Below are 288,358 nucleotides of genomic sequence, written 5' to 3'. Positions count from 1 at the left end.
AACTCAACCAATTCCCATGTCTCATTTTTAGCCAGGGTTGCATACTCCTCATCCTTGGTAGCACACCAGTTATCATCTATAACTGCATCATCAAACTTTGTAGGTTCTTTGTAACTTGTCACACTAGCCATATATGCATAAGGGCAAGCTGAGTAACTCTCTCAGATCTCCATAACTATGGCTCACTTTGAGCTTGCCTCTCATGAGGCGGTACATAATAACTCTGCCTTGTTCCAAGGTGTCATAATAGATAGAACGCCCAACTCACTATCCAAACTGTCACTGTTAGATGACTCATAACTTAAGTGGGCCTATCACATCCTCAAGCATATTTTCTTTTCCCTTATCTAATCTCCCCCTCATTGACATATCCGTGTCAGTGGATGTAGGAGTACAACTCTGCAAGCGTCCTGACTAAGGACTTACTGTAGGTGACCCATCACCTGTAGGACCACTCATTGATGTACTCAATGTAGGTGTATTTTCGGCATTACTAGTGCTGGCTGATCCATCAATAGCCATTGCAACAAGATTACCATCATCAATGTACCATCTCTCGTCTCTGTTCTGCCTAGATGTATTCTTAGACACATGTTGTATGGCAAACAATCTGTCAACCTCCTCATCATGAGAACTGCTAGAAGATGCATAGTGCCCATGTTGTTTGCCCTTTGCCTTCATATCTCCCAGCTTCTAATAACAATCCTTTGCAATGTGTCCATATCTTCTACAGTAATGACAGTCCTTATATCTGTTTGACTTATCATTTGACTGCCATGAACCAGATCCACCACCTCTACCATGGGGTGATCTCCCCTGCCTCTAAAGCCACTAAATCCACGCTGGCCATGTGTATTTGTGCCATGCCAGGCATTTTGCTAATGTTGTCCATAAGTATTTCGAGTGTCTCCTCGACCTCAAAAAGAGCCATAGCCTCTGCCGCCTCTACCACGCTGGCTAGAGTAAAGAACAGTGTCTCTCCTTTGAGATGTACTACAACATGTATTCAGCCCAAGCTTAACTTCCTCATGCAGTAGCAAAGCAATTAGCTCATCCCAATCAAGGGATTCATCTCTCACAGAAATAGATGTATCAAATGCTTTATACTCTTTTCCAAGTCCATTCAATGTTACTGCAATCATATCATCCTCAGACACTGAAGATCGAATTGTGACAAGTTGATCCGCTATGTTCTTGATCTTGTAGTGTAGGCCTGAATGCTTCTGCCACTCCTAGACATGTTATTGAACTGTTGCTTTAGCTGAATCTTTCTTTCATGTGCTACATTTCCATAATTCTTCATGAGTATGTCCCATGCATCCTTTGGGGAACTGCATCCAGTAATCTGTATAACCATAGCATTTGATATACATAAGGAAAACCAATGTAACACCTTGCATGCTCTCTCAGTCCATAGCTTATGAGCCCTTTTCTGATCATTTGTCAGATTCCTTTCATGTATTTTAGGTTCAGCCTCATCACCTATATATAAGTCCCAATAACCTTTGCCAACCAAAAAATTCTTCTTACGGAACTTCCATAAAGCAAAATTTTTGTTGTCCAGCTTTTCTTCCACAATTTGAGTGATATTGTCAGTGCCTTGAGCATTTGCCATAGTTGTAGCTTAGGTATTCAGTGATGTATACAACTTGTGAGTATCTAACTCATTTTCCTACAGTTTAGGACCAGTTTCCTGCTATTCAGGACAGTTTCCTGACAACCTTCATGCTGTAAACTGTATTCCAACAATGAAAAAACACAGTCAAACCAAGCTCAAATCAGTTCAATGGTAGTGGCAAAACATCCTAGCAAGAAACCATGTCCATACAAGTATCAATGTTTGTATTGTATGCAAGTAGAAGTACCAAATACAACCATCCCACTGCTATAACTAGCAATATTTTCTATGTAAAAACAAGAGTATTTAGATCTCAAAATAGCCCCAAAACATCTCATTCAATTGCCACTCTATGCAGGAGTTGATACATGTTCAACTGGTCAGAATATATTGCATGTATGTCAAGTGAAGATGATAGGTATCCTTCCTACAGACAATAACCAGTCAATATCTTGGTATAACCAGCAACAAATCAATCCAAAATTTTCACTTTTAGCACTCACAATATCCCAAAAAGCATCTACCACTCAAGTGATATGATCCAAGCATTTGTCACTAGCAAATAAGCATCACAGATACTTCAACCCTGTAGGTATATTGTTTCCAAATTCAGGAAACAACTAGTTTACTATTTCCAGCCTGCAAATAAGCTCCAAAACCAAGCATTTAACACTCTAATATCATGCTCAAATGCATGATAATAAGGGCATATAAAGTATTAGGATGAAAGCCACCAGTGACCTGGAATCACATGTTATTTACTGCAGTAAACAGTTAGTTTGCATAGGTCTGTGCTGAATATCTCAAAATTTGTGATAATTTTGAAAAAACTTTCTTTTGCAAAGTTGTAGACCACATTGAAATGATCAGGTACGATTGTCCGTTTCTCCAAAAACCATTTTTGTAGCAAGATATAGCTTCTGCCAAAAAATGTGCTGTAGGCATAGTCTCCTTTGATGACATTTTCTTCAAATCTGATGTCTCGATGTCAAATGGCCACTACCAAGACTTCAGAATTCAGGTGTTCAAGCTTTGATACCATGTTGGAAGAGAGGGAGAGAGACAGAGTGGAGCACAAGATGAGCCTCAGCTCATTGTTGTTCTTCTTCCATTATTCTTCCATCATACTAACTGAAAGAGACTTACACACATAGGTATGACTAACCAAGACTAACTATGGTTAATTCACTGACTACACCGACTTATTGAATGTCACACATGTATATAGTTGTATCCAGTCACACACATAAAGATAGATTGGCTGAAGAGTAGTGGGAGCTTGATATTCTAATAGTAGGCTTGTGAAATGGAGACTATCCCTTATATGGAAGCACTTGGATATCTTTGGCATCTAATTACTTGTACCCATCTAGATTTCTCTTATGCAAGACATATTCTTTCCAAAGCCGTGCATCAACCCACTTATGAACATTGGAAGCAGCTCAAACATGTCTTTCGATACCTCAAGGAAACTTCTAATGTGGGGATATGTTTTACAAAAGATAGCAATGATTTTCTTTTAAGAGCATATTCAAATGCAGATTGGGGTGGTGATCTTGCTACCCAAAGATCTTTCATTGGTTTTATCATTACACTAGCAGGAGGTCCCATCTCATGGAACACCAAAGAACAACACTTCGTAGTAGCACTTTCTACTACGGAAGTAGAATATGTGGGATGCAACATGGTTGCCCAAGAAGTTATTTACCTTAAGAAACTGTTGGAAGATATTAGCCATGGATATCATCCTCAGTAAATTCCCATTTTCATCGACAAAAAAGCAGCAATCTATGTCATTCAAGGCCCTAAATTAAGTCTAAAACTCTACCATATTGATATGAGATATCATTTTGTATGTGAATTAGTTGAAAATTCCCACCTCATCCTTCAATATGTACCATCATGTGATAATGCTACTGATTTCCTCACCAAATCAGTTCCTCACTTGAAGCATAAAATTGCCATGCAAATCCCTTTCATATGCTCTGAGGGGAAAATATTCTAGTTGAATTATTGAATTGAATGTAATCTTTTATTTCTCTATAGATTTCCTATGGAATCCTTTTGAGGGGGGATGTAAGGATAAAAGTTTGGATAACATAAGGATAAGAAAATATGTGGACAAAAGGATCCCGTACATATCCACTTTGTAAATATCTTAAATATTTAGAGAAGAAGCTCACCTACCTCATTTAATGTGCCATGTATATATACAGCTACTAGCAATGAAATGATCAACTGCAGTTCATTCCATTTTCTACATTATCTCTATCTCTTTCTCTTATTGTGCATAGTTTCCTTTTATCTACAATCCTTGGTTTTCACTACATGTACCCCTTGCTTGTATCTGGCTCCATTGATCATGTTTTGGAAGTGATGACTAATCTTCCTCATGTATATATTTGGCATCATCATCTTGGGCATATCTCCCTTAAAAAAATGAAAGTATTCACTCACTTGTAGTATTTTGCATCTCTTGATTGATTCTTGTGATCATTGTCATGTGATTGTTGTTTATATGACATACAAACTTGTAACTTGTATAAAAATTCTGGCTTTATGAGTGTGGGTGAGCCATTGGCTCACCCTCATTCAGATGTTTATGGTCCCATTGTCAAGATTGTGGGAGAGAAGGAAGGAGTCTCGCTTGAAGCTTTCTTGCTTGCACAATGGAGGAAGACACACAAGGGTGGAGGCTGAAAACAGTTTTCCTCTTCTTAGTTGTGTAAGCCAAAAGAACTCTCGTACAAAGAAATAGAAGAACCCTATGTATGGGTCTCAAACCAAACTCAACTAACTAAGGTGGCATACTAACTGAGCCACGAACTAGAGTAGATAAGGATAGCTATCATGTAGCTATTATTCATGGGCGGTGTACCAACCACGTCTGCAACAACTGACAAGTCGGTGACATAAATACACAACGGTCACCCTGGCGTATCACGAGTGGAGCTCGATATCTCAACACTCCCCCTCGAGCTCAATCCCAATTCCTGCACACCAAGTAGGTCTCTGAAATTGCGCAGCTTCTCTGCGCCCAATTCCTTCGTGAATATGTCAGCTACCTGATCCTCTGTGCTGACATAAACTAGATCAATAAGACCTAGTAAAACCCTCTCTCGCACATAGTGATAATGCACCTCAATGTGCTTTGTTCTAGCATGATAGACTGGGTTATTTGCCAAGTGTATACTGCTCATGTTGTCACAATAAATGACAACTGGCCCATCTGTAGGCTGATGCATATCATAAAGTAGCTTATGCAACCAAGCTACCTCACATGCAGCCATTGCTGCACCCCTGTACTCAGCCTCTGTGCTCGACAAGGCAACTGTAGGCTGTTTCTTGCTGCTCCAAGTGACTGCAGCACTCCCAAAAGAGAACACATATCCACTGGTAGATCGTCTATCAGAAATACTACCAGCCCAATCAGCATCAGTGTATCCATGCAGCTGTATCTGAGCCCCAATCTCATAAAATAGTCCATACTGCAATGTGGACTTCACATACCTGAGTATGCGTCTAGCCGCATCCAAATGCGATTTCCTTGGAGCCTGCATAAACTGACTTACCAATCCAACAGCATAGCTCAAATCTGGCCTGGTAATAGTCATATAAATCAAGCTTCCTACTATGCGTCTGTACATAGTAGGGTCTTCCAGAAGCTCACCTACATCTGCGCTCAGCTTCACATTCTGCTCCAAAGGAACTGAAATAGGCTTATAGCCTGTCATCCCATATTTGGACAGCATGTCCAATCCATACTGCCTCTGCAAGAGCTGTATCCCACTTGGTGATCTAATCACCTCAATGCCCAAGAAATAACGCAGCTCTCCCAAATCCTTCATCTCAAACTTCTGCTTCAATAGCATTTTCACATGAAGGATATCTTCATCACTGTCACCTGTCATAATCAGATCATCAACATAAATGACAAGTAGCATAATACCTTTCTCTGTTTTTCTCACATAACGTGAGAAATCTGCCTTGGAAATCTGAAAGCCAATAGTGACAAGATACTGTCCTACCTTGTCAGACCATGCTCTAGGTGCTTGCTTCAAGCCATACAAGGCTTTCTTCAACCTGCAAACAAACTCAGGATGAACAGCATGCACATAACCTGGTGGCTCCTCCATATAGACCTCTTCTTGCAAATCACCATGCAAGAAGGCATTCTTTACATACATCTGATGTAAAGACCATCCCTTTGATGCAGCCATAGCAATGACTGCTCTTACGGTTGCCATCCTTGCAACCGGACTAAATGTTTCTTCATAGTCAATGCCATATGTTTGTGCATACCCCTTGACTACTAATCTTGCCTTGTATCTGTTCACAGAACCATCTGCATTGTGCTTCACCTTATAAACCCACTTACAGCCAATTGCATTCTTACCTTTAGGCAAAGGTACCAATTCCCATGTAGCATTTGCTTCCAAGGCATCCATTTCTTCATCCATGGCTTTCTCCCATTTTTCTTTTCCCATGGCTTGCTCAAAAGAAGTGGGTTCTGGTTCCTGTATCACTTTGACCATATATGCATAGTGAATGGCTGTAAATCCATCATATTTCAGCCTATCCACAGGATACCTAGCTCTCGTAGACCTGCGCAAAGTAGGTTCACTCCCAGGTGCTCTCAAAACATCCCTGGTCTTCCTTACTCCAGGTGTAACAATAGAAGTAATACCCAACTTATCATCAATGCTCTGCTCTGAGCCACTGGATTCCCATCCACATAAGAGTGACCTGCATTCACATCAAACATGGGCTGATCAACCTTCTCTTTTCCTTTTCGTGATACCTGCATACCACTATCTGCATTGCTTTGAGAAGATTCTCTTGATCTCAATCTGCCTGTCCATGGCGAAGAATGTGAACCACTGCTAGAGGGCGCTCCAGGTCCACTAATATTTTGTGACTGCTGTTGTGAATTCTGTGCAGCATTACCATTTTGTGCATCTACATCATCAATCACATTTACTGGTTTATACCAGCTACTCATCTCATCAAAAACAACATCTCTGCTCACTGTAAACTTACGAGTAGAAGGGTTATAGCATCTATACCCTTTTTGCTGCAGAGAGTAACCAATAAAGATGCACTTCTCAGCTTTTGGATCCAACTTGGATCTCAGCTCATCTGGCACATGTACATAGGCAATGCAACCAAAAATTTTCAAATGAGAAATATCTGGTTTCCTACCAGTATACCTCTCCTCTGGAGTCATTCCATGTATTGCTGCAGTGGGAGTCCTGTTCATTATGTAGACTGCTGTAGCAACTGCTTCAGCCCAATAAAAATCTGGCAAGTCTTTTTCATTGAGCATGGCACGAGATACCTCTCCAATATGTCTGTTTTTTCTTTCTGCAATTCCATTTTGCTGTGGGGTATGACTGCATGAATATTGCTGCTTTATGCCATGCTCCTGCAGGAACCTTGCAAACTCATTTGAGAGGTACTCTCCCCCTCCATCTGACCTTAGGCATTTTATTTGCAGGCCTGTTTCTTTTTCAACCACAGCTTTAAGAGTTTTGAAATGCCCAAAAACTTCATTTTTTTTTTCATAAAATACACCCAAACTTTTTTGCTATAGTCATCAATAAAACTGACAAAATAATGACAGCCTCCAAGAGATGCAGCTTTAGTAGTCCACACATCAGAGTGGATTAATTCCAATGGCTTCTTACTCTCTTGAACATGTCTAGGAAATGGTTTCCTTGCCTGTTTTCCAAACTGGCAGGCTTCACATACCTTATGCATTTCTGCAACCTTGAATTTAGGCAATCCTGCAACAATATTTTGGGCCTGCATTGATTTAAGTCGCTGTACATTAACATGACCAATGCGTTTATGCCAGATATCAATATCTGCAACTACACCGGTCCCATGTGCAAACATTGCTGCACTCAATTCAGACATGTCTACATCCAACGTAAACATTCTGCCCTTCTTCTTTCCTTTTGCTATCAAGCGACCTTTATTTTTCATATCCTCAATAAAGCATCCATGAGGATTAAATCTGACCTGCAAGCCCTGTTCAACCATTTGACCAACAGAAACCAGATTCTTGGTGATATTCGGGACATGAAATACATCGGACAGGTATTTCTTTTTCCCATCCTGCATAGACAAGGGAATTTTTCCAATCTGCACAATAGGATGTGCAGTATCATCACCAGTCTCCACAAATCCTGGTTTTTCCATTTTCCTTGCATCCTCCATCCATTCTGCATGACCTGTCATGTGGTTTGATGCACCTGAGTCAACATACCATACATCATTGCTTTCTTCTGCACTTGTCACAGAATTGTTCATGTGCTGCACCATGAACAAGTGCTCATTTCTGTCATCACCCTGTCTACTAGAAGATGCATAATTCCCTTGTTGCAATTTTCCATTCATGATGTCATTCTGCTTTTTATAGCAGTCTTTAGCCATATGACCCATTTTACCATAGTAGTAGCATTCAACATTGCTGTTTGCATTTTGCCCTCTTTGCCATCCACCACGACCTCTTTGGCTCCCCCTGCCTCTAGAGTTACCACGTCCTCCTCCATAGGACTGATTTTCTTGAGTTTGCTGCATATTCTGATTTCTACCACGGCCTCCAAAACGGCCTCCTCTACCTCTGCCTCTACCTCTTCCAGCATTTGAGTAGAAGACAGCTTCTTTTGAAGTTCCTCCTGAAGAAGATACACCACCATTTCTCTGCTCCTCAGAAATTAGAAGAGCAATCAACTCCTCAAAATCAGGAAATCGTTCATGAACTGAAATGGATGTCCGAAACTATGCATAATCCTTTCCTAGACCATTCAAGGTCACAGAAACTAAATCATCATCTTCCACTGGTGATCCAATGGAAGCAAGTGCATCTGCAATCTTCTTCACCTTCGTGTGGTAGTCATTGATGCTCATATTTTCTCTTTGCACATTATGCAACTCTTGCTTGAGCTGCATTTTCCTGGCTTGCGTATTTGTGCTATACATTTTTGACAAAGTATCCCATGCCTCGTTTGGCGTACTTGCATCCTGAATATGCACAATCATAGAGTCTGAAATACTGATAGACAGCCAGTACATAACTTTCCTAGCTCTCTCATGCCATGCTTTGAATACCTGCATTTGCTGTTGATTGGGAACATCAGGAAGAACTGGTTCTTCTTCATTTCCTGCAACAAATTCCCAATATCCTTTTCCCATAAGGAAATTCGTCATTCTAAACTTCCATGCTTGGAAGTTGTTCTTGTCAAGCTTTTTAGTGACAATCTGTGAGAGAGAATCAGACGCCATTACAGAACACTGCGAAAAATTCTGTCACTGCAAAAACTCAGCTTCACCCTCACAAGGGCAAATCTGCAAAACTGGCGAAAGTGGTATTTGACCACACAGTCACTTTCTAGTGACGATTTTGCATAAACAGGAACCAAGGATGATTCTGTAACTCCCAATGTCTCTGCGCACAAGCATATGATGCAATTTCTACAATAACGTTTCACCGACCTGTAGAACAGTGGTCGCACAGCATAAAACTGGGCCTTTTCCTGAGTGTGTGCAGAAAACTTCCGCTTCCAAAACAGGCCCCGAAATGGCCTCAAATCAAAAAAATAGGGTCGCCAAGGGTTAAAGCCCTTTCCCGCAGCATATAGTGCCCTCTTGCTTCACCGCGAAGGGCGTCTCAACCTGAGACAATGCACTCCTGCAATTTTCGGCTGTGCTACCTGCAGAGATCTGCTCCCAAAACAGAAAATGAAAGCAACACTGCTCCTCTTACCAGACCACCGCGAGCTTGGCTTGGTTTCTTGAGCTCCTTACCACGAACAAGGCTCTGATACCATGTCAAGATTGTGGGAGAGAAGGAAGGAGTCTCACTTGAAGCTTTCTTGCTTGCACAATGGGGGAATACACACAAGGGTGGAGGCTGAAAACAGTTTTCCTCTTCTTAGTTGTGTAAGCCAAAAGAACTCAAGTACAAAGAAATAGAAGAACCCTCTATATGGGTCTCAAACCAAACTCAACTAACTAAGGTGGCATACTAACTGAGCCACGAACTAGAGTAGATAAGGATAGCTATCATGTAGCTATTATTCATGGGCGGTGTACCAACCGCGTCTGCAACAACTGACAAGTCGGTGACATAAATACACAACGGTCACCCTGGCATATCACGAGTGGAGCTCGATATCTCAACACCCATACCCTATCATCATTAGGGGTGCTAAGATCTTTATGATGTTCATTGATGCCATAATAGCCACTTGACCTAACATAGTATTTGCAATGGGAGTTTTGGTTTGTTATATAGCAATACCTAGCATGATACATTGGGATAAATTGAAGGGTATCATGAGAAACCTTAAGGATATTGTAGATATGTGCATTTTTTATGGTGTCTAGGATACTATAGTTGTGTGCTATATAAAATATGACTATGCTAGATATGTAGAGTGTACGAAGTCCTATATCTTCACCTTTATTGGAGGTGTTGTTTCTTAGATGTCTAAGATATAGAAATGCATGGCTTTGCCAAGTATATTGCAAGTACTGAGACTTTCAAGGAAGCCCTATGGTTAGGTCATTTGGTTACCAACCTTGGTATGACTATGACTTCTACATTGCATTTGGGCTCTTTGAGTGCCATTCAATTGGCACGTAATCTAGCATTTCATGGAAAGATCAAGCACATTGAGGCATGTTATCATTTCATCAAAGAGGTGATTGAGGACAAGGTGATAGAGCATCAAGTTCTTGTAGATCTACTCATCAAAAGTATCCCAATGGAATATTATGCCTTCCTTAAGAAGATGATGGACCTATAAGAAGTCATCTATATAACACGCGTTCAAAGGATATTAAGAAATGTCCTTTCTTTACATGCTATAAGGCCATAAAATGACCCCTTTTAGTTTACTAAACTTATAGATTGTTTTCGAATTATAATTAGAAAACCCCTTTTGTAAAAATAATCCTATAGATTTTACTAAATAAAATGCCGTTTCTTTTCAACTCACATGGTATCTTATATGTTTTATAATGTGCAACCCCCTGGGTTAAAGGCTACATGTGCCTACTAGTCACCTACATTTACTTGTACTTATTGCCTACACAATTATATATTGTGAGTGGTGGTTGCTATCATTGTCACTTTATTTTTCATTCCTTATATGACAATAGAATAAGGAAATGCAAGTCACACATTGTGACTATTAGAGTTTCCACATACCATCTTGCTCTCTCTTGCTTGAGCCTCCATAGCTCTTGCTTCCACTCTTGCTTCTCCTTTCATCAAAATCTACAACCCAGCCTCTCAAATTCACCAACCTTGGGAGCTTTGGTTATCAACACCTTTTTGGAAAGGGACAAAGCATCACATTGTCCTACCCATGGAAGTCTTTAGAGACTCTATTATATAGGGAATCATCAATGCAAGAGCTACCATTACATAGTTAAGTAGGAAAAATCCACCAACTGAGCCTATATAATTCAATTTGATAGGTGTCAATGGATTTAGGGTCTCACCACAAGGTGTGTGGCCAATTAAGATCTTTAGAGTAGAATTCTCCGTTAACTTCATTATCATGAAAGGTTTTGGATACAACTTGTTACTTGGATATCCTTGGATGCATAGTGACAAACTCATTGAGGACTACAACAATAATCTACTTTTCCTTGAAAATGGGAAGGACATAGTATGGATAGAAATGGGGACATGGAAAACATCCCTAATTAACCTAGATGTAGTCTTTGACATGTTACAAGGAGATGCAAGTTGTCCTCTATCCAATAGCCTCTCACAAACTACATTCCATGCCTTAAAGTTGAGCAAGACTACATGCATATTCTTGCTACTCTAGAATTATTGTTCATAGAGAAACTTGAATATAGAGATGCTTGTGAACATCTGAATGAGCGAGGAGCACAAGTCCCTATGGTCCAAAAAATCAATGTGCAATTAGAATGCATCTCGATGCCTCTCTTTTTTATGGTCATGACTTAGTACCACAAGTTTTCTCTAGGGGCTATTGCATTTTAATGAATAGACTTGAATTATCCAAGTTGTTAAGCCAATGGAGGTTTACTTCCATAGCAAACTTGAGGCAAATCTCCTAATCTTTGAAGAAATTCTCACTAGTTTTATGTGGTAATGGAAAAATATTCATAAGGTCTTGTTTGACTATCACAATGATCTCTCCATCACCCTTATGCAAGAGCAAGGGTTTGACATTGAGAAAAAGAGTGATGAATCCATAGAGATGAAGAAAACAATGACAAAGACAACAACTCAGTTGACTATGATACCAATGGTTGTACAATAGATCAAATTTCAGTCGAACTTGAGCCCTTTGATACATAAGATTTGCTCATAATACCATATTAGAGAATTTGAAAATCTCCCAAGTTCCACTTTCAAATAAGGAGTAAAGATTTGTTGAGATGACAAGCTCAACACATGCAGACATTAATGATGGACCGCTTGGTTAGATGGGTCCACATGTCTATACTTAGCATGTCAGTGGTCATTATGAATCTCACATGGCCATGACTCATTACTTATTATATTTAGGTTGTTACACCTATTTACAACTAGCATAGTTATAGCGCCAGTCGACTAGTGTAGTCGGTTATGCATTGTTTGACTTAGTAGGCCACTTTCCTTTATGTTGTATCTTATCTATACTTTGTGTACATTGAAAAGTGTGTGGAAGAAGAAGAAAAAACTAGCAAGAAAACGTTTTTGGCCTCCATCTCTCTTCTTGTCTCTTGAGTGAGCTTCTCCTTGTGTATTCCTATATGTGTTCGGCGTAGTATCTTGAGCAAATCCCCCCACCATGCGATTCTTGACATGGTATCAGAGCTGCACCACTGATTGAGGCTGGTTTTGAAGGCTAAAGCGAAGAAGAGGAGCCAAGGATTTGAGCAAGCAAGCAATGGATAAGAAGCTCTTCCATTCTCTACTTCTTCTCTTGGATAGTGCCTATGGAGGCATCGGAAGCAGGGCAGAGCAAAAATATCAGATTGCAGTGAGATTTGGTGTGCGCAAATAGCGCTATTTTGGCCATCCGAGGTCATTTCAGGCCCCGTTTTAGACTCGCAAGGTTGCGGACAGGAGTTCAAGATACCCTGCAATTTCAGCTATGTCTGCCGTATACAAGTGCATAGGTTACAGATTTCAGATCTGTAAGTTCAAAGGTGTTTACCAGCGAATAAACACAAGTTTTATCTACAAGCTGGTTGCAGATTGCATGTATTGTTGAGCAGACAGTAAAAAAGGCTGTTTGGTGTATTACTATGCACTACAGGTCGAGGGTTGCAGAAGATTTGCTTGTTGTTTGGTATTAGTTTTGTGATAATCACAGAGAACAGTGGAAACCCCATCATTGAGAAGCTCGATAAGAACAACTACCCTTCATGGAAGTTCCATGTCACAAACTTTCTTATTGGAAAAGGCCTCTACGAGTTTGTTTCAGGTGAAGAAAAGGAGCTGGAGGTGAGTGATCCTCCAACTACAGAAGAGACAAAGGCACGGAAGGAATGGAATGCAAAAGACAAAAAGGTCATGTATTGGCTATCCGTAGTAATTGACAATAATATGCTGGGACATATTAGAAATGCAAAGAATTCATATGCAGCTTGGACCATACTTGAAAGTATGTTTTCCGTAAATACAAACGCATGAAAGATTCAACTCAAGCAAGAGTTGAATACATTGAAGAAATGGAAGATGTCTATCAATGAGTATGCACTGAAGGTAAGGAGCATTGCAGATGCCTTGGCAGCGATTGATGCAATGCCCGATGATGATGATTTGGTGTCGTCTACCTTGGGTGGACTTAACAATGAAAAGGCTTGGAAGTCTTTTGTAACTTCCGTATATGTCAGAAAGCCATTTTCAAATTTCGAAGAGTTGGTCTCCCTTATGATCACTGAAGAGATCAACATGCAGAGTGAGACATCTGAAAAAAGTGGTGAACATGTCCAAGCTTTCTACTCCAGTTCAGGAAGAGGACATGGCAGGTCCTCTTCAAGAGGCTGTGGTACAGGACGTGGTAGTGACAACCAGCAAAACAGATTGAATCAGCAATTTGGCGATATGCAGGTTTTAGGAGGTCCTGGTAACTTTAGAGGTAGGGGGAGCTTTAGAGGAAGAGGTGGATGGTAGAACAGAGGTTGTAACAACTTTGGTATTGTGTGTCACTACTGTGGCAAAACAGGTCATATTGTAGCCCAATGTTATGCTAAGAAAGATGATATTCGCAGTGGTAAGTTGTAGCAAGGAAACTATGCATCGTCTTCACGACAGAATGAAGACAAAAATGAGCATCTGTTTGTTATGCAACATATGCTGAATGCTATTACAGGAAAGGGAATACATGATGATATTTGGTATGTTGATTCAGGTGCATCCAATCATATGATCAACCATGCAGAATGGTTTGGAGAGATGCAGGATTTACAAAATGTAGGTTATGTGCAGACGGGTGATGATTCATGCCACCCAATTTCACACATTGGAAAAGTTTCCTTGTCCTTGCATGATGGTAAGACAAAGAGTCTTTCAGATGTGTTACATGTGCCATCTATTACAAAGAACTTGGTGTCAGTCGGTCAGATGGTAGAGCAAGGGCTGCAAGTCAGATTTAATGCAAAGGGCTGCTTTGTAGAAGACTTCAATGACAAGTGCAGGTTGGTTGCAAAGGGAAGTAGAGTTGGACGTATGTTTACTTTGGATGCTGGAATTCCTACTATGAATGCCGCTATGTATGCTAAAGGAAAAGGTGTTCTTGCAGATATTGAAATTTGGCACAAATGCATTGGACATGCAAATGTACAAAGGCTAAAATTAATGAAGTCCAAAGGGTTGGTTACAGGTTTGCCTACATTTAGAGTTGTAGAATTTCATAAGGTATGCGAAGCATGTCAGTTTGGTAAGCAGACAAGACAACCCTTTTCACATGACAGAGATGTAAGCAGAAATATCATTGATGTTGTGCATACAGATATTTGGGGCCTACACAAAATGTATCTCTTGGAGGCAGTTCATACTTTGTCACATTCATTGATGATTGTTCTAGAAAGCTGTGGGTATACTTTATGAAGGAAAAGAGTGAAGCGTTTGAGCACTTTAGAACTTTCAAGGTTGCAGTTGAAAGAGAAACATGCTTGAAAGTAAAGTGCTTGAGATCAGATGGAGGGGGAGAGTACCTCTCGAATGAGTTCAGTGATTTTCTAAGGTCTCATGGGATAAAGAGACAGTTCACATGCAGGTATACCCCACAGCAAAATGGGGTTGTAGAAAGGAAAAACGGGCATATTGCAGAAGTTGCACGTGCCTTGATAAGAATATGCTTAAGCATTTTTGGTCTGAGGCTATTCATACTGCTGTTTATATTATGAACAGAACTCCCACAGCTGCAGTTCATGGGATGACTCCTGAAGAATGCTTTACTGGCAAGAAGCCTGATGTATCGCACTTGAAGGTATTTGGCTGTGTTGCATATGTTCAAGTGCCAAATGAGCTACGGAAGAAGCTTGATCCAAAGGCAGAAAAATGTGTCTTTATTGGATATTCTTTAGAGCAGAAAGGGTATCGCTGTTATAACCTTGTCACATGTAAGTTCAAAGTGAGCAGGGATGTTATCTTTGATTAAATGAGTAGTTGGTATGCATCTAGCGGTGATGCATTGGATGATAATGATGATCATGACACTCATGTGCAGGCTGAAAAGCAAGAATCACTGACTCTTAGTGAACCAGAGACATCATCTGGTAGTCCTTGTTCTGGGAGACTAAGGAGTAGCTCTACATCTTCAGGTTCATCTAGTAGCACTACATGTAAAGACAAAGGAAAGAATAAAGTGTTAGATGGCATTGATGCAGTTCTTGATGGAGACTCCAGTGGCTCAGAGAGCTTGGATGATGAGCTTGGTATTCCTTCTGTCAGGACACCAGGTGTACAGAGAGCTCATAGTAATGTAAAGGCTCCATTGAGTGATCTAGTGGTACGCAGATCTAGCAGGGTCAGATACCCTATTAAAATATTTGGTTTTGAAGGTTATGCAGCTCACCATTATGCTTATATGGTGAAACTAGTTGAGGATGTTGAGCCCACTTGCTTTGAGGATGCTGTTGGTCATACTCATTGGGATGTAGCAATGGATAAGGAGATGGCTGCATTAGATGCCAATAAGACTTGGGATCTAGTATCATTGCCAAAGGTCAAGAAAGCTATTGGATGTAAGTGGGTTTATAAGATTAAGCACATTGCAGATGGTTCTATTAGTAGGTACAAAGCTAGGCTGGTTGCAAAAGGCTATGCCCAGACATATGGCATAGATTATGAAGAAACCTTCAGTCCAGTTGCTAGGATGGCAACTATCAGATGTGTGATTGCTTTGGCAGTAGCCAAAGGTTGGAGGTTGCAGCAAATAGATGTGAAGAATGCCTTCTTGCATGGTGATTTGCAGGAAGAAGTGTTCATGGATCAGCCAGTAGGTTTTGAAGATTTAGAGCATCCCACGTATGTGTGCAGGTTGAAGAAGGCGCTCTATGGGCTCAAGCAAGCACCTAGAGCATGGTCTGACAAGATCAGAGAGTATCTTGTCAATATTGGCTTTTATGTTTCTGATGCTAATCACTCACTTTATGTGAGAAAGGGAGATGCAAGTTTGGTCATCATAGTCATCTATGTGGATGACTTGATTATTATAGGTGATAGTGATAGTGGGATTGCTGAAGTCAAGGATTTTTTTAAGAAGAAGTTTGAGATGAAGGATTTAGGTGAACTAAGGTACTTCCTTGGCATTGAGGTGATCAAATGTGATGATGGTATATGGCTATCCCAAAGATAGTATGGCTTGGATATGTTGTCCAGGTATGGTATGACAGCATGCAAACCACTTTCAGTCCCGTTGGAGCATAATGTAAAGTTGAGTGCTGATGTTGGGGATGAGATAGAAGATCCTACTATGTTCAGGAGGATAGTGGGGAGTTTGATCTACATGACCATTACAAGGCCAGACTTGATCTATGCTGTTGGTCTTGTGAGTCAGTTTATGCAAGTATTTAGAAAGCCACATTTGGATGCAGTCAGACGCATATTGAGATATGTGAAGTCCACATTACATTATGGAATTTTCTATGAGGCAAGCATAGATGTATAGGTGTTTGGATACACAGATGCAAATTGGGCTAGTAGTATGTTTGATAGAAGATCTACTAGCAGATACATGTTCTCTCTTGGTGGTGCAACAGTTACTTGGAGCAGCAAAAAGCAATCTACAGTTGCTTTGTCGAGTATAGAGGCTGAGTATAGAGGTGCTGCTATTGCAGCATGTGAGGTAGTATGGCTGCAAAAGTTATTGGCTGATTTAGATGTGCAGGTGGAAGGTCCAGTTGTCATTTATTGTGACAACATGAGCAGTATACAGTTAGCAAGGAACCCTGTGTTCCATGCCAAGAAAAAACATATTGAGGTACACTACCACTTCGTGAGAAAGAAGGTACTAGCAGGTGAGATTGACTTGGTGTATGTCAGCACACAGGATCAGATAGCCGATATCTTCATGAAGGCATTGGGTACAGAGAAGCTTCAAAAGTTTCAAAGCTTACTTGGAGTTGCAGAGATGCAGTTGAGCTTGAGGGGGAGTGTTGAGATGACAAGCTCAACACATGCGGACATTAATGATGGACTGCCTGGTTAGATGGGTCCGCATGTCTACACTTAGCACGTCGGTGGTCATTATGACTCTCACATGGTCACTGACTCATTACTTATTATATTCAAGTTGTTACACCTATTTACAGCTGGCATAGTTATAGCGTCAGTCGACTAGTGTAGTTGGTTATGCATTGTTTGACTTAGTAAGCCACTTTCCTTTATGTTGTATCTTATCTATACTTAGTGTACATTGAAAAAGTGTGTGGAAAAAAAAGAAAAAACTAGCAAGAAAACGTTTTTGGCCTCCATCTCTCTTCTTGTCTCTTGAGTGAGCTTCTCCTTGTGTATTCTATGTGTGTTCGGCACAGCATCTTGAGCAAGTCCCCCCACCACGTGATTCTTGACAAGATTTGATCAAGTGGCTAAACCTTAACGCCATATTTGAGAGTGGGACTTGGGGGGATTGCTTATATAGTATCTAGAAAAAAATTCACCTTTAAGTAAGGGGATAAGATTTGACCATGTGTCCAAATATTAATCACATTAAGAATTCCCAAACTATATGAAAATTCCCAAATTCTTGAATATGTGGTTTCATTGATGTGGGCATAGTTTGATAAAAAATCTAAACTTGAATGGTTGGAGTACCTAGAGATACTAAACTGTGAACATATGGCATACTAGCCTATTGAACTAGTCCCCACTCCTAAAATACTTTTGGCTAATAAAGAAGAAGACCTAGGGGGTCCACCTATAAGAAATCATCTATATAATGTGCGTTCAAAGGATATTAAGAAATGCCCTTTCTTTACATGCTATAGGGCCTTAAAATGACCCCTTTTACTTTACTAAACTTACAAATTTTTTTCAAATTGTACTTTTAAAAAAACCCTTTTTTGAATATAATCTTGTAAATTTTACTAAATATAATACCCTTTCTTTTGAACTCACAGGATATCTTATATGTTCTATATGGTTAAACTCCCACTCCTCCTCCCCCCCCCCCCCCCCCCCCCCCCGCGCCCTTGGGGGAAGACAAAGTACAAAGAGGAAGACAAGTAATACTAATGCTAAATTAGTTCTTGGTAACTTGTCAAATGAGAAAAAAGTGATTACATTGGCACTAAGGCCCCTTTTTATACTCCTAGAATAATACACCCTATTTACACTCTCCTTCCTCAATCATTGTCCTTTTTACAAATTAAAAATGTTCTCATACATCCAATGATGTCCATCATTACAAAATATAAGAAATTTGCGATTACAACCACCCTATCCAATTGGCAAATCCCAAAAGGTACATCCGTTGATTTATGACTTCTCCACATATATCATATTCCTTTAATCCTTTGACCCTTTGGTCCATCTAGTGCTAATGCACTTTTCAACATCCAATACATGGCATGCACACTGGACTTGAACCCATGGTAATTGATCTCCCAAGTCAGCATGGTTGTCTTGAGTAGATTAATTCAAAATTGAAGCAAGCATAAGAACTTGAATAAGAGTTGGAGGATGCAGTGAAGTAGGAACATGAGATAGAATCGAGACTCATTGTCATTGATGTGCAACCTTCCCAAAGGGAATGTGTAACCAATTTTGGACTAGAGGAGGACCAAGAGGACAATGTGGAAGCAAAAAAAAATCAATAATAATTTAGATGGTGATGCTGCATCCAGATATCTATCCAATTCCACGTATTTTGTGGCATTATAGAAGACTAGTTTGAAAGCTAGACCCTCAATAAGGCGTGCCAATCCTGAACATCTCGCTACATATGATTTTGCTCTTTGCAAACCATAGTAGCCATATTTTTGTATGGTCAAGAAGGCTCAACAACTACTCTTACTACTCCTCTTGATTGTGGATTCACCTCATCCACTTGGAAGATAAGGTTTTGGAGGCAGTTAACTGTCCCTATAGTTGCACCAATTGAGAGTGCCTCCTAATATTTATTGATGCCTCTAAGATCTTCTATTCCACCATATCCCCTACTACTCATCCTCCAATAGTATGCTACTAATGAGTGTCCTCTTGTTTCTGAAGGGCCTTCACATACGCCTTGCTTGAAGATTTACCATAGCAAGTAACCTAGCCTTTGATAACCATAGGATCTAGGACTAGTCAAAAGAAACCATAAGGGGTGCCAAGGAAGCTTGCTACACCTAAGGAACTAGCATCACTTGGACCCGCTTTTGAATATGTTTGAGAAGATATGCTACCTTGGCATTAACATTACCACGGAATTGTTGTGCATCCATATCTAGAGCCTTGACATGCTCCTACACATTAACATTCTACACCTCCAAGACTTTGCAATATTGTAGCATCAATTCTAACTATAGATTGTCCACACTACCACTTGCAACCACCACCAGAGCATTTGGAAAGGTGAAAGGAGGTGACCAATCATCATCATCACTAAGTGGTAGGGACTCGTCCTACATAGTGCTTTCATTTGGCCTTTTATCCAAGAACATGTCTTTGACAGGCAAGGTAGGAGTAGAGATATGAGGTTGAATTTGGAGCATACCTAGATGGGAAGGTGAATTTGCAAATGGAACATGTCTTTCAAGAAATTTTGAAAAATAATTAGTTTGGGGCCAATAAATGGATGTAGATTGAGTAGGAACTCTAGTAGAGGTATAAGCAAGAACCAAAGCAAAACTTAGAGAAACTATTAGACCTAGTGACAAGAGGGTTTGTGGCATTGAGATTGGATATCAATGTTTGGGCTCTCATCATTCAGTGAAAGAGAAAAAAATTTGGAAGAGGGATTCTATAAACTTGCATGGAACTAGCAAACACTTTGTCTCACTCCTATTACATAGCTTGCAAAAAGGATTATTGGAGCCCTTTCAAAGCCTCCAACAAAATGGGAACTGACTTATCCTTATTCTTTGGATTCTAGCTACTTTGTCTTACAATAAAATCACTCATCTGCACAACATTTAGATGATCATCCATCTTAGCAAAGTCAAGTTGCATAGCTGGCATGCTAAATGTTCAAATGGTAAGCTCAACATGTGCGGACATTGATGATGGACTATATAGTTAAATGGGTCCATATATCTATACTTAACATGTAAGTAGTCATTATGATCCTCACATGGCCATTGACTTATCAATTATTATATTTGGTTAGTTACACCTACCTACAACTGGCATAATTATAGCACTGGTCAATTTGTATAGTCAGATATGCACTATTTAAAGTATTAGGCCACTTTTCTTTATGTTATATCTTATCTATAATTTGTGTACATTGTATTGTGAAAAGAAGAATGAAAAAAAACCAGCAAGGAAATGTTTTGGCCTACATCTCTCTTCTTATGTTATTGAGTGAGCTTCCTCTTGTGTGTATTGTGTGTATTTGATGTAGTGGCTCAAGCAAGTCTCCCCATAGCACCACTAAGAGAGATTAGTTTTAAAGGTTAAAGTGAAGGAGGAGCAAGGTTTTAAGAAACTAATCAGTCAATAAGAGGCTCTCCCATTCTTTCTCTCTTTCCATTTATATAGTGCTTATGGAGGTGGTGGGAGTAAGGCAGAGTAAAAATCTCAGATTGAGGTCACTCATGCCTCATTTTAGCTTCATAGGATTGCATATAGTTATTTCAAAGCATACTATAATTTTAGCTGTGTCGGTCCTTCCCTAAGTGCACATGTAAGATATTTCAACTATGTAATTTCTAAGGTCCTTGTCAAGAGGTAAACACAAGGTTTATTTACAAATAGCTGTAGACTATATATATTATTGAGTAGTCAGTGAAGAAGGTTGCCAGTTTATTGCAATGCACATTTTACAAAGTGTTGCAGAAGTTTCACTTGTTGTTTGGTACTCAATGTGTCATAATGGCTGAGAACAATGGAAATCCAATCATTGAGAAGATAGACAAGAATAACTACCCATTATCAAAGTCTTGTGTGACAAACCTCAATGTTTAAAAAGGTCTCTAAGTTTGTTTCAAGTGAAGAAAAGGAACAAAGCTAAGTAATCATGTGACTATAAAAGAATAAAAGATTGGGCTGACGGTCAATTTTTGAAGGGCTGATTTCGCTAATCAGATGATCCCATTTCCTCATACGATCTACTTGTCCAATTTTTAGTCGTTCGAATTGGGGACGGGCTGATTGTCCAATTCTAGGAATTGGACGGGCCGATTTCGCATGACGAGTTTCCAAGGATGACAAAAATCAACTCGATTCTAATGATTTTGGTTATGAGGGGTCACATAAACTTCCAAAATGTAAGAATAGACCCTAATGAAGGATTCTATATACTTGGAATAGAAAATAAACTCCAAAATACAAATCAAAAAACAAATCAATCCCTCTGCCCTATTATGACAGTAGAAACCCTAAAGCTTTTTCCTTCAATTTATTGGTCCTAACCTACTTCAAATGCAACAAAAATCAAAAATAGAAAACTAAAATGCTTCGTCCATCATCAAAAAACCAAAATAATTACTTGTTGCCAAGATTAAAAACCCAAAAATTCCTACCTATCTCAAGCTCTGGTTCGGGGGTGAAACCCTTATTTTGTTGCTCAATTTGGGACGCGCAAGTACTCAAACTTGAATCTGTTGGTCCCGACAACGGAACCAAAATGTAGAGGTGAGCTCAAGCTCAGTTGCCAAGACCCACGTACCTCTTATTCTTTTAAGCATTTCAAGTCGAGCACTAATGGCTACCTCTCACATAGCTAACGTGCTATCTCTCTCTACGAGTGTAGTGAGCTTACCTCCATGCATGATTGAGTTAACTCCTCTCCCAAGCACCTTGGTAGCTCTATGATCCAAGTTCAAGCTTCAAGTGAGCTTAATCCTCAAGCTCCATGCTCCAAGCTCCATTGTTACAAAAATCAAGAGAAGAGAAGAGAAGAGAAGAGAAGAAGAGAGGAAAAGATGGAGAGGTTCTCCACCACGGTTCCTCACCCTCACACACTCACTCCCTCAAACTCTCACACTTCCTCTCTCAAGAACAAGCTCAAGCAAGTAAGAAAGAAGAAGAAGAAGAAGAGGAGGAGGAGGAGGAGGAGAGCTACTTTTGGCCACACACAAGAATGAGCTTCTCATTCACTTTTCAACTTTATATACAAAACCCTAACCCTAATTCCCTTTAGGTGGTCATCCCCTTTTTGATCCGGGCTTGACCCATTCCCCCAACCCTTCTCCTCCTATTTCCCTATTGGCATGGCCTCAATCCGTGTCTCTAACCATTTACAATTTGCATGGGGGAGAGCTTGACGCTCTTTTACAAAATAAATCATGGTGTGCCTTGCGCTCTTTGAAAAGTATTGACTTGCACTTTTTTTAATGTGCATCGCTCCTTGATTTAGGACTTTTTTGCACTTCTTGTGTTTCTAGATTTTTCTTGGCATGCCTTCGTCTTCCATTTCACTTTTGCCTTTGACTTGTCTTTTGCTTTAGATTTTTTTAAAATTTCCACCTTGTTTGTCTAAGGGTTAACATACTCCTTAAGTTGTTTAATGGTGATAAGCTGAAAATACAATTTACCAGAGATTCCCTATAAATCAATGGCAAACTCCATATATAGCTGTGAGAAATCCATAGCAATATTTCCCAAGGTCATTAGCCAATCACACCCAAGTACCACATCTATGGGTCCCATTTCCAAGGTAATTAGTTACCTTAATTCATAGTTTTTAGCCAATTATAAGGAAAAATATGGACATATTTGAGTGTTGATTTCTTCTTTACCATTTTCTACTTGAAATCTTATGGGTTGTTGTAAATCAATGTAAATACAATTCAATCCATCTATAACTGGTTTATTCACAAATTATGCATACTACCACTATCTATCAAGATAAACACATCCTTCCCATGAATGGTGTCCTTCATGCGGAGTGTATTAGGGATCTTAGAACTTGTCCAAGCATCCATAGAGATGGAATAAATAGTGGAAACATGTTTCTCATCAAGAATCCCTCCTAAACCAAAAGGAATACTACCACCCGGATCAAAAGAAAAAGTATAAGTAAGATCATAAACTGCTCTTGCCCAACTTCCTACTCAATATCTTCATTTTCAATGTTAGTCATATAAGCATTTGCCTCATCATTACCATCCTTTGAATCTTCAAATACTAATGTACTATGGCCCTTAGGTTTTGCATTCTTATATATATACTTTTTTGCATGGTCAGTTGTATACTTCTCTCCACATTTGAAACATAAGTCTTTTTCTCTACTTTCTTTGTATAGATATATAGGAATAGACTTTGGATTAACATTGGCTGAAGTAGTTCTAAATGTGTTTTCCCCTTATTTAAAATCCAATCTTGGACTTTTTGTTACTGTCCTAAAATTGCCTCAAGGTCTTGAAGCATTAAATGATGGATAAGTTTGCACTCTAAATCTCCCACTTGTTTTTCTACCATAAACATTGCCAACTTGTCCCTATTTTAAAAAAGTCATTGGCCATCGAAAAGTAGACCGAAATATAAACTCTCTTATATACTTCATTTCATACCATTGTGCAAGCTCAAGATTAGTGGGGTTTTGCACCATAACACCAGCTGATAAAGAAGGTTCTAAATCCTACATGTACTTGTGGAGTTTAGCTTCATCACTTATACTCTCTACACACATGGTGAGATTGAGGAGATAGTTTGGATAATCCTGCACACTTAGGTCTTTTTTATCTAATCCAAACCATATGCATGCCAGTTTCTCTTTTTCAAGAGGAGAAACAAAGGCCTCAACCATAAGTGCCTTGAATGTATCTTAATTCACTACTAGTATGTTCTCCTTCTTAATGTATCTCCACCAAGTATGTGAAAACCCTTTCAAATGTATTGAGGCAAAAGTAATCTTCATATAATCAATTCTAGGGAATACATTAAAATAGGACTCTAATTTAAAATCCATTCCTCTAGGAGGTGAAGATGACTACCCATTATACTTTGTCAAAATTATTTTACCTATCAATTCTCTCTTATAAAAAGGTTGTTATCCCAAAATAGGCTGATCGTGATTAGTAAGCATTGGACCTCCAAAATGAGATGGTAATCTTTCAAAAGATAGCTAAGAATCAGTGTGGAGCCTTCTCAATGGAAGAGAATTCAGTCCATAAGCTTAGGGATTAGCACAATTAATGGTGCCCAAATAGTCTTCATGTCTTTGTGAAGTTCTCCTACTTCATATTGACTATTTAGAATGCCCTTTGACTATTAAGATTAGGTGACTGAAGTGGGACTGATGGGTCACTGTTTGATTGTGCTTTTTCCCTAGCATCCTTGGTTCCCATTTGGATTTGCATCCATTGACAGAATTGAGCCATGATTTGTACATTGGATTCTACCAATTTTTCAATTAAAGTCATTGTTTGGGTAGTGGAATCCACAAACTTCTCAATAGAAGACTTCATTTGATGACTAGACAAAACTATTTGCTCAACTCTGGATCATAGCTCTATGTGCTTTTGAGAATATCTATTCTCATTTTCACACATAACATAATTAAGAGCACTAAGTTCTCCTTGCATTTGAGGCTCTTCAAGGATATCTTGAGGTGTGTTTTCCAATAAAGTATCTTTGATATTTTAGGTATATTCATATTGGGCCTTATTCTTCCCTTTATGACTTGCCATAGTAGTGCAATCCTATAGGACCCTTGTTAGTAAATAGGCTATAACTTGAGCTAAAAACTCTGATTTCCAAACTTTTTGATTCAAAAAAAATCCAATGACTCCCTTTTCAAGATGAGCTCTAGTATTGTAATACCTCCATGCAATTAAAAATTAGTTGATTAGTTTGAAAGTAAGTTAGTCAATTAATAAGTTGGTAAGGTTACTAACTAAAGACTAATCAAAGTAAAAACTAACCAACATTAATAACTCCAAAAATAATAATAATTAAAAATATGAAAACAACCGAGAGTCGTAATACGACATTTTTCTTGAATTGACAAGGACTGTAGCTACCCTTCACAAAGTTACAACATGAATAAGAGTTATGAGCCATATTAATCACTAGTGTTAATGTGTATAGTATGTATGGTCTAAAAATATTAGATTTTTGGAAAACACTAGCATATTTTAGATATTACTTATTGTAAATATCCTAAAAAGCTATGGAGGTTTCTAGAAGAGAAAGTGGAGGATGAGGTGTCGATGACGTGAAGGAGGAGATGGCCATGACTATGACGACTGTAATATTTCCACGCAATAAAAGTTAGTTGGTTAGTTCAAAAGTTAGTTAGTCAATTAATAAGTTAGTAAGATTACCAACTAAAGGTTAACTAAAGGCTACCTAAGGTAAAAACTGACTAGCATTAATAGCTAATAATTTTCATTAAATTAAAAATATATTTAAAAAAACAAGATTCATAAATCTGATATTTTTCTCAAATTGATAAGGACCGTAGCCACCCTTCACGAAAAGTACAATGTGAACGGGACTTATGAGCCATATTAATCACTAGTATTAATGTGTATAGTTTGAATGGTCCAAAAATATTAGATTCTTGGGGGAAAAAAAAATATTATATTCTAGATATTATCCTAAAAAGATAGAACTAAAAGTCATTTAAAAGAAAAGACAAGTGATGTTTTAGTTAGTTTTGGAGATTTTATAAAAAGAGAAATAAAGAAAAGTGACTAGCAAAATCGCGCATGCCGCGATCGCAGTCTACAGGCAGTAGACAACACTTCGAACATAGAAAAGAAGAAGGAGTGAACTAAGAGCTTTCTAACCAAGTGTCTTGGGGTTTTACCCCCCCTTTTGGAGCCAATGCAACCATCAGATTTATGATCTGAGCATCAGATCACTGAGTCTTCTAAGGGCCCCTCCACTCTTGTTCTCAGACTTATCCCCTCCTCTCTAATTCATTATAAATATGAGGCATGGAGAGGCACAAGGGAGCATAAGGAGACCCCAAAAGGCTGCAAGAGAGAGGGAGAGAGAGAGTATACCTCTCCAAGAGATTGTGAGAGAGAGCTTGAGAGAGAGAGACAGAGACAGAGAGAAAGAGAGAGAGAAGAGTTACCCCGAGAGGCTGCACAATTTTCCTCTATCTCAATCCTTGATTTAACCATCTTCTCTTTTGCTCTCCCATCTCGAATCTATTCCCCCTTCTTAATCTCTTGAGTCTACTTGCAGATGATGGCCTCCAAGCGAAGAATGTCGCATGTGGATGACAATCCTATAACCAGCAACAAAGCTTCAGGTGAAGGCATCACTATCAATCCAATTGCGATACCGATCGTAAGTAATGTATTTTCAAATTGATAGATGCTTGTTTTAATGCTCGCAAGAGATGCATTAGGCTCTGTACCTTGTGGTGCTAGAATAGGTCATTGAAAAGGATAAATCACATCTCAAATATTCAAAGATGAAGTTTGTGAAGTGCTTGTATCAAAGGGAGTTAAATTACACCTAGTTGCTATGTGATGAATCCATGCATAGCATAAGCAACATATGGGACACTAAAGTATTGAGCAGCATCGATGAGTCTTTGATTAATCTTTATCGAGGATAATATTGTTTAAAGTTCACAAATGCATATATATGGTACATACATGGGAGAGATTATGTAAAATTTACATTGATGACATGCGACTCCTTGCCTTAGGAGAAAGGAAGATAAAGCCAAGAAAAAAATATTGCATAGTAGGAGAATGCTAAAATATAATTGTCACTTAGAGAAGAGGCATAAATGCTCTTGCTAGATTGATTAATTTGCATTGGAATGATAGGACTTACGTCATGTATAGTATTGGAACCTTTAGCATATGCCTTAGGCTAAAGGAGGGAATATTAAGTAAATTCTACTATTTGGCCCCAAGGGGGAGAGTGAATATGCGATGGAATTATTGTCGCGTCTATTATTGTATTGTTTGGGAAAAATACAATTAGTTTTGTTGGTTGATTGAACAACACCCTAAATGTTTTTCTTTCAATCAAGGGATTGTTGCATTGTGATTTGGATAAATATTCCAAGGCTTGTGTTGATGGCAAATGCATGGCATGGGTCTGTAATGACAAGTTGCCATGGGAAAGGAATGTTTTTCTAGAATATGATATTAGGGCTGATTGCTTTGATTATGCTTGAATTTTAATTGAATTAATTAAGGAATGATATTTTGCATGCGTGGATCATCTCCAAGATCACATCGCAGATTATCCCAAGAGGGCACTACTCGATTCACAGGTCGATGGTCGAGTGGTGAAAAGGCCAACCACAGAAGTGGCATCTCACTCCTAGACCGCTTGTCGGTCAGGTGGAGCTCTGGACACCCCTTGCATGTCTAGAATGGAGTTGGAGATCCCCATGAGCCCAACGTCTGGGACATTGGAAGATCCTATTCTAGATAAAAGATGGAAATTTCAGTGCCATGAGATTTGGACCGGGTGCTTCTGTTGGACAAAAGGGATACATAATTCTCCTATATGGGCAGGAGACAAAGATTAACTTAAAGATGAGTTAAGGAACTTGTTTGATAAAAGGACTGCTTGTTTTGTTTTTGTGTATATGTATGTGTTGTAAATTACGTGAACGAACTCTGTGCCCTAAAAGGCTTAATTAATGAAGCTGATTTTAAATGTCGCACATAAATGTGGTAGGACCTAATTAGAAAATTAAAGCTATGGAGGAAAGTGCGGTGGACGAGACTTGGGTCCATCCTACAGAAGGGTGGTCCCAATTAGCTGGGAACTTTTCTCAAAAGACGTAATAATGAAACTGTGAAGACCTAGAGTCAATAGAGTTAGAATCCTGATTTATGCTGTTTTAGGGGAGCAGAATGGGACTATGCCTTATGGGCAGAGAGGTTGAGCTTCGCATCCCTCTCGTTTCCCGTTCTCCATGAACCAAGTGCAGCATAAATCTACTTCGACTCTATTGTTCCTACGCAAAGTGGTTCACCTAGAGCTCGACGCTAGCTACTTCCTAGAGACTTGGCTGATAGGAAAGAAACCCTGACTTCAAGTCAGTCCTAAGTGGGAACAATTGGATACTTCCGCTTTGGCACAGACTCGGGAAGACCTAGATCGCAAACCCTGTGACATTCCTTGCGAGTGCCAGGTGGCGCTTTCTAGACTCCCCTCCCGATGGGCTGCTAAGACGTGTCCCACAAGCGGACAAGCGAACACATTACAATGACAGAGATGAAGTGAGAGATAACGACAAGGTCGAGAAAGATGATGTCATTGAAGTCAAGGTCACGATCCTATTCCTATTGCCATGCAAAAAACAATAGCCATATTGGCTACCCAGGTGGAAGGGAGAGCCCCCATCATGCTTCCCAAATAATAACTCTCCTCCCCTATAAAACCTCTTGGCCCCCCTCTTAAAGCGAACGTAGGAATTACAACCACTTGCCCCCCCCTTTTTGCTACCGAGAGAGAGAGAGAGAGAGAGAGAGAGAGAGAGAGAGAGAGAGAGAGAGAGAGAGAGAGAGATAGAGAGACAAAGAAGAAGAAGAAGAAGAAGAAGAGGGAGAGAGAGAGGGAGAGTGTGAGAGAGTGTGTGTGTGTGATAGAGAGAGAGTGTGTGTGAGAGAGTGAGTGAGAGTGATAGAGAGAGAGAGGGGGAGAGAAAGAGAGAGGGAGAGAGAGAGAAGAAGAAGAGGAAGAAGAAGAGAGAGAGAGAGAGAGAGACTCTCCGATCTCATTCATCTTCCCCCTCCTTAGAGGGTGACCACACATGTTGCTCTTCTTCCCATCTCCCCACAATTTTAACCCCCATTGCAATTGAGAAGAGTAACCCCGGCACACTATCTCTCCAACGAGAGACACAGAGAGAGAGAGAGAGAGAGAGAGAGAGATTCATAAGCTGAAAATATGGCCCCCAAATGGAGGGAGACATGTACCAATGGTAATCTCGCATCCAACAATGGATTCACTGACTAGGATGTTATGATTTTGGCAATTTGATTGTTCCTTTTAGCCCAACTTAGTTGCATACTTCTTAATTGCTGATAGAGCAACTACAAGGAAGAATTGGTCAAGGGTTATGAATGGCATAGTTGAAATAGAATGACATTAGAAAATTGTGCATACAAGTGCTAGGCTAAAGCTTAGTCAACAGTTACAAATAACATAATTGCTAAAAGAATATAACACTAAGAATCGTGAATAGAAAGTCCTAATTTAAATTTTGGATACTTCAAAAGTACTTAGCCCAAAAGCTCAAATATTAAGAAAACCTAGATTCTAGCTCAATGCAAGGCTTGTCAGAGTCAAGTCTAGTTACTTGGGATCATCTTGCACTTATCTTATCAAGTATTTACATGTTAGGCCTATAACATGTTTTATATATGAGAAGAATTTCATGTTTGTTTCATGGCTTGGCTAAGAGCTAGTACAAGAAATTTATCATAAGGATTAAAGCTAAAATGTTTTGAGATCCATCTGATCACTACAACTTCCACCAATCCAATTCAAGGTTGGATTATCAATCAATGTAAGTGACCTATGGAACTTATGTCTTGTAAAGTGTTTAAACCCCTAACAAATGCCTTAGCCAAAAGAAGGGTGTGTTAAGTAAATTTTACATGGAACTGCTCTTGATCCCAAGGGGGAGAGCAGATATGCGATGGAAAGGTTATCATGACTATTCCTGCAATGTTTTGGAAAAGAATACCACTATTTTGTTGATTGATCAAACAACTTCCTAAATGCTTTTGCATTAAACTAATTGTTGGGATGTGATTTGGATGATTATTCCAAGTGCTTGTGTTTGATGGTAAATGCATAGCAGGGGTTAGTAATGACAGGTTGCCATGGGGAAATAAAGGAATGTTTCATCGAAAGATGATATTAGACTGATTTCCTTGATTGTTCTTGATTCTTAATTGAACTAATTAAGGAAGGATATTTTGTGCGGGTGGATCATCTCCAAGGACATGCCGTGTTTCAATCCAAGAGGGCACTGTAGGGTTCATGGGCCGAAGGTCGAGTGGTGAAAAGGCTAACCATGGAAAGTGTGTCTCTTTTCTAGGTCACTTGGGTCAATGGAGCTCTAAACACCCCTTGCCTAGTTCGGAATGGAGTTGTAGACTACTGTGAGCCCAATATCTAGGGCGTTGGAATATCCTATTCTAGATTATGGATGGAAATTACGATGCCATGTGATTTGGACGAGGTACTTCTGTTGGATATATAGATTCTCCTATATAGGCTGGAGATAAAGATTATCCTAAAGATAAGTTAAGAAATTTCTTTAAACTTTCTTGTCAAAGGATTGCTTGCTCTGTATTTGTGTCTGTGCTATAAATTACATGAAGAACGAACCTTGTTCCCTAAATGGACTAATTAAGACAGCTGAATTTGAATGTCACACATAAATGTGATATGACCTAACTAGAAAACTAAATCTATCAAGGGAAGCAAGTGGATGGAACTCCCCACGAGTCCATCCTATATTTGGGTAGTCCGAGAGAACTGGGAGGCTTCTCATAAGGTTCTATAGTCATACGACCTTTAGGTATTGCTAGGTTAGAGTTTCGATTCATGTTGTTTTACGGGACCGAAATGGGACTATGCCCTATGGGCAGAGAGGTTGAGCGGCGCATCCCTCTTATTTCCCATTCTCTTTGAACCAAGTGCGGCATGGATCTGCTTAGGATTGGGTATCTCTACGTAAAGTAGAATGTCCAAAATCTGACACTAGAATGTTGTTAGGGGGACCTTGACCCCTAGAAACCCAGATTTCAAGTCGATCCTAGTGGATTTGGCAGCAAACATTCCGTTGGGAGGTGGATTCAGGAAACCCTAGGTGACAAACCTTAGAACATTCCATGGGAGTGCCAGGTAGCGATGCTTAGAGTCGGTTCTCGATGGACCGCTAAAACATGCTTGGAAAGTTGAGGGCACATTACAGCCGGTATCAAAGTGAAACTTCGTAATGATATGTGACTGATTAATGTTTGGTTCATAGACATATCCTAAACAAAATAACCTAAGTGATATGCCTTGATTGTATGGCACCTTTTGTACCCATGAATGCTGACATGCAAGAGAAGAAATTCCTTCTCAAGAAAATTAAGGCCCCCGAGTTTGATGGAGAAGGGATAGATGTTGCAGCAGAGGTGGAGATATTGATTGAGTCAATGGATGATTTTTTCTCTGCTTCAGGAACTACTGTTACCAATCAAGCAATGATAGCCATAGTTGACCAGGCTTGGATATGGTGGAAGCAATGGTGCAAAGTGTGGAAAACCAGATTTGCAACAAGAAAAGTGTGCACAAGAGGGAGATATGAGCTCAAAGTATAAGAACAAAATCTTTTTTACTAAGTTGCTCAAGGTACAACTTGGATACACTCTATCTCAACTTTAATAGTGACCCATAGGCTGTTTATATAGCCTTTGCCTAGCTAGGGTTAGGGTTTCCCTTGTCCTTCAAGATATTCACACCCATCTGCCCTCATACACCCTTGCTTAAGGTGAATTCCCATGCCTATATTGTAACAACCCCCCCTCAATGACAGGGTGGCATTGCATCACAAAACATGTTAAAGTCCCCCCCCCCCCCCCCGCCCCCCCCCCTCAATCAACCGGGATGCCTTTATAAATCAGGCTACAAGGATATTCATAGGTAGAGGATGTTACAAGACTAAAAAGAGTCGATCATGTGGATTGGGAGGCGAAATCGGCCTCCAATTTCTTAGATACTAGTGGAACACTAGGATACTTATTGGTGATATCCCCGATCTTTTTGCATTTGTTGCACTTCATTTTGTCAGGGTATTTCTTCCAGGAATTGCTTACAATATGTCATTTTTTGTGATAGAAGGAGCACTTAGTAGAAGAGGTATAGACTAACACTTACTCACGGGAAGTGACTGTTGAAGTTCCTTCAATATGGTTTCTCTTCTCTTCATCTAGGCAAGATTGGATGGTACTTGTCAAGGTAGGATTTGGAATGTTGGTAAGAGTGGTTACAAGGGTAGAAAATACCATTTTCATAGCTTTTAGGAGAATAGCAATAGCATCCTCTTCATGGATTGGAGCTTGTACTGAGGCAAGCTGTGCTATGAGTCCCTTCATGTGAGAAATGAATTTTCCTGAGTCTTCTCCTTATCTACATTGATTTACAGAGTTTACATCTCTAGTGCCTTGAATGAGAGGCCAATACCCTCTCTCCATCATCTTGTACTTGATAAGTACTTGCCATGGGTGGAAATATTTTCCATCAAAATTACGAATTTGAGGGTAGACATCAGCATATGTTGTGGCCATTGGGAAGGTCTTACCCCTTGCTAAGACAAGGGCAATGTCTAGTCCCTTACAAACTTGCCAATGAATGCGCAAGCAAATCAAGGACACCTTGACAAACAATTGATATTCAAAATTGCAATGAAGAGAAAGACTGAAAATCATACATATGTAGTACTTCAAAATATGACTTTGGTGGTCCTTTCTTATGTGCAATCTTCTGCCGAGGTTTAATGCTCTTTTTAGGCTTCAATGATGTGAACCTAGACTGGACTTCTGGCTCCTCCTTGTGGTATGGTTTAGTAGATGAACCTTGTGTTGGACAAGGACAGTCTATGATTTCAATGCTTGTTGTGTTGATGACTCTGAGGAGAGTACAATGACACTCATCTTTCTGATTTCATTGACCAAGGTATCTGAAAGAAACCACACATGATATGCAGCAAGCAACACAAGTTTAGGATAGGATGGGTCTATGTGTTTATAGTTGTACACATAGCCTTACAAAATGAAGTAGAGCACTTAATGGTTTTAATTTTCTGATGAAAAAACTCAGATTGAGTAAATACCAGCAACAAAATGACTGAACAATATGCTTTAGTGCTTACAAGCACTCATATCTTAATTTATGCTTCTAGAGATGGTAGATGTCGGTCTTGATGAGCTTGGTGATGCCCTACCAAGTGAAAGAACCTCTAAAATGGTGATCTAGATTAGTAACTGACTTAGAAGACATAACTCAGTGATTAAAATCACTGTTAGTGATAGCAGAAGATGAAAAAAACAAGAAGGTCAAGCTTTCAAGCTTGTGGCTATGGCTGCCATGAAACCCACAGTAAGGGTTTGACTCTGTGGGAGCAACAGAAGAAGAATTTTAGGGAACCCTATTGGGTGGAGATAGCCCACTTGGGGGGCTATCAAAGCCCCATGGTCATTGCCATCATTGTGCTTGCTACAAGCTGCACTGCTATACGAACTCCCTGAGTGTTCAAAACTGCACAATCTAACGATTTTCTCAATGTCGTCTTCCATGTTGCCCTTTGAAGTATCAGGACAGGTCACCCTGTGTTAGGGAAGAAGTTCATAGTTGAAGCCAAGAGTTGAAATGCTCTCCTTTGGCTTCCCCAGGTCCTCCAAGGTTAGGGGGTCAAGCTAGCTATGGAGTTTGAAGGTCCAAGATGAGAGAAATGAAGATTTTCTTGTTTACTTAATGATGCTAAGGTTTGAGAAAGCTAAAAGGATCAGAGGATCTCTGATACCATGTGGAAAACCAAAGTTGCAGCAAGAAAAGTGTGCACAAGAGGAAGATAGGAGCTCAAAGTACGAGAACAAAATCTTGTTTACTAAGTTGCTCAAGGTGCAACTTGGGTACAGTCTATCTCAACTTTGATAGTGACCCATATGCTGTTTATATAGCCTCTTCTTGGCTAGGCTTAGGGTTTCCCCTATTTTTCAAGCTATTCACACCCATCTGCCCTCATACACCCTTGCTTAAGGTGAATTCCCATGCCTATATTGTAACACAAAGATCAAGGTGTTTTTGAAGCTGTTGTCACTTGGGATCAGCTGAAAGATGTACGTAGACGATACCTTCCACCAACCTACCAGACTTTGAGGATGAATGAATTCTTTAAGCTCAAGGAGCTGGACTTCTGGACCTTACTAAGGAGTTTGAAGTGATAACTGATGCTAGCACACTTGCCTTAGGATGTGTGCTTATGCAAGAAGGTCATCCTATAGCATACTCTTCAAGGAAACTAAAGAGCCATGAGAGGAATTATGCTACCCACGATCTAGAGTTGTTAGCTGTTGTCCATGCTCTCAAGCTTTGGAGACACTACTTGCTGGGTAACAAGTTTACCCTAGTAACGTATCATAAAAGTCTCAAATGGATCTTTACCCAAAATGAGCTCAACATGAGGCAACGTCGATGGATTGAAGTGCTGGGGGAGTACGATTTTGAAATCAAATACCGGCCTGGAAAGGAGAATGTAGTTGCCAATGCACTCAGTCGTCGCAAGGCATTTCTGAATTCTCTGATCCTGTAAGATCCATCAATAGCTAGATCTCTAGCCACAAAGGTATCCATGCCAAACAACCCAATACTTGAGCTAGCTAAAGCGTTGGTGCATAGTGTGTTGAAGAATAAGAGATATGACTCAAGGGGCCCTCAAAAAATATGACAAGTACATCGCCTACTAGGGGATTTATTGAGTAAGTGTTGGTTTTCAAAAATAAACTCGCATCATTAAAAATATCTATTGCTAGATTTAATGGGTTGCTAACACAAATGAGTCAACATTTCCATTTGAATTGAGACGTGATATAGGCTCTTCAAAATCACTTGCAAACATTTCTTTGTTGTTTTCTCATTTTCTTGCCCCTTGAAATTCCTTTGTGACCCTCTTTATATTGCTATTGCAAATGTCACATCTTATAGTGCCTATTGCTACATTCAATGGATTATTGACATGAATGGGCTAGCACATCGATTCCACTTGTATCATTGAATACACTTCTTATGATATAGATTTGTAAACTACTAAAAAGTGGTTATTTGCATTGATGCATTGTAATATGTGAATTTTCATCTAACTTTGCTTGAGATAAGTTTGAAGTTTACACGTGTGTGTAAAAAGGGTTTAATTTATAAAATTTGAACCTCCCTTGCTTAGTTTTGGACTCTATGGTGTATTCAAAATCTATCCTTTTTCTCCTTGGCTTCTACAAATATCTACCCATGTCTCGATAAATATCACCATGAATCAAAAACTCAGCTACGTCTCCAAGGGAAATTCACACTTTTGTTTTCAAATCCCACTATACGTAGGAGCCTTGCTCGCATTGTGGAATGGCTCCAACCCTCAAATGCATGGATTCCACTAGCCTAGCATTTGTGGATATTCAGCATGGGTCTTATGTCTAATGTTTTTATATTTTAGTCTAACATTCTTGATTCAAATAATACATTCTTTGTGCCTCCCACAATATTGGGAGCATCATGAGTTCATGGATCTTTCATGCTTGATTAGGGTACATCAATTATGCCTTGGCCTTATTGTGTCCAGTGGAATAGAGATTTGCTCACCTCCTTCTAACTTAGGTGGCTAAAATTATATTGCCTATTTCGCTTTATTTCTCCTTTCATGCAAGCCCCTAACTGACAAGTGATTTGCATATATTTTTTAGGAAAAAGAAACTTTAGAAACATTCATAATTGCAACCATCTATGTAAAATAAATATGCAAGCATCACTGCTACACAATGTCACAGTTTCTCTCCTATGCTCACTAACAAAGCCCTTTTATGGGAAAAAAGGACTATTTGGATAGCTTTCTTCTTCTTTTTTACACACTTTGTCATTCTTTCTTTGAAGCCGTGTTGTATGCCAATCACCTTGCCTTTCATTGGTCTCCAATGAACTCTTTGCACTATGTTTTGAGAGAGCATCGAGAATCTTTCAATGGAAAGATGTATTGTTCCTCATCTTGCAATTTTGTGCCTTGCTTTTATTTTTCAAAATTGAAGGTTGAAGTTCATGTATTCATGTGTGCAATGCACCTTTGAAACATAAATTTGTATGTAAGTGCCATGACGATCAATTTTGGTATGTATATTGGCTTTACTAAGTTGCTAGAGTAAGTTATTGGATAAATGAAGGGGGTATAGGTTCTTAAATGTAATCTTGTTGAGGTCTCTATAGTCTACATACATTTGAAGAGATCCATATTTTTTTAGAAACAAACAATGTGGGTGCTCTTGCTATGACCTAGAATGTCAAAGAAACCCTTAGTTGTGATAACTTGTATATTGGGCCAAAAGGTGGTTGGGTTCCTCCTTATAGTGTAATGGTACAATCTTAGGTCAATGCTTAAGAAGCAAGTTGGTGGTTGGGCCAAAAGAAGGTTGGGCTCCTCCTTACAGTGTAATGGTACAATCTTAGGGTCAATGCTTAAGAAGCAAGTTGGTATTTTTCTATTCAAGCACATCATTATAATCAAGATATGATGGTGGTAGTATTTCTATGCCCTTTTCCATTGAAGAATCAATCTGTGTTGCATGGATTAAAAATACAATATATATTCCTTATATGCGCGCACAAGAAACAATTGGTAGTGCAAAACTTAAGGATGCATGATTCCTTTTAGCGACACCCATAAGGACTTTAGCTCCAAGAGTCGTAGATGCTTCTTCTTATCATATTGTACTTAATTTGGCTCTACACTTTGAGTCTCCAATGAATGTCTAGGTTGTGTAACTCAATCCAAGGTAGATCAATAAAAACTAGATTTTTTGCGCAATGGATAATATTTAAAACTATCGTAGATGCTACTTACTCAAGGCTTACCCCCATATGCAAGGCTTCATACTTTACATCTATTAAAGTAAGCAATTGATCATCAATTAGATCTACAACTATTGGACATGACTTTTCTAGAAGCATGATATTTTGTTTTCTCAAGAATTCTTACCCATGAAACAACCTATAGGTCCACTCTCTAATAATGCTTTACTTTCTACTTGAACATTTGATATATAAATTGTTACTCATATTGTAACACTAGATGGGGCATTAACATGTGAGCATAGATTTTTATCAATCTTAGAATCTAGATAGCCCAGTTGCATGGTCTTTATTGAGGTTGGATGTCCATGAAATCCAAGGATAATAGGGTTCCAATGCTATACACTTTGATCTTCCTCTTTTCAAGAAAAATCCGGGTAATACATCCACATTCCTTAGAGTACATGCACACGCTATTGATCCACCAACATTTTTCTTGTACTCAAAGTGGTTTGAAAATATCTACATCAATTTGTGTGGGTTTGCTATCAAATCCCAGAATACTCATGGATTTGAACACAATACTGATCATACATTTCATCTGTGTGGCTCTACTTGACGTAATTTTCATCTAAAAGGTTCCAAAAAAGTCAATTAAATTGGCTAGAATATAAACTATGTTTGGTTACATGGTTCATGCAATCCAACAACCCTCAAGGCAAAGGGGAGCTACCACAATCAATGCTTTGTATTCTCATTCAAGAGTTTAGTTAAAATTTTGCAACTCATCCACAATGTAGCATTACTAGTTCATTAAACATATTCAGTGCTAATCACTCTATACTTGGGTGCTATTCTTTAACAATGTGTGTTTCTGAAGTTTGTCATTCTCGAAAGGCATAGATAGTGTTTTACATATACGAAACAAAGCTTGTTGCTTCCTAGAATACATATCACGCTTAAAGAGCAACAAAGTTATTCATGCACATGTGCTATATCAAACCTCCCTAAAATGATATAAAACGTTTTCCCTCAAACATTCGCACATTTTACTCTAATTCTTATCTAACTTTTCTCTATTATGAACTCATTTGCAATCTATCTCAAGAGCACCATTTGGATTTTAGACACCCTACTCAAGATCTGTAATTTGTTATGGAAGGGTTACAGTTGACAAGGAATGCTCATAGTTCGATGCATCCATTTCCATCATCAAGCCTCTCTTCCTTTAAAATGCTTGGATTAGTATAATGTTTATTGCTCTTTAATCTTTAGTTCAGCAAAAGGGGCTCTAATCTTTCCATGACTCCCCTCTCTTGTTAGAACATGATAATGACATTAGTAAGAACAAGTCAAAAGAAATATTATTATATCAATAACTCCCAAGAGGGATCAACTAATAAACCTCGTCTTTTTATTGAGATTGGACTTATCCATTAACTAATTCGCAAGACAATAATTCATTGTGTCAAAAGGTTGCAATTTCAATAACCATAGAACTCAATACACATTCAAATCACAATCCCGTTGACTTTCTCTCTTGCATTATTGGGTGTAGAGACTGTTTCAAATACTTTTTTTCTTTAATGTAGAGTTGAGGAACCAAGGTGGTTTTAAAGGTAGGGAATGATGTGTCCAAGTCTTGTCAAGATTGTGGGAGAGAAGGAAGGAGTCTCACTTGTAGCTTTCTTGCTTGCACAATGGGGGAATACACACAAGGGTGGAGGCTGAAAACAGTTTTCTTCTTCTTAGTTGTGTAAGCAAAAAGAACTCTAGTACAAAGAAATAGAAGAACCCTATATATGGGTCTCAAACCAAACTCAACTAACTAATGTGGCATACTAAGTGAGCCACGAACTAGAGTAGATAAGGATAGCTATCATGTAGCTATTATTCATGGGCGGTGTACCAACCGCATCTGCAACTGACAAGTCGGTGACATAAATACACAACGGTCACCCTGGCGTATCACGAGTGGAGCTCGATATGTCAACACTCCCCCTCGAGCTCAATCCCAATTCCTGCACACCAAGCAGGTCTCTGAACTTGCGCAGCTTCTCTACGCCCAATGCCTTCGTGAATATGTCAGCTACCTGATCCTCTGTGCTGACATAAACTAGATCAATAAGACCTAGTAAAACCCTCTCTCGCACATAGTGATAATGCACCTTAATGTGCTTTGTTCTAGCATGATAGACTGGGTTATTTGCCAAGTGTATACTACTCATGTTGTCACAATAAATGACAACTGGCCCATCTGTAGACTGATGCATATCATAAAGTAGCTTATGCAACCAAGCTACCTCACATGCAGCCATTGCTGCACCCCTGTACTCAGCCTCTGTGCTCGACAAGGCAACTGTAGGCTGTTTCTTGCTGCTCCAAGTGACTACAGCACTCCCAAAAGAGAACACATATCCACTGGTAGATCGTCTATCATAGATACTACCAGCCCAATCAGCATCAGTGTATCCATACAACTGTATTTGAACCCCAGTCTCATAAAATAGTCTATACTGCAATGTGGACTTCACATACCTGAGTATGCGTCTAGCCGCATCCAAATGTGGTTTCCTTGGAGCCTGCATAAACTGACTTACCAATCCAACAGCATAGCTCAAATCTGGCCTGGTAATAGTCATATAAATCAAACTTCCTACTATGCGTCTGTACATACTAGGGTCTTCCAGAAGCTCACCTGCATCTTTGCTCAGCTTCACATTCTGCTCCAAAGGAACTGAAATAGGCTTACAGCCTGTCATCCCATATTTGGACAGCATGTCCAATCCATACTGCCTCTGCAAGAGCTGTATCCCACTTGGTGATCTAATCACCTCAATGCCCAAGAAATAGCGCAGCTCTCCCAAATCCTTCATCTCAAACTTCTGCTTCAATAGCATTTTCACATGAAGGATATCTTCATCACTGTCACCTGTCATAATCAAATCATCAACATAAATGACAAGTAGCATAATACCTTTCTCTTTTTTTCTCACATAAAGTGAGAAATCCGCCTTGGAAATCTGAAAGCCAATAGTGACAAGATACTGTCCTATCTTGTCAGACCATGCTCTAGGTGCTTGCTTCAAGCCATACAAGGCTTTCTTCAACCTGCAAACAAACTCAGGATGAACAGCATGCACATAACCTAGTGGCTGCTCCATATAGACCTCTTCTTGCAAATCACCATGCAAGAAGGCATTCTTTACATCCATCTGATGTAAAGACCATCCCTTTGATGCAGCCATAGCAATGACTGCTCTTACGGTTGCCATCCTTGCAACCGGACTAAATGTTTCTTCATAGTCAATGCCATATGTTTGTGCATACCCCTTGACTACTAATCTTGCCTTGTATCTGTTCACAGAACCATCTGCATTGTGCTTCACCTTATAAACCCACTTACAGCCAATTGCATTCTTACCTTTAGGCAAAGGTACCAATTCCCATGTAGCATTTGCTTCCAAGGCATCCATTTCTTCATCCATGGCTTTCTCCCATTTTTCTTTTCCCATGGCTTGCTCAAAAGAAGTGGGTTCTGGTTCCTGTATCACTTTGACCATATATGCATAGTGAATGGCTGTAAATCCATCATATTTCAGCCTATCCACAGGATATCTAGCTCTCGTAGACCTGCGCAAAGTAGGTTCACTCCTAGGTGCTCTCAAAACATCCCTGGTCTTCCTTACTCCATATGTAACAATAGAAGGAATACCCAACTCATCATCAATGCTCTGTTCTGAGCCACTAGATTCACCATCCACATAAGAGTGACCTGCATTCACATCAAACATGGGCTGATCAACCTTCTCTTTTCCTTTTCGTGATACCTGCATACCACTATCTGCATTACTTTGAGAAGATTTTCCTGATCTCAATCTGCCTGTCCATGGCGTAGAATGTGAACCACTGCTAGAGGACGCTCCAGGTCCACTAATATTTTGTGACTGCTGCTGTGAATTCTGTGCAGCATTACCATTTTGTGCATCTACATCATCAATCACATTTACTGGTTTATACCAGCTACTCATCTCATCAAAAACAACATCTCTGCTCACTGTAAACCTACGAGTAGAAGGGTTATAGCATCTATACCCTTTTTGCTGCAGAGAGTAACCAATAAAGATGCACTTCTCAGCTTTTGGATCCAACTTGGATCTCAACTCATCTGGCACATGTACATAGGCAATGCAACCAAAAATTTTCACATAAGAAATATCTGGTTTCCTACCAGTATACCTCTCCTCTGGGGTCATTCCATGTATTGCTGCAGTGGGAGTCATGTTCATTATGTAGACTGCTGTAGCAACTGCTTCAGCCCAATAAAAATCTGGCAGGTCTTTTTCATTGAGCATGGCACGAGACACCTCTCCAATATGTCTGTTTTTTCTTTCTGCAATTCCATTTTGCTGTGGGGTATGACTGCATGAATATTGCTGCTTTATGCCATGCTCCTGCAAGAACCTTGCAAACTCATTTGAGAGATACTCTCCCCCTCCACCTGACCTTAGGCATTTTACTTGGAGACCTGTTTCTTTTTCAACCATAGCTTTAAGAGTTTTGAAATGCCCAAAAACTTCACTTTTCTTTTTCATAAAATACACCCAAACTTTTCTGCTATAGTCATCAATAAAACTGACAAAATAATGACAGCCTCCAAGAGATGCAGCTTTAGTAGTCCACACATCAGAGTGGATTAATTCCAATGGCTTCTCACTCTCTTGAACATGTCTAGGAAATGGTTTCCTTGCCTGTTTTCCAAACTGACAGGCTTCACATACCTTATGCATTTTTGCAACCTTGAATTTAGGCAAACCTGCAACAATATTTTGGGCCTGCATTGATTTAAGTCGCTGTACATTAACATGACCAATGCGTTTATGCCAGATATCAATATCTGCAACTACACCGGTCCCATGTGCAAACATTGCTGCACTCAATTCAGACATGTCTGCATCCAATGTAAACATTCTGCCCTTCTTCTTTCCTTTTGCTATCAAGCGACCTTTATTTTTCATATCCTCAACAAAGCATCCATGAGGATTAAATCTGACCTGCAAGCCCTGTTCAACCATTTGACCAACAGAAACCAGATTCTTGGTGATATTCGGGACATGAAATACATCGGACAGGTATTTCTTTTTCCCATCCTGCATAGACAAAGGAATTTTTCCAATCTGCACAATAGGATGTGCAGTATCATCACCAGTCTCCACAAATCCTGGTTTTTCCATTTTCCTTGCATCCTCCATCCATTCTGCATGACCTGTCATGTGGTTTGATGCACCTGAGTCAACATACCATACATCATTGCTTTCTTCTGCACTTGTCACAGAATTATTCATGTGTTGCACCATGAACAAATGCTCATTTCTGTCATCACCCTGTCTACTAGAAGATGCATAATTCCCTTGTTGCAGTTTTCCATTTATGATGTCATTCTGCTTTTTATAGCAGTCTTTAGCCATATGACCCATTTTACCACAGTAGTAGCATTCAACATTATTGTTTGCATTTTGACCTCTTTGCCATCCACCACGACCTCTTTGGCTCCTCATGCCATGCTAATAGACTAATAGACAGTCAGTACATAACTTTTCTGGCTCTCTCATGCCATGCTTTGAATGCCTGCATTTGCTGTTGATTGGGAACATCAGGAAAAACTGGTTATTCTTCATTTCCTGCAACAAATTCCCAATATCCTTTTCCCATAAGGAAATTCGTCATTCTAAACTTCCATGCTTGGAAGTTGTTCTTGTCAAGCTTTTCAGTGACAATTTGTGAGAGAGAATCAGATGCCATTACAGAATACTGCAAAAAATTCTATCACTGCAAAAAACACAGCTTCACCCTCACAAGGGCAAATCTGCAAAACTGGCGAAAGTGGTATTTGACCACACAGTCACTTCTTAGTGACGATTTTGCATCAACAGGCAACAGGGATGATTCTGTAACTCCCAATGTCTCTGCACACAAGCATACGATGCAATCTCTGTGGTAACTTTTCACCGACCTGTAGAACAGTGGTCACACAGCATAAAACTGGGCCTTTTTCTGAGTGCGTGTAGAAAACTTCCGCCTCCAAAACAGGCCCCGAAATGGCCTCAAATCAAAAAAACAGGGTCGCCAAGAGCTAAAGCTTTTTCCCGCAGCATATACTGCTCTCTTGCTTCACCGCGAAGGGCGTATCAACCTGAGACAATGCACTCCTGCAATTTCCGGCTGTGCTACCTGCAGAGATCTGCTCCCAAAACAGAAAATGAAAGCAACACTGCTCCTCTTACCAGAACACCGCGAGCTTGGCTTGCTTTCTTGAGCTCCTTACCACGAACAAGGCTCTGATACCATGTCAAGATTGTGGGAGAGAAGGAAGGAGTCTCACTTGTAGCTTTCTTGCTTGCACAATGGGGGAATACACACAAGGGTGGAGGCTGAAAACAGTTTTCTTCTTCTTAGTTGTGTAAGCAAAAAGAACTCTAGTACAAAGAAATAGAAGAACCCTATATATGGGTCTCAAACCAAACTCAACTAACTAATGTGGCATACTAAGTGAGCCACGAACTAGAGTAGATAAGGATAGCTATCATGTAGCTATTATTCATGGGCGGTGTACCAATCGCGTCTGCAACTGACAAGTCGGTGACATAAATACACAACGGTCACCCTGGCGTATCACGAGTGGAGCTCGATATCTCAACAAGTCTCACTTTACTTATAATGCAACACATCTACCAAGTTTAGCTGAATTTTAAATGGCAACATTTTACATGCAATCATTTCAAAGAATCTTGTAAAATCTTTTCAAATGTGCATTATTTTATTTCTAAATCTTCTAGTCTTGATGCATTATCTTTTGACCTTGTACTCAATGCATGTTTATTATGCAATGTATTTCAAGCAATTTTCTAAAATCTTTCCAAATGTGCATTCTTTTATTACCAAATCTTCTAGTTTTGATGCATTATCTTTCAACATTGTACACACACACACACACACACACACACTCTCTCTCTCTCTCTCTCTCTCTCTCTCTCTCTCTCTCTCTCTCTCTCTTTGTGTGTGTGTGTGTGTGTGTGTGTGTGTGTGTGATAGTATCATGCCCTACACATAAGAGCTTTCTTTCAAGCCTTCAACACCTCCCCCCCTACAAGATATTGGTAGAAACTAGGGGGGAGAGTTAGATTTATGTTCTTATATTAGCTAGAAGTTGTGCAAAAATATCTTTCCAATGGTCCTAGCAACACCACCCAAGAAAACTCGAGCCAAGCTTGAGGGAGGAACATCTATGTGTGCAATTATGCAATATGGAAGGTAAGAATATGGGCTTGAAGTATTCATTACCCAAGAGTACACACTTTTGGTTGAGGTATAGGAAATTGCCTAGAGAGGTGGCTACAAGTAATAGGAAGATTGAAGATGAACCAAATAGAAGGAAACTAAAAAAAGGACGCAAATATACAAGGTACAAAAAACATTATATTTTTAGTAATTAATCAAGCTACATTGCAAGAGAAGATTGGAAACCCATGTGTATCTACAAGGCCTCCCTAATGGGTAGCACGAAGAAAGACAAGAGGAACTAGATGATGAAGATCACCATAAATGTCCAAAGTCAAAAAGGTTAGAGACTAAAATAAGGACATTGTTAGAAATGCAAGGAATCAAATAGATGGTATGATGAAGCATCCCTAAGTAATGAGTCTTTTGTTTTTGGAGACATACAAGAAAAATTTGGATTAAAGAAACCAAAATCTCTCGAAGGAGTCAAAATATTGATAATGGGTAATACAGATAATCTTACACTAGCACAACTCAAAACACGCTAAAGTGAAATCATCAAGATAAAGCTGATTAGGAAGGAGGGAAAATGACTAGTGTATTGATGTGACCATGTCATCATAAAGGAGTTTGATTTACGATCATTGTATATTTAGTTCCATTGGCACCCCAAAGTGAAATAGAGCTAAAATATTGATGTGTGTCATTTCATCCTATGTAACTTCCATACAACTTAAAGGACACGCGCACACACACACACGTATGTATGTATGTATGTATGTATGTATGTATGTATGTATGTATGTATGTATGTATGTATGTATGTATGTATGTAGGAGCCTGAGGAGCTAGACACAAGGAAGCCATTACCTAAATGGATAACTCAACTCTTGAATGGTAGGGATCCACCAATATTTGAAGAAAATGAACTTAGTCCTATTAATAAAGCTTTTTTATTGAATAGAAAAACCAAAATTTTACTATACTCGTGGCTCAATTAGTGGCAACATGCATAATGAATATGCATCTCTTATCTCTAAATTGATCAATGAATAGTTTTTACATTTTATTAAACAATCTCATGCTACATTTTAATCAATTAGCCAACCACCAATAGAATCATTATATTAACACAAAATGAAATTTCAATTTTAGAGTATCGCCCCATCCGTTTCAAACAAGGATGTAATCGTGTGATCAAAGCATTTTAAGAACATCACCACATACCACGGTTCACCAAACAATCATTGGCCACGATATTTAAATGCTTGAGGAACCTATCAATATAGAACTTTGCAAAAGAAAATCTAGTCTCAACTTTTGTAAGGTAGTTAACTTATGTAAAGAAACAGAAAATGAAGACTCATATAACTTTTTGTAAATTATAATCAACTAATTTTGTAAATTGACCTTAGAGTATTGAAATCAATGAAATTTTGTAGAATCTAGGATCAAGGCCAAAGAACACATGTGCAAGCTATATAAATTACATAAAGTACTTAAAAGCGTTATTCCAAGTGACAGTACTCTTCTCCTATAATGTCATCTCAATCAAAATGAAGAGATGAGGCAACACCTATGGAAATTAATTTAAAAATAGAAAACATTAGAAAACTCCTTGAAAGAGAAATTGAATGTCATCTTGTGCAATGCTTAAACATAATTTGTTTCACCGTGTCATAAAGTATTGCAAGAAACAAAAGACTTTATACCTACATACATCCACTTGAATGGGTAGTTCTCACTCATCCATCTAAGAATTTTGTTTGTTTAATTCAAAACATAACCATCCTAAGAGACATAGGTAGATTCTTTTGTTTAAGTGACCTAAAACATCTAGATTTAAATACTAAAATAATGCCTCCGATTCCCATTCTATTTGGAGTCCACAAACATTTGTACACATAACCAATTGTTGCCATTTTGAAACTCCCCATCAAAGAAACCACATAATTTCTTGAATGTTACATTCTATATGCAAAACCTTTCCACTAACAATCGCATGTGATTGTCTAGAAATAATCAAAACAAAAATTGATATTGAGGAGCACAAACTAAGCCACCTTGTGCTCACTTTTTCCTCATTGTTCTGATTTCAGATTTCCAAACTTGTTTGCACAATCTTGAGATACTATAATAAATAAAAGTGTACAACGTATCACTTCAACTTAACAAGTATAAGGATATCAATCCTGAACCACCTTTTTTAGTCCCAACAAATCTCTCATAGGAATGTCAAATTATCTTACTCTTAAATGGCCCAATGATGTACATTACTTAAAGATAATGACATAAATAATCAAGTTCTAGATTATATGCTAATGAATGGAACCATTCAAACATCAACAAGCCCATGGATGTGAAACTTCATTGAGTTGGAAAGAATCTAAATGAATACAAAATTTGTATAGATCACCATTGAATAGTATAAGTCACCTAATATGCATCATATTTCCTACATTAATACCCTTGTAGATAAATTAAGTCAATTCTATAGCTTTTCATGTATCAATCCAACATCGTTCTACTATAAAATTCTATCGAATAACTCAAATGGGCCAAAAACAACCTTTAGAACTCCTTGGAAACTCCACTACTTCAAAATTATAGCGCTTGATCTTACTAATGCACCTGACTCTTTACAACAACTTAAATCATGCTTTTGGATCAGGTAGTCTAATGATATATTTGATAGAAAAATACTTTTGGGTTCAACATGGAGAGAGAGAGAGAGAGAGAGAGAGAGAGAGAGAGAGAGAGAGAGACAGCTAAGGTGGATGCAACTCCATGGTACAAAGACAGCTCTTACAATTACACAAGCAAAATTGATTCATATGATAGATGATGAAAGTACAATTGTTAGGGCTCCATTATATATACCTAGGATTTCCCCCAAACCTTTGAGCCTTACAAAATGTTGGGAGACGTAAAAGTTATTCACACCTTTGATGCATTTGCACACTTAAGGTGTGTTGACACACAAGTGTGTGTAGAAAACTAACAAATTCCCTTCATGTCATAGGTGGTTGAACCCGACAGGACACACAAAAAGAAATGAAAATGTAAAGGCCTTACTTCAAAGAGAGTCTCTAGTCCGATACAATGATTCTGAAAAAGGAGATAGATAAATGAGACACATGCAACATGGGGATGGTCATGACATGATCTGTCGAGAAGCTCACGCAACCAAGGGAAGGCATGGTGCAAAGGTGCATGTGCATTACTTAAAGACTTATCAAAATCTAGCATGGTTCAAAGTCACTAAGCACATGACTTGAGATTGCTGGCTACACAAATAAGGCTTTCAAGATCAACTCAAAGGTCACATGTAAAGTGGTTACAACTTCTAATAGAATTATAAAAGAAAAATACAAATCCTTTCGAATAAAAATCTGAGTAGTGTACCCCACATAGCAAATAGATGTGTTGAAAAGATCTTAATACATATATTAGTATGATCAGTGTCTAATTCCAAACACGCTACTTATTTATTTACTTGTGATTTATTCCAAAATGCATATTAATATGATTCACCATTAGTAAAAGAGAATGATTGAATAGATACACTAGGGGCCTTGTTAGAAATAGTAGATGGCTCGTTAGGGTAACTATCAAATCGGGGGTGAGTAATGGTATAGTAGGCAAGTTGTTTATCATAATGCTTGCCCATTCTTCATAGAATTAGTCAATAGTGTGACTAATACACTTGTAATAGGCCCTTGGGTAGTGGTTTCTTGGTGTAGAAGATTATCCATACTATGTTAGCATCTTTGCTACACCTTCCATCATCCAACAAGATTACTCCCATCTCGTATTTCATCTCTTGAGCCACCTTTGTGGTTACATTAAATTGTGCTTCTTTTATCAAGCTATTAAGATGTACACTCTTTTTATTGTTGCCATCCAAGCAACTATTCAGAGTGGTCAAGTGTTGATAAAAGCGACTCAAATGATCAAGATGCTACTTGAAAGAGTCTCCAAAGGATTGTAGAACATACTAAACAATCACATCTTTAAAGATAATTTGGAATTATTAAGGATGTCAAAGAGGTCGAGCCTAATAATTGCTAGTGCACTCTTGTTCTGAAGTTGTGGGTTGCCACGAAGTGGACAAAACTCTCCATGCACCTCCCAATATGAGTTGAAATCCTCGAATGCCTCTTTGTTGAGCTAAACCACACATTTTGATCACAGTTGGTGTACAGTTTGCTTTGCTAAGTTAGGGACCAGCACTCATCCATTTCTTGAAAATCTCAACGAGGAACAGGCTTCTGGTTTAGCTACATGCACAAAAACAAACTTTTCCTAACAACACTAACACAAACAATTGAAAATTTTCAGGTCTTACAAGGCAGTTTCCAAACAATATTATAATGTGTGTTACAGGATCATTTCAGAAGTCATGGCTATGAAACTACAGAAAAATACTCTACTAGTAATCATATAGGCGACAATTGTAGACAGGTAGGAATTCTTGAACAGCAAGTGCCCTATGAAGTAATACCATAGCTGCGAGTACAACCACTCTTTATCTATTCTTAGATCAAACAAACAACTACCTTGATGGTTTGGGATTGGCATATTCAAAAGTACTTTTAACAAAACAAAACTTCACCTCTGCACTTCACAACAATGATAACAGAACTTAAGAGTCCTTTAACACACACACACAGTGCCATGGCCCAACTGTTTTCAATGAACCTCTCGCTTCTGAGATTTTCAATATCCCTTTCCACACCCAGAGACTTTTCTCAAAGCTGGAACTGGAGCATAGAGCAGCCTTCTTTAGCTGACACACAACAGGAATAAAGCCATAAAGATGCAACATTCAGATGCGTGCCCAATTCAGATATGCAGGAAGGAATTGTAGACAAAGCTTGCTCATTTTTCAGTTTACACAAATACACCTGAATATATACAAGAGAAAATCAGGTGTTTTCACTTTGGCATTAAGCTAATAAACCTAAGAATTTACAACTCCCTTTCTCCAGGATGGGTAGCTATCCCCTCCTTTTATCACTTCCATGATGCCAGGGCCATACTCCTCTTCTAATCCATAGTCTTCACCATAGTACTCGTCAATCAATTTATTTGCCATACGCCTCAAATCTTCATTTTCGTGATACTCCAAAACTTCCAAGGCTGCTAAGCCATCCTCTTTCTCAACCACTTTGGGACCTTGCAAATTAGGTAAGCCCCTCATTACCTGCAAAAGAAGACAAATACGATTACTAGGAAACAATCATAATGACAAAGTATCTTTCCCAGGTTAGTTTGTCGTCTGTGCATTCAATGAGGCCATTGGTTCTGCCATTCCTCCCTCCCGAGTCCCTCCTATGTTTTTATTAACAATGCCCATTAGGGCATCTGCTTATAAAATGGGACGGTGGCATGAAGAACCAACATTCAAAAATTATTTCTATTTTCTTCAGTTAAGAGCTAGACTTCTGAGGAAAGTTATTTTTTTAATATTGGTAAATAGAAAAAGAAAATCAGCCCTTGATTTTGGACCCCATGATGTCAACTACTCAGATTCAAACACACTAATCATTAGCACATTTTAATATTGGACTCTTTCCACATTCAGAGTGCTCACAAACGCATGGCTGATGTTGGAATTAGCTTGACAGATTCAAACACACTAATGATTAGCATTTAGTTTACAGTATTGGACTCTTTCCAAATTCAGAGAGCTCAAATCACCCTTCTTCCTTCGACAAGAAGCTAATCCCTCCATGTGCTTGCTTGCCATCTCTTGTGACATAATAGGCCAGAATACTTATTTCGTTTTTCTTTTTTCTTTTTCTGGGGGGTATAGTTCCCTACGTACGTTATACATACAGGATCCTACCACACGCCTACGTACGTCATACGTACACGATCATACCGCACAGTTCGTATCATACAATACACCCATTTAAGCCTAGTTGGCACTTTGGGGTGTTCCTGTGCCTATGCCTTGAATGGCACATTCCTACCCCAGCCCCCCTTTGACTCTTTGACTTGGCCCTTGGATTCCAATTATGCTCTTGGGTCTCTCTTCTTCCACCTTGGATCCCTCTCTTCCTGCACACTCTTCTCTAGCCTATAAAAGGTGCTCCTCTCCATTCTTCCACACCAAATCAACACATTGGCATAATTTGACTTAATTATGTAAGCACATATATCTATGATCATATATAGACAATAACATCAACAAAACTTCATATGCACACCCACGTCAGGTGACCAAAAGCCCACCATTTTTTAAGCAAAAGAACATGCTAGTAGACCCCTGGTTTGAGGTTTAACATCTGGAGCTACCAGATGCTAGACTTTGAACCATGGGTCTACTAACTTTTTTTACCCATTTATTTATTTGTTTTTAAACTGGTGGGTTCTTGGCTCTACTTGAAGATTTCGTATAAGTGGAAAGTGCTTGGGGGATTAGAGTAGTGCACTTTGCATGCATTGCACTACGCTGAGCATTAATCATTAAGTCTATTGAAAACATTCTCACATCCATCTCTAAGCACCACTTCAATCAAGCTTTCACCTCTCCTCTCCACCCACCCCCTCCATCTTCAAGCAAACAAGCCTATCCACCCCTTCTCTCTCTAACTTTCAAACCTATCCCACCCCCTCTCTCTCCCCTTTCCCCTACCCGAACTTCCAACTTCCAATCTTGAAGCCTCGGCCCTCCATTGGCATCATGACTCGTGAGAAGCACAAGGCCTTTAATTTGCATGCCATCCATGTGGAGAAGGACACGAAGAAGTCCAACTCCCACCATTGGAGATACAAATATTACGGGAAGCACTACACAAGTGGTGCGACCCAACTTCTCCAACATCTTTCCAAGACGAGGGGCAAGTTGCTTCATGCAAAGAAATCCGTCAAAGCATCGCCGACAAGATTCTCACCAAGACAAGAGGGGATCCACTAGAGGAGGAGGAAGTGGCGCATCGATACCAACATCTATGGCTACTCATGAGGAAGCCTCGCATATAGGCTTGTCTTCGACGACCAATGCCTCCACCATTGGCAGTGGCGAGTCCATCATGATGATTAAATTATGATACAAAACTCAAAATCATGAAAGAAACTAATTTAGAAAGACAATGATAAATGTATATCTCAATGATAGCTTGTCGAATGTGGCAACAGATGAATGTACACGTCATTTTTCATTCCCTCTTGCTAGTGTCTATAGCCTGTAAAAAGTAGGTGCCAAATGGACATGAAACGAGTATGTTGATGATGCCCCATTTCTTATGATCACTCTATCTGTTAGTGAGAATGGAGCAACCATATTTTGTCCATGTAGTCCAAATAGGATCAAGCACTCTATCAATCCCCTTCTCTTCATCAATCTTCTTTATCTTCATGTCATTGTAGGTGACATCGGTCCATCCTTCGCATGAACCCACATTGGCAATGGATTTTACCATCTTTTTCCATTGCTCTTTCTCTAGCACATTGAATGCACAATAGCACTCGATCATCGTGCACAAAAAATCAATCTCCAAAAGTTCTCTCTCTCTAAGAAAGGCAATCAACCCATGCACATGACCAAGAACTTGAGAGAGAAGATTAACTCTTCGATGTCGCGTGAGCCTCCACTCTTTGCCTCTTGCCAGAGTTAGCTGTGGAACACATTCGTGTCACAATTGCTCATTACAAACAAAGATTACCACGATGACTCAGTCAAAGGTAGCTTGCAAAGTCTTGCTAGATTCCATACACTAAGAGGGAGATACTCTACACTCTTTTTAATTTTTCAGTTTTCCATATTTTTCCTTTTCCATTTCAATTTATCATATAGACCTAGACACAATTTTGTTTTCTTCTCTGATGAGAGATGATGATACCAGTTGTATTAGTTATGGTCTCATAGGCCATTTTGGCCTTCTAGAGACGTTAATAGATCTTTCTTTCTTTCTCTCCCCCTAGAGCCCTTCATTCTCTTGAAAGTTAATTCTTGAATCTTTCAAGGCTCGAGAGTCAACTCTCTATTTCTCTCTCTAAGAATTGTAATTTGTGATTATAGGTGGGCCAAGTTTCCTAGAATTGTTTGGACTCCATGTGCAAGTCATTAATTAGACTTACTCATGGACGACATTGAGAACATAGAAACAAGAAATCCCCGTTCTGGCACTTAGGAACGGATGAACGTGTTCCGGGAGGTCCGAGCCCAAGAAACGCTGGCATAACGTTACAACCCGCATGTTCCCTGTTTGGAACGGCCATTCTAGCAGCGAGGCTTTTTTTTTTTTTAACATCGATCTTATCCTGTCCCGCCCCGCACTAGCTGGCCCGCAACTCCCATCTCTCTCGCCTGCCTAACCTGCCTCCTGCCTCTCGCGCCTCTCTCAACTACCTGGCTCGACTGCTTGGCCTCGATTGCCAAGCCTACCTCCCACCTCCCGCCTCTCCTGCTTGCCTATAATTTCACGAATTATGGTTGATATGATATCTCTCTCTATATTCTAAGACTTAAGTATTGATTCTCTCTCTCTCTCTCTCTCTCTCTCTCTCTCTCTCTCTCTCTCTCTCTCTCTCTCTCTCTCTCTCTCTCTCTCTCTTGTTGGGCATTTCACTCACGCCTCAGGCCTACGCTCTTGGGTATTTGACTCACGCCTCACTTACGCCTACGCTCATATGGGAGTGTCGGTGATCAGTAGGACACTGGAGCACTTTTACTCTCGGTAGGAGAGGTTTTTTCCGCCAGACTTATAGTCTTATTTTCGTATGTGCTTATGTTACACACTTATGGGCACTTACCATGTGTCAGGTGTGAACACCCCCTACAACCCTAAGGTTTAAGGGTTGTACTTTGTACTTTCATGTGACACTCTTTCAGACTATTGGATTGGGTGTCGTGCTTCACTCTGTCTCTCTCACTCTCACACTGTCTATTGCACTCTCAGCTGCATCTCGATCCTATCACTACCCTCACATTTGGTATCAGAGCAGTCTACAGTCTGCAAACTGTAGCCCCCACTGTCTGCGGCCCCCGTCAGTTCTGAAGCTCTCGCCAGTTTTGCCCCAGAGTCGCCAGTCTGCAGTCGACTGTTAGCTGAAGGTACCATCTGTACCTGCGTGCGTCACCTGTCCCAGCAGCGCCTCATCCTCAGCAGCTCGACCTGCAGCTCGTCTGCCCGCCAGCACCACCTAATCCTGCTCGTCAGCTCCGTCAACTCCACCCGCCTGTCTGTGGCCAACGCCACCCGCCTGTCTGTGGCCAACGCCACCCGTCAAGTTGCACCCTTGACGTTGCAGCTCCACGTCGTCTGCCTGCAGCTTGACTGTCCGCCCTATCCACGTAAAACGCCCGCCCGAGTGCCCTGTCTGCCTGCGACCTAACTGTCCGCCCTGTCCACGTCAGGCATCCGCCTGAGTGCCCTGCCCTGCCTGCGACCTGACTGTCCGCCCTGTTCACGTCAGGTAATTTAAAAAATTTAAAAAAATTTATCATTTTATTCCAGAATAAAGTTCTGGAAGAGGGGGTTCCTACGCAGCAGGCACAGCATACAGGATACATGTGTGGGACAAATTGGATGCAAATTTCTAGGCACATTCATCTGAAATTTTGGGGCTTTTATGTATTTTGAGGACATTTGCATATGAACTGCAGTTACAATCACAGAAAGACTGTTTTGAATACATTTGAGGCAGAAATTTTGGGGATTAAAGACAATTTTTGGCAGAGTACACCCTTGCACATTAATTGCAAAAGTGTACTTGCTGCAATTTCTAGAAATTTGCAAATTTCCAATCCTTATTGCTTTGACATTGCTCATTTGTCTTTGGAAATTTGTCATCATGGCAAATCAGGGAGGTGATGTATTTACGAATGTATCCAAGAAAGACAGATTGGACGGAAACAATTATTTGCTATGGTCATTCATGATGAAGAATATATTCGTGGCTAAGAATTTATGGGATTATGTCAGTGGAGAGGAAACTCGACCGGGAGTTGTAGCTCCCATTACTCCTCCTCCTCAAGGGGCATGTGGACAACGGGAACCTCAGCCCGCTCCACCTCAGCCACTTCCTTCAAGAACTGTAGCTCAAAAAGCTTGGGATACACGTGATGCACAGGCCTTGTCGCTGATTGCTTTGGCAATTCAGCGGTCCATCATCCCTCACATTCGTTCAGCATCTTCTTCACGAGATGCATGGTTGACTTTGGAGCATATGTTTGCAGGAAAGAATGAGACTCCAATCTCTTTCTTGAAGAAAGAGTTAGAGACTTTGAAGATGAATGAGCGTGATTCTATGCAGGATCACTTGAATAAGATTCACGACTTGCGGGAGCAGCTCATGAATGTAGATGAGTACTTTTCGCATACACAGTTGATATCCACCACCTTGAATTCCTTACCTCCTTCGTACTTGTCTTTTCATATTGCATTGAACCTCACCATGAGGATTGCCGAGCACCCACTCACTTTTATTCAGCTGGTTAGTTTGCTTCTAGAGGAGGAGCAAACAAGGAAAAATAGTGGTGTGGATGCTATAGTCTCTGAGCAGGATTTTGTGGCAAGACAGAAAGGCAAAAACAGCAAGGTGAAAAATGCTCCACAGAGTTCTAGCACTTCGGGCACATCACAGAATCAAACACGAGGGGGGACGCAAGCTAAAAAGGGAAAATGTCATTATTGTAAGAAGCCAAGCCACTATATCACTGAGTGCAAGAAGCGCATTGCCAAAGAGAATGAGTCAGGAATGTCTGTTTCTACTACTACTTCCGCTGCTAGTGAGTCCGCGTCCTTTGTTGTGGACAGGGACTATTGTTTTTACACTTACAGTTATGACATCTCTTCGGCCGATAGAGCACTTAGCTCTACAGAGGATGCTGACACTTGGTTCTTTGACAGTGGTGCTTCTAGACATATTACATCTCGCAGAGATCTGTTTGCTTCAATTAGTGCACCTCCCGTTGGGAAATCTGTATAGTGTGCCAATAATGCATCATACCCTGTTCATGGTATTGGGGAGATTCAGCTCACAACCATTGATGGCTCTATTCTCCGCCTACAGGATGCTTTGTTTGTGCCTGGAATCAAGAAGAATTTGCTTTCTATTTCTTCTTTGGCACGTTGTGGTTTGCAGGTCACATTTAATGATGACCGTTGCATGGTTAGAGATAAAGAACGCATGACTTTGGTCTTGACAGGATCTTTGTGTCATGGTTTATATGAGTTGGATGCTCTTTCAGTAGATCAGTCGGCATACTTAACATCCACTCTTACTTCTGCTATGATACAGGCGGAGTTATGGCATGCTCGTTTGGGGCATGTAAACTTTGGCAGCTTGATGCTTTTGCAGCGTATTCAGATGTTGGATGGCTTACCTCTCTTGGAGAGACCTCCTAAGCACTTATACGAGGGATGCATTTTGGGGAAAATGCATCGTTTCTCATTTCCCCGTGATGTTGCTTTCAGAGCAACAACCAGATTGCAGTTGGTGCATTTAGATGTTTGTGGGCCTATGCAAACAATGTCATTGGGCGGTTGTTACTATTTTGTGACATTCATTGATGACTTTATACGTTTTTGCTGGGTCTACTGTTTGAAAAAGAAGTCAAAAGTGTATGATGCATTTTTGGCTTTCAGTGCACTTGTTGAAAATCAATCTGGATGCAAAATTAAGACTCTCCGTTCGGACCGAGGGGGGGAATATATGTCCTCTATGCTGAATTCCTTTTTGAAGCAGAAAGGCATAGTCCATCAGTACACTACTGCCTATACTCCACAACAGAATGGAGTAGCAGAGAGGAAGAATCAGACACTCATGGAAATGGCCAGATGTATGCTGAAGGCTAAGAGCTTGCCTCATAGTTTTTGGATGGAAGCAGTCATGTGTGCTTGCCATATTTTGAACAGATGCCCTACCAAAGCCTTGAAGACCATCACACCTTTTGAGGCTTGGAACAGTCGTAAACCTTCTGTTGCCCACTTCCGTACCTTTGGGTGTCTTGCCTATGCCCATATTCCACAGGTACTTAGAAAAAAGTTGGACAACAAGGCTGTTAAGTGCATTTTTATGGGATATAGCAATGAGAGCAAAGGCTACAGACTCTATGATCCCGTTACAAAGAAGGTTTTTGTCAGCAGGGATGTTGTTTTTGATGAAAAATCAGAATTATCCTTGGCTGGTTTAGACACATATCAGGCTGCCCGTGATGTTTTTGAAGGGCTGCTGCCCATTACTTTTGGTGATTCAGCTGGAGCTTCAGAAAATGAACCTAATGTTCAGCCAGCTGCTCCTATGGAAAGTGCAGAAATTCAGCCATTGGCTGATCGGAATATTCAGCATAATGCTGAAACTGAAATTCAGCAAGAGCTTGCACACAGTCAAGAAGCTAGACAGTTACCTAGATGGTATTTGCAGACTATGCAAGATAGTCCTTTGGATGCACCCATGGCTGGTCGGACTAGAAGGCAAACTCGTTTGCATGATTCAGCACATACCATGGAGTTTGTTATGGCAGCAAGTACTTTTGATAATGAAGAGCCTGAATGTTTTGAGGATGCACAACACAGTGTGCATTGGATGGCAGCAATGCAAGCTGAATTAGATTCTATCACTAAGAATCAAACTTGGGATTTGGTGTCTTTGCCATTTGGAAAGAAAGCCATTGGAACAAAATGGGTCTACAAACTGAAAAGGAAAGCAGATGGATCCATTGATAAATACAAGGCACGGCTTGTAGCTAGAGGCTACGCACAGAAAAAGGGCATTGACTATGAGGAGACATTTGCTCCTACTTCCCGTATGACGACCATCAGGTCTATGATTGCTTTGGCTGCACATTATGGTTGGACAGTGCATCAGCTGGATATCAAGACTACATTTTTACATGGGGAACTTCAGGAGGAAGTTTATGTACAGCAGCCCATTGGTTTTGCAGTTGAAGGCTCAGAACATTTGGTATGCAAGCTCAAAAAGGCACTATATGGTTTGAAACAAGCTCCTAGAGCTTGGTATGCAAAAATAGATGCTTTCTTGCTTGGTCAGGGGTTTCTAAACAGCTCATCTGAATCTACCCTTTACGTATGTAAAGAAGGGGGATCTATGTTGATTATATGTCTTTATGTTGATGACCTTTTGCTCATTGGAACACATGCTGATCAGATTTCAGCATTCAAACAAAATTTGCAGCAAACTTTTGACATGTCTGACTTGGGAGTTTTGCATTACTACTTGGGCATCCAGTTCATACATGACGCTCGAGGTATTGGGCTATCACAGTCAAGGTATATTGGGCAGCTTCTTGAGAAGTTTGGCTTACAGGATTGCAAGCCAGCCTGTACCCCCATGAAACTTGGACTGAAACTATCATTACATGATGACAGTGATTTGTTTGATATACATACATATGCTCCTGCAGTTGGATGTCTTATCTACCTATGTAACACTAGGCCGGACATACAGTTTGCAGTTTCAGCTTTGAGCAGATATATGCATCAGCCACGTATGTCACATTGGCAAGCTGTCAAGCGTGTTTTTTGTTACTTGCAGGGTACTCGATCTCTTGGGTTGCTTTATGCCAAGGGGGGACCACTGCAGTTACATGCTTACAGTGATTCTGATTGGGCTAGTGATTATGATACACATCACTCCACTAGTGGCAATTGTTTCTTTCTTGGCTTTTCTTGCATTTCTTGGCTTAGCAAGAAACAATCCACTGTTGCCACATCGTCATGTGAAGCTGAATACAAGGCAGCTTTCACTACCACAGTTGAATGCGTATGGCTTAGACGCTTGCTAGCTGATCTGGATGTATCTGTTACGGAGCCTACTCCTTTGTTCACTGACAGTCAGAGTGCCATTGTAGTGGCACGGAACCCAGTGTTTCATGCCCGCACGAAACACATTGAGATCCATTATCACTTTGTCAGAGAGAGACTACATGCAGGTGATATCAGCGTTGTCTATTGTCCTACCACCAGTAATGTGGCAGACATCTTCACCAAAGCTCTTCCTCGTGACAAATTTGAAGCAGTTTGCCATGCTTTAAATTTGATATCCTTTGGTGGCGGATGATCCTTGTACTCTTGATCACTCTTCACTCCAGGGGGGTTTGTTGGATATTTGACTCACGCCTCACTTACGCCTACGCTCATATGGGAGTGTCGGTGATCAGTAGGACACTGGGGCACTTTTTACTCTCGGTAGGAGAGGTTTTTTCCCCCAAACTTATAGTCTTATTTTCGTATGTGCTTATGTACTTATGTTACACACTTATGGGCACTTACCGTGTGTCGGGTGTGAACACCCCCTACAACCCTAAGGTTTAAGGGTTGTACTTTGTACTTTGTGACACTCTTTCAAACTATTGGATTGGGTGTCGTGCTTCACTCTGTCTCTCTCACTCTCACACTGTCTACTGCACTCTCAGCTGCATCTCGATCCTATCTCCACCCTCACATACGCTCACATCGGAGTGTCGGTGATCAGTAGGACACCGGGGCACTTTTTACTCTCGGTAGGAGAGGTTTTTTTTCCCATACTTATGGTATTATTTCGTATGTACTTATGACACACACTTACGGGCACTTACTGTGTTCGGGTGTGAACACCCCCCTACAACCCTAAGATTTAAGGGTTGTACCTTGTACTTTCAGTTTTACACTCTTTCAGTCTATTGCATTCGGTGTCATGTTTCACTCTCTACTGTCTATTGTTTTCTATGCTGAGCTTCGATCCTACCTCCACTCTCACATTTGGTATCAGAGCAGCATTGGCTTTGTTTAGCTCAGCTCCGTTCAGCATTCAAGACTCTCTGCTCAGGTCCAGCCTCAACCTTCAAGAGACGCCCTGCTCTTCTGCCTGCATCGTCAGTACCCTGCTCGTCACGCTCAACACTAGTGCCCAGCCAGTCTTCAGTTGCCTACGTTTGTGGTCAGTCCAAACTGCCCCGCCCGTTAACGTCAATCGTCAACCAGCCAGTTGTCAGACATGTGCCGCCTAACAGCCCGTCAGCTATTTCGCGTCTGAAGCGCTGCCAGACAACCGCCCGTCAACTGTGCCTGTGTGCTGTTCGTCACGATAGCCAGCTCACCTGTAACGTCTCTATTCACGTAGCGTTTGACACCTCCTGTCCACCGTGTGCTGCTACGCCACATCAACGACAGCCCGTCAGACCTCAGGTATTTTTTAAAAATTTTCTTTATTCTTTCATTCCATATAAATTTCTGGAAGAGGGGATTCCTACACAGCAGGCACAGCATTTAGTAACGTGTCTGGGACACATTGAATGCAAATTTCTGGCCAAATTTATCAAACATTTTGGGGCTTTTATGTTTTTTGAGGACATTGGCATATGAACTGCAGCTACAGTCACAGAAAGACTGTTTTGAACACATTTGAGGCAAGAAATTTTGGGAATTTTGCTGATACAGTGTTATTGAACACTGATTGCACGTTGAACTCCGTGCATAACAAACAGTTTTGACAGAGTGCACCTCTGTACACTAATTGTAGAAAGTTATTTCTTGCAATTTCTGGAAATTTTCACATTTTCAGTGAAGTTCTGCTTCGGCATTGCTCTTTTGTATTTTCGGCAATTGAAAAATCATGGCAAATCAGGAAGGAGATATTTTCACCTATGTATCCAAGGAGAACAGATTTGATGGAAATAACTATTCACTTTGGTCCTTCATGATGAAGAATATACTTGTGGCTTTGGGATTATGTCGGTGGAGAAGAAGCTCGACCTGGAGTTGTGGCTCCAGCTAGATACATTATACGTTACATATCCATGATCCATTATTGACTTGTCACTTATGTCAAAGTTAGTCTTTAGACAAGCTATACTATGGTTTAGAACTCAAATATTATGATTCATACATATCATACAAAGAAAATTGAAATTAACATGTAAATAGCCTATCTATAATATGAACTGAGTAAAGTTGCAGCATCATGATTCTCATTTCAAAACAAACTGATAAAATGTCAAAATCGAGAATGAATCGTAATATATCATAAATAACTCATAAATGAGACTAAAGTCCTATAATATTCAAATCTCAAGACAAGAATAGATACTAGATTGACGAAGTCCAAGAACTAAACAAAATCACAAAAAAATATGTCTCTCATCCAAAATCTTGAGCCCTTACGAGTCATTATGCATCATCATCATCATGTTTAGCATTGCCCAATAGTTTCTGTCAAAAAAAACATGTTTTGGGTTCCAACTCACCAAAAAAATAAAAATAAATAAAAACACCCACGTTTTTTACTCTTAGAAACGTTTCGTACTTTAAGAAACGTTTCGTAAGTTTCAAATTCAAAGAAACGTGTTTCTTAGCTGCTATGCCCTCATCCATCTTCATAGTCTCAAGCTCTTTCTTCAAGAAAGAGATGCGTATCTCGTTCTTTCCAACAAACATTTTCTCTAAGGTCGGCCATGCTTCTCGTAAAGAAGTTGTAGATCAAATATGAGGGATGACAGACCACTGAACTACCAATGCAATCAGCGATAAGGCCTATGCATCCCGTGTGTCCCATGCCTTTTGTGCTACTAATCTCTGGGGAAGTGGCTGAGATGGAGCAGGCTGAACAGGCTGAGTTGCCCACTGTCCACATCCTCCTGCAGGAGGAGTAGCACGAGCCACAACTCCGGGCCTAACTTCTTCACCGCTGACATAATTCCAAAGATTCTTTGCAATCAGCACATTCTTCATCATAAAGGACCAAAAGGAATAGTTGTTGCCATCCAACCTATCCTCCTCGGACACATATGTAAACACATCATCTCCCTAATTTTCCATGATTAAATGTCACTAATCAGAGAGCAAAAGAGTAATATCTCAAGCTGGACCAACTTGGAAATCTCAGAATTTTCAGAAATTACAGCAAGTACTTTGCTGTAATTGGTAAATTTAATGACAATATCAAAAACTGTCTAAAATCACGCCGCCCAAGGCGCAATAAGTGCTCAGCAGCACTGAAATCAGTCTATTTCAAACTGTCATAGATGTACATTTGCCGATCTCTGAGCTAACTCCAAAAGCCCCAAATGTCTGACCCAAAATTCACAAAATCTCTTCTATAAATGTGTCCCAGACGCGTGCTGGAATAGAGATTACCTGCCCGGGCAAAAGACCCTTCCAGAGAATTAAATCTGAATAAAATTTGAGAAAAAAATTTCCTTTTTACCTCTGATTCTTGCTCACTGAGTGGACCTGTGGCGGACAGACCTGGCCTGTGGTGGCAATTTAGGACGAGGCAGCTGGTGGCAGAGACGACCAAGAGGGCGGCTCAAGAAGCGGACTGGGCAAGATAGGCGGGCAGTGGCTCACTGCAAGAGGTGTCGAGCTGAAGTGCGCCTAGAGCAATGGCGGATGAGGCAGACTGGCGAGGCCTGGTTGGAGACGAACAGGTGGCGGGTATGACGCACACAGCTCAATCGGAACAAGGTGCAAGGAGCAAAGGTGAAAGAGGCAAGGGACGCTGCAGGCAAAGATACCAACCACTCGGGCGGCACTAGGAGCTGGCCGTCCCGGCGAACCTGTGGGACAGCACTGCAAATAGCACAGGGCGTTGTTGATAAGGGCAGGTGGCGAACAGAGCAGCAAGATGCTGCAAGTGGCACCAAGCAACCGCCAGCTGCTGCTGGTGGCTCTAGTGGTGGCAATAGAGCTGTTGATGATGACCGAGGAGCTACTGATGATGGCCAAGAGGTCAGCTCAGCTCTAATACCAAATGTGAGATGAAGGATAGATCGAAGCTCAGTTGAGAGTACAGTTGATAGTGTAGAGTGTGAGAGCACGACATCCAATGCAATAGTCTGAAGTGTAAGGTGTAAGTACAACCCTTAAACCTTAGGGTTGTAAGAGGGTGTTCACACCCGAAGAGTGTAAAACACAATAAGTGCCCAAACTGTGTAACATAGGCACATAAAATAAAAGAAATAAATCTCGGGTGAACCTCTCGTACGGAGAGTAAAAAGTGCCCGAGGAGATCGCCGACACTCCCCTATGAGCATAGGCCTGAGTCAAACCCAGCAAGCACCTCTTATATATCAAAGACATGTCGCCAATCCTAGCCCACCTATTTAACAAGGCCCTTTGTGAAGGCTTCCCTACCAACTAGTCAGCTAACACTATAGTACTAATCCTAAAAGCTAGAGATCCTATGGTTCCCACTAGCTATAGAACCATCATGGTTGACCACATGCTAGCTAAGCTTTATGGATCTATACTAGAGCATGAACTAAGCAAATGGGCAAAGATATTAGACATGTGGATAGGCAAGGTTTAGGAGGGTATTCCAACCATATCCTCACAAACTAGTGCCATGAACTAGGCTCATGCACAGACTATAGGAGTTGGGCTCTCTTATGAGGTGCGATGGGGTGTCTTGGCATTGTATGCATCAATCACTGGATAGGCCCAAGCTCCATGAGGGATGTTAGAGGAGATCGTGCGAACTATTGGAGTGAAGCAAGGTTGCCTCCTTTCGCCCACTCTCTTTAGGCTATACATTGATGAGATATTAGACTACATTGATAGATTAGGACATGGATCTAGCCTTGGGGAGTACTATTATCTCTACTACTGAATGAAGATTATATTGTGTTTACCACAAACACCCCAGAGGGATTGCAACATGACCTAGATACACTATATGCCTTTCGCCAAGAGAGAAACCTCACAAACCTTGGGAAGACCAAAGTTTTGGTGTTTAACCTCTACCTAGTGGATCAAAGAAATCGCTGCCTCCGGTTACATGTGGTGGGGAGATAATGGCATAGATTCAAAGATACCTCTATCTGGGGACAACTTTTTCAGGGCCCAAATTCATTACGAGAAGAGTAGCTAATGATAGACTAATCCGATGTTATGCAGTCATAAGCACATATACAATTTCAAGAGCCCTGAACAAAGATTTGGCTCTTTGACACATCGGTTACACCAGCACTCGTATGTGTAACTCCTACTTGGGGATCAAGGCTTTACCATAGGAGGAGAGCTACAACAGAGCAGTCACTACTAGATCAACAGGAGGTTTACGATGGATGCGAGCTGATGGAGAGGCCCCTAGCAATGACAATCTCCCAAATGATCAAGAGGAAGTCCTCAAAGCCACATGAGATAGTCAGGGCAGAGATGGGCAGACCACCTATTGTGGCTGAGGCCCTTCTCTAGATAGTGAATTTTATGAACAAGCTTGGAGTCTTACGAGACAGAGATACTCTAGACTTGCTCTAGAGTCATCTAGATAGCTAGCACTACAAGGTGACACAAAGTACTGTTATGCTACAATAGACACATGGTTGCAGCTACATGGGCTACATATGGATCCTGTTCCACCTCTACAAATCAGCTTGAATTCCCCTTTCTTAGAGCTCATCCAAGAGGATCTCAAAGATGGACATCATTCAGCTAGATACAACCAAGACTTGGTTGGACACCTACCTACGATCTAGGAACTAAGATGTCCTTCTAACAAAAGCATCTTTTACATGTAAAACCCCCCCCCCCCCCCCCCCCCGGCCCCCGGTTGGTTTTTTTATCCAACTAAGATACATGGACATACACCTGGGTCCTGTCCCAAGAAGTACGGGGTGCCACTGGTCAGCACCGCACATCCTCCCACCAATTACAAATAGAGTCCAATCACTAGGAGTAAATTCCCTTATCCCAGAGGGCTCAATCTTCCAACTTTGCTAGCTTGAGAGAGAGATTGAGAAGCACTATATATACAGGTGCCTAGTATTCTCATAATATACTTAGAAGAAAAGAGGGCACCTCAACTACCTGTTCCGACAAGGATTCCAACCACTATCCAAAGTGATGGAATTCATAGATCAGCATTGCCTTGGACTCTTCCTTCTAGAACTGCACCAACATGGAGATCACCACTTATAGTCTCAAGGGAGGTACCTTGGGGATTCATGGCAGTGCATCCTTACTGACTTTTTTAGAGCTGCAGCCAGACCTGATACTTCAGAGTATACTCCAAACCAACTCATGGTTCCACCACAAAGGGTCATCTTAGACAAAGCCACCGAGAGATGCAAAGCACACCAGCTACAGCCCACCAATGGTTCCACCACAAAGGGTCATCTTAGACAAAGCCATTGAGAGATGCAAAGCACACCAGCTACAGCCCGCCAGTCCACATCGCCACTCGAGCTTAGGATATAGATGATATTGGCACATCATTGATCAGCTCTACTTCGACGCTTCAGCTTATCCATGTTGGATAGACCCATGAGTGATACCTTGGGATGATACTAATCCCTATATCAGTTTCACATTGTATTAGATCCCTAGTGCTTTTTTAGTAGTTTCTGTCATTTGTCCTTTCTTAGCTAGATGTTTCCTTTTAGATCAGAGTTTCTTTATGTGCTCCCACCATTTGATTATAGCCTTGATTGTCCACACTCACACTCAACTGCCTAGAGCAAAACAGATCTATCACAATAGAGATTGTAAACACTCAACTGCCTAGAGCAAAACAAATCGATCAAGATGCAGATTCTCAGATTAGATTCAAAGAGGACTTGGGTTAGACCTGTTCAGCAATTGGGAACAAAAATGGAAGGGTATCAAACTGTATGCGCTTCTTACACATCCTCCAAGATGGAATTTGCATACATGGACACATACCTCTTAGATAGCATCAGATGCTCTATTGGTTAGATCCATACCTCATAACCCAACGGTGGACAGAGAAAGGGAGACACGAGGGTATTTGTGCCAAAAGACCATATCTGCCACTTTTGCATGGTGAAGGCAGAGTCAGAAGCATTACATATGTCACTGCACAGTCTACTATAAGATCAGAGGGCAGTACCATTGTCTCTTCCAGAGAGGGATTTGGACCACTATCTTGGATCATGGAGTATGAGGAACCTGAGCTACAACATCAGAGAGAGACCTAGAGAGCAGCAAGCCCATCCGAGCAAGACAAAGGATGCTTACAATGTTCCTTACCACAGTGAGCTCACCAGGACAACACACACGCCTGGGTGCACGTGCGCGCCCTCCCCCCCCCCCCCCCCTTTTTTTCCCCAGGGCCCCCTTTGCTGCCTCTCCAGTCCCAGGCAGATCTATGTCCATGAGGGCTCACCCTGGAGGATGCCACAGCATTCTGCACACCCAGCCCCCATGGTCACCACCCAACCAGCCTCCCGATCAACAGATCTAAGCCATTATTGCCTACCATAAGAGACACTGACACACCAATATTAGACATGATGACATCTCACTTTTAGTTCTATTGTGGTTTTTAGGACTTAATTCTCTCAGTTCCTTTGCTTTTAAGCTTCATCATAGCCATAGACCTTTGCAATTTACAGTTTTGTAGTTTGATTTACTCACTGGTCATATATTGTAACGCATGATTATTACCTGCTTACAGAAGACACCACAGGCTTTCCAGGTGCATTCTAATGTTTTACTTTTCATGCAAAGAAAGAAGAGTGTGATAAAGGAACATTTTCCTGACATTTCCACAACAAAGCTTACCAGTTCTAAAAACTGCAGACCTAGGCGTGAGGCATCTGGATCTGGGGACTTGACCAAGCTAATAAAACCCGGCAAGCAACCTCTGTCTACGAGTACAGTTAGATGCTCCAATATGGGTTCTGTAATACCAGACTTTCCAGCTGGCATCACTGATAAATTGCCAAGAGCATAAGCAACCTCCTTTCTCACATCGTAAGTTGAAGTTGCCAGAAGGTGAAGCAAAGCTGGAACTACACCACCATTGAAGACCAGGATTTTGTGTTGTAATGAGCCTGCTACAATGTTTGAGATGGCCCATGCTGCCTCCTAACATAATGACATCACATATGAGTAGAGCATGAGGATATGAAAGACAATAAACTGTAATGGCTTGTGAGAGGTAAGATTAGCAACCTTTTGTAGAGTACAGTGCTCACTTTCCAAACAATGTAGTAGACCCCCAAGTATTCCTCCTGTATAAAATGTATTGTAAGGTTACAACAAATAAAGATGGTCATACCTTCCAAGATTTGAGAGAATGATGGTTCAGTAGCACTGTTGCCATCACAAGTCACTCAAATTACATAAGCATTTTCTCCAACTTATACTAGATTGAGCAGTCTGTAACCTTTGAAGAGACGAGTACTCTAGCAAGTACATACACCAAATAAATATAAAGACAATGTCACAAGCTATAGCTTATAAAAAACACAAATCTTAAAGGGATAAGCATCAATCCCAAATATCACGTATGGGTCAATTGGCAAATCCAAATCTTTGATAAGGTAAATCACCACACTACTACGCCACATGAATCTTTCTTTTATCCTTGTTTGAGAAATATTGAGGAGGTGGCTTGATCATCCATCTGATGGAGTATCCAAACGATCAAACTCAAGATTCCTGCCTGTTCCCCACTCCTTTTATCTAGTACATCACTATACTTAGGAGGTGGATACAGACGGGTAAGATTTGGAGTTTCAAGTGGTTATGTCAGTCTCTCAAAGATATTGTGGTATGCTCAAGATGTGGCATGACAAAGACAGATATTTCTATGTAAGAGCGCCCTCAAGCCCAAGAGGTTTGCAGAAGAGTTGTAGGCCTAGTCTTTAGAGGCACAAAGGTTTGCAAAAGAGTTGTAAGCCTAGCTTTTAGAGGCACAATATGAGATGATAGTGGCTAGACTCTAAAGGGGTGGCTAGACTCTAGAGGAACCACTGCTTGAGATAGACTTCTAGTAGCCAAAGAAATAGATGATAGTGACTAGCTTCTAGAGACCCCACTACTTCACTTACGGACAAAGGATGTGCTTCTAGTTACTAGGACACATAGGAGACTTCTTTATTCTACCTTAGAAACAAGGAGATGAGGGTGATTTAAACATAGTCACAAGAAATGAGGAAATGCTAAGAGGAACAAGATCACGAATACAAAAAGGTTTGTATTGGAGCAAAGCGAGTATCTCTAGCAAGGATAGTGGTAGTGGCCAACGAGGTTCTCATTGCCATCATGTTGTATATTACTTCTTGTTGGGCCCTCTTTAGCTCATACATTGGTCAAGTGAATCGCCTCCATAGTCATATCAAACAAGAAACAAGGACAAGGAACAAGGGCAAGGACGGGAGCACTCCAATTGACATTCTTTGTAATTACATAGTCACATGGAATAGACACAAGGATGGGAAATCGGGATGGAGAACATGATGAGGGACCCAAATATGGTCATTCGCTATGACTAGAAGCAGCAGGTCAAGAATTTCATTTGGCCAAGTGTAGATGAAAGCCTACCGAGGGCTAAAATAGCATGGGATGTTATATTCAGCGTAGATCTAAGGGTGCTTTGGGGATCATTGACCTAGAGTAAAATAGAGCATTGATGATGAAGCTTACTATTGCGAGGGGCCTTCTTCCAAGCAAGAAGTCTTGGAAGAGTTTATTACTATGAAGACTAGAGACTATTGTTCATGCTAAGGAAGGACCATGACAACCTAGCCTTTGTTGAATTTCTCAATACATCCGTGCTATAGAGCTTGGGAATGTTTTGGGGTTAGATTTGCTACCAGTATTTGGTATTATCTGTGTTTGGAGATTAGTATGTACACGACTTCACCATATTGACACAACTGCTATTGAAGAGAAAATGAGGAAAAAAGATGAGGAGAAGCCATACCATTAGAGAGAGAATTGGCTTAATAATGGGGAGGTTCGCTTTGCAGATAGCTTCTAGTGATGCTCTTCTAGAACTACCTTAGTGGTTCTACATCTACGCTTTACGGTAGGGTTTTGTGCTATTCCACTACATTTGTGGCTTTCTAGGGAGACGTGTTGTCGTCATAGATTCCACCAAATTGGACTTTTCGAGCAAGATCCAATGTTGAGAAGGTTAGTCTTGCTATACTCCATGGAATCACAGCAATTTTCCTCAAATATGGTCCTCTTGGTCTTGGCTAGAGAAAGCAACTAGAGGCAGGTACTTGAGCACTACAGATTCGTGAGTACTTGTACTAGATTGGCACTTGAAAAGCTAGTTATCCAGGCTTTCTGAGCAGTAACAATTGAACTAATGATTCATTAGTGATAAAGCAATACCACAAAAAGTGCTAGGCATTGCAGTCAATCTTTATTTGTGTCCAAGTGCAAGAACATTCTAACTCCGCTATTTGATTTGTTTTTTTGGTTGCTGAATTTCTATCTTTAAGGTTAAGTGCTTGAAAGTTAAACTTCACTGCCCTTTTGTTCAAGGCTTACAAATCATTTCTATTGATAAATTACGGCAGTGATGTTTACTATTGAGAGCCTTTATTTAGTGCCAAAAATTGAGCTCAGTCCACCTCAACCGTTATATCTCTTGTTAGAATTGCCTCATCTAATGGTTCATCCACATATTTCTTTAGAAGGCGCACATGAAAAGCTTTGTGAGATCTTGTAAAAAATTCTCCAAAACACATACGAATGCACTCTCATTAATTCTTTACAGAATCTACAAAGGACCACAATTCTTAGTCAAAGAGCTTGATATAGTAGCTTTCATTGCCTTTTGTGTTTGTTTGACCACGCTTTGTCCATCTCAAGCAAATTCCCGTATGATGCATGCACTTGAGGTATTTTACCAATATTCCAACATTCAAAAATATTTACCCAAGTATATCACTTATACTCTCCATGATAGATGAAAGAGGCTACAAGGTAGTTCTAAGAAGATGAGGATACGGAGAGATGCCTTTTTGCGGACTAGTGATCCCAACACCTTTTTTTATCTTTCCTCTTAGATGGTCCAGCATTACAACCCACAAATTGGTTTTTCACAAAACCATTATATCTATGATATTTGACAAAGCTGCAATCACTCGAATACTGACCAACATGACATTGAAAAATGTATACGTGGTCTCTCACTGCTGCCACATTGCAATCAATAAGGATTTCGCACAAATCTCAATCCCAAACCAATTTGATTTATCGAATGAAGCCTCAACTCCAATTGTCCAACAATCTTGGAGCTTTGTCTTCACCAATACGCCTCTAGTTCACTATCAAATTAAAGTAATTCAAACTTGTAAACTTGCTGTCCCAAGAGATTGGATGCTGAATTTAATGCTTTCAAGGGCTCGAAATCAAACCTACATGTCTAAATACATTTCCCCTAATTTCTACCTCGAATCTTTCATGAGTTGGTGATCCAAAACAAGGGGCGAATTGGGGGTTTTACTTGGAATGTCTTCAGCAAGCAATTCCACATCCAAAATGACTGACTTTTGCCAACCCTAGCCACAATATGCTATAAACAAAAAACCCTAATTGTGGTCTGTTGTAAAACAAAGCTTGCACAACCCAAGAGATAGATAAAGGAGAAGAAAGAGATTGATCCTGAGTTGTCCAGCACCTCAAGATGGCAGCAAAACACTCTCCTTTTGCTCTCATCATGAAAAACTAGAAATCATGCATCTTCTCTTGCTACTATAGCTCTCCAAACACATGAGAATCGGAGAGAGAGTGACCCGAATAGCCAAGATCAAGCTTCTAAATGAACAACCAGCTACTCCTTAATCAAGTCACATTCTATATCAAGGTCTAATTAATGACTTGATCATTAATCATAAGTGAGCTACTTGCCATGTGAAACTTAAGCTCAAGGCTTGCTTAATAACTTAAGTGCCCTAAGTGAGCTGCTCACTAGGCAAAACTTTCTATAACTCAATTCTAAAGTGCAAACTTTCAGTTTAATGAAAGTTTCGCATTGCATCTTGTTCCTTTTGTTGAATGCTTTTACCACCTAGTATACACAGTTGTCCACCACATGTCCCAATGTGAAATCTTTCACTGCTAGTGCAATAATCGTTGTTCCAAGAGCTAGGGGTACTAGAATTAGAGTTCATTTTGAATTGAATTATTCAGCCCATTTGTCATTTTGGTGACAAGGACCATAAATATAGTTGACATAGCAACACAAGAAAGTAAGCAAATGAGTGAACAAAAAGTGGACCTTCAACCAAGGCCAAAACACCTAATATGGGGCTAAAGTCTAGGCATCTCTGAATTCAACACTCACTAAACAACACATTGAGCAAAAAGACCTCAAACAAAACTAAAAGCTATTAAAATGATAGATCCCTCTCAACATTGTTCCCACTTAGGAATGTACCTCAATGTGAGGGTTGCTATCTTCATTTGCTCACAAACAAGATCCCAATGAACCCTAATAGGCTTAGTTCCCAATTGAAAACTGTGATCAGAGCTCTTCCAAGCTAGAGCAATGGTAACCTAGTCATCAAAGCTTTGTAACAAGTAATTTCAGAAGCTAGAAGTTTCAAACAAGTTTTGTATGTAGAAAACAATTTTGTAGGACACTAGCTTCTTTCCAATACAATGGAACAATTGCTGTAGATGATGGTGACTAGATCATGGGAATGTCCCAACAAATTGTAGTGTAGCAGTAATGCCCCTTAACTATAACACCAAGAGCTCTATTTGCTAGCTGATCATCCACAAATGCCGGCATGTTCTTTGCTCCAACAATCTCCACGACTACTCATGGGCAACTACATTGGCACTCTTGCCTACCTGCAAAGCATCACAATGAGGCAAGAGAACTCTTGAACAAAACTCACATCAATCTCTCTTTTGAAATAGGGTTTTAGCAAGATTATAACATCCAGGATAGTGAAGAGAAAGTATTGTTCAACCTTTGACCTAGTAGACCCTTCAAATGTACACTCAAGACCAAACACATCAACTTTTTTCGCCAAAGGGACTCTTGCACAAAACTCACATCAATCACTCTTTTGGAATAGGGTTTTGGCAAGATTAGAACTTCAAGAATATTATTCAACCTTTGACCTAGTAGACCCTTCAGATGTACACTCAAGGCCAAACACATCAACTTTTTTCGCCCAAGGTTCGCCTGTGACAAGCATTAACATTGAAATCCAATACAATACCACAAGGAAAAGTGGCAAGTAAAGTCTCTCAAAGATCTACGACTATGGTGTCGACCACCTTCATCTTCACAACCAGCACGTCCTCCTAGACTGCACACACAAGCAGCTCACATCCTCAGGTCTTCCTTTGTAACAAGGTCACAGTCTGCATATGCCCTTTTCGACAGTCTAACCTGATATATAGGCACATCATCAAAACTGACCAAAAAAACATGCCACATCATCCCCTATAACCCTAGGGATGCAAGGTGACTGTTGTAGGGGGGCATCACAACCAGCTTGGGATGCACCCCCTAACCGAAGATAGTCTAGGGCAGTGTTATCGTGTCTTGGCCTTGCTTGAAGGTTTATGATCAATATAATGAAAAGGATTGTCAGATACACAATTCAAAGGTTCCATCAGATGTGCAAGGCATCGCATACAAATGGCAAAGATATCACAAAGTGATCAACTTGCAATTGGCATAGTAGGGCATACTGAATTCACCCCTACTCAACTTCATGGTGTTCCATGCAGTGAATTATAACTGCACATTAGGCTTTATAGTTCAAATCATGTAAAAAGATGCTATGATAAGTGTGCATGTAGATCTTTAATAGTTTAAGCATCAAACAAATAGAAACAGGCACACAAATGCCTTGAGAAGCAAGGAATGTATATAATGTATTTACCACACAGATGTATATAAGTAGACTAGCAACAAAGATCACATTGGAAGAATCTGTAATGTGTGTAATAATGTAGGAACCCATCCCAATACTATAGTGCTTATCAGATATCAGCAGCCAAGTATCATCCCCACCACAGACTTATCTCAAAACAAGTGAACAGCAAGTATTCATACAGATCATTGGCAGCATTATTGCTTGGTACATTTGGACAGCAACATTGCAGTGGACAGTGGGTCACTATCAAACTTCGGAGCTCATTGGGAGCATTATGGTTTGGCACATCTAGCAGCTGCACATTTCTACTTCCAAGACCCTCGCGTGGACAGAAGTCATGCACACTCAGAAAGGTGGATGGGACTCCAGAGAGACTGTAAGCTCAATCCAGATTGCATGGGCAGAGGCAAGAGGCATCTTTTAACATACTGAGAACCAAGTATCTTCTTTCACTTCGGGGTTCACCGCATGGTTTAGCATCATAGACCAACAAAATGGTAATTCTGCTAACTTTCTACTGCATTTCTCTAATAGAATTTTGTCTTGGAAAAAAGTAGTGCACTAGCAGGAGTTGCCACTGATGATGAATGATTCTGCATTTGGAAAAGTGGTTGAAGAAGGAAGATGACCAGGCTAGAACTGTGCTATATATCGTATCAAAGGTTGCTGAGCGAGGGCACAAAGGGCAACAACTTACTATATGTGGCCAAGTTCCATCGATTGGAGTGAAGCCATCTTGGAGCACAAAGCCTATCATTAGAACAAGACAAAGGAGAGGAGAGGGCGTTGGGGGGGGGGGGGGGGGGGGGGGAGACAACGGACTGTCATGCCAATGTGAAGAAGGGGCTGTCATGTTGCCTTGAGCGTGCAAGTACCAGTCATTGACTGCAGAGTCTCTGTAGAATAACTCTCATCTTTTGCAAAGTTTTGCTATGATGTGACCAGAATATAGTGGTTGAGACTTGAGGCTCCATCCATGTTGGCATCATTATCATCTCTAATTCAAATCAACAGGCCTCATTGTCATCTGTCTTGTCTTGAAGAACTGGTGAATAGTGGTGAGGAGTGGCATGGAAATCACGCATTCGGAATTAATACTGCAGCTACATCCATCAATATGTGGCCTTAACAAGCATGTGTTAATCAGAAAGGCACCTGGTTTAAATACAGAAATTGTTTTTTTATTAAGCCCAGCAGGCAAAAGGCAGACTTGGCACTGTAAGCAAGGATTCTCTAGGGTAATTTCAAGTCACCTGCATTTACATAACCTGGCCTAAGCTCATTGATAGCTCTTTGTGATCAATCTTCCTTTTGTTGAGCAATCAGTGTCAGATGGGAGAGGATCGAGGTGCAGCTGAAGTGCAGTAGACAGTGTGAGAGTGAGAGACAGAGTTGAGCACGATACCCAATGCAATAGTACTGAATAGAGTGTTGGCTGAAAGTACAAATGATAACCCTTATACCTTAGGGTTATAAGGGGCTGTTCACACCCGAACACAGTAAGTGCCCGTAAGTGTGCACCACAAGCACATACAAAATAGTACACATAATCTGGGGGAAAAAACCTCTCCTACCGAGAGTAAAAAGTGCCCCAATGTCCTAGTGATCACCCGCACACTCCCATATGAGCGTAGGCGTAAGTAAGGCGTGTGAGATACCCAACAAACCCCCCTGGAGTGAAGAGTGATCAAGTGTACAAGGATCATCCGCCACCAAAGGGCGTCAAATTCAAAGCATCGCGAAATGCTTCAAATTTGTCTCGTGGAAGAGCTTTGGTGAAGATGTCTGCCACATTGCTGGTGGTAGGACAGTAGACAAGGCTGATATCACCTGCATGTAGCCTCTCTCTGACAAAGTGGTAGTGAATCTCTATGTGTTTCGTGCGAGCATGAAACACAGGGTTCCGTGCCACTGCAATGGCACTCTGACTGTCAGTATATAAAGGAGTAGGCTCCGTAACAGATACATCCAAATCAGCAAGTAAGCGTCTAAGCCATACGCACTCAACTGCAGTAGTGAAGGCTGCCTTGTACTCAGCTTCACATGACGACGTGGCAACAGTGGATTGTTTCTTGCTAAGCCAAGAAATGCATGACGAGCCAAGAAAGAAACAATTGCCACTAGTGGAGTGACGAGTATCAAAATCACCAGCCCAATCAGAGTCACTGTAAGCATGTAACTGCAGTGGTCCCCCCTTGGCATAAAGCAATCCAAGAGCTCTAGTACCCTGCAAGTAACGAAACACACGCTTCACAGCTTGCCAATGCGACATACGAGGCTGATGCATGTACCTGCTCAAAACTGAAACGGCAAACTGTATGTCTGGCCGAGTGTGGCATAGATAGATGAGACATCCCACTGCTGGAGCATAAGTATGGATATCAAACAAATCACTGTCATCATGTAATGACAGTTTGAGCCCAGGTTCCATGGGTGTACAAACTGGCTTGCAATCCTGTAAGCCAAACTTCTCAAGAAGTTGCCCAATGTACCTTGACTGACATAATCCAATGCCTCTAGCATCATGTACGAACTCGATGCCCAAGTAATAGTGCAAAATACCCAAGTCAGACATGTCAAAAGTTTGCTGTAAATTATTTTTGAATGCTGAAATCTGATCAGCATGTGTTCCAGTGAGCAAAAGGTCATCTACATATAGACACAAAATCAGCATGGATCCCCCCTCTTTATGTACATAAAGGGTAGACTCAGATGGGCTGTTTACAAACCCCTGACTAAGCAAGAAAGCATCTATCTTTGCGTACCAAGCTCGTGGAGCTTGTTTCAAACCATATAGAGCTTTTTTCAGCTTGCATACTAAATTTTCTGAGCCTTCAACTGCAAAACCAATGGGCTGCTGTACATACACTTCTTCCTGAAGTTCCCCATGTAAGAATGCAGTCTTTATATCCAGCTGATGCACTTTCCAACCAAAATGTGCAGCCAAGGCAATCATAGACCGAATGGTCGTCATACGGGAGGTAGGAGCAAAGGTCTCCTCATAGTCAATGCCCTTTTTCTGTGCGTAGCCTTTAGCTACCAGCCGTGCCTTGTACTTATCTATGGATCCATCTGCATTCCTTTTCAATTTGTAGACCCATTTCGTACCAATGGCACGCTTGCCAACTGGCAAAGACACCAAATCCCAAGTATGATTCTTATGAATAGAATCCAATTCAGCTTGCATGGCTGCCATCCAATGCACACTATGTCGTGCATCCTCAAAACATTCAGGCTCCTCATTATCATGAGTACATGCTGCCATAACAAACTCCATGGAATGTGCTGAATCATGCAGTCGAGTTTGCCTTCGAGTACGACCAGCCAAGGGTGTTTCCAAATGACTATCTCTCATAGTCTGCGTGTACCATCTAGGCACCTGTCTTGCTTCCTGACTGTGTACAAGTTCCTGCTGAATTTCAGTTTCAGCAATGTGCTGATTTACTGCATGTTCCATACGAGCAACTGGCTGAACATTAGGTTCATTTGCTGAAGTACCAGCTGAATCACCAAATGTGATGGGCAGCAGCCCTTCAAAGACATCACGGGCAGCCTGATATGTATCAAAACCAGCCAAGGATAATTCTGATTTTTCATCAAATACAACATCCCTGCTGACAAAAACCTTCTTGGTCACGGGATCATAGAGTCTGTAGCCTTTGCTTTCGCTGCTATATCCCATAAAGATGCATTTTACAGCCTTGTTGTCCAACTTCTTTCGAAGTACCTGTGGAATATGGGCATATGCAAGACACCCAAAAGTACGGAAGTGGCCAACAGAAGGTTTGCGGCTGTGCCAAGCCTCAAAAGGTGTGACGGTTTTCAAGGCCTTGGTAGGGCATCTGTTCAAAATGTGGCAAGCGCACATGACGGCTTCCATCCAAAAACTATGAGGCAAACTCTTTGCCTTCAGCATACATCTGGCCATCTCCATGAGTGACCGATTTTTCCTCTCTGCTACCCCATTCTGCTGTGGAGTATATGCAGTAGTGTACTGATGGATAATGCCCTTCTGCTGCAAATAAGAATTCAGCATAGAGGACATGTATTCCCCCCCTCGGTCCGAACGGAGAGTCTTAATCTTGCAACCAGACTGAGTTTCCACAAGTGCACTGAAAGCCAAAAATGCATCATACACTTCTGACTTCTTTTTCAAGCAGTAGACCCAGCAAAAACGTGTAAAGTCATCAATAAATGTTACAAAATAGTAACAACCACCCAATGACTGTGTCTGCATGGGCCCACAAACATCCGAATGCACAAGCTGCAATCTGGCTGTTGCTCTAAAAGCAACATCACGGGGAAAAGAGAAACGATGCATTTTCCCCAAAATGCAACCCTCGCATAAATGCTCAGGAGGTCTCTCCAAGAGAGGTAATCCATCCAACATCTGAGTACGCTGTAATAGCATCAAGCTGCCATAGTTTACATGCCCCAAACGAGCATGCCATAACTCTGCCTCTAACATAGCAGGAGTAAGAGTGGATGTCAAATATGCAGACTGATCTACCGAAAGAGCATCCAACTCATATAACCCATGACACAGAGAACCTGTCAAGACCAATGTCATGTGTTCCTTGTCACGGACCATGCAACGGTCATCATCAAAGGTGACCTGCAAACCACAACGTGCCATAGAAGAAATGGAAAGCAGATTCTTCTTAATGCCAGGCACATACAAAGCATCCTGTACGCGGAGAATAGAGCCATCAATGGCTGTAAGCTGAATCTCCCCAATACCACGAACAGGGTATGATGCATTATTAGCACACTGAACAGACTTCCCAACGGGAGGTGCACCAAGAGAAGCAAACAAATCTCTACGAGATGTGATATGCCGTGAAGCACCACTGTCAAAGAACCAAGTGTCAGCATCCTCTGTAGAGCTAAATGCTCTATCAGCCCAAGAGACATCATAACTGCAAGTGTAAAAACAATAGTCCCTGGCTGCAACAAAGGACGCGGACTCGCTAGCAGTGGAAGGAGCTGCAGAAACAGACATCCCTGACTCCTTCTTCTTCTCTTTGGCGATGCGTTTCCTGCACTCAGTGATATAGTGGCCAGGCTTCTTGCAGTAATGGCATTTTCCTTTCTTGGCTTGCGTGCCCCCCTGTTTCTGACTTGTCTGTGAAGTGCTACTACTACCAGAACTCTGCGAAGCATTTTTCCCTTGGCTGTTTTTACCCTTCTGCCTTGACATAAAAGCCTGCTCAGAGGCTATACCATCCACACCACTGTTCCGTCTAGTTTGCTCCTCCTCTAGAAGCAAACTGACAAGCTGAATGAAAGTGATGGGCTCTTTCGAAATCCTCATAGTGAGGTTCAAGGCAGTATGAAAAGCCAAGTAAGAGGGAGGCAGTGAATTCAATGTCGTAGAAATCAGCTGCGCATCTGAGTAGTACTCATCCACATTCATGAGTTGCTCCCGCAAGTCCTGAATTTTGTTGAGATGATCCTGCATAGAATCACCCTCATTCATCTTTAGAGTCTCTAGCTCTTTCTTCAAGAAAGAGATGCGAGTCTCATTCTTTCCTGCAAACATCTGCTCCAATGTCAACCAAGCTTCTTGTGAAGAAGCTGCTGAACGAATATGAGGAATGATAGAACGCTGAACTGCCAATGCAATCAGCAACATAGCCTGTGCATCCCGTGTATCCCAAGCTTTCTGAGCTGTAGTTCTTGGGGGAAGTGGCTGAGCGGGCTGTGGTGGAGGGGGCTGAGGTTGCCCTCTTGCACGTCCTCCTGGAGGAGGAGTAGCGGGAGCCACAACTCCCGGTCGTGCTTCCTCTCCACTGACATAATCCCACAAATTTTTGGCCACTAATACATTCTTCATCATGAAAGACCAAAGGGAATAATTGTTCCCATCCAATCGGTCTTCCTTGGACACATAGGTGAATACATCTCCTCCCTGATTTGCCATTATTTCCCAAAAGGCAATAGAGCAATGTCAATGCAGTACGGGCTGGAAATCTGCAAATTTCCAGAAATTGCAGCAAACACAAGTCTGCAATTAATGTGCAAAGGGTACTCTGTCAAAAAAAAACTGTCACTGATGCACGCTTCCCAAGGTGCAATTAGTGCTCAGCAGCACTAAAACATCAAAAGCCCCAAATTTTTCTGCCCAAAATTTCTGTCACAAATGTCTGTTACAAAAGCCCCAAAATGTGCATTCAATGTGTCACAGACTGACACAGCACGTTTCCCAATGCTGAACCTGAACCTGTTGCACGAACTCCTGTGTAAAAGAAAAGTGCAGAATGTTACCTCTGCGTGTTGACGACGGGCACGATTCCCGAGGTAATGACTGCTGGGTACAGTCGGACTGACGCACACGTACAGGGTACAGGATGGCGCGTCAAGACACAGGCGGCACGTCAGGGCACTGGTGGCGTGTCAGGAGACAGGTGGCGGGACAGGGTACCAGTGGCGGGACAGGGCGTCAGATGGCGGGACAGGGCGTCAGCTGGCAAGGACGTGACAGGGCGGCGTCAGGAGGCGGCGTCAGGTGGCGCGTTAGGTGGCGACGGCGTGTGCAAGTACAGGAGGCGCGTCAGGTGGAGCTTCTCGCAGACAGGGCGGCGCTGGTCACGAACTGGCACACGCAGGAGCAGGGCTCGTGACAGACAAGGCGGCTTCAGCTCCAGGTCCAGGCGGCGCAGGCAGCTGGTGGCGCTGTCTGACGAGCTGGCGCTAGGGCACAGAGGCGCCAATCTGGCGGGGCTCCTGGCGGCGCTGCTACAGCAAGGAGATGGGCTGACTGACGAGTCTGCACAGGGCAGACAGATGCAGGCCCAAACCTGAGCTGACTAGCGACGGCGGCTGAGTCCTCGGGAGCTGTGCAGAATCCTCGGGAGTTGTGCAGAGCTGCTGACCAGCTCTGATACCAAATGTCAGATGGGAGAGGATCGAGGTGCAGCTGAAGTGCAGTAGACAGTGTGAGAGTGAGAGACAGAGTTGAGCACGATACCCAATGCAATAGTACTGAATAGAGTGTTGGCTGAAAGTACAAATGATAACCCTTATACCTTAGGGTTATAAGGGGCTGTTCACACCCGAACACAGTAAGTGCCCGTAAGTGTGCACCACAAGCACATACAAAATAGTACACATAATCTGGGGGAAAAAACCTCTCCTACCGAGAGTAAAAAGTGCCCCAGTGTCCTAGTGATCACCCGCACACTCCCATATGAGCGTAGGCGTAAGTAAGGCGTGTGAGATACCCAACAATCAGATGGACCAATATTTTTGTACAAACTTACACGGAAAGTTTTTCTATTGAAAATGCATGCAGCCTTAAATTTTTGCAACTATCTTGACAACTATTCAGGTTAGCTAGATCTCTGAAGCTTTCCAAGCCAATATGGCTAGAAGAACCTTTGTTAGCAAGCAATAGAGAAAACTATAAATCAACACCTCAGAAATCAACTTTCTGATGTAAAATATGAATGTCATATATATAGGACCAGGTGAACTGTCAATCAGCGGATCCGGAATGCCAAAACCTGGGTGACCCTAAATGGAAACAGGTTCCAGAATTCCAAACACAAAGAAAGCATCTCCCCTCACAGCAGGGGAAAACTTACATGAGTACATTTCCTATCCAGTTATCAGTGAGTTTTATATAGAGTGAGACTTGCTCTTTCAAAAATACAAAGATTCAAAAATTGAAACGACTTCACACCAGGTATATTTTGTGCTGCATCAAAAACAGCGTCTGTGTTTGCATTATCACCTGCCACAAGATTCCCTATGCTTCTCAAGACCTGCAAACATCAGCATTATACTCAGAAAGTCATGAAACCTTACATTTATTTCAAACAGGAAAAGAAATACCTTAAATACTTGTTACAGTGATGTTAAGTTATTGAAATACTACCAATTTATCAAAATTCTAACCGGAGTCAACAAGGATAGCTTTTCTGAGGTGGCCAGTCTTCCAATAAGTGGAGGAAGAAGACCAGCCTTAATAAGAACTTTAGCATGGGAATCTAAAAGAGAGGTGAGGTAAACCACAACCCATGAAACTTCAACTGCCAAATCTTCATCCCTGAAAACCAAAAAATAAAATAAGATACCATCCACTGAAAAATTAGAGCTCAGATTTTTGCTTGTCCACATAATCAATTTATTTCTTTGACTCAAAGCTTATGAGCTGTGTGAAAGCATGAACCTTTCTACTGTATAATTTGTCAAATACGGGCCTGTGGTAAGCCACACTTGCAGTGGTGATCCTTGAATTCTATAGCATTTGGAGAAAGCTTCTTGAACAAAGATTCATGAAGAATGATGTCAACCTACTAAGGAAGACCAAGTAACAGCTTTCAATCCCTCACAATAGTGACTCATCTATACAATTTTTTCGCCCGTTGCTAACTGGACTGCTGATAGAATTATTACACGTGCCCAATAGTAATTGACTTGCAGTGACATGGCGAGTAAGTATTACTGTCCGAGAAATCATGTGGGCCTGATAAAGGGGGATTCTTGACAATATTTTTTAGTTGCATAAGATCCATTTGTAACAATGCCGCTGTACACTTGTCCAGAAACTTTGCTTGACTTTGGCACAATTTCACCTGCATATAAAGTACAACTGCAGAACTAGGGGGAGGAAAGAAGCAGAATGAAGAATGTGCATATGTGTATGCATAACAAGAATGGCATCAATGGCTTTCACCAAGACGAATTCCCCTGCATGGTCATGTGGTTAGACATATAGGTTATCCATTGGGTTGGAATGTTGCAATGCAGCAAACGGTCTAATGGGCATTTCAGAAAAATTGGATTATTGGAAGTTATCCACTTGGCAGCTTCATGAGCGCCTTGGGATTGTTCAATCCATAAGAATGGTGCACGTTCAGTTCTTTCTTCAATTTATTATGCGGCAGAAAGCAGATATTGGTATATTCATGTCTATGGCTACAGACAATTCTCTGGATAACCAAGACAAACAGGAAGGGCATTACCTTGATGGTTGTTGCTGAAGTGTGTTCCCCAAAGATGTATGGTGATCTAAATATTCTCAATATTCATTGTTGCTACAAATTGCTCAACAAAAGCAGCCATCGGCTATTAAGCTATCGGCTTTGTGCCTTGTGCCTCGTATCTCAAAAATAGCCTTTGGTGATAGACAGTCACTCATTGGAAGACAGTTTTGGATGAATTTTAGGGCAAGATATTGCACTGTTCTTTCTCCAATAAGCTCATTCAAAGTTGGCAAAAAATTCTTGTGTACATCAAATGGAATCCTTGTCAAACACAGCAAGCGGCTCTTAGCAGCTGGGATGTATATACTGGAGTACTGTATTTCTTGGAGCACTAGCTGTCCAGGAGCCAAGAAGCATGGGAAAACTGCAGGAAGTGACACTGGTATTGTGCCATCTTCGTGCCTAATGGGAAAGGGGGCTTGGACCAAGTCCTCTCTATCTCCACTTTAGTGATGTTTGCTCTGATCACTCTATTCAACTCTGAATGGCTCAGACTCAAAGTGGGACAATCAAGGTTGTGATCGAATGGTGGCAATCTGTCTATATTCATGACATGCAAGTTCATCCACGTGCTCATATGTGCATACCAACATTGTCTATCTCCCTCTGCTACAAGCTATCTTGAAGACTCCACCGCTAGCCTAGGGTATCAGTCTTTAGGGAGCTGCCATATCCTCTAGAGGAAGGTGATTGTCTAGAATAGTGCCTCCACTACCATGGGTGGGTGCTGCACCCAACTCTGCTCGGATGATCTCTTGTGTTACTGAGGCTTTCACCCTTATCATACATGCTATCATCATTACCAACTGTCTCTCCATATGTTCCCAGCCATTATAATGTTGTGCTTCAGGCCCGTTACAGTCCATGAGAGGCGCCCGCGTCCAGTATGATAAAGGCATGGGCCCCAAATGGCTGCTCGATTAAGTAGTGTGGGCATAACTAAAGTGTCAATTTTCAAAGAGCCACAATTTGGTCTGGGGCTCCTCGAATTGTGTGTGTGAAGTTTTGAACAATTGTTGCTTTAGAGTACCCAAAGCTACATATGCCCATGCAAGCCTAGCCTCAGGTGTCTCCTTCCATGAAAACTGTGGGCCTTTGAAAGTGACCCCAAGGTATACATATTGTCTAACCATTTCCACAGACTAACCATCATACATAAGTGATACTCTGAGTAATTTTAGTCTTTCAACGATTAACCTTGATGGCTTTCTCTTCACAAAACACATGCAATGCATCCGGATGTCATTGTAGCCCCTCAAGTGAATTTGAGATGAGCACAATATCGTCTACATATAACAAAATTGGTATCAATACCCCAGCCAAGCTAGGTCCCATACCACCCCATCTTTGTATGTAATCTGAAATCTTGACAATGTACAATCCAAACAGCAAAGGAGAGAGCGGACAGCCTTGCTTTACACCAATCGTGCTAGACACTGAGTCTATTGTGCCTCCACGCACTCGTACTCTACTTGTCACTGTCTCGCACAATGTATAAATACACCATTGCATATCCTTTGGGACCCCAATGGTTCACAACCTCTGCATGACTATTGCACGAGGTACCATATCAAAAACTTTGCTGAGATCCACGAAACAACAAAATATTTTTTGCCTTCGTGATCGTCCCTCCTCACTCAAGGCCCTCAACGTGAATATATGATCTAATGTATTGTATCCTTGACAGAAGCCAGCTTGTCTTGCCAACCGTATCCCCTTTGTTTCAGCCCGCCAACTCAACTCATGCTCTTAAAAATCATAACCATATCCCCTTTGTTTTACTAGCATATGGCCGATCATAATAGTGCAATAGTTGTTAGTGACCAATGGATCTCCGCTCTTAAAAATTGGCACTATTGTGTGGTCACACCAACTTGCTGGAAACCCCTCACATACAACCCTATTGAAGATATTTGACAAGATAGAGACCAATGCATAACATGCATGTGCAAAATGTTCTACCACAAGGCCATCTTGATCATGTGCTCTCCCATTCTTTAACCTCCAAATGGCACACCTTAACAATTTTTTTGTAAAGAATCCACACTGTGTTGGCCTAGAGTTTGATGGACAGGGAATCTGCTCTTGTGATGGAAAATCATACAGTGCACCAGCATGTTCATGCAATAGTGAAGGTGATTTCAACTGAATTGGGGGTTGTCTACCATGAAATTTCCTCCATGCCTTCTTGTTGTCCCTACTCAAAAAGAACTGATACATCTCAAACTCTAGTTTGGCTAGATAATCCCTCTTCTTTTTCCACACAATACGAAGGAAGACATTCCATGCATGCTTGTGTGTGCATGTCCCTAGTGTAACATCTTTCTGTAGGCGGGTCCTAGTCTGTCTGCACTCATCATCATACCAAGCATTCTAAGGGGCAATGCATCTACATGGTACAGTAGAGCACATCTTACATGGGAATGCCTCTGTAGTTGCTATATTTAAAACCTTCCCTAGAGATTTAGTGACATCCTCCAATGGTTCATGCTGGTCTAGCTTAAGCCATCTTGTACTACATCACTATAGATATGTGAAGTTTGCTCTAGAAACTCATAGTGTGGAAATGTGTATACCTCTGTGCATGTTTCATGTATTTAACCACATGCTAGGGTGAATTTTAGGATTGCATGGTTGGCTGCTGGGCCAATCGGCTTATGAGATATCTCAAAATGCTTAATTTTTGGAATTAACACTGGCGAGCCCATTATATAGTCCACAATACTTTCTTCCTTTTTGTTGTTCCAACAAGTGAAAGCATCCGCTCCCGGCCATCTCGATAAGCCATTGAATATAGCTAATCCATGAGCACTTCCTAATACTACTAAATGGGATCCATATGTTGTCATCTCCTTATCTTCAGATGGCCCCTCAAGCCCTAGTTCGTCCAATGCCAACTCCTTAAACATCTCATGTTCAGTATCATAAAAGGCTGACTGCTCACTTCCTGTTTGAGCATTAAAGTCTCCCATTAGTAGTAAGTTCCCAATGCTTGCATACATTATAATGTCCTCATGTAGTACTTCAAATGGAGAACCCTTCCCAAGGACAAATGTTGAATAGGTAGGTGGGAAGTAACATACTGCAACATATAGATCCCTTGCGCGCCCTATTCTTAGCCTTATCCACATATATCTAGCCTACACATCTCGTGACACCACATGAATCATGTCTTGGAGGCTCTCACGATAAAGAATAGCACTGAGGCCTATAAACACTCTCCCATTTGTATCCCATAACATCTGGTAATCTAAAATGTATACATTGATGTGTCTTTGTATACATATTTATGTCTATCCCACAAAAAGTATCCTCAAAATAACTTGCCTCAAGTCTCATTGAACTATTACAATTCCAAAGGGACATCCTTAACGCCTCATACACCACGTACCATCATTGTGACCTTCGTTTTGCTAAGATTACTATCGCCATCTCTATACACAACATACTTGCCTTCTTTGCGTGCCTCCAACACCGTTGCCATGCTAGCCCTTCTATGCTCTAACTGTGCGGGTGTGAGATCCTCATCGAGATAAACCTTTTCACTCTTCAAAGCCTTTCTTTTTGAGAGAAAGGCCCTCTTATTATCCATGTCCTTAAATTTCAGCATGAGGATCCAACCTTTTTTGTCACTTGGATCACCCACCCTCCACACATCCATTGTGTGTATCTCATTCGCACCCATCTTAGCACAAAGTGTTTTAGCATTCTACCCACCACATGAACACGTAATGCACCGAGTTTCCTTTTTGGTTCTACTTCTAGTGTTGCGTTCATCATTTCTACTTTGTTCTGAGGTATCCCTTTGTTTCTTTTGACTATCTCAATCCATTGTGCATTTTCTTTCATTGTATGCTCAACATTTTCTACTTTCTTCTAAGCTCCCTCTACCACATTCACCCATGTGTGCATGTCCTTTTGTATACTTTCCACCTCTTTCTTTAATTCCAATGTATCTAACATTGTTATTTATACATCCATCATTGACTTGTGTGTCACTAATTCTTTCTTACATACCTCTAACTACCTTTTTAGTTCAGCAATCTCCATATCCTTGACTGCTATGCGTACATTTGTATCAGATTTCAATGCATCCATATCTCTTTCCAAGCATCACTTACTTTGTTCAAGTTATCTTTCATATCAACCTACAGGTCAGCCTTGATTTCTTTGTATTTTGCATCATCCTAGCCATTAATGCATGATTTCTTGTTTGCATCTATACCAACACTTAGTTCCCGTTTGGATGTCTCCTACAATTTGTCATACATGTCTTTTTGCTTTGTATCCATATCATTCATGACTTTTTGTTGCATACTGCCCCACACCTTCATACATGCTTTCAGATTTGCATCCATTTTAGCATTTAATTCCTTTCCCCATGTTTCATCCATTGCATTCATGTCGTTTGTCACCTTATCAATCATTGTCATACATATTGCTGCAATTTCATCTCTTATAAGGGCTTTCACATCATCCAAACCGTTTGTTGCAATCATCCTTTGCATCTTTGTCCATCGCTTGGCACTTACGGAAGTGGCATTTTTCACGAGCTCTCCTTCTGTTTTGTCTATAGTAAAACTTTTCATCTATAGTTGGAGTCTTGTATCACCCCACTAATGTAACGCCTCCTGTGGTCAGCCCAATTGGTTGTGTGTCAAGTTCACAGACAAGGAGTAATTCTTTCCTTTAAGCTTAGCTAGATAGTCTCATTTCCTGTTCCATACAACGTGCCAGAGAATAGCGGGAGAAAATAGAAGCAAAGAAAGGGCAGTTCAAATTCAATTGACAGGTTCACAGGAGGGAGAAACACCACTTCCCGACACCACACCCCTATGCTCCGTGCATGAAGTGACAAACAAGCGTTTTATGGGCATGTGCAAGAAACAGTACCACTGAGATAGAACAGAGAACACAAAGAATGAAAAGTAAAATCTGTATAACACTAAATGAAACAAGATTGCATACAATGCTCATGTAGTAGTAGGAGAGAGGAGGATTTAATGATGAGAAGAGAGGAGAGAAAAATGCTGATGGCAGTGGCTTTGTTCCTAGATGGCATTATGGCGTTGTTACTAAAAACAGATAAATGATCACATAGCCAACACTCTTGTTGGTAGTAAATATGCTACGTATACTCAATATTGGGATTTTATTTCTCAAACGAAAAAAAAGATGCATGGGTTTCATTCCAGAATTGGTGCAAGTTATCTACTGGCTGTATTTTAAGGCTACTTCTCAATGTATAATTGGAAAAAAATTGTCGCAATCATGGATGTTAGGTAAATACATGAGGCAGGGTTACAGGGCTGCAAATTCATTTTGCTAAATCTAAGCTTTTACCTTTAAAATCATGTGATTGGGATTCCTTGATTTGGTCAGAAAAGATTTTGCCACATACTGAAATTGTAAGGAAATTTGGGTTGTCAAATGTAACTCTCAAGCAGGAAAGGCAATGTGTAGCACAGAGGTTGCGATGCAAATTGGATGACTGGATGACTAGAAATTATCCACTTGACCTCTTCATCTCTGACTACAAATTGTTCAATTGATTATTATGGCTTATGTCAAGTGTTATCTCCCACTTATGCCTTGGACTAAAAAGACATGATACTTCAATGTTTCCAACCATGGACCTGTTGCAGAAAACTCATACAGATCATAAAGCAATGAGATTGCTGAAAGCTGCTTAGGTTTGTTTACAATTAATATCTAGAGTCATGTCTTGCCATGGAAGGCTACATTGGTGTTGGTTTTCTTTAAGCAGAAACAGCCATGGACCATTATGCTGGCAGCTTTGATGGCTGGTATGACCACTGTGAAATGTTCAAATCCTCCCAATGAACCTGAAATTGCAAAAGTGAGCCAAATGGGAGCAAAAGCACCAAATTTTCAAGGGACAAATGTCCCAATGCAAAGGGGAAATGGAGATAAAAAGAAATCATTTACCAAATGAAATTCACTCTGACTGCAGAAATTCTGCAAGTGCTATATTTGCAAATCAGAGCCAAGACAGCAGCACATTCAAGGCAGGAGGCAGCAGCAAATTTGAGACTGAAAGCAGCACCAAATTCAAGACTAACAGCAGATTTATGGTCTCTGCAGCAGGCTGAAGACTCTTTGGAGTCATGCTGGAGTGCAGGTGTAGCATTTGAAACAGTCACGGGGCTGATCAGTAATGAACCAGGGCTCCAACATGCAGTCATGAGACTGCAAACAGATTGCAGCAGTAAACCAGAGCTCTGAATCACCATTCTGCTCATGCTGCACAGAATCAAGATCGCTGGACAGCATCACGACTGCTCTGATACCACTCAAGTTGAGGTAGAGAACAAGACAAAGAGAGCAAGCCAACACAAGTGGGTTACAGAAAAAAGAAATTGTCCTTGTTACAAAATAAAATTAGAGTTCAATAACATAACGTAACCCTCAAATTAGGACCAAGTGTCCTAAGCATCTTGTCACAAGGACAAAGTATCCCGTGCCTAGTAGTCGTCTTAATTGACTACACCTAGTCCTACAATGCACATATCGAGGAAATAAAGACATCACGTAAATGCCTACATAAAATGAATGAGACCTACTTTAGGGAGTTAAACATGGCTCATATATGACATTATGTTGCTATGCTACTGTGAAGAGGTGAGAAGCAGTAACAACATAGTACAAGGCTTGGCAACAGCCGGCATAAAGACAACAAAAACCAGTATCAAAGAATGAGGATGAAGTTCATCCATTAGTTGTTAGAAGAGATAGTTTCCCTAAATGTGTCAAAGTACAAAGTCAAGCAATCTTGGTGACTGTCACTTCACCAGTATAAATTCCCTAGGCATGGACTATAAGCATCAAGACAAGCAGTTTAGACAGTCACAAGACTGAATAGTAAACTTACGGGCCTACCCTTTTGTCAGATGTCGAGTAATTGCTTCTGGCAAACTCTCTTGTTTCAATAATTCCATGGCTGCTTTTGGACTTGGTCCCTGAAGCCAACCAGTCAAATATTCATAAAGTTGATAACAACTACAATCTAAAGTCTTCCTTGAAAGTTCAAAAAAAACCAAGCTAAAACAGTATCAAGATTAGATGGCACAACCAAATACCTTGCATGAAACAAATATGCAGGAAAATGAAAAAGTTTACTAATCTCCAGCTGTACATTGCTACTTCATGGTTTTTACTTTAAAAAACAGAATTATGAGCCTCTGAGGGAAAGTTAAAAATCCTGGAATACCAGCTTGCAACTACTATACATGTTGCAGCTTCATGAACATGTTTAGTTCTTGATAAATGGACAATAGAACCCATATGGTACTGTAGCTATGCAGGTGCATGAACAAAGACTTTCAGCTGTATGTCACAGCTTGACACTTTTATTAACCTCTTCATTAAAGCCCAAATTTCAGAGGATAGCCTTGAGTTCTAAGATACAAACACATAGCAGGCACATTGCAACCTTATAGACATGCTCAGTTTTGGAAAAACTCGACACAAAGCATGCATATTAATCTCAAGTCAACTCATGTATATTGCTCTCAAACATTTATTTGACTTAAAATTACAAAAGCCCTACTTCAAAGAAAAGTAGATTATTACAATCATAATGGGCACGATCAAACCCATACAACTCATGTATCATTGCTAGGTCAACTCAAAACATCAAAGGCTTATTTGACTTGAGCCACAAAGGCCCCACTTCGACGAAAAACAGCTTATAAATTAAAACATCACAATGGATACCAATTGCAGCATTGAAATAAATTTGGGGAACAACCAAAAAATAACTTGCAGGCCACCCATAAGATCCCAAAAATTTCCAGCATGTCAATATGTTAGTTGCTAAACTCCATGACGATGTAAGTAAGAACAAGTCACACGTCGATGTAAGTATGAACAACTCACACGTCATTTCTGATCTCATCATTCTAGTTTGATGTAGATAGTTCTCAAGTCTTTTTTGAAAAAGATTTGAGCTCCCCTCAATTGATCCCTAACTTGACTAGAGTTAAAACTAACTCTAAAAGTAGTGGCACAACTTACAAACGTAGTCATGTCCACAACACACACTAAAACATTGAGCACTACCCATAGAATTCACCAATTCTAATACCCACCTAGAGTGCCAATGTGATGATGTACAAAGGAGAGAATCAATCAGCAAAAGGCAATAAGTTCAAGGATTTTCGAAATTCCTCAAATTTTTCATGTAATAGTGCCTTGGTGAAAATATTGGCAACATTCTACTATGTGGGAATGTAGATCATATTGATCTTACCTACATAGGATCTCTCTCTTACTAGTAATAATGTATCTTAATGTGTTCCGTACAAGCATGAAACACTAGATTCCATGCTATTGCAATACCACTTTGACCATAAAAAACAATAGGAGTGGGTCTCTCTAGATGGACATGAAGATCAGCAAATACAAGTCTCTCCCCTTGCAAAATAGCAAACCGTATGAATGTGTTCCTTGCAAACATCCAGAAACTGCACATAACAACTTACCAATGTAGTGTCCTTGGACTGTGCACATATCTGCTCACATGTGTACTGCATATTGTATGCCAGCATAAGTTTTGCACAAATAGATCAGTCAACCAATAGCCTAGCTATGAATACCAACATCTAATAGATCGCTACCATCATGCATTGAAAGTTTCAGCCATTTTTCCATAGGTGTGATCATAGGTTTACAAGATTGCATGTTAAACCTCACTACCAATGTTTGAACATATTGTCACCGAGACATAACAATACCATGCTGGTTTTGGGTGAATTGAATCTCCAAAAAAATAGTGAAGCATCCATACATGATATATCAAAGTAGACTACATTCAGCCTTGAAATCTGCAATATTTCTCTCATTAGGTACAATGAGCAACATATCACCTATGTAAAAAATGTAAAGAATGATGATTATCAAATCTAGAAAACCCCCCCCCCTCCCCCTCCTTTTCTTCTAACATAGAAGATGGGTTTGATTGGAATGTTTTGGAACCCTTGTGCAGTCAAAAATGCATCTATATGAGAGTACCAAGCACATGGTGCATGTTTTAAGCCATACAAGGTTCTATTCAGCTTACAAATCTTATGCTCTTGACCTTGCACAAGAAAGTCTGCAAGTTGTGCAACACACACATCCTCTTCCAAATCTTCATTCAAAAATGTTGTCTTTTATATCCAATTGATGTACATCCCAACTGAAACATGCAGCCATAGCAATCACACATCTAATGGTGGTCATCCTAGATATATGAGCAAATGTTTTGTCATAGTCAATGCCCTTTTTCTAAGCATATCCATTTTCAACCAGCCTTGCCTTGTATCTATCAATAGCCTCATCATATTTCCTTTTGAGCTTGTAAAGCCAACATATGCCACTAGCCTTTTTGCCAAAAGCAAGTCAACAAGACTCTAGGTGTTATTCTCAAGAGAGTACTAGCAAAAGTGTATGCTTCCTCATCATCAATAAGATGCCTTGTATCAACAAAATGTGTCCCCCTACATTGCTATCACCTGAACATGTACACTGAGGTAAAGGAACATCTATACAACTCTCTTTAAGAGTCTATAACAACCATCTAGGGGATGTTTTGGCTGTATGTATAGCAACCCTTCTTGCACAATTGAGTCATCCACTACCCTAGAAGAAACTGGATCAGCTAGAGGCTAATGTGCGGTAAGTGGAGCAGGTTCAGCATGCTGTAATTGCTGATTTTCTGCATCCTAATCAGTCCCCCGAACCAATAACATACAGAAGAAGACCCTCCAATACATCCGAAGAGTCTGAAATAGCTGGCATTTCAAATTCAGCACGCATACGTGCTGAATTTTCAGAGAATGTAACATCTCTACTCACAAAAACTTGCATGTGGAAGGTGTATACATCCTATACCCTTAGCTTTCCATGCTATACCCAACGAAAATGCATTTTATTGGCTTGTCATCAAGCTTTCCACAAAGCTCTTTGAGTATTATGACCATATGCAACACAACCAAAAACACAAAAATAATGCACATTAGGATTCTTGTCATACCATGCCTCATACAATGTAATTGTCATTGATGCTTTTGTAGGAGCACCTTCAAAATATGATCTGCACATATAAGGCCTTCGAGCCAAAATCTGTGAGGCAGCCCTTTTCTCTTCAACATGCATCTAGTCATTTCCATATGAGCACGGTTCTTCCATTCCATCACCCAATTCTCTTGAGGAGTCATCCTCACTGTAGACTAATGTACAATGCCATGGTCTAACAAATACGCCTCAAAGACTATAGACATGTAACACCCCCCCCCCCCCCCCACCTTGCCCCCCTCTACCTATACGAAGAGTTTGCACTTTCAAACCAATTTAAATTTCCAATTTGGCAACCAAATGTTAGAAATACATAAAGGCATCCAATTAGGCCTTCAAACCACACATCCAAGTCGACCTAGAGTAGTCACCAATAAATGTAGCAAAATAAAGATGACCCAAACGGCATGAGTCCACATTGAATACAACGCTACGTACTAGCTGTATTTTCCGGACAGCACGAACTGCATCATCCTTCTTGAACGCAAATTGACACATTTTGCTGAAAATGCAACCCTCACAAGTATGGGGAAGTGGAGTATTTAAAGTAGGCAAAGCATCAACCATCCAAAATTCAGAAATATGCACCTCACAAATACCACCAACTACAAGAGAAGTGTTACTGGCACAAGATAAATTCTTTCCAAAAGCGGCTAAATGCATAGAAGACAACAAAAACTTCCAAAAAGTGATCATGATGTAATGCAGCACCATCAAAATACCAAGTATGATGTGCTTTTAATGCACTAAAACCTGATCCCCCATAGAAGAGCCATAACTGCATGTAAAAATGCATAATCCTCCTCCACAAGGTTGGCTGAAACATTGCCATCAATCGTGCGAGTGGCTGATATCTCTTGGAAAACCATACCCAAAGCCCGTTTTCTTCTCTTTTGCAATCTTTTTTCTGCATTCATCAATAAAATGACCTCGCCTTTTGCAGTAGTGGCATTTTCCCTTATTCTTTAACCTATCTTACAGTTCACACTTTACTATATGGATGCTAATAGAGGCAATTTGTAGATTGCAGAATGGAAAGGCACAAGATCATGATGGTGTGGTTGGAGGAACATTTTATGCATGCATGTGAACCTCTTGCTCCCTTGTTGAGGCACATTTTCATATGTGGGGGTTTTTCAACAAGGTTGGACTACGGCTACCATTTTACCACCCTTTAAGAGTGGGGACCCTATGGTACTAGAAAACTACAAGACGATTATAATAGGTTACTACTTGGCCAAGATATATGGCTGCATTTTAAAGTGTGAGCTCAGTAAATGGGCAAAGAGACATGGGTATAGTGTACGAGGGCATGCATGCTTCAAGAGAGAGTTCACTACACTCAATCATATATTGACTCTCAAAGCTATTATAGATGAAGATAGAGCACATGGGAAGAGGATTTATTGCTACTTGGTGGATTTCGACAAAGCATTCGAACCTATGCCTCGAGGCAAGCTCATGCAACAACTATAGGATATTAGCATTTCAAAGGATCTACAATCGAGGATTTATGCCTTGTATGAGTCAATGATAGTGAGGGTGTGTGCTCCATGAGGTCTTTCCAATATCATGGTTGCATTCTGCCCGCACACAAGACCATCACATCCAATCCATCCAATAGGATCAAATCCATCTAAGATTTGTACGATCCGGACAAGTTGCAAAAAGTGCTTATATTGCATGTTTCTAAACTTTTCACTTGTTTTAAAGGCTAGTGATTTCTAGCCATTAGCAAGTCTATATCTCAAGTTTCTAAGGCTTTTCTACCCTAGTGAAGAAGTGCCCTATGTTAGCAGTCATATTTGTCATGCCTTGTCATCTCCTACTTGTGAGCCTCAGTCTGAGTCTAACGAGGACAGCTTTGACCCGCCTATCACTTGTTTTGACAAAGGAGGTAGCTCATTCTAAAGCACTCAGTTTATTGCATTTCAATGTATTTTCTCCTCTAATCGAGATTTTATGTGCATTTTCTAGGGCAATTTCTACATTCTTCAGCCTGCCTCACCTACCGAACATTGTCTACCCTTTTTCGGATTTTTCTAAGCATTTCTAGCATTCTTACCAGTATTAAATGCTGGTCGACCATATTTTTTGCTCCAAATTTCAAGTTGGCCAATTTTTGGGATTTTTGGCTATTTGTAGCCATTTCCCACTTGCGAGTCATATAGATCATTATCTTCCCTCCTTCCTTGGCAGGTGCACACTCCAACTCCGTCATCTTCCTCCGTCTTCAGTGTCACCATCATCATCATCCTGGTCTAGTGCCCTCACTAATGCTGTGGGCTACGTGCAAGGACTGATCAGTCCTCCTCCTGTATTCATCATTTGTTCCTTGTTCGGTGCAAGTCTCTTTTCTTCTTCTCTTGAGATTGTCTCTCTCTCTTCCTTTGTGTTCAAGTTCCTTCTTCCATTGCGCACTCACATGGTACCAAAGCATGGTATCTAAGAGTGACACAGAGTTCATAAAAGGCCATCCACATCTGTGTTTGCTGAAAATGCAAGCTCCTGGTAGCTAGTGACTACATTTGGTGCCCAAGCATCATCATCTGGAGCCTACTTGCCTTCTACAATCAAACGCAATCTTTTAGGACCAAGCAACACCCCATCATTGGATCACCGATGGATCGTGCGGCCTTATAGGATCGGCCCAACTCTAGAGCCCGATCATTCCTCTTTATAAGCTTGCAAAATTTTGTCCTAGTGCATGTGCACAAGTTGCAAAAAGCAATGGAAGTGTGGACAAAGCTTGCTTCTTTGTACCATCAAAAGACATTTGCCCACCGGATTACTCTCGAGAAGAAGATACGAATGCTCATTGATTGTTGATGACTCTCCTTCCATGAAGGATCATATCAATAGGTTGGAGGATATAAGGAATGAGCTTGCGTTCCTTGGTAGGATGATCTCTTCAAAGGATATGGCTATGATTCTTTTGACTCAGCTCTACCATCTCCCCAGTTTGATGCCTTCTACACCAGCCTTCTTATATGAGCTTGCCCCGCTTATTTTGGAGCATGAGAAGCGCGCCAAAGGGGTAGCTAGTGGATCCACCTCCACCAAAACTTTTGTTGCAGATTCGAGAGGGGGAAACAAGAAGAAAGGGAAGTCAAAGGCTAAAAGATAAGAGAGTTTTGCACACTCTAACTCCAACTTGGAGAAGCCTAAACGCCCATATTGTGGAAAGGAGACACATCTAGAGGAGCAATGTTGGAAGAAGTACCCTTACCTTCGTTCGAGAGCAAAGAATGGAGCTAAAACATCCAAGCCTTCTACCTCTACTCCAACGGTTATCCATGAGTCCCTCTTCCTTCATATTGTTGACTTGGAGGAGCCTTCTACAATACTTGCCTCATCTTCTAAGAGGCCTTGGCTGGTTGATAGTGGAGCTTCTAGTCATATGACTCCACGAGGTGATTTGTTGTTGGATCTATGCCATTCTAAGGGTTCAATCACTGTTGATGACATTTTTCCGATGCCTACTTGTAATGTTGGCACTTTGCCTTTATTTCCCGACCGCATGTCGACCTCCCATTCATAGGCCCTTTATATTCCGGACTTCAGCTCTCCACTCCTCTCAGTTTATGGCCTTACTAGGCTTGGTACCCGAGTTGTCTTCACTGAGCAAACCATTTGTATTGAGGATTCTACTATAGAGCCTTACAAGGAAGGAGAGCGGGCTTTACCAGTTCAATTCCCCTTCTCTTATGCAGGGTCCTCCAAGGTAGTTGTCTCTTGCTACACCCGTTCCTGCTTGTGCAGCATCTTTTCCACAGGTTCCTTCCCATCCCCCACCCTCTCCTCCAGTGGTTCCCTCGTAGCCACCATCTCTTTCAGAGGGGGACAATCTTGGTGATGCAACTATGGATTTCTTGGCCCCTAGCATTTCAAAGGGGGCTTCCCCAAATCGTGAGGAGCTTCTTCATCGGTAGTCTTCATCGACATTGGCATTCTTCTTGCCACCCCAAGATCCGTTTCTCCCTTAGCCTTCCGCCATATCCAGGATTTGAGGGGGGGGGTGTTAGTTGTCATGTTTGTCATGCCTTGTCATCTCCTACCTATGAGCCTCAATTTGAGTTTGACGAGGACTGTAGAAGCTCTGACGTGTCTATCACTTGTTTTAGCGAAGGAGGTAGCTCATTCTAGAGCACTTAGTTTACTACATTTCAATGCATTTTATCCTCTTGTCAAGATTTTATGTGTATTTTGCCAGGCAATTTCTACATTCTTCAACCTAACTCACCTATCAGACATTGTCCACCCTTTCTAACATTTTTATGAGCATTTCTAGCATTTCTTCCAACATTAAATGCTGGTTGAACAAGCACTAAATGCTGGTCCCATTTGTCTCTCTTGTGCTCTTAGTCAAGAAGAAGGATGGATCATTTGCATGTCCATTGATTATTGGAACTTAAACAAGTCAACGGTCAAGAATAAATATCCTATTTTTCAAATTGATGATCTTTTGGATGAGCTTAAAGATGCAAAGGTCTTCACCAAAATAGATCTTCGATCGAGTTATCATGAAATTCAAATGAAGGAAGGAGATGAGTTCAAAACAGCTTTTAGTACTGAAAGAGGTTTATACCACTTCTTGGTTATGCCATTTGGGCTTTCTAATGCACCCGCTACTTTTCAAGCCCTCATGAATAAAATAATGCAGCCCTTCTTGTTCAAAACAATCATTGTTTTCTTTTATGATATTCTCATCTATAGCAAATCTAAGGATGAGCATTTAAAGCATATACGAGAGGTCTGTGACATGTTACGAAGACACACATTCTTTCCCAAGATGACAAAGTGTTCTTTCATGGAAGATAAAGTTGAATACTTAGGTCATGTTGTGGGAGAGCGAGGCATTAGAGTAGATCCCAACAAGGTGAAATGTGTTAAAGAATTGCCTACTCCTACGATTGCAACCTCTTTTAGGATAGTCAACCTCTCACTTTGGAGGTAAAGATGATGGTGGTTGAAATAAATCCGTGTATTCCTCCAATAGCTCTTCCAATCTTGGATCCTTTTTCTTTGTAGAAGAAGATGGTTGATTTGATGATTGCTCTTCATTTACTTTCGCAAGAGAAAAAGTGAAGATGCATGACTTGGCATTGATTTCTTTTCACAATTTCTTCATGAAGATGAGGCTATATGCTTGTGGCCTATGCCTTTCAATTCTATGTGCTATCCTTACCAATTAAATTCCAATGTGTTTATTTTTTTCTATATAGTAGGTTGCTCAAATTTGCTTGTTCCAACCATGAATGCTTTGTATAGAGACACTTGGTACATAAGCATGGCAATGCAAATGGAGGGAGCACGAGTGGTGGAGACGACACCTTTCTTATTGTCAATCATCCACTACCTCTCTCTCTTTTTTTTCGTAAAAACTACCTCTCTCTCTCTCTCTCTCTCTCTCTCTCTCTCTCTCTCTCGTAAAAGGTAATTGTATTAATTACGAAAAAAGTACAAGTTTACTTGATTACAAGATACATGATGGCACTAAGCCATCATGTGAAAAGGTTCCAGTACTAAGAGTTACAAAGTCATGGCAAAGATGTAGAGGAAATTGCCATATGCCAGGGACGCAAGTCCTCCCGGGAAAGTAAGTCAGAATGCTGAAGAAGATCTATCTGCCAATACAACTCTCTCTCTCTCTCTCTCTCTCTCTCTCTCTCTCTCTCTTTTCTTTGCGAAGAGCTCACTATTTTCCAAAGTTAGACAATTTCATATTTGACGGTCTTCAAACTTTCAGGAAAAGTTGTGAATATGGAGTGGCATCTGGGCACAAGTTAGTGTGCTAAAAAAGATACATTACACATTGAATTTGATTAGCTCATTTTAAAATAGCCCCAAAACTTAAATTTTTTGTGTTTGATAAGCAAACAAATTTCTTGTCGGTCAATTTTTGGGATTTTTGGCTATTTGTAGCCATTTCCCACTTGGGAGTCAAATAGATTATCATCTTCCCTTCTTCCTTGGTAGGTGCACACTCCGACTCCGTCTTTGGTGCTACCGTCATCATCAGCCTGATCTGATGCCCTCACTAATGCTAGGGGTTGCGTGCACGGACTGATCAGTCCTTCTATATTCAACATTTGTTCCTTGTTCACTGCAGGTTTCTTTTCTTCTTCTCTTGCAAATTGTCACTCTCTCTTCCTTTGTGTTCGAGTTCCTTCTTCTCTTGCGCCCTCTCACACCCTAATCCTAATCCTTTTATCCCTTGATCAATTACAAAAACAATCATTCATTCAAAAAAAGCCCAAAGACCAACTAGAAAGGCTCGAAATGGCAATTCAAGAATTGAATTGTCAATTCCATTGATTGGCTTATCAATTTCATTGACTTTTGAGTCTATTTAAAAAATAAGATAATATTTTATGGGTTCTCATTTCAGCTTGCCAGAGATAAGCTATTACAACTTAACTTAGTATATAAGCTTTGCCTACTGCCAAAAATTTCAGACAATTTATTAGCTTTTTTCTAGCTAGAAAACTCATAAATTCTTTACCGCATTCCTAGCTAGTCTTAGATGGAGTTTTTCAGCTTAACGTGAAAATATTTTTGTCATTTTAATTGATGTGCCAATGGCATGGATGCGTGGTGCCTTTTTAATCTATTTGAGTGAACCTAATTTTTGTGTTAGAGAAGGTGCCCTATAGTAACCACACATATATGGCTATTCACATTTAGAGCATACTAAGTCTTGTAAATCTTCTCTATTGGTACCTCTCAATACACTTTGAGTTGTGCTCTCTCCATCTTCTTCTCCAACCTGTGTACTTGCAACTCTAAATCCAACAATTGGTATTAAAGCGGGCTTTGGCCTCTTAGGCAAAGTCATCAACACTCTACTCGATTTCCTCATATTGGGACGAGATTTGATGAGTGTTTGTAAGTCAAAAAATATTGCAAGGTAGCCCATAAGCACTTGGCATCATCAAATTTTTTATTCGGGTTCATTTTGGCCTCCCTTTAAACTACTAGCAATACTACACATGCTATTTCATCCTTTTTTGCAAAATTTTTTACGTTTATCATTTATGCAAGTAACTTTTGCATCAAGTACAATCAATGGCCATGGCATGAGACAATGATGTATTCCATATGTTGGTTGTTGAGGACAAGTTAGATGGGATTTTGGCCTCCCTTTACACTACTAACAGTACTCACATGCTATTTCATCCGTTTTTGCAAAATTTTTTACATTTATCATTTACGCAAGTAACTTTTGCATCAAGTACAATCAATGGCCATGGCATGAGACAATGATGTATTCCATATGTTGGTTGTTGAGGGCAAGTTAGATGGAACCAACTATCCGTTCTGGGCTTATATGATGTGTCATGTATCGGTTGCAAAGAGGCTTTGGAACATTACACATGGAATTCAAAGATGTCCCTTTAGTATTTCAATAGCTGCAAGTGTAATAGAAGCAATAGCAACAGGTGATGCTGAGGATGCTACATGTTTAGGTTTTGCTCCAGCCAATGCTCGAGTCCCACCACCACCAACTAATAATCAGATGCGTTGGGATTGCAAAGATGCAAAGGTTCATTCTTTGATTGCATCCTCTATTAAAAGTACAATGATCCCACATATTCGATCATGTAAGGCAGCTAAGAATGCTTGGAATACTCTTGCACATTTATATCAAGAACAAATGAGGCTCGTGTTGCTTATTTGCATAAACAATTTGAAAGTGAATATATGGATAAAGTTAATTCTATGGACTGTTTTTTGACAAAGATCAAAGATCTTAAGGAGCAATTGATTGCTACAAATAAGATTTTGCCAAATTGTTCAATTGTGCACACTATTTTTCAATGGTCTTCTTGATTCTTATCAAAGTTTTTCATCTACTCTTTGTTTCATTATGAAAGTCAATCCAAATACTTTGTCATTTAATGAGTTTATTTTTGTTTTGTTGCAAAAAGAAGATCTAGACAAAATAGGTCCATTATGCATATTGCAGACCAAGCTTTTATGGCTACTAAGAAAGGTAAAGGAAAAGCTTCCTTTTCTACTAGTAAGCAAAAATCTACAAATGCTACTTAGACAAAGAAAGTTGATAAGAATGAGAAGAAAAAAAAGAGTCACATATTTGCAAATATTGTAAGACAAAACATCATGTCATAAAGAACTGTCCTAAATTGATTGCAAAAGAGGCTACGTAATCTATTGTTCACTTCTCTTGAGCCTGTCCCTAAGGGCAATACTGTGACATGTGTCAATAAATCCTCTCATCTTGTTAAAGGAGTTGGAAATTTTGTGACGGTTACTCTTAATGGCAAGTACTTTCACAATTTTATGAATGCTTTGTATGTACCAAAGATCCAAAAAAATTAGTTATTAATTTCTGCACTTGCCAAGATTGACTTGATTGTGAAGTTTGTTGATGACCAATGTATACTTCATGATCTCTTTTGCGGTGATATGATTATTACATTTGGTTCACTATGTCATAGGCTATATAAGCTCGATATCTATGAAAAATGTGTGAAAGGTATAGCATATGTTGTTGCAACTTCGCAGGCAATTTCAGATGTGAAACTTTGACATGCGTGTTTTGGTCATCTGAATTTTGTAGTTGGTTACATCTACAAGAATGTAATATAGTGTCTTCATTGCCTACTCTTGAGGCACCTGAAAAACACATTTGTGAAGGCTATATATTGGGTAAAATGCAACATGATTCATTTCTGGATCATGGTTCAATGAGAGTTGTTTGAAAACTACAGCTTGTACACATTGATGTTTATGGTCCAATGCAAACAATGTCCTTTGGCAACTACCTATGCTTCATGACTTTCATTAATGATCACTCCATGCACATATGGGTAGCTGCAAGCAACTTGTTAGCCATAAAGTTGTGAAGATATAAAGTAGGCATCCTCCATTCTAATCGAGGGGGATAGCACCTGTCTAAGAAATTTAATGCATATCTCATTGAACATGAGATAAAACACCAATGTGCCATGCCATATATACTGCAGCAAAATGATGCAACTGAGAGGAAAAATAGATTACTCGTGGAGATGCACGATCCATGATTAAGAGTCAAGTTTTACCACAGATTCTGGCTCTTGGCATGGTAAAAAGCCATTTGTGGCTCACTTGTGTATTTTTGTTTGCTTGGCTTATGCTTTGGTTCCAATGAAACAATACAAGAAGTTGGGTGACAAGGCTATAAATTGTATTTTTGTTGGATATAGTAATGAAAGCAAAGGTTATAAGTTATACCATCCACAAAGTCACCATAGCTTGGTCAACATGATCTTGTCTTGATGGAAGATGTTGTTTAGCCTTTACTTTCATGTACGAAAGGGACAGATATATACAGGATATCTATGACACTTTGTTGTGTCTTTTCTCTAGTGTGCAATCACATGTAGTGCCAAATGAGGTAGTTTTTCAGCTTATCTAGGTTTCTCATGATACCGTAGATCAGCCAATTTCTAATGCAGATGAATGATGCACTTCTTGATGAGAAATTAGAGATTAAGCAATCTAAGACTATACCAAAATGTCTTGTACAACCATTATGTGACAGTAAGTTGGATACACCATTGGCTCCTCGTACTTGTTTGGGCTCTCATAGTACCTTTTATGCATCAGATTGTTCTAGTTTATGTGATGAGGATGAACCTATAGCTTTTCAAGAGACACAAATTCCAAAAATTGGATAGCTGCTAGCAATTTGAGCATGATGCCATTATCAAAAATGGTACTTGGTTCTTAAGTGATTTGCCCCTAGCAAGAAGGCCATTGGTACCAAGTGGGTTTACAAGTTATGGTAGTGCTAATCACGACAAAGTAGACTCGTGGTAAAGGGTTATGCTCAATAGAAGGGCATTGATTTTGATGAGACTTTCCGCATTCGCAACTCATAATGGTTGAAATATAAATAAGTAAGATATCAAAACTACATTTCTGAATGGTAATTTACATAAGGAAGTGTATGATTTTGAGCCTCATGGTCTTGATATGCGGATTGAGAAAGGCTTTGTATGGTATGAAGCAAGTAGCAGAAGGGCATTGATCTTGATGAGACCTTTGCTCCTACTTGCTGTATGACAACTATTCGTAGCACTTGCACATTAGTAGCTCATAATGATTGAATGTAAATCAGTTAGATATCAAAACTGCATTTCTAAATGGTGATTTATAAGAGGAAGTATATGTTGTTCAACCTCATAGCTTTGTGCAAAAGGGGCAAAAAAACAAAGTGTGCAGATTAAGAAAGGCTTTGCATGGTCTGAAGCAAGTACCTTAGGCTTGGTATGAGAACATACATGCATATTTGACTGCACATGGTTTTCAAAATAGTCCCAAAAGCACATTATATGTTACACATAAGAGTGATATGCCTCTTGGCCCCACTTGACTATCCAAGGGGAGTGGAGGCAATCATGGCTTAGCTAGGAGAGCCTAGCTCAATCTCTGGCAATGTGTGCAAAACCTATTCTTTTATGGGAGTTACTGCCAACTGGGTTTTGTTTCATTGTTTCCGTATGAGAAAGCGGTGTCACCCTTGGTTTGAGTTGCCCTCATACCTTGAGAGTTCTTTGTATCTCTACCTTTTCCTTGCAAAGAAAAGGCAACTAGACTCCTCCTTGAATAAGAATGTGGGGAGGGCTTCTTATGGACTTGATTTGATCATCCAACCTTGTGAAACGCAAGAATTGACATTTGACCTCATAAAAGGTTAGTAATCAAGGCAATGAATCTATGTACAAGATAAAGTAAAAGCATTTTTAGGCTCCTTGTTTAAAAGGAATGTAACGTGATCATCATCCAACGTTGGTGAAACAATAGTGGCGAACTCGACAAGTAACTGTCTATATTTGGCCAACTTGACTTTCAGGTCATCCCCTTTCTTAATAGAAAACTCTTGAAGCTTAACATAACAATCAAGGAGATTAACTGTCAAGGAAATGACTCCAATGCTCAAATGCAAGGGGAAAGTATTGTAACTAAGAATGGAACTTGGGAAGCCATCCCTGTATTAATTCAACATCAATTATGGCATTTTAAGCTCTTCATTGACAAGTGTGATCAAGGTAAGCTAGTCGAGGGTCCAGCATCGGCTCTAGACCAATGACTAGGTCCCAAAGAACATGAGATTCCCAAAGAACATGAGATTCAAGCACTTGTTGCATAAAGTTAGATCAAGAGGTGAAATTTGACCCGTTGAAATGAGTCTTGTCTGTGACGACATTCTTGGTTGTAGCAACACGAGTGTTAGAGTTGAAGGAGAAATAGCATGGATAGTGTGGATAGGGTGGAGGAGTGGAGTACATTGCGATTAAGCCCCAAGTGCCCATCATGCATGCAAGATGTGTGCTTTGTGAATTCGAAGCCAGTTTTGGACTGATTGGGAATGGCACCATAGCCACCTATGTAGGCCAAGGAGGAGGGATGGGGACAAAAGAGGCAGAGGATGGAAACCCTTGTATGGAAGTGACCCATGGAGTGAAAAATGGCGTACTAAAGGTAAAGCATGAAAACCGGTGTGTTTGAGAGGCCAATGAATGGGGAGGTAGATGTTCGGAGGTAGTGAGGGGGATACCCATCATACACATGCTAGGATAGACATATGTGCTCACTTGCATGTGTGTGCAAGGCACAATGCCAAAAGGTGGAGTTGCTACTAGCAATGTACCAAGATGCAAAGTGACATTCACCTGCAGTGAATAGCTACCATGGGATGATGAAAAAGAAAAGATACTAGAAACTTAAACAAATAATCGAAATCCTAGTGTGTTGGATGCAAATGTGGAGTACAATCCTAAATTAGAGAGAACAGAAGAAAGAAAATCTATGTTTTGACGAGAAAATGAAGGGATGAAAGGATTTTGAGAAAAAGGACTACCAATATCACGCTCAAATGAAACATAAGTATCAAAGTTACTTACAGAAGTACATCTACTTCAAGAGCCTCCAAGATTTACATTTACATACTCAAACCCGTCATTATCTAGTTTCTACATTCCAAAAGGAAAAATAGAGGATAATTTTGATTCAATTAATTCAAAATGGTTAGACGTATCTAAAAATGGGCCTAGTTGTGATAAAAAATATGGATTGTGACACACGTTCTACTTGATAGGAGAGGCAGCCAGCCTAACCAACTGATCCAAATGTATTAGGAGAAAGGATTTCAAGAATTGGGGAGTAGCTATAACCATACTTGATACACAAATATTCTTGGAACTGCTCATCTGTCATGAATCGTGTATCTAGCCAAGAAGAAAAAGGTAAAGATGAAGCATCATCCTCCTCCTGCAGTCCATGATGCCTCCTCAGAGTGTCCAAGAATGGAAAACCCTAACATGACATAGTAGGATCCCGAGAAGGAATCTAAGACATTGTGAATCAATTACGTGTCGTCCATGTATCTTGCACAAAACCAAACTCTCCATCATCCACAATAGCCAAGAAGAAGAAGAAGTTGAAGACGAAGCATCATCTTCCTCCTCGAGTCCATAATGCCTCCTTAGGGCGTCCAATAATGGAGAAGTGTGACATGACATAGAAAGATCCCGAGGAATCCGAGACATTGTGAATTGGTTATGTATCGTCCGTGTATCTTGCACAAAACCAAGCTCTCCACAGTCCACAATAGCCACAAGATACTCTTTACAAGAGCACCAACTCTAATACCATGTAACTCAGAAAACACAAAATGTATGAACATCACTTAAACACAATAACTCAAAGAGCAACACAAAAACTCAAAATGCAAAATGCAAAAATGCAGAAATGCAGAAACGTAAATACAAACAAAGAAGAAGGAGAACTCTGAAGTGAATGAATCAATGCTGTAAATGATGGAGAGAGTGCACAAGATGCTCAAAGGCAAAGCAATGGAAGTACTCAGAGAGTGACATCCACCATAGATGAATCCGGAGTGCGGAAACCACTTGTCAAAGCTGAAAGAGTGTTGAACATGTAAGAGCAGCAGGCTGGGAACCAAAACACACCAATCTAGAGGCTCGATTCCAGTATATGCAGCAATCTACAACAGATCCGAGGCTGGAAACTGATCGCCAAGAATGTAAAGAGCACAACACCAACTTGAGAGAAAGTGTTGATCCAGGGCAGCCTCATTAGGGAGAAAATGCAAGCAGTAAATTTGGTGCATGCAGGGCAGCTGCTGACATCGTCAATCTGGCTGAAATGCAGAATGCTAGCATGACACCTGATGCTGATGGAGATGTGGCAGCAGCATGCAAGCTAGACAGCCACTGGAGAGAAGGTTGATGGCCGATGGCTAAAATCTGTAGTGGAGAGTGATGACCTGCAAAAACAGGATGGGTTCTATTTGTACATGTAGGAAGATCCTTGCAAATTAGGATTTTTCTTATGGAACACATAAACTCTCTAGGAATGTGTTTCATTGTTATGGAAGCTTGATAACATTTGAGTTTTGGGGCTGTTGAAAAGAGCTAATCAGTTTGTACTTTGTAATGCAGTTTTAGCTCAACATGTCGATTGCCATGCCTCAAAGTTGATAATAGCCAACACAATAGCAATGGCTTCAGCAACCTCTAACTGAGGTGTGACGCTCAATGGCAATGACTACAAAGAAGGTAGTCACAAAGCAATGGAAATGGAGGTAAGTCTCATACCCATAGAAACAGGGAACGGCCGTTCCGGCCTATAGGAACGGCCTAACGCATTCCAAACCCTCCAATGAGGTGAAACGGCCAGGGAACGTTCCCTCCCGTTCCCCCTGCCGTTCCCTACCGTTCCCTGCCGTTCCCTGTTTGGAACGGCTGTTCCAGGCCTGTTGACTGAAAATTGACGTTTTTTCCCCTTTTTTTTTTTTTTTTTTGCCTTGGGTCACAATCCTTCCACCACATATTCACCCATCTCCATTGCCTAATGTGCACACACTAATCTCTCTCTCTCTCTCTCTCGGGTTGAAGATTCAAAGTGTCAAGACAACCCACAAGCTAATTAGGAGTCCATGCAAAGTTCAAATTTGATGCATTATGAACTCTTGCAAATCAGAATCAAATTTCAGCCGATCCTCAATTCCAAGGTATTCATCCATTTATATTGTCTAATTTCAAGGGAAATTGGGATAATTAGGACAATTCAAGGCAATTTGGAGCTATGGGGGTAATCGAGTCAATTTTGGGACATTTGGGTCAATTTCATGCATTGACGGGTATTGGGGCAATTAGAGGGACATTCTTTGGGGCAATTTGGGTCATGCAGGGCATATTTGGGGCACTTAAGACATGTGTCGTTCCCCCCGTTCCCGTTCCCCGACCTTGGACGTTCCCCCCGTTCCAGGGGATCCCGTTCCAGGTAACTATGCTCATACCACTCTTGACCCTCATGTAGCATAATTGCGCTATTAATTGAAAGATAATGAAAGATAATGCAAGAACTAATCGATGCACAATGATACTCAATCACAAAATGAAAGGTAATGTATTAATAACTGAAAGCACATACAATGCTACAAGCAACAACAATGAATTATGCCACACTTATGTGTTAGTGATGCACAAAGTGCCTTTTTGTAGTAAACCATAACCCTAAATGGCTTAACTAAGATACAAAATCATAACTAAGGCCCTAACCCTAGTGTCACTTAGTGTTCAAGACACTAGTGCCACTTAGTGTCCAAGACACTAGGGGCAACAGCTACGTTTACTCGCAATTTAATTGTCTAGGGAGCTCAGATCATGGATCAAAGGGCATCAACGTGTAGCCCATGAGATGGCCTCCAACACATAAATAGGCTTTCTTTTTGCAGACTAAGTTTGAAGCATTCCATCACTTTTTTGACTGGAGGTGGTAGAGAGGCAATATACTCATCAAGTTCAAATGATGAGAGAGCATATCAAAGTGGGATGTTTACTTTCCATAAGTATCTATGGTATTCTTCTCCTCATGGCATTTAAATGGAGTATATCAATGTTAACACACCATCAAAGATAATGAAGTGGCAGAGCAACCAAATAAGATAATCTTGGAGACGGCCCTTCAACATCACGAGTCTGCCTCAATCCCTTTGGGTTGAGGCTAGGGCCACTACATTTCACTCCAATTGCGGCTATCACAGGCATGACTCTCTAAAAGGCTTTTCTTGGGAGAGAGCCTTTGGTTCCTCATTTCCATATTTTTGCTACGATGCTAATTTGCATGTTGCAAAGGAGAAAAAGGGGAAGTTGGACTTCCATCCAAGCTTCACATCTTCATTGGCTACAATTAGACTGCCCGAGGCTATCACCTCTATGATCTTGTGTCTACAAATGCCATTGTTGGCCTGGAATGTTGTCTTTCCTGAGGATGATGCACAATACTTTACTCTGCCATGTGGTCCTTCTAGTTACACAGACAACCCTTCTTTCAGGTCTCCTAATGGTTCTAGACTCTTATGCAAGAATCTAGAGTTCATTACTTTCTAGAGACCATTTAGGATAGCCTTAGGTGACCACAAAGGATCCAACATTTGCAAGGATAGCAGGAACATGGTCGTTCACTTAGTGTGAACTATGCTCTTATGCACAAGACTATGGAAGACAAAGAGCCTCCTTTAGTTTGAGGAAACTTTGACACAAGATGCTTGACATCGTGCCATATAAGGTGCTCTTGATTCCATGAAGTGCAATCACACTAGGAATTTGTTCCACCTCCTCTATGGAGGAAGGTGATTGAAGCTAGAAAGGATCACAAGACAAAGTATTGGACTAGTGGGACCTTCGAAAGCGCAAAGCCAAGTTTGTTATCAAGCGTTTTACCAAGAAACCCAACTTGGACTAAGCAGAGAGCTTTTGCACCAACAGCTTGTATGTCAACAAGCACAATGTCTTCACATTGGCTACCCATCATAGATGGCTAGTTCACCATATGGATGTGAAGTTAACCTTTTTGAATGGTGATCTTTAGGCGGCAATCTATGTTGAGAAGCCACCCAACTTCCATGTCTTAGGATCAAAGGATCAAGCTTACCACTACAGAAGGCCCTCTATGGCCTAAAGCACAGCCACAACTACAATTACTCAAGTGATAATCAAAGTTGTTGGGCCATATCCAAGAATCCAATAGTTTCATGCTTACATGAAGCACATTGAAATCCAATGTTCCTATGTGCACACATCCAAGATAGGTAGGTAGCTAGAGCTAGTTTACTATCTAACCACATAGAATGCGGCAGATATCTTTACAACAGCTCTTTCATTGCCTTCACTTCTTCATCATATACATCCCTTGGAAGTTCACACACAACTAGCATATGAGAGAGGGTGTTAAGTGGTCATACTCATCTCCTAGTTGTGAGCCCTATACTACATCAATGAGGAACATTAAGAGCTTTGTCCAAGGTCACTCAATTTGGTCACTTTTACTCACCTTTGTTCCTATTTTTGGGACTTGTCCATCTTTTTGGACCATGATGTTGTCCTAGAGGATTTTAGGTCAAACTTGTCAATTTATTTTTTTTGCAATAAAATATGGCTAATTATATTACTCAAAAGGCTAATTACAACGGAGTGCTCATACTCAACAGACTAGTTGAAGCTGATGCAAAGTCACGAATACATCATGTATACAAGCCTCTGAAGGCAGTCTGGGGGAATGGGGGCAAGAAGCCATGGAGGGGAGATGTATCGCCATATGGGACTGCCTGCTTACATCATGAAGAACAAGTTCTAGCCGCCCCAAGTGCGCAGAAAGTCAAAATGGAGCTCCTGACGAGCTCGAGACTCGCCTGGTCCCAACAGTCGCAAAGGGAGTGGATGATGGAGACCCAAAGCTCAGCCAAAGTCACCTGTACTGAAAGGCACTCGCCGCCAAAATCCTCCTAACAACCACTGCCTTCCAGATGTGCCACTCTGTAAGACTCCCTACGATCTCTATGGGAGCTTTCGCTCAACCACCAAGACCCACGAACCGCTTATTGCTTCAAGCATTCCGAGCCGAGCACTAATGGCTACCTCTCACATAGCCGACGCGCCATCCATATCTACGGGTGTAGTGAGCTTACCTCCATGCTGATCGAGTTACCTCCTCTCCCGCGCACTCCAGTAGCTCCACGATCCAAGTGCAAGCTTCAAGCAAGCTCCATCCTCAAGCTCCAAGCTCCAAGCTCCAAGCTCCATTGCCACAAGCAAGACAAGAGAAGAGAAGAAAAGAGAAGAAGAGAGGAGAAGCTGGAGAGCTTCTCCTCCCCGGTCCCTCACCCTCATACTCTTACACTTCCTCTCTCAAGCACAAGCTCAAGCAAGCAAGAAAAAGAAGAAAAAGAAAAGGAGAGCCACTTTTGGCCACACACAAGAATGAGCTTCTCATCCACTTTTCAACTTTATATACAAAACCCTAAATCCCTTTTGGGCGGTCATCCCCTTATTCCCTTTTTTACATGGCCGGCCGTGGTCTACTAGGCCATTTTTCCCATTGTCCTTCTATCTTCCTTCCTACCGCCCATCTACCTTTACAAATTGCACGGGTGAGAGCCCAGCGCTCTTTAAATTAAACCATGATGCGCTTGCACTCTTTTACAAAAGTATTGACTTGCGCTTTTTCTTGTGCGCCTTTTTCCTTTATTTAGGACTTTTCTGCACTTCTTGCGCTTCCATATTTTTCTTGGCCCGCCTTCGTCTTCCGTTTCACTTTTGCCTTGGCCTTTGTCTTCTACTTTAGATTTTCCAGATTTCCCACCTTGTTTGTCTGACGGTCAACAATCTCCTATACCTTAGAGCGGTCTGCTGCTGTGGGCTCCAGTACTTGGAGGGGGAGTAAAGCCTCCAAGCCAACCACAGCACAAGACCTAGCCTCAATGATGAAAATCATGTCCTGCATCCACCCCATACAAAAGGTGGCGGCCCTAGCTGACTACCTACCAGCAGAAAGCTCCCCACGAGATACATCCATGGCTAGGTGCCAGAAGGCAGAGAATGCGACAAACTCAGAGTCATACGAGTTGTGCCGCCTCGCAAGACCAAAGGCAGTGCTTTGGAATTTCCAAAAGCTGCTGTAGGCAGTATTTATACCCTCCATCCTGCTACATCTAGGCTAGCCAGCTCCCGACCGCTAGACCTCCATGTGCCAAAAGCCATAGGAAATACAATACCCTCTTCGGTCTCCAGCTATCCCATAGGCGGCACCAAAAAGTCCGACAGAAGGTATCCGTGATGTACTCCGCCCAATATTTGCTGTGCAAAAGCACCCAGTCCATGTCCTCCTGCATCAGTACATGTTAGCCAATCCTGACTGTGTACTCCAAGAACCTCAGTGACTTCTTGGTGACCACAGTGGCCGGCCATAGCCGCTCTTCAAGGTTCCATTCCAGCTCATCAAGTAGCCTGCTCTCCCATATCCAAAGGTGCCACTCCCGGAACTCCTCCCAGAACACATAGGGGTCCAGACGCCAGATCTTCCTCTGGAGACCAACCACACGAATCCTCCTCCAAGAAAGGCCAACGATCTCCTCATCCTACTGCCCTCTGTCAAGGACCAAACGGCCCCCATCTTGCACAGTGAAGAAAATCTCGTAGGGTCCTCCTTTTTTTGGTCCTTCCCCTTCTTCTAAGAGACTTGACCAACCAATGCCTCCGACTTGGAAGCATTCTGTCCCTTCAATTGTTCCTCCTGGTCCAAGACTATAGGAACCAACTCTTTCCACCGAAGAGTCAACTCCCACCCTGAAGCAATAAGAGCAAAATAAAAAGTACCGAATCGTGACGGCAACTGGGATAGTAAAGTGATCACCATGTTTTCGAAGGAAATAGACCTCCCCGCATTTTGAACCTGCATCTGAAGCTGCCGAAGCTTGTTGATGTGTTCCCGAAGCAAAGAAGACTTATTCACGGACAAAGTCCACATCTGCACCTCCAAAGAAACCCTCTTCATCAGGGTCATCCGGTTGTACATCTGGTCGAGCTCGAGCCATATCTCATGAGCCACCATCAAGTCCTCAATGTGAGCTATCACGGCTGTGGTGCAAGACAAAAACAGAAAAGATCGAATCCTGGCATTCAGTTTGTCCCAATGAGACTGGGCCTTGGTCAACTCCACACGAGCATTGGAAGAGAGTTTGGACTCATCCCTCACCGAGGGCCTATTAATCTCCTCCATCACCAGTTCCGCCAAATCATAAGATTCCAAAATGGCCAACGTCATCACCCGCCAAATACGGTAATTATCACCATCAAGCTTTTGATCTGTTGGAAGAGCCAGTAGGACAAGCACCTTCTTGTCCATAATCGCCTGAACTCCAAATCAGTCTCTGTAGACATGTTAACCTGCAATACCTGCACAAACGCAAAAAACAGTCCCCCTCTGACTGTGAAAACGCAGTCTTCTAGGACTGATTCCTCCACTACCCAAACCTTCTTCACCCGCCGGAGGCGATGAAAAGGTAAAATCTGCAATGGAAGGCCTCAAACGTAGCCTTCCTCCCCTTCGAACAGCAATAACCTGCAGTAAATTCATCGATTAGACTCCTTTCCTGCACGCCCACGCTCGCTTCAGCCTTAATCCGATGCACAGCCCTTCCCCTCGCCCTCGAATTCTCAAAACACAGCCTTGTGTCGCGTTGAAATCTCCTCTTCAGATAGGTTCAGCCCTCAGTCAATCCATCTTCACCGCTCTGATACCATGTCAGAGTGCAGCGATGCGGAAGCGTAGGACAAAGATTAAGAGAGAGTGAACACAAAGAGAAGAGAGCGAGAGAGAAAAGGAGACAATGTAAACACAGAAAATCTATGGTGTAGTATGCTGTATAAGAGTGCAGAAATACACAAGGGGGCAGAGGAAATATCTGCGTATGGCAGAGGAAATATATGCGTATGTCTCCGACTTGATGACCTCGATCTCCATCAGCCCAAGCACAGTCTGTCTCAGCCAACAAATCTCAAGATCAGAATTTGAATAATGAATGCTGAAGTGTGCCACAAAACCGGCTATAAATAGTCAAAAAATAGGAAATAATTGCAGCAGATCGGCTGCATTAAATGCAGCCGACTGCAGTAAATACTGTCTGACTGCAGCAACCTGTCCGACTGCAGGTGCTGACGTGGCACTGACGTCCGTACTGTCCAGGAAATGACTGGCTAACACAAAGGCCTTCAAGTTCTCTCCTCTTTAGGGAGATTTGATGTAGAAGGCTCTAGTCTCGAATCTTTAGTGATTGCATATATGGAAAATATGTGAAGTCTCCTTATTACTCTGGTGTCGTTAAGAAGTCCAATGCTCTTGATTTAGTACACTTTGATGTGTGCACTATGCATGCTAATTCATATGAGGGTGCATGATACTTTGTTACTTTTATTGATGATTTCAGTAAAAAGTCATGGGTGTATGTGTTAAAGAGCAAAAAGGAAGTCTTGGATGCTTGTAAAAGGTTTCATGCTTCTGTTACCACACAAAAAGGGCTTAAGTTAAAAGCTATAAGAACGGATAATGGGGGTGAGTATGTTTCTAACAAGTTCAAAAAATTTTGTGAGATGCATGGCATTAAGGGGGAGTTGACAGCCCCTTATAATCGTGCATCAAATGATGTGACTGAAAGATATAATCGCACACTTTGTGAGAGAGTCAGATGCATATTGTCTACACCTAATCTCCCACAGCAATTCTGAGGAGAGGCTCTTAAAACTGCATTTCATGTATACAATCGCTCAGGTGACAGTTTCTGATTATAGGCAACAATTTCTGATTGTAGACGACAATCTCTAGCAGCAAGCAACAATCTCTCACACATAGGTGGCACATCTACATCCATTGTAGCTAATCGTTCTTCTATTTGTGTGATGTTGCTTTATCAAACGCAGATTCTTGGATGCTAGCAAGATGTCTTACCAATTTAGAGGCTTTGATGACTCAAAGGAGAAACTTCTTTCCAAACACTCTTCTAAGCGGAGATGTGAATTTAACGATTATCGTCGGTTGGAGTCACCCCTCCTTGTTCTCCTCCCCATCCCATTCACCTCTCACGGAAGGTCCCTTCCTTGTGGAACCATTCCTTGATTCCTTCCATACAGGTGCATGTCTTACTTTCTCTCCCGAAAGAAGACTGATTGGATGGTTCCAACTATTCCTTATGGTCATGCAAGGTGAAATGTGTTCTCGATACCTTCAATCTCTAGGAGTTGATTTCTTCACCTATTACACGCCCCAAGGAGGATCGAGAAGATGGGACCTCTTAGGACCCTGCTACCTTATGGGATCAGCTCAATTCTAGAGTCAAATCCTTCCTTTTCATGAGCTTGTAGGGTATTGTCCTTGTTCATGTTTGTAGATTGAAGACCATGGTGAAAGTGTGGAAGAAGCTTACACATCAGATCCACTGGATGGAAGTGTTAAACACCATAACCTTGGTTTTTCCAAGGTTCACCGTGAGGTCTCCTAGCAAAAAACTTGTAGAGCATCTAGATGGTGCTGCAATCCCTCTAGTGTGTGGTAGATGAGGACTATATTATCTACATACAATAGTATGGATATCAATGCCCCCCCAAGGCCACACCCATCCCCTCAAAATCTATAAATTTAATATGATATTTCATCAATATAAAACCTTAACAAAGTGGGTGAGAGGGGACATCCCTATTTCACTCCAATGATGCTAGCGATCTCCTTAGACAACCCTCCTAGAGCTCGTAAACCATCCCATGTGACAAACTCATATAGTGCTAGTATTCCCCATCTCATCTTAACTGGAACCTCCAACTCCTATAGCCTTTGCATGAATTTAGTACAGGGTATGGTGTCAAGAGCCCTATGAAAATCCACAAAGTAGTAGTATGCTCACCTTCCTTGTGCTCTACACTCCTCAATACTGGCTCGGAGTGTGAGGATGTGATCAAGTGTAGAATATCTTCTCCTGAACATTGTCTCTCCACGTACCCGATGTTGGTGCTTCTTTGCCCATTTGCTCAACTCGTTCTCTAATATAGATCCATAAAGTTTGGCCAGCATGCGGCCAACCATGACCGTCCGATAGTTCATAGGAACCGTGGGGTCTTTGGCTTTTAGAATTTGTACTTTAGTTTTAGCAAACCAGCTCGCAGGAAAGCGTTCGCATAAGGCCCTATTGAACAAATGGGCTAGAAGGGGCACTAGCACATCTCTAGCATATGAGAGGTGCTCTCCTACTAGTCCATGCTCCTTGGTCCGACTATTTGGAATCTATCAACAGCATCGTGAACCAAAGCTACATTGAAGGTCAATAATAGAAAAAGAAAAACTATGAACCCTGCAATAGCTACAGTGTTTTGCCATCACTTGTTTGAATAAGACCCACATTATAAACGTGGATTTGTCCTTTGATGGTCATAGGGAAGGGGGTTGTTCAGGTCCATGGTATAGTGAGGTGGCATATTTATGTCATGTTGCTAGAGAGGTAATGGGTGTATGGGTTCAAGGCTGTTGGAAAGCCCTCCACACCTCCTTGTTGTCCTACCCCAAGAATAGTTGGTAAAACTTATGCTCTAATCTGGATAGGTATGCCCTCTTCTTCCATCGCACAAGGTAGCAAAAGATCGCGTGTGCCTAGCCACGTGTGCAGGTCCCTCATGCTTCCCCTTCTTGGAGGCAAAGACGGGTAGGTGGGTTTCCTTGCATTCCTCATCATACCAGCTCTATCCTCATGCCTCCATTATAGTCTTCATGGATCCATTATAGTTCCACATTGCAAGCCTGAGATGTGTCTCATAGGCCACATCTTGTCACTGGTGCTTGTCTGTGATGATGATACGTCCCTCTCTGTATACTGCCCATGTCTGCCTTGCGAGCCTCCATAAACCGTGGCATGCATTCCCATCGGTGGGCTGCTTGGGCTGGTAAGAGGTCATCCTCTAGGTAGATTTTCTCCTTTGAGAGCCTTCCTTTTGGAGAGGAAGACTTATCGTGACTCCAAATCAAGGCTAGGTCCTTACCTATCCACCACGCATTTTCCACAATGGATGAGTCCTCTACTCCTAGTTTTCACATAGACTTTTGGCATCTTCTACATGTGTCTCCTTCTTTCCATCTGACCACCCAAACATGTAGGGCTCTAACCTTCTCATCTCCTCTTTACGTGATGTACTAACAAACTCTTCCTTCTTTGTTGGGGTCTTCTCTGCCACTTCAATACATTTAGAGTTCTCCTTTGCCTCGGCTTGTCCTTGCTTTGCTATGGCAGCCCATGTATTGATCCCCTCTGTCACACGAGGTTTTAGCTCATTTATTTCAGTTTGTACCTTTTTGGGGATGGTCTCTGTGATCTCCCCTTCCTCCTTTTTAAGGAGGTCAAGCTGGTTCTTGTAGTTGGTGATCTCATGCTTGAGCTCTTCAATCACCCTGTTCCTCTCTTGGAGGAAAGACTCGATGTCCTCTTTCCAAGATGTGAAGTGTGCTTTGATTTCCTCGTATATCTCAATTCTTCCATTCTTGCATCTTGGTGAGCATCCCCTCTGTGATCTGCTGGATAGCTTTGTCACACATGGCTATCATCATTTCTTTAACATTCTCCATGTCATGGTCTTGAATTCTACAAACAACTTGGAGCACCTCCATGCCCTTCCACATGTGGAAATCTTTCACCTTGTCAATGCTGCTCCAGTGATAGAGCATTTCTCGTCTTCTCCCCCTCTTGTGCACCTTCCGGATGGTGGGGATACCTTGTTTGCTTTGGGGGACCCCATCACGTCTGGCTGAGAGAGAGAGAGAGAGAGAGAGAGAGAGAGAGAGAGAGGGGGGGAGGGAGAGAGGGAGGGAGAGAGAGCAGGCTGTTAAAGGTTCAGGCAGCCATTGGCGATGGTGGGAGGGGGTGATGATGACGCAAAGGGGGCAGGCCATTCTAGGCAGCCCAAATCAGATGTATACGAGGCCTTTTTGGCCAGCATGCAAAAGCCATATTTCACCACCAAGAAAAGAAAAAGCAATCAATAGTGTGAAACCAGAAAAGAGAAAACTTGTTGAAGCTGTTGAATAGTGACAATATTGTGCACCATCACACATGAGTAGTGATCAAAGTAATGCAAATATTCTCTAACCATGGAGCAGCCACATCATGGATGACAACCCCTCCTGATATCATAGAAACCACTTGCCACAACGATAAACCTCTAAAGCAACCAATATGACTATGAATGCCAGAGACACAGTCAAAAATAAAAGCATTTCTAGTATGCCAGATATGTCAAAGTCCGATCCAAGTTCCAACACAGGAAATGAAACGAACAAGAATGTTGCAGCTGCAACATATCAATCTGGGGTAATCTTCCTAAGAATCGTGCACCATAAGTAATTTGTTGGAGCAGTATATCATATGTGAAACCCCACCATACTAGCTTTTAGGCACAGATTTCAATGCCTAGTCAAAAGCATGTCCAATTCAGGTTATGCAAAGAAGACTAGGGAACCAGGATATCCAAGATTCTTAGTGTGTCAATCATGGAAAAACATTAGCCCTGTATGCCTGTTTCTTTGCCAGAATACTTCAAGAGTTCATGCAAGGAATCTACCTCTGCTTAGAATTGACATATCAATTTAATGGGAAAAGTGTACAGTTTGCGTAATGTCAGATCACCATGGTGTAACAGTGGGCAAGTGTGTGATGAGTAACGATGCAGCACACTAGATCCAAGAGACTGCTTTACTAGGTACTGCATGTATCACAACATATTCAGGGCCGACACATAGCAGTTGGCTGGAGAAGGACTTGGTAGGAGTGAACTTCTAGCATATTCATATGGCTAGGAGTGAACTTCTGGCATGTTCATATGGCTACTTGCACTTGTGGCAACTTTTCTAGCATTCAAAGGGACAGTCTTTCATGGCTGAACAATGTTCCCACACAGTATATTATTCCTTTGTGGACACTGTATCTCCACTAATGCTTTAGTAATTTTTGAGGGCCCGGTTTCCCAATGTCTCTGATTAGGTTTCAACATAATAAATGCTTGAGCTCAACAATATGAGAATTATGTGCCATTATGTTGCTCTGCTCAATACCAGCATCTACAAAAATAGAAACGAACAGAGCAAAACATTTGTTTGGCTGATCGTTATTCAAAAACAAAGTATATGCATGTATTTCCTGTTTTCATTATCTCGCATAGGAGTTTTCATTTAGTGCAATAAATAAAGACAAGGTATGCTTGCTATGTCTTGATAAAAATATTTGCTCCATCTATGAGAATTCTGGAAGGGGTACATGCAAAGCTGTTATACTTACAGCAATAAAACAACCCCCATTGAAAAACACAACAAACATCAAAGTTCTGGGTATCGTGCCAAAAACCAAAGAGTGAGCAGAAATCACCTTTATCAGATTGGACAGCGCCCAAGCAGCAGTCTTTGCCACACCAGAATTGGTGGATATAAACAAACGCCCCAGGGGAAACAAAGCACCTTGAGCAATAAGGATCTCCCTTGCTTTCTCACCTTCTCCCGCAAAGTTGCCAATAGCCCATGCACACTGTTCTGACACAGGTACTGCACTTCTTTCTGTTTAACGCATGCCACTTTTGTGTTAAGAAAGCAGATCATGAACAAACCTCCCAAGTCCCTCCCTCCACCTCTCCCTATAACTAGATAACAATCCTCTCTCAAGGCAGAGAGTTTGAATAGCCTCATCCCAACGCAAGTAAGCACATAGGAAGCAATGCATGGTGAAATCCATTGCTGAATCCCAAGAAGAGGAATATCCTCTACAGAATGGCTGAATGCAGTTCAAAAGTGCAAGAACATATGAATGTAGTTCAAAAGTGCAAGGGTCAGGACTCTATAGCCTCTACCAGAAAAATTGATGAAGATTTCATGTAAGATAAGGCTTATGTAGAAACATGTCAACTTCGATGAAAGACTGCAAAACCTTTTTACCTCCATTAGCTTTATATAAATGCAGCATTGGCCTAACCAGTCTTTGGACTACAATCCATATTTCTCATCTATATTTCAAATCAAACAATATGTGGTGTAATTACATTAGTCAATGTAATGGAAGGCTTGTGATGTGGCTATGCTCTCAAAGTACAAAGGCAAAGGAAAAGTACGGCAAAATGTGAAAAATCAGCAAAAAACTGATGCTGGACAGCCATCAAATAAGGCTGCCCAAGACACAAAAAAGTCCAAGATAAAGGGAGAGTGTCATTATTGCAAAAATCCCACTCATTATATTGAGGAATGCAGGACACAATTGGCCAAAGAGAAGAAGAAGAAGAAGAAGAGACATCAGCTAGCAAATCTTCTAATGGTGATGCTTCAATCAACTTTGAGGAGGAAGACTGTGTCTTTTTTACATGCAGTTTTGATTCGTTGATGGCTGATTTAGCATTTAAAGCTGCTGAAACACAGCATGCATGGTATTTTGACAATGCGGCTTCCAAGCATATCACATCTAGGAAGCGTCTCTTCACATCTTTGCATTCAACCCCTGCTGGGAAGTGTGTTACATGTGTGAACAGCAGCAGTTATGATGTATATGGCACTAGTTCAATCCTAATTATTAGTGTAAATGGTTCCGATTTCATGCTTCTAGATGCATTGTTTGTGTCTTGCATTACAAAGAATTTGTTGTCTATATCTACTTTTAATAAGCATGACTTTCAAGCCATCTTTGAAGATGGCAAATGCATTGTCAAAGACAGAGAGATGGATTATGCACTTAGGCTATCCGGCACCCTGTATAAGGGTCTATTTTTGTTCGATACGTATGATAGACGGTCTCATGATACTCTGGCAATTAGCACTCTTTTGCTTGCAATGCAAAATATGCAACTATGGCCTGCCCACTATCATCTATGGTCATATGTGTTCCGATAGTCTAATGACTATTCAATGGTGTCAGATGCTAGATGCATTACCTCCAATAGAGACCCCACCTTCTCATGCATATGTGAGGAATGTATTTTGGGCAAAATGCACAGGTTTGCTTTCAAGAAGGATAGTGCAATACCTACTTTTCAGAAGATGCAACTAACACACTCACATGTTTGTGGTCCCATGAGGACACATGCACTTGGGGGTCATCTTTATTTTATCACCTTTATTGATAACTACTCTCAGTATATATGGGTGTATGGGCTGAAAGTAAAATCTGACATGTTTCTACATTTTGAATATCTTGTTGCAAAGCTTGAGGCTGAAATTAGCTTGAAAGTGCAAGCACTTCACAGGATAGAGGAGGGGAGTACATATCTCGTGCTTTTGAGACATATTTGCATGATAATGGCATTATGCATCAAGCCATTGTAAGAATGACACCTCAGCAAAATGGTGTTGCTGAAAGGAGAAATTTGACAGTTATGGAAATGTCTCATTGTATGCTAAAAAGCAAGGGGCCATATATATTTTGGCTAGAAGGCCTTCAGTTTGCGAATCATGCATTAAATCATGCACCTACCAAAGCACTGAAGACGATCACATCGGTTGAAGCTTGGTATGGCAAGAAACCCAATGTTGATTACTTTCATGTGTTTGGATGCATAGCCTAAGCACATGTTTCAAAAGCATTTCGTGGGAAGCCCAATCACAAGATTGTAAAATGCATATTTATTAGCTACAATTTGGAGAGCAAGGGCTATCACTTGTATGATCCGCGCAAGAAGAAAGTTTTTGTTAGTCAAGATGTTATATTTGGTGACATTGTTGCATTTTCACATGATTAGTTTGAAAAAGCAAGGGCTATCACTTGTATAATCCACACACAAAGAAAGTTATTGTCAATCAGGATGTTATATTTGCTAAGAATGTTGCATTTTCACATATTTGCATGAAAATGGCATTACACATCAAGCCACTGTAAGATTGACACCTCAACAAAATGGTGTTGCTAAAAGCAAAAATCGGATAGTTATCGAAATGGCTTGTTGTATACTGAAAAGCAATGGGCTGCCATATATGTTTTCGCTAGAAGGCATTATGCATCAAGCCACTGTAAGAATGACACCTCAACAAAATGATGATGCTAAAAGGAAAAATCGAATAGTTATGGACATAGTTTTTCCATACGTGAATCAAACGTCAAACGCAAACACGTATGAAAGTATGAAACGAGTATGATTCAAACCCTAGACCTGAATCATATGTGACCCTAATTTTTTAACATATTCTTAACAAAATATGAGAAAAATACACAACCAAAAGCAAAACTGAAAACCGCATAATAGAGTCACATCATATATCATGATTCATGATTCATATGTCATCAACTAATCTACTCATCATCTTCATCATTCATTAAATTTACTCATCAACTAAGTACGTCAGGCAGCAGTATTTCCAAGTAGAGAGCTGTGTTTCCCACAGTTTGTGGAGTTCCTCAGGCTGAGTTCAGTTGTTTTCAGTCACGATTCCTCAGGAGTGTGTGTTTCAGACTGCCTAGATCCAGGGAAAGAGTCGGTAGATAAAGGCGACCACATTCTGTATGCTTTTGTGTAAAGTCGTCAACATTTTTTAATTTTAAAAAAACGTCAAGTCTGATATGGGGTTTTCAGACGTCTGTTTTTCAGACGTTTACAGACGTTTGAAATTCATTTCAAACGCGTCTGAAAACAACTATGGTTATGGAAATGGCTCCTTGTAGGTTAAAAAGCAAGGGGCTGCTATATATGTTTTGGCCAGAAGGTCTTCAGTGTGCAAATCATGTATTAAATCATGCACCCACACAAGCACTGAAGACGATCACACCGCTTGAAGCTTGGCATGGCAAGAAACCTAAAGTTGATTACTTTCATGTGTTTGGATCCATAGCGTATGCACATGTTCCGAAAGAGCTTCATGGCAAGCTCAATGACAAGGCTGTAAAATGTATATTTATTAGCTACAGTTCAAAGAGCAAGGGCTATTGCTTGTAAGATCCACGCATGAAGAAAGTTTTTGTCAATCGGGATGTTATATTTGCTAAGAATGTTGCATTTTCACGCGATCAATTTGAGATGTCAACCACCCATGACATTGGTGATACCTTTGAGGGTCTTTTGCCACTTTCTTTGGAGTCCGCACCTGCTGTAAATGGCCTAACAGGCATATTACAGCAAGCTGTTGCTGCAACACATGCTCTTAAACAGCAAGAACTTGATCATGGTTTGCCTCGTGCAATGGAAGATGCAGTACAACATGAGAGGGCTGTTGTAAATGCAGCTAAAGCAATCCCTAGATAGCTGTTATGCACTCTCCAAGAGAGTAGGATAGATGCTCCCTTACCACAAAGCACTAGAAGGGCTGCTAGGCATACAGCACATGATACAAGGGGGGCCCATTTGGCCGATTTTATGGAAGTGGATGATTGTGATGAGCATGTGTTCATGAGCCCACTGCAACATGATGATGAGCTTACTTCCTTGGACAAAGCCCAACAAGATGTACATTGGATGCAAGCCATGCAAGAAGAGTTAGACTCAATTGCCCCCAACTCTACATGGGATCTTGTGGACTTACCACCTAGTAAGAAGGCTATTGGCACAAAATGGGTTTTTAAACTCAAATACAAAGCTAATGGCCCTATTGATATATACAAAGCACATATGTGATTGCCATGGCTGCAATTATGGCTAGAAAGTACATTAGTTGGACATTAAGACAACATTTTTGAATGGGGATCTATATGAGGATGTTCATGTATCACAACCTCCAAGGTTTGTGGTTAAGTGAAAAGAGCACATGGTTTGCAAGTTGCATAAGGCACTTTATGATTTCAAACACGCTCCTTCTGCATGCTACTCTAAAATTTATGCTCATTTGGCTAGCAAAGGATTCAAAAATAGCCCAACTGCTCCCACTCCATACATTAAGAATGAAGGGGGGGACTTGCTAATTATCATTCTTTATGTGGATGGCATGTTGCTCATTGGACCTAAAGAGGATAAACTTGCAAATTTCAAGGGTGAATTGAAACATGCATTTGCTATGTCAGATATGGATTTCCTAAACTCCTATTTGGGGATTCACTTCACCCAAAATCAACATGGCATCACCATGTCACAGTCAAAGTATGTGGACAAGCTTTTACATAGATTTAATATGCAAGATTGCAAACCTATATGCACTCCCATGGAGCCACACTTAAAGCTGTATGCGCATAATGATGAAGAGATATCTAATGTTGCAATTTACAAATAGGCTATTGGCTCTCTTATTCATATTGGCACTATGCATTGACATTCAATATGCAATATCTCAGGTGAGCACATATATGCACAGCCCATGGACCAAACATTGGCAAGTTATTAAGTGGATCTTCGAATATTTGCAAGGTACTCAGTCACATGCATTATTATTTCCCGAGGGGGACTTGTATCTATAGGCTTACAGTGATTTAGATTGGGCTAGTGATGCAAACACTAGGCAGTCTACTAGTGGATATTGTTTCTTTCTAGACCGCTCATGCATTGTCAGTCTACAATGGCTACCTCATCTTGTGACGCTAAGTACATGGCAACCTTCACGACAGCAGTGGAATGTGTATGCTGCACAAATTGTTGTCTGATCTGCACATACAATTGAAGGGTCCTACACCCATTCTTTCTGACAATCAGAGCGCTATTACAATAGCTCGAAATCATGTGTTCTCAAAATCATATGTTTTATGCTCGTATGAAACACATTGAGGTGCATTACCATTATGTCAAAGAGAGATGCTATGCACAAGAGATCAGCTTGATCTATGTACCCACACATGAAAATATTTCAACCATTATCGCCAAAGCATTACCACGCAATAAGTTTGAGGCTTTTTGAAAGTCCTTGAACTTATTACTCTTTGGTGATTGATTATCCGTGTCATAGAAACATGAAACGGGGTGTAGTGACGGGTACGTAGTGGAGATGCAATGTGTAGCAATGGTAATGGTGGAGAGAGAGAGAGAGAGAGAGAGAGAGTGTGTGTGTGTGTAACAATAGAGAGTGAAAGTAAGTGAGATGCATGATATGTGGATACAATGAGTTATACCTCTTTTAGGTTTTTATGATAGTTATATATAAAGTATAAGTGCTAAGGGTGTGTTCACACCCGAGCACATATAAAAGGCACTATGGCCCTTTATTTCCAACACGGGAAATAGGAATGAGAAATGGGAATGGGGACGGTGACAAGGACGCTAAACCTAGGGAATGGAAACAATATTTAAAAAATTAATATTTGACTCAATTCATGTGGAGCATTAAAACCAAGGTATATAATCCACAATGACAAATCATTTTAAGTTTTAACTTTAAAGATATCGTGCATCATTCTAAAACTAGTCATTATAAATTGAATTACAACTTACAAGGCTCAAGAGTCAAGCTAGTCAATTATAAAATACACAATATATGTGCCATAAAACAATGAACAATAAACTAAACTTTAAGGTCTAAGCTAAGAGAGTATGCCCATTGCGAAAAAAGACTATAAATATGAAGTCTAATCTCTAAATACAAATATAATGTCAAGATAGCACAACGATTCAAGTGTCGCAAGTCATCAATGATCATATACATGTATCATGAGACTCGTGATAAGCAAACTAAATCAAAGATCATCATCAAGATTTAAGGCTGCTCTAGCTGCTCCTAAATCACTAGCTTCATCATCATGTGTACCATAAATTGCTCCATCTCCCTCAACACCAGCATGTGTCTCCTCTTCTTACTGCATCTCCCACTTTGTGAATGGATCGGGCTTTGTTGTCATACTATTACATCAAATTAGCACTAACAAATACCAAATTGTTGCTCTCTCCACACCAAGACAGTTCCTCTTCTTTAAAGCAATGTGAGCATATGTACTACACAATTGCTCCAAACAAGAGAAGGTAGCTAACTAACTCAAAATACGGATGGCTAGTTGTTGCAACTCAGGACAATTGGAACCATAATCATCCCACCACAAAGCTGCCCCAATCTTGCAACGATCCTATAACGTGAAAGTTGGTCTATTCAACTGCAAAGAAAATTGATAGCGAAGAAACTAGTGATTCAAAACAAAGCTAACCATTTGAGCTCCTTGCTCTATGGCAAGTGCAATCCATGACAAGTTACCGTTGAAAAATCACTTCTTTAGTTCACACACTTCATTTAGGGTTTTGCACTAACAGCACCGAAAAGGACCGGTGTTTACATTTTGGCCACTTCATTTAGGATTTCACACTAACAGTCCTAAAAAGGACTCATGTTCACATTTTGGCCACTTTTTCAGTGGGCATCCACATAGTGGTGCACCACCCTAGACAGCTTATGCCTATAAATAGGAAATCACTTCATACATTCCACCACTCTCTCTTCAATCATTCTTCACCACCTTCTTTAGTTACCACCACTTCTCTTCTCTCACCAACCCCTTCCACTGCCCTCATGCCCCTTCAAGAGGACCTACGTTTTTGTAGCACAACTCATCTTCCATAATCCGGTGTCATCATTATCCACTTGGCCTCAGAATCTGGCCTACTCTCCTTATGTTTAACAGCTCCGACACTTTGGGATTTGCGTTTTGCTACCCATGTCACTCCTTGGCATCAAAGGATTGCGGTTTGCTCCCTCAGCATCTCGTGATCATCTTCCACATTGCTGATACCATCAAAGGACTGCAGTTCACTCCCTCGACAGTTGTCCTTCACCTTCCAGTGATTACTTCGATAGCCCACTACCCAAAGGACTACGTTTCACTCCCTTCATTGTGCAAATTTTCCACAAGTGTTGCCACCTAATTCACACAAGACATTGCAATTATCTTCTAAGCTTCAACTCCAGTGTATTAGCTTTTCTTCTCATAGAATCATTCAATGCATCATCACCATGTTTTTCTTGTGTTTCTAGTTTCTCTTCTCTCTCAGTGTTTGCCATATACACTCTCTCTTACACCCTGCAAACCCTATTGTCTCCTTATACTACTGCTTATTTTAACATGGTATTAGAGCATATCTTTTATTTTTGACAGTTACCAATATCCTTTAGTAGGTTATTCAAGCAATGAGCCATACAATATAAAACTGTGATATACAAATAATATCCCTCAATGATAGCACTTGCTACCATGTTTGCAAGCTCTCTATCTGCAACAAATCCCACAACATGCTCTGGGCCAATAAGCTCAATAACCAACTTTCCTGTCTCTAACGCATCGTATAAAGATATGAAATACATCTCCCCACAAGAATAAGCAATTATGCCATGAATGGATCGCTTGTATGTATCACTCCAACCATCAGCAATCAATGAAACTCCATTTTTAGCCCACAGGCTCTTTCTAGTCACTATTGCTTGCTTCCTCAACAAGGCACTTTTTCTTATCAAGCAAAGTGATGTATAAGGTCTCTAATGTGATCAAGGTACATACAAAGGGCCATACTCACCATTTTTCTTGCACATCAATTTAAAATACTTTGATCTAGCTACACGAAACTGAATGTGGTCATTACAGGAAAAACGTGTCACTAATGTATCCAACTCTTCCTTCTTCTTGAAATCCCAACTAGCATCAAGTGTGCTCTGTATATGTGCAACATGTTGTGCTACTAATGCCATGGTCAATCCAATACATATAGTAGGTGCAACCAATCTTCCTCCTTGGGTATAGTGGTATATAACCTGATTAAACACTATTTATAGCAACTAACAAATTCGCAAAACTGAAATGCACACTTTACCATATAATCTTGGACATTGGACACCCTGTTGGCCCAAAAACCGGTGCCCCTTTCGGCATTTATTTAACTTAATTGAAGAAAAATTTGATGTGAAATGGGATCTTTCCAATCCCTTTCGGTATTCCAACTTCCCTTGTTGTCCAAAATGACCAGCAAGTCTTCAATCTGGTTTGCCCCTTGATTTGGGTAGTCAATTAGCCTTCACTCGCTTTGATGGAGATGGAAAATGTCCCAAATTAATAGATTTCCCGGTCCCTCCACCTAAATTTGACTAAGAACAGCTTCAGTCCTTGTTGAATCCAAGTCTTGGAGCTTCCAATTTTTAGCACGATTCCCGAGGTTGCTACTGTGCCCTAATTTCTATTGCAAATTAGGATTTACAACAGAGAAATCTGAAATTTCTCAGTGTTTAGTAATCTCAATGCTGTAATCTTCGTAGCAAGGCTATAGAAAGGCTGGGAGATGTGATAGAATGCTGAGGAGAGAGAGAATTTGGATTTATTCGCGAAGAATTGAAAAAAATCTGTCGTTCATTGCTACTGTCCTATCTCAATAGCTTGTAGATGCAAAGAATTGAAGAAAATCAGTCATTTACTACTGCTGCCCTCTCTCAACAACATGTAGATGCTGTCACCTGCTGTTGTTTAGTCTTCTTTTGCCCTGATTGCCTCAAAAGGTCCTACAATGGCTGCAAATCAGACCAACACCATCTCCTCCCTCTCTCTTGCAGGCTAAATCCACTCAAATGCCTCTTTCCAACTCTAAAGACGTTTTTCAATCTTGCATAACCCCTCATATGTGCAACATTTACTTAACCATGTAATTAAAAATTAATCCACATGTCAAGTGAGGTTTCAAAAATTCATGTCTCCATTACAACCCTCCCCCTTAAAATCCTTGCAATCATCCTTAGTTGCATTGCCAAATGCATCAAAAGCAAAATAGTGGATTGGAATTTCCATAAGGCATCATAGTTAACACAACATTGTGCACTGTTGCTCAACCATTCCATATGTCCGACACATGTTGTAAATTACCAATGTCACATGTGCAACATTTACTTAACCATGTGATTAAAAATTAATCCACATGTTAAGTAAGGTTTCAAAAATACATATCCTCATGACAGTAGGTGTGGAGGTAGCACTTCCTGATATTGATCATGTTCTAGACACATTTGATGGGGGTGGTGTCACAAAAGTTGTAGGGTTAATCGCAACACATCGTCGTCTAGACACAAGATAAGCTTATTAACCTGCTATATGGTCACAAAGCTCCCTTTGCTTCTCCAAGGTCACATTAGGACAAAATTATACCTCTAAATTTGGCTCATGTAGGAGATGAACTTGGACCTAATTATGCATAAGATGAAACAAGCCGCAATTGGTATTCTATATTCTAATATTTCAATAACTTTGAAAAATTAAAATCAATAAAAATTCGAAATAGAAATGCTCGGTTCAACGGATTATCTCATTTGCTCCACTAGTTTGCTTGTATGGACAATGCTTGCAAGCCCATGGTAGAGATCCTCCACCACTCAATGAGCGATTAACATTTACTTCTTCCCACCATGACCAATCATCAGACCTTCTTTCTCAACCACCTGCCCGACAAGCGGACCGGGAAGATGAAGCCATTTGAGGCTGAAAACTGAAATAAAAATGACTGAAGAAAAGCCTAAAGGGCTAGCTGCTACAAAGAGACTCAAGAGAAGAGAGAAAAGTGAGGGAGAACTTAGAAGATAGAAGGGAAAAGGAGAGAAGGGAGAAGGAAGAAGGCAGAAGAGAAGAGGAGAAGAATGGAGAAGAGAGAGAAGAGGGAAGTGGAGGAAGAAGGAAGAGGAAAGAGGGAAGTGGAAAGTTGGAGAAGAAGGAAGAGAGAAGAGGAGGTGATGGAGCTGTAGACAGGAGCAGACGGGACAGGGGGCTGGAGCTGATGGAACATGCAGGACGGGAGTTGACGGGACCTGCGAATGGGAGAGCGGGTGCAGACGGCGCTGGACAGCAGGCACTAAACGAGTAGGAGGTGGGAGCCGAAGCCGACCAAACTTCAAGTGGCCTGCCACATGGCATTCCCTGTCCCATTCCTAACAGGGAACACAACCTATCAAGAACAGGACAAGAAACATTTCACTAGGCAAGGACGCAGTTTGAGACGGATTTGCAACAAGGAAGGCGTTTCAGCATGCCAGGGGCCATTTCAGCCATTTCCTATTTCTATGATCCTTGTACTTCATCACATTTGCACTGCAGGGGGTGTTAGAATTTGCCAATTCTGGGCAGTGCCCGTGTAATTTGTGTGGTGTGGACACTTATTAAAGTGTCAATGTAGTGTTTGTGTACCTAGTGTCTTAAAAAATATAGGAAGTGACACTTATTAAAGTGTCAATGTAGTGTTTGTGTACCTAGTGTCTTAAAAAATATAGGAAGTGACACTGGGGACTAGAGTAAGTTAACCAACTCTAGTTAATTGGTGGACAGCTGGTTAGGTCAACCCAAGGAACCTATGGACTAAGGAGAAGGGGAAGTAACTTGGAAGGGAGATGTGCAACAGAGGAATCTAAAGAAGAAGAAGAAAGAAACTCCTGAACAAGATGCACCATTGGAAGCATAAGAAGAAGGATAGAGAAGAATCCTCGTGGAGCACCACATCTCGACTCATGGTTACCTCTCATGTGTTAGGTGAAAAAATATGGCAGGCCAACAGCAAGAACTATAGCCACATGCTGGAACCTGGAGTCAAGCATCACCTGCACATGCCACTGTTTGGTCGGGTGCCTCCCATTGGAGATATGGGCTATGTGGAAGAGGCTTAAAAACTTTAAGTGCCTCCTACCTATCAGGTCACCCACCACCAATCAAGAGTTCCAGAGTGCCTGGCATTTGACTCACCACACTGCCCAAAAACAGCAATTGTTGCCCACCTGTTTGCTAGGCCATGCTTGCCTACCCATGCTCATCACAGAACCACCAAAATCTAGCAACCAGGGCTTGGGGCCTGCTTCTAACTGCCAGGCTTGCCATAAGTGGCTCAGTGCAAAGAAATTACTACTAGATGAAAGGTGCCACAACCAAACTAACTGTCAAACATTATACATGACTATAAGCATTCTTGTTCACCTCTTCTGTCTTCAGTACAGACCATCCAATTGGGTGTGAGAGAAGCTGAGAACTGTCAAAACGAACACACACACACACACACAGAGAAGCAAGTACACAAGCATAAGAACCAAAGTGAGCAACAGTGGTAATTGCACAAGATAGCATGGAATTACAAGATGGTGCCTCTCTATATACAAGAAATTTGACCAAAACCCAAGACCTTACTGAAACCTGTCAACCATTAATTACTGGAATCAAGACAAAAACCCAATCCCTCAATCCACCATTTGAGCCCTATTAGAGCCAAGAGCATAAAGATATTTGAACACATGAAGTAAATCTTTCGACTTCCCAAAATGAGAGATTTGCATTGATAACTCTCTCACCGAAAAGAAATTGGAGTGTTACTTCAGCAAAATGCCGATCCAATAAACACTCAAAACAATAATGGTAATGCAACCTACCTCCAAGATGAGCAATTAGAAGTGGCAGAGCAGGCATGATTGCTGATGTTTGGTCTGAATCACCAGAAGCTATATTGGTCAAACACCAAGCTGCCTCTAACAACTGTGCATTCCAAAGCAGCAAAAGGAAACAAGGTCAATTACTTCAAAGATACTTTACCAAACGCCATTATATCCATAATCTGAAGCTCCACAATGTTTAGACTTCATGCAGAAGCTTGACATCAGACATGAGTAACTCTTAAAAATATCACAAGCTTACTTGTTCATCACTGGAACCAAACGAAAGACATCTGACCAACACAGGAACCGCTCCTGCTTGTATTGCTGCATTCACTGGTGGGGTTGCGTTGCAAGAGAGAAGCCGCCTAAGTTTCCTTAACAATTCCATTTTTCTTTGTGGACCTTTACCACTGCGCACACAGTCAATACTCACTATGATTATACATACTTTCAAAAAAAGAGTACATATTTTTAGCAATATGAAATGCAGTTACAGAATTTAGGCAAGAGGTATACAGCATGGTGGCCACTTCCACCATTAGAGATTTTAGATTACATGATTAAAAGTGTCGCTTTGAGGTCTTCAACTGTACGAATGGTATCTTCTTCCAAAACTTTATTTGAGCCCTCCATTTGCATGGAAACATCTTCGTATTCCATAATACTTTCATTGGTATCATCAGCCCTCCGCATCCGCTTTGCACGAACAACAGCATCTCTTCTCTCCTTACCAATAGTAAGGGCCTGCTGCCTTCGCCGTTGCCCAGCAGCATTTCCTACTGCAGCCAACAGCATGCATTCATGTTTGAAAGTTGATTAGTGTTTTTTTTAACAAAGGAGACATTTATGACTTACTAATTTTGAAAATCTCTACTTCAAAAGATGCATTTACAAAGCCACAAAACCAATTTCACACAAAATTCAACCTTACCCAGCATGTTTGATCGGTTTCATAGTGCTTCCTCCACAAAGGTGGCTCTTGTTGTTTCCTCTCAAAGGAGGCAACAAGAACAAGGCAAGCAAAATCAAAATCAAAAACAAGCTAGTAAGACCCAAGGAAACTCCTAGTCATCCTTGAAATCTAGGTGGAAAAATGTACCAGAGAAAAATTGGTATTGCCAACATTGTCAAAACGCAAGACATTTTTTCAACAAGTGTTGATAATAGGGTAGAGGCACACAACCCAAAAAGCCTCAGACCCCTACCCCTCAATTAGGTAACTCCTAGCAAGGGAGGCAAGGTAGTGGCAACCAAAATCGGGGAAAGTGGCGAGGCCACACTCTCACTACCATCCATCTGCCATCACAGTCAATATTGTTCTCAACTCCAGAGGGAAAATCTGACTAGTATGTTGGACATGAGGCTCATCTCATCTCTATGGAGAGATCAAAGGCTTCGAGTTTAGTCCATGTTCGCAAGTTACCTCCCGATAAGGTGACTGCACATGCCCACTCTACCCAACTGAGCACATCATCTCCTGTTTGGATCGTAGATAGTCCAGCCACCCATCACATGACCCCCATTCAGGACATTTTTGTCTCCCAGGTCCCACAACTCCTCCGTCAAGATCCATGGTCTAGGTCATGTCAAGTTTGATACTGATGAAGTCCCGAATCTCACTATTAGCAATAATGTTTGTCATGCACTATCATCTCTTGCGTGTGAGCCTTAGTTTGAGTCAGATGGGGACATTAAGAGCTCTGACATGTCTGTCATGTGCTTTGACCGAGGAGGCAGCTCTATTCAGAGCAACATTTCTTTTCTCAATTAGTTTGGTGTGCATTTCTTGCTTTGCCAGGTACCAGTCAGCTTGTGCCCTCCATGCTACGATCTGCCCTACCAGCCCTTGCCGGCATTTATTGCCTGCCACATCAGCATTTACGATCTCTATAGGTGCTGATCAGCCAAATTTGACTGGCCAACTGCCACATTTAGTGGCTCAGCTGGCTGGTTGGCCAGTTTAGGGGCATTTCAGCTATTTATTGCCGGCGGGAACTTTAGGCAGACTATTCCTTTCTGTCTTTAGCGAGTGCACACTCAGATTGCAGTATTCTTCTCCATCATTTGGAGGGGCTGCTAGCTGTACACTCCATCTCTATCACCGTCACCATCCCCAATGTTGTCATCATTTTCCAGCCTGATCTGGTTGCTTTGGGCTACATGCAAGGACTGATAACTCCATCATTGTATTTAGCATTCTTTCCACATTCACTGCAGATTTCTCTTTCATTCCTACTCTCTGCTCTCTTCTCCTTTTCTCTCCGTGTTCATGTTCCTCTTCCATTGCACACCTCACATGGTATCATCGCCTAAGTGAGAACACAGAGGTTTCCTTCAAAGAAGACCACCCTATTGCTAAAACACAAAATTTCAGCCTTTTCTTTGCTGCAGAAAATGTAATTTTTTTTGTGTTTTATAGCCGGTTGTTCTCTTCGTTTAGGCTCTTCTACAACCAAACATAGCAGACTTAGTGTGTTTGTAGGCATTGATGACTCAAATGAGGGGTCTGTTGCGAATAAAGGGCCATCATGCCTTTTATATGTGCACGGGTGTGAACACACCCTTAGCACATTTGTACTTTCATATATATCTATCTAAAACCTAGTCTTTGAACCGAATATCAAAGGTGTCATGCTCACTCTCCTTTCTATTGCTCTCTACTCTCTGTGTGTTATCTGTCGTGTTCACTCTCAGCTCAGTCAGGCTCCATCAAACTGGTATCAGAGCACAGGTTGTGTTGAATGCTCTTGCAGTCGTGCAAGAGTCGGATGTTTAGTAGGTAGAGTCGGAGGTACAACGGGTTGCAAAACGTGTGGCACCAGGCATTATGCTCACGAATGTCTGCAGGTCACGCAACAACTAGGCAGCTGCAAGTGAACAGTTCAGATGATTGCTGGTCTTGGCGTCACTGCGCTACAGAAGGTGACGGCTGCTGGTTTTGCAGAAGGTGACAGGCAGATGACACTACTGCACGATCGACAACAGACAGGCGCCGTGTGAGGCTCCAGTGCATGGCGAGGAGATGGGTCCAACACGTGGCGGCCGCCAGCTGCATGGTCGCGACCCAAGTTGGCGGGTCAACAGACACCCCTCTCCATTATATTTTTCTCAAAAATCAGTTTTTTCTTTTAAAAATCCCTTTTACCCCTTTCCTTTGCGGGCATTCGTGCGTGTAAGCACAATTTAGAATTTTGGGCAGATTTGTATGTTTGTCTCAAAATTTGCAGGAATTTGTGGCATTTTGCCTCCGACATTTGGGCTGGGCCTTTTCATGTACATGCAAGAATTGGGCTGAAATTTACCCAATTTCTCGACATTGATGCACATTGGACCCCATGCAATTTGGGCCATTTGCTATTTGGGCGAAATTTGTGCGACATTTGGTCATTTTATGTACATGTGGGTTTAATTCCATGCAATTTGGACATCTAGAACTTGGAAATTTTTGGGGGTTTTGCTGAAATTGCTCTATTTTGGCAAAATTGGCCTATTCTATGCATGTTAGAGACAATGCAAATGTATGGTTGATGATTTGAGCACAAAATTTTTGGGGCTTTTGACTGTACGTGTCAAATTTTGTGCACGTGGGTGCATGTACAACAGAAATTGCAGCTAAAATTTGGGACTTCTCATGTAATGTGATGTATTTGTCCTTGGAACAGCTGTAATCAGTTGTGGAGTGCTATAGCACAAGGTTTAGTGCTTCTGAAAATTTATTTGCAGATCTGAAATTTCTACTTTTACGTGGTTATTTATTGCTGGTTGGTACTTGTTTGTACCTTGGTCACTTATGTGACACTTTGGGCCTGCATTTGCTGAATTTTTTGGTCATATTTGGGCTGAAAATCATGGTTGGCACCAATGACAGCAATCATCTCATACACATTAAGAAGCTTGAAGAAGAACATAACTTTGCAATTTGGTAAAAACAGTGCTATAGTATCCTGTTGCAGCAGAAGCAGACAAGGCCGATTAAGACCCAAGGGGCAAAGCCCGTAGATATGGAACAAGAAGACTGGGATGAGTTAAATGAGCTTGCACGCTCAACCATCGAGCTATCGATTTCTGATGCCTTCCTGTTTAACATTGAAGGTTTGGATTTAGCCTATGTTATTTGGACTCGACTGGAAGAACTGTATGCCCAAAAGAGTGCCGCAAGCAAAGTTTACTGGCTGAAAAAGCTTATGGATTCACATATGAAAGAGGGTACAGCAATGTCTACTCGCTTGAGTGAGTTTAACACCATTTTCAGCCAGCTGGTTGCTTTGGAGTTCAAGATTGATGAACAATTTAAGGCTACATTCTTGCTTTGCACTCTGCCAGAGAGTTCGGATACATTCAGGACTGCTATGAGCAATTCTAATGCGATGCTTTTGTATGCTGATGTAGAGAGTGCTCTACTCATGGAAGAAATGAATCGGTAGAACAACGCATCCAGTAAGTCTTCCAGTGCTTTGCATACTATGGGCAGATCACAGCAAAAAGGAAAATCTGATAGCAAGGGACGCAGTAAATCACATGGTAAGGATGTTGAATGCCATCATTGTGGCAAAAAATGTCACTTTAAACATGACTGCTACAAATGGAAGAAAGAGAAAGGAAAGGGCAAGAAGACAGATGATAGCAAGGAAGAGAAGAAAGAGAGTCAACCTAAGAAAAGCAATGTCAAAATTGAAGAGTTGAATGTAGTCACTCATGACAGTGATAGTGGGAATGGCGTACTCTTTCTCTCTTCACACTTTAGTACACATGCTTTACTTGCAGATACGAATGATGGCATGCACACTTGGATCCTAGATTCAGGTGCTTCCTTTCATGTCGCCCCTCATTGTGAGTGGTTTTCTAACTATACAAGGAATCGACATGGTGTTGTCCATCTTGGGGACAGCTATGCATGTGACATTGCAGGTATTGGCAATGTGCAGTTGCAGTTTTAGCATGGTTCTGTCTTCATCACACTTCAGCATGTACGGCATGTACCTCAGCTCAAGAAGAGTTTGATTAGCACAAGGCAGCTAGATGACAATGGATTTCATGCCACCTTTGGTGATGGGAAATGGAAGATTTGTAAGGGATCTAGAGTGATTGCCAGAGGTTGTAAAAGTGAAACCTTGTATCCTCTCCATGTATCTAGTGTGCGTGACCATATTGTTTCCGTGACCAAGCAACCAAGTGTTTCTTTGTGGCATGGCCAGTTGAAACACGAGTCAAACTCGAATGAAAGTGCTTTCTCGTTTGGGTTACTTGTCTTGTCTTCATTATGCTGATTTTGAGCATTGTGGTCATTGTGTTTATGGTAAACATGCACAGACATCTCATAAGAAGTCTCTTTCGTTGATCTCTAGAGTTAGTACATTCCGATATATATCAGATGCTAGGGTTATCTTCAGGGGGAAAGAAATACTTTGTCACCTTTGTCGATCCTACACGGAAGGTATGGGTTTACCTCATTCGTAGCAAGGACAAAGTGCTTGACAAGTTACAAAAATTATTAGCATTGGTTGAAAATCAATTTGATAAGACACTTAAGTGTCTTCGCTCTGACAATGGTGGGGAATATGTGTCAAAGGCCTTTCAGGCATTTTGTGACAGCAAAGGGATAAAGAGAGAGCTCACTGCCCCTCATAATCCACCCCAAAATGGAGTTGCAGAGTGTATGAATCGAACCATACAGGATAAGGTCCATACGATGCTATCTCATGCTGCATTCCCCCATGGCTTTTGGGCAGAGGTTGTTATGATAGTTGTTCGCTTGATTAATCGGTCATCGAACAGGCCTTTGGGGGAGGGGAGGGATCCCTCAAGAAGAGTGGTCGGGCAAGCCACCTCCCTATGCTCACCTAAAAATGTTTGGTTGCGAGGCTTTTGTGCACATTCGTAAAAAAAAACACAGCAAACTTGAGCCAAAGTCCTGTAAATGCATTTTCCTAGGATGTGGTGACGAGGATGAAATGGGGTATAGATTATGGGATCCCGAGAAAAGGAAAATAGTACACAACAATGATGTTATCTTCTAGAAAGATCGGATGCATAAACAGCCAGAAAAGACTGAGGAGGTCCATAGAGTTGTATTCCGGGAAGAAATACCTTTTGGACAGCAAAATGTGCCCGTTGTACAGCAACAATTACCTACCGTAAATGAACCTACAAATGCAAAAAATAATGCTGGAAATGATCAGCCAACCATTGCCCACAATGATGAGCCACTAGATGTGTAGGAACAGCCAGTACCGCAAGCTGTTAATGCTGATTTGTAGGCTGAAATGCCAGGACAGCAAGCTAAAAATGAAAATTTGCAAGCTCAATAGCCAGCAAACAATGATCATTGGGTTAGGAGATCGTCTAGGGCTACTAGACAACCTGATAGATTTATTCTTGGTGCAAACAATGTGGCTGATTATGTCATGTTGACAGACTGTGGTGAACCGTCTTGCTTCAAGGAAGCAATTGACAAACAATACAGCAAAAATGGTATAAAGCCATATTGTCAGAGATGGAATCTCTTGAGAAAAATGGCACTTGGGACTCAGTGCAGTTGCCTAAAGGGCAGAAAACCCTTCCATGCAAATGGGTTTACAAGATGAAGATCACTTCTGGTTCCTCGCCAAAGTACAAAGCAAGATTGGTTGCGAAGGGGTACAAGCAGGAATATGGAGTTGACTTTGATGAGATATTCTCTCCTGTAGTCAAGATGACTACATTGAGAACCATTTTCGGCTTAGTTGTAGCTAAAGATATGGAGCTCATACAGATGGATATAAAGACTACATTCTTACATGGTGATCTGCATAAAGACATATATATGCAGCAGCCTGAAGGGTTTGTGGCAAAAGGGAAAGAGAAGATGGTATGTAAACTCAAAAGGAGTTTGTATGGGCTGAAACAAGCATCAAGAGAATGGTATCATAAGTTTGATACATTTATGCAGTCTCAAGGTTTTCATAGAAGTCAAGTGGATTAGTGCTTGTACACCAAGAAGGCAGTAGATGGCAACCTGATTATCTTGGTTTTGTATGTTGATGACATGCTGATTACTGGCAGGGATACTCATGCCTTGGACTCCCTGAAGCAAAGTCTTCATGGCAGCTTTGACATAAAGGATCTTGGTAATGCAAATCACATTCTTGGCATGCGAATACTCAGAGATAGGTCAAATGGATTACTCTATCCATCTCAACAGGAGTATATCTCCAAGGTTTTGCGACGTTTCGATATAGAGAAGGGGAAAACAATTGGGGTTCCATTGCCTCCATATGTGAAACTCGGTGCAAAGGACAGCCCTACATCTAATGATGAGAAGGCGGAAACGGCCAAGATACCATATGCTTCAGCTATTGGCAGTTTGATGTATGCTATGGTTGCTACATGTCCTAACATTGCCTTTGCTGTGGGAATGGTTAGCAGATACATGGCAAACCCTGGTAAAAAGCATTGGAAAGCAGTGAAAGGTATTATGAGATACCTCGAAGGCACAAAGGAGTTGTGCATTTGCTTTGGAAAGCAGAAGGCATCTGTCGTTGGCTTTACAGATGCAGACTATGCTAGTCATGCGGACTGCAAAAAGTCCACTTCTGGATGTGTTTACCTTCACAGGAGGAGCAGTCTCTTGGATCTCTAGGCTACAAAAGTGTGTTGCATTGTCTACTACAAAGGCAGAGTATGTGGCTGCCACTAAGGCATACAAGGAGGCTTCATGGCTTTCACGTCTGGTGGGAGAGCTTAGCATTACAGAGTTACCTATTCTCCATTGTGATAGTCAAAGTGCTATCATGCTAGTATGGAATCTCGTCTTTCATGCAAAAACGAAGCACATACAAGTGAAGTGTCACTTCATTAGAGATGTACTTGAGAGCAAGAGCATTGAGCTAGTCAAAGTACATATTGATGATAATCCTGCAGATCTTCTAACGAAGGGTCTTCCAGCAGAGCGGTTTGCTCATTGCCGACAAATGATGGGAGTTGGATAGGTATATGTATTTCAGCTTTGTACATACCTAGACTTAACTAATTCTTTTCTCCTCTTAAGGTACATTGCCTTTAGGTGGGAGGTTGTTGGGAATAAAGGGCCATCGTGCATTTTATATGTGCACGGGTGTGAATACATCCTTAGCACATTTGTACTTTCATATATATCTATCTAAAACCTAAAGAGGTACACTAGTCTTTGTACCGAATATCAAAGGTGTCGTGCTCACTCTCCTTTCTACTGCTCTCTACTCTCTGTGTGTGTTATCCGTCGCGTTCACTCTCAGCTCAGTTAAGCTCCATTAAGGTCTATTCCTACTCTCTCTAAGAGACGATGTGATCATCGCCAAAATCAGAGGTCAAAACCCCATTCTGAACTAGAACTCTCTCTTGCCAAGTCACATAGATCGGACCAGCTCCTTCCCCCCTCTCTTCATGTCTCTCACAAGGCCCATTCTTCTAGCCCTAGGATGCCAATGATGACACCATCAATGCAAGTGCCCATTCTACCTTCTTTGCCCTATTAGTATTTGCCAATTCTAGGTAGTGCCCAATGTAATTTGTGTGGCGTGGACACTTATTAAAGTGTCAAAGTGTGGTGTATCTAGGACTTTAAATGTATTGACACTAGGCTCTAGAGTTAAGTTAATCCAACTCTAGTTAGGGTGTGGGAGTTTAGTTAGGTCAACCTTAGATCTTAGTAGTACTTTGTACTCTCACTCTATCATGCAATCTTGAGCTAATACGCTCCCTTGAGCTCATACTATCTATTGTTCATTGTCTCTCATTTCTCTCTCCTCCATAGCCAGCTGAACATCACATTTGGTATCCAAGCCATGCAAGATCCCATATTGGCCTCCAGCCACCTTGCCACCACCAGCTCCACCAAAAGGAAGGAGCTGCTGGAACTCAACCAGCTCGAAGCTGCCATTGAAGCTATCAGAGGAGGAGGAGATCTTTCAACACCACCTCACTGCCATGTCAACTGCTCAAGCTCCAACCACCACCTCAACCCCAGTCCACTACTGTTACAATGCTACCGTCCAATGATCAGCCAACTACTGCTGCCAGCGCTGCTATTGCAATGCCACCCCAACCTATTCTTACGCATGCTGCCCTAGCCTCCACATAGCACCACCCAACACAGTGCAACCGCCTGTGTTGCATCTGCCTACAGTGCCACCACCCAATCCTCCTACTCTTCTACTTGGAGCTACTGCAAACAGTGTTGTTTTGCAACATCACCCAGGCCTGATGCCAACAACAGTGCCGCTACTCCTTTGCCTGCCTTGAGCCTACCCACCACCACAGTCCACCTCCCAAGCACTCTCGTGGTGCCCCACTTCTCAACCAACTTTCTGCAGTGCCGCCTACAATCTGCCCAACACATCTCCAACACATTTGGCATCTGTGCAAGCATCCTGAGAACTTGCAAATTTGGGGCATTTGCCAAATTTGAAGCCTCGTGCACACATATCCACCAAAATACCCAACATTTAGCCATTTCTCTAACATTTCCACAAGAAATTCAAGGCTTTTGCAATTTTGGGTTTTACACACATCCCAAGAAGCAATGCAATTTCTGGTTGCTGTCATCACACATCCTGAAGCGAGATTTCATCACACATCCTGAAGCGAGATTTCATCAAACCCTAAGTCTATAAGTATTAAATCTATTCAATTTCTCACATTTTCTTCAAGGAAATTTGGAGATTTTGTGTTTCACGCATCCCAATGCAGCAAACAGGTGCAGATACAGCATCAATTGCTGTTTGATATGCATTTGGCATGGAAATTGGTGAAATTTTAAGGATTTACAACATTAGATTGTTGAGATTGAAGGCAGATTTTGCTTTGAGACAGTTTTGGACAGTTTTATGATTGCATAATCTATCCCGTGTTGGGATTTCATGTGAGCACGTTTTGCACTTTAGCTCAGAAGTGTTTGGTTATAGTTTGTGCACTTTATTGCAGCAATGGCTCAGCAAGGTCACAGTGATCATAGCAACATTTCGGGTGTCCTCACTTGTTAGATTACGGGAACAGATTTCTTGAGACTGATGGAAGCACGAGTGTTCTTCACCTCCCAGCCACGCCTAGATAAGTGCTGGCCCTCAAGCTTATCTCTTTGCCAGGCGTCAACTTGCTGGAGTCCTACTATTTCTGGACTCCCTTAACCTCTAGGCTCCCCTTAACCCCGTTCGGGCGCCCCAAGAGCCCGGACGGTCTTTCTCGTGCATGTTCCCCTAAATTTACCTTAATGTAACATTAAATATTCCTTTTAATGTCACATTCCACACTTATGACCTTAATGTGACATTAAATATCACTTTTAATGTCACATTAATGTCACATTTCCTTCCCCTTAAGAATCGGTTTCGTCCTCGAAAACGATACTTGGAAGGTCTAACTGTAAACCGGGAAACCTTTTCTTTAAAATACTTACTCGCTCCCATGTTGAGCTTTCTTCTGAACAATCTTTCCACTTAACCAAACATTCTTGATAAATAGTATTCCTCGTTCGTCTATTACGAACATTTAATATTTTTTCTGGTTCATGTGGATTAGATTGGTCATAGAATAACTCCTCAATATCATCATTTAAGATTAGATTATCCAAATCACCCAGCTTCTTCCTTAATTTGCTTACATGAAAAACTGGATGTATTTTACTACCAGCAGGTAGTTGGAGCTTGTAAGCCAATTCTCCCACCCTTTTAAGTATTATGAAAGGACCACAATACCTTGGTGAAAGCTTTGGACAATGTCCCTTTTTCATAGTTTTAGTTTGTTCAGGCACCTTAAGATAGACCAATTCTCCTTCTTCAAAGGAGATGTCTCTTTGGTGAGGATCTGCATATGCTCTAGCTCGACTTTGAGCTTTTTTAATATTTTCTTGAGCAAATTTTAACATACTATTCATATCCTCCAAAAAGTCTTTAGCTGCCTGAACCTTTTCCTTATGCAGTCCTACTGCAAAAGGAGCTCTGGGCTGAAACCCATACATCAACATAAATGGACTATATCCAGTGGAAGAGTGTTTGGCACTGTTATATGCAAACTCTGCTATCGGTAAATACTCTTCCCAATTAGTTTGCCTTTTGCTTACATATGCCCTAAGCATATCTTCAAGAATTTGGTTAACCCTTTCAGTTTGCCCATCTGTTTACGGATGATCCGCCGTACTCATGCTAAGTTTAGTATCCAATTTACTAAATACCGCACGCTAAAAATGGCTATCGAATTTTCTATCCCGATCAGAAATTATATTTGCCGGAAGGCCATACAATCGGTATATGTTCTCTACGAACAATCTAGCCAATTCTGGTGTTTTAACATCAGTTGAAGTTGGAATAAACCTAGCCATTTTGGTTAACCTATCCACAATTACCCACACAGAGTCGTGCCCCCTCTGTGTTCTAGGTAAAGCAACAATAAAATCCATGGAGATACTCTCCCATTTTCCCGAAGGAATTTCTAATGGATGGAGAAGTCCTCCCATTTTTAATTTTTCAGCTTTATTAACCTGGCATTTATTACATTTGACCACATAGTCAAGGACGTCCTTATTCATTCCAGGCCAATAGAACTGTCTTTTAATAAGACTATAAGTCTTATTAACTCCTGGATGTCCCGCACTAGGGGTATCGTGACACTCAAAGAGTATCTGGCGCCTTATTTCTATATCTTTCGGGACACATACCCTACCCTTGTAGAGTAAATAACCATTATCAATGGTAAAATTCTTCCACTTGAATCCAGTTTGAGCAACCCCTGATGCTCCATTTCCTAGTTGAACATCCTCAGATATTCCTTTCTCAGTAGAAGCACTTTCATTTGGATCCCCATTTTTTATTGCTTCCCATATGTTGGAATATGCCGGATCAACCTGGCATTTCCCTTTTAAAGATTCAAGCAAGCTGGAAGTGAACTGAGTAAAACTCAGTTCATTAATGATGGGCATTCTGCTGAGTGCATCAGCTACTATATTATACTTTCCTTTTCTATATCTTATTTCATAGTCGAACTCTTGGAGGAGTTCGGCCCATCTGGCTTTATGCCCATATAAATCTGGTTGATCATTAAGCCACTTAATGCTTTCATGATCCGATAAAATCAAAAGTTTGGCACCATACAAATAGTGCCTCCATTTCTTCATTGCATGTACTATAGCATACAGCTCCCTCTCATAAACAGAATAATTCTGTTTTGCACGATCTAATTTCTTGCTTTCAAAAGCAACTGGTCGACCTTCTTGTAATAAGACCGCGCCTATTGCCTTATCACTGGCATCAGCTTCAACCACAAATGGTTTATTGGGATCCACTATTAATAATACTAGAGCTGTAGCAATAGCTACCTTAAGTTTTTGAAAACTTTCATTTTGGTCTGTTCCCCAATTAAAACTTTTCCCTTTCCCTTTAAGTTGGTCTGTCATTGGAACAGCTATTTTGGCATAATCTCGAATGAATCTACGATAAAATCCAAATAAACCTAGGAAGATCTGCAGCTCTTCCAGGTTCCGTGGAGGTGGCCATTCAATAATTGCCCTTACTTTTTCTGGATCCATGTTGATTCCCTCTTTCGAGATTATATGCCCTAGATATTTGACCTCTTGTGCAAAGAATTCACATTTAGTTTTCTTCGCATAAAGGGAATGTGTTCTTAACAGTTGGAATACTAATAATAAGTGTTCCAAATGTTCTTCTCTTGATTTACTAAAGATCAAGATATCATCCAAAAAAACTACTACAAAATGTCCTAGATAGGGCCGTAAAACACTATTTATCAGCTTCATAAAGGTAGCTGGTGCATTAGTGAGGCCAAAAGGCATCACCAAAAAATCATAATGCCCGTATCTAGTACGAAATGCCGTTTTGGAAATATCTTGTGCCTTAATTCTTATTTGGTGATAACCTGATCTTAAGTCTATCTTTGTGAAGAATTTTGCCCCTTGCAATTGATCAAAAAGATCTTCCATTCTGGGCATAGGAAATTTATTCTTCACCGTTATTTTATTAAGTACTCTATAGTCAACACAAAGTCGCATAGAACCATCTTTTTTCTTTACCAATAAAATTGGTGAAGCCCAAGGTGAATTACTGGGTTGAATAAACCCTTTATCCAGGTAATCCTTGATTTGTCTTTCAACTTCTTGATGCTGTGTTTCACTTAACCTATACGGTGGTTTTGAAATTGGGTGTGTATCCTTATTTATATCAATTGGGTGATTTATTTCACCCCTATCTGGTGGAAGGCCACTTGGTAAATCAGAAGGAAACACATCTTTAAAATCATCTAACAAACGATTCAATTCATTATTAACATTCAATTCGCAAACATAGGAAAATTGTTGCTTTATATTACAGAAAGTAAAAGTACTCTGTACAGGAAGAGACCATAGCATATATACCTCACAAACTTCCTTCTTTATCAGCTTCTGAACTTCAGTAGAACACAGCAAAGGATTATCAGATACTTCATGTTCACCTTGAATGACAAAAGTCTTACCATCCCTTTCAAATTCCAGTATATTATGGTGATAGCTACGTTTTAAGGATGGTTCCAATCCCCATAGCCACTCCCTCCCTAGAGCAATATCAGCTCTTTCCATGTTCATTATTTGGAAATCAAGCTTATCTTTATATCCTTGAATCTCGATTTCCAAATTGGATACCATTGTATCCCATATTTTATTGTCTTGGCCTTGCATCATACGCACAACGTATTGATGCTCACTGTTTTGTTGGGGAAGTTTCAATTTTTTGACAAGTGCATAATTTATAAAATTATGTGTGGCAGAGTCATCAACCATGACTCTAACCCGTTTTCCAGCTATCAATCCATGTACTCTAAGTAAATCATGTGGCCCAAAGGTAGACTGCCACAAAGAAGTTGACATACAACACTTATGTTGTACATCCATGTGCAAGACCTCTAAAGATTTATACTTTTCATGGCCCTTTAATTCTAAGGTCTGCACTACATGGATTTGTTTTTCTTTTCCCTTGCCCTTGTCCTTTTCTTTGTCTTCCCCCTTTTTCTTTTGAGGGCAATTCCAAGCAGCATGGTTAGGGGATAGGCAATTAAAACACAATTTTTGTTTTTTGGCCTTATCAAAGTCATCAGGACTTAGCTTTGGCCTCATATATGGTTTCTTTTCAAAAGGTTGTTTTTTACCCTTGAAAAATGGCATTTTTCTTTTAAATTTGCCCACAAATTTTGAGGTTTCTAATTCCTTAGACTTGGGCTCCATATCAGTGAGACTGGTGAGTGTACCTAGACGCGTACTATCTTCATAAATTAATGCAAATTTAATTGCCTCTTCAAGCGTCTTAGGTAAACTCCGTTTTACTTCCTTTTTACAGGCTTTATCCAGTCCCCTAATGAATCCTCTTGTTTTTTGGAATTCATCAATTCCTTCGAGTTTGAGGATTATCTCACGATATTCCTCCAGATATGTCAGTAGGGGCCGTCCCTTTTGTCTGACGTAATCCCAATCTTCCCAGTTTCTTTCCATTTCATTTTCAGGAAGAAATTCTTTTAAAAAGACAGATTCAAATTGAGCCCAAGTTTCAGGTATTTTATTCGTCTCCTTTAAAGTTCGCCACCACTTATATGCTTTGGGCCCCAAAGTTAAACTGGCCTCCAATGCTTGGAGATGTGGTGGGGTGTTTTTTAATTTATGTAAATCTTCCCATTTTTGGAGGAAATTAAAAATTGTATCTTTATTCCTATCTTTTTCCTCCCCGTAAAATTGAGGTGGTTTCATATCCTTTAAAACCGGATTATCCCTCAATTTATGGTAGGTTTGGGGTTCCTTAGGATCTCGCATAGTCACATCTAAATCTTTCGATGAAGATGGGACATCCGAGGTTTCTATCTTATTTTTGTCTCTTTCCAACAATAAAGTTAGTTGAGATTTTATTTCAGTAAGTGTTTGAGTTAAAAACTCCATTTGAACCCCCTGAGTTTGCACACGAGCAAAAAGATCATCAAATTGCTCTCTCGTGGCAAAAAATTCTTCCCATTGTTCTTCTTGTATGTCTGGTTCATGGGGATCTGCCATAGGTTGATCCCCGGAACTAGAACTTTCCATTACCCTTTCTTTCCCTTTTTCGGCCATTAATACACTGGAATTGGAAAGCAAAAATAAGAAATTTGCATACAAGATAAAATACTTCCCTGATTTTAATGGCAGACTGTGACTTCAGTTGTATGAAGGCTGTAGCTTCAGTTGTATATGAAGTTTTCTGCCTGTCTCACAGCAGTCGCAGTCTTATCCGCCTCAGGAGCAGTCCTATCCGTCAACAGCAATCTAATACTGGCAGCTCCACTTCTGATCTGTTTCTCGCGGCTGCTGGCAGCTTCACATCTGAGCTGGTTGGTCCTCGCGAATGCTGGCGACTCCACTCCTGGTCCTCGCGGATGCTGGCGGCTGCACGCCTGGTCTGGTTGGTCTTCGCGCTGGTCTTTACGTTTTTTTTTTTTCTCTGCCCGTTTCTGCCCGTAACGTTTTCTGCCACGGGTCCCGTAACGTTAGACCAATGATAAATGTCACTTACGTGACGTGGCGCTACACTTCTAATGTGACGAGTCTTCTCCGTTTTCTTCATGGCTTCGTCAATTCTCACGCGACGGGACAGGGCAGATGACACGCTTTCACTCGCGACGGAACAGGACACTTCTGACTGATGGCCCGCTTCTTGACTGACGGCCTGACAGATTCTTGTTTGATCAGAAACATAGGCTCTGATACCAATGTTAGATTACGGGAACAGATTTCTTGAGACTGATGGAAGCACGAGTGTTCTTCACCTCCCAGCCACGCCTAGATAAGTGCTGGCCCTCAAGCTTATCTCTTTGCCAGCCGTCAACTTGCTGGAGTCCTACTATTTCTGGACTCCCTTAACCTCTAGGCTCCCCTTAACCCCGTTCGGGCGCCCCAAGAGCCCGAACGGTCTTTCTCGTGCATGTTCCCCTAAATTTACCTTAATGTAACATTAAATATTCCTTTTAATGTCACATTCCACACTTATGACCTTAATGTGACATTAAATATCACTTTTAATTTCACATTAATGTCACATCACTCAAAAGGACAAGTTGGATGGCACCAATTACTCCTTGTGGAGTTTCATGGTGCGCAATCTGCTAGTTGCCAAGGGTCTTTGGCATTTTGCAACCAGGAGGGTTTGCACCTCAAAGGCCTCAAAGAGGGGCTAGAGAATAGGAGGGTTCGCACCACAAATGCCTCAAAGAGGGGCTAGAGACTAGCAAGCTGCCCTTGCTGCTGCCCACATGCCTCATACAAAAGAACAAAGGAAATGGGGCTCTAAAGATACATAGGCCTTATCTTTGATTTCTCTTTCAATCAAGAGAGAAACAATACCTCGTATTTAGTCTTGTAAGACCCCAAAGGCAGCTTGGGATATCCTTGAGTAGATGTTTGTAGCACGAAATGAGACCAAAATCTCTTACTTGAGAAGAGAATTGGCAAATGCATGCATGGATAAGGGTGATGGTATGACAAATCACCCTAGTGACATTCACGATTTGAGAAGCAGCTATTGAATATTGATGAGGTGATGACTGATGAGGAGTTGTCAAAATCACCCTAAACTCTCTTCCAGAGTCTTATCTTGGTTTTCATACTTTATTGAATTTGTCTTTGAGGGAGGCACAACAGCCTCCAAAAGTTAACCAACCCCTTGTTGTTGCAAAAGCAACAGACTTGGAAGAACATGGCTATCAGATAAGGTGATATAGCTATGCTCTTTAGGTATAAAAGCAAGGGCAAAGGCAAGCGATATGTAAAAAATCAGCCTAAGGCTAATGTGGGACCACCAACTAGCAAGGCTGCCCAAGATTCAGACAAAATTAAAAAAAAGGGAAAATGCTATTGTTGCAAAAAGCCTGGCCATTACATAGACGAATGACAAAAGAGATTAGCAAAGGAAAAGGACTCCAGGTTGGCTATCCACGAAACATCAGCCACTCGGTCTTCAGATGGTGATGCTACATCCAACTTGGTTGAGAAGGACTATGCATTTTTGACTTGCAATTATGACACGTCTAAGGCTGATTCAACATCTAATGCTGCTGAAACGCAGCATACATGGTATTTTGATAGTGGGGTATCTAGGCACATCACTTTTTACAATAGCAATCACTACTACAAATGGGTTAGATTTTCAGCTTATGGATATATTGTTTGCGCTTGGGATCACTAAAAACCTTCTTTCAATTTCAGCCTTTAATAAGCAAGGCTTTTAGGTCATCTTTGAGGATGACAAATACATTGTCAGAGATAGAGAGCTTGATTGGACTTTGTACAAATGTCTCTTTTTGTTGGATACTTATGAAAAGGGATCTCATCATGCTCTTATAGTTACTACCCTTACTCCAGCTAAGCAAAATGCAGAGCTTTGGCATGCTCGCAATGGTCACATTAGCTTTGGTAGTTTGATGACACTTTAGCATTGTCAGATGGATGTTTTGCCTCATGTTGATACTCCACCTCCCCATGCATGTGAGGGATGTATACTTGGAAAAATACACACTTTGCTTTTAAGAAGGATGGTGCAGTCCGTGTTGTCCGAAAAATGCAGCTCATACACTCTGATATGTGTGATCCTATGCGAACGAGCACTCAATGGTCATTTGTATTTTGTCACATTTATAGATGACTATTCTCACTATACATGGGTGTTTGGTCTCAAACCAAAGTCGGATGTATTTATGCACTTCAAACACTTGGTTGCAAAATCGGAAGTAGAAACAGATTTAAAGGCGCAAACCCTATGCACAGATGAAGGGGCGGAGCATATGTCTCATGCATTTGAGACATTCTTGCTTGAGCATGGATTACACATCCGACCACTATGAGGATAACACCTCAACAAAATGGAGTGGCTGAAAGAGAGAATTGCACACTCATGGAGATGACCAAATGTATGCTGAAAAGAAAAGGGATGCCACATAAATTTTGGCTTGAGGGCCTACAATGTGTAAATCATGTATTTAATAGGGCTCTGAAAAAGGCACTTAAGACAATCACTCTTTTTGAGGCACAACATGATAGAAAACCAAGGTTGATTACTTTCACATGTTTGGATATATACCATATGCTCATGTGCCTAAAGACCTTCGTGGGAAGCTAGATGATAAGACACTTAAATGCATTTTTGTTGGATACAATTCAAAGAGTAAAGGCTATCATTTGTATGATCCTCGGATATTTAAAATTTGTGTCCGCAGAGATGTTATTTCAGAAACAGATATATTACAGCAAGTTGTTGCTACAATACCTGCCCCATATCAGCCCTTGGTTGATCCTATTTTGCTTCCAGCAATGAAACAAGTAGTCGAGCAAAAAAGAGTTGTTGCAGATGTAGCAAAAACAATCCCGAGATGGTTGTTATAGAGTCTCTAAGAGAGTTAAATTGATGCTCCTCTGCCTCAATGTATAGGAAGGCTGCTAGACAGGTTGCTCATGATGCAAGGGGCGCAATTTGAGGAGAACTTGGAAGTAGTTGCTCTTCTGACTAACCTTGGTCATAAATATCCTATGCCTTGGAGATGGAGGTCATTCAATCTGTGGATAGTATTTGTGAGTCATAGCAAAAGTACACCCTTCAATTAGTGGAAACTGTATTGTATTTATCAGAATCGTCCTATGGCCATGCCACTTGACCCCAATGTCCACTTATCTAAGGATTCCCTAGGTCAACCATTCAATGAGCCCACCTATTGATCTGTTGTAAGAAAACTTCTCTAGTTGATTTATACTACACCTAATCTTGCATACTCTGTTTGTTTACTAAGTCACTATTTCAATGCATTATGCACCTAAAATGTCACATTGGATTCCTTTTATGCATGTGTTAAGATATATTGTTGTACTTTTTCTTATGGCCATGTTTTGCTTTTGCCTGGGTATACTGATTCGAACTGGGCTAGAGATCCTGACGACCAGTGGTCTCACCGTGACTACATGTTTTCCTTGGCCACGGCTCCCATTTCTTGGTCAAGCCATAAGTAAAAAACGGCGGCTAGCCGCTCTTTCTACAATTGAGGCAAAGTATCAAGCCCTCTTCGATGGCATAACAGAGACTGTCTACTTGAGGGGACTACTAGCTATTCTTCGATCCCATGCAACTCTGTGATTGTCATCTACTGCAACAATCAAAGTGCCATAGCGATGGCTAGTAACCCAATCATCACACCATGGATACGGCACGTTGAAGTCCACTTCCATTTCACCACAAAAGAGGTTAAGTTGGGCACCATCTACCTAGATTTTGTGCCTTCATCGGACAATTTTGCAAACATGTTAACCAAGGCGACCAACCATCCGATTCTCCAGTACTTACTACCCAAGATCAATGTGGATGTACCCTCCTCTACTACTTCAGACTAATGCGGAGAGGGTGATACCTCTATCTTTCCCTCCCAAATTGAGAGGGGGCAGCCTTTTTCTCTTGAGGGTGACAGGATTTTGATTTAAGTTAATGCTTCAGAGCATTTATTATTTTGTACATTGTATCATTATTTCGCATCCTCTAGATGACCATGGTTGTAAAAACAAGGGCACTATCCAAGTTGCACCATTGCATAGCATTTTGCATAAGCATGATCATCTACATTGCCTGTTGCACATAAGTCCAGTGCATTGGCATTCTCTTATTGTAAACATGCACCTATACGCATTTATCCCTTTTCAATCTTTTTGAGTGGTCGACTCTAAATCCACTATATTCGTAGCAGCTCACGCGGCAGTCTCCCTTGCTTGCTTTTGCTTGCTTAGCTTCCCCAGTCTGCCTCCACCTATCTCTTTTGCTTTCCCCACATACCCTCCATATATTTCTTTGTCACCAATCCTCAATGGTGGTTGGGATAGCTTGCGTATTGGATCCAACTACCCTTTTATTCTCCTCAAAGGACACAAACCACTCAATAGGACAAAAATCGATTGAAAACCCTCACTTAAAAGTTAAGTCTATTCAAAAAAATCAAAAACTCTCCACTAAAAACAAAACAAATAAACAAACCAAAAAAAAGTCCATTGTGGCTCCATCCATCTTTGCAAGTCCTAGTAGGCCACTGGGCAACCAACGAGCACCCACCCTTTGTCTGATGTCTTGGCCTCTCTAGGGTGATCACTTGGGCTCCCTCAATAAAATAACCATCACCTCTATAGTCTTGGTAGGTCATTGGGCAATTGACATGTACCCTTTGCCCAATGCCCTGGCTGCTTTGGGATAAGGGAAAAAAGAAAAGGAAATTCGGGCTTCGGCTAGTACAATCCCTTTCTAGTTCCAATTTTAAGCTTGACAAGAGGTGTTGAGCTAAAAATGCATTAGCTTTATTAAAACAGCCCCAAAACTTAAATAATTAATTAATTAAACCTTTAATTGAAAAGATGTCTTCTAGAGAGTGCTTGTGTTCCATAAGCACAAACCCTAATTGGGAGGACCCAAACTTTCCATAAATAGGCATGTTGCCCTCCACTCAGCCACAATCTCGTTTTTGCAGCTTACAAGTGCCAAAGCTTTGTTGTCCATACCCCATATGCAAAGGATATCTTAATTGTAGCTGTCCACTATTGTGTTCTACCATTCGCCGCCTATTTCTAAACCATTCCTCACAAATTCCAGCCCTCATATCCCTATTGTTCATCAAGGTGGCTACAGTCTACCATCCGAAGGTTGTGTTTACAGCTCATCTTTATCAAATACCTTGCATTTTAGGCAGAACTGTTTGTTAGCAATCAGGTTTATCATGCCTTGTCATCTCCTACCTGTGAGCCTCACAGATGAAGACTTTTGGAGCTCTAACAAGCATGTCATGTGTTTTGATGGGGGAGGTTCCATTGCGCACTCTCACATGGTGTCATCGCCTAAGTGAGGACATAGTCTAGAGATTTCTTGCAGTAGAGCAGATTTTCATTGCAGAGGAGCATGCCTAAATTTCCAAAACGCAGATTTTCAGCCTACATTTACTGCAATTATAGCCCGAACAAGTGGTCCATTGCCCATTTCCTCCCCCAAGCAGCCAAGTGACAATATATAGAGACTAGATGGCAACTTTCTTACATCAGCCAGCCCCAGCTTTTGTGTATTGCTCAAAACGCAAATTTGTGTTTTTGTAGGTGCTTCCTTCATGGTAACAATGACAGCATTTTGCTGAAGGTGACTACTTCCTAAGCCTTGGCAACAACTTCCTAATGTAGGTGACAGCTTTCTGTGCAAGTGAGCCTCCCGGTGGTAGGCGACTTGTGCTAGTTCACACAACGAACAGAGGTCAACTAGCCCATTTGTTTGGCAGCCCTCTCCTCCCCATTCTCTCCATGTTTCACAAAAGGCCCATTCTACTAGCCTTCATATGCCTTCCATAACACCCTCTATACAAGTGTCTGTACTCCCTTCTTTGCCCAAAGAAGACCAGCTTGATGGTTCCAACTCCTCACTTTAGTCGTGTAAAGTGGAGTGTATTCTTGATACCTTTGATCTTGGGGAGTTTGTCACACCCTATTCCCCATCTATGGAGGATCCCACATTTGGATCATCGATGGAGTGTACAGCCTTATGGGTGTTGGGTTTGACTCTTGCCTACCCTCACAACACTAGGGCACTTCGTACTCTCTCTACGAGAGGTTTTTTCCCCCAAATTCATTTCTTTTGTTTTATGTGCCCATGTTACACAGTTTTAGGCACTTATAGTGTTTCACACACTTCGGGTATGAACACTCTCTTACAACCCTAAGGTTTAAGGGTTGTACTTTATGCTTGCATCTTACACTTCATACTATTGCATTGGGTGTCGTACTCTCACGCTCTACACCATCAATTGTACTCTCAACTAAGCTTCGATTTGTACTTCCTCTCACATTTGTTATCAAAGCTCAACTTCAGCTCAATTGACCTCTCGGCCATCGTCAACAGCTCCTTGGTCTTCATCAGCAACTCCACCACTAGCTGAGCCACCAGCTCACAGCTCCAACTTCCAACTGATCCATGGGTCTCCATAGCCAGCACCGCCAAGACTCCACAGTGCCTGCAAGGCCACCCCACAGGCAGCGCGTTTGCCCAAAAGCGTCCAATTTGCCAAGACCGCCGCCTGAGCATGCAGTGCCTTTGCCTGCAACGCCCCCTGTCTATTTCGCCTCCAGTCCCAGTCCTCTCACAGCCCCGCCCAAACCACACGACACCCACCAGCTACCAGCGTGACTACCTCAAACACCTCTTGGCTCTGGTCTAGTGAGCCGCCGCCTGCCTGTCCTGCTCAGTTCGCCCCGTTTGTACGCCACCTGTGCCTCTGCTTTCTGGTTCACTAGCTGAGCCGCCTCAAGTCCGCTGGCCAGTCTAACGTATCCTAGTCTGCACCACCTTCACGACCAACTCAAACCATATTGGAGATAACAAACAAGCAAAATTTATCAATTTTTCATTCACATTTAATTCTCTCAAAGGGGCTTTTTGATGGAGCAAGCAATCTCACTTCCAACTTGTGTCTGGACACAATTACTGCAAAGATTTCATGCATTTTGGGCCACACACTTGGGACTTTTGCAGCCTACTCAGTGATTGACAAATGTACATCTGTGTCAGTCTACAATAGACTGATTTCATGCATTTTGGGACAAGAAATTTTGAGGCTTTTGTATTTTCAATGCTGCTGAGCACTTATTGCACCTTGGACACCGTGCATTTCAAACAGTTGTTGATAGAGTATGATTAAATTTGCTAATTATAACAAAGTACTTACTGTAATTTTTGAAAATTTTGAGATTTCCACGTGGTCCAACTTGAGATATTACTCTTTAGCTCTCTGATCAATGACATTTATCATGGCAAATCAAGGAGGTGATGTATTTACATATGTATCCAAGGAGGATAGGTTGGATGGAAACAACTATTCCCTCTGGTCCTTCATGATGGAGATTGTGTTGATTGCAAAGAATCTTTGAGATTATATCAACGGTGAAGAAGTTAGGCCCAAAGTTGTGGCTCCTGCTACTCCTCCAGGAGGACATGGACAACAAGCAACTCAGCCTATTCAGCCTGCTCCAGCTCAACCACTTCCTTAGAGATCAGTAGCACAAAAGGCATGGGATACACGGGATGCACAAGCTTTGTCGCCGCGATTGCATTGGCAATTCAATGGTTTATCATCCCTCACATTCGGTTTGCAGCTTCTTCACGAGAAGCATGGCTGACCTTAGAGAGATATTTGTTGGAAAGAACAAGACACACATCTCTTTCTTGAGGAAAGAGCTTGAGACTATAAAGATGGATAAGGGTGATTCTATGCAAGATCATCTAAATAAAATTCAGGACTTGCGTGAGCAGCTTATGAATAAAATTCAGGACTTGCCGCCCTCATACTTAGCCTTTCATACAGCCTTGAACCTCACCATGAGAATTTTCCCACAGCCACTTACTTTCCTTCAATTGGTCATTTTGCTCTAAGAAGAAGAGTAGACACAAAAAGAACAGTGGTGTGGATTTATAGCCTCTGAGCACGCTTTTATGGCAAGGCAAAAGGGCAAGGGCAACCAAGTAAAAAATGCTCCGTAGAGCTCTGGGAACTCAAGCACTTCACAGGGTAGCAAGAAACAGGGGGCATGCAAGCCAAGAGGGGCAAGTACCACTATTGCAAGAAGTCAGGACACTACATCACTGAATGTAGAAAGTGCATATCCAAGGAGAAAAAGGAGTCAAGGATATTTGTTTCTGATGCACCTTCTACTACCACTAAGTCTGTGTTCTTTGTTGCAAACAAGGACTATTGTTTTTGCACGTGCAGTTATGACTCTTCTTGGGCTGATAGAGCATTTAGCTCTACTAAGAATGCAAGCACATGGTTTTTTTACGGTGGTGCTTCCAGGCACAGCACATCTTGTAGAGATTTGTTTGCTTCTTTTATTGCAGCCCCGATTGGCAAGTTTGTACCTTGTGCCAACAATGCATCATACCCTGTTAGAGGCATTGGGAAGATTGTGTTAACAGCTATTGATGGCTCTATTCCTTGCTTGCAAGATGCCTTGTTTGTGCAAGGCATAAAGAAGAATTTATTATCTATTTCTTATTTGGCAAGGTATGGTTTGTAGGTCACCTTTCAATATGACAAATGTATGGTGAGAGAAAAGAAACACGCGACTTTGGTTTTGACTGGCACTCTATGTCATGGGTTATATGAGTTGGATGCTTTTTCACTTGATCAATCGGTCTATCTACCGTCCACTCTCACTCTTGCTATGTCACAAGCGGAGTTATGGCATGCTCGAATGAGGTATGTAAACTATAGTAGCTTGATTCTTATGCCGCGTACACAGATGCTTGATGGTTTATCTCTCTTGGAGAGATCTCCTGAGCATATATGCAAGGGATATATTTTGAAAAAAATGCATCATTTTTCATTTTCCCATAATGTTGCTTTTAGAGCAACTGCCTGATTACAAATTGTGCACTTAGATGTATGTGGCCCTATGTAGACAAAGTCATTGGGTGGCTATTATGATTTTGTCACTTTCATTGATGACTTTACTTATTTCTATTGGGTCTACTCTTTGGTAAAAAAGTAAAAAGTGTATGATGCGTTTTTGGCTTTTGTAGCACTTACTGAAAATCAATCTTGTTGCAAGGTAAAGACTCTCTGTTCGGACCAAGGGGGGGAATACATGTCCTCTATGCCGATTTCTCTTTGGAAGCAGAAGGGCATTGTTCATCAGTACACTACTGCTTATACTCCACAGCAGAATGGGGTTGCAAAGAGGAAGAATCGCTCACTCACAGAGATGGCTAGCTGTACGCAAAAAGCAAAGAGCTTGCCACATAGGTTTTGGATGGAAGCTGTTATGTGCGCTTGCCATGTGTTGAATAGGTGCCCCACCAAGGCATTAAAGAATATCATGCCTTTTGAGGATTGGAACAACCGGAAACCTTTTGTTGCGCATTTTTGTATTTTTGGGTGTCTTGCGTATGCACACATTCCCGAGATACTCAGGAAAAAGTTGGATAACAAGGCTGTTAAATGCATTTTTGTGGATACAACAGTGAGAGCAAAGGATATAGATTATATGATCCTGTCTCTAGAAAGGTATTTGTCAGGAAGGATGTGGTTTTCGATGAAAAAACAGAATTATCCCTTGCTGGTTTTGACACTTATCGTGCTACCAATTATGTATTTGAAGAGCTGCTGCCCATTTCTTTCGGTGATACAACTGGAGCTTCAGCAAGTGAACTTAATGTTCAGCGAGCTGCTCCATTGGATAATGCAAAAAATCAGTCCATGGCTAATTTGAATATTCAGCAAACTGCTAAGTTTGAAATTCAGCAAGAGCTTGTACATAATCAGGAGGCTAGGCAAATGCCTAGATGATATTTGCAAACTATGAAAGATAGTCATCTGGATGCTCCTATTGCTGATCGTACTAAAAGGCAAGCTCGTATGCACGATGGTGCACATACCATGGAGTTTGTTATGGCAGCAGATACATATGATGATGAGCCTAAATGTTTTGAGTAAGCACAACATAGTTTGCATTGGTTGGGAGCAATGCAAGCTGATTTTTATTCCATCATAAAGAATCAAATATGGGATTGGGAAGAAAGCCATTGGTACAAAGTGAGTCTATAAGCTGAAAAAGAAATGCAGATGGATCCATTGACAAATATAAGGCTAGGCTTGTGGCCAAGGGCTACACACAGAAGAAAGGCATTGACTATGAGGAGGCATTTCCTCCTACATCCCACATGACTACCATTAGGTCTATGGTTGCTTTGGTTGCCCATTATGGATGGACGGTGCATCAACTTGATATAAAGACTACATTTTTACATGGGGAACTTCAAGAAGAAGTGTATGTACAGCAATCCATCAGTTTTGCACTTGAGGGATCTAAACACTTGGTCTGCAAGCTAAAAAAAGACTTTATATGGTTTGAAACAAGCTCCTCAAGCTTGGTATGCAAAGATTGATGCTTTTTTACTCAACCAAGGGTTCATAAACAGCTCATCAGAGTCTACCCTTTACGTATGTAAAGAGGGGAGATCCTTGCTGGTCATATGTCTATATGTTGATGATCTTTTGCTTACAAGGACACATCCTTATCAGATTTCAGCATTCAAACAAAATTTGCAGTAAACTTTTGAGATGTCAGACTAGCCTATGCACTATTCCTTGGGCATTCTATTCATTCATGATGCTAGAGGCATTGGAATATCATAGTCGAGATACATTGGTAAACTTCTTGAGAGGTTTGGCTTACAGGATTGCAAGCCAATTTGTACACCAATGGAACCCGGACTAAAGCTGTCATTGAATGATGAGAGTGACTTGTTTTGACATCCATACATATGCTCCAGCAATTGGATGTCTTATTTACCTATGCAACACAAGGCCAGATATATAGTTTGCAATTTCAGCCCTAAGCAGATATATGCATCAGCCACGCATGTAACATTGGCAAGATGTCAAGCGTGTCTTCTGTTAATGGCAGGCTACTAGGACTCTTATATTGCTTTATGCCAAGGAGAGACCACTGCACTTACATGCTTACATTGATTCTGATTGGGTTGGTGATTATGATTCTCGTCGCTCCACTAGTGGCAATTGTTTCTTTCTCGACTCATCTTGCATCTCTTGGGTTAGCAAGAAACAATCCGCTGTTACCACATCGTCATGTGAATTTGAATACAAAGCAGTTTTCACTATCACAATTGACACTTGTTAGCTGATTTAGATGTATCTATCACAAAGCCTACACCTTTATTCACTAACAGTCAAAGTGCCATTACAGTAGCACAAAACCCAATGTTTCATGCCACACAAAACACATTGAGATCCATTATCACTTTGTCAGAGAGAGGCTACATGCAAGTAATAACAGCCTTGTCTACTGTCCTACCACCAGTAATGTAGCAAACATCTTCACCAAAGCTCTTTCTCGTGACAAATTGGAAGCATTTTGCAATGCTTCAAATTTGATCTCCTTTGGTGGATAACCCTTGTATCTTGATCACTCTTCACTCCAAGGGGGTTTGTTGGGTTTGACTCACGCCTATGCTAACAAAGGAGTGTCGGTGATCTTCAGCAGGACACTAGGGCACTTTTTATTCTTTTTTTCAAGGAACCAAGCAAGGAATGTGGGGCGATGGTCAAGCCAAGCCTTGCTTGCTCTCCAAGAAGCAGCCAAAAATTACTTGATTGATCTAATGGGCGATTCTCAACTTTTAACCATTCATGTCCGACATATCGCTATTAAGCCCATAGATATGGTTCTTGTTCGTAGGATCTGCAACAACAAGGATGCATTTAATCTTAATTTCAAAAATATGCTTTGAGAAGCTACCTTGTAATTGGATCTATGTTTTTAGCTCAGGTTTGCTTGTAGATTGTAAGGAGCTTAGTTTTGGTTTATATTTCTAGTAGACCTTTAAGTATTTGATAGCAGTGGTCTACAAAATGGAGCTAAATTTTTCCTAGCTCTAGTTGTACTTGGTGCAATGCACTATCTACCATGTATTTCATGGTTTCGTAATGCCAAAATCTGATATTTGATCTTCTATTTTGCCATAATTTGCATTGTGTGTATTTTCAAGTTTTTAATTTTGAAAGTAGTTTTGTTGAGGATAAATTCAATGCGCAATTACACACACATCAATGATCAGTTGCACATGGGCTGATGGACTATATCTTTATTGTATTTAGTGGTTTGGCAACACTATATCCGATATGCGATATTCCATTTGACCCATGACTTATTTTTTGTAAAATTTTAAGTTTCCAATATTTCACATAGTTTGGTTGGCAAAACATCTAATATGCAGTTGCACATACTCGGTGTGGTGGTGAGATTTTTTGTTATCAGTGAAGTATAATTCAGTTAATGCATTTTCAAAAAATGATTGAACCATCAATTTTATAAATCAGAATCTGGAGAGCAGCTTTACAGGCTCCATTCCCCTTCTCCTATGCAGGATCTTCTGAGGCAGTCTTCTCTTGCTACCCCTGTTCCCGTTTATGCACCATCTTTTCCACGAGTTCCTTCCCACCCCCCATCCTCTCCTCCGATGGTTCCCTTATACCGCCCCCATCCCTTTCAGAGGGGTACAATCTCAGTGATGTGGTTGTGGATTTCCTGGCCCCTAGTGTTTTAGCAAGGATTTCCCAAGATCATAAGGAGCTTCTTCATCAATAGTCTTCATCGACAGTCTTTATCAACATTGGCATTCCTCTTACCACCCCACGATCCGTTTCTCCCTTGGCCTTCTACCACATCCAAGATCTGAGAGGAAGTGTTAGCAATCATGTTTGTCATGCCTTGTCATCTCCTACTTGTGAGCCACAGTCTAAGTCAGACGAGGACTTTTGGAGCTTTGATAGGCCTGTCGTGTGTTTTGATGGGAGAGGCTACTTATTCTAGAGTGGCTATCTCAATGCATTTGCTTTGTTTGTCGAGTTCCAGTGTGAATTCCATGGGTAGTTTCTACATTTTCCAAGCTCTCCACACCTGTTGGACATTGTCCTTGCTAGTCCAATTTTTTGGTGGCCCTCTAGCATTTTCTAGGCATTTATTATTCCATGACCAAAATTAAATTATGGTCCGCTAGTATTTATGAGATTTATTGCAATAGGTCAACCACTTTAGGGCATTTATGGCTATTTATAGCCTGCCCATCCCACACTTGGTAGATCATCTTATTCAATTTTCTTCCTCTCCACCAGGTGCACACTCCAACTCCATCTCCATCTCCACTGCTGTCGTCATCATCAGCCTGATTTGGTGCCCTCAGTGCACTGTGAGCTGCATACCGGGACTAATAAGTCCTCCTATTGTAATCAGCATTTATTCCTTGTTCAATGCAGGTTTCCTTTCTTGCAGATTGTCTCTCTCTCTTCCTCTGTTCAAGTTCCTTCTTCCATTGCACGCTCTCACACTGTTGTCATCTACAATAGGCGACCTGTCCCAAGCTGTGTTTTGCTGCCTTCTCTGCCCACCTAGCCTAATTGGAGTAATCTTTGTGTTGTATTTTGCTTACCACAGCCATCGCTAGCTACACATCATCATTTCGTGCTATGTTTGCATTCTCTTATCTGTTCTCTGCCCGTCTGTCATCTGATCCAGCATCCTATTGCTATGTTTGCTGCTCCCAAACACGTTCAGAGGCTACCTTTCTACATTCGGGGATCTGTCAGAGTACGATACACTCTCCAGCTCATACTCTCTACTCTAGTCCTCGAGACATGGGAGTTTGGGGGTCAGTATTCTTCATTGCATAGTGTGTTTGCTCCATTGCGCATTGTATTCTATTCAATATTCATTCAGTTTTATTCACTATGTTCATTGTCTTTAAGTTACCCTAACCCTAATTACATTCCTTTATCAATTTGTGTGTTTTTTGTACGATTGTGTTTTGTTTCTATGGTAGAGCATTTCTTTACAACCAGACAATGAAGTGTCCCCCATGTGGAAAAAAATTAGGAGAAAACACCACTTGCTATACAAACCTCGCATCGTGGACCTAAAAGTCAAACCAGCTCTAGGATTTGAACCATCAAAATATGTTAATGTATATAGAAAGCCTCCCTCAAGGTCATCACATAATATGAATGTATGATAGGCATCTAAATTGAAACGTCCACCTAGGATCCAACCTACACAAAAGCCACAACACAAACTATATCCATAGACAAAATGAGATTGGATATCGAACTCACCTCCAAGCCATAGAGCCAAACAAGCTCACCACTGAGCCTAGGAGCTAGCAGCACTCCTGGTCACAACCTAGTCCTAAAATCTAGCATTCCTTTTCACCAACCCACACCATCCCGAGATACAAATGTGTCGGGCCTGCACGCCAAGAGTCTAAGAGTGGTGATCATACAATGTGCACAACAGGACCTCGATTGCCCTAACTCTGAAGTACCCTTAGTGCATTCATATTGAGTCACTTCATGAACACTATGACCAATGCTACTGTGAGAAAATGCTCTAAACACAAAAAACACAAAACTAATCGTACGACAAAGCATAAACTGATAGAACACAGTTAGGATTAGGGTAACTCAAAGACAAGGAATATCGAGAATACTGAAGCGAATATCTACTAAAAATACACTGCTCATGCAAAAACACACCATGTAGTGAATGAATATTGAACCTCGAACCCCTGTCTCAAGGACCAAGGTAAAGATGAGTTGGAGAGAGTGTCATACTCCAAACGGATCCCAAAACGTAGCAAGGCAGCCTCCAAGGGTCGAACACTAACAAACGGAACCGTGGGATCTAGATCTCATACAAACAAGCACTGAGGAAAGAGAAAGACTAAAAACGCAAGTACTTGAGGAGAGAAAAACTGCAACAAGCTAATGATGACATGCTAGGCTGGCAACAATAAAAACGCAGGTATGATGATGTGGTAGGCTGACGACAGCAAAAACACAAGAATGATGACATGGCAATCTGTACAACAGCCATAGATCACAAACACAACAATTCAACAATTTGCCAGTTGTAGAAGATGTGGCTGATCAGCAAACGCAGCAAAAATCGATGTAGATTGCGCAATGGAGGCTGCAAACAGGCACCAGACTGATGTAGACAACAATGGGCAGCTTTAGACGAGATGTCCTCCGTGAAGGGGATGTGGGCAACAAAGCTAGAGAGCCTGAAACCTGCAAAAACAAGATTGGATTGAATGAAGGGCAGCATGCCTATTTATAGAAAGTTTTGGGACACCATTATTGAGCTAAAACACGCTTTACACCTGATTAGCATATTTAAACAGCCCCAAAACACACTTACTTAATGAAAAATGCAAAAGTGGTATCAAGGTAACAACGAAATGCATTTTACATGTGAAACATTTCAGCATGGTGTGAAATGCCCAAATGTTTCAGTCCAGGAAAAAAAAAGCACTTCCTTAAAAAAAGGTTTTGGTTGGACCTATTTCATTAAGTTGTTAGTCAGACCATATGTTAAAACAAACAATTGAAACGTATCAATCATAGCGACATGGACTGCTACACTTCATATGTTTGTGGACGTGGACAGCATCAAGTCAACCATGAATCGTGATTCATGGACAGCATCAATAACGCAACTTTACGACTAGTCGGTCATGTGTTTCATGAACTGGTTACATGTCACAACTCAGTCCATAGGACAGCAACTTGTCAATCCAATGTCCACCAGACTACTAGCTCATGCAACATTGTTCAAAATCACTTCAGATTGGCCCAATTTCCGAAAATCTCTCTCTCTCTTTTTTTCGTAAAAGGTAATTGTATTAATTACGAAAAAATGTACAAGATTACATGATTACATGATTACAAGAGACACGAGGGCCGTAGGCCAACGTGTGGGAAATCCCCGTACTAATGCACGAAAAAGGTTACACCAATCATGGCAACGACCCAGAGGCAATTGCCATATGCCAGGGAAGCAAATCCTCCCGAGGGAGCAAGTCGGAGTGCCGGATGAGATCTATCTGCCAATGCAAGAGCCCTTTAAGCCTGGCAATATGTCTCGGTACATTAGAGGCCGAATCAAAGAGAAAAGCATTGCGCGTGGTCCAAATGTGCCAGCATCCCCAGTATCTGAAAAAGTGAAATAAGATCTTCATATGTAACTGTGGCGGTGTGGGGTACTTTGGGCGCACAAAAACCCAATCGAAAGGAGTTAGTGGGGACCCCACCACTGCGCGCCAGATTTGCGACAAGAGTGACCAGATATTCTTGGCGAGCGGGCAAGAAAGAAATCGATATCGGGCCGATTCCGCAGTAGTGGTACAGAAGAAACACTTGCCATTCGAGATTCTACGCTTGGAAAGGGCCGAGGCAAGAGGAAGACCACCAATCATTACCCTCTTCTTGAGCTGAGGTACATGCCGTACATGCTAAAGTATAAAGACAGAGCCATGCTGAAACTGTAACTGCACACTGCCAATACCTGCAATCTCGCATGCATAGTTATCCCCAAGATGGACAATACCATGTCAACCCCCTGTATAGGCTGAAAACCACTCACGATGAGGGGTGACATGAAAGGAAACACCTGAATCAAGAATCCAAGTATGCATGTCATCATCTGTATCTACAAGTAGAGCATGTGCACCAAAATGTGAAGAGACAAAGAGTACATCACTCCCACTGTCACTGTCATGAGTGACTACATTCACCTCTTCAATTTTTACACTGCTCTTCTTAGGCTGACTGTCCTTTTTCTCTTCCTTGCAATCATCTGTCTTCTTGCCTTTTCCTTTCTCTTTCTTCCATTTGTAGCAGTCACGTTTAAAGTGACTCTTCTTGCCACAATGATGGCATTCAACATCTTTGCCACGTGATTTACTACGTCCCTTGCCATCATATTTGCCCTTTTGCTGTGATCTGCCCCTAGTATGCAAAGCACAGGAAGACTTACTGGATGCATTGTTCTACCGATTCATCTCTTCCATAAGTAGAGCACTCTCTACATCAGCATACAAAAGGATCACATTAGAATTGCTCATAACAGTCCTGAATGTATCCCAACTCTCTGGTAGAGTGCAAAGCAAGAAAATAGCCTTAAATTCCTCATCAATCATGAACTTCAAGGCAACCAGCTGGCTGAAAATGGAGTTAAACTCACTCAAGAGAGTAGGCATTGCTGTACCTTCTTTCATACGCAAATCCATAAGCTTTTTCAGCCAATACACTTTACTTACAGCACTCTTCTGTGCATACAATTCTTCCAGTCTAGTCCATATAGCATATGCAGAATCCAAACCTTCAATGTTGAAGAGCAACGCATCAGAAATTGATAGCTCTATGGTTGAGCATGCAAGCTCATTCAACTCATCCCAATCATCCTGATCCATGTCCGCACGCTTTGCCCCTTTAGTTTTGATCGGCTTTGCCTGCTTCTTTTGTAACAGGATATTGTAGCACTATTTTTGCCACACTGCAAAATTATGTGCGCCTTCAGGCTTCTTTATATGCATTACAAATTACTGTTGTCATTGCTGCCAGCCATGGTTTTCAGCCCAAATGTGACCAAAAAACCAATAAATGCAGGCCCAAACTGTCACCCGAGTGACCAAGGTACAAACAAGTACCAATCAGCAATAAATGACCATGCAAAAGTACAGATTTCAGATCTGTAATTAAATTTTCAGAAGCGCCAAAACAAGTGCTACAGCATTATCCAACTGATTACAGCTGTTCCAAGGGCATGTGCATCACATTACATGAGAAAACCCAAAATTTCAGCTGCAATTTCTGTTGTATCCACGGGCATAAAATTTGAACGAACGGTCAAAAGCCCCAAAATTTTGTGCTCAAAAGCGTCAAACACACATCTGCATTTCCTCTGTCATGCATAGGACTGTCCAATTTTGCCAAAATAAAGCAATTTCACCAAAAACCCCAAATTTCACCAAGTGTTGATGTCCAAATTGTGCAGAATTCAACCTGCATGTACATAAAATGACCAAATGCTACACAAATTTTGCCCAAATCGCAAAAGCCCCAAATTGCACGGGGTCCAATGTGCCTCAATGTCAAGAAATTGGGTAAATTTCAGCCCAATTTGTGCATGTACATTAAAAGCCCCAAATGTCAGAGGTAAGATTTCACAAATTCCTGCAATTTTCGAGACAAATTTGCTTGTCCTGCATCACATTCTCCAAATCTGGGAAAAGCCCCAAATTTTATGGGTCCAATGTTAAGAAATTTCACTCAGATGAGCAAAATTTCAATAATTTTGGCGAGATCCCCAATTCAAATGCGCACAATGTCTACAATTTCTGACGCAGATGCCTCAATTTTGCATGAATAGTACTCTGTCTGAAGAAGCCCCAAATTTCTAGGCCAAAATTGCACGAGTCTGCCCTTTTGTGCCTGGCGCGCGAAACCCCGTCAAGAAAGGGGTAGAATCTGATTTTATTTTTTTTCTTTCAAAAAAGTAAAAATAGGAACGTGACGGGACGGGGTTCCGTTGACCCGTGGAACGTCGTTTGAATGTCGCCCCGTCCAAGGCATGCCGTCAACGCCCACTGAAGCCATCACGCGCTGGACCCCGTCACGTGTTGGTCACCCCCGTCACCCGTCACGCAGTTGAGCAGCCGTCGCGCCCGCCACGTTTGGCGCATGTCGTCGTGCAACACTAATCGCCGTGCCCATCGTGCAGTCGCCCACTCACGTGCAGCTGTCTGTCGTCAGCACTGCCACATTACCACACTTGCTCCCTGTTCTGGTCGCTGCCTACTGGCCCCCTCCGTGAGCCCCATTGATGCCTGTCTGACGGCTGCTACTGCTCGTCAACTGCTGCATGGACTTGACGACTATCGCTCACGTCAAATGTTGCCTATCGTAACCTATCCATTGACTCTTGTCGACTGCCTCTTGCCAACTCTGATACCAGTTTGTAGGTCAAGGTTAGGCACGGAGATTGAGGTAGACAGGCCTTACGCACAGTGAGAGAGACAAAGAGAGTGCGAGTGAGCAGAGTAGAGAGTGAACACGTTTTTCGGTACAATGGCAAGAGTACCACTTTAGGTTTTAGATAGATATATGTATGAAAGTACAATGTGCTAAGGGTGTGTTCACACCCGTGCACATATAAAAGGCACGATGGCCCTTTATTCCCAACACGTCTTCGGTGGACATCACTCTCTAACATTCCTTTGCTCTACCCTTGGGCATTCTGTACACTCTTACATTCATTTACAACATTCATTCACTGTAGTCTGTAGAGTTTCTTGTCTCTATGTTTGAGTTTTGCATTTAGGGTTTGAGTTTTGCTTGTCATTGTTTGAGTCTTTGTGTTTCAATCAGGATTGTATATGCTATGTTTCCTCTATCTAAACCCTAGCATATTGTTACATGGTATCAGTGCCGATGCGCTTCTAAAGAATATCCTACAGTAATTGTAGAGGCTAGTCTTTGTGGGAGACTCATACATGACTTGATTTTGACTCATAATGTCGCAAGCACCTTCTTCTATCGATCCTATTGTAAGAGTGGGCAACAAAATACAAACATGGACACAAAGAGAAGTAAAGACACAAAGAAAGAGAGAGAAAGAGAGAGAGAGAAAGAGAGAAAGCAAAAGATGAAGGAAGAATACTACACTGACTCAAGAAGAATGTTGATACAATAGGAATGGACTGATCAGTCCCTGCACACAGCCCAAGCATTAGTGAGGGGCACCAGATCAAGCTGATGAAGATGGCACACCAAGCACAGAGAGTCGAAGTGTTGGAGTGTGCACCCTACAAACGAAAGACTGAATATTGAAGAGTGTATGTGTCTACCAAGTGGGAGGTACACTATAAATAGCCAAAACACCAAAAACTGGCCATCTTGCTCTTCTAGGGGCCATAAATGCTGGCCAACCAGCAATAAATGCTGGTCACTAAACAAAAAAATGCTAGAAACTTAGAAACCCCAAAAAAATCCCAAATGACAATGACAATGTCCGGTAGGTGTAGATAGATTGTAGAAAGTAGAAACTAGCCTAGGAATGCACACAAGAAGCCGACAAATAAAGAAAATGCACCTAAACTGCCAGAGCTCCTATATCTTCGTCAAACTCTAACACGAGCTCACAACCAAGAGATGACAGACTAACATGACTAACATAGGCACGCTAATACCCCCTCTCAAATCCTGGGAGTGTCCGAAGACCTAACAACCTCATGTGATAAAGCATAGAAGCCTTGGGCAAAGGCTTCATGAAGAGATATGCTACATTGTTCTCCATGGGACAATAAGCCATGGCTAACTCAGAATCCATGATCCGCTCTCGAACATAGTGATATTGAACCTCGATGTGCTTCGTGCAAACATGAAACACAAGGTTCTTCGCTAGAGCTAGAGCACTCTAAGGAAAGCCAATCTCCGCCAACATGCAACAAACCTAAACTGCCTCCATAGCAGTAGAAAATAATCCACGATGGTCTGCCTCTATAGAAAAAAGGGCCACAGCAGGCTGCTTCTTGCTACTCCACAAGATAACTCCCAATCCAAGAGAGAAGGCATAACTTGTAGTGGACCATCTTGAATCCACATCACCTGCCAATCAAAATCACTCTAACCCGAGAGAGTAATCCCCTCTCCATACATGATCCCATAGGATTGCGCAAGGCCGCTTTCCAATGCTCTAGAGTGGGAGTCTTCATGAAAAAAGACAACAAAGCAACAACAAAAGAAATATCCAGTCAAGTGTGAATAAGCCAAATGAAGGAGCCAACAAGACACCTATAATGGGTGGGATCTATAAGGGAAGCTCTAGCTACCAAAATTTTGGACTCTGGATCCATGGGGCAAGAAATAGGCCGGCAATCGGCCATACCAAACTCCAAGAGAAGTTCAAAAATGTACCTATATTGCAAAATAAAAATGCCCTATGCCATTTGATAGATCTTCAATCCAAGGAAGAAATGTAGGATCCCAAGATCCGTTGTGTCAAACTTCTATTGCAAAATCTCCAGAGTACGATCAACCTCCTAAGTAGAGCTCCTTGTAATGATAAAACCATCCACATACAAGATGAGCAAAACACACCGGTCACCCTCAACCTTGAAGTATAGGTTGGGACCATGAGTCAATCGATGTAAGTCACTTTGTAGAAGGAATCAATCAATCCTCTAATACCAAGTGCGAGGAGCTTACTTCAAGCCATAGAGGGCCTCCCGCAACTTATAGACATGGTCCTCCTTCCCCTGCACAAGAAAACCTAAAGGTTGTAAACGTAAATCTCCTCCTTCTTAAGAACGTCATTCAAGAAGCTAGACTTGGCGTCCATCTGATAAACAAGCCAACAATAGTGGGCTACAAGAGCCAAGATAGCCCAAATAGTAGACATCGAGCCATAGGTGCGAAAGTCTCAAAATAGTCCAAATTGGCCCTCTTAGCAAAACCCTTGCCAACAAGCCCAACTTTGTGCTTATCCAAGGAACCATCTACGAGGTACTTGGTCTTATAGACCCACTTCACACCTATCACCTTCCGCTTCATGTGACACAAAACCAATACCCAAGTCTGATTACGCTCGATAGATTCGAGCTCCTCTTATATGCCTTGACGCCAAATATCCTATGCAAGAGTCTCCTCAATTGTAGTAGGTTCACCATCATCATGAAGAATCTGTGACATAAAAGCATAGTTCACACAAAATGAGCTATTCCCTTGGGCCTGTAAGTAAGCTGATCTACATGGACCTATAGGAGAAGCAGGAAAGTGAGAAACACCTAAATCCTGTATAAGCTATCGGTACCAACGAGGAATCCACATAGGCTCATCCTACTATGAGGGAGACTGAATAGCCTCCGATACATGTAATGCACCTGTCTGTGCTAGGGACTCCCCTTCACCAAGGGGAAGGTAAATCCTCCTCATCCGAAAAAGGCTTCCCCTCTAATTGCTGAGCAACCCTAGAAGACTCCGGAGGGGAGCTGAAGGGGTGGAAGTATGCGACGAAGAAGTAGTTGTCACATCTATCAAAGGTGGTAGGAAAGCCAAAGTAGAGGGTGGAGGAGGAGGAGGATAAGCCGAAGACGAAGACGAAGGGGTGCTAAGAGGCAACTTGGAAGGAAGAAGAGGAATTGAGGGTGAGGAAGGGTCAATCGATAATGAAGAATCACTCATAAGAGAACCATCAATAGGATCCTCGGAGACCGCAATCTCGTCAAAGATCACATCCCTGCTCACCTCAAGCTTCCGTGTCGTCGGATTGTAGAGTCAATAGCCCTTCATCGTAGTGCTATAGCCCAAGAAAATGAGCATCCTAGACTTTGAGTCAAGCTTCGTCTTTCTCTTCTTCTTGTCCACATGGACAAATGCATCACATCCAAAGATGCAAAAGTGAGACACGGAAGGCTTTCAACCAAAGAAAGCCTCGTATGAAGTTATGTCTTGTAACGCAGAAGTTCGGGAACAATTGCGGATGTAAACCGCAATAGCCACCACCTCACTCCAAAGCGTATAAGGAAGACCCCAATGCTCCAACATCAATCAAGCCATCTCTAACATGGTCCAATTCGCACGCTCCCACACACCATTGTCCGAAGCTGTGTTCGGATGGGTATACTCCACCTGAATACAATGATCCTTGCAAAACTAAGCAAAGAGGTTAAAAGTAAACTCTCTACGATGATCTACTCATATGCCACAAACTTTGAAAGTAGTTTGTGTCTCCACAAACACCTTCTACTCACACAGAAGGGAGTACACCTCCCTCTTGTGAAGAAAACTGCTAGGGTTTGCACTGAGGACACACAGAGTGTACGACCACGACAGAAACACAAAGAGACAAGCACAGACACAAAGGGCTAAACTCAAACCCTAAACGCAAAACTCAAAACTCAAACACGAAAACTCAAACACAAACATAAGAAGGGAGAGAGAAAACACAACTCTGAAGTGAATGAATGTTGTAAATGAATGTAAGAGTGTACAGTGTGCTCAAGGGCAGAGCAATGTCGAAGTGTGACGTCCACCAAAGACGGATCCCAAGTGTTGTGACCACCAGTCGGGGTAACGAAGTGAGAGAAACACCAAACGTTGATCACCAAAGTGTGAGGAGACTGAGGCGACTGCAGAGGATGATGCCCGATGATGTGGACAAAGCAATAAAACATCGCAATAGAATGCTGCAGTAAAATGTCGCAGTAAAAAGCAACAGTAGAACGCTGCGGTAAAACGCGGCAGTAAAACGCTGTAGTAGAATGCCGCAATAAAACGCGCAGTAGAATGCTACAGTAAAACGTCACAATAGAACATTGTAGTAAAACGAGGCAGTAAAACGAGATGATGACAGCAGTCGCGAAGGCTAGACCGCCATGTGTGGTGGGAGACTGATGGCTGAGATCTGCACACACAAGGGTGAGAAACCTGCACGAGAGGGATGAGGCTAAATGGGGGCAGCTTGTCTATTTATAGATGTGGAAGGGCGCCCCAAAAATTAGGGTTTCCACTAAACTCTCTCGAACCGCTCCCCGTTTTAGGGTTTTACTCTAAAAGAGCATTTTTAGTGTGTTTTGGGACTATTTAAGAGGCTAATTAGCAAGCAATGCATATTTTAGCTCAACACCTCTTATACTCCAAAAAATAACACCACACATAACAATTGAAATCGTCTATAATCAGTATCAAATACTTGGCCTTCCCAAGGGAGACCATGCCCATAGGTCCACAAAGGTCAATATAAACCAACTCAAGCGAGGTAGAAGCCCTCCCAGTACCAACCTAGGGATGAGGTTGTCTAGGTTGCTTGCCCCTCAAACAATTAGGGCACAAAGTGTGAATAGGAGGGAAATCAAGAAGCCCCTTCACCATCTTTTTCTAAGAAGCCCCGTCGAATAGCATCAAAGTTTAGATGACTATAAATTGCTGAAAAATGACAACCAAATATGGAGGAGAGAAAAGAGAGACAATGAGAGTGTGCTAAAGCAAAAAAGTGGAGTGTACTTACTAAGAAAGATACAAGATAGGTCTAAGATAGACCTAGCTCTAACTCAACTAGAGTTAACTCACTCTAGCTCTTAAGAGTGGTGACATAACTTATAACTTTAGTTGTATTCACTCTAAGAATTGAAAAAGAACTAAAGACTAAAATATTGGGCACTGCCCATAGAATTGGCAAATTCTAACACCCCCCTATAGTGCCAATGTGGTAAAGTACAAGAATGATCAATCACTGAAAGGTAGCAAGTTTAAGGACTTGCAAAAAGCCTCAAACTTCTCACGAGATAGTGCCTTGGTGAAAATGTCTACAACATTTTCCTCTATAGGAACATACATCAAGCCGATCTCTCTTGCATAGCATCTCTCTCTAACATAACGGTAATGCACCTCAATATGTTTTGTGCAAGCATGAAACACAAGATTTCATGCTACTGCAATAGCACTCCGACTGTCAAAAAGAATGGATGTAGGATTCTCCAATGGTAAATATAGATCAGCCAATAATCTGCATAACCATACATTCCACTATTGTCGTGAAGATTGCCCTATACTCAGCCTCACAGGAGGAGGTAGCCACTTTAGGTTGTTTCTTGCTTGGCCATGAAATGCATAAACGGCCCAAAAAGAAACATTGTCTACTAGTAGACTGCCTAGTGTTTGCATCACCAGCCCAACCCAAATCGTTGTAAGCCTCCCCCCCCCCCCCCCTCCCCAATGAAATAATAATGCATGTGACTGAGTACCTTGCAAGTATCTGAAGATCTGCTTAACAGCTTGCCAAAGTATAGTCCATAGGCTATGTATATACCTACTCACCGGAGATATTGCATATTGAATGTCAGGGCGTGTGTTGCAAAGATAAATAAGACAACCAACAACATGGCTGTAAATTGCAACATCAGACATCTCTTCACCATCATGCATAGACAGCTTTAAGCTTGGCTCCATAGGAGTGCACATGGGTTTGCAATCTTGCATATTAAAGCTATGTAACAGCTTATCCACATACTGTGATTGTGATATGATGATACCATGCTGATTTTGGGTGACCTGAATCCCCAAATAATAGTGTAGACAGCCCATATCTAACATAGCAAATGCATGTTTCAATTCAGCCTTGAAATCTACAATTTTTGCTTCTAAAGGTCTAGTGAGCAGCATGTCATCTACATAAAGAATGGTAATCAACAAGTCCCCCCCTTCATTCTTAATGTATAGAGTGGGAGCAGTTGGACTGTTTTTGAACCTTCACTAGCCAAATATGCATCAATTTTAGATTACCACGCACAATGAGCCTGTTTGAGACCATAAAGAGCTTTGTTTAGCTTGCATACCATGTACTCTTTTCCCTTAACCACAAACCTTGGAGGTTGTGACACACATCCTCATGCAAATCCCCATTCGAGAATGATGTCTTAATGTCCAACTAATGTACCTTCCAACCATAATTTGCAGCCATAGCAATTACACATCTCACTGTACTCATACGATATATAGGAGCAAAAGTCTCTTCATAATCTGTCTTTCTTTTGTGCATAGCCTTTTGCTACCAACCATGCTTTGTACTTTTCAATGGTACCATCAGCCTTGCGTTTGAGTTTAAAACCCATTTTGTACCAGTGGCCTTTTTGCCAAGTGGTAAATCCACAAGATCCAATGTAGAGTTGGTAGCAATAAAGTCTAACTCATCCTACATGGATTGCATCCAATGTACATCTTGCTCATTTTTGTCCAAGGAAGTAGGCTCATCATCATCCAACAGTGAGCTCATATTCTCATCACAATCATCTATTTCCGTAAAATCACCCAGATAGGCTCCCCTTGCATCATGTACTACATGTCTAGTAGCCTTTCTAGTGCATTGAGCTTAAGGACCATCCATTTTACTCTCCTAGAGAGTTCGAAACAACCATCTCAAGACTGTTTTTGCTGCATTTACAGCAGCCCTTCCATGTTGTACTACATCTTCCACTACATGTGGCAAACCATCATCAATACCCTGTTGTTCAAGCGCATATGATGCAACAACAGCTTGCTATATTATGTCTGTCCGGCCATTTACACCACGCATGGACTTCAAAGAAAGTGGCAAGAGACCCTCAAAGGCATCACCAATGTTATGGGTGGCTGGCATTTGAAACTAATCATGTGAAAATGCAGCATTTTTAGTAAATATGACATCCCTACTAACAAAAACTTTCTTTGTGCATGGGTCATACAAACGAAAGTCCTTGCTTTCCAAACTATAGCCAGTATATGCATTTTACAGCCTTGTCATCAAGCTTCCCACGAAGCTCTTTTGAAACATGTGCATAGGCTATGCAACCAAACACCTGAAAGTAGTCAACCTTGGGTTTCTTGCCATGCCAAGCTTCAAATGGGGTGATCGTCTTTAGTGCTTTACTGAGTGCACAATTCAACACATGATTTGCATACTCAAGGCCTTCTAACCAAAATTTATGAGGCAAAACCTTGCTTGAGCATATAACAAGTCATCTCCATAAGAGTGTGATTCTTCCTTTCAGCAACACCATTCTACTGAGGAGTCATTCTAACAGTGGCTTGATGCGTAATGCCATGATCAAGCAAATATATCTTGAAAGCGCAGACATGTACTCCCTCCCCTTTATCCATGCGAAGAGTCTGCACTTTCAAGCCAGTTTAGCCCTAAGCTTTACAACAAGATGTTTAAAACGCATAAACACCAGCCCATACACCCATGTATACCGAGAGTAATCATCAATAAATGTACCAAAGTAAAGATGACCTCCAAGTGCACATCTCCTCATGGGACAACAAATATCAAAGTGAATAAGCTGCAAGTTCAAGACAGCACGCACTGCACCATCCTTTTTGAAGGCAAATCTATGTATCTTGCCCAAAATACATCCCTCGTATGCATGAGGAGATGGAGTCTCCACTAGAGGCAATGCATCTACCATATGACATCTCTGAAGGGCCATCAAACTCCCAAAACTCATATGTCCATAGCGAGCATGCCATAGCTTCACATTCTGCATAGCAGCCGGGTGATAGAGTAGTGACTGCCAAAGCATCATGAGACTGTGCATCATAGGTATCCAACAAAAACAAACCCTTATACAAGGTCCAAGACGACCTGAGTGCATAATCCATCTCCCTGTCTTTGATAATGCATTTGTCATCCCAAAAGATGAGCTAAAAGCTATACTTGTTAAAAGCAAAGGTAGACAACAAGTTCTTTGTAATGGCAAGCATAAACAAGACATCTGGAAGCATGATGTCAGAACCATCTGCAACAATAATAGTGACTATCCCAATGCCACAAACATGACAACTACTGTTGTGCAGAGAGAAAAACAAACACTTCCTAGATGTGATGTGCTTTGAAGCTCCACTATCAAAATACCATGTTTGCTACATTTCACCAACATTAAATGTTGAATCAGCCATTGAAGAATCATAACGGCAAGTCAAAAATGCATAAGTCCTCCTCCAAAAAGTTGGCTTAAGCATCGCCATCAATAGATTTGATGACTGATGTCTCTTGGACAGCCAAACCAGAGTCCTTTTTCTTCTCTTTGGCTAGTCTCTTACAACATTCATCAATATAATGACCTGGCTTCTTGCAATAATAACATTTCCCCTTCTTTTTAGACTTTTCTATGTCTTGGACAGCCTTATTTGATGGCTGGCCAGCATCACCCTTTGTTCATTTTTTACATTTCCCTTGAGTTTTTCTTTGCCTTTGAACTTGGAAAGCATAGCCACGTCTCCTGAACGCAATGCAACATTCTTCTAAGTCTATTCCTCTTGCAACAAAAGACCTTCCAACTCCACAAATATAAGGGGCTGCTACCCCCCCCCCCCCCTCAAAGACAACATCAAAGGGGTGCGGAAACCAAGATACGAATCTGAAAGAAAGTTCAATGTGATGTTTACCAATTCAGCATCCTAAATGATTCACATTGAGCAACTGCTCACGCAAATCTTATATGTGAGTAAGATGATCTATCATGCTATCACCCTCATCCGTGTTCACATTGGCCAACTCTCTACAGAGATAAGATATTCTAGTCTTGTTACGTGTTGCAAACATACATTCAAGTACATCCCATGCTAATTTTGAGGTCTTACAAGACCAAATGTGTGGAATGATCGATCTTTTCAATGACAAGGCAACCAAAGAAAGTGCCTATGCATCTTTTGAGTCCCATCTCCTATGATCCTCGATAGAAGGGGAAGGAGGCGCAACAATACAAGCAGCCTGTTCTCTAGCATTACGCTAAGGTGTTTGAGGTGCAAGACCTCCTACTCATTGCAAATCACCTATAACATAGTCCCACAAGTCCTTCGCTACAAGAAGGTTGCAGACCATAAAACTCCACAACAAGTAGTTTGATCCATCAAGTTTATCCTCTTGAGTGAGGATACCAAGGATGTTGGTTTGATCATTAGTCCCCCAACGTGCCATGCTATCACTAATTGACAAAAATCTGCAGCTAAATACTTATTTGCTGAAGTATAAATTGTACTCCTCAAAGTACCAAAAATCCCCTCGAGATTATTCAACACGTACCAAACTCTCACACAAATGCCAAAGTGTGCTCAATTTGACCCAAATCAGCACTTAACCAAGAAATAACAGCAATGCACTGCTGTACCACACTTGCCTTGTAATGCATCTCCTCAAAAGTACAAATTACAACTTTTTCATGCCGATTCTTACCAAACTTTACTGAATTTTCCCTAAAATTTTCTACTCAATCTAACTATAATAGCAATTAAATGATGATGTGTTGAAAAACACGGATCTAGAGCATAGCAGCTATGGAGGTTGGAACTCAAAGTACAAACTCATGAAAACATAGACTAGACAAGACCAATTGTCACACAAGTGAATTAGGTTCCAAGATTGAGACTTGGATTCATAAAGACATTCTTGTGTGTAAGGACAATGACACTGACACTTGATTAAAAGGACAATTGCATTACATGAAAAGTGAACCAAGTACATGTCTTTATAGCTTTCCAACTTTTTCACTCTCCTCACTGTGCTAATGGGATACAGCACCTCATCCTGCAGCATACATCATTTGTCTATTTCTCAACATGTTGTACCACTTGTTTTCTGCCTTGGAATGCATGTCGGGAAAAAGCCCCATATTTCTTTCTAAAATTTTAAAGAAATTGAAGAAATTTGTACCTTACAGCTTGAATTTCTGCGGTAATGTCCCTCATGCCGCATGACGATAATGAAGAGCAACTGAAATAACCTCGTGATGACTACCGAAGTCTCTAGGACAAAAAGCCCCAAATTTCTTACACAAATGTCGAAGAAATTGTGCAATGTCGACGTTTCCAATGAAGATTCGCACATGGGACTCAAATTGGACAAAAGCCCTAAAATTTTTGGTGGGAATGTCAAAGAAATTGTGAAATTTCTTCAAATTGGTTGTCAATTTGAACTCCGAAAGAGAAATTTGACAAAAGCCCCAAATTTTGGGCGGCACGAGCTGGGATTCAGAAAGAAGATGGCCTAAATGGATAGGAAATTGCAAAAATTTTGAAAAAAACCCGAATCTGAAAATTAGGATTTTTTTACTTTTTAGGGTTTGCAAAAAATCATAGGCAGGGCTGAGAATATGGCGGGCAAAGGTGATAAAAATAAGGGGCATAGCTGAAAACAGCAGCAACTCCTTCAAAACAGTAGCTCCTCATGCTACATGCTGGCTGCATGTGGGACTGTGCGTAGGGCTACGCGCTGGCCGAAAACAACAGCAGCTCATCCTTCTCTTCCTCGGGCAAAGAGCTGGCTGACAGCAACAGGACCTTAGGCGGAGCAGCACCAGATGGCGGTGGCTGAACTAAATCCGCACGTAGAACCTTGCTCCAATACCAAATGTTGAAAAATGATAGCCAGCTATGAAGGAGAGAAAAGAGAGACAATGAGAGTGTGCTGAAGCAAAAGAGTAAAGTGTACTTGCTAAACTGAAAGAATGAGAATGAAAGGTACAAGATAGGTCAAAGATAGACCTATCTTTAACTCAACTAGAGTTAAATGACTCTAACTCTAAGTCTAAGAGTGGTGACACAACTTATTAACTTTAGTTGTGTTCACACTAAGAACTGAAAAGTTCTAAAGACTAAAACATTGGGCACTGCCCATAGAATTGACAAATTCTAACAATAACAAGAATGCCCAAGCTCGTGGGAAGACCTCGCAGCTAAGGCTATGAGTGTTTAAAGCCTAACTTTCTAGGATCCTGTCCAAAGAACAGCACTTGTAGAAGCATCCTCCACCGTCACCACATCCTATGTAAATACCACGCATATACCAAGCCATGTAAGACCATGAACAAAGAAAAGGTTAAAACCTAAATCCGATACATAGAGAACTTTGGCCGAAGAAGACTACCCGTTGGTAATAAAGGAATAGTCCCCACTCCTCAAACGGGAACAATAGAATTGTCGCCAATGGTAACTGTGCACCCTCTCGCACTCAGGTCATAAAGCCACTCCTGCCTATAGGTCATGTGAAAAGAGGCTTCTCCTCAGCGGAAGAAGCAAGAGTTGTACCTCCTTAGGATGACGGATGAAATCTAAAACAAGAGCCCAAAGATCAAAGGTGTGGAGTATGCACTCCACCTTATACGACCACAACGAATAGTTCAAACCATTGAGTTTGTCTTCTTTGGGTAATGAAGGTAAGACAAACACCTACACCGAGGGTATCAAGGACGGCATCTTCACTAAGGGCAGAGCCTTCTGTGAAAGATGAATAGGACGACGGGTGCAAATGGGGGACTTCTCTCACCGACTATAATCATGATAATTGCGTCTCCACTCATAAGAGTGTCTAGAAAGAAGATCCTCCTCAGAGTCATCAAAGCTCGTGAACTCGTACGACATCTTTGATCCTACAATCACCCAAAATTTTGTGTTTTGATGGAGACGAGAGAGACAAAAAGCAATTAGCTACAAAGACTAAAGATGTGTCGTCTGTCAGGGAAAAGCTATCACCTGCAACCAAGAAGCTACCGCTTGCACTAGGAAGTGATCAACTGTAAAGCGCAAATTTGTGTTTTCCACAAAACACAGAAATAGATGCTGCCTAATGACCTCGAGGCTATCACATGGCTGTCAAGAAGGTCGAATAGGCAATGGACCACACGTATGCGCTGTAAATGCAATGAAAATAAGTTGAAAATCTACTTTTTGAAGATCTAGGCTACTCCGCGATGAAAACCTACTCTTTTGCAAGAAATCTCTAGATTGTGTCCTCACTTAGACAATGATCACATGTGAGAGTACGCAACGGAAGAGAAACAGGAACACAGAGAGAAGCACGCACACACACACACACAGAGCATAGGATGAAGGAAGAATACTACACTAACTCAAGGATACTGATACAATGATGATGATGGACTAATCAATCCTTGCACGCAGCCCAAAGCATCACTGACGACACCAAATCAAATCAAGCTGATGACGATGGCAACACCAAGCACGAAAAGTCAAGAGTGTTGAAGTATGCACCTGCAAAGGGAAGACTAAAGACTAAAGAGTGTGTCTGCCAAGTGGGTGGGGTTTGAGTTGCGTTTTTGCATTTTTGCGTTTCTGCGTTTTGCATTTAGGGTTTGCAGCCCCAAAAAGGGGCGCCATCCTAGATTGGTTGTGCCTATTTACAGGCCACTCTCTCACTCATTCTTTACAGCTCATTCATTCAGTCTGTCACCTCTTCTCTCTAGCCTCTCCACTGCCCTCACACCCCTTCACGAGGACATTGTGATTCGTGGTCTGTGGCTGTCTTCATCATCTTTCTTGTGCTACGGCACCCTTGTTCCCTTGTATCACATTCACTCCATGATTCAGATCTTCATCAGTCCGTGCATCAGAGTTTCTTCTCTCTTCTCTTTTCTTCTCCATGTTTGCCGAGTTCACTCCGTGTTCCTCCCCGCAAACCCTACTATCTCGCTGGTACGTCATCTTTTGACATGGTATCAGAGCTGGATCTACTCAAACAGCGGCAAAGATCCTCCACTCCATTGAAGGCAAAGACCGATGGCAGGTTCGGCATCCACTTCTCTTCTTCTGCTACTGTGTTTTACTACCACGTTTTACTGCTACGTTCTATTGTGGTGTTCTACTACGGCGTTCTACTGCCGCGTTTTACTGCGGCATTCTACTGCAATGCATTAAGAGATATCCTTTTTCTCCCTCCCACCCTCCCTTATCCAATTTACCACACCGGTACCATGGCGTCTCCCCTAACAAATTGCCCTTCTACTAGGTGCTCCTACTGCGGCATGAATAGTCATCCCACCAAAGACTGTTGACATCAACCTTTGCTCCCCACCCCTCTGAAATATATGCGTCTTGAGAAACCCTTCACCCATAGTTTGCGTTTTTGTGTTTCTGCGTTTTGCGTTTCGGGTTTGCAGTCCCAAAAAGGGGCGCCATCCTAGACTAATTGTGCCTATTTGTAGGCCACTCTCACTCATTCTTTACAGCTGATTCATTCATTCCATCACCTCTTCTCTCTAGCCTCTCCACTGCCCTCACACCCCTTCAAGAGGACATTGTGGTTCATGGTCCGTGGCTGTCTTCATCATCTTCCTTGTGCTACGGCACCCTTATTCCCTTGTATCACATTCACTCCATGATTCCATGTTTGCCGAGTTCACTTCGTGTTTCTCTCCGCAAACCCTACTGTCTCGCTAGTACGTCATCTTTTGACATGGTATTAGAGCTGGATCTCCTCAAATAGTAGCAAAGATCCTCCACTCCATTGAAGGCAAAGACCGGTAGCGGGTTCGGCATCCACTTCTCTTCTTCTGCTATTGTGTTTTACTACCACGTTTTACTGCTACGTTCTATTGTGGTGTTCTACTGCAACGTTCTACTACTGCGTTCTACTGCCGCATTTTACTGCGGCATTCTACTACTGCACATTGGGAGATATCCTTTTTCTCCCTCCCACCCTCCCTTATCCAATTTACCACACCACTACCATGGCGTCTCCCCCGACAAATTGCCCTTCTACTAGGTGCTCCTACTGTGACACAAACGGTCATCCCACCGAAGATTGTCGACATCGACCTTTGCTCCCCATCTCTCCAGAGTATATGCGTCTTGAGAAACCCTTCACCCGCAGTTTGTGTTTTTTACGTTTCTGCGTTTTGCATTTAGGGTTTGAAGCCCCAAAAAGGGGCGCCATCCTAGACTGACTATGCCTATTTATAGGCCACTCTCTCACTCATTCTTTACAACCGATTCATTCAATCCATCATCTCTTCTCTCTAGCCTCTCCACTGCCTTCACACCCCTTCAGGAGGACATTGTGATTCATGGTCCGTGGCTGTCTTCATCATCTTCCTTGTGCTACGGCACCCTTGTTCCCTTGTTTCACATTCACTTCATGATTCAGATCTTCATCATTTTGTGCATCAGAGTTTCTTCTCTCTTCTCTTTTCTTCTCCATGTTTGCCGAGTTCACTCTATATTCCTCCCGCAAACCCTACTGTCTCGCTAATACGTCATCTTTTGACATGGTATCAAAGTTGGATCTGCTCAAACAGCGGCAAAGATCCTCCACTCCATTGAAGGCAAAGACCGGTTGCGGGTTCGGCATCCACTTCTCTTCTACTACTATGTTTTACTACCACGTTTTACTACTACGTTCTACTGCGGCGTTCTACTACTGCGTTCTATTGCCGCATTTTATTGCAGCATTCTACTACTGCGCATTGGGAGATATCATTTTTCTCCCTCCCACCGTCCCTTATCCAATTTACCACACCAATACCATGGCATCTCTCTCGACAAATCGCCCTTCTACTAGGTGCTCCTACTACAGCACAAACGGTAGATTGTCGACATCGACCTTTGCTCCCCACCTCTCCGGAGTATATGCGTCTTGAGAAACCCTTTATCCACATTTTTAGTTTTTTGCGTTTCTGCATTTTGCATTTAGGGTTTGCAGCCCCAAAAAGGGGCGCCATCCTAGACTAATTGTGCCTATTTATAGGCCACTCTCTCACTCATTCTTTACAACCGATTCATTTAATCCGTCACCTCTTCTCTCTAGCCTCTCCATTGCCCTCACACCCCTTCAGGAGGACATTGTGGTTCGTGGTCCGTGGCTGTCTTCATCATCTTTCTTGTGCTACGGCACCCTTGTTCCCTTGTTTCACATTCACTCCATGATTCAGATCTTTATCATTCTGTGCATCAGAGTTTCTTCTCTCTTCTCTTTTCTTCTCCATGTTTGCCGAGTTCACTCCGTGTTCCTCCCCGCAAACCCTATTGTCTTGCTAATACATTATCTTTTGACATGGTATCAGAGTTGGATCTGCTCAAACAGCGGCAAAGATCCTCCACTCCATTGAAGGCAAAGACAGGTGGCATGTTCGGCATCCACTTCTCTTCTTCTGCTACTATGTTTTACTACCACGTTTTACTCTTGCGTTCTACTGTGGCATTCTACTACAGCGTTCTACTGCGACGTTCTACTACTGCGTTCTATTGCCGCGTTTTACTGCGGCATTCTACTGCAGTGCATTAAGAGATATCCTTTTTCTCCCTCCCTTCCTCCCTTATCCAATTTACCACACCAATACCATGGCATCTCCCCTGACAAATTGCCCTTCTACTGGGTGCTCCTACTGCAACACGAACGGTCATCCCACCAAAGACTGTCAACATCGACCTTTGCTCCCCACCCCTCCGGAGTATATGCGTCTTCCACCAGGCACTCCTTGTGCCACCTCTCCTTTTTGGGCCACAGAGATCATTCTGCATCGACTATCAAAGTATTATGCTCAAGGTAATAAGCCGCACCCAACGCGCACTAAGTCCTTTCGAACACACGAAGGCTCTAAGACCTTACAAGGCAATAAGCCCTCCTGGAGACCACCCCACTGTACGGAGGTTTCTCCCATCCACTTCCAGGTACAATGGCTTCAGCAACCCACATCTCCTCCATAGTCCACTCTTCTGAGAGCTCGCAACTGTTTCCCACCCTTGGCTCATCCTAAGCCTCCTTCTTCCCATCCCTCTTCCACTCAGGTTCAAGAGGCAACTTCTAGGTACTTTTCGGCTTCTTTCGAACCCCAGATACCTTCTTTGGCACGACCAACAGCACCTCCTTCATCATCAGATGCTTCGCAGTCCATGAGCCATGAGTGGTTGGATTCCCTCTCTCCTAGACTAGGATTTAGAGGGGGATTTTCCTACTTCGCCCTCAAAGGGAGCTTCCAGTTTTTCTCCGACTTCACAAGGGGCTCCTACTTCTACTCCTTCTGATTCAGAGAGGTACCCTATGTGCCATGAAGTTCTTCACACACCACCACCTTTCCCTTTCGAGGAGTGGCTCTCCTCTGAGAAGTCATTTCCTCTACTCATACCCAGGATCTAGAGGACCTACTTAGATCGGGGCCCTTGGCTCTTCAGCAACGACTTGGTGGCTAGGCCTTCATATTCCTTTCAGTATGGAGTCACGCAGCTAGTGGCTTCTCTCCCAAGGTCGAGTTTCGAGTTCTATAATTCATCCAATCTCCTGACTATCTTTAAGGTCTCCTTTCAAGTGGTATTCTCAGACTACATGGTGGATCTTCTTCGTCCCTTGGTCAGCATGGAGCCACCTCCCGAGATCAGGGTATATCCTTATGGTTCTCGGCACCACAGAAAGTCCAACGTTACTCCTATGCATTGCATGTTTTCATCATCTTTGTACTAGGGCACTTGGACAAGTGAACAATTACCCCACGAAAGACACTGTTCAAGTGGCACCTGCTGCATGAGCATTCTTCCGCATGTAGCATTGCATCTCCACCTCACTCTTCTCTTGTTCCTCTTTTTGGGCCTAAGTGGGGGTGTTGAGAAACCTTTCACCCGCAGTTTGCATTTCTGCGTTTTGTGTTTAGGGTTTGCAGCCCCAAAAAGGGGTGCCATCCTAGATTGACTGTGCCTATTTATAGGCCACTCTCTCACTCGTTCTTTACGGCCGCTTCATTCAGTCCGTCACCTCTTCTCTCTAGCCTCTCCACTACCCTTACACCCCTTCAAGAGGACATTGCGGTTCATGTTCCGTGGTTGTCTTCATTATCTTCCTTGTGCTACGGCACCCTTGTTCACTTGTATCACATTCACTCCATGATTCAAATCTTCATCATTCCATTCATCAGAGTTTCTTCTCTCTTCTTTTTTCTTCTACATGTTTGCCGAGTTCACTCCATGTTCCTTCCTGCAAACCCTACTATCTCGCTCGTATGTCATCTTTTGACCGGGGGGACTTGCTATAAATAACCATAAATGCCCAAAGCCGACCAGCAATAAATGGTGGTCGCTGAGGAATAAAATGCCATAAAAAATAGAGATGATCTCGTAAAAATCCCAAATGACAATGACAATGTCAACCAAGTGTAGATAGACCGTGGAAAGCAGTAACTGGCCTAGAAATGCACATAAAAAGCCAACAAATTAAAAAAGGCACCTAAATTGCCAAAGCTTCTGTCTCCATTAGACTTTGACAAGAGCTCACAACCAAGAGATGACAAACTGACATAACTAACATAGACAAGCTAATAGGGGTAACCACTAAACCCTAGAAGCAATAGAAGAAACCTCCATAGCACATTGCACTAGTCTCAAGGAGGTCAAGGTACCAAATGATCCTCCCGTAGCTCGAAAGGACTTAGTGTGCATCGGATGCGTCTTAGTGCCTTGAGCATAAAAATCTGAAAGCCAGTGCAGAATAAACTTTGTGGCCCAAAAGAGACAAGTGGCACAACAAGTGCCTAGGATAGACGCATATCCTCCAACAATGTAGGGAGAAAAGGCACTCGTCTTGAACATGCTTGGGTTTCTTTGCATGACCAAGCCCTAAGTATATAGGGAAAGCTGCTCTTTGCATGTGAAAAGTTGCATGATAGCATTGCACCTAGGCTTGCTACATGATAGATGTTCGAAGAAGCCCCTTTGGATAAATATTACAAAGTCTTTTGGCAAGTAGCTTCTGATTTCATATGGTAGTATGCATAATCATAATCACGGTAGCATATCATGAAAGGCACTCGCATTTGCTTGCTTCTTAGCAAGACCTATTATGACATCTGGTGGACAGTGGCAGCTCCTGAACTCCCAATGAATTAGTCTATCTAGAGCTGTCGTTAACTACATATAGAATGTTGGCATTGACCACATAAGTCTTTGTCACACAAGGGAATAAACAAGAAGCCCAAATTGAATTGTAGACACTAGAAGGTGCAACTACACCATGCCAACCACTAGTTTCCCCTTTTACCGTACAAGATATCATCTCCTTATGGCCACACTACACATTTACATGGATTGGGCTAGAGGTAAAATAAGACAGTTCGCACTACCTCCTGAGCTTAAGTACTCTACACCTTGATGGGATGGGACTTTCACTGATTCCACTGAATTTGTTGAGCAAGATGCTAACGATGTTTACCATAGGATGGTTGGAAAAGAGTCTTGAAGAAGGCAACTAAGGTGCGGTGAGAAAGGAGAAATAAGATATCTGATAGACGGCACAAAGAAACTCACTTGAAACAAGGAAAGTTACCTAGGCATTTCTATAAGCTGCATAATGAGCAAAGCTCTAAATATAAGTGCACACACTGCTGCACAATCCATATCAATAGTTTCCCCCTCATGGCTTCTCCTCCCTCTCCCCCCCCCAAAAAAACAAAAAACTTCAAAGACCACCTTGAGAGGCTAGCTTGATATGATTGTTTTCCAATTTTCAGAAAGCTCCAGCTAGACTGTTGAGCACATGCACTTCTTTGTAAACTACTTCTGAGTAATGTAGTTTTGGAAAGTTAAAGGAAGCTTTCTAGTTGTAGCCCAGGCTGGACGTGCAATAAACAGAACAAATAACTTAGCTTGGCCACAAGCACACACGAGCACATGCTACCGGGTCTCATTGTGCAAATCAATCGTGCAGTCGGTTACATGTCTGTCTAGATTGGCCGTACAAATCAAAAGAACAGCAAGCAAGTGTGTGTTATCAGGCTGTCACTCTAACTACCTGAACTGGAAGAGAATGCAATGAACCACACCTGGTGCTTTGAATTGATCCCGCCTGGATGCAGGTGAGGCAGCCTCGGCAGACATTGCGAGCTCTCTCTATGGCTTGGGACCCTGTCGGGTAATTTTTTCTTGTTTGTTGCAGTTTCACCGTCGAAACACCAGTAGCCCGGCCGGCACTTTTTCGTTCTTTCTAAATGCTAGAACCTTACCAGTAGTTTTAAAATGAATGCCAGCTACGCCCCCTGTTTTTCAAACCGTAAAAATGAATATTTGTATATATTACCCTCTATTTTATTATTCTTTTTATTATATGTTTTGAAAGAAATGCACAGAAGCAAACACTCCAAAGCACTATACGAGCCGACATGGTACTCGTACAAAAATTCGATTAACAGATAAATCTTTATATCCAGTAGCAAACGTCTCTCCAACTCATGACCATTTTTCTTATTCTTATTGACTCAATACAATAAAAGCTAGCTTGCTATCATATGCAAGCCTTGAACGACCTTTTCTTCTTATCGTGCATTACTGTGTGTGTGTGCACACACACACGCACACACTATCATTCCGTACGTGCAAAGCACTAAGCCGCTTTGCGACAGCTTTGCAAGATAAGTAGTAGCACGGCTACTTCACTCTACAATCCATTTCTCGTATTCTCTCTCTCTCTCTCTCTCTCTCTCTATATATATATATATATATATATATATATATATATAATCTCTCTCCCCCCTTCTCTCTCTCTCTCTCTCTCTCTCTCTCTCTCTCTCTCTCTCTCTCTCTCTCTCTCTCTCTCTCATATGCAAGTTGGTACATCTAAGAGTCAATATAAACATTTGTGCCTTGATTGTTGGTCATATGCTTCTTTACATGCAACCAGTCAAGGTGATGGTTTGCACATAAAATGATGCTAGATTGAGCCAAGTGATGAGATGGAGATGTGGGATGTAGTGTAGATTAGGCAAATATATCAATCATGGTGATTTGTGACCAGTTGAGGTTATTTTGGTATAGATTTACAAATTTTAGAGCCGATAAGGTGATCTTGGGCAGATGGGAGATGTCAGATTCACGAACTTACATACAGGTAATTCAATGCAGATAAGTGATCCAAATTCATCTAATCAATTCTTATTTTTAAATTTGATTCCTTAATCAAAATTAAGATTGGAAGCATACTTGGTGAGAAAATTTGATGTTGTGAAAACATGTGTGGGATGTTATAGTAAGGGTGATCCGCAACTCCCAACTTGCAAGAACTTGCTCCCTCTACTTTCCTAGATATCATCATCTTGATCCTTAGGGCCTCTAATGCACTCAATCTTACTCTCAACCTTGGGTGTGGCTTTTGCTTGCTCTCTTAGTGCCTAGATGCACTCATGGGTAGTAGGGAATGTGCTTCTACAAGAAGGCTTTTTGCTTTTTGTCTTTAAACCTTACCTAATTGTGTTTTGTTTTTCGAGTTTAATGATTTCCTATTGATAAGATATTTAATCATTTGATATACTCTTTCAAATGGTGATGATGATCACCATCCAAACACATTCCAAGTACCTACCAAGTCCATATGTGCGATAAATGACTCTTTGGGTAGTAAAGGTCAAGTTAAGGCTTGACTTGATACTAGACCTTTTCAATTTTATCAAGTAGAGGTGATGTTAAGCCTTGGAAGTGGTGGTTGACCTCTTCTTGCTTCAATCAAGGTGTTGATTGCCTTTTGAACAGCTTCTAGATGTTGACGTTCACCTTTCGAGAATCATAGTGTTCCCCTTCCAAATGTTTATGTGTGGGTCTACAGTGATGATTGTGGAGTTCTAGCAATGTTGGGACATACTAGAGGTGATATGTAGTGGGGTAGAGGTGGCGTGGTGGAGGTGTTGGATGATCACCTTGTGTGGAGGTGGTGTATGTGCAATCACTATGATGTTCACCTTGAGTGTAGGTGGTGTGTGTGATAAACACCTTAATTGTAGGTGGTCCACTTGAGGTGATGGATGTCAGCTAAGGTAATGGTCACCTCGAGTGTAGGTCATGAGTAATGTGGAGATGATGGATGGTGTAATCAATTAAGGTGATGATCGCTTTGAGTCGAGGTAAAGATAGTGGAGGTGAAGTTATTTAAGGGGATGATCATCTTGAGTGAAAGTGAAGAGATGTAGTGGAGGTGATATTATAAAGGTGATGGTGGGTGATCATCATCAAGTGGAGATAATCCAATCAAGTGATGTCATCCAAGGTGAAGTAAGTCAAGGAGATAGTCATATTTGAGTGGAGGTAATGGATAATGATTACCTTAAGTGGAGGTCATCCAATTAAGATGATGGATGTCAGTTAAGGTGATGAGTCATATATGCGAACATACATTGTGGCTCACAAAAGAAAACACAGAGTGTACAACATTAACGCAAAAGCAAAATGGAATAATGAAGATAAACTAAATGAGTAATGTATGCATGCATGTGTGTACACAATGCTCAAGGGCAGAGCAATCTAGCTTTTGATGGCTCTCATGGTAGAGGGCTAAGAAAGGAGTGTCAGAGAGCATCGTCCTTCATTAATGAATCTCAAGTTTAAAAACCACCAATTGGAGTTGTGGAAGATACAATAGTTGGTTGGTAGTAAAAATGCAACTAGAAGGAGATGTTGGAGCAAGATGATCCACAAGGGGCAAGGCAACAACAATAAGACCTGATTTGGAGCAAAATATAATAGTTTACTAGGGGTAAATTTGTATACAATGGCACTTGGCAATGGCTCTAACAATTTTACAAAGCAACTAATACAATTTGAGCAAGTACACAACAAATATGAGAAAAATAGGAACTTTTTAATTCCAAATAAATTGATACAAAGATGGCTCTTTCCACCCGTGCCCTTCAACTATGAAGCTTATATAAGAATAACGGTCTAAACAAATGATATGCCAAAATCTTAAGGCTAATTAGAAGAATTCTAATTGGGTAAAAAGTTAGATTAGTGATGGCTTTAGAGGGGGTCTTCCTTTTATAGCCCAAGAAGCTAATCTAGATGGCTTGTCTAACCATATTATGAACCTTTTCTATTTGGCTAGGGATTCTCTTTATCATTGAGGGGTTGGGAGCAACCCTCATTAGGGGAGCCATTAGCCCCTTAAGTGTCAAGATTGTGGGAGAGAAGGAAGGAGTCTCACTTGTAGCTTTCTTGCTTGCACAATGGGGGAATACACACAAGGGTGGAGGCTGAAAACAGTTTTCCTCTTCTTAGTTGTGTAAGCCAAAAGAACTCTAGTACAAAGAAATAGAAGAACCCTATATATGGGTCTCAAACTAAACTCAACTAACTAAGGTAGCATACTAACTGAGCCACGAACTAGAGTAGATAAGGATAGCTGTCATGTAGCTATTATTTATGGGCGGTGTACCAACCGCATCTGCAACTGACATGTCGGTGACATAAATGCACAACGGTCACCCTGGCATATCACGAGTGGAGCTCGATATCTCAACACTCCCCCTCGAGCTCAATCCCAATTCCTGCACACCAAGCATGTCTCTGAACTTGCGCAGCTTCTCTGCGCCCAATGCCTTCGTGAATATGTCAACTACCTGATCCTCTGTGCTGACATAAACTAGATCAATAAGACCTAGTAAAACCCTCTCCCGCACATAGTGATAATGCACCTCAATGTGCTTTGTTCTAGCATGATAGACTGGGTTATTTGCCAAGTATATACTACTCATGTTGTCACAATAAATGACAACTGGCCCATCTGTAGGCTGATGCATATCATAAAGTAGCTTATGCAACCAAGCTACCTCACATGCAGCCATTGCTGCACCCCTGTACTTAGCCTGCGTGCTCGACAAGGCAACTGTAGGTTGTTTCTTGCTACTCCAAATGACTGCAGCACTCCCAAAAGAGAACACATACCCACTGGTAGATCATCTATCAGAAATACTACCAGCCCAATCAGCATCAGTGTATCCATGCAACTGTATCTGAACCCCAGTCTCATAAAGTAGTCCATACTGCAATGTGGACTTCACATACCTGAGTATGCGTCTAGCCGCATCCAAATGCGGTTTCCTTGGAGCCTGCATAAACTGACTTACCAATCCAACAGCACAGCTCAAATCTGGCCTGGTAATAGTCATATAAATCAAGCTTCCTACTATGCGTCTGTACATAGTAGGGTCTTCCAGAAACTCACCTGCATCTGTGCTCAGCTTCACATTCAGCTCCAAAGGAACTGAAATAGGCTTACAGCCTGTCATCCCATATTTGGATAGCATGTCCAATCCATATTGCCTCTGCAAGAGCTGTATCCCACTTGGTGATCTAATCACCTCAATGCCCAAGAAATAACGCAGCTCTCCCAAATCCTTCATCTCAAACTTTTTCTTCAATAGCATTTTCACATGAAGGATATCTTCATCACTATCACCTGTCATAATCAAATCATCAACATAAATGACAAGTAGCATAATACCTTTCTCTGTTTTTCTCACATAAAGTGAGAAATCTGCCTTGGAAATCTGAAAGCCAATAGTGACAAGATACTGTCCTATCTTGTCAGACCATGCTCTAGGTGCTTGCTTCAAGCCATACAAGGCTTTCTTCAACCTGCAAACAAACTCAGGATGAACATCATGCACATAACCTGGTGGCTGCTCCATATAGACCTCTTCTTGCAAATCACCATGCAAGAAGGCATTCTTTACATCCATCTGATGTAAAGACCGTTCCTTTGATGCAGCCATAGCAATGACTGCTCTTACGGTTGCCATCCTTGCAACCGGACTGAATGTTTCTTCATAATCAATACCATATGTTTGTGCATACCCCTTGACTACTAATCTTGCTTTGTATCTGTTCACAGAACCATCTGCATTGTGCTTTACCTTATAAACCCACTTACAGCCAATTGCATTCTTACCTTTAGGCAAAGGTACCAATTCCCATGTAGCATTTGCTTCCAAGGCATCCATTTCTTCATCCATGGCTTTCTCTCATTTTTATTTTCCCATGGCTTGCTCAAAAGAAGTGGGTTCTGGTTCCTGTATCATTTTGACCATATATGCATAGTGAATGGCTGTAAATCCATCATATTTTAGCCTATCCACAGCATACCTAGCTCTGGTAGACCTGCGCAAAGTAGGCTCACTTCCAGGTGCTCTCAAAACATCCCTGGTCTTCCTTACTCCAGGTGTAACAATAGAAGGAATACCCAACTCATCATCAATGCTCTGTTCTGAGCCACTGGATTCACCATCCACATAAGAGTGACCTGCATTCACATGAAACATGGGCTGATCTACCTTCTCTTTTCCTTTTCGTGATACCTACATACCACTATTTGCATCTCTTGATCTCAATCTTCCTGTCCATGGCGAAGAATGTGAACCACTGCTAGAGAACGCTCCAGGTCCACTAATATTTTGTGACTGCTGCTGTGAATTCTGTGCAGCATTACCGTTTTGTGCATCTACATCATCAATCACATTTACTGGTTTATACCAGCTACTCATCTCATCAAAAACAACATCTCTGCTCACTGTAAACTTACGAGTAGAAGGGTTATAGCATCTATACCCTTTTTGCTGCAGGGAGTAACCAATAAAGATGCACTTCTCAGCTTTTGGATCCAACTTGGATCTCAACTCATCTAGCACATGTACATAGGCAATGCAACAAAAAATTTTCAAATAAGAAATATTTGGTTTCCTACCAGTATACCTCTCCTCTGGAGTCATCCCATGTATTGTTGCAGTGGGAGTCCTGTTCATTATATAGACTGCTGTAGCAACTGCTTCAGCCCAGTAAAAATATGGCAAGTCTTTTTCGTTGAGTATGGCACGAGATACCTCTCCAATATGCCTGTTTTTCCTTTCTGCAATTCCATTTTGCTGTGGGGTATGACTGCATGAATATTGTTTCTTTATGCCATGCTCCTGCACGAACCTTGTAAACTCATTTGAGAGGTACTCTCCCCCTCCATCTGACCTTAGGCATTTTATCTGTAGGCCTGTTTCTTTTTTAACCATAGCTTTAAGAGTTTTGAAATGCCCAAAAACTTCACTTTTCTTTTTCATAAAATACACCCAAAATTTTCTGCTATAGTCATCAATAAAAGTGACAAAATAATGACAGCCTCCAAGAGATGCAGCTTTAGTAGTCCACACATCAGAGTGGATTAATTCCAATGGCTTCTTACTCTCTTGAACATGTCTAGGAAATGGTTTCCTTGCCTGTTTTCCAAACTGACCGGCTTCACATACCTTATGCATTTCTGCAACCTTGAATTTTGGCAATCTTGCAACAATATTTTGGGCCTGCATTGATTTAAGTCGCTGCACATTAACATGACCAATGTGTTTATGCCAGATATCAATATTTGCAACTACACCGGTCCCATGTGCAAACATTGCTGCACTCAATTCAGACATGTCTGCATCCAACGTAAACATTCTGCCCTTCTTCTTTCCTTTTGCTATCAAGCGATCTTTATTTTTCATATCCTCAACAAAGCATCCATGAGGATTAAATCTTACCTGCAAGCCCTGCTCAACCATTTGACCAATAGAAACTAGATTCTTGGTGATATTCGGGACATGAAATACATCGGATAGGTATTTCTTTTTCCCATCCTGCATAGACAAAGGAATTTTTCCAATCTGCACAATAGGATGTGCAGTATCATCACTAGTCTCCACAAATCCTGGTTTTTCCATTTTCCTTGCATCCTCCATCCATTCTGCATGACCTGTCATGTGGTTTGATGCACCTGAGTCAACATACCACACATCATTGCTTTCTTCTGCACTTGTCGCAGAATTGTTCATGTACTGCACCATAAACAAATGCTCATTTCTGTCATCACCCTGTCTACTAGAAGATGCATAATTCCCTTGTTGCAATTTTCCATTCATGTTGTCATTCTGCTTTTTATAGCAGTCTTTAGCCATATGACCCATTTTACCATAGTAGTAACATTCAACATTGCTGTTTGCATTTTGGCCTCTTTGCCATCCACCACGACCTCTTTGGTTCCCCCTGCCTCTAGAGTTACCACGTTCTCCTCCATAGGACTGGTTTTCTTGAGTTTGCTGCATATTCTGATTTCTACCATGACCTCCAAATCAGCCTCCTCTACCTCTGCCTCTACCTCTTCCAGCATTTGAGTAGAAGACTGTTTCCTTTGAAGTTCCTCCTGAAGAAGATGCACCACCATTTCTCTGCTCCTCAGAAATTAGAAGAGCAATCAACTCCTCAAAATCAGGAAATCTTTCACGAACTGAAATGGATGTCCGAAACTGTGCATAATCCTTTCCTAGACCATTCAAGGTCACAGAAACTAAATCATCATCTTCCACTGGTGACCCAATGGAAGCAAGTGCATCTGCAATCTTCTTCACCTTCACGTGGTAGTCGTTGATGCTCATATTTTCTCTTTGCACATTATGCAACTCTTGCTTGAGTTGCATTTTCCTGGCTTGCGTATTTGTGCTATACATTTTTGACAAAGTATCCCATGCCTCCTTTGGCGTACTTGCATCCTGAATATGCACAATCATAGAGTCTGAAATACTGATAGGCAGCCAGTACATAACTTTCCTGGCTCTCTCATGCCATGCTTTGAATGCCTGCATTTGCTGTTGATTGGGAATATCAGGAAGAACTGGTTCTTCTTCATTTCCTGCAAATTCCCAATATCCTTTTCCCATAAGGAAATTCGTCATTCTAAACTTCCATGCTTGGAAGTTGTTCTTGTCAAGCTTTTCAGTTACAATCTGTGAAAGAGAATCAGACACCATTACAGAATACTGCAAAAAGTTCTGTCACTGCAAAGAACACAGCTTCAACCTCACAAGGGCTAATCTGCAAAACTGACGAAAGTGGTATTTGACCACATAGTCACTTCCTAGTGACGATTTTGCATCAACAGGCAACAAGGATGATTTTGTAACTCCCAATGTCTTTGCACACAAGCATACGATGCAATTTCTACAGTAACTTTTCACCGACTTGTAGAATAGTGGTCGCACAGCATAAAACTGGGCCTTTTCCTGAGTGCATGCAGAAAACTTCCGCCTCCAAAACAGGCCCCGAAATGGCCTCAAATCAAAAAACAGGGTCGCCATGGGCTAATGCCCTTTATATACTGCCCTCTTGCTTCACCGCGAAGGGCGTCTCAACCTGAGACAATGCACTCTTGCAATTTCCGGCTGTGCTACCTGCAGAGATCTGCTCCCAAAACAGAAAATGAAAGCAACACTGCTCCTCTTACCAAAACACCACGAGCTTGGCTTGCTTTCTTGAGCTTCTTACCACGAACAAGGCTCTGATACCATGTCAAGATTGTGGGAGAGAAGGAAGGAGTCTCACTTGTAGCTTTCTTGCTTGCACAATGGGGGAATACACACAAGGGTGGAGACTGAAAACAGTTTTCCTCTTCTTAGTTGTGTAAGCCAAAAGAACTCTAGTACAAAGAAATAGAAGAACCCTATATATGGGTCTCAAACCAAACTCAACTAACTAAGGTGGCATACTAACTGAGCCACGAACTAGAGTAGATAAGGATAGCTGTCATGTAGCTATTATTTATGGGTGGTGTACCAACCGCATCTGCAAAAACTGACACGTCGGTGACATAAATGCACAACGGTCACCCTGGCATATCACGAGTGGAGCTCGATATCTCAACATTAAGATCTCCCTACTATGGCCACTTTTGCAAACCCCAAGCCCCAAAATAGGGATCCTTAACAACTCCCACACCTTGCAACTTAATGTAGTATGCCTCAAGTTGCTCTTAGCTTAACTACTCTATCTAAGCTAAAGGCTAGGTCCACAAAAGTTACCATTTTACCAACTGATGACATAGATCTCATCTAACATAGAAGTCAAGATCGAGGGCTCACACATGGCCTCTCCTCATAATGGGGACCTTAAAACTTTAAGCACTGTGGATCATTGGTAGCACCTTACGAGGGTGGAGCATTGAGCATATCTAGCACACCCCCTCAATGTCCACGCATAGTGAACTACATCCTTAGTGAGTCACTGAAGATAAACTTGAAGCAAATCCTTTGTAAGAGCTTTGATGAAGATACCTAATCCATTTTCCTTTCTTGGATAGTAGAAAAGCTCTACTACCCATCCTTGATCAAATCACGTATAAAGTGATATTGGATTTCAATGTGTTTGGTGTGTGCACATGGAACACTAGATTTTTGGCAATTATTTTGCAACTTTGATTGCCACATCTTAAGAGTATTGGCAGACTTGGGCTTGGTTCTTGCCAATGCTTAAAGTATCCACATTGGAGCTAAAATGATTCTTGCCTTTCAAGTCTAATGGATCAATATCTTCATAGTCACTATCTATAATAAGAAAGTCATCCACATGTAGGACAATCACCATTGCTGACTTTTCACCATCCTTGTAAACATACAAGTTAGCATTTGAGATACATCTATTAAAGTTTAAACTTAAAAAGAACTAATATATCCATTAATAATATGCTTTAGGGCTTGTTTGAGCCCATACAATATCTTTTTTAACTTACAAACTTTGTTCTCAAAATGGGGGCCTCAAACGACGTTGCTAAGCCACATACACCTCCTTCTTGAGGTCACCATTCAAAAATGTTGATGTGTGGTGAGTACCCATCATTGTCACTTTATTATTTATTTTTTTAATGACTATTGAAAAAGGAAAGGCCATTCACACATTGTGACTAGTGGAGTTCCCACATATGGTGTCTCATCTCTCTTGCTCTCTTACTTCATCCCCCATACCTCTCATTTATCTTACTTTTGCTTGCTTGTGCTTCCACTCAGGGTCCATCTTTCAATTGGTATCAAAGCTTGGACCTAAGGAGCCTCATTGAGCATTGCTTCAATCTAGATTCAAAGCTTTAGCTTGAGAGTTTCATGGCAGCTCAATCCTCTTTTTCCCAAGGTAACCATTGATGTTCATCTTACTTTAAGTTTCTCTGTCTATGTCAAGGACATTCGAATGGATACTTTAAGCATTGGCAAGAATCATTTTAGCTCTAATAGCTTCAACCGTTTGCATCAGCAAACATGTGCAAACAACGTGGATTTTCAACTCATGTCCTTTCCATCTCAACTTGCTCCAGGTCGTTCCCTACTGCTTCTTCTAGCACTTGGCTAAACATCTTGGCACTTGCCCTTTATCATTAGCTTTCATTTATTGGTCATTCGGAGTAGGAGACTCTTTGTCATTGATGTTATATACAGTAGATCTACTATATGCATGTCTAGGATAGTTTTACTTTAGTCATTGGAACCCATGTATGCTCCTATTGATGCCTATTTGGTACTTGGATCATTGATGGATGTATTGAAGTGTTTATTTGGTATTTGGATCATTGGTGGATGTATTGAAGTGTTTATTGGTTTCATTTGAGCTCAAATAGTTCAATTTGTGTAGGATTTTACTATTATACACTATTTGGCAGCAAACATTTAACTAGGAAGGTTGCGCCTATTGAGGTTTCATGTCATTTGGGTATACCAATTGGATGTATTGATGCTTGGACCTAGATATGATTATGGAATGCTTTGGTACTTGGCTTTGTTGAGCTACATTTGATGTCTTGGAGCTCTGGTTATATGCTTTAGTTGCTTCAGTGATTGTCACTTGTGTGTTTGAAGACTTATTGGGTTTTATACTCTCAGATATATTGGTTGATATCATGGGACACCTGGATGTTATGTACTTAATGTATTGAGCCTTGCATTTCTCCCTTACACTTTGGATATGCTTTAGTGGATCGAGTTTGAGATATTTGCATTTACTTGGATACTTTGCATTAGAGCTTTGGATCTTATATGCAGTTGAGCTTGGTTTACTAAGACAATGGGACTCTTGCCTCATGTACATGCTCTCTTGGATGCTCTTGGATGCAGTTACACATGCTAATGGCCTAATTTGATTTTAGATGCTTTGGACACCGACACTTATCTCTGTCTTAGTAGGATGTTAGTGATGTATACATGATTCTTTGTTAAGTACTGAGCTTCATTAATCAACTTCATTAGTTGTGTATTTGATAGATCTCTACATTTGATCTTGAGATCTCTTACATACACAATGTTTATGCCTAGGGGATGTATTGTTTACTGACACTTTTAGTTTGTGACTAACTTTAGTATCGATTGTATGTCTATTCACTATTAGTTGCTTTTGTATATTCCGGTTGTTACACATGCATATTCTTGACTGTGGGAGCTTCGTATTTTTAAATTATTTTTCCATAGGGGTCTTGGTTATACTATTGCATTTATTATAGTAGTGTTGTAATTATAATTTTTAGCATTCTTTTGGAGAGCAAACAATTTGCTTTGGCACTCTTTTGCTTGTAGTTTGTGGACAGCTCTAGTCTCATTTGTTATTGTCCTTTTGTCCATCCTTTTTCTTTAATTTTGGGGTCTTTACTAAATTTACAACTCAGATTATGCTCTTGTCTTTTGCTGACATTTGCAATCATTATGGTAGGTTTATCAACCGATAGTGTTTGTTTCAATCTTGAAAAGCTTGATGGCAATAACTTCCAATCTTGGAAGGTGTAGATATGCCAAATCTTGGTGTAGAATAGGCAAGTTAAACCATTGAAGTTAGAGGGCATCAAGCCTAAGCTTTATGATGCAGAGGATTGGGCAAAACTTGATGAGCTATGCAAATGCACTATAATCTTGTCGCTATCAACACAAGTGTATTTTAATGTATTTGACATTGAGGGTGGTGATTATGCATTATGGAAAAAGATTTGTGATCTTTATGATAAATAAAGTCATGCATCTTAGGTATACTGGTTGAAGAAACTTGTAGACCTTCATGTGAAGGAGGGTATGGCTATGTCTACCATACATTGAACTATTAGAGGCAGGAATAGTTGTGATGGCAATAATAATTGTGGTAGATATTCTAGCCCAATAGGGGCAAGTTTCAGTTTTATGGGTAATCTCACAGTAAGTCCTATAGACATAAGTCCTCCTTGACATGTCATTATTATGGCTAGTAGGGTCATACTTGATGTAGTGCCATAAAATATGTAATGATAGGTGCAATGAGAAAGGTAAGGGGAAAGTGTAGGATAATGCAAAGTTTGATGATCGTAGCATTGTCCCAATTAAGTCTAATGTGAAGATTCAAGAGATAAATAAAGTGTAGACTGAGTCAGATGATGACTTTATCTTAGCTACTTTGTCTATTGATCTACTTAGTTTATTGACACCTCATCTACTTACTCTTTGTGTTGGCTGCTTGATTTGGGGGACTTCTTTCCATGTTACCCCGCATCGGGAATGGTTTTATACCTATCCTAGCATTATAGTTTTTGTGAGACTAGGAAATGATATTACATTGGATATCATTGGCATTGGGAATGTTAGACTACATTTTTCTTCAGCAACTCTTCAATTTTGCATAATGTATGTCATGTACTGGCTTTGACAAAAAGCCTACTCTCTACTAGACAATTGGATAATGCAAGTTATCATATTTGTTTTGGTGATTCAACATGGAAGATTATCCATGGTTGCCTTGTTTTTGCTCGAGTTGCCAAGGTTTGCAGCTTCTATCCTTTGTTTGTATTTGGATTAGTTGACCATATATTGGATGTGATTGGCTCACTACATGTATCTTTATGGCATCATCACCTCGGGCATATATCCTTGAAAGGAATAAAAGTCTTGACTTGTTTACATTTTAATTCATGTGATCATTATCTTTATGGCTAGAAGACATGTAACACTCATAAAAGATTTGGCTCTATGTGCATGGATGAGCCTCTAGCTCTTGTGCATTCTAATGTATATGGCCCCATGCCTTATCAATCATTGGGTGGCATGAAGTACTTTGTGATATTTATTGATGATTACTCGCATAAGGTCTAGGCTTATCCTATTACGCAAAAATTAAATGTTATGGCTTTATTTTAGCACTTTGTTGCTCTTGTTGAGAACCATTTTGGGTATGGGCTGAGATGCCTAAGGTTTGATAATGGGAGTGAATAATGTCTCTAAGGGTGGGGTATTAAGCGTCAATTGATTACCCCATATACCCCACCCTAGAATGGTATTGCAGAGTGCATAAATATGATTATTCAAGAAAGAATCTGTAGTATGCTTAGTCATGTAAGCTTACTACTATTTTTGGACCGAGGTAGTCACTCTATTGCTGTGTATCTCATTTTTAAATCCGCACATATTACTCTTGGTTGTCAGGTTGTAGAGGAGTTATGGTTTAGAAAACATCCATAATATGCTAATTTCTAGGTCTTTGGATGCTTTCTAACATATTCCCAAAGACAAGTGCAATAAGTTGGATCTAAACTCTGTCAAATGCATCTTTCTTGGATATGGGGATATAGGTAAGATGGGCTATTTCCTTTGGGATTCCTAGGCTCAAAAGGTTATCTATAGCCATGATGTGATTTTCCATGACGAGATGCACCAGTAGCCTAAGCAGGTAGTTGAGGTATGCATGGTGGTCTTTTAGGAGGAGCATCGTGTTACCATATAGCCACCCCTAGTGAGACCGTCTAATATAGTTGATGGTATAATGGCCCAAGATTCACTTGTTGTGCAAGATCATACTATTAGACAAAGAGGACATGTCATATAGCCCCCATAACTAGCTTTGAGTATCTTTGCTAGAGCTTCACGTCTTCTCGATTGCTATAAGCCCTCTACCTCTATGGTGACAGACTTTACTAAGCCACATACCTACTATGAGGAGACTATGTGTAGAGGTGATTCTCATTATTGGAAGAGCATTATGAAGTATGAGTTTGATTCACTATAGAAGAATTGTATATGGAACTTAGTTTCCTTGCCTCATAAGAGACGTGCATTACCATGCAATTATATGTATAAGTTGAAGAGTATCCCTAGTCACCCTAAGCCAATATATAAGACTACATTGGTTACAGAGGATTTTAAGTAGGATCATGGTATTGACTTCGATGAGTTCTTTTCTCCTATAGTCAAGATGACTACCCTACGCTTGGTCTTGGCTCTGGTTGCTCAATTGGATTTGGAGCTTTATCATATGGATGTTAAGACGACTTTCTTACATGGGGACTTGCATGGTGAGATTTATATGTAGCAAGCTAAGGGCTTTGCAGAGAAAGGTAGGCAACACTTAGTGTGTAAATTGAAAAAGAGTCTTTATGGGGTTAAGCATGGACTTAAGGAGTGATATAATATGTTTGATGCTTTTATTATTTGTAGGAATATTCCCATTGTGATATGGAAATGTGCTTGAGGAGTGATATAATATGTTTGATGCTTTTATTATTTGTAGGAATAGTGATATGGATATGTGCTTAAAAATGAAGAATGCATGTAATGGTAGCCTTATTTTTTCGGTACTTTATGTTGATGATATGTTTATAGTTGGGAGTGCTCATACTAAGTTGGATGCTTTGAAGACTCAACTCAAGAATAGCTTCAAGAAGTAGGACATGGGATAGGCCTCACATATACTTAGTATGCTCATTATGCACAATCGCTCTAAAGGACTTCTCTACTTGTCCCAAAAGAAGTACATACATAGAGTAATTGAGTAGTTCATACGTAGGATAGTAAGCCTATTGGTTATTTTTACCTTCTCATGTAAAGGTTAGGTAGGCCGATTATTCACAGTTAGATGATGAAAGGGCCAAGATGGCAAAGGTTCCTTATACATCTGCAGTAGGTAGTTTGATATATGCTATAATAGCCACTCGTCTCGACATAGCATTTGTAGTGGGAGTTATGGCATACTATATGGCGACACCTGGCCGATAATACTATAGTCATGGGTTAGACTAACTTTGACTATACATGATATACAAATAGTAGAAAGTCCACCTCTAGGCATGCTTTCACTTTTGCTAGACGTATTGTATATTTGATGTCTAGGATGTAGAAATGTATAGCCTTATTTACTATCGAGGAAGAGTTTATTATAGCCATTGAGGCTTGCAAGGAGACCCTATGATTAGGTTGTGACCTTGGTATTACTGTGACTTCTATACTATGTTTGGATACTATGAGTGCTATTAAGTTGGCCAAGAATCAGATCTTCCATTTGAGGACAAAGCACATTGAGGTGCATTATCACTTTATCAAGGAGGTAGTAGAGGATAAGTCTGTTGAGCTTGTCAAGATCTTGACTAATGAGCATCCTATATATCTACTATAACTAAAAGTCTCATAGTGAAATGTTTTGCTTTCCTTAGGAGGTTGATGGGTATAGGATGAGATGATGTATTTTTCTCATCTTGTTGTACCTTATGTACATCTTGTACTTTTCTCCTTTTTTCTATTACTTTCCACTAAGATACATTCACCTTTAAGTGGGAGGTTGTTGGGGATACATGCGCATATGCTTAGCCACCCACTGTAGTGGGAGCTCATGCTCAAGCGCCAAGACCCACAGACCGCTTATTGCTTCAAGTATTTCAAGTGAGCACAAATGACTATCTCTCACCTAGTCGACGTGCCTTCGATCCTACGGGGGTGTAGTGAGCTTACCTTGATGCTTGAATGAGTAGCCTCCTCCCTTAAGCAAGCATGTAGCTCCACAATTCAAGATGCAAGCTTAGGCAACCTCAAGCCTCCTCCTTCAATCTCCATCCTCCATAGCGCGCAGAAGAGAAGAGAAGAGAAGAGAAGAGAAGAGAAGAGAAGAGAAGAGAAGAGAAGAGAAGAAGAAGAGATGAGATGATGGAGAGCTTCTTCTCCACAATTCCTCATTCTCAAATACTCACTCCCTCACTCCCTCACACTCCCTCTCTCAAGCACACACAAGCAAGCAAGAAGGAGAGAAGAAGAGAAGAAGAAGATATCACTTTTGCCACACACCAAAGAATGAGCTTTTTATTCACTTTTTGAGTTTATATACAAAACCCTAAATCCCTTGGGCACCCATCCCCTTTTTTACATAATTGAGCAACTTGCCAAGGTTCTCTTTCTCCATGCACTTTTTGTTGCCTTATCCCTTCACCCATGCCCATTTAGAACTTACAACTTGCACAGGAGGGAGTCTGGCGCTCTTATAAAATGAATTACTTCACACCCCATACTTTCCTTGCAAGAGCCCTCAAAGGTTCTCCCTCATCCTTGAGAGAGCATCCTTCAACCTTGAGGGGACCTCCTTGATCCTTGATAGAGCCGTGCTAGAATATTTGGTGCTTTCCCTCGTTCTTTCTGAGCACCTTGCTAGAATATTCAGTGGTCTTCCATGTTTTTTCTGAGCTTGCATTCTCCTCCACTTTTCCTGCCTAGGCAAAATGAGCTTCTTCCTTCACTTTTTGACTTGGGCTTCCTTGGTCTTTGCCTGCTTTTTTTTGGCTGCGTGATCCTTGTTTGTGACATGTTTTGTAACATTACCCCCTCCTAGATGAGTGCCAGCCCCATGGCACTTGCAGGTTTAAACTGCAGAAGATCCGGTGAATTGATAGGCGATCGTGTGTGTCACTGATGATGGGGCCTCTGAAGTTGGCGGCTTACATTATTTGGAGTTACCTGTAAAGAAAAGAAGGTGCACTCCTTGGGGGTGTGTCTATCGCTCTGTATGGGGCCTTGTGCTCATGCTCGTGGAACTAGGAGTTGGATTGAACCACACAAATCTAGGGTGTTGTCCCACACTTGAGGACCCAGTTCATGCATAAGGGTGGTGCGGTGAGTGTGGCTTAGGGAGACAGGTCTTAACCGTAGGTGAGGGAGACCTCCCAAGGTATGTCCTACCCTTGATTTGCCCTAAGCGTGATGTGGGGAATCAAAATAGGCTAGGGGGTTAGGGACGGAGCTAGCCAACCAAAGCTACCGGACGTTCCTAACTTGAGGACCCCTAGGTGCAGTGATTATGGCCTACATGCGGTGCATTTCCCTTGTGATTTCTTCGAGTGAGCTCTTCTTACTCTTTTCTTTTCTCTCTCTTTTCTTTGTCTTTTTTCTTATTTTCTTTTCTCTCCTCTTTTTTTGTATATATATAAATATATAATTAGACGAAGATCTAGTCCTCATCATCAGAGATAGGAGAGGGAGAGGTTGGAGACTTAAGAGATTTGTTAAGGAATCTTCCAGGAGGGCTAAGCACAAAGAGGGGAGGAGTGTGGCTCGCATCATTAATCTAGTCATTGCATAGCCATCTATGCCATTGGATTAAAAAAGAGTCGTGGCAGGGGGTACTCGTGTGATGCAGGCTTCTGTTTTAATAGTGCTCTAAGTAATCTAAGGTAATTACATGTGGTGAGGAAGGCCGGGTTTGGGCCTGAAGTGAATTCGTTTAGGAAGTAGGTCATAGAGTCATGTAGATCTTGTAGTGTAAAGGTGAGGGATGCTTTAGGATTTGTGGCATTGACATTGTATATTTTGGGAAAGTCATATCGTTCGTGGTTGTCGGGTCGTAATCCACTCATGCCCTTCTTGGATATGGCATAAAAGTGGGGTTATTTCTTTCAAAGGGTAGGGTGTTGCAAAATGACATCTAGGTGTCAATCACCTCATCCATTGCCTTGAGTGATAATACCCTGCTAAATGCAGTGGGGAATCGAAAATCAAAGTCGAAGGGTTTGCGATTATTCTCCCTTTGCTCCCAAAATATGAGTGCGGAATGGGTGCTGCTGGTATCAAAGTCGAAGGGTTTGCGATTGTTCTCCCTTTGCTCCTAAAATATGAGTGCGGAATGGGTGCTAGTATCACTAATGGTTGCATATTCGGTGAGCTCAAGCATTTGCTTTCTCTTCTTTTTGAGCGCAGCCTTCCTGGCATTAGGGACTCTATCTGTGGTTGCTCCTCTAGTCGGGGGGAAGGAGGTTGTGGGGTTAGCTCCTCTTGTTGATGTTCCCCTTCCAAGCTTGGTCATGCCTCATCCGCTGGCCTCTGCACTTCTTACATTGTGTGCTCCTGTGGCCCCATTTCCTTAGTGCTTGCTGCTTGCGCTTGGTTGTTCAGTCCTAGTCTCAAGGCCCTACGAGAGAGGTTCTCAATTTTTTCCTTATGGTTCTATGGCCTCCTCCCCTTGAGATTGCATGGTGTTTAGGAGAGTGTTGAGGAAAGCACGTTGTTGGGCTTTCAAAGTGATCCGTGCGGCCTCTGACGTGCTTTTTGCTAACACTCTATTTCCCTCTGCAAGGGCCAAGTGGCTCACAAGGTTTTTCACTCTTTTTTCACTCTTTGTTACCCGTTCATTGTCCCTTTGTTGCATCTCTTGTAGGCTCTCGTTCTGCCTTCACGCTAGGGCCGCTAAGGTCGATTCTTGTGCTTTCCACTTTTCAATCATTGTCTCCTTATCCTTCTTCAAGCATTCAATCTCTCTCTCTAATCTCCCTTGCTCTTCCATTTTGATCATCTACCTACCCATCATTTCATCCATTTGTTTTTTAAGCTCCTCCCCTTCTAGGGCTTTTGCTACTTCTACTACTGTGAGTTGATCCATGGCTTGTTGGTTCCTATCCATTCGTCCTGTTAGTTTGTCATTCTGCACTATGAGGATTTTGTATTGCCTTCGTAGGCCTATTAGCTCTCTTGATGTTCTTCCTTAAGCCCCTTTCACCAGTTATCCTCTTCTCTTTCTTTGGCCTTGAGTTCTGCTTTCAGCTCACTTATTTCTTTCTAGTAGCTTGCCACTTAGCGTGTTTTCTCTAGCTGGGAGGTTGCCATGGGCTCTTTTTCGGGTCTAGCTCTACAACGACGATGGGAGGTTGGAATGGCCTTTTTTTTGGACTCTAGCTCTACAAAGATGATTCTCTTTTCTTCTTTCGCCCTTTTTCCAGATGTGATAGGAGCTCTCGAACATACTCATTGTAGTGTGCAGATAATGACAGAGTGGTGGGGATAGTGGTCATGGATGCTTCTATTTTCTATTTTTTGGGGTCCTGTTTGGACTCCTCATCCACAGTTGCCGATCTTTTTGCTTTGATTATAGGGGTTCCTCCACTTCCACCTTGAACTAATTCTTTGTTAACTAGAAATTGCACCCATGCCACAAGATTTCTGGCATCCACCATGGTAGAAGAGCCTTGGGTGGGTGCGAAGACTGGGGTGGCGGGTACTAGGGTAGGTTAGATGGGTTCAATTAAACCTTTGCCTTTGCCCTCGACTACTGGGGGTGGCATATTCTTGGGTGCTTGGGAGCTTGTGCCGAGGTGTTCCTCTGCGTGGGGGACTCGTGGTGGTTGCCAGCTCTTCTTCCCTTGAAGGTTGCTCCATTGAGAGGCGAATGGCGAGGGCTATGTCTTCTTCTTCCTTTCTCCTTAGCTCCTTGGCCACTCGCTTTGCTCTCCTCCTCCTTTCCTCTTCTGCCTTCCTAGATTCCTCTTTTATTCTTTTCGTCTCCTTCTTTTCCCTTTTTCTTCTCCTTTATTTGGCACTCTTGGACTCACTTTGTGATCTTAGCAAATCCATTTTCTCTTTCTTCTTGCTCTCTTCCTTGGCTTTCTTTTGTGAGGCCCTTTTCTTCGACCTCTTAGCTGCTCCCCGGGTAGATGGTGCTTGCTGCTCTCCTTCCTCGTCACTTATCGTTCTTTCACTAGAGTGCTCGTGTTCTTGGCATAGGGGTGACATGTCTAGAATCTCGTCGACTTCCTCATCTTCTCGTGCTTCCCCCAAGGCTTCTCTGATGATAGTTGTCAAGACTCCTTTGAACCCAATGGTGGAGACCTTTGACGATGACAACTTTCTAGCTTTGGAGGCCAAGGATTCTCCACCTATGAGTCATCCTCCTATGGCCAATGCTTTTGCAGATGTTTCTATTGTCTTCCTCACAGCCGTTTAGGTTCACCTCATCAAAAGACTTGGCAGTGATGCTCTCCAACATTGGCACATTGATTCTGCTCATCAATGCATTGTACCTTTGGTTGGAGAACAAGGTGTGCACCATTTTTTCCTGTAGTTGGACTTTGGAATTTGGGATGTTAGCTAGGCCAATGCCATCGTTGGTGTGGACCATCACTTTGTCCATTCCCAACATGCGATATAGATCTCATTTTGGTCGTCTTTCAACTTTATTGGGTAGGCCTAGTGCCTTCTGTGCCAACTCAGGGCTTAGCTCAATTTTCGCTTGACAGGCTTCATTCTCTTGGTGTACCATGACAGTGTCGTGGTTCCTGTTGAATGCCTAGAGGAATTTCACACACTTCTCCTAGTCCACGGCTTGGCTCACCCTTTCCATGTACTTCTACAGCTTGCATTGCTTCATGAATTGCTTGATGGTTGGCCCTTCCATTACTATGTCTTCCAAATTCAGGATGTGCCTAAATTTGAATTAGATGTAGGCCATTGTCTCCACTGAAAGGCTGTACTTTGCTTGCTCCTCCTCTGAGAATGGCAGCTGCTAGTTTTCTTCTGTCCTTTCATTGTAGGTGCCTATCATGAAGCCATGGCCCACCATTAGTATTCTTCAAATAATTTTTGCGGAAAGGTGCGTAAGAGATTTTGTCTTTAAAAAATACATGCATTCCACAAGGATTTCTAACACTTTTACTCAATCATGAGTTGATTTTATGTATCCTTTTCTATTTTTGGGCGTTGATTGAGGCTTTATGTTTACATCTTTTATCATTCCTCACTCATAGTCCACACATTTCACAAGGATTTCTAACACTTTTACTCAATCATGAGTTGATTATATACATTCTTTTCTATTTTTGAACATTGATTGAGGCTTTATGTTTACACCTTTTATCATTCCTCACTCACATCAGCCCTCTCGCCGCCTTAGAGATGAGAAAAATCCTTCCTAGGATTTAGAGGTTGAAGGGTAGAGTCCATTCAATGCGCATGCCTATGTGTTTTTGTTTTTCATGAGCCAAGCGTAGAAGGTCGGGTTGTACTCCGTTTGAGCATAATGGTCCATGTCAACGGATTGGATGCTTACATGGGTGAGGTAAGTGAGGACATCTATGAGGAAATCCCTAGGAGTCCATTCGGTTAGCAGTGTGTAGCTCCTCCTCGATTAACATGCGATCCAAGTAGGGGTGAGTCATGATGTGCTCCTCAAGGGGCCGTTTGCAGATGGTGGTCAACACCCTATAGGAGGTTGGGGCAATATAAGTTGAGTCGTATTCGGAGGTCTTGATGGCACATCTCTACTCGGCATTGGTCATGATTTGGTAGCCTTCTTTCTCCCATTGAAGTTGAGAGTATACCATTGGCATAAGAAAGAGGAGTTGTTAATAGCCAGCTGTTTCAGCCATGCCATTTCTTAATCAGTGGCAAGCACCGTGCCCTTGGCATAAGATGTAATGAGGCGATGCTTATGTGTTTGTTCGCAGAAAATCTCAGTGTGTATGATGAGGTTCTCAACTGCTGGGCCACCTTGATGAACACAAATTACGATTCTTCCCATGAGCAAGGTAGCATGTGTACCTCCATTGCTAAAGGCTCATCCAAGAGGCCTAAGTCTAATCAGTCATAGCTTTTAGCAAGTGTGGTAAATGTGACATCTAACCGCCGAAGGCAACTGACCAAGTCGTCCCTTGTATTTTTAGATAAATCTACAGCCAATGTAAGAATTGAACGTCATTCATAAGAAGGTTTAAGGCTTGCTAGAAGACTTGACAGCTTGATGGTTGACATTTGTGTTTTCGGCTACTTCAAAGTGTGTGGTTTGGCCTCTTGTGCACCAGGCTTGGTTGGGGATTTTGACTTTGTGCTGCCAGATGTCTGTGAGGCTTGGGTAGAATTAACAATGCTGGGTGGATTTGTATTGCAGTTATCAAGCTATGGTTTTGATTGATGGACTCGTTGAGGGTTTGGGTGGATATGGTTAGACTCTATAGGTTTCATAGCTTGAGCTTTTTGTAGCCTTAGTGCCTAATCTGTCACGCAGCTCTGCATTTGTGGGTTTGAGGGTGCGTTCGAGTAGTGCTACTGGCCAACTTAGCTTTTGGCACCCATATCTAAGCATTGCCCTCATGATAGCCTTGCGCTTGTAATAAGGTCTTGGGGACCCATTGCGGCTTGACTATTTGTCAGTGCCTATAGTTTCGTTTTTGCCTTCTAGGTCTTGAGTATGAGTTCCTAGACTTGCAAGGTCGTGGTTGCCTGCTCCTGGTGGGTGTCATTCCTTGATGTTTAGGTACCTAGTTGAAGTGTGGTTCAAGGGCCTTACTTTGATCTCAACGATGTGCCAATCGTGTGGTGTGGCAGGTTGTGATAAGTCTTGACCTCCTCCTTAGACTTGGTGGGATATAGAAGTATTTAATTTCTCTTTATTTTCTCCCCCTTCTCTTTATTTTATTTTATTTTTTTCTCCTTTATGTAGTAGTAGTTAATATTATGTCTTACTAAGTTAACTGCTAACCTACTTAATTAATACAACTAACTACTAACTACTTGACTTACTAATTGAATAAGTTGTTTGACTTGATTTACTAACCCTCTAAATACAAGGTTCACATATATAAATTGGACCATTTGTATATGTATTAGGTAAGGTGGGCATGTTACAAGAGGGAAGGCCTTAGATTATCCCATATTGCTAGAGGAATGGGAATGCCCCTCTAGCACTTCTTTCTCTTCTTCTCCCCTAAGTAACTCTTCTATGACCTCATATGGCTATTGTAGATTCCTTGACACCCTAGAGAGCCCATCACCACACCCAAGTGCCTATTACAAGTGTATTAGTAACACTATTGACTAATTCTATAAAGAAGGGCAAGCATTATGACAAACAATTTACCTATTATACCATTGCTCACCCTCGTACGTACGTACGTACCGTATGTACACACACACACACACACACACACACACACACACACACACACACACACACACACACACACACACACACACACACACACACACACACACACACACACACACACACACACACACACACACACACACACACACACACACACACACACACACACACACACACACACACACACACACACACATGTGCGTGTCCTTTAAGTTGTATGGAAGTTACATAGGATAAAATGACACATATCAATATTTTAGTTCTACTTCACTTTGGGGTGTAAATATACAATGATTGTAAATCAAACTTAGTGCTTAGAGGAATTTTGAACTCCTTTATGATGGCATGATCTCATCAATACACTAGTCATTTTCCCTCTTTCCTAATCACCTTCATCTTGATGGTTTTACTTTAGCATGTTTTAAGTCGTGCTAGTGCAAGATTATCCCAGAAAGAGACTTACACACATAGGTATGACTAACCAAGACTAACTATGGTAAGTCACTGACTACACCGACTTATTGAATGTCACACACGTGTACAACTGTATCCAGGTAATGTCGGTCACACACATAAAGATATATTGACTGAAGAGTAACGAGAGTTTGATATTCTAACACTCCCCCTCAAGCTCAAACCATCTAATAAACTCCAAGTAGCTGTCTGAAGTATATGAACTTTTCTTTACCAAGAGACTTGGTAAATATATCTGCTACTTGGTCTTCAATCTTCACATGAATCAAGTCAATCTACCATGTAAGAACCATTTCTCTGATGAAATGGTAGTGAACCTCAATATGTTTGGACCTAGCATGGTAGATAGGATTGCTAGATAACATAACACTTTTGAGGTTATCACAATGCAATCTCACTCTGCTTTCCAGTTGTATTCCCAAGTCTTTTAGCAGTTTCATCAACCAAACTACTTCGCAAGCCACTAGGTAGCTCCTCTATACTCAACTTCTGTGTACTGGACAATGCAATAGTAGCCTGTTTCTTACTCTGCCACTGATCATATTGCTGCCCAATCCAAATGCATAACCACTAGTTAACCTCGTGTCATAGGCACAACCAACCGAATCAGCATCAGTAAACCTTGTCAAGTCAAGGGATTTTCCATATGCATAAAACATACCATAATTTGTAGTACCCTTTACATATCTCATGATCCTCCTGACTGCATCTAAATGTGGTTTGTGAGGTGAACTGACTAATCAGCCCCATTGCATAACATAAGTCAGGACAGGTAATAGTCAAATCAAGCGCCCACCATCTCTCAATACATGGTTACATTCTCTATGTCATTTCCAACATCAATCTGCAGCTTAACATTCTGATCAAGAGGCGTCTCCATAGGCTCATATCATACTTCTGTAATATGTAATGAGCATACTGCTTCTGTAGTAGCCATATACCTTGAGGCATAGAGATTACCTCAATCCCAAGAAAATACTTCAGCTCACCAAGGTCTTTGACTTTGAATTCAGCACGTAAACATGATTTAATTTCAACAATGCCCTCTTCATCATCTCTAGTGATAATAAGATCATCTACATAAACCACTAGAAACACATATCCATGATCTATCTTCTTCCTGAACAGACTGTGATTTGCATCACCCAATCTAAATCCATGTTGTTGTAAATAACTTCTAATCCGAGCATTCAATGCTCTAGGTGCTTTTTTCAACCCATATAAAGCCTTTTTCAGCTTACATACATGTGTAGGAAAGTCCGGGTGAACATAGCCTTTAGGCTGCTCCATATATTTCCTCAACCAAATTACCGTTCAAGAAAGCATTCTTGATGTCCATTTTCCATAATTTCCAGCCTTTGCATGATGTTGTCAAAGCAATGACAATTCTGACTGTTGCCATTTTAGCCACCGGCTTGAAAGTCTCCTCCTAGTCAAGGCCATACTGCTGTGCATACCCTTTTGCAACCAGTCCGACCTTATAGCATTCTAACGAACCATCTGACTTGCACTTAACCTTGTACACCCATTTGCAGCCAATGGGGACTTTGCCTTCAGGCAACTCAACCAATTCCCATTTCTCATTTTTAGCCAGGGCTGCATACTCCTCATCCATGGCAGCACACCAGTTATCATTTATAATGCACCATCAAACTTTGTAGGTTCTTTGTAACCTGTCACACTAGCCATATATGCATAATGGTAGGCTGAATAACCATTGTATGTAAACATGTCAACTAGTTTTCTTAATCTCTTAGATCTTTGTAATTGTGGCTCACTCTGAGCTTGCCTCTCATGAGGCGGTACATAACGACTCTGCCTTGCTCTAGGAGTCATAATAGACAGAATGTCCAACTCACTATCCAAACTGTCACTATTGGATGACTCATATCCTACTGTAAGTGGACATGTCACATCCTCAAGCATATTTTCTTTTCCCTTATCCAATCCCCCCCTCACTGACATATCCGTATCAGTGGATGTAGGAGTACGACTTCGCAAGCGTTCTGACCAAGGACTTACTGTAGGTGACCTATCACCTGTAGGACCACTCATACATGTACTCACTGTAGGTGTATTTTCAGCATTAGTAGTGCTGGATGATCCATCAGTAGCCACTGCAATAGAATTACCATACCACGATGCCAGCTCATCAAAAACAACATCTCTGCTAATCAATGTCTCATGTGTAGATGGTACATAACACTTGTAAGCTTTCCAATCTTGTGCATAACCAAGGAACACACTCTTGACAGCTTTAGGATCCAATTTCTTCCTCTTTTCATTAGGAACATGCACATATGCAATGCTGCCAAATACCTTCAAGTGTGAAATGTCAATACAACCTCTCATATGGAGCTACATCATGAATCCTTGCTGTAGGGGTTCTATTCAGCACATAGATAGTAGTCACTACTACTTCAACCCAATAACCATTTGGCAAACTCTTCTCATTCAGCATAGCTCTTTCCGATTCCATTAGTACCCTATTTTTCCGTTTTGCTACACCATTTTGCTGCGGTGTATAGCTGCAAGTTAATTATCTTCTGATCCCATATTTAGCAAGGTACCTATCAAAGTAACTAGAGACATATTCTCCACCTCCATCTGATCTAAGACATGAAATTTTACAACTCAACTAATTTTCAACATGCTTCTTGAAGTCCTTGAATGCATCAAACACATCATCCTTATGTTTCAGTATGTAAAGCCAAGTGTACTTGTTGAAATCATCAATGAAGGGTACATAGTAACAAGCACCATCAAACGAAGCATTATGAGATGGACCCCATACATTTGAATGTACCAAATGCAAGGGTCGTGAGCTATTTCGTACATGTCTCATAAATGGAAACCGTGTCTGCTTTCCAAACTGACATGCATCACATACATGTCCAAAGTCATGATACTTGAACTTAGGCAATCCAAGTACAATCTCCTTCTGGTGCATAGATTTCAGCTCTTGTACATTCACATGGCCAATCCGCTTATGCCATATCTCAACATCCCGTATAGCACCACCATCATGTGCAAACATGGCTGCTTTCAATTTTGGAATTGATGCATCAAGAGTAAACATTCAGCCATCTCTTCGGCCTCTAGCAATCAATTTGTAGCTATTACCAAATTCTTAAACAAAGCATCCATCTCTATTAAATATCACATGCAGATTTTGTTTTGCCATCTGTCCAACTAACAGAAGATTCTTGGTTATTGTAGGTACATGTAGTACATCATGCAGACTCTTTTTCTTGCCATCAGGCATCAATAAAGGTACAAATCCTTTATGTTGAATAGTATGTTGGGTGTCATCCCTAGTACAAACATGTCCATGCGAACTTGCAACCATTTCATCAAACCATTCTCCATGGGGTGTCATATGATTTGAAGCCCCTGAATTAATGTACAGTCTCTCATCTCTGTTCTACCTAGATGCATTCTTAGACAGATGCTGCATGGCAAATAACTTGTCACCCTGATCGTCAAGAACTCCGCTAGATAAAGCATAATTTCCATGCTATCTACCCTTGGCTTTCATGTCAGCCTCCTTCTTGTGACAATCTTTGGCTCTATGCCCATATCTACCACAATAATGATAGTCCTTGTCCCTGTTGGACTAATCGTTTGACTACCAGGATCCTCTTGTGCCTCTAGGGAATCTCCCCCTGCCTCAAAAACTACCAGATCCATGCTGGCCCTCTGTATTCATGCCATGCCAGGCATTCTAATATTGTTGTCCATAAGTGTTTCGAATGTCTCCTCAACCTCGAAAAGAGCCATGGCCTCTGCCGCCTCTGCCATGCTAGCTAGAGTAAAGAACAATATCTCTGCTTCGAGACACACTAGAACTTGTATTTAGCCCAAGCTTAACTTCCTCATGCATCATCAAAGCAATCAGCTCATCCCAATTAGGGGATTCGGCTCTCACAGAAATAGATGTATCAAATGCTTTATACTCTTTGCTAAGTCCATTCAATGTCACTGCAATCATATCATCCTCAGACATTGAAGATCCAATGGTGACAAGCTGATCTGCTATGTTCTTGATCTCTGTAGTGTAGGCCTGAATGCTTCTGCCATTCCTAAGCATGTTATTGAACTGTTGCTTCAGCCGAATCTTTCTTGCATGTGTTACATTTCCATAATTCTTCATGAGTATGTCCCATGCATCCTTTGGGGAACTGCATCCAATAATTTGTATAACCATAGCATTTGATATACATAAGAAAAACCAATGTAACACCTTGCATGCTCTCTCAGTCCATAGCTTATGTGCCCTTTTCTGATCATTTGTGGGATTTCTTTCAGGCATTTGAGGTTCAGCCTCATCATCTATACATAAGTCCCAATAACCTTTGCCAACCAAAAAATTCTTCATGCGAAACTTCCATAAAGCAAAATTTTTGTTGTTTAGCTTTTCACCCACAATTTGAGTGATATTGTCAGTGCCTTGAGCATTTGCCATAGTTGTAGCTTAGGTATTCAGTGATGTATACAACTTGTAAGTATCTGACTCATTTTCCTATAGTTCAGGACCAGTTTCCTGCTATTCAGGATAGTTTCTTGCAATTTAGGATAGTTTTCTGCAATAATTTTCTGCACCAAAGAAATAGGGTATTTCAGCTCTTTACAACCTCAGAAACATTCACAAGCATGTGGGATAACCCGTAGGTATTTTAGTCAATACATAGACTCTGCAAGTACTGTATCTCTGTCTCAATAATTCTTAATGAAGTGAAGAGAATAAGTAGTCTTAAACCTACAACCTAACATTCAGATACTTTCCTGACATTCAGGAAATCAACTCCTTTGAGATCCTGAGTGGTAAATGAAGCTATTTTCTTCAGGAGTGTAGAGAGGCAATGTCATATACTGCATTTACTATAAATGACCGGGTAAGTAGATGTCAATGCATTTGTTTCATCTCCAGATTTCAATCCTCAGTTGTATACAATGCTCTCTTTAGTCTTCCAAGCATTCAACATACATATATCAGGTCATACAAGTGACAGGAGCTCCAAAATGACATGTAATGCTTTAGTAAGAGACAATGCTTGTTGCTACATTCAGTGACAATTTCTAGCCATTAAAAAATTCCAGATCTGAATATTTTTTAGCATAAAATCCCAACTCCAATGGATGACATCAAGTCCATATGACTTCCCAGTATATACCCTATGCTTCAATGGTGGTACTCCTTAACAAGTTTGAGAGTTCCAAGCTCATGTCAGAAGTGCAGACATGGTGTAGGTTGTTTGTATAAAGCAAATCACTGTTATTTCACATATGTGATCAATTCTTCAATCTCCTAGATGAGCTCTTAGTCAAGCAATGATTCTATCACCTACTATTTATTGCATAAACAACCAGTCTGCATATATACCCCCTACATTAATCCAATAACTTACTTTAGAAACTTAGTAAAGCCAAGATACATGCTGAAATTGATCTTCATGGCACTTATAACCTTGTCTAAATAAGAGAAGGAGATGAATAGAATACAAATTTTTACAATCACTACCATGCTTCAGAGAGTGTACATGATTGCGAAGCTCATGAGACCATGCCTTGCTTGCTTTGGATTTTGTCAAGCAAAAGTTTCTTCTCAACAAATTTATGTTTCAAAGGTGCATTGCATGCATGAATACATGAACTTCAACCTTCAATATTGACAAATAAAAGCAAGGCACAAAATTGCAAGACGAGAAACAATATAGCTTTCAAATATTCTTGATGCTCTCTCAAAACATAGTGCAAAGAGTTCATTGGAGACCAATGAAAGGCAAGGTCGTTGGCATATAGCAGAGCTTCAAAGAAAGAACAACAAAGTGTGTACAAAAGAAAAAGAAATCTATCCAAATAGTTTTTTTTTTTCTTGTAAAAGGGATTTATTAGTGAGCATAGGAGCAACTATGACATTGTGTAGTGGTGATGCTTGCATATTTATTTTACATAGATGGTTGCAATTATCAACCTTTCTAAAGCTTCTTTTTCCTAAAACAAACATTCCTATGACTTGTTAGTTAGGGGCTTGCATGAAAGAAGAAATCAAATGAATCAGACAATATAATTTTAGCCACCTAAGCTAGAAGGAGGTGAGAAAATATCTATTCCACTAGACACAATAATGTGAAGGCATAATTGATGTATCCTAATCAAGCATGAAAGATCCATGAACTCATGATGCTCTCAATATCATGGGAGGCACAAATAATGCATTATTTGAATCAAGAATGCCTCCAATGGGTCTAAAATATACAAACATTAGATGTAAGACCCATGTTGAATATCCAAAAATGCTAGACTAGCAGAATCCATGCATTTGAGAGTTGGAGCCATTCCACAATGTGAGCAAGGCTCCTATGTATAGTGGGATTTGACAACACATGTGTGAATTTCTCTTGGAGATGTAGTTGAGTTTTTGATTCAAGGTAATATTTGTAGATAGGGGTAGACATTTGTAGAAGCCAAGGAGAAAAATGATAGATTTTGAACATACCATAGAGTGCAAAACTAAGCAATAAAGGTTCAAATTTCAGAAATTAAACCCTTTTTACACATACATTTGTCAACTTCAAACTTATCTCATAAGCAAAGTTAGATGAAAATTCATATAATACAATGCACCAATGCAAATGACCACTTTTTAGTAAATTACAAATCTATATCATAAGAAGCGTACCCAATCATACAAGTGGAATCGATGTGCTAGCCCATTCATGTCAATAATCGATTGAACTTAGCAATACACACTATAAGAGGTGACATTTGCAATAGCAATATAAAGAGGGTTACAAAGGAATTTCAAGGGGCAAGCAAATGAGAAAACAACATAGATATGTTTGCAAGTGATTTTGAAGAGCCTAGATCATGTCTCAATCCAAATGGAAATGCTGACTCATTTGTGTCAGCAACCCATTAAATCTAGCAATAGGTATTTATAATGATGCCACTTCATTTTTCAAAACCAACACTTAACAAATCCCCTAGTAGTCAATGTACTTGTCATATTTTTCAGGCCCCCCTTGAATCATGTCTCTCATTCTTCAGCATGCTATGTACCAACTGCCTTGTCTCAAAACTCCCTCAAATGAACATTTTATTTCATAGTGCAACTCATCAACAACGTTGTGGAGTTGAAGATGTGCACTTCTCAGCTCCCATAGAACACCATGTAGGCATGCAGTCTGCATTTGTATTTCCTTTGAGAAAGATTGCATTTCCTAGCTAAGAACAATTGTCGATTTCTCAACCTTAGCTTCAATTTTCTCAAAACTCGAAGTCGAAGAAGAACCACCCATAATGTCCACAATTCTTTGATGCTTGGAGAAGCAAGGCCCTGCTTCTCCTCTTGTTGCATTTCTTGGATGAGGGAATGCAAACCCCTCTTCCATCACCACAAAAGACTCTGGCTTGAGGAATAGGTACATGCAACATTTCCCAACATATCTTTGAAAAATACATCACAACCTTACATTGAGAAGTCGAGATGATCTCTAATTACATAAGGCTTAAAGTAACGATAACAAAGAAGCAAGTAGAACATACCCAATTGAATGACACCAAGAAGGCAAGTGACACCAAGACGTTTTTCTCACTACAACTATGACATTGTGGACATCCATTGAATCCAGAGACATTACAAGTATTGGTTTAGTAATTGCAACATGGATAATAGGGAAAGATGATTAGCCGCACTCCATTGCCATAAAAAACCTTTATCAACACAACAAAAATTGATAATTACACTTATAACTTATGGAGAAGGTGATGGACTTACACAAGGCATGCAAGTTTACAAAAAAAAGATAGTCATGCAAAAAGAAATATAGCTTGTTAAAAGAAAGTATTTGAAAACATCAACATTAGGAGTCAATACAATTTTCACAAATCTAGATTTTTCCATATGGTTCCATATGAAAAAGCTCTGAATTGAAAAATGAAGGAAAGTGGCAAAATAATCTACCTTTTTACAACACCTTGAGGCACACAATGTTGGTAGTAGGAAGAGAGTTTGCACTTTTATCTTATAACAAAATCTTTATGGAATCAACAAATCTCATGTGGCTAAAAGCAACATATAGTTGGCCATGGGAGAGAGAAATAGACCCAAGGAGGCCAATATTTGATTGTGAGACTTGTTATTAGTCATTTTAAAAACTATCCTAATATGAAATTTTCTTCTGCTCATGATGAAGGGAAACCATGTAGACACAAGAATAAATACAATCCTAGGTATGAAGATAGTAAGATGGATATTAGTTCTAGTCATAATTTTAGCCTCTACAACCCTTTTCCGGAATTGTTTGCATATCAATACAAAGGCCCATAGGAGAATTCAAATTTCTCAATAGTATGACTGGCATGTTTTTTTCAATGCCAAACAATGAGGAGGAAATTGCCTCCCACATCAATGGTATTCAAATAATCACTTGAGTAAATGAATGAATTTACATGGGTCACAACTATAATCAGTGTTGAGATATTGAGCTCTACATGAGCTAGCATCCACTACATGCCTTGGTCATGTGGTAAGATATTATTCATTGGCATCTTAGGTGATCGACACCAATGATTCTATAGCTAGACTATACTCATGTAGTCCATTGTTATGGCACATTCATTGTGCCACCTCTTCTTTGCTTAGCGGGTTCACACTTAGTGATTGTATGTACATCTGTTGTGGTACTTTCATATTAGTCTTTTATCATGTTGTAGACTTAGTTATCTTGAGTGGAAGAAGAAGAAAGAAGAAGAAGAAGAAGATTTCAGCCCTATCTCTCTATGTGCTCAAGTCTCCATTGTTTGTGTATGTCTCGTTACCTTTCCATTATTTGTGTGTCTCATTACCTCTCCATTGTTTGTGTTTGTCTTGTTACCTCTCTTCCCTCTCATATGTTTTCATGGTATACGAGCCATCCCATAGTTGCGTGGAGCTTGATTGAAGGCTGAGTGAAGGAATTAGAGCAAGAAATTAAGCAAGCAAGCAATGTGTAGGAAGCTTTTTCACCTTGCTTAATTTGCCTTGGGTTATAGCTATAGGAGGCTCTTGAGGCTTCCATTGTGATTTTTAGCATCTAAGGTCATTCTAGCCTCCATTCTAGACTTGCAAAAGTGGTCCTAATAGCACTTTTTGGGTATACTATAGTTTTGGCTATATCAAACATTTACAGATGCATGCATTATAGATTTTGAATTTGTAAAGTTTTAGGTATTTGCTGGGCCGCAAACATAGAAGGCAATTGCATACATATTATAGATTGTAGTTATTATTGTGTAGTTAGCGAAAAAGCCTACATGTTTAGTTGAGGTGCACTTGGTATTAACTTGCTTAAAGATTGCAATTTTTTGCAAGGTTTTTCTATTTTGTCAAAATGTTTGACAACTTCAACCAAATTGTCAATGAGAAGCTTGATAAAAACAAATGTCTTGCATGGAGGTTTGGGATGAAAATTTTATTGAAGGGCAAAATGTTTGGAATTACATTGAAGGAGACATGGCAGTAGCACCTGAAGTTCCTACACGAAATCCTACTTCAGAAAAGATAAAGGCTAAGAAAGATTAGGAGCAAACACATAGTAAAGTCATGTATTGTCTATTTGTTAGTATCATAGATAGCATGGTGGACTATTTGTAGGAATTTAAAACCTCCACTATTGCATGGAAAAATTTGACAAGGCTGTTTGAAGTAAACACAAAGGCCAAAAAGCTACACCTCAAGTCAGAGTAGCTCAACTAAGTGAAAAGAGAAAACGAGTCTATTAATGATTATGCCTTGAAGATCAAGAGTATTGTGGAAGCTCTTGGATCTATCAATGTAGTAGTTGATGATGATGTTATGCATGCATTCTTAGATGGCCATGGAGATGAATACAAGAGCTTCAGGTCATCTATGAATACGAGGGATGATATCCATGATTTTGTAGACTTGATTTCTATGCTAATACTTGAGGAGAAGAGCATTGTCTTGGATTTTGTTGGGGGTAAAGTTGCCTTCGCCTAGCTACACGTGTATTACTACACTGATAGTACCCACGCTTGCATACTGTAGGTGGCAGGTGCTTATCGCTGTCACTTTATTCTTTGTTCTTTTAGTGATAGATGAATAAAGGGAAGGTCAACCACACATTGTGACTGTTGGAGTTCCCACATTGTGACTCTCTCTCTCTCTCTCTCTCTCTCTCTCTCTCTCTCTCTCTCTCTCTCTCTCTCTCTCTCTCTCTCTCTCTCTCGCTCTTGCTCTCCGGTGCAAGCTTCAATCCTTCTCACCTTTCAACTAGTATCAAAGCATGGTTGCTTGAGCATTCGAGCTTGGTCTATGACTCCTTCAACATTCATTCGAATCCCCACACCATTGATTCTCACTTTTTGCAGCCATATCCGACTCCTTCGAGTTTCGATCACTCCCCAGCTTCTCAAGCACCTATCTAGTCCATTTGGGAACCCTCAGGGCATTCCTTTAGAGGTATTGAAACATTATTTTGAGTGTTTATTTTAGTTTGAGGGGCAGAGCAAGAAGGGGTAGCCATAGCTCCAACCATTGGAGCTCCCCCATTTCATATCTTGGCTCCTGCTTGATTAGGCTTGACAAGGATTTGTGTAGGCCTTCTTTAGGCCCTATTTGAGCCCCCCTTCCACCCCATTGATGCCACGTGGAACAGCAGCATACCCAACAACATCATCCTTATTTGCGCTAGCTTGAAGTCTTGCAAAAATTTGTTTTTTACTTCAGCCCTCCCTTGGCACTCATTGACAGCTTGAAAACACTTCATTTAGCACTTGGAACACCCACTTGATGCTCGGCATTGGTGGTTTATCATTGGCATTGATTTGTGGATTGATTTACCTTAGTCTAAGATTGTTTTCCATAGTCCACAGGTAGCCACAAATAGTGTTACATTAGCACTTTATGTTTATGCTTGGATAGCATTGACGTTTGATGCTCGGTTGGTCCTGAATGGTCCCTAAATGTTAGGGGAATATATACCTATTGATTGGCCATCATTTGGAGGTGATTTAGTGGCTTGAAAGCTGTAGTGCTATGGATCCATGCTTGTACACGAAGAAAGCTGGCGATTGATCTTTGCTTATTTTGGTACTTTATGTGGATGACATGCTATTAGTAGGGAAAGCTCATGATGAGCTAGATGCTCTTAAGGCTCATCTCAAGAAGAGCTTTGAGATGAAGGATCTGGGATAGGCCTCTCACATACTTGCTATGTGCATTAGACGCGACAGGCATCAGGGACTCCTGTACTTGTCACAGGAGGAGTACACCATAAAGTCCTTGAGTGCTTCCGCATGCAGGATGTGAAACCTATTGGCTGTGCATTGCCTTCTTATGTGAAGGTATCACATGCTAATTGTTCATAGATAGATGAGCAGAGGGCCGAGATGGCCAAGATTCCCTATGCATGTGCAGTGGGCAGAGTCTTATGTATGCCATGATAGCCACTTGTCTAGATATTGCCTTTGCAGTTGGTATTGTGGCACGCTATATGGCTACACCTGGCAAGAAGCATTGGGATGCCGTGGAGGGTATCATGAGGTACCTGAAAGGGAATTGCAAATATGTGCATACGCTATGGTAGCTAGGATACAGGAGTCGCGGGGTACACTAACTCTGATTATGCAGGACATGTAGATAGTAGGAAGTCCACTTCTACCTATGTGTTCACCTATGCTAGAGGTGTTGTCTCTTGGATGTCCAGGGTGCAGAAGTGTATAGCTCTTTCCACCACTGAGGTCAAGTATGTTGCAACCACTGAGGCTTGCAAGGAGGCCATATGGTTAGGCTGTTTGGTTCATGATCTTGGTATTGATGCTATCTCTACATTGCATTTGGATTCTATGAGTGTTATTCAGTTAGCTAAGAATCTGGTCCTCCATGCGAAGATGAAACACATTGAGGTGAGGTATCACTTCATACATGAGGTCGTTGAGGACAATTTTGTTGATGTTGTTAGGACCAAAATCTTACAGATCTACTCACCAAAAGCCTCTCTACGGAGTGCTTTGCCTTCCTTAAGAGATTGATGGGCGTGGGATGAGATGATGTCTTTCCTCATCCTGCTGTACATGTGTATATGTTGTATTGTTTGTTCTTTTTATTTTTCACTCATCACTGGGGTAGATTCGCATTTAAGTGGGAGGTTGTTGGGGGTAAAGGTGCCTCCGCCGCTCGTATATTACTATATTGACAATACCTGCGCCTGCACACTGCAGGCGGTGGGAAATTTGTATGTGTGTGGGTCATCATATGCAATGGGATGTACATGGCCTCCCTGTCGAGTGTCTCAACACAGAACAACCCCAATGGGGTAGATGGTACAATTGTTGAGCTAGGGGATGGTTTCTACTTAAGGCAATTTGTGAAGAGATAAGTGATTCCACACTCAGCACATCCAAGATCAGCCTTATCATGTTTTGCTTGTGTTCTTTTGGGGGAGCATGAGGAGATGTATCCTGGGTGACTACAAGTCCAACACAAGATTGGTTCTTGGGTGTGCCCTCCAATGCCTCTGCCTCTACCTCTACCTAACACCATCACCGGTACATATCGGCAATCCATAAGGAATGCATTGCCCTCTTTGTCATACAAGACGTAAGGGTGCACGTAAGGTTCTTCATCGTTTGGATCCTCCACATAGTGGACTTGAGCATCACTCGGTGGGGATGGGTTACATAGTGTCCAAGTGGTCTAAGTATGCCTGTGGGATTTATCTTCATCCTAGGAATAGCTGGTTTGGCATCATTGGGTGCCATGAGAGTCAATGGGGCTCCTCTTTTGAAGAAGTTTTGCAGCCTATTCGCTAGGTAAGGCTGTCCGTATGGTTGCAAGTATGGGAGTCTCCTTGATAGCCTGCAATACAGGGTGTCATGGCTGAACCTACTGTAATTTGCACAAGGTCAAGACCTTGGGTCTTGACACTCGACTGGTTTCCGCCACAATACATGCATTGGATATGAGGGCGTGTTGGTAATCTCATCATCTCTTGTAATTTGGCTAGCTCCATCTTCATCTCCGCTACTCTAGTGCCTTTTCCTTTATCTTGAGTACTTGGGGCTAGATAGTATCGCTCTAAATGTTTTTGCATTAAACTAATTGTTGGAATGTGATCTGGATGATTATTCTAAGTGCTTGTGCTTAATGGTAAATGCATGGCATGGGTCTGTGATGTCAAGTTGCCATGAGAATAAAGGAATGTTTCTTGGACAATGATATTAGGGTTGAATGCCTTGTTCGTGCTTGATTCCTAAATGGACTAATTAAGAAAGGATATTTTACATGGGTGGATCATCTCCAAGATCGCATTGCGGATTACCCTGAGAGGGCACTACTCGATTCATGGGCCGAAGGTCGAGTGGTGAAAAGGCCAACCATGAAAATTGTGTTTCACTCCTAGGCCGCTTGGGTTTAGGTGGAGCTCTAGACACCCCTTGCCTAGTCTGGAATGGAGTTGTAGACTACCGTGCGCCCAAGGTCAAGCGTTGAAAGTTCCTATTCTAGATAATGGATGGAGATTATGGTGCCATGTGATTTGAACCGGGTACTTCTGTTGGACAAAAGGGATACATAATTTCTCCTATATGGGTAGGAGACAAAGATTAACTCGAAGATAAGTTACATATTTGCCAAAAGGATTGCCTGCTTTGTTTTCGTGTCTGTGTTGTAAATTATGCGAATGAACTTGTTCCTTAAAGGCTTAATTAAGGAAGCAAGTTTTAAATGTCACATGTAATTGTGGTAGGACCTAGTTAGAAAACTAAAGCTATCAAGGGAAGTGGGTGGGCGGAACCCTCGACAAGTCTGTCCTACGGCAGGGTGGTCCCAGAGAACTGGGAAGCTTCTCACAAGGTTTTCATGATTTGAACTTTAAGTATTGATAGGTTAGATTCCAATTCATGCCATTTTAGGGGACTGGAATGTGACTATGCCCTACAGGCAGCGAGGTTGAGTAGTGCATCCCTCTCGTTTTCCATTCTCTTTGAACCAAGTGCAGTATGGATTCCTTCGGATTGGGTATCTTTGCATAAAGTAGGATGTCAAGAATCCAATGCTAGGATGCTATTAGGAGACCTTGTCTACTAGGAACCCGAATTTCAGGTCGATCCTAGCCGTGGACGTTCCATTATGAGGTGGACTCAAGAAACCCTAGGTGAAAAACCCCATGACATTCCATGGGAGTGTCAGGCAGCATCGTTTAGACTCGCCTCTCGATGGACTACTAAAAATGTGCTTGGATAGTTGATAGGTGGGCACATTACACCATCTCTATTTTCTCTCACCTCTACCTATCTTTCTCTCTCCTCTCTATCGTCTTTCCTCTCCTTTGCACTCTCTTGCTCTTTCTTCTTCCTATTTTCTTTCTCCTTTTAGTTCACTCTTTGAAAAGAGATTTAGTCATTAATCCCTTTCCATATCCATTCTTAGCTATAATCCTTCTAAAAATCTATTTCTTCTTTGGTACAATGTGGTACAACATTTCTTACATCTTGCTAGTAGGACCTCCACATGTGGTTGATAGGCTTACTTGAAAGCCTACACAAGAGCTATGGACAAATTTGGAGGTAGCTGGGCTAAAATGGTAGGTCGTCATCACCAACTTCTAAGCAAACTTTAGATGTATTTTCCCTAAAAGTGACTCATAAGAGTTAGGAGGATCTTTAGTCTCAGTAACTTTTTGAACAAAACTAATTCTTCTTCTTTCCAGGTTTTCATGAAACTTCAATAAGAAATCTTCAACTCTCTTCTTGATCTTTACCTATCTTGCACCCTAGATTGATGAGGAGCCTTCTTGCCAACATGAAGACTTTGACATAATCATTAAGTAGTGGTAGTTTACATTCTATTGCCTAGGATAGTAGCCAAATTTTGTGCCACAATGTACGTTGGTGGCCTACTAATCTTCTGGTGATCTCCAACACTTAATCTTCATGTGCACTTTAAGCAAGAAAAAATCATCAATCTCCAGTGGTTCTCCAACAAGATTATACATTGTTTAGCCTTTTTTCTTCATCTTCTACCCTCAAAACCCTAATATACAGCATGCAGCCATTAAAGCTTACATCAAGCTTTCAATCTTGGCAAGATTTTGGCTCTCCTACAATGTTTATACTTAAAGATGGAGTCAAGATTTCTAGCATGGAGCTCACTTGTCAACAAGAATCAATTATGGGGTTGAACTTTAGGGATTCTTGGTAAAATCCTTTGATTTTGTACTAGAGAATATTGAAGAATGCTAAAGGCCTCTCAAGATTGAATCTCTGCCAATATTTGAGTAACCATGGCTTGTTATAGAGTGACATTAAAGCTTCAATATCATTCGCAGGCCACCATTGAAGCTTATTGATTGAGGATAGGTCCTATTTGGTTTCTCAAGCTTCAAGCTTCTATTGATATTACTGAATCTTTCTCTTGAAATATCTCTAGTTTCACATGCTCCAACTATTATCCACTTGTTGAAGAGAGATTGGCTCACTTATGGGCTTAATTTCTAATCTTGCATAATAGAGATGGCTCTTCAATGAAATCTAGGATTCCATACATCAATATTTAGTATTCATTCTTCCATAATCAAGCTCTTATTGAAATTTTTGCTCATGTATTGTATAATCCCTAATTTTTATGCTTGAACTATTTATCATTCCCAAAGTAATTTGTAAAGGGTAAGTTAGCAATTAGTGAGTCATTGATTTGCTAAGGTAAGCTCTCTTTTTGATCCTTTGCCATCATTCAATTCTTGTGCATCATTAAAGCTAAAAGCATTCTTTTAGGTTAGTGCATCTTACCCCTGATTTTTAGAATAGTATACTCTTGCCATGATTTCAATTGAGGAAAAAGGTGGATGTTGAGGGAGATAGTGGGATAAAAGAGAGATGATTCTCCCTCACTATCAAATATCTCAAAGGGGTGCACAACTCAACTTGTGTAAGAACTTTGCACACCCCTTGTTGGTTCGGAGCCCATATAGGGAGCCCTTGCCTACCACTTTATCCTTCACATAGGTATAGCATGTGGATGATTAAAGGCACAAGATTGGTTGAAGAATCATGGTGTTCTAAAGTCTCTATAGGGAATCTACATGTTAGCATAGGCATTGGAGACTATAGGTGAAACACAAAATTATAGGCCTTTTGCAAGTGTTTCACAGGTGCTGCAAGGTATTGCAAGATACTATTGAGGCCTTACAAGTTGATTATAGGTCTTCTAGGATTGTACTTGATGATTAAAGGTCCTACATAGAGATCTTGGATAGGTCTTATATGTGGGCTTTCCTCTAGAACATGCATTTACAAGGAACTGGATTGTTCTATACAATAACAAAAAATTAGTTCCACAATACTTTGATCTAATTTTAACAATAATATGGACAAATTAGCTTAAAGAGGATATTTCTTATCTTAAATTTTAATTAGAAATTTTATCATTTGTATATTGATATCAAAAGTTATTGCCATTTTTGTGACAATGGGTCTAGTTGGACAACGTTAAAAATGGCATGGAATGAAAGTAAAAGCAAGTAAAATTTGAAGATGCATAGTAGAAAATCAAAGGTTCTATAGCTAAGCACCCTAAAAATGACCACCATGAGGAGTTACAAGAATATGGGGCTTATAACACTCTTAATGCAACTTTGTGTAATCATGAGACTAGACATCTAGTGAGACATCTTGAATTGGTATGAAAGATTGACCAAATGGTTGAGCGTATGGCTCATTCTATTGAAGAATATTTGGATAAGCTTATAGCCCTAATATCTTAGTTAGTAGGATTGCAATCGACTGATAAGGAGAGTAGGGATAAATCTAAACCTAGACAATCATTTCAACCTTTGAACTTGAATTGACATTAGGGTATACTCAAAAGAAAGGAGATTCCTGACAATAGCTATGAGGTCAATAAACATTCTCAAAGAAATTAAGAACCCATTGCAAGTATTCATGCAAAAAACTCCCAAGGGATAAGAGGACAATCAACTATAGGAAGATTCTAGCTTTTTTGCATATCAAAGGAGTTTCTTTAATAGTTCAAACTCCAATGGAAGTTATTTGAACTAGCATTACAATGCTCAGAAAGCTTCTAATCGAAAGCAAGCATTCATTGAGAGAGAAATCCATGATAAGATCACCATGACCAAATACAATTGGTTAAAATTTTCACCATTTTATCTAGAAGAGTGGAGCTCAAAGATTGAATCTTACTTTCACATTTATCCACAATCAGATGAACAAAAAAACCATTTTGCTACTTTTTACTTAGAACATTTTGCACATACATGGTGAAGATATGTGAAGAGGGAAAATCATCAAATTCATGGTTGGGAAGACTTTAAAGCTCAAATGGCCCAAGTTTTTACATCCATTGTTGAGAAAGAAAAGGTGGCTAGAATGTGGTATCAGTTTGATAAAAAAAATTTGACAATAAGAGGGTATACCAATCAATTCTTAAACTTAACGATGTATGTGAAGAGTATTAGTGACTATGCAAAGTCGTACAAATACATCTATGGACTTGAAACTAGTCTTTTTTAAAAGATAATATAGATCAAAGACCTTCCATTTTCTTCCAAGAACTAGAGTTAGCTAAGGGATATGCTCATAATTATAGAAGAGATGTGAATATTTGAAAATATTTTGGACAGTCCAAAGTTTCCAACAAACATGGATAGTTTGGGGGAGCTTTTGGAGGCAATAATGTGTCATATAGCAAGCCTAAAGTCCCAATATACCCACATTTCAATGTAATAAGATAGTAAGCAAGTTTTAAAACAATACTTATCCCCAAAAATGAGAGCAAACAAGGTGACAATAGGCCATAAAATACATTAGCCAAGGTCAACATAAATTTATTGCCATGGATATTTTAGAAAAGTGTAACACGAAAGGCATGGGTTTCAAATGTGGGGAAAAGTACACATTTTTCATGTAAACAAGTGTGTTCTACAAGAAAGCAACTTCAAAGAACATGTTTATCATAGAGAAGTTAGGTGATGGAATCCATGGATGCATGTACAAATTCTAGGAACCCACCGTGGAAAGACTATGTACATTTTGGTGGACATTGGCAATACACATAGTCTTGTGAATAAGCAAGCAATGGATTGTTTGAATTATCTTCCAACAAAACTAGAATAGCCCATAAATGTTCACTTAGCCAATGGACATAGGGAAATCATCACCCAAATGTGTGCTAAAGTCCCCTTGGTTGAAATTTATGACACACAAGTTGACTTAATTGCTTTAGAGATGGTTTCTATAGATGTGCTATTAGTCTATGATTGGCTAATGAAATCTGGAAGGATTATTATGTATATTTTCCATAGGGAGTTTGTCAATGATGGACAACTCGTTCATTTGCAAGGAATCCATGATAAATGAAATTTGGAAGGATTATTATGTATATTTTCCATAGGGAGTTTGTTAGTGATGGACAACTCGTTCATTTGCAAGGAATCCATGACAAATTAGATTTTCAATTCATAACAACTAAAAAAGCTCAAAAAAGAGTTTAAGAAGTGCTCTCAAATAATTATTTTATGCCTAAATAAATAGGGGACAAATTAGTCCAACAAATCAACAAATAAATCAACATTGAAAACTATTTTAGAGCAGTATAAATACATATTCTAGGTACCTAAAGCCTTACCTCCTGAGAGAGAAATTGATCACTCTATAAATTTGATGCCTTACTCAAAACCATTGAATAAGAAACCTTATAGACTATCCAAATGAGAACATAAGAAGTTGCAAAAGAAGATCAAAGATTTATTGGAGATGGGATTTATTGAGCCTAGTTCTACACCTTATGTATCTTTGATGTTGTTGAATAAGAATAAGGACGGTCCCTTTAGGAGATGTATTGATTACAATGACCTCAACAAGATCATGTAGTAAGGAATATGTATCACATCCCTAGGGTTGACTTACTTGATGAGTTGAAGGAAGAAAAACATTTTACAAAGATAGATTTAAGACTAGACTACCACTAGATTCACATAGAGAGAGTGTGATGAAGTACAGATAGCATTCAAGACTGATCAAGTGCTCTACCATTTCTTAGTCATGCCATTTGGATTAGGCAATGCCCCATCCACTTTTTAGATCCTCATGAACAAAATATTGTAGCATTTCCTCTTTGAGTTTGTCTTGGTATTCTATCATGATATCCTTATTTATAGCAAATCATTGGAGAATTATCTAATGCATATGAGGAAGGTATTTGGTGTATTGAGGCACAACAAGTTACTTGTTGCTAAGGAGACCAAGTGGTCATTCATGCAATTTGAGGTGGAATACTTGGGATAATTGCTTGATTTATCTTCTTTCTATTGGGTATTCATTAGAAAATATACAACTATTGCAACTCCTTTAACAAATAGGCTCAATGAAGCTTTCTTTTAAGATGCCACATTTCGCCAAAACTTTAACTAGTTGAAGGAATTACTTACTTCAACTCCTATTTTGATTTTTTTGTGACTTTTCTAATAAATGGTTCGCTATTCAATGTGATGCAAGTAGACAAGGCATATGTGCAATTTTGTTACATGAGCATGGAGTCATTCATTTGAAAGTCGCAAGGTCATAGAAAATGAGATGAAAATGAATGTCTCTTACCAAGAAATGCTAGCTATTTATCATTTGATTTGAAAATGGCACCATTATTAGTATGGTAGTAGGTTTAGAGTTAAAAGTGTTTATAGGGTTCTCAACTCTCACATTCTAACCTCATTTTAGAGTAGGGTAGATGGGTGGCTACATTACAAAACTATGATTTTGACATTACTCATACCAAGGGCAAGGATAATATAGTGGATGATTTACTCTTTAGAATGTGGACACACAAAGTTTTGTGAGCTTCTTCATGGTGATTTGATTACAGAGCTCAAAGAGTCTCATTTGTAGGATAAGGAATCATACCATGTATCGAGTAATGAAGGAAAACTCTCACTTTTAGCTAAAAAATGATCCCATTTGGTTTCATAGCAAGATTTTCATCCCCTACATCTCTCATTCTTTCCCTACAACTAGTCATTGAGGTGTTTTGAAGACCCATGATAAGATTTCCAAGAGCTTTCACTAGAAGGGCCTATGAAAGGATGTAAAACACTATGTTTCTAGATGTGTGACATGTCAATAAAATAAGGATAGTACTCATAAGCCAGGAGGTTGTTGCAACACATTATCTATCCCTAAAGGGACATGGATGCACATAACTATGGGTTTTATTAATGGCTTACCTAAAACCAAGGAGGGGTGAAATAGTAGATATTTGGTGGTGGATAAAATTACCAAAGAAACCCATTTTATACCCATAAAGACTCAGATTACTACATCTTAAATTAGCCAAATAGTTTATGCAACATATATTTAACTTGCATGGATTACCATAGGTCATTGCTCATGATAGGGTACCAAATTTATAAGAAACTTTGGACATGAAAATTTCAGCTCAATGGGAACCAAGTTAGCTCCATCTATGTTCTCAAACTAATGGCCAGAGAGGAGGGGTCCTACCTTAGGCATTTCAGTCATGATGTATAGTATGTGTGGAACTTATGGTTGCATATGGCTAAAATTGACTACAACAACTCAACCCATGCCAACATTGGTGTTTCTCCGTTTGAAGCTTTGTATGGGTATAAGGTGCCACTTCCTATGGTCATATTTTAGTGAGAAGTTAAATTCTCAAGGAAAAGAACAATTTGATCATATGTAGGTCTACTTCAGTAGTATAAGCTTAGGATCAAATGAAGCTTTATACTAATGAGAAAAGGTAGCCTATGGAGTTCCAAGAAGGAGAGCTAGTACTTTTGAAGGTGCCCAAGTCATGGTATTTTACTTTGAAGGATATGTCAAGTAATAAGTTGGCACACAAGTTTTATGGGCCATATAGATTCATTAAGCATGTAGGTGACTTGACTTATCACTTAGAACTTCCTTCCATGATAAAGATTCATAATATATTCTAACTAATTCAGCTTAAGTATTTGGTTGGGACTCAACTTGATTATGTGGGAGAGCTACCACCCATAGATGAAGATGGCATTATTCAATACATCCCTAAGAAAGTCATATGGTAGCATGAAAAAAAGCTTTGATCACAATCGATTATTGAGTGTTTAATTAAATGGAGATGTTTAACTTTTGAGGAAGCTCCTTGGAGGCCAAGAAACATTTTATAAGAGTGTCTCTATTCTCAAGATGTCGTGTTTGACAAAAAGTTAGCTAAATTTGGCTTTGTTCTACTACACCCAATCCCTAGACATCCTTCTATTTTAAAATAGATTTTACTCTATAATAATAATGACAACAAAGTACAACCTACACAGAATGAAAGTGCTTGGAAAGAACTCTCTTTTAATAAGTTGCATATTTCATTTGAATAAGTCTATGAGAAGTTATTTCAGATTTTTTTCAACAAGGTCTATACTATATAGCAAGCTATTTACTACTTGTGTATGTCTTTTCAAGAGGATTTGGTGGCCAAAATTTCACTTTGAAGGCTTCTAGATGTATATAGGAGATGCTTACTATTCAATCTTCATTTCAATTAAATTCTTTGAGATTCCCCAAGATTCTTTGTATCTTTGTGATGTTGAAACATAGTAGTACTTTGTCTTTCCCATAATTCTAATAATTGTAATAGTCCCCTTCTTTGATTTTGAGGGCAAGAACCTTTGGGTAGGGACATAATGTAAAGATTGAAAATATAAAGTAGGATTTAGCATTCTTACTTGGGGAAAAAAAGGAAAAGACTATAAGATTGTTTTATAAGATGTAAGAGACATAATTTTTTGATTATCTAGTAATAATACAAGTCTCTTTCATGTTCATCCTCTTATCTCAACTTCCATTCCTACTTTCTTTCACCTCTACCTGTCTTTCTCTCTCCTTCTCTAATCTTTCTCTCTCATATGCACCCTTTTTCTCTAGCTTCATATTTTCTTTCTCCTCTCAGTTCACTCTCTAACAACCAAAAAAAGAGATTTCTAGCAACCTATTAAAAAAAAAAGCTCCCATTTACTCTAGAGAGAGAGGGGGGGATTGATCAATACAAGGATTTGGAAATGTTTTTCCTATGAAATGAGGTTATTGACAATTCCATTTTTAGGAAAAAATTGTCAAATCCCTCTTCACTATGGAGAGAGAGAGAGAGAGAGAGAGAGAGAGAGAGAGAGAGAGAGAGAGAGAGAGAGAGAGATGGAAGGATCTGAAAACTTTTTCCACTAGAAATTCCAAAGTCCCCCTCTGTATGGAGAGAGAGAGAGAGAGAGAGGAACTAATCAATGAAGGGATCTAAAATTTCTTTTTGTGGGAAAGGAGGTCTTGCCAACCCCATTTCGAGTAATAAAATTTTAAAGCTCCACCATCTTGAACTCCACCTCATGGTACAGCTTCCACTCTCTCTTGCCACCTCTAACTCCATTTTTTGCTTCTCTTACCACATGTATGTGTGTGTGTCATGAGGACCTCTCTACATGAAACTTATGGAATCATGTAAATGCAAGGGAGGGGAGTTGTTTCAAAAAGTGCATTAGCATATACATTAGGGGTAGGGCCACATTAAATTTTCCCTCAATATTCAAAGTAAGGGGAGAGGGGGACGGGGCAATTGCATAAAGATTGTGATACTTAATATAGCCCTTTCTTTCAATGTCTAAGAGCCTATTTATTGACAACATTCATAGGCATCACCATTTATTATATATATTACATCACCATCAACCTACCCTTGATCTCAACGATTCATGTCAAAGAAGGCACAAGTTCATGACTCATTAATATTGCAACATATAATTCTTATGTTAGAAATATTCTAGTCTTTTAAGCTTATTCAATATGAGAAATTTAGTAAAATACAAAGTCTTATATCTAAAAGGGACTACACAATAAATTTCCTTGATACACCATATAAAGGTCAAAAGAGGAGTCATATGACTCTTGCACCAATCGATAGATAGGGGGTTTTCAAGATTCTTCACTTGCAGGTGATGTGTATCCTTTATAAAGAGTGTACTCCATGGGATGTGTGTGTGTGTGTGTGTGTGTGTGTGTGTGTGTGTGTGTGTGTGTGTGTGTGTGTGTGTGCACGCGCACGCACGTGCACGCGTGTGTGTATGCGTGCATGTGTGTGTGTGCATGTGTGTGCGTTCCTTTATTTTAACCTTGTTTTACTAAATTAACATTTATTCTTATATACCATGCACACATATACACAAACACATATAAATACATTAGTATGTGTAATGTATTAATATGCAATAACTTTATATTAATATATGTTAGATATATATTAATGTATTGATATGTTTTTTAATATTAAAATGATAATTAATTGTAACATATAAATTAATATAATATGAAAGAGAGATAGAGTTAGGGATAGAGAGAGACAATGAGATGCTTCAAAGGGACTATAAGCTTGTATGATGCATGTGTCAATGATCTAGCAAATGCTTTGATATAGAGTACAAAATGATATGCATTCATTAGAGGAAAATTCCATAGTGTAGCATCAAGTGTAGAGAAGCTTGCAAGCCAAGTGGAAGTGCAGCATGTAAAACAAAGTGCTAGAATTATTTTGGACATGATTATTTTTTGGGTATTATTATATTAGTTTAGGCATTGCCATCCATAATGCACAACCATCATGTATCTAATTATTTCTTATGGCTGCATATTTATTTTGAAACATTATTTGAGAGTTGAGCTTGCTCCCATGCAAATTGTAACATCTCTCGGAGTTAGTTAGAAAGACCTAAAGTAAATGTGGGTTTGCATGTGTGAAACTTCTATTCACTTTGGTTTAGAAGAGGCATAACTAACTTAATGTATATGCACAAATTAAAAAGGACTAGTTAAAGAGCCAGAAAATTGGATAGGATTTTCAACTTTTGGTAAAAACCTTAACCCTTACTCTAATGTATAAAAACCAAAAACGGAATGAAAGAGCTCATCCTTGTGTGTACAGCTTTCAGAGAAACCCTTCTTACTTCAATATGCATCCATATCTAGATTTTAGAGGTGAATATAATTGTGGCTAGGAAACAAAAGAATGATGGGTAAGTGATATTAGAGGAAGTGAATGCAATTCAAGGCTTAGAGTATGTAGCTCAAAATTAGATGAGGAGAAAGGGTACAAGAAAACTAAATATTGAAGGTCCACCACATAACTAGAGTTTAGAGGTGAATATAATTGTGGCTAGGAAACAAAAGAATGATGGGCAAGTGATATTAGAGGGAGTGAATGCAATTCAATGCCAGAGTATGTAACTCAAAATTAGCCAAGGAGAAAGGGTACAAGAAAACTAAATATTGAAGGTCTACCACTATCAAACCAGTCAAGGCTAACATCCTCCAATTGATTTGCATGCCACAATGTGAGCCATTAGATGGCCTACAATCATGTGCAATGCCAAGGTTAGCTATGGGCTCAATAAAGAAATACAAGGAACCAATTCTAAACATGGGGCATGGAGCATTTGCACCATCATCCTAGGGTGTAATCAAGTGCTCCAAAATCATAAGGAGATATAGCAATCAACTTGTAATGATAGTGTAAACCACACATGGAAAATTTGTTATTCCATTAAAAATTCCCCCACCTAGGAGTTCTTCAAGTACGGTTGATGGCTCATGATGGCGCAAATCCTTGCATAAAAGAAGAAATTTAGTGACAACAACTTATACCACTTACTTTCTCTAGAATAGATATCTAATCACTAATACACAATCCTTCTTTAGCTCATATAAGACCTCTCTATCCCTATACCCATGGTCTAGAATTGGGTGTCCTACCAACACCTCGACGTGTTGGGCACATGATAGCTCCATTACTCTATTATAGGGTGAAACCATGGGAATTACTAGTCAAAGATCCACTTTTCTCCCATGCACCATAAGGATAAATATATTACTCAGTGTCCACAGTTCTGACTCATGATTTCCTTCATCCTTGGAATATGTTAAGATGTTGTCAAAGAATACAAGGACAAAATCATTAAGATAAGGTCTAAATATATCTTTCATTAATTTGTTGAAGGTAGCAGGGGCACTTATTAATCCAAATGACATTACAATAAACTCGTAATGACCGCACCTTGTCTAAAAGTGGTTTTTGGAATATCTTCTTGCTTGATTCTTATATGGTAATACCTTGATCTGATATCAATCTTGGAGAATCTTCACTCCTTGTAATCGATCAATTAGTTCATCGATCCTTGGAATCCAATACTAATTTTCTATCATTACCTAATTTAGTCCTCGGTAATCAATGCAGAGATAGAGAGTCCCATCCTTCTTTTTCTGAAATAACACTGGAGCTCCCTAGGGTGAGTTACTCGGTCTAATGTATCCCTGATCTAAGAGCTATTTGAGTTGTTCATTTAGTTCTATGGCTTCCGGAATGGACATTCAATATGGTCCCTTTGCAACTGGTGCAGCTCTTGGTACTAGCTTGATTTCGTGGTCGACTTCTCTTTGTGGTGGAAGTTTAGTTAATTCTTCAAGAAATACGTCAGCATATTCCCTAAGCCATGATGGTTCGTCTTCAGCTTCTTTATCCTGTTCAGTCTTATTTAATTTGATTAGGTATATAGGTGAGCCTTTTCTTAAACCTTTAGAGATTCAAGAAGCTTTCGCTAATTGAATGTTTGGTTTTCCTGCTTCTACTTGTGTGGTCACTTGTTGTCCTACAAGATTCAAGAATGTGACTTGGCCATTTTCCCAATGAATATGAGTATCATTGGGAATTAACCAAGTCATTCCTAATAGGCACTCATAGATTCCCAAGTTCATCACTCTGAATTGCATGTTGGTCTTATTGCCACCCAAATTAAACTCCACCTCGCTTGTCTGTTGTGTTGAGGAAACTTCTTTTCCATCGGCTAACTCAACTATCAACCTAGGTGCATGCATTGTGTCTATGCCTAGTTTTCTAGCACACCTTGGCGATATGAATGAATGTGTGCTTCCACAATCAATCAAAATTTTAAAGGATTTACCGTTATAGGTTGATGGTGTTTGAATCACTGAGAACTGTTGATTTTGTCCCTTCTTGTTGAGAGAGGCATGAATTCTCTCTCTCTCCATGTCAATTTCCAAGGTGGGACCTTCATCATCTTCTAGTTCCTTGAGGATTATCTGATAACTCTTCCTCTAGCTATGGCTATCCAGCTCTGATTGTTACGAAACTTGCTTTGGCATTCATTCTATCAGAGTTTTGGGCATCCCCTTTGGATGTGGCCAGGTTCGTTACAATAATAGTACCTGAAAGTATCCTTATTACCACCAGTAAAGTTCTCCAGCGCCGACGTCTTAGCCTTCTTGCTATTAGCAGATTGGAATTGACCTTGGGCTCTTTTTGCATAGCCCCTAGTTATATTTCCATTTTGGAACTTATTATTCCAAGGCTTATCGTTTCTTGGTTTGGACTGGAGTTCCTGTACAATCTGTCTTGCTCTTATCAATGTGTCTTGGAGGTCCGATGGATGCATTGATTCAAGCCATGTGTTCAGGGGATCATCGAATCTATGGCAAAACTTGGATACTTACTACGCAATATCCATAGACGGTGCATACTTGAGAAGTGTTACAAAATTTGAGTAATAGGCTTCTAGTGTCATTTCAAGTTGCTTTAGACCAAAGAATTCATTCATCTTTTGCATGCGGTATACTGGTGGGAGATACCGGCCTCACACTGCATCCTTTAATACATCCCAACTAAGAGACACTTCAGAGATTCCTTGGTTTTACACCATTGTTTCCACCAAATTCGGGCTTCAAAGAATGGATATCTAAAAATTCGTACTTTAAAGGAAGATCAGGAAGTCCTTCTTTGATGTAGTTGCGGTGTTTAGAGAAACCAACAACTATAATTCGGTCCGCTAGGATGGCCTTTGTTGCTTCCTCATAAATATATCGATTTAGTTCAACCTCCCGACCTCTAGGGAATAAAATTGAATTCACTCTGGCTTCATGGAATAAACAAACCTTCACGACTTTAAGGTTTTCCATCTATCTTATCCTCTTTAAATTGGTCTGAAGGAAGGGAAGACGGCTTGCATCGATATAACAATATCCACAGCTCATCATCCAACGTCTTTCTCAGTATAGTGGAGAAGGCGTAGTGAAATCTAGGAACTTGTAGATAAGAGAATACTATGCACAATAAGGGAAAAAGATAGAGGTGATTTGGAATTGGAGTGAATTGTAGTTAAACATTTCATTGCTAGTAGTTGTATATATACATAGTACATTAAATGAGGTAGGTGAGCTTCATCTATAAATATCTGAGATATTTACAAAGTGGATATCTATGAGATCCCCTTATCTTATCCAAACTTTTATCCTCATCCACAAATTTATCTTTACATCCCCCCTCAAAAGGATTCCATAGGTATTTGTAGAGAAAAAAAAATATTACATTCAATTCATCAATTCAGCTAGTATATTTTCCCCTCCCCATCACATCATGCAAAGGATTTGCATGGCAATTGTGTGCTTCAAGTGAGGAACTGATTTGATGAGGAAATCAGCAACATTATCACATGATGGTACATATTGAAGATGGATATGGGAATTTTCAATTAATTCACGTACAAAATGATATCTCATATCAATATGGTGGAGTTTAATACTTAATTTTGGGCCTTGAATGACAGAGATTGATGCTTTATTGTCAGTGAAGATTGGAATTTGTTGAGGTTGATATCCAAAACTAATGTCTTCCAAGATTTTCTTTAGGCAAATTTTTTTCTAGGCAGCCATGTTGCATGCCACATATTTGGCTTCAGTAGTAGAAAGTGCTATGGAGTGCTATTTGGTGCTCCAAGAGATGGGACCTCCTACTAGAGTAATGATAAAACCAATGAGAGATCTTTAGGTAGCAAGATCACCACCCCAATCTGCACCGGAATATGCTCTTCAAAGAAAATCATAGATGTCTTTTGTGAAACATATCCCCACATTTGATGTTGCCTTTAGATATCGTAAGACCTGTTTGAGCTGCTTCCAATGTTCATAAGTGGGTTGATCCATGGATTTAGAGAGAATGTGTCCTGCATAAGATAAATATGGACATGTATAAGTAATTAGATATCAAAGATATCCAAGTGCTTCCATATAAGGAATAGTCTCCATTTCACAAGCCTAGTCAGTTGAAAGAGAATGGGATGAGGATGGATTCAATTGGAGATTTTGGGCAAGTGGAGTGACCATGGGATTACATTTTAGCATGGAGTAACGGGATAGAATAGATATAATGTAGGTATGTTGATGCATTTTGATGGATGTGGGTGACTGTTCAATTTCAATGCGAATACAATAATGCATAGGACCATAGTCTGTGATAGTAAACTGTGAAGATATGATAGATTTGGCTTTGGGCATAGCATGAGGAGAGTTGGCAAGAATAGGAATGTCACCAACATAGACTCCTAAGATAATGACGGTGTTGCCCTGAAGAAGAGTATAAATGTTATGATCTATTTCTAGCCGCCGAAAGCCATGGTGTATTAAGTGAGAATGAATACGAGTGTACCACTGCCTTGGTGCTTGCTTTAGGCCATAAAGAACTTTATGCAATAGATAGACATGTGTAGGAAATTTTGGATCAGCAAAGTTTGATGGTTGAGACATATAGATTTTTTCTTCTAAATGACCATGTAAGAAGGTAGTTTTGACATCAATATGGTGAAAAATTAATTTGAAATGAGCAGTTATGGAGAGTAACACCCATAAGGAGGTTAAAGATAGTACGGGAGAGAACGTACTTCCATAATGGAAGCCTTCAATTTCTTCAAAACCACGAGCTACAAGTTGAGCTTTGTACTTGTGAATGGAGCCATCTGGTTTGAGCTTTTTGCAAAGCACCCATTTACAACTGATTGCAAATTCTCTAGGAGGAAGGGAAACCAATTTCCAGGTGTTATTGTGAAGAAGAGCTTTGTATTCATCGAGCATTGCAGCTTGCCATTGAGAGGCTTCAAGATTTTGAAGTGCTTGAGTGACAGAAGGGCAGATTTAGGGCTCGGGAATAGTGATTGGAGGTGAATCTTGAGCTTTTCCCAGAGCAACTTTGGCTTGAAGATGAAAGTCATGTAAGCTTTTGAAGTAAGGAGTTGATTGTGACTATACCTCTTTAGTGTCGGAGTCAAAAGGCTGAATAGAGTAATGGGCATTGATGGAGAAGTTGGAGATGGAGGCCGTAGAGTGGTAACAATGAGAGCATGAATAATGGAGAAGAGCATGAATGGAGAGAAATAGGAAGAGAGGATTTTGTAGAAGATATGGTGGGCCCTGCTTGAGCCATGTCTAATGTCATAAATGTGTTATCATAGGGAACAATGGGATAAAGTGTGAGAGATTGAGGTTGCGTGGTGTTTGCTGGAAGAATATTAATTTCATGAAAGATGACAGTTCAGCCATAAATAAAAACCTTGTTGTTGGGATCATAAAATCGATAGGCTTGGCCATGTGACTCACCATATCTTGTAAAAGTTAATTGTGTGGCTTTGGGAGAGAATTTGGATTTGTGATTCGGGTTGACAAGAAAGGCAGTGCATCCAAAGACCTTTAGATGTGATAGGCTAGGAGGGTGACCAAACCACAATCTGTAAGGAGTGTTATTGTATAGAGAGTTTGAGTACAACTTGTTTTGAAGATATGTTATTGTAGCAATTTCTTCCTCCCAATATTCTTTTCCCATATGAGCTAGTGATAACATGCCTCTTACGTCATTGATGAGTAGTGTATGATTCTTGCGTTCGGCAACTCCATTTTGCTATGGATGATGTGGAATGGTAAGCTCATGTTGAATGCCAAAAGCCTTGCAATAATCTTTGAACTCATTTGAAGTATATTCTCCTCCATTGTCTATACGAAAAGCTTTGAGTCGTAACTCATGCTTATTTTCAACTACTTCCTTATATTCTTGGAACTTGGAGAAGACTTGTGACTTCCTTGTGAGAAAATATACAACAATGTATCTTGAATAATCATCAATAAGCACCATAAAGTATTTTGCGCCAGTAAGAGATACAATATTTATTGGACCACAAATGTCAAAGTGTACTAATTGAAGTGGTTGAGTCATAATGGAGTAAGATTTGGGATAAGGAAGATTTTTAGCTTTACTGAGAGCACAAGCTTGACAAAATGGAAGTTGAGAGAGGGAAGGTGGAATGCCACGAACAAGTTCCTTGTGAATAAGTTGTTGGAGAAGGCATGACCAAGTCTAGAGTGCCTTAGGAGTGTGTTCTATGGTGTACTTGTGAGTGAAGTGGATTTAGCTGAAGCATTTGAAGACAATTGTAGAAGTGAATACCCAAGTGTATAAAGCTGACCTAGTTTGGGGCAAGTAAGTCTGAGAGAAGGTGAGAATAACTGTAAGATGCAGTGGTATTTGTAGAAGTGAGCAGTGAGAGAGGATTGAGAAGTTAAGATCATAATAGACTTTATGTACCTTGATTATGTGATTGGAGGGAAGCTCCACTTAAAAGGTGCTATATATAGCCTTGAGCTTGTTGAATGATGTTGTCCCCCATGGCTACACTGAGTGGAGTGGAGATCTCTTTGAAGTCAATTAACCATTCCTTGTGAAAAGTCATATGATGAGTAGCTCCAGAATCTAGAAACCATGTATATTCTTCTTTGGATTTTGAGGAAGGCGCCCAAACACTTGTGGCTAGGCTGATGATAGTTTCTAGTTGCTCTTCTATGTGATAATTGCTGATGCTAACAAAGTGAGTTGTGACCTTTTGATTGATATTTATTGAATCTATTTTTTTTGACAAAAATCCTTTTCAATATGACATTGTCTTTTGCAAGCCTTACATATGAGCTGATAATGAGGGTTTCTTGTTAAGGATAGGGATTGAAAAGACTGCTCGTAAGAGTTGGGCTTATGTTGAGGATTACCAAGAATCCCTTTGAAGTTAGACTGAGAAGAAAACTTGGGCTTTTGTTGAAAGTGTTGAGCTCTTTTGTGAAGATGTTTTGGGTTGTAAGCAATTACAGCTAGAGCCTTGGATTCTTGATTTCAAGAAGTAGAAAGAGTATCTCTCATGACTTGCTCATGCTTGATTCTATTAAGAAGCTTGAGTCTATCAGTGGAGGTTTGAGTAGTAATAAAGGCTCTCCAAGATAGAGGCAAGGAAAAGAGGAGAAACATGGCTTGTAATTCTTCTAAGATGACTAAACCAGATATTATGGTTTCATTTAGCAAAGATTGCCACTATTCTAAGAACTTAGTGGCAGGTTGATCTTCATGCATAGTGGCAGCAGATAGCTTTCTAAACATGGTCATTTGATAAACAATATTTGTGTGTTCATATGTATTTTTGAAGAAATCCCAAATACCTTTTTTAGTGGCTATTGTTCTTACTAGTTGTACTTGTCGATCTCCACAATGGACAAGTATTTCCATTCTCATAGCCGCATCTCTTTGCATCCAATCTTCCTTGTCTGCTCCTTCTTGTTCAGGGTAGTCTTCCTTGCCATTGATAATATTCCATAGGTTTGCTTGAGGTAGGTAAAGTTCCATCCTTAGCTTCCACACTTGATAGTTACTTCCATTGAGTTTGTCGATCTTGATGTGTCGGTTGTAGGAGATAGTGGCATTGACAAGAGCCATTGGAAGGATGAGAGTAAATGAGGACTAGTAATTTGTGATTTTGAGGAGAATATGATAAGCTAGAAAGATAGGACCTGGTGCTCTGATAGCATGCAGTGAAAACCAAGAACTTGTAGATAAGAAAATATTGTGCACAATAAGGGAAAGAGATAGTGGCAAAATAGAATTGGAGTGAACTGTAGTTAAACATTTCATTGCTAGTAGTTGTATATATACATGGTACATTAAATGAGGTAGATGAGATTCATCTCTAAATATTTGAGATATTTACAAAGTGGATATCTATGAGATCCTTTTGTCCACATACTGACTTGTCCTTATCTTATCCAAACTTTTATCCTTATTCACAACTTTATCTTTACAAAAGGATCGTAGATGCGATCTAGAATCCACATTACTTGCATTCTCCATCCATGATCTGTAGAATGCATTGCTGATGTAAATATTGCTTGGAAGACTAGGAATTGATTCCAATCTTCATCTCTCTGGGTAAGATAAAAATGCATAACAACAAGAGAAGGGAAAAAAAACTCATGTCTTAGGCTTTCTTTTTGCTTTGATACCATTTGTAACATACCCGTCTCGATTATGCGACAAGTAACATTTTAGAACTTTCCTAGAGTTTACCTCCTAATCGTTGCCATACGTACTCTAACTAAAATGATCATATTTTTTCCGACTAGTTAACCCTAGGTCTACCCTATGTCAAGATTGTGGGAGAGAAGGAAGGAGTCTCACTTGAAGCTTTCTTGCTTGCACAATGGGGGAATACTCACAAGGGTGGAGGCTGAAAACAGTTTTCCTCTTCTTAGTTGTGTAAGCCAAAAGAACTCTAGTACAAAGAAATAGAAGAACCCTAGATATGGGTCTCAAACCAAACTCAACTAACTAAGGTGGCATACTAACTGAGCCACGAACTAGAGTAGATAAGGATAGCTATCATGTAGCTATTATTCAGGGGCGGTGTACCAACCGCATCTGCAACTGACAAGTCGGTGACATAAATACACAACGGTCACCCTGGCGTATCACGAGTGGAGCTCGATATGTCAACACTCCCCCTCGAGCTCAATCCCAATTCTTGCACACCAAGCAGGTCTCTGAACTTGCGCAGATTCTCTGCGCCCAATGCCTTCGCGAATATGTCAGCTACCTGATCCTCTGTGCTGACATAAACTAGATCAATAAGACCTAGTAAAACCCTCTCTCGCACATAGTGATAATGCACCTCAATGTGCTTTGTTCTAGCATGATAGACTGGGTTATTTGCCAAGTGTATACTACTCATGTTGTCACAATAAATGACAACTGGCCCATCTATAGACTGATGCATATCATAAAGTAGCTTATGCAACCAAGCTACCTCACATGCAGCCATTGGTGCACCCCTGTACTCAGCCTTTGTGCTCGACAAGGCAACTGTAGGCTGTTTCTTGCTGCTCCAAGTGACTGCAGCACTCCCAAAAGAGAACACATATCCACTGGTAGATCGTCTATCAGAAATACTACCAGCCCAATCAGCATCAGTGTATCCATGCAACTGTATCTGAACCCCAGTCTCATAAAATAGTCCATACTGCAATGTGGACTTCACATACCTGAGTATGCGTCTAGCCGCATCCAAATGTGGTTTCCTTGGAGCCTGCATAAACTGACTTACCAATCCAACAGCATAGCTCAAATCTGGCCTGGTAATAGTCATATAAATCAAGCTTCCTACTATGCGTCTGTACATAGTAGGGTCTTCGAGAAGCTCACCTGCATCTGCGCTCAGCTTCACATTCAGCTCCAAAGGAACTGAAATAGGCTTACAGCCTATCATCCCATATTTGGACAGCATGTCCAATCCATACTGCCTCTGCAAGAGTTGTATCCCACTTGGTGATCTAATCACCTCAATGCCCAAGAAATAACGCAGCTCTCCCAAATCCTTCATCTCAAACTTCTGCTTCAACAGCATTTTCACATGAAGGATATCTTCATCACTGTCACCTGTCATAATCAAATCATCAACATAAATGACAAGTAGCATAATACCTTTCTCTGTTTTTCTCACATAAAGTGAGAAATCTGCCTTGGAAATCTGAAAGCCAATAGTGACAAGATACTGTCCTATCTTGTCAGACCATGCTCTAGGTGCTTGCTTCAAGCCATACAAGGCTTTCTTCAACCTGCAAACAAACTCAGGATGAACAGCATGCACATAACCTGGTGGCTGCTCCATATAGACCTCTTCTTGCAAATCACCATGCAAGAAGGCATTCTTTACATCCATCTAATGTAAAGACCATCCCTTTGACGCAGCCATAGCAATGACTGCTCTTACGGTTGCCATCCTTGCAACCGGACTGAATGTTTTTTCATAGTCAATGCCATATGTTTGTGCATACCCCTTGACTACTAATCTTGCCTTGTATCTGTTCACAGAACCATCAGCATTGTGCTTTACCTTATAAACCCACTTACAGCCAATTGCATTCTTACCTTTAGGCAAAGGTACCAATTCCCATGTAGCATTTGCTTCCAAGGCATCCATTTCTTCATCCATGGCTTTCTCCCATTTTTCTTTTCCCATGGCTTGCTCAAAAGAAGTGGGTTTTGGTTCCTGTATCACCTTAACCATATATGCATAGTGAATGGCTGTAAATCCATCATATTTCAGCCTATCCACAGGATACCTAACTCTGGTAGACCTGCGCAAAGTGGGTTCACTCCCAGGTGCTCTCAAAACATCCCTGGTCTTCCTTACTCCAGGTGTAACAATAGAGGGGATACCCAACTCATCATCAATGCTCTGTTCTGAGCCACTGGATTCACCATCCACATAAGAGTGACCTGCATTCACATCAAACATGGGCTGATCAACCTTCTCTTTTCCTTTTCGTGATACCTGCATACCACTATCTGCATTGCTTTGAGAAGATTCTCTTGATCTCAATCTGCCTGTCCATGGCGAAGAATGTGAACCACTGCTAGAAGACGCTCCAGGTCCACTAATATTTTGTGACTGCTGCTGTGAATTCTGTGAAGCATTACCATTTTGTGCATCTACATCATCAATCACATTTACTGGTTTATACCAGCTACTCATCTCATAAAAAACAACATCTCTGCTCATTGTAAACTTACGAGTAGAAGGGTTATAGCATCTATACCCTTTTTGCTGCAGAGAGTAACCAATAAAGATGCACTTCTCAGCTTTTGGATCCAACTTGGATCTCAACTCATCTGGCACATGTACATAGGCAATGCAACATAAAATTTTCAAATGAGAAATATCTGGTTTCCTACCAGTATACCTCTCCTCTGGAGTCATTCCATGTATTGCTGCAGTGGGAGTCCTGTTCATTATGTAGACTGCTGTAGCAACTGCTTCAGCCCAATAAAAATCTGGCAGGTCTTTTTCATTGAGCATGGCTCGAGACACCTCTCCAATATGTATGTTTTTTCTTTCTGCAATTCCATTTTGCTGTGGGGTATGACTGCATGAATATTGCTGCTTTATGCCATGCTCCTGCAAGAACCTTACAAACTCATTTGAGAGGTACTCTCCCCCTCCATCTGACCTCAGGCATTTTATTTACAGACCTGTTTCTTTTTCAACCATAGCTTTAAGAGTTTTGAAATGCCCAAAAACTTCACTTTTCTTTTTCATAAAATACACCCAAACTTTTCTGCTATAGTCATCAATAAAAGTGACAAAATAATGATAGCCTCCAAGAGATGCAGCTTTAGTTGTCCACACATCAGAGTGGATTAATTCCAATGGCTTCTTACTCTCTTGAACATGTCTAGGAAATGGTTTCCTTGCCTGTTTTCCAAATTGACAGGCTTCACATACCTTATGCATTTCTGCAACCTTGAACTTAGGCAATCCTGCAACAATGTTTTGGGCCTGCATTGATTTAAGTCGCTGTATATTAACATGACCAATGCGTTTATGCCAGATATCAATATCTGCAACTACACCGGTCCCATGTGCAAACATTGCTGCACTCAATTCAGGCATGTCTGCATCTAATGTAAACATTCTGCCCTTCTTCTTTCCTTTTGCTATCAAGCGACCTTTATTTTTCATATCCTCAACAAAGCATCCATAAGGATTAAATCTGACCTGCAAGCCCTGCTCAACCATTTGACCAACAGAAACCAGATTCTTGGTGATATTCGGGACATGAAATACATCAGACAGGTATTTCTTTTTCCCATCTTGCATAGACAAGGGAATTTTTCCAATCTGCACAATAGGATGTGCAGTATCATCACCAGTCTCCACAAATCCTGGTTTTTCCATTTTCCTTGCATCCTCCATCCATTCTGCATGACCTGTCATGTGGTTTGATGCACCTGAGTCAACATACCATACATCGTTGCTTTCTTCGGCACTTGTCAAAGAATTGTTCATGTGTTGCACCATGAACAAATGCTCATTTCTGTCATCACCCTGTCTACTAGAAGATGCATAATTCCCTTGTTGCAATTTTTCATTCATGATGTCATTCTACTTTTTATAGCAGTCTTTAGCCATATGAGCCATTTTACCACAGTAGTAGCATTCAACATTACTGTTTGCATTTTGGCCTCTTTGCCATCCACCACGACCTCTTTGGCTCCCCCTGCCTCTAGAGTTACCACGTCCTCCTCCATAGGACTGGTTTTCTTGAGTTTGCTGCATATTATGATTTCTGCCACGGCCTCCAAATCGGCCTCCTCTACCTCTGCCTCTACCTCTTCCAGCATTTGAGTAGAAGACAGTTTCTTTTGAAGTTCCTCTTGAAGAAGATGCACCACCATTTCTCTGTTCCTCAGAAATTAGAAGAGCAATCAACTCCTCGAAATCAGGAAATCTTTCACGAACTGAAATGGATGTCCGAAACTGTGCATAATCCTTTCCTAGACCATTCAAGGTCACAGAAACTAAATCATCATCTTCCACTGGTGACCCAATGGAAGCAAGTGCATCTGCAATCTTCTTCACCTTCATATGGTAGTCGTTGATGCTCATATTTTCTCTTTGCACATTGTGCAACTCTTGCTTGAGCTGCATTTTCCTGGCTTGCGTATTTGTGCTATACATTTTTGACAAAGTATCCCATGCCTCCTTTGGCGTACTTGCATCCTGAATATGCACAATCATAGAGTCTGAAATGCTGATAGACAGCCAATACATAACTTTCCTGGCTCTCTCATGCCATGCTTTAAATGCCTGCATTTGCTGTTGATTGGGAACATCAGGAAGAACTGGTTCTTCTTCATTTCCTGCAACAAATTCCCAATATCCTTTTCCCATAAGGAAATTCGTCATTCTAAACTTCCATGCTTGGAAGTTGTTCTTGTCAAGCTTTTCAGTGACAATCTGTGAAAGAGAATCAGATGCCATTACAGAAGACTGCAAAAAATTCTGTCACTGCAAAAACCACAGCTTCACCCTCACAAGGGAAAATCTGCAAAACTGGCGAAAGTGGTATTTGACCACACAGTCACTTCCTAGTGACGATTTTGCATCAATAGGCAACAGGGATGATTCTGTAACTCCCAATGTCTCTGCGCACAAGCATACAATGCAATTTTTACAGTAACTATTCACCGACCTGTAGAACAGTGGCTGCACAGCATAAAACTGGGCCTTTTCCTGAGTGCGTGCAGAAAACTTCCGCCTCCAAAACAGGCCCCGAAATGGCCTCAAATAAAAAAAACAAGGTCGCCGAGGGCTGAAGCCTTCTTCCGCAGCATATACTGCCCTCTTGCTTCACCGCGAAGGGCGTCTCAACCTGAGACAATGCACTCCTGCACTTTCCGGCTGTGCTACCTGCAGAGATCTGCTCCCAAAATAGAAAATGAAAGCAACACTGCTCCTCTTACCAGACCACCGCGAGCTTGGCTTGCTTTCTTAAGCTCCTTACCACGAACAAGGCTCTGATACCATGTCAAGATTGTGGGAGAGAAGGAAGGAGTCTCACTTGAAGCTTTCTTGCTTGCACAATGGGGGAATACTCACAAGGGTGGAGGCATTTAGATATCTTGGATCAATGTTAGAATGTTTCTTTGAGTGGAAGATACAAGTTTTATATTAGTTTATTAATTATTTCAGCAATATGTCATAGGTCTATTTCATGCAACATAAGAGTGAAGCTGTTGAAAAGTTTGTGGAGTTTAAAGCCATGGCAAAAAAGTAATTCGGGAGTCACATAAAATTCTTGAGATCAGATAATGGAGAAGAATATATGTCAAATGAGTTCTCTTACTACTTGAGAGACCATGTGATCAAAATATGGATTAGATGCAAGTATACACCATAGCAAAATGGTATTGTAGAAAGAAAGAACATGATCATTGTAGAAGTTGTAGGGGATATGATGAGTCGGATGCACATGTCCTTGACTTATTGAGTTGAGGAAGTACATATTGTAGTCTATATTATGAATAGGACACCTACGGCTGAGTTATCACGTGTCTTCATATGAGAAGATGTATGGAAGGACACCTCTAGTTGCATATCTTAGGGTGTTTGGTTGTGTATGCTATGTTTATGTCCTTAATTATTTGAGGAAAAATATGGAACCAAAGGCTAGTAAATTTATTTTCCTTTGGTATTCAAATGAGAAGAAGGGTTACAAATGCTTTGATATTGTCTCAATAAAGAGGTCTACATTAGTAGGGATGTAAGATTAAGTGACTATGAGTCTTGATATAGCCTAGAAGTTGTAGTTGAGATGGATTCTTATGATAGAAGTGATGATGATGGTTGTGGAAAGAAAATTACAGCAAATAATGGTCCAAGAGATTAGCATATTGAGGATGTGTTTGGACCTCAAGTTCATGAAGAAAGCACTGGTAGTTACAATCCATGGAGAGCAAGTTGAGGAGTGCACAAAAGAAGGGAAATTTTGCATAAGCAAAGAAGTATATGGGCGAAAGTTCACATGATGATGAATTTGGGATACCACATGTGAGTACTCCAAGGATAAAGAGTGTAGGAAAGTATGCACTGTCAATATTGTGGGAGAGAAGGAAGGAGTCTCACTTGTAGCTTTCTTGCTTGCATAATGGGGGAATACACACAGAGGTGGAGGCTGAAAACAGTTTTCCTCTTCTTAGTTGTGTAAGCCAAAAAGAACTCGCATACAAAGAAAAAGAAGAACCCTATATATGGGTCTCAAACCAAACTCAAAATAACTAAGGTGGAATACTAACTGAGCCACAAACTAGAGTAGATAAGGATAGCTGTCATCTAGCTATTATTCATGGGCGGTGTACCAACCGCATCTGCAACTGACAAGTCGGTGACATAAATGCACAATGGTCACCCTGGCATATCACGAGTGGAGCTCGATATCTCAACACTCCCCCTCGAGCTCAATCCCAATTCCTGCACACCAAGCAGGTCTCTGAACTTGCGCAGCTTCTCTGCGCCCAATGCCTTCGTAAATATGTCAGCTACCTGATCCTCTGTGTTGACATAAACTAGATCAATAAGACCTAGTAAAACCCTCTCCCGCACATAGTGATAATGCACCTCAATGTGCTTTGTTCTAGCATGATAGATTGGGTTATTTGCCAAGTGTATACTGCTCATGTTGTCACAATAAATGACAACTGGCCCATCTGTAGACTGATGCATATCATAAAGTAGCTTATGCAACCAAGCTACCTCACATGCAGCCATTGCTGCACCCCTACACTCATCCTCTGTGCTCGACAAGGCAACTGTAGGCTGTTTCTTGCTGCTCCAAAAGACTGCAGCACTCCCAAAAGAGAACACATACCCACTGGTAGATCGTCTATCAGAAATACTACCAGCCCAATCAGCATCAATGTATCCATGCAACTGTATCTGAACCCCAGTCTCATAAAATAGTCCATACTGCAATGTGGACTTCACATACCTGAGTATGCATCTAGCCGCATCCAAATGCAATTTCCTTGGAGCTTGCATAAACTGACTTACCAATCCAACATCATAGCTCAAATCTGGCCTGGTAATAATCATATAAATCAAACTTCCTACTATGCATCTGTACATAGTAGGGTCTTCGAGAAGCTCACCTGCATCTGCGCTCAGCTTCACATTCTGCTCCAAAGGAACTGAAATAGGCTTACAGCCTGTCATCCCATATTTGGACAGCATGTCCGATCCATACTGCCTCTGCAAGAGCTGTATCCCACTTGGTGATCTAATCACCTCAATGCCCAAGAAGTAACGCAGCTCTCCCAAATCCTTCATCTCAAACTTCTGCTTCAATAGCATTTTCACATGAAGGATATCTTCATCACTGTCACCTGTCATAATCAAATCATCAACATAAATGACAAGTAGCATAATATCTTTCTCTGTTTTTCTCACATAAAGTGAGAAATCTGCCTTGGAAATCTGAAAGCCAATAGTGACAAGATACTGTCCTATCTTGTCAGACCATGCTCTAGGTGCTTGCTTCAAGCCATACAAGGCTTTCTTCAACCTGCAAACAAACTCAGGATGAACAGCATGCACATAACCTGGTGGCTGCTCCATATAGACCTCTTCTTGCAAATCACCATGCAAGAAGGCATTCTTTACATCCATCTGATGTAAAGACCATCCCTTTGAGGCAGCCATAGCAATGACTGCTCTTACGGTTGCCATCCTTGCAACCGGACTGAATGTTTCTTCATAGTCAATGCTATATGTTTGTGCATACCCCTTGACTACTAATCTTGCCTTGTATCTGTTCACAGAACCATCTGCATTGTGCTTCACCTTATAAACCCACTTACAGCCAATTGCATTCTTACCTTTAGGCAAAGGTACCAATTCCCATGTAGCATTTGCTTCCAAGGCATCCATTTCTTCATCCATGGCTTTCTCCCATTTTTCTTTTCCCATGGCTTGCTCAAAAGAAGTGGGTTTTGGTTCCTGTATCACTTTGACCATATATGCATAGTGAATGGCTGTAAATCCATCATTTTTCAGCCTATCCACAGGATACCTAGCTCTCGTAGACCTCTGCAAAGTAGGTTTACTCCCAAGTGTTCTCAAAATATCCCTGGTCTTCCTTACTCCAGGTGTAACAATAGAAGGAATACCCAACTCATCATCAATGCTCTATTCTGAGCCACTGGATTCACCATCCACATAAGAGTGACCTGCATTCACATCAAACATGGGCTGATCAACCTTCTCTTTTCCTTTTCGTGATACCTGCATACCACTATCTGATTGCTTTGAGAAGATTCTCCTGATCTCAATCTGCCTGTCCATGGCAAAGAATGTGAACCACTGCTAGAGGACGCTCCAGGTCCACTAATATTTTGTGACTGCTGCTGTGAATTCTGTGCAGCATTACCCTTTTGTGCATCTACATCATCAATCACATTTACTATTTTATACCATCTACTCATCTCATCAAAAACAACATCTCTGCTCACTGTAAACTTACGAGTAGAAGGGTTATAGCATCTATACCCTTTTTGCTACAGAGAGTAACCAATAAAGATGCACTTCTCAACTTTTGGATCCAACTTGAATCTCAACTCATCTGGCACATGTACATAGGCAATGCAACAAAAAAATTTCAAATGAGAAATATCTGGTTTCCTACCAGTGTACCTCTCCTCTGGAGTCATCCCATGTATTGCTGCAGTGGGAGTCCTGTTCATTATATAGACTGCTGTAGCAACTACTTCAGCCCAGTAAAAATCTGGCAAGTCTTTTTCATCTAGCATGGCACGAGATACCTCTCCAATATGCATGTTTTTCCTTTCTGCAATTCCATTTTGTTGTGGGGTACGACTGCATGAATATTGCTGCTTTATGCCATGCTCCTGCAGGAACCTTGCAAACTCATTTGAGAGGTACTCTCCCCCTCCATCTGACCTTAGGCATTTTATTTGCAGGCCTGTTTCTTTTTCAACCATAGCTTTAAGAGTTTTGAAATGCCCAAAAACTTCACTTTTTTTTTTCATAAAATACACTCAAACTTTTTTGCTATAGTCATCAATAAAAGTGACAAAATAATGACAGCCTCCAAGAGATGCAGCTTTAGTAGTCCACACATCAGAGTGGATTAATTCCAATGGCTTCTCACTCTCTTGAACATGTCTAGGAAATGGTTTCCTTGCCTGTTTTCCAAATTGACAGGCTTCACATATCTTATGCATTTGTGCAACCTTGAATTTTGGCAATCCTGCAACAATATTTTGGGCCTGCATTGATTTAAGTCACTGTACATTAACATGACCAATGTGTTTATGCCAGATATCAATATCTGCAACTACACCGGTCCCATGTGCAAACATTGCTGCACTCAATTCAGGCATGTCTGCATCCAATGTAAACATTCTACCCTTCTTCTTTCCTTTTGCTATCAAGCGACCTTTATTTTTCATATTCTCAACAAAGCATCCATGAGGATTAAATCTGACCTGCAAGCCCTGCTCAACCATTTGACCAACAGAAACCAGATTCTTGGTGATATTCGGGACATGAAATACATCGGATAGGTATTTCTTTTTCCCATCCTGCATAGACAAAGTAATTTTTCCAATCTGCACAATAGGATGTGCAGTATCATCACCAGTCTCCACAAATCCTGGTTTTTCCATTTTCCTTGCATCCTCCATCCATTCTGCATGACCTGTCATGTGGTTTGATGCACCTGAGTCAACATACCATACATCGTTGCTTTCTTCGGCACTTGTCAAAGAATTGTTCATGTGTTGCACCATGAACAAATGCTCATTTCTGTCATCACCCTGTCTACTAGAAGATGCATAATTCCCTTGTTGCAATTTTTCATTCATGATGTCATTCTAGTTTTTATAGCAGTCTTTAGCCATATGAGCCATTTTACCACAGTAGTAGCATTCAACATTACTGTTTGCATTTTGGCCTCTTTGCCATCCACCACGACCTCTTTGGCTCCCCCTGCCTCTAGAGTTACCATGTCCTCCTCCATAGGACTGGTTTTCTTGAGTTTGCTGCATATTCTGATTTCTACCATGGCGTCCAAATCGGCCTCCTCTATCTTTGCCTCTACCTCTTCCAGCATTTGAGTAGAAGACAGTTTCTTTTGAAGTTCCTCCTGAAGAAGATGCACGACCATTTCTCTGCTCCTCAGAAATTAGAAGAGCAATCAACTCCTCAAAATCAGGAAATCTTTCACGGACGGAAATGGATGTTCGGAACTGTGCATAATCCTTTCCTAGACCATTCAAGGTCACAGAAACTAAATCATCATCTTCCACTGGTGACCCAATGGAAGCAAGTGCATCTGCAATCTTCTTCACCTTCATGTGGTAGTCATTGATGCTCATATTTTCTCTTTGCACATTATGCAACTCTTGCTTGAGCTGCATTTTCCTGGCTTGTGTATTTGTGCTATACATTTTTGACAAAGTATCCCATGCCTCCTTTGGCGTACTTGCATCCTGAATATGCACAATCATAGAGTCTGAAATGCTGATAGATAGCCAATACATAACTTTCCTGGCTCTCTCATGCCATGCTTTAAATGCCTGCATTTGCTGTTGATTGGGAACATTAGGAAGAACTGGTTCTTCTTCATTTCTTGCAACAAATTCCCAATATCCTTTTCCCATAAGGAAATTCGTCATTCTAAACTTCCATGCTTGGAAGTTATTCTTGTCAAGCTTTTCAGTTACAATCTGTGAAAGAGAATCGGACGCCATTACAGAATACTGTAAAAAATTCTGTCACTGCAAAAAACACAGCTTCACCCTGACAAGGGCAAATTTGCAAAACTGACGAAAGTGGTATTTGACCACACAGTCACTTCCTAGTGACGATTTCCGTAGTAACTTTTCACCGACCTGTAGAACAGTGGTCGCACATCATAAAATAGGGCTTTTTCCTGAGTGCGTGCAGAAAGCTTTCGCCTCCAAAACAGGCCCCGAAATGGCCTCAAATAAAAAAAACAGGGTTACTGAGGGGTAAAGCCCTCTCCCGCAGCATATACTACCCACTTGCTTCACCGCGAAGGGCGTCTCAACCTGAGACAATGCACTCTTGCAATTTCCGGCTGTGCTACCTATAGAGATCTGCTCCCAAACAGAATATGAAAGCAACACTGCTCCTTTTACCAGAACACCGCGAGCTTGCCTTGCTTTCTTGAGCTTCTTACCACGAACAAGGCTCTGATACCATGTCAAGATTGTGGGAGAGAAGGAAGGAGTCTCACTTGTAGCTTTCTTGCTTGCACAATGGGGGAATACCCACAGAGGTGGAGGCTGAAAACAATTTTCCTATTCTTAGTTGTGTAAGCCAAAAAGAACTCGCATACAAAGAAATAGAAGAACCCTATATATGGGTCTCAAACCAAACTCAAAATAACTAAGGTGGCATACTAACTGAGCCACGAACTAGAGTAGATAAGGATAGCTGTCATCTAGCTATTATTCATGGGCGGTGTACCAACCGCATCTGCAAACAACTGACAAGTCGGTGACATAAATGCACAACGGACACCCTGGCATATCACGAGTGGAGCTGGATATCTCAACATGCACCATCACATGCAATAATGGTTGAGACAGGATCTAGAATACCTTAATTAAGGTGATTAGATAGAGTGAGGCATCCACTTGTCAAGTTGACATATAATGACTTTATGAATATGCATTTTAGATACATGGTAACTTATGTTTAGCACATAGAGCCTACTTGATTTGAAGAAGTGGTTGGAAGCAAAGATTGGAAGAATACTATGGATGAGGAAATGGATGCATTAAGAAAGAACAAGACATGGGATCTAGTTGAGTTGCCTTATGGCAAGAAGGAAATTGGCTGCAAGTGGGTATATAAAATCAAGTGCAAATTGGATGGCTCATTGGAAAGATAAAAGCCAGGTTGATTGCAAAGGGTTACACATGTTGAGAGTTTAGCAATCACACCTATTTGTATGCCTCTTTGTATGGAGCTGAAAGGCAAGAGACATGTAACCAATCTTGAAACCCATAGGCACAATGAGGGAGAATGTATCTACCCATCTACTATAAAGCATTGTACTTGACTATCACTTTCATTGAAGTTGAATGAGTAATACCACGATACTTTCTTCTATCAATTAGTGTCATTGTCATGGTCAATGTTGTTTTATACAAGATTGTTTTTATGAGTCCAAGCTTCCATCTTGGAACCTAATTCACTTGTGTAACAGTCACTCTCTAAGTTTATGTCATCATGAGTCTTGTATTCATCTTCCAACCTCCATAGCTGCCATGCTCTAGATCAGTATTTTTGACATGGTATCAGAGCTTAGTCAAGCATGGATCAGCTCTCCTCTCACTCCTCTAAGCTTTGCTTGGTTGAGCTCGGTTTGAATGTGTAACTTCATTTCTCACTTGAATCTCACACTCACTATTTGGCAGCCATAGCTAGATTGGACCTATAGCACTTTGAGCTCTTATATCTCTCTCTACAAGCCTTATGTCTCTGATCATCCTTCTAAAGTCCTCTCCTGTAAACTCCCTATGCAACTCTCTGTCACATCGCAACACGACATTACTCCTTCCTCTACCTAGCATTATGGATTTTTGAGCTTGCTGCTAGATCTGTATCCCATCCCCATCATACAACTTTCGCCACTCACATGTGCCATGATTCAATCTATAGCCATAGGGCTTTTAAAGCTCCATATCCAAGCTCTCTCCCCATAGAACATTTCCAAGAAATTCTTATCCTACAAGCTACACTAGAAGAAAAACCAATATAGATGCCTGCAAATCCTAATAGGGAAGCCATAGCTTCCTCATTTCAAGCTTACAAATAATTGCATTTTCGCACCTCTCTCAGCTCAAAGAAGTCCATGCTACTTTTATTCATAGATTTACTGAAGGGAAAAGTGAATGGATAAGCTCATTTGAGGTATCTTCTTACATCTTCCGAGAGAGAGAGAGAGAGAGAGAGAGAGAGAGAGAGAGAGAGAGAGAGAGAGAGAGAGAGAGAGAGAGAGAGAGAGAGAGAGAGAGAGAGAGAGAGAGAGAGAGAGAGAGAGAGAGAGAGAGAGAGAGAGAGAGAGAGAGAGAGAGAGAGAGAGAGAGAGAGAGAGAGAGAGAGAGAGAGAGAGAGAGAGAGAGAGAGAGAGAGAGAGAGAGAGAGAGAGAGAGAGAGAGAGAGAGAGAGAGAGAGAGAGTGTGTGTGTGTGTGTGAGGGACCAGTTGGAGAAGCTTGTGCTTCAGACTCTTCTTTTCCTTCTTCTTTTGTGTGGTGCTTGCATAACAATTGAAGCAAAGGAGGTGGAGCTCACTTGATGAAAATTGCAAGAATTGTGGAGCCATCAACAAATTTTTTGTGAATAGACTACAACAAGAAGGTAAATTAGTGAGTTTATTACATTCATTCGGAGAGCTTTCAATGGCTATATGAGAGGTAGCCATAGCCGTGTTGCTCAAAAAGCTTGAAAAAATAAGTGGTCCATAAGCCAGATGAATGCTAAGAAGAAGAAGTGTGTGTTCTTCAAGAAGAAAATCAAGTATTTAGGGTTTATAGTTACAGTAGAGGGAATTTTAGTAGATCCGACGGCTTAGGTCAAGGATGTACAAGACTTGCCGCCTCCAACCACTATAAGTGAAGTTCGTAGCTTTTTGGGTTTAATAGGATGGTATCAGATATTTATGAAGAATTATGCTTTGATCATTGACCTACTCAAGAAGCAAGTTGCCATTAAATGGACCCAAGTTGAATAGTCTAGCTTTGATAGGCTCAAGCTAAGTTTAGTCACAATCCCGATCCTTAAACTACCCAATCTTAGCAAAGAATTCATGAAGTGGTGTGACCAATGCGAGCTCTCTTGCTTTGGGATGCGTACTCATGCAGGAAGGATATCCAGTTGCATATTCCTCCAGAAAATTAAAGACTCACGAGAAAAATTATGCTACTCATGACATGGAATTTCTTGCAAATTATCCACGCTCTTAAGTTATGGAGACATTATCTACTTGGGAAGAAATTATCATTAGTAACCGACCATAAAAGTCTTAAAGTGATCTTCACTCAACCAGATCTAAATATGAGGCAACATAGGTGGATTGAAGTCTTGCAAGAGTATGATTTTGAGATATAAATATAGACCAGGCAAAGAGAATGTAATTGTAGATGCTTTAAGCCATAAATCATTTCTCAATGCACTTATCTCAAAAGAACCTCCTAGAGCTGAAACACTAGCTACAATGATATCAATGCTTAGCATTCCCATCATCGAGCTAGCCAAGGAGAAGGCGAATAATGATCCCAAATATCAACAAATGCTAAAGGAAATTCAAAATAAAGAACAAAATTCTAAGCTTAAGACAAAGTATCTTAACTTCTCTATTGACGAGGGACTTGTTTACTTTAGGATAAGATTGCGTATTCCTTCAAGTCAAGAACTTAAGAGGAAGATACCATGGGAAGCTCATGATTCCCCATTTTCAGGACATCCTGGCTATGCCAAATCTCTCAATGCAGTTAGGAAAAGCTATCATTGGGAAAAGCTCAAAAGTGACGTACTTAAATACGTAACCAAATGCTTGAGTTTCCAACGAATAAAAGCCAAATGAGTTAAGTTCCCAAGAAAGCTACAACCACTTGATATTCCCAAGATGAAATGGGAATTTATTAGTATGGATTTTGTAGTTGGATTACCCTCAGTTCAAGGAGGATACAACTCGATCATGGTAATTGTGGACATGTTGACTAATGTTACCCACCTTATTTCGGTCAAAACCAACTACAAAGCCTTGCTAGGTTATTTGTCAAATAAATCTTTAGACTTCATGGACTGCCAAATAGAATTGTTAGCGACCATCGTGATTTTCTATTCACTTCACATTTTTGGAAGGGAATATTTGAAGCTCTCGGTACACAGCTTTGTTTTAGTATAGCTTATCACTCTCAAACTGATGGGTAGACAGAGCGTGTAAATCAAGTCATTGAATACATACTTAGGGCATATTGTTGCAAAGAACCTAGACGGTGGATACAATATCTACCTTTGGTGGAATTTTCTTGCAATGCATCCTATCATTAGAGCATTCAGATGACCCCATTTCAAGCTCTATATGGACAAGAATGCCTAACTTTGCTAAACTTCTCCAACCCTACCTTGAAGGTTGAAGCTTCTAAGAAGATGCTTGAAGAGATGGACGAACAAATCAAAACCATCAAGCAAGATATACAAGCTGCCAAGGATCAGTAGAAAGCCTATGCTGACTTAGGGAGAAAAGAGCGAATCTTCTAAGAAGGGGACAAGGTTTTTATCCGTGTACGCCCAAAGAGGAGTTCTTTATCCTTGGGAAAATTCAAGAAGCTAAGCCCAAGATACTATGGACCTTACAAAGTCATAAAGGCTCTTGGACCTAATGCTTCTAAGCTGCAGCTTCCTAAAACCCTAAAAGTTCATGATGTATTCCATGTAAGTCTCTTGAAGCTCTATGTACCTAATCTTGATCATATTCTTGATGATCAACAAGTTGTAATGCTGAGTGAAGGTTTACTTGAACTTCAACTTGATAGAATCTTGAATGTAAAATAAAGAATCCTTAGGAATAGGACCCTTAGAGAATATCTCATCCAGTGGAAGGATTATCCTGAAGAGGATGCCACTTGGGTCAATGAGGTAAACCTTATGAAAGAATACCCCCAGTTTCTCTCAAGATGAGAACATCCCAATTTCTCTAAGGAGGGAAGAATGTAATGTCCCCATTACTTAGTTTATTTTAATGTGTGTATACATTCCAAAGAAAATTGATTTATGTTGCACATTACTAGCTCTAATTATAAATTTGACTCTCATTATGAAGATAATAATTATTATTAATGAGGTATTATATGCCAATTCATGGAAGAAAGACTTGGGAGACCCTCCCAAGACTAGCTTATTAAAACTATGTTTGTAGTATAGAACAACAAAAAGAACTAGTCTACTGGATAGTCACTTGGCAGTTAAGTGCACTTGGGTGACAACACTGCTGAGATGGGTGACCTCTTGGGAAGATTTTCCTATAAGATAGTGGGAGTTTCTCTCGCATAGCTAACAGCACCAACGAAGCCTTCATAGCCTATTGCCAAGTATGCCAAGGCCAAGATGCCAAGGTCTATGCCTTGGAGTGACGGCCCCTCGACGATGCGCCACGTTGTGCTCGCCATATATTTGCAAATTTCTATCTTCGTGCTACATAAATGGAGCTCCCTCTTTGAGATCATCAATGATGTCATTAGAAGCACTAAAAGAAAGTGTTCTCTATTTGTCATCGATGGTGTCATTGAAAAATACTAAGAAGCAAGCGTCCTCTATTTTACCCCCTGCAAAACTATAAATTGAGGGCCTGGGGATGACAAAAAAGAAGTGATAAGAGAAATCTTGACGAGGACAAGACACTCATTGAGAAGGAGGAGACTCTATTCCATGAGACGAGGAGACATTATTCCATTCAACCCAAGAAATGGGATATGTTGAAGGTCTCTCATCCTTTTCTACTCTAATCTGAGAAGAGAAGACATTGAAGAACTTTATCCAATTCTATCAATCCGGTTAAAAGTCATACCTCTACTCTCGCCCCTATTCCATCTACTAGAGAGAGACAAGTATTGCTCTCCACGAAGCAAGAAGAACCATCCGCAAGGCCTACATCATTTAATCCCACAATAACCATCATCATCATCATCATGAGTCTTACACCTTTGCTATAGCCGGTATTACTGTCGTGTTCTTCTTCTTCTAGAATCATATTTCTGTCATGGCCCCGAAGAAAAAGAATTCAAAAGTGGAAATCATGAATGAGTTTAATATCGTGGAAGCAATAGTTGGAGTTGTGATGGGAGTCACTAACGGAGTCACGGGCGCAGAAATAACAACCCTTTACCAATTTCGATACCACAAGTTTTCCTAAAAATTTCTATCCGAATTCAATAGAAATAGGATAAGTCTCTTAAGAATTACTATGATCTTAGAGTATTCACTTAGTAAATTATTAGAACATCTTATAGGCTGGAAATTGTTAGGAAAACTACGAAATTCTAGAACTCAAGAGAAATCATGAGAAAATTTTCAAGACAAATTTATTAAGAACAAAACCCTGAAGAAATTAGTCAAGAAAATATTTTTAATCTAGAAGTTTTGATATAAGATTTTAAAGATTGGAAATATCTCCAAGTTGAAGAAACTCAGTTAAGGCAAAGGAACTTGGATTACAAGAATGTCATCATAAACTTTAAACTGAGAAGTTAGAGGCCCCAAATCTAGATACCCTAGTTAAATTCCAAGGGAAAGAGCTCACTGCGTGAATTTCAAGGATCGATTGCTACGAGGTTAATCATCATTGAAAGTTGCATGATTGTTTGAAGTCATAATTGCTTGATGACATCAATCTTGTTTGTGATTTTCTAGATTAGATCCTAATTGAATTAAGTATTAGAATAGATAAAAATTGAGGAGTCTTATACCTCCCCCAAGGATAGATGCTAAATTCCCATACCAAGGGGGGATGTTTTTTTCACCCCCTCAGAAGCATGGATTGACTCCGATGGCGAGAAGTCTTCTAGTAGGGATCGCATTAAGTAGGCGGCGGTTAGGGTGCCAACGAGATCTGACTTGTAAATCCTTTACGCACCTAGGAACTACTTCGTCCCTTGTATGGCCCAAGTTCTACTTGGGACACCTAAAAACGTTAGCTATAGGTGGATTTGATCTTGGTGACGTGCAGATGCACCGGATGAGGCATCACGTGAAATTGTAATTTTTCTCTTGTATGGGTGAGAGAACACACATTATGGAACATAATCAATGATTTTTTTATATTTTGATTGTATGTTTGTGAGTAAATTACACAAACGAACAACTGTGCATAAAATGATTTTTTAATTAATGAAGTTGTTTTTATATGTTTTCACGTAATGTGGTAGGTAATTAGATAACTAAGAACTTCCATAGAGGGAAGCGGGTGGATGGATTCCCAACAAATCTAATCCTATGGCAGGATGGTCTCGGTTAGCCGAGAGGTTTCCCCAAAAACAAATGCTAGGAAGAACTCTAGGAAGGGCCGATTCGCTGACATACCTAGAGTCTGGTCTTAGAATCGAACTGTAAATTATCTTCTTAGGGAAAAGATATGGCGACTATGTGAGAGTGGAGTTTTGAGCCCGGGATGTGCCTAAAATTTGCCAAAAAATCCAGAATTTAGAGGAAAAATATTCAACATCAAAGGCGGCGGCTCCAGCTAGGATGATTTTAAGCACCAAGTAAAAGACGACTTTTAAAAGGCGCCCGAGCGAAACTTGTGGATTTTTGATAAATTTTCAGACTGCCGTGTGGGTTGTCAATAGTTTCCAGTCATTGTAGGATGTCAAGTCGAACGCCTAGAAATTTACAGTACTCAAATCGGAGCTCAGACGGGGAAATGGCCAAGAAACCGGTCAAGATATGAAAAGGTGGACTTATGTTGGCTAAAATGGGCATGACCTTTGGGGCCTTGGGTAGCATTTTATGCAACACCAAATCGTGGGCAAGTGGAGAAGACAAAAAAAGTGGAGAGAAGGCACCTGTTTGTGCTCGAATTTTGCGCTCCCAATCATGGAGATGATGCCTGGCTGTAAGCAACCCACCCAATGGACAATGGGGCTTGACTATTCTTTCCCTACTGATCATATCACCGCCCTTTGCCCGTCCAATGGTAGCCTGGATGGAGAATTCTGATTCTAGTCTTTCTCTCTCCTCCCTCTCTCTCCCCTAAGGGGCTATTCTTGTGTGCAAGAGGAAAATGAAAAATGGTGAAGGAAAGCTTGTCCGGATGAGACCGGATTGCTTCCGGGTGGATGTAGATGAATATTGCTGATTGTGAAGATGTTGGACATTGAATGAGGGCTGACCCACAGTCCCGCACCAAAATCGAGATCCTGAGACACAAAGCCTAAGTGGTAATTCAATTTTTATGAAGAAAAAATGAGTTGTTATGCTATTTGGTTGATGAAATATTGTTCTCATGGGTTGATTATGCATTATGTTGTTGTTTGCTATGAGTTTTATCAGTTCATGCTCAGAAAATCAGAAAATCATAAGTGATATTGTTGAAATTAGTGTTATAAAACCCGTAAAACACGCGTTTAAGGGGTAAAATAGGGTTTTTTGCAAAACAAATGAGAAATATGAGATATAACACCAACAAAACCTGAAATTTTGCTGTCAAGAAACCTAAGAGCCACAGCCCACAATCAATCTTAATTTCTAGTCATTTTTTATTGAAGAAAATAGAGGAAAAATACCTAAAAATAGTGAAAAATGGGTTTTAAATGGGAGAAAATTAGGAAACGATAAAAGAAAAATTCCAAAAAATTACATGTGTGTTTGTGCAATAGATAATGAAGTAAAGCATGAGGTTGGCCTCGGTTTACCCTCGTTTCTATGTCTCTGTCCGTGTTTATCGCTTTCTTTATAAAGAAATACACATAAAACGACATTTTAACCTATCAACGAATGCAAAACATTAAACGGTAGGGTGAGAGGGGAGGTTGAGCATCAAAGTACAATCTTAAATCTGATTTATGTGTTGCATCATGCCTATAGGACATGGTTTTAAAATAAAGTGAAAGGTAGCATGAGCGTAAGACTCGGTGTCTTTCCTCATTACATAAACGCTAGCATGGAAATCATGAAAAGATTGGTTTCGCATGGTGCACAATGTTGATTTTCTTTTGTTTGTGCACTAAACCATTCACATTATGCACTATGCATAGTTCATGGTATCAAAGGAAAATCTCCTGGATTGCATAGCAATTGTTTTCTTAGGACTTTGACCCATGATTGAGAGTGTGAGGTTATCCCTTGCCGTAGGAAAGAGGGTCGGTTTCCTAAGGGAATGTTAAGTAAGGACACATGGTACATCTCCTGGAAATACGAGAAATATAAAAGAGGGGAGTTTGTGTTTCGATTGTGTTATATGTTGAGCAGCGCATCAAGGGGCCAATCCCTGCAATGTAGGAGAGCTGCAGTGGGGCCACGGTGTTTCTACCGAGAGGTTGCCTCCATGTGCGTGATCGTGGCATTGCCAATGTGTATGGGTTCTCCCTTTGAGGAGCTTGTGGAAAGGAAAATATTGGACTACAAACTATAAACGCATAGATTAGGCTTTAGGGTAGTTTGTCCTTTAGCATTAGATTGACGCTCCTGGTCCTCGAGGCCATGAGGGTGTATTTGTCTGTCATGAGTATGAGGTCCGGCTAGTGCCATAGCCAGTGCCGGCTGAGTAGCCCGATACGCATAAGAGGCAGTGGTCTTAGTAACCCAACTACTCCACATAGTCCGTTAGGTGTAGGAGGAAGCGCAAGTTCTTCCTCTCTTCCACCAAGTCTACCCACTTCAAGTGGGGGTGTGATTCCGTCAGTTCAAACTCCCATTGCTAATCCGATTGTCGCCATGGTACAACCCATTGCAATTCCTGCAGGGACGTCGGATTTGCCAGCTTTAGGAGTTCCCTTGCCCATTTTTAATGGGTTAGCTGAAGAGGATGCAGAATTTCACATTTGTGAATTCCAAAGATTTATGTTCAATTATCGCATCCAAGATGAGGGACATCTCATGATGTTCTTTAATATGACGTTAAAAGGAAGGGCTGCGGTATGGTATCATAGCATAGAGTTTGGAACCATAACCACAATCGATCAATTTTATGCAGCTTTTCGAGGAGAATGTGCCCCTGAAAGAGGTGGCCAATATTGGTTGTGTGTCTTGAATGTAACACGCCAAGACCCCCATGAGAATGTGAAAGCATATGCCAAGAAGCTTAAGGAAGTGTTTCGTAAGTTACAAACTTACGTTCCTATTCCGCCGGCTGCCTAATTGCAATACTTCTTGCATGGATTTGATTTCAATATTCAAGTTCAATTGAGCAGTGTGGCTTTGGCTGATATAGACACTGCTATTATGCGGGCAGAAGGAGTAGAAGCATGATTACAAACGGCCTACTTCTCTCGAATGAATGTTAATGAGGGTTTAGTACCTAGAGGCAATCTACCATTGACGAATGGAAGTCAAGGGATGCCTATGACTAACCCTAACGGGAGAGGAAGCATGGTTCAGAATGTACCTTTGCTGCCAGCTCCTCCCAGTGTGACTATGCCTATGGCTAGTCAGTTGGCTCTACAAATGTTGGAGGCCAAGTTTCAAACCTTAATGTCGTTCCTGTGGGTCAACAACCAATGCCCAATCAAATTGTTAGGCCAATGGAACGACGGGTAGACGATCGAGGCTATGAGTCGAGTGCATCTAATGTCCTTGGCGAAGTTAAGGATATGATGAAGCACTACATTGACATGATTTCTGAACAATATCGACAAATAGCTGTTGACGTCAATTTCTTGAAGAAGCAATAGAATCTGATAGGGAGTCGACGCCCTATTGAGGCTGTACGAGTCGACTCCCTATCAGATTCTGTTGCTTCTTGGACTTTAGGGTGATAAGATTTGCAAGACGTCCTAGCTATCGAGTCTTGCTAGGTAGGCCTTGGATCTTACAAACAGACTCTCAAGTCGATATACCCGCCAGTCGAGTGGTTCTAGGTAGAGGTGCTAATCAAGGAATAGTCGATGCTTACCCTGAGTCTCCTCAGAGTGGGAGAGCTCCTTTATCCTCTACTGAATTAGAAACAGCAGATGATCCATCTGGTAGTGAGACATCATCCAACGATGAATCTAAAGAGGGGTCCACTACAGAGGATATTTACCAGGTAACTCTAAATGAGCCGATAGAGCCGCAAGATAGGATAAGAGATGCGGATGTGATTGAGTTGGACCTTGGTACGCCGGAGGATTCGCAACCAAGTAAATTAGGTTCCATGCTCAGTTCAACAAAAAAGGAGGACTATGTGTCCTTGATTCAAGAATTCCGCGACATCTTTGCTTGGAGTTATGACGAGAGCTGAGAGGCATTCCTCACAGCCTGGCCGTTCATACTATTCCTGTAAAAGAAGGCAATCATCCTATGTGTCAGAAGGTAAGGCGTATGCCTTTTGAATTGAGGGACGGTCTGTTTGAGGAGTTACAGAATTTAAGAAAAGCTGGTTTAATCTTCCCTGTACAACACACAGAATGGTGTTCACCAGTTGTTATCAGGAAGAAGAAAAATAACCAGATCCGACTATGCGTAGATTTTAGAGAGTTGAATAAGCAGACGGTTAAGGATTTCTACCCGCTGCCATTTATTGACCAGATTTTAGATCAGTTAGTGGGCAGGGAAATATATTCGTTTATGGATTGCTTTGCGGGATATAACCAGATGGCAATTGCAGAAGAGGACAAGTTGAAAATGACTTTTATTACTGTCTTTGGTACTTTTGCGTACCATGTGATGGCCTTTGGTTTGTGCAATGCACCTGGATCATGGCAACGAACAGCAGACAAGACCTTTGGTGACATCTCCCCAGACTAGTTGAAAGTATTTATTGATGACCTGGGGGCAGCCACTGTAAGGGAAAGGATGTTGATTATTTTGAGAAAGTGCTTTGAGTGCTGCAGACAATTTTGTATCGCTCTTAACCCACGGAAGTATGTCTTTGGAGTACCTTATGGGCTATTGCTAGGCCATGTGGTCAGTTCAGTAGGAATAGCCACTGACCCTGAAAAGATCAAGGTCATAGTTGCTATGAGTCCACCACGCACTCCGAAAGAGGTACATAGCTTTCTGACATCAATAGGTTACTATCAGAGTTTTATAAATGCCTTGGCAGAAAGGATGTTGCCATTAACAAATTTATTATCCTTTAGGTGTCTATTTGAATGGAGCGGCCCTTGTAAGGTAGCTTTCGAGGATGTGAAACAGGAGCTAGTAGAAGCACCTGTTCTGAAAGCACCTAAAAGAGGCGAGGTGCTCTACATATTTTCAGCAGCCACCATGCATAGTATCAGTTGCTGTTTAGCCCAAATCTGGGAGGAAAAGTGGTATCATCCGATAGCTTTTGCTAGTCGAAAATTGGGCATTTCGGAGATCAATTATACCTACATGGAAAAATTGTGTCATGCGATGGTCATTGGGACTAAGAAATTCAGGCACTATATCCTCTATGAGAAGGTAGTTTTCTATACGAAGGCAGAAGGGCTTAGATTGCTTATGAACAAGCTGCAACCGCCTGATCGTTTGGCAAAGTGGTTAATCACTTTGTAGGAGTTCGATTATGAGATTAAGAGTAAGCCACCGAGGTTGCAGGGAATTGTGGAATGCCTTGTGGATTTCGGGGAGCCGAAGGAGACTTTGGCTGAAGGAAGTAATATCGAAGAAATGTTTAAAATTGATACAGCTTTCATTCCATCTTGGTATGCTGCTATTACGCATTATCTATCAACAGGAGAGACTGGAGCTGGTCTATCAAAATCAGAAAAGAGGAAAATCAAACAATAGGCTTTGAAGGTCTCCTTGATCGCAAGGACACTATATCGGTAGGGTGTTGATGATATCTATTGCCTATGTGTGACGCTTGACGAGGTTCCTTTTATCTTAGAAGAGTGCCATGACTCTGCATGTGGAGGGCACTTTGCGAGACGGTTGACGGCGCAGAAAGCGTTAAGAGCTAGATATTGGTGGCCGTCCATCTTCCAAGATTCCTTTGAGTATGTTAAGAGATGTGATATTTGTCAAAGACATGACAGTAGAGAGAATAGGAAACGCCCACTTACGCCTATCATGGCTATCCTTCCATTTGAGAAGTGGGGCATTGATTTTGTGGGTCCTATCACCCCGTCATCTACTACTTAGAAGAGGTACATTATAGTAGCAACTGATTATTTCACAAAATGGTCAGAAGCACGGGCGATGAGGCAGGACAATTCAAAAGAGACTGCAAGTTTTCTTTTAGAGCAGATTATTTGCCGTTTCGGTCCACCAAAGGAACTAGTGTCAGATCGTGGAACCCACTTTTTAAATAAGGTGATAAAAAGCTTGACTGAAGCTTGGCAAATCAAGCATAATAAAACAACCCCCTATAATCCGCAAGCAAATGGTCAAGTTGAAAGTACTAATAAGCAGCTTGCGGGTATCTTGTCTAAAATAGTCTCTGAGAAGAAACGAGACTGGGACAGGAAGTTGTATGTGGCAGTATGGGCGTACAATACAACGTTCAAGCGAGCTATCGGCCATACTCCATTTAAATTAGTTTATGGGGAAGAGTGCATGTTACCCCTTGAAATCGAGTTGCCAACCATACGGTTTGCAATTAACCACTCTTTGGGAGATGAGGATTCCCTTTTTGAACGTTTCGCGACCATAGCCCACCTGGATGAACTGAAGTTGCAGAGCTTATTACACCAGGAGGTAGCTAAACGTCGGATGAAGCAGTTGCATGACCTTAAAGCGAAGAAGTATACCTTTAAAAAAGAGCAATTAGTTCTGCATTATGATGCGCGTAGGGAGCTGTTTCCAGGGAAGTTGGAACCTAGATGGGATGGCTCCTACAAGATTGTCAAGATAGGGAAAAATAGGTCTACAGCTCTACTAGCTGATCTATAGGGAGTAGAGTTTAAAAATAAGATTAATCTTAATAAGATTAAACCTTATTATTTCTAAGTATGCTAATACAAGAAAATGCATTGCAGGTCCATGTTGGGGATGATTTGAGACCTGCAAAAGAGCTTAAAGCTGGTTGATGGGGTGGTTAATTTCTTATTTGGAGCAGAGATACCATCAGGGGAAACTCATCTAGTGGAGCAAAGGATACGAAGTGATTGAGCTAGAAGACAGAACCTTTGTGTGGGAGATCAAAGTCTTTTGCCATCACTGCTTACGACTGTTGACAAGTATCCATGTTGAGTTTAATGAAGAAGGTGGGATGGAGCCGTCAGTTCACCCTCTAAACATGCTAAACTTTGATTATCATAATTATGAATAGAGGAGTTCGTGATGGCAGGCTGTGTAAACCCATTATGAACGTACACATTATATTTTGACGGAGCATCCAGGGGCCCTAATAAAAAAGGGAGTGTTGGAGTAGTAATTCAAGATCCCCGACATAGAGTTACGATGAAGTTAGCTGCTTATCTCGGGGTAGGATTCACTAATAATATGGCGGAGTATAAAGCCTTGATTATGGGACTACATATTGCCAAACAAGGTGGTATTCGTTGGTTGTTAGTAAAAGGGGATTCCTAGTTGATCTTGAATCAGCTAGATGGGACATACACAGTGCGGAATCCCATTCTTTGTATGTATCATCGAACTGCTATGACCCTACTTGAGGATTTTGAGAGAGTGTCTTTTCAGCTGATTCCACGTTACTGGAATCAGTTTACGGATTCACTAGCCAATCTTGCTTATGAAGAAGGCCTATTCTTCAATTGTGGTCCTAGTTTGGATATCATTATCAATGATGAGACAGGACCCGGTCGCTTGTGCGGAATGTTATCATAGCATGCAATATATGGCAGACGATGGTTGATATGGGTGATGCAAAGAGTAGCCGAGACCAATCTACCGTTATTATCCTGGACCCATAGGCTGATTAGACAACATGTTATGCGTACACCTCTTGCTATATATGCAGGAGGGATGGGTCATAACCTTATGCATTTAGTTTAGGGGTGCGAGCCCTTTTTTTCCTCCTTGGAAAGGAGCCTATTATTGTATATCTGTCCTATTTCAGGGAGGGATGTGTAGGTGCTATTCTGTTTGATCTCGTTAGGCCAAGAGGGCCAGTTTTGCGAGGTTTTGCATGTTTTATTTCGTTAGGCCAAGAGGGCAAGTTGTCTGTTTAGTACAGGTGCGGTTAATGGTTTCTTGTTTTAGTCTTGTGCTAGACAGGTTCGAAGAAGAGCTTGGAAGGAACCTTTGTTGCATGGAAGCTTCTCGTGGTCCTATCCAGGTGATATCTCTCCTTTTCGAGTATCGTGTTTTTATGCCATATGTGTTTGTGTACTTGTAGGGGATTTTCTATTCTTGTTGGGGACCGGCGTCCAAGGCATGAAGTCCTAGGGTTAGGTTAAGTATGTCTGAGGGAGGTCTGAGTAGTTGTTGCCTCCTGTAAGGACGTTGCCAGGCATTGAAGGATCCGTTTTAGAAGGAATTCCTAGTGACCTTGTTTTGCTAGCCTGCTAGGCACCCTTTCTAGGAGTTCTTGTTAGTTGTGAGGCAGTTAGAGAAGCTTGCCGACGGAAAAATGATAATGAAAGAAACCCTGAATATCTAAAAGGAAATAAATATATACAGAGGTGTGTAAAAAGGGGTTCTACCCCCTATAAAAATAGGAAAGAAAAGAAAGGAAAATTTATAAGCAATTGATTATCGCCTTGCGAAGGCCTGGTAGGTTCCTGGGGACGAGTCAGACCTGGGGCCGATGCATTGTCTTCCTAGGGGTGGCGTCTTGCTGGAAAAGAAGAAAGTAAGGAAGGTTGAAGCGGAAATAAAAGTGGGCGTTAGAAAATGATTAAGTGTCGCCTTGCGAGGGCTTGGTAGGTTCTTGGGTACCGAGACAGGACCTGAGGCCGATGCCCTATTCTCCTTGGGTCACTACGCTCAGCTCCCTCCTTTTTACATGCTTGAGTATGGAAAATAAAAAACCTAAAAGAAGAAATGTGCTAAAAGAAAATACTTCTTGATCAAGCTACAGGAGTCCTCGCCTAGTAGGAGCTCTTGGTTGTGTTGTCTTTAGTTAGGTAGGTAGTTCAGACCACCACTTAGGGCAACCTCTTTGACAATTTTTTTTAGTTTGGCCGTGTTGGAGCAGTTGGTTAGTGACTAGATTCGGACCTTCTATCAGATTATGCTAGGCCTATTCCTTGTGGATGTAATGCCTTGGTTTTGTCAAGGGGTAGGGTGAGATTGTGCTGTGTTGAGGATATATCTATTTTGTATCAGCTTGATGCTTCCTTTGGTTGTTTTGTGTAGATCTATTGTGGGATTCGACAAGCTGAGTCACCCTATCCCGTGGTCGCCAATGAGAGTGGAGTTTTGAGCCCAGGATGTGCCTAAAATTTGCCAAAAAATCCAAAATTTAGGGGAAAAATATTCAACATCGAAGGCGGCGGCTCCAGCTAGGACGATTTTAAGCACCAAGTGAAAGATGACTTTTAAAAGGCGCCCGAGCGACACTTGTAGATTTTTGATAATTTTTCAGACTACTGTGCGGGTTGTCAGGAGTTGCCAGTCATTGCGAGATGTCAAGCCCATTTTAGGTCCCATCACTATACTAGAGCACTGTGAGGGATTTCATAAATCCTTAGTCTGCTACTACTGGAAAAAAGCATTGTACTCCATGAACCAAGGGTAATGGCAGTTGCTCCTTTCGGACAAGAAGCTCTCGAAGGACACCTCCAGATGTGAGTTAGTTGTTGATAGATGACTGTTAGGTCAATTAGGAACCTTCTAGTCGGTCTTCTGTGGGTAATGATAGGATGCTTCCCCTGTGGGGTAGACCTAGGGTTAACTAGCCATGGATAAAAATCCGATCATTCTGGTTAGAGTATGGATGGCAACAGTTGGAAGGTAAAATCTGGGCAACTACTAAAACGTTACTCGTCACGTAATCAAGGCGGATATGTTACAGTTTGCATCTACTGCTTTCTATCAAACCATTCTTCATGATGTGTCATATTGTTTTTAGCTCTTGAATCCAAAAACCAATCATCCTCTCTAGGGGGATGCACCATACTATCAAGTACTTACTCTATAACAAAGAGATGACCTCTAGGTGATAAACCACCTCTAGAACCATAACCATCACCATACCTACATATTGCCCAAAGTGGGTCCCCCCTCAACCTCTAGACATAGCATTCTACTTATGAAATCACACCCTCTCAAAGTCACCAAATTATTGCCCACAGTACTAATATGCACCATCTCTTTGTGGACTAGAGCATCCTCTCCCTCTAGAGTAGGATCTTCCCTGCCTCTAGGTATAAAATCACCACTTTCAAAGGTGCTATGATCACATGCAAAGCTATCTCCATGGCCATATGATGACTCTATAGCTCTAGATGAGCTACTAAGACTGCTCTAATGATAAAATACACTATTCTAACTTGCATTCTTTACTATGCTAGATGCATTGAGGCCCGACTCAATTTCTTCTATAAGCAGCAAAGCAATTGACTCTTCAAAGTTAAGCATAGAACCTCCTCTCACAAAAATGGAAGTGTTAAGGGACTTGTATGCAGGTTGAAGTCCATTCAAAGTAATAGATACTAAATCATCATAATCAACTAGCGCATTTATTGAAGCAAGATCCTATGCAACCTATTTTATTTCCACCACATAGTCATTGTTGTTGCTTCTATTTCTATGCCATGGACTATGTAATCTCTACTTGAGTTGTATCTCCTTAGCCACCGTGCAAGTGCCATATATTTTTTCAATGGTTTCCCAAGCATATTTTCATGTACTAGCCTTTTTAATGTGCAGAATCAATGTCTTTGAGATGCATATACATATCCAGTACAAGACCTTCCTATTTTACTTGTCCAATCCTTGTACACCTTTTTCTATTCCTCTATGGGCTCATCAAGAAGTTCAAGGCATGCATCTTCACTTGTAACGAGGTCCCATAGATCTCTTCCCATAAAAAAATTATTCATGTGGTAGGACCAAACACCATACATGTTGTGACCTATTTGAACATGCCTGAATATTCTCCCATCCTAGATGTCTAAGTTCAGACCTTTGAGCTCTATTAACCCTCACCAACAAGGATAAAACATATCTCTTCTTTCTCTTCTCTGTAGTAGTAGTCAAACATAGCCCCTCTCGTTCTTACATAAGCAAGTTTTGTGGTTTTCTACAAGTAACTCCTATGATTTTAGGCTCAAGAAAGTTACTTGGTTAAGCAAACCTCAAGCTTATGCAACCCTCTTACTTCAATTAATCAATACATAGGCCGATCCAAAACCAAAGACAATCAAAACCTTGCTATCACATATCATTTCCAGCCTCCTTTGGCTTCCTAAAATTTATTAAAAGTGAGTTCAATAGCTCCCAAATTTGAGCTATAATAGCTCTTAAATCTATACATTTACTTTCAAGTGGATTAGATGAGGATTTGCACCTGATTTAATGGTGGGATAACAAGCTTTCAATTCAATGTAGACCTCAATTTGTCAAACTCTTCAATCTGATCTTTCACTCCTGTACTCTTCTAATCCCAACAGAAAAGAATCAATATGGATGTGTAACAAAAGAGAGAATGGCATAAGATATGGAGGCTCAAGAAATTTTCTTCTTCTTTCTTCTCTTTCTTCCATTGTCAACAAGACACAAAATATCTCACTAAAGTGATAGATAGTTTTTGACCTTTAAGTCTCTTCACACATAGTCTCTACTTTATTTATGCATACATAGGATGTAGACTTAACCTATGCCTTATTTCTCAACAGGTACATGGTGCAGCAGACCAAAAAAGCATGCCCTGGTTTGTTTCAAATCTATATTAGAATAAATGAAGTTAAATTGACTAATAATTCTTTGAAAGTAATATTGCAAAGAGGAAAAAGAAAGAAAGACAAATTGTATTATTCAATTTATTTATATACAAAGGCTTTACTCCTCATAAGCCATCCATCTCATACAAGATCAACTAGGATACTACTTTAAGGAAACATAGTAGTACTTGGGTGGTTCGCTCATGAAATTTAGGGCTAGATACTCTACAAGAAGTTTAGGAAATCCCTCTACCTGATAGCTAAAACCTCCGGGATCAATGGGCAAATACAATATGGTTGGATCAAATGACTAGGCAACTCTCCTATATATCCATTGAGCTCGAGCCATAATGTCACCCTCATAATACTCAATACGGCTAGGGGGACCTGGATAAAAGTTAAAATTTCCAACAATGTTGAGCCTTTTGGCCAACTAAAGTCTCCATAGATCATAGTTTAAGTTATTGATACGATTGACACATATGCCATAGTTAGGAGGTGTCATATACCATATCATTAACTATGTCTACTAGGTAGTCCTAAGGTGAAATATGATGAAGATCTAATCCATTGTCCAAAAAAGATGCTCACGCAAGTGGAGATTGTACTATAACCCTACTTGATAAAATCAAGGGGAACATCACATGAAATTCCTCTTGCACAAGATTTCAAAAGAGAGCAAGAGAGTGTTACTACCTTATTATGTATGAGTTTCATATGTAATAGTGATTTTGTTTTTTACATAAACAATAGAACGAGCCTTCAAAGATTTATAAGCTTTTAGTATTTCCAAAGGTTAATAGACATGCTTGAGTATTATATTTTATTGCTAATACTAGAATATGTTTTGATTTACACGGCTTTAGCTGGGTAAAGTAGTATTTAGATGGAATAAGAGTGAAAGGTTCATTAGGATCCATGACATATTTGTGAGGATAAACTCTTTTTACATCCATGATCATAATGGGATAATTAAGACGTGAGATATTCTTAGATTAGGTGCAAAGGAATTATGAGGAAGAATTCCAATGCGTTGAAGATCTATGACTTCTATGAGCCGTGAGTGTACATGTTGATTTTGATTGGTTATCTGACCATTCACATAGAGAATCTCTTGATGCTTGGGGGCTTAAAAAGCTAAAACTCAAAATTAGGTAATCTTTTTAGTTAAATTTGTGAAAGGTTTATGATTTTTTCTAACCCTCATTTTCAAACACCACTTTGGGAAAGACTGACTATCTCAACAACACTATGAATCATTCACTATTGCAATTTGACACCTATCATATTACCTAACTTGAATTTGATCTCAAGCCATCTTAAGTTGCTTAAACCAATTGCCTTGAGTTTACTTTCTTATGCCAAGTTGGTGTGGCTATGCTTTTTATGAGCATAACTATCACATCTCATGAGTGGTAGTACATGCCACATACTCCTACCTTCACTTGCCAACCCAACTAGAGGGAAGAATCCCCACATCAACTACTTCGAGTGCAATCACTTCGAGTTACATCTTACTTATTCCCATGTACATTGATTCCATACAATTATCTAGACGAATTGAGATTCCCCTGTTCATCTTCCTCAAGCACTATCCACACTTACTCCTCTCCCTTGAAAAGCTAACTCATGTCTTAAAGTGGCCTATACATGCACCTTAAATGACATTTGGCTTACCTTGGGTTATCACCTACAAACTAGTTCTATTGTAGCACCCCATCTACACTAAGGGACAATGGCCACCTTGACACCCATCACTCAAAGTAGATCAATGACCTTGTTGTGCCAACCACCCTAAGCTTGCAATATTCATAGGATACACCCCTACTTCCATAAATAATTACAAGCTCGGGTCAACATGTCCTCCTACTTTGAGCTATGACTTCCTTGAGACCTCCTACCTAAGTTGCACCTTACTTACCCTTCTACTTACCTTGAGTTCTCACATCCTCAACTGCCCTCCAATCAACACTCAACTACTTTCCACCCTACCCCAAGTCTCGGGGGGTTCACTATTATATATATCCTCTGTATCACATGCATTCAAGGTCTATTTGTAGATATCATTATTTGTGAATTTTTCTTGAATAAAACACAACCCTGTTTTATTCAATCTGTAAGTAACCCCTTTATATGACACCCTTCTATACGTAAAAAATGTATAAAAATGGTGTTTTAAAAATCTCTTATTTTCAACTCACGTGATACATACATATATTCATGAGTGACCCCCCCCCCCCCCCCCCCTTTGAGCCCCAAGTCATCTACCTTGAACTTCATCCTTAACCACTAAATAACTTACCTTGAGTTCACTTATCCCCTACCTACCTCAACTATTTCCACCACACCACTTTCCTTGAGTTCAATCTCTTCTCACTTGCATCCAAGCTCAAGATCATCTCTCAATTACTTTGAGACCCTAAATCATCTCAACTCACCTTGACACCTTGAGATACATAAATCAAGCTCATTAGTACACACTGACATGATCAATACGATATATGCTAATATATCCACATTGATGTGAATGGTGACTCGACACATAATGCACAAGACATAGGGAAATCCACATTGATGTGAATAGTGACTTGACAGATAAAGCACACGACACGTGGTAGCCTACATTGGATACAAACCCATTTTCAGAGGCAATACCTACAAAAAACATGAGTCATCCACCACATTGTGTCTATGGTACTTGTGGCAAATCGAGCAAGTAAATTGTATCATTGAGCTACTTTGTGGAAAATGCACAACATGACTAAGAACAACCACACGAAGCAATATTGTACATCATTGTGTAATAATCAATACCAATCATCTTATTCCAAATCTTCATGAGTGATCCACCCTAATTTGACTCATTGGGACCACCATTTCTCATCATCCCAGGTTAGAAAGCAAATTACCCTAAGGCTATATGTTTGCAAAACTGAGATTATTCATCTAGTAGACCACCCTAACCTTCTTTATTGAAGTGCCTCGAGTGCAATTGTGCCACCCTTATTGCATTAAGGAAAATATGGACTCAAAAGGGCCTCATAAGAAATGGATTAAGAGATGATTAATTCTGGTAGACCAAATTAGAATCGTGAGCCTTGAATGCTATGATGAAATAAAATTAGGTTTTCCTTGGAAGAGTGGTAATTTTGAAATTAAAAATGAAAAAATAGCAACATATAGTTTTGTATAAATGTTATATGAAGGCATGGCTCATTGCAATTGGCTTGCTAGCTTAGTGGTGATTTCTTGGGCCCACTATCTTGTGGACCATTATTCAAGTCTCACTTCTATGGCACATTAAAAAAGGCCGGTTTTGTGATGGCCGAAAATCACCATTATGGTGTGTGGGGTCCTATGGCCATGTGGCATGCTCCTATGAGGGCATGCATTTTGGGCCAATAACTTGTGCAATAAATGTTTTTTTCTAATGAAAAGATAATATTTATTCAAATTTCACACGATTTGTCAGGCCATGTCTCAAAATATAGATTTTTAAAATTTAAGATGATATTTTTTATTGCCAAACCACTTACCTTTTCGAGGAGAAATTACCAACATTCCCTCTCTCATTTGTCCACTTCAAATCTCTCATTAGAAAAGTCTTTAACTCCTAAAGGTCATTTTCAAGTCCATATTTCAATTCCCCCACTATCTTGAGTTTCCACCTCAATGATGTGGGTCCTCACCCCAATGGCTATAGTGGCTACAGTAGTTGATGCCACTCTAGACCAAATGATGAATGCCACATTGAGTTCTTGAGTCATCCTAACTCTGTACAACCCACCACCTCAAGGCCACAACCTTGAGGCCTCCATCTCAAAGCCACCTCCTTGATACCTCTTTGCCCATCTTCATACCCACATTGAGCCCCTCTTGAAGCCATCTACTTTGATTGCACACACCTTTCTCACTATGAGCCCAAGTATCTGAAGTCATTATTGGGGGAGGGCAAAGAGAGCTTTTTAGTTGGATTTTTTTTGTAAGCCCCTTATTTTTTTTCCACATAATTCACTTCTCCTCCCTTAATTGCACCCACCACCACCACCTCTACCTCCATTTGCACCATTGCTAGCGCCTCCACCACCTCCACTACTAGCACCATCAGCATCACCACCACCACAACTACATTCTCCTCCTCCACTACCACCACCATCTCTTGCTCATCCTCCTCCTCTTCCCTCTCTCTCTCTCTCTCTGTCTCTCTCTCTTTCTCTCTCTCCCCCATAATGAAGTGACTATCCTAGTGGCAAGCCACTTGTTTTATCAATTCGATGACACAAGTTTAAAATCTCTTTTTCCTATATTGGATTGTGCAAACATAGGAATTAAACTCAAGACCATACAGTCACCACACATTCAACTAATAAATTAACTCGCATCAATCCTCTCTTTCTCTCTCTCTCTCTCTCTCACACACATTATTCTCTTCTTTTTGTACTCGAATATTTATGAGACTCACTTCATGGCAACTTGAATATATATGACATGATAGTAATATTAATATTGACATTTTCCAATTCCTAAATTATTGTAATGGATTGAGGCTCTTTCCATGCTGATTCTTTTCCGTGGTATCTTACATGAATATAAACTTTCTCCAAGGTTACTTATCTAAAAATATACATGGCGTTTGCTGAGGCATCTTAGGTGTTTTGTGTGTGGAATATCGATCTTTAGTACAAAAGCAGAAGTGGTGGAAACCAAGCGCTTAGGTAGAGCTTGTTGGGTGTGGCGTAGGGGACAAAAGACAAAGGCGGGTGGGTGATTCCAAATGGGAATTATTGTTTTATTTGTAGGCAATTACGATTATTGTGAGAATAAGGATGTAAAAGAGAGAGAGAGAGAGAGAGCATTGCCGCCAACGACCGGCTTCCTAGCCGCGTGAATCTAACTGTAAACTTTCGCAAGGGCGCTCGCTCTGTCTTGTCAAATCTCGTAGCGAACGGATATCTTTATCCTCGACAAACAATAGACGTCCTTGGGCGGTTGTTGCCAGTTGGCATCTCACGTCCTCATTGCCAATTCGGGGACCTTTTACCACTCCTCCAAGACAAACGCTTTTGACGTACCATGTAACACTCCTTGGCTCCTTTCCACACGAACACCACTAGGATTATGCCGACCTATTGCACTGTATCTTGGTCGCCTCAATGAATGCCTCCTTAGCATCCACTCACAATACAAAGATTGTCTATAAGGTAAGGAAATAGTGCCCTTGCCACAAACTACACACTAGAGGAAATTGCAAAAACACTATGCTAGTGGTATTTCAGTAAGAGGTAATGACATGGAACTCGGAACACATGAAAGCTCAACACCCCTTACCTCCCAGGCTCCAAAAACACTATGCTAATGGCATTCGAGTAAGAGGGAGGTAAGAGGTAATGGCATGGAACTCGGAACACATGAAAGCTCAACACTCCTTAGTACCTTCCAGGCTCCAAAAACACTACGATAACGGTATTTGAGTAAGAGGTAATGACATGGAACTTGGAACACATGAAAGCTCAACATTCCTTACCTTCTGGGCTCTAAAAACACGATGCTAATGGCATTCGAGTAAGAGGTAATGGCATGGGACTCAGAACACATGAAAGCTCAACACTCCTTACCTTACAGGCTCTAAAAACTTGGTAGTTGGTACAAACTCTAACAACATTACACATGAAGGATGCCTAGGACAAAGGTAATGCGAATAAGTAATGCCTTCATAATTTAGAAAGCTTAATAAACTTTCTATTTTCTCTTAGACCTATGGGAACTCTAAATAGTACATGATACTTATTTATTAATGATGCTTATTGAAAAGGAAAACATATGGCCCTACTCTAAATTTAGGATAAAGGTAACAAAGGTGCACTATCTTACACAACAACATTGCTCTTTTTTCCACACACACACACACACATCACTCTTTTTCTTTAATATTCTAAAAATCAATTCTTCTTTATTGAAAAGCAAGATATACACACATTTCAAACTTGAGTGGACCACTTAACTGAAGTTAACAATGGTAGGTAAATTTTTTGGGACTTGTACTATCTTATCACCATACCATTCTATAAGCATATGACCTAAATGGCAATGCTAACAACAAACACAGTTTAAGAGAGAGAATCTACCATACCAAACTTTTGATACAATTAATGGCTAATAAGAGTATACTTGTGCACTCTTACATGTTTCAACGATAATCTACAGAATTGTTAAGTGGAGTATAGAAGGTGACTTATGAGTAGAGGGTGGTATAACAAGTATTGCCAAGAGACACAAGTACATAGGGATGAGTGCATGTATGCATCTTCAAAGGGATGAGCGCCTATATGATTATCCTTCAATACATGTCACATTCTCTAGGGGATGAGTGCCTTGAATGGTTCTCCATTGAGTGGAGAGTTGACACGGATACCTAAGAGGGAGAGATTGGATTGATTGCTATAGGTGAATTGCACATTCGTTGTGTGCATTAGTAAAAAGTACATAATGTTCAAGGTTGGCTAGTCATGGACACGTGTGGCTCATACATTCTATTCAAATGGTGGTAATAACTATCAATAATGTGCTCTCATACTTCTAATACAATTCACAATAATGCTTAAGATCCAAGACTAAGTTAATAATATTTGTAAGGATCCAACTAAGCAGTCCAAGTGCTTTAAGGACATTTAGAAATATAGACTTCAGTACAATATATGTTTGGGTTGTTGCTACCAATATTTTGTATTGTTATGACCAATACAATTTACCAATTGTCTATAGCTAATGATCCTTAGAATAAACTTCAAATGTGTGTTACACAATTCTATTATCTAGGCCTTGCATTGTAGTGATTTGAGCACATCTCCTAATTTTACACCTTTATTAGTGTATTCTCAACAAATACAAATATTTGGTATAAAATCAAGGATTCCAAAATTTTACGAGAATTTTGTGGCTTTGGTTGTATTTTTAATCTATTATTAAGGAAGGTCTACCATGTAATGCTAAAAATTATTACTAGGCATATGATTTTTGTTTACCTCTCAATGGACTACCAAATATATGCACCATCACGATTTGTTAGATAGGCACGTTCACCTAGTATCAAAGTGAACAAAACTTAGATATTGTTTGCGAAATTATTAAAGATATAGACAAAAGTTTGTTTATACGAAATTCTTTATGATTCATTTTGCCACTAATGCTTAATGACTTTGTATTAGAATGATGAAACTTGTAAGTACTTTCTTATATTCCAAGCTATGTTTACATTGGCCACACATTCCCTAGATTTTGGATGGAGGGATCAATTTATGCATACCTTAGATCAACTTTATGATCTTTCTCCATTGTATTGCAAAAGGAGATGGATGCAAGATGACATGTATTGCTTAATCATCAATGTTGATCGTATTTTAACCAACCTTAAATTGATATAGTTGATGGAAAATCTAAAGGTTATCAATATATTTATTTTTGAGGAATCTAGGGTTAATTCTATCCTTTTCATGGGAGGATGACAAATTCATCTAAATCCTTACATTTATGACAAATTGTTGAAACATGGATCTAGGACATGGCAATGCGAAAGCTATGGAGGTTGAAGATGAAGACCAAACTCATGAAGACATAGACAAAGACAAGACCAACTATCACACAAGTGAATTAGGTTCCAAGATTGAGACTTGGACTCATAAACACAATCTTGTGTGTGGACAATGACATAGACACTTTACTGGAAAGAAAAGAGTACTATCATTTTATTAAAGAAAAGGAAGCAAGTACAATGCTTTATAGGAAAGTCTAAGCAGCACATCCTCCTACTATGCTTATGGGATTCTTGTCTTGAGCCCTCACTGCTCCTTCCAAAGAGACTGAAGTAGGTGTGATTGCAAACATCTCAACACAAATGAACTAAAGTGATTCTCACCAATAGAGTTGTTATTCTAGGCTACCCTCTCACCACCAAAATTATTGTAAAGAAGGTTATCCAAATCTTCTTGCTAACTATAGACTCTTAGAAGTTTTTGCTAAATCTCTATACTATCACACTATTAATGTATTAGATTTTTGTAAATATTTATAGTAGAATCATGATGTATTTAACCTTTGGCTATTCGAAAATTTGAAATAAAAGAGGTTTCTTTCTCAAGTTCTACTTGTGCAAGGCCAATAATAATTCTTAAAACTCTTATATTACAATGTGAAAAGGTTTATGTGAGATCCCAAAAATGCATAATAAACTAGTTCCTTATGTATCATAAACCAATATATTCTAGCAAACATTAATCCTATTGAGCTATAAGAGAAGAATCCCTTCTCAAGCAAATAAGACTGTCCGAGTTTGATGGGAAGGGTAAGGATGTAGAAATGGACATTGAAGTCTAGATTGGATTCGTGGAGGATTATTTTCAAGTTGCAAGGACAATTACCCCTAACCAAGCCATGTTGGCTAAGTTGAAACTAATAGGGGAAGCATATATTTGGTGGAAGTAGTAGTGCAGAGACATTGGGCTCTCGGAGGTTGTTGCTACATGGGATCTCATGAAGGAAGTTGTGCATGGAAGGTATATTCCACCTTCCTATTGTGCTTTGAATATGAATGAGTTGTTAGAACTTTGCCACCACTAGGGTTGAGCCCAAGAAGCATACTACTCCTGATTTTCCACTTCCTATTGTGCTTTGAAGATGAATGAGTTCTTAAAACTTTGACACTAGGGTTCAACCCTAGAAGCATACTACTCCTAATTTGTGACTCTCAAGAAGTATGATTCACATGTGGATATTGATCAACACGTGGTTAAATATTGTCGAGGCTTGAATTTCCCTTTGGATACTCAATTAGAAGCTATACATTCCATTGATCTAAAGGATGCTTTGATAAGAGCTAAACCATTTAGCCTATGACATGGCGCACCTTTCTCCCCTAAGAAAACCCCGCTGCACCCAACCCCCCACGACATGGCACAATCGCGCCCCCCCCAAACGACATAGCACAACCCCACCCCACCTCACCCCCCCATGACACGGCACACCCTCATCCCCCCCGCCTCTCAAAAAACCCCCCACCCCACCCCACCTCACCTTACCTCAAAAAACCCTGTTCAACCCACCCCACCTCACCCCCCCAAGAAACCCCACTTCACCCTAACCCCCCCCCCCCCCCACACACACACACACACACACCTCACACCACCCCACTCCACCTCATCTAAGCAAAATCAGGAGACACACATTATTGGGTCAAGGGATGCCCAATAAAGGGTCACTTGCCTTCATTTAAAAAATCCAAGGGGCAACAACAATTTGATCCAAGGAAGAAGACTAATGATAACACAATCAGCACATTTGTTTCATCAAACCAAACTATAGAGGTTAAGAGGAAGAGGAAGGGCTAATGTAGTAACTCATTGAAGAAAGAGAAGAAAATCCCTCAATAGAAGTAATAATGGAAAGAGAAATAATCCATATTGTTCTCGATATGCACGAATCAAGCTACTAATTCTCAATGATTCAAAAATCCATGAACCATCAAGGTAAACCCTTATAAACTTTGATAGATCGTGGAAGTTCTAATTCCTTTACTTTTTGAAATGTGCACAAAAACTAGGCATAGAGGCTGCATCAGCATCCTCAAGTGGCTAGGGACCAATGCAAACAAGTTACAACTTCCTGAGCACTTAAATATCCACAACGTTTTTCATGTTAGTATACTAAAAGCTAACGTACCCAATCATAATCATGCATTGCATTATCAATAGATTGTAATACTAAGCCAAAGAGTCCTTGAGATCTAACTTGAGATAATATTTGATGTAAATTAAATAATCCTTAGAAGTAGGACCTTAAGGGAATACCTCCTCCAATGGAAAGACTATCTTGAAGAGAATGCCACCTAGATTGATGAGAAAGTCCTATCTAGATAATATTCCCAGTTTCTCTTGAGATGAATACTTCTCAATTCCTTTAAGGGGGAGAGGATGTAATGTCTTTAACCTTAAACCTTAAGGAAATGTTTAAAACATTAATCAATGACTTTAAGTGGCCAAACATATCCTCTCTGTCATCATCATCATTGCCCATGTCATTTTAAAATATATCATCACCATCAACTGTGCAAGCCTCATATAAGCCATTGAACATTGCAAAGGTATGGATCAAAGATCAATTTGATCATCAAAAAGTAGGAATGCACCTCCACAAAGATCGGGTGATAGAGGGGATCAAATGCTATATAAATCATTAGCCCTAGACCTATTTGTTATTTTCTTCTAGGCACTACTTAAGAGTGAGATTGAGAGAGAGATAGAGTCTAAGAAAGAGAGTAAAATAGAAAGAGAGAGTGATGTGTAAAGGGAGAGAATGTGAGTTGGAGAGAGAGAGACATACATACATACATACATACATACATACATACATACATACATACATACATACATACATACATATATATATAGTAAGAAGATAGAGAGAGATATATAGAAGGAGAGAGTGAGAAGATATAGAGAGGAGAGATTGAGAGTCATGATCATGTGCCAACTTCGATGCTCTAGATAGAAGCATCATCTTCTTACCTATATTGGAAATGAGACATTCCAAGGAAACACATCTCATTGTAAACACAAAGACCCAAGAACAAGGACCATGACTGAAATCAAGTAGAATATATGCTTGTAAGCTTAGGGCTTTGTTGATCACTCATGCAAAAATGTATTTACCATGTTTCTTGTTGTATTGAAGGGATTGTTTGCACCATTTGTGGATGTTAAGAATTAATTTATCCAAAATAATTTAAATATTGGATGTGTGCACTAGACCTCCCCCAAGGTTAGATGCACTAGCTCTTCACCCTAGGATCCGTATCAAATATGAGAGATCTCTCTATAGAGACTTGTTGTATTCTAAGAGATACTAAGGAGCCAAGGGGCTCTAGCCATAATTCATTGGATGTGTTAGGACTAGCTTATCCCCCTCCAAGCCCAAATGGATCTCTTGGAAGGTTTGATGCTAGCTAGGACAAACTTGGTGGTTTTAGTTTGGCCTTTGGGAAGAGTTCTAATATGAACTAGAATAGTTATTGGAATAAGATCAAAGATAAATAAATATTCTATTTTATAAAAATGACTATTTTCTCCTCTATTTGTATCTTTATCTAACTTACGTGAAGGAAAATTGTTTAACATATTAAAATGAAGCTTTACTTTCTTTTTCTTGCATGTCCTTCATATGTTTCCCCTTAGGATCCACTTTTGTCATTTGAATAGCAACATAATGCTACTATTATTATGTTTTTTTTTTCGTTTTGGTAATGAAGGTGTGACTTAAGAAACTTCTATTATTTGATTAAGCTAGTGACTAGGAGGAGGTCTATTGCTTGTTCATTTTTGATACATCTATGGTCTCCTTGTTAGAGTTTTCTTAATTGATTGGAACTTGGGAGCTTTGTCTCCTCATTGCATAGGGATGACTACTTGGACATTCAAGGTGTAACCTTGTTAGTCAACACTCTTTGAGAGAGATCGTTGATCCTTGGAAGCATCCTTTGTAATCTCTCATGGATTCTTCTATTTATCTTGATGAGTAGCTACACTAGACTATTGTTGCCCAACTTCTCTTTCCTTCTTCAAAGAAAAAGAGGTGTCTATTCTCTAGGAGACTTTAGATGCTCAATATTATTAGCAACCACCTTAGGCTTTTGCTTAGCAACATGGGTTGATTGTTTATTTTCTTTCCAAGCCTTTCCTCTTTAGATTGAGTAGTGTCATTGGGAGTAGGTAACCTAATGGGCTCTAATCATATGGATGGCTTTTAAAAAATGATTGGCTTCTCTTGTGGGCTATCAACTACCTCATCTTGATGTGCCATAGCCAAGGTGTACTTAGTGTCTTTTGCAGACCGAAAAGATTTGGCATTTTGTTCTCTAACCTAACTAGTTTGGTCTCCTTGGTGCTTTTGGTCCTAGATTGGAGTAGAGGAGCGGGAAAATGGAAAAAGGAAATAGCAAAAAAGGCGCAGGATAAAAGAAGGAAAAGGTGCCTTGACTGGTAAGCAGACCTTGAAAAATTTAAATGTTCGGGCACGACCCCCAGAAAGTCTCAGTGTCGCACCGAGAAAGCAAAAGAGTAAAAAGCGCACCATTAAATGTGGAAGCGCTCCCAAATCCTTGTAAAAGAGTACTAGGCTCACTCCTGTGCAAATTGTATGCATTAGTTGGGAATAGGATAAATTAGAATGGTGGGAAATGAGAAATGGGCTTCGGCCAATGGCCGGCCATGTAAAAAAGGGGATGACTGCCCAAAGAAGGGAGGGCATGTATATAAAGTTCAAAAGTGAATGAGAAGCTCATTCTTGTGTGTGGCTAAAGCTTCTTCTTCTTCTCTTGTTTCTTGCCTTCTTGCTTGTGCTTGAGAAAGGGAGTGAGGGAGTGTGAGAGGGTGAGGGAGTGAGTGTGTGAGAGTGAGGGATCGTGGAGAAGAAGCTCTCCATCTTCTCTCTCCATCTTCTTCTCTTCTCTTCTCTTCTCTTCTCTCGCGTGCGTGGCTATGGAGGATGGAGCTCATGGGAGAGGGATTGAGGTTGCTTGAGCTTGCCACAAGGATCATGGAGCTATCGGTGTGCAAGAGAGAGGAGGGTACTCGATCGAGCATCAAGGTAAGCTCACTACACTCGTAAGGTAGGCATGGCGCGTCGGCTATGTGAGAGGTAGCCATGGCCGCTCGGCTTGAAACGCTTGATCAATAAGCGGTCCGTAGGTCTCGGGGTAGAGCTTGTAGCTCCCCTTCATTTTGGTTCCGTTGTCGGGACCGACGAAATCAAGCCTTGAGCACCGCGCGCATCAAATCAAGCATAGGAGTAGGGCCTTTGCCCGAAACGGTGCTTGAGATAGATAGGAGATTTAGGAGGTTTAATTGTTGGAACAAGTAAGTATTTTGAGTTTTTTGATGAGTCCTTGAGTAGGTAAATACAACCCATGCTTGGTTTTGCGATTTTTTGTTAGCATTATGTAGGATAGGATTAAGATTCGAAACTGAAATGGTAGGGTTTTTGCTGCTGTAAATCTAGTTGCAATAAGAAAAAGAAGGCAAAAATCGTGTTTTTTAAGGGGAAAATCACAATGGGGAAAGGCTCTAAGGTTAGAGAGTGGTTGGGCAATGCTATGTAAGGCTAGGGTAAGGGGAGAAGAGCTCATTTGCATTCTGACTTAGTTGAGAGAGAGCAAGAGAGAGTGAGAGAGCTACATGCACAGGAGAGGAGCAGACGCCCTTCGATCACACTTCCGGGGTGCTACAGGTATACAAATCTCTTCCCCGGCATGCCCTTGTGTGTATTTAATAGCCTAGAATAGCTAATCATCAACATAACACTAGATTTGTAACCATTTTCATTGTCGAAAGTGTGCCAACCCCGATGCGTTTGGACGTTCGAACCCCAGAATCGGGCAGTTGGCTGCCCCGAACCTAGGGTTCGACATTCGGCCTTCGGGCATTTGGCCACGTGCCGTTCGGGCTTCGGGCTTCGGCCACCCGAATGAAGGCCTTCAGGCTTCTGAGTTCGGCCTTCGGGCCATCTATCCATTCGGACCTTATCATTCGGGCTTTGGTGGTTCGGCCCCTCCGAATTCGGGATTCGGTCATTCGGTTTGCGGACGGCTGAATCGGCCCGCCCGAACCCGACCATTTGGCCCAACTCAAGTTCGGCCCTCAGACTCGGCCATTCGGGCTTCGGCCCTCGGACTTAGTCATTTGGCCTTCAGCTGGCCGAACGAGACATTCGGACTTCGGTGGTTTGGACGCCGATTCTGGGATTCAGACCTTGCCATTCGGGCCAATTTTGGTCAAATGCATTTTTTGACATTATTTTAATAATTTAAGCCCAGACCTGCATTGCCGACACTAGTGTGACCCTGTAGGTGCAAGAAAATCATAGAAAACTTGGCCATGTGGCTAGGAAACCTAGCAGAGTGTGTTGTTGCAGCCTAGTTGCAACAGTAGACCAGACATCAGACCCCCACATACCTGAGAGACGCAGCAGAGACCCAGATTTTAACCAAGCATCCATTCGCTGACCTCATACCCAATGGCCAAGAGCTGAAGGTAGCATTGACATCGCACTTGAGTGCCGTAATCCCGCACACACAGTAGGCCACATTGGTTGTGCACTGAAAGAGCAGAAAGCCTGATTTCGCACCAAACGCACAGACACCACACTGAGTATACATAATTTGAGGATTGGTTGTAATAACAAGGAATACACTCGAACATAATCATTCAAGGAACCCACCAATAGGAGTGAACCCCAAGACTTAGCAAACAAACAGGGTTAGGACCCAGGAGGATGTTAAGTGGATGCGAGGATCCAGAAGACGACAACATAGAGGATCGGGCGCTGCCAGAACTACTCGAACTGATCGACGGCCTTGTGGAATTGGAGGTAGAAACAATGTCAGGATCAAGAGGCGACCGAGGAGAGGACCGGCTAGATCTAGGAGAATTCCCAGTCTCAGTACTACAGGAACTAGTCCATGACTACGATTTACTTACTAGGACCGTGATCCAGGGCAGACCTGTAGAAGAAGTGGTAGCAAGCCTCGAAGAAGAGAGAAGAGCAATCAGGAGAGCACTAGAAGGCATAATTGCCTACAACCACGAGCAAAGGGCTAGAAAGCTACAGCAAGACGTAGATATGTATGAGGCTAGAAGGGTGCTAAACCTAGCTGGGGCAGCCAAATCTAGACCGAATGAAGAGAGGGAATGGGCAGCAGAGGCTGACGTGACATTGAGCAAACTTGTAGCCAAGCGACTCATGGACAATACGTCCATTTAGCAGAGTGCTACAACGCTAGCCACCGCACTACTCTCAGGATTGGGAGTCACGCAAGGGGCTAAAGGGCAGGCTAGAATCCCTATCGTAGCAAAACAACTGGCGAAGTATGAGCCTAGCAGTGACCCATACAGCTTCATGGAGCAGTTCGAGCAAGTATGCGAAGCAAACGATCTTACTGACTTTGCGCAACGCTCTCAAGCTTTTGGCCTGTGCTTGGGCGATAAGGGGAGAATCTAGTATTCTAGCCTTGATGACGCAGAACGTACAAACTTTGCTCACCTTAAGGGCCTCTTCATTAAGAGATTCTCCAAGGCAGGGTATTTTGACAACCTCATCGTCCGGTTGATGAATATCAGCCAAAGGGAGAAGGAAGACGTCAGGGACTACGTCACTCATGTGCGTAGCCTCTTCAAAAGGATCCCTGCCAATGAACGCCCTACTGAGAGGGTAGTGTCTATAGTATTCATGAATGGAATTCAGAGTGAGGAGCTCTACAAGGCTTTGGCCAGTAACTCTACCTTGCAACGAGACGTGCTAGCTAGAGTTTTCGAAGAGGCAATACATGTAGATGATCAGCTTAGGGAACAAAGCATGAGGACTACCAGCCGAGAAAGTGCAAATCAGAGGGATGTAGAGAGATAAACTATTTTGGGAGAAAAGCTAGTGTGTAGGAAAAGGGAAAGAGTATGGACCAAGGCCAGGAGATGGCGGAGATGAGAATGGAGATTGTACGACTACAGGAACTGATAAGAAAGCCAGCGCGATCGCATGTAAAGTGTATATACTGTGGCAATAATCACCTCCCAGCTGAATGCCAAGATCCTAGATCTAGGCCATGCTCAAATTGTGGTAGATTCGGGCATGATGCATTGCATTGCAGGATGCCGAGGAGATTCCCATACTCACAACAGTAAAATCCTCCATACATAGGTAATAGACCACCCAATTTCTTTGGGAGGGGAGCCCAATTGGCACTCCCTGCACCAAATGACTCAAGACCTGCCGTACCTAGGCTGGAGATGAACCCAACAGGTATATCAAGACCACCAGGGCCTTTTGTAACCCACCCACCGAGCGATGCTCCAGTTCACTATGTGGAAGAGCCTAGTGAAGAGGAGACATATGTCAACCCGTACATATCCTATGACGAGGAGGGCAACCCAATCTTGATGGACTATCGGTCGGTGCCAGTGATGGCATTAGGTAGAGGAAGAGGCAGAGGCTTTGGAGGGCCAAGCCAAGATCTGATCACATGCTGGACCTGCGACCATCTAGGCCACATTTCATCACGTTGCCCAGAGAAGGAACATGCTAACAAGGACAAAGCGGATCTCCAATGCACAGAATGTGGGATCACTCACCTATTTCCTGATTGTCCTAGGTGGAAACCATCAGCTAGCTCTGCCAATGTACCATCAGTACCTTTGGGGCTGTTTGGAGTGGAAACCTTTGATAGTGAGGACACACCTATCCCACTACAGGTTATGATGCGAGCTCAAACAAGGTAGGCAGGTATCTCCTTTCCTGGACCAAGTAACCTCGACGCAGCCTCAATAGGAAAGAAAAGCCGAAGGAGAAGGAAAAAGAGAACAGATGCGAAGACAACCCTTAAAACCGAGGAAGCCATGATGTTAGTGACAGGAAAAAAAGTCACGGATGCAGAGGCAGAGACCTCAGCCCCGAAGACAGCTGAGCTAGGGAGTGCCAAGGTAGGGGAATATCCCCATCCCAAACAGCAACTCGAAGGTATAGCCAAAGTCAAGGAGTGGGTCAAGGATGCCCAGGAGCACCTCAAGGATGCTGAACCCATACTAGAAGATCCAATGGACGATTTTTCCAGCGTGAGCACACCAGTCTCACCAGGCCAAAGGGGGACTTACCAGGGCAGACAGAATGCATGGCCCAGGAGTGCTAGCCTTAGGGGAAGACAAGAGCCCAGCAGTGTCCTTGCAACCTTGCTGTCCACCCTAGTAACTCTAAGCGTAGAAGACCTGCTTAGGCAGAATCCTTCTTTATGGTAGGAGTTAAAAGATTTGGTGGAGGGATACACAGGACTTACGGGTGCTGATCAACAAGATCATGATGTAGTTACGCAAATCCCAAGTCTAACTCTACACTCAACTCCTAAGTCATTGCACATCAATGCTTTCTGGGAAGGCAGTGAAATGCATGCAGTCCTACCTATTCTAGCCTTAGGAGATATGATGCGGAAAGGAATTGTAGACACATGCGCCGGTGTTAGCGTACCGAGCCATGCAGTTTTAGAGGCATGGAAAAACCCTCCTATAGAGACTGCCAGGTTCAATGTCACGTTAGCAAATGGAATGAAGGTAAGGCCATTCGGAGTCTTAAAGAACTGGCCAGTAAAGATTGCAAGTGTGCAGTTTTTCGTGAACTTCATTGTCATGAAGGGAGTGGACTACGACATACTGCTAGGCCGACCTTTGATGAGAAATGCTCGAGTCATTGAAGATTGGGGGAATGGTTTGATCTTCCTAGGGAGCAGAACTGAGGCAGTAAGGGTAGAGATGGACACTTGGAAAACGATCCCCGTTGACCTAAATGCCATCTCAGTCATGCTGAAAGGCGATACTCAAACGACCAAACCCTATGGATCACTCACTAAATATATTCCTTGCCTTGAGGATGAGCGGGATTGGATGCATGTCTTGGCAACCATTGACCTACCATTCTCAGATGAGGAAGAACTATATTGGCAGGCTGCTAAAGCCGCAACCATGCCAATAGAGGAGCCAACTGTGCCACTCAACATGATGGTAGGAAGCTCACTCAACCCAAGGAAACCTATCTCATTCCATATCCCTAGCAATAAGCTAGAGCTTTAGGAAATCATAGAGTATCTGACAGGCACACTGAAGGGCAACTTGGCTGCCAACCTAAAGCCTCTATGTGATCTGTTGACTAAGCCAGAATGGAAATGAACCAAAGTCCACGATCTGAATTTGTTATACAATTGGGCTTTAGTTACTGACGATAAGGAGACTGAAGAGGAAAGCTTAGGCGATGATGAACGGTTTGAAGAGCAAGATTCTGACAACAAGGAATATGAGGACTGCTGCTCTACAGGAGATGAAAGTGAGGAAGAGATAGATACAGTAGAGTATGACACAGAAGGGAGAATGATAGAACAAATCAAGGAAGACTCGAGACCCAGGAAGGAAAAGATGAATTGGAGTGAAAAAGGAGTCATGCGGATGGAGTGCGATAGATCCTGGCTAGAACACATAAGAGCCGTGGATTACGAGCAAGCCAGAGTAGCACGACCATGGGTGATCCCAGTGCTCAAGACGGATGCACCTACTGAACTATGACCCCCTGGGGAAACTCCTTCCTCGAGTGAGGGATGCGAGTTTAACTTGGAGTCGGAAGTGAGCATTGAGAGTGATCCCGAGATACCCCAACCCTTTAAGGTCAAACGTACAAAAGGGGACTTGCCAGTCCACCTAAGGCGCAGGAGATTAAAGGAGGAGGCCAGAATGTGAGTGAAGGACTTAGAAGCAAAGAGGCAAAAGAAACCGCAGGATCTACCCAAACGGTTTACAAAATTTAAAAAGGGTGACAAAGTAGTGTATCTGCTAGGTGCGAAGAGGCAGGGCCAAACTAGTGAACCGATTGAAGGACCTGCCAAAGTCAAGGAAGTCAACTTGGCTGGGGAGGGCGAAAAGCCAAGACCTGTATTCGTTGCAGATGATTTGATCGAGGATGAGGAGGCCAAACTTGTTGCAGTCTTGCAAGAGTATATTGATGTATTTGCCTGGACATTGGAAGAACTTAAAGGGATCGACCCTAGGGTTGTGACTCATAATATCCCAATGGTCCCTAATGCAGTGCCAACAAAGCAACGACCTTACCCCATGAATCCCAAACATGCCCATGCAGTAAAAGAGGAGATTGATAAGCTCATGAAGGTGGGATTCATATATGAGATTGAGCACACGGACTGGGTATCACCGATTGTGATCGTGATGAAGAAGAATGGAAAAATCCGTGTATGCGTTAATTACAAGAAAGTTAATGCCGCTACGAAGAGGGATAACTACCCTTTACCATACACCGAGCACATGCTTGAGAGGGTAGCAGGTAAAGAGTCCTATAGTTTTTTGGATGGCTTCTCGGGCTACAATCAAGTGCAGGTGCACCCTGATGACAGGCACAAGACACCACAGAATGGGGTGTATTTGCCTACATTGTAATGCCCTTTGGGCTGATGAATGCGCCTGCGACTTTCCAATGCTTAATGTGCACTATCTTCAAAGATATGCTTAGGCGTGAACTAGAGGTGTTTGTAGACGACTTATGCGTACACTCTAGTTGGGCAGAACACTTAGAGAAATTGAGAGCTATCTTTGAACGGTGTCGGTTATATAACCTCTCGTTGAACCCCTTGAAGTGCCAGTTCTGGGTGAAACACAGATGTATCCTAGGGCACGTGGTGTCGAAGAACGGCATCGCCACAAACTTTTCAAAAGTCAGAGACATTGTCGACCTTCTGCCACCCAATAACTACAAGGGAGTTTAGTGTCTCTTAGGACATACTGGATACTATTGCCGCTTTGTACTAAATTATGCACTGATTGCTAGACCATTGTATAAGGTGTTGATCGTGTTCGAGTGGACTGAGGAATGCCAGTGCGCATATGAAGAGTTGAAGAAGGCTCTTACCATTGCACCAATCTTACGAGCCCCAGACTGGAACATAACATTTCATGTGCACATAGACGCCTCTAAGTTTGCTATTGGGCCGTGCTATGCTAGCCTGGTGAACATAACTTAGACTATCCGATGAGTTTTGCCAGTAGACAGCTCACAGAGACCGAGATGAATTATTCCACCACAGAAAGGGAGGGGTTGGACATGGTATTTGCTGTAAAGAAATTTAGACATTATTTGTTGGCCACTCCCTTTGTCTTCTTTGTTGACCATCAAGCCTTGCTCTATCTTGTGAACAAGCCTTGCGCTATAGGACGCATAGCTAGATGGTTACTTCTCCTATTGGAATTTGACTTGTTTGTGGTTGTACGCAAAGGAAAGTAGCATTACATGGCTGACCATATGTCCCGCATACCCATAGGAGAAATCGCTGGACAAGGCATACTTGACGATTTACCGTATGCTCATCTCTTCAACCTGTCTAGTGAGAGTGAATTGTTTAAAGCTGATCTGATGGCATATTGGGCCGATGATGTAGTTCAGGTGCTGGAGAATGGATTACCTGAGAGACCAATTGAGAAGGCTAGGATGAGGAGACTTAATTTGAAAATCCAACCATACCAATTGATAGCCGGCCAACTCTATAGGTTAGGACAAGACGGTTTGTTGCGCAGATGCATGTGTGAGCACGAGATGCACGATGCATTGAAAGAAGCACATGGCGAAATGGCTGGAGGACACTTTAGTGGGGATACAACAGCCCGAAAGGTGCTGCAATCGCAACTATGGTGGCCCACCCTATTCTGTGATGCTGCTAAATTTGTGAAGCACTGTGACGAATGCCTAAGAACCAAGGTACCCATGCGCAAAGATAAAATGGAGTTGACCCTTGTCATAGCCCGTCAACCCTTTGAAAAATGGGGCATCGACTTCATTGGACCTATCAGTCCCGCGGCACAGTACTCTCAGGCTCGCTACATCATAGTGGCAACAACTGATTACCTAACGAGGTGGGCAGAGGCAAGAGCTACAAGGAAGAATGACGCTAGAACCACTGCAAAGTTTTTGTGGGAGCAGGTCATTTCACAGTTTGGGTGTCCAATAGGATTAGTCAGTGATCAGGGCACACACTTCATTAATGAGGTAATATCACATCTACTCTCTACTTTTCTAATCATTCACAGAAAATCCTCGCCCTATTACCCTCAGGCTAACGGACAAGCAGAATCCACCAATAAAATCCTAGTCAATGTACTCACAAAAGTGGTATCTACATCTCGGAGTGACTGGGACAACAAGTTAATGGCGGCCTTGTGGGCCTATCGTACAGCTTATAAAACGGCTATAGGCCAGACACCCTTTAGGCTGACTTATGGAACGGAGGCCATTCTACCCTTAGAGTTTTTTGTCCCTAGCTTAAGGATAGCAATGCAGGAGCGTTGGGAGGGAAGAGACGCTTGGACAAATTGCTTGGTAGAGCTAGAACATCTCACGGAAACCCGGCTCGGCTACCCATGTGGCTGATTTGTGAGAAAGCATGGAGGAAAATGTGGTTTGACACGCATGTCAAACAACACGACTTTGATCAGGGGGATCTCGTTTTGCTATACTCTGTGAAGGGTCACAAACAGAAAATGAAATTCCATGGACTGGAACCTTTCCGAGTACGTGCAATTAGTCGAATGGGCAACATTGAATTAGAGACGCTCGAAGGCGAAGGAATCGGATTTTTCAATGGCAGCCGCATAAAAAAATGCTATCCTCCTTCCCACCCGTTGCATGAGCCACCTATGTTGGAAGTCCCTATCAATGTCTGCGTGGCTACTATTATGGAAATAACAGATCAAGATGAAGAAGCAGTGGCACCCGCCTACTTATGAATCATCGTCACTACGGAAAAGACTTATTCCTTTGATGCTTTGATTGATGAAGGTGCCGATTACAATATCTTGATGCATGACCATTGGACACGCATTGGTCAACCTAAATTGCAGCCCACCAACGCCAAAATCACCCCATTTGGGGGCAATGCTTACACGCTCTTAGGAAAGTGCAAAGTGGTCATTTCTAAACAGGTTTCTTTCACATGTTGCCTAACACAAAAGGGGTCGGTAATATGTCACTATTAGGTCATACTTTTAAGAAGCAGATGAATTGTAATGTGGATTATAATCTAGATCGCATCCATCTTACTATTGGCAATATGCGCATAGTGACGATTTTCAGTAAGGGCTGTTCTGACCCTTTCAACATTGTGAAGCCACCGGTAGAAATCACTACGACCGCACTTACGCTCAAGTCTACACAAAAGGATAATAAGGTCTCATGCCAAGCTCTAGACCCTAGACCCAAACCCACCAAGAGTGCTCACAAGGCCAAGGAGTCTAAGCTTATATGGGTGCCAAAGTAGCAAAGACCACCTCCGGGTAGACCACCCAAACGTGTTTCTAAACGCCA

The 288,358-nt window shown here is 41.0% G+C and overlaps 1 protein-coding gene across 4 annotated transcripts; it reads right to left on the bottom strand.

Moving 5' to 3' along the window:
- Window positions 1-48,707: 48,707 nt before the first annotated feature.
- LOC148024362 (importin subunit alpha-9) lies at window positions 48,708-181,450 on the bottom strand. 4 transcript variants are annotated; one of them, XM_087693981.1, is made up of 11 exons: window positions 181,271-181,449; window positions 128,338-128,560; window positions 128,041-128,191; window positions 127,779-127,881; window positions 115,909-116,093; window positions 87,468-87,547; window positions 79,477-79,627; window positions 79,313-79,343; window positions 65,888-65,946; window positions 65,495-65,800; window positions 48,708-49,224 (listed from the first exon to the last, which is right to left on the bottom strand). In XM_087693981.1, exons 1-11 carry the CDS (start codon window positions 181,323-181,325, stop codon window positions 48,982-48,984), a joined length of 1,587 nt encoding a protein of 528 aa, XP_087550107.1. In that variant the 5' UTR covers window positions 181,326-181,449; the 3' UTR covers window positions 48,708-48,981. The 4 variants fall into 4 exon arrangements, with proteins under 4 accessions (XP_087550107.1, XP_087550106.1, XP_087550105.1 ...); XM_087693980.1 differs by having other exon boundaries at window positions 79,262-79,343; window positions 128,338-128,557; XM_087693979.1 differs by having other exon boundaries at window positions 79,262-79,343; window positions 181,271-181,448.
- Window positions 181,451-288,358: the final 106,908 nt, after the last annotated feature.

This window comes from Lygodium microphyllum, chromosome 15, assembly GCF_053477565.2.
Source record: "Lygodium microphyllum isolate KBCC chromosome 15, Lygodium_microphyllum_v1.1.10, whole genome shotgun sequence".
NCBI lineage: Eukaryota > Viridiplantae > Streptophyta > Polypodiopsida > Schizaeales > Lygodiaceae > Lygodium > Lygodium microphyllum.
The sequence above is the reverse complement of the archived record's forward strand: the minus strand, read 5'-3'. Positions and strand labels throughout refer to the sequence as shown.

Excerpts from the sequence above, each read along its gene's own strand:
- LOC148024362 (XM_087693979.1), bottom strand. The coding sequence starts at position 181,325 with ATGTCTGCCGAGGCTGCCTCACCTGCATCCAGGCGGGATCAATTCAAA. Across the intron at positions 128,192-128,337 it reads AAAGCGACACTTTTAATCAT|TGGTAAAGGTCCACAAAGAA; the intron begins GTAATCTAAAAT and ends CTGTGTGCGCAG. Across the intron at positions 116,094-127,778 it reads TCTAATTGCTCATCTTGGAG|AAAGAAGTGCAGTACCTGTG; the intron begins GTAGGTTGCATT and ends TGCGTTAAACAG.